This window comes from Carcharhinus amblyrhynchos, chromosome 35 (assembly GCF_965287045.1).
Source record: "Carcharhinus amblyrhynchos chromosome 35, sCarAmb.v2.hapA, whole genome shotgun sequence".
NCBI lineage: Eukaryota > Metazoa > Chordata > Chondrichthyes > Carcharhiniformes > Carcharhinidae > Carcharhinus > Carcharhinus amblyrhynchos.
Window position 1 is genome coordinate 12,509,562 of NC_137358.1, and position 272,632 is coordinate 12,782,193.

The 272,632-nt window shown below is 41.5% G+C and overlaps 3 protein-coding genes across 16 annotated transcripts; 1 reads left to right on the plus strand and 2 right to left on the minus strand.

The window, feature by feature from the left end:
- Positions 1-7,083: 7,083 nt before the first annotated feature.
- On the plus strand, positions 7,084-24,745 carry ankrd54 (ankyrin repeat domain 54). The gene is made up of 8 exons (XM_080217615.1): positions 7,084-7,542; positions 9,686-9,733; positions 12,749-12,847; positions 13,709-13,780; positions 15,504-15,551; positions 16,747-16,871; positions 21,658-21,765; positions 23,659-24,745. The coding sequence occupies exons 1-8, from the start codon at positions 7,200-7,202 to the stop codon at positions 23,731-23,733; spliced, it is 918 nt and encodes a 305-aa protein (XP_080073741.1). The 5' UTR covers positions 7,084-7,199; the 3' UTR covers positions 23,734-24,745.
- Positions 24,746-38,134: 13,389 nt separating this feature from the next.
- Positions 38,135-203,316, minus strand: LOC145361758 (activating transcription factor 7-interacting protein 1-like). Of its 14 annotated transcripts, XM_080217706.1 has the most exons (19): positions 184,202-184,273; positions 183,389-183,610; positions 182,731-182,849; positions 168,845-168,949; positions 166,266-166,311; positions 117,517-118,634; positions 112,258-112,308; positions 107,130-107,275; positions 103,039-103,176; positions 100,430-100,510; positions 79,180-79,292; positions 76,363-76,451; positions 74,604-75,281; positions 68,210-68,301; positions 47,359-47,431; positions 45,149-45,379; positions 43,835-44,053; positions 42,402-42,511; positions 38,135-40,432 (listed from the first exon to the last, which is right to left on the minus strand). In XM_080217706.1, exons 6-19 carry the CDS (start codon positions 118,622-118,624, stop codon positions 40,016-40,018), a joined length of 3,546 nt encoding a protein of 1,181 aa, XP_080073832.1. In that variant the 5' UTR covers positions 118,625-118,634; positions 166,266-166,311; positions 168,845-168,949; positions 182,731-182,849; positions 183,389-183,610; positions 184,202-184,273; the 3' UTR covers positions 38,135-40,015. The 14 variants fall into 14 exon arrangements, 13 of the variants coding, with proteins under 13 accessions (XP_080073832.1, XP_080073834.1, XP_080073831.1 ...); XM_080217708.1 differs by lacking the exon at positions 168,845-168,949 and having other exon boundaries at positions 182,731-182,809; XM_080217705.1 differs by lacking the exon at positions 168,845-168,949.
- On the minus strand, positions 87,860-94,590 carry LOC145361750 (uncharacterized). Its single transcript, XM_080217684.1, has 2 exons — positions 92,986-94,590; positions 87,860-88,500 (listed from the first exon to the last, which is right to left on the minus strand). The coding sequence occupies exons 1-2, from the start codon at positions 94,588-94,590 to the stop codon at positions 88,234-88,236; spliced, it is 1,872 nt and encodes a 623-aa protein (XP_080073810.1). The 3' UTR covers positions 87,860-88,233.
- Positions 203,317-272,632: the final 69,316 nt, after the last annotated feature.

Sequence of the window (272,632 nt, forward strand, 5' to 3'; positions counted from 1 at the left end):
TTTGTGGTTTTGAACAGAGCAGGAGCCATACCAAGCTGTGATACAACCAGAAAAAATGCTTTCTATGATGCATCTGTAAAAGTTGGTGACAGTCGTAGCTGACATGCCAAAGTTCCTTAGTCTTCTGAGAAAGTAGAGGCGTTGGTGGGATTTCTTAACTATAGTGTCGGCATGGGGCAAAAGAACAAAACAGAATACTATGGGCCCTATTTTACCATTTTGATTCTAAGTTCTGGGCAGACTTGAAACTGGGAGTGTTTCAGATCTGACTTTTAGACCCGTTCTCAGGCGTCCCCATACGCACTCTGCCTGAAAAAATATCAGTGATTCTGAATCATGGTGCAGAAGCCTGTGGGCGGGATTTAACAGGCCCAAAATCCTACTGCTCCAATTGGCCCCTCCAACTGCACATGCGCAGAAAAAAAATGATAGAGCGCAACTCCCCTGCCACATTGCACAAGGGCCGGAAAGCGCCTCCCCGTGGCCCCCACAGACATTGCCCAATTCCCACAACATTACTGACCCCTTTACCCCTCCACCTCCAAGAACCGATCACAGGCCCCTCCCCACCTACACCACCACGCCACCCCCCCCACCATTGATCTCAAGCAGAGTGGCAACGAACTCCCTTCCTCTCCCTCAGTGATCTCAGACAGAGTGGCAGCAGACCCCTTTTCCTCCTCTCTTACCTCAGGCAGAATGGCAGCAGACCACCCCCCCCCCCCAACCCCCACCCCCACCCCCAACCTCCCATACCAATCTCAAGCAGAGAGCCATCGGGTGCTCGGCACTTACCTCTGGACTGAATTTGTGGAGCATGTCTGTTTTGCGCTGATCCCACATGGGTAAATGCAGTGGTAAAGGGGGAAGTGCTGGTAAGTTTGGGCACGCAACGGACCAATTAAGTCAATTTAAACGCATGCAAATGCTACTTGCCTCACACTTGACTTTTCCAAGTTTCCATGCCCAAAAGCAGGCCCAGCCTGATGGTAAAACTGGGCCCTATGTCAAGCTGTTGCTTGTCTAGGGTGTAATGTACATCCTTTCTGGTGCCAGTTTTATTCTTATTATTAGTTTTTGTAGCAGTTTGATACGACCATGTCAGTGCAGGCTAGATGGCCCGAATGGCCTTCTGCGCTGTAGGGATTCTATGATTCTAACTTGCATTTGAAAATAAACGCATGAGAGAAAAATTCAGAATGTTTCTTTTCCTTTCCTTGTGATGGATGATAACACATCACTGTTGTAGTTATCACAGCGATGACGCTGACTGAATCACTGTTGATGGAGAACAGTAGAGATTCAGTGAAAATGGTGTTGTCATAAAAGACTAATTGCTGCAGGAGAAACTAGTTTCTAGAGGATTATCCACATTCAGAACCAAATGGAAAAAGGTACATCTGAAATTATAGAATCCCTATAGCGCAGGAGACCGTCATTCAGCCCATCGAGTCTACACCGGCTCACCATCTCACCCTTGCCCACCCGCGCCCTATTCCCGTAACCCCATGTATTTAACCCACTAATCCCCCTAACCTACACATCGTGAGACACTAAGGGGCAATTTAGCATGGCCAATCCAACTAACCTGTACATCTTTGGACTGTGGGAGGAAACCAGAGCATCCAGAGGAAACCCATGCAGATACGGGGAGAACTTGTAAGCTCCACACAGTCACACTAGGTTAGAATGGAACCCAGGTTCCTGGCGCTGTGAGACAACAGTGCTAACCACTGGGCCGCCCAAGTTATGTTCGCTATGTCACTATTTCTGGTTCAAGTGGAGATAGAATGAAAGAGCATTAATCCATCACTGGACAGAAAGATGATTTTCCAGCATTGTTCATAATTTCATAAGCTATAGGAGCAGAATTAGGCCATTTGGTCCATTGAGTCCGCTCCGCCATTCAATCATGGCTGATGTGCTCCTCATCCCCATTTCCCTGCCTACTCCCCTATAACCCTTCAACCCGTTACGGATTAAAAATCTGTCAAACTCCTCCTTAAATTTATTCACTGTCCCAGCATCCACTGCACTTTAGGGCATTGAATTCTATAGATTCACAACCCTTTGGGAGAAGTAGTTTCTCCTCAACGCTGTTTTAAATTTGCTACCCCTTATCCTAAGACTATGACTTCTTGTCCTAAAATGCCCCACCAGAGGAAGCATCCGCTCCACGTCTACTTTATCCGTACCTTTTATCATCTTATATACCTCAATTTGATCTCCCCTCATTCTTCTAAATTCCAGAGAGTATAGGCCTAAACTGTTCAATCTCTCTTCATATGACAAACCCCTCATCTCTGGAACCAATCTGGTGAACCTCCTCTGAACTGCCTCCAAGGCCGCTACATATTTTCTCAAATGTGCACAATATTTTAGATGTGGCTTCACCAAGACCCTGTACAATTGCAAAAACACATCCCTGTTCCTGTACTCGAATCCTCTCGCAATGGAGGCCGACATACCATTTGCCTTCTTTACCGCCTGCTGCACCTGCATGCTTACTTTCAGTGACTGGTGCACAAGGTCCCACTGCACGCTCTCCTCTCCCAATTTACAACCATTCAGGTGATAATCTGCTTTTCGGTTTTGCTTCCAAAGTGAATAACCTCACATTTATCCAAATTATGCTGCATCTGCCATTGATTTGCCCACTCACCCAACCTGTCCAGATCATGCTGAAGGAATTCTGCATCATTGTCACAGTTCATAATCCCACCCAACTTGGTATCACCTGCAAACTTTGAGATGTTACATTTTGTTCCCTCATCCAAATCATTAATATATATTAATGTAGTTATGAAAAGTTGACATTCCTGAACAGTGTCATTGTCTCATTAATAACCGGTGTCTTGAATTCACTTCAGTAATGTGACTTCATATCTGTGTCATAATGTACGTTTGTTTTACATTTGTATTGCAGGGATCCAACTGCTACGCTACATTGGTTGCCAAACAAGATTGTCTTCCTACATCGCCTTGTCTGACTAATTTACCGTGTTTCCCTGGATTTGGTTCAGAATATCCGGTCACCGGTGATTGTCAGCCGCGCTGTTTTGCATCTGGAGTCAAACATAAGCCAGACTGGGTAAGGCTGATGGATTTTCTTTGTCAGAGTAAACTACGTATTTTTTTAAAATGACAATCCTGTTGGAAATGACACAAAAGCTGGGTGGGAGGGTGAGCTGTGAGGAGGATACAGAGATGCTTCAGTGTGATTTGGGCAAATTGAGTGAATGGGCAAATGCATGTAGATGCAAGACAATGTGGGTAAACCAGATTCATTGGAATTCAGAAGAATGAGGGGAGATCTTACAGAAACGTACAAGATTATGTTATGAAGGGAATAGATAAGATAGAAGCAGGGAAATTGTTTCCACTGGTGTGTGAAACTAGAACTAGGGTCATAGCCTCAAAATAAGGGCGAGCAGATTTAGGACTGAGTTGAGGAGGAATGTCTTCACACAAAGGGTTGTGAATATGTGGAATTCCCTGCCCAGTGAAGCAGTTCAGGCTACCTCATTGAATGTTTTTAAGGCAAGGGTACTTAAATTTTTGAACAGTAAAAGAATTAAGAGTTATGGTGAGTGGACGGGTAAATGGAGCTGAGTCCACAAAAAGATCAGCTCATTGAATGGCAGAGCAGGCTCAAAGGGCCAGATGGCCTACTCCTGCTCCTAGTTCTTATGTCCTTATGGACTAGAACACAATGATCCCTCTGTATCATTTGCAGTTTTTCTCCATTTAGATCATAATCTGCCTTTTGATTCCTCCTACTAAAGTGCATGACCTTATTTCCCCGTTAAACTCCATTTGCCAGGTTACCACCCAATCACCCAATCTATTTATATCCTGTTGCAGAATCACAATATCCTCATCACAACCTCCCCTTCCACCTATCTTCATATCATTGGGAAATTTGGAAATGTTACATTCTGTTCCTTCCTCCAGGTCATTAATGTAAATAATTAACAATTGTGGGCCAAGAATTGATCCCTACGGTACTTCACTAGTTACATCTTTCCACTCTGAAAAGGACCCACTTATTCCAACTGACAGCCAGTTTTCAATCCATGCTAACACTTCCTCCAATTCCATGGGCCTTTACTTTATGCACCAGCCTCTTTTGTAGCACCTTGTCAAATGGCTTTTGGAAATCTAAATATACATTACATCTACAGGTTCCCCTCTATCTACGCTCCATGTTACATCCTCAAAGAATTCAAACAAATTTATCAAACCCATGTTGACTATATTTGATTATATTCAGCTTATCTAAATGATTAGCTATTTCCTCTTTGATTATTGACTCCAGCATTGTGCCAATAACATGTTAAATTAACCAGGCTATAGTTCCCTGCCTTCTGCCTTTCTCCCTTTTTTAACAAGCATGTCACATTGGCTGTTTTCCAATCTTCTGGTATCCTCCCAGAATTTACCGAGCTAAGAAAAAATTCAACCAATGTATCCACTATCTCTGCAGCCACTTCCATTAAAAAGTCTCAACATCAAGTTAAAGTCCAATAGGTTTATTTGGTATCACAAGCTTTCAGAGTGCTGCTCCTTCATCAGGTTTCACTCACCTCCAAAAGCTGGTGATACCAAATAAACCTGTTGGACTTTAGCCTGGTGTTGTGAGACTTCTTACTGTACCTACGCCAGTCCAATGCCAGCATCTCCACATCATGAGTTCCATTAAACCCCCGGCATGCAGTTCATCAGGTCCTGGCGACTTCTCTAATACTGTATCCCATGTTGGGATTTTTGTAAGTTCTACCCTGTTATTTGAAATCAGCCCATCTGATAACTTGAGGATTTTTGCAATGTCTTCCACAGACTGATGCAAAAACCTATTTAGCATATGTGTCATTTTTTTGTTTGCTGTTATCAATTCACCTGCTTTGTTCACTTGAGGTCCCGCTTCCTATTTATATATTCATAGTAACTCTGTTTTACACTACATGCAAGCTTTTTCTCAAAAATCATTTTCTCACTTCTATGAGCTTTTTACTCTTTCACTGCTGGATCCTAAAATCTTCCCAGTCCTCTGTCTACCATTACAGTTTGCCATTTTGTATATCCTGCTTTTTAATTTAACATTATCTGTGACCTCCATTGCCTTTGTCATGGAATCCCTTTTTAATTGGGATAAACTCCTGCTGAGTATTTTGGACCAGCTGTTTGAATATAAGAACATAAGAAATAGGAGCAGGAGTAGGCCATCTAGCCCTTCGAGCCTGCCCCGCCATTCAATAAGATCATGGCTGATCTGAAGTGGCTCAGTTCCACTTTCCCGCTTTCTTCCCATAACCCTTAATTCCCGTGCCTACCAAAAACCTATCCACCCGTGTCTTAAATAAATTTAGCGAGGTAGCCTCTACCACATCAACAGGCAGAGAATTCCAGAGATTCACCACCCTTTGAATGAAGATCACCACCCTTCGAGTGAAGATCAGCCAGTGCTCATCTACTGATCTGTATCTTAGCTTGTTTACCCAGTTCACCTTAGTCACCTCCTTTCTTATACCATTATAAGCGCTTTTATTTAAGTTAAAGACACCGGTTATGGACCTGCGGCATTCACCCTCAAACTGTGTCTGGAATTCCATCACATTGTGTTCACCAATCCCTAGGGGATCCTGGAACTCACTGCCTGAAAGGGTGGTGGAGGTGGGAACCCTTGGAACAGTTAAGAAGCATTTGATGAGCACTTGAAATGCCACAGTATTCAAGGCTACGAACCAAGTGCTGGAAAATGAGATTAGTATAGATCTGTGCTTGATAGCTGACATACATGAGAGATATAACATGGAGATGCCAGCGTTGGACTGGGATGGGCACAGTGAGAAGTCTCACAACACCAGGTTAAAGTCCAACAGGTTTATTTGGAACCATGAACTTTCGGACCGCTGCTCCTTCATCAGGTGAGTGAGACATATGGGAGATGGTGGCCTAGTGGTGGTATCGCTAGACTATTAATTTAGAAACTCAGCTAATGTTCTGGAGACCCGGCTTTGAATCCCACCACGGCACATAGTAGAATTAGAATTCAATAAAAAATATCTGGAATTAAGAATCTACTGATGACCATGAAACCATTATCGATTCTTGGGAAAATCCATCTGGGTCACTAATGTGCTTTAGGGAAGGAAATCTGCTATTCTTATCTGGTCCGGCCTACAATGTGAGCACAGTAAGAAGTCTCACAACTCCAGGTTAAAGTCTAACAGGTTTATTTGTAGCAAATGCCTCTAGCTTTTGGAACTGGCTGTTCCAATGCCAGTCCAATGCGGGCATCTCCACATCATGACTACAACGTGAGTCCAGAGCCACAGCAATGTGGTTGACACTTGAATGCCCTCAGGGATGGGCAATAAATGCTGGCCAGCCAGCAACGCCCATGTCTCACAAATGAACAAAAAAAATGATGGGCTGAAGGGCTTACTTCTGTGCTGTAATTTATGAGTAAAAGGATCATGAATAAGAGGGCACAGATTTAAAGTGAAATGAAGCAAATATGATGCAAGAGAAAACTTTTGTTTCTACACAGCGGGTGGTTGTGGTCAGGAATGCATTGCCTAGAAGTGTGGTGGAGACAGTTTCTATCGCTGCATTTAAGAGGGCATTGATGATTATTTGAATAGAAACAATTTGCAAGGGGGTAAAAAGGCGGGGGGGTGGCACTAAGTGGTGATGCTTATTTGGAGAGCTGGCACAGACACGATGGGCTGAACAGCCTCCTTCTGCACCGTAACAATTCTGTGAAATGCCCTGATTCCCCCCTCCCCCTCCAAGGGTTGCATGCAGTGGTGGCCTGGGACAATGTGAGCTTCAATTCCTGGAGACTCCAGGCCAATTCTTGGACAGTTGGCAACCCCCAGCCACATGCCCACCTGGCAGTGGAGGGAGGGGGAGCAGCCATCAGGCAATCAGCCTGGCCGCCTACAAGAGGAGGGAGGACCCCACCCAGGTCCCGCCCACCAGGCGCCAGCGCGCATTCCGATTGGATAAGGATGACACCATCCTGCTCTGCACCGGTTCTGATTGGCGGGACGTCCGGTCAATCACCCAGGCTCCAGCCCCGTATTTGTTTTGAAGGGAAAAGGCCGAGGGAGAGGAAAATGGCGGCCGGGATGAGGAGGGGGCAAATAATTTAAAGATTAATAACAATGCGAGGGTAGAGGCCTGACGGCTCCATGGCCGCCGCCTCGGACGACGACACCGTGTCGGAGCGCTCCAGCTCGGAGGGCGAGTACCCGGTGTCGGAGCGCGGGGCCGCGGCCTTCCGCCTGGCCGCCTTCAGCCCGGACTGCCCCCGCCTGGGAGCCGGGGAGCGGCCCGACAGCCTGGGCTACCTGCACTTCATGTGGCAGCAGCAGCAGCTGCGGGAGGGCGAGGCGGGAGCCGGCTTCGGCCTGGGGCTGGGCATCGGCGCCAGCGGCCGCCAGCAGGAGCTGACCGGCAAAATGGGCGTCAACCGGCTGAAGCGGCAGGTCAAAGTTCACCGCAAGATTTGCCCCCTGGGCAAGGAGGTCCATGGTCAGTGTGGCCGTGGGAAGGGGTTACAGAATGGATAGCATGGGTTTGGGGGGGGGGGGGGGGAATGATGAGAGTGGGCTGCATAATTAGATTGCATTGGGTGACTGTGTTGGGTGGCGGGGGGGTGGTCGCCTCGGGTGGTGTTGGGGGGCGGGGGGGTGGTCGCCTCGGGTGGTGTTGGGGGGCGGGGGGGTGGTCGCCTCGGGTGGCGGGGGGGTGGTCGCCTCGGGTGGCGTTGGGTGGCGGGGGGGTGGTCGCCTCGGGTGGCGTTGGGTGGCGGGGGGGTGGTCGCCTCGGGTGGCGTTGGGTGGCGGGGGGATGGTCGCCTTGGGTGGCGGGGGGGTGGTCGCCTCGGGTGGCGGGGGGGTGGTTGCCTCGGGTGGCGGGGGGGTGGTCGCCTCGGGTGGCGGGGGGGTGGTCGCCTCGGGTGGTGTTGGGTGGCGGGGGGGTGGTCGCCTCGGGTGGCGTTGGGTGGCGGGGGGGTGGTCGCCTCGGGTGGCGTTGGGTGGCGGGGGGGTGGTCGCCTCGGGTGGCGTTGGGTGGGGGGTGGTCGTCTCGGGTGGCGTTGGGTGGGGGGTGGTCGCCTCGGGTGGTGTTGGGTGGGGGGTGGTCGCTTTGGGTGGGGGGGTGATGGCCTCGGGTTGGGTGTATGCGTTGGGTGATCAATTGTATGGGATTGGATTGAGTCCTGTCAGGTGAGTATAATTGGTTTGGGTGGATTGGGTTAATCTGGATGTTTGCTTTGCGCAGTGTTTCTCATATTGCCTACTGCTTCTCTTGAAAATGAAGCTTTGCTTGGTGGATTATACTTTCACTCCTGAGTCAGGAGGTTTTGATTTGAGCCCGTTCCAGAGACTTGACCACATAATCAAGGTTGCCTTTGAGTGTAGCACTGACGGAATGTCACATTGCCAGAGATCCTATCTAGAGAATCAGATATTAAACCCAGTCCAACTGTATTGGATGTGTGTAGAAGATCCAGTGGTAGTATTTTGAAGAGGAGGAAATCTTCATGAAGTGCCTTGGGATTTTTTTTGGTCCATTCTAGAGTGTGGATGGGACTTTGATTTAACATCTGAATATAGCTCCTGGGAGCAGGTGACTCCCTGTTGTTGATAGTTGATAGTGGCTGGTGGTGTGGAAGGAAATTTCTTTGCATTTAAATAATCATTTTCATGACTTTGGGATATGTGAAAACACCTCACAACTAATGAATTGTTTTTTAAAGCAGAGTAGTGCCAGGGATCCAGGTTCAATTCCGGCCTTGGGTATCATGATGTGAAGTTGCCAGTGTTGGACTGGGGTAGGCACAGTAAGTAGTCTCACAACACCAGATTAAAGTCCGGCAGGTTTATTCACTATCATGAGCTTTCGGAGCGTTGCCCCTCACACGATGAAGGGGTAAAGCTCTGAAAGCTCGTGCTACCAAATAAACTTTAACCTAGTGTTGTGAGACTACTTACTGAGCCTTGTGCAACTGTGTGGAGTTAGCACATTCTCCCTGTGTCTGCGTGGGTTTTCTTTGGGTACTCTGATTTCTTCCCACAGTCCAAAGATGTGCAGGTCAGTTTGATTGGCCACGCTAAATTGCTCCTTCATGTCAGGGGTAAAAATGTGAGGTTCTCAGTTGGGGCCTGTGATGCGATTGTTGTCAGCGCAGGATCGATGGGCTGAAATGGCCTCCTGCTGCAGTGTAGGGATTCTACGATTCTAAAACAATCCAATTCTCTGCAAAAGATAGAGAAATGGCACTTAGTTGGATATGCAGTTAAACAACGCATACCACTTTAAGAAGAAATGCTTTTCCTACAGAGAACAGTAAGTGATGAAAATGTTGGGCATTGCAGGTTTACCCAGAAAGTGAAAGCCACCTTGTTTACATATGTCTCTGTCAGTAACCTCTACAACATGAAAGCAACAGATTTTGGATTACCAGGAATTTGGTGGGGTGTGGGGGAGTGGGGGTGGAGACAGTTGCATTTTGGAACCCTCACTGGTTACTAAGTAAACTGACCAGGAACAGTGTGCGTCAATCCAAGTATGGAGAAATAAATAGCTATGTTCATGTACTGTTTCCGATTAGGTGAGCTGTTCCTGTTCATCCTTAGTTTATGTTTTACAAATAGTTCTGTTTACTTTGCAGCTCAGAAGCGTTTACGAGAAGCTGCAAATGCAAATGAGGTTGAGATTGGTAAGTTTGGCCTTCTGTCTTCACTTTTTTTTGCCTCTTGTATTTTGATGTCCTGTTGTGCCTGACTGAAAAGATTTGATTTGATTTATAATTGTCACATAGAACCATAGAATCACTGCAGTGCAGAAGAAGGCCATTCGGCTCATCAAGTCTACACCGACCACAATCCCACTCAGGCCCCATTCCTGTAAACTCACATATTTACCCTGCTAATCCCCTGATGCTGGGGTCAATTTAGCAATGGCCCATCAACCTAACATGCACATCTTTGGAGTGTGGGAGGAAACTGGAACACCTGGAGAAAACCCATGCAGATATGGGGAGAGTGTGCAAACCCCACACAGACAGTGACCCAAGCTGGGAATCGAGTCCAGGTCCCTGGCACTGTGTGCCACCACATATTGGGATACAGCATAAAGTATTGTTTCGTGAGCGCTATGCAGACAAAACATACCGATCATAGAGTACATGGGGAGAAGGGTGCAGAGCTAGGGTATTGAGAAAGATCAGAGGAATTTTAAAGGAGGTGAGAACATAGAATTTAACCTGGTGTTGTGAGACTACTTACTGAACCTTGGGTAACTGTGTGGAGTTTGCACATTCTCCCCGTGTCTGCCTGGGTTTCCTCCGGGTGCGCCGGTTTCCTCCCACAGTCCAGAGATGTGCAGGTCAGTTTGATTGGCCACGCTAAATTTCCCCTTAGTGTCAGGGGTAAAAATGTGAGATTTTGAGCTGGGGCCTGTGGTGGGATTGTTGTCAGTGCAGCCTTGATGGACTGGATGGCCTCCTGCTGCACCGTAGGGACTTTACGATTCTAAAGGAAAACAAGCAGCCCGTTTCGATACAAAAGATACAGAAATGGCACAAATTTAGAATTAGAGAGTATGCTGGAGACAGCTGGCAAGAAGCCTTGCTCCAGCGCCATCTTTTTTGTGCGATGAGATTGCAATTCCCCATTGAGTATACTTCCAATCTCTTTATCACTAATTTAAGAACAAATGATGGGAACTTTGTTGATTTCAGTTATTCATTTTCCATATGTCGATTTATTTTCCAGCGTAAATACTGGCCAGCCTCCTATCCTTTACCGCAGTGATCAAAACATCAGCTGCTTGTAGCATGTCTGCTTGGTTGCTATCTTGTTCCCCAGTTAAATGAGCTTAACATCTCACCTTAATTTTGGTACTAAACTTCCGTAGCCTTCTCTCCATTCTCTGCAACCTCCAACTCCAGCCTTCTATTCAACTTGCCATCCCTTTAATTTGAAAATGCATTCCATTGAAAAATGAGAAACTCAGCAAGAGAGAGATGGCTTACTAATGACAGTGTTAAATTAGAAGAGGAGGCTTAGAAGGTTGCAATATTGGAACTGTTTTGGAAGCCAGCAAAGTTAATTAAAAAGGGGAAAAAAAATAGACTGAGCAAACTAGTCAGGAATATCAAAAGAAATTGTAAGAGCTTGTCAAGTAGTTGAAGTAAATATTGATCCTTTAGAAGCCATGACAGGTGAAATTATTCTGAGGATTGAGGAAGCAGCAGAGACATTGAACAAATCTTTTGTGTCTGCCTTCACGGTATAAGACACAAGTTACACACCAAAAATAGAGACCAATCTATTGGCAAGTAAGAGTGAGGAAATTAATATCAGCAGAGAAAAGTACCAGAACAACTTTTTATTTTGAAGACATGACTAGGAGAAGTGGCACACTTGGTTATCCAAAAGGCATTCAGTATGGTGCAACACAAGGTCATAGGTAAGAGCTGAGCTCATGCAGTTTGGGGTTAATATATTAGCACGGATAGAGGATTAAATAATGCAGGGGAAGTAAGAGTGGGCACAAGTGGGGCATTTCGCATTGGCAGGCTGGGGCTAGTGGATTTTGCTGAGTGCTCAGTTATTTACATGAGTTAGACATGCATGAAATGTAGCAGAGGCTTCGCCAATCAGTTGTAACGGGCAAGGAAATGATACGTATCCAGAGACAATGGAGCAGATGATCTGCGGATTGGACCTTGAAATGAAAGATGTGCTGGTTATCCAAAAGGCATTCAATATGGTGCTACACAAGGTCATAGGCAAGAGATGAGCTCATGCAGTTTGAGGATAATATATTAGCATTGGTTAGAGGATTAAATAATGCATGGGAAGTAAGAGAGGGCATAAGTGGGGCATTTTGCATTGGCCGTGCTAAATTCTCTCTGTGTACTTGAACAGGTGCTGGAGAATGGCAACTAGGGGATTTTCACAACAACTTCATTGAGGTATTAATGTAAGTCTATTTGTGACTAATAAGGAAACTTTAGACTTGATAGTGACCTGCAGGCAACCTGGAATAAAGACTAAGATGTTCCTCATTTTCTACTCATTTGTAACAAATTTGAGGCCGCCTCCACCTTCAGTCACATGCTTTCCCTCATGGTGAAAGACCATCCTAAAGGTTAAAATTTAATAGGCTATGAAAGGAAAAGAACAGAAGTGAACCCTTGGGAGCAAAGAATCGCTTTGAACTAGTTCTGGGACAATTGTACAGGAGAAATTTCAGTTCTGTGGTTTAAAATAAAAGTTGCCTATTGTGGTTAGTTAAGTGTTTTTAGACTTCAGTTACAGTAAAGTCTTAACATGATGAATCCTGGTATCCTTTCAGCTATTAACTCAGTTCAAATTAAGTTATTGGTCTGTATGGGGAATCATAACGTGCTGCAGCGATGCCCATATCCCACAAGTGAATAAAAAAAACTTTGCCAATATTTCTCCATGGGGGCAGACTCGGGAGTCTAAACCAAACGAGCTTAAATGTGAGAGCCAAGGCTTCTGGGTGGCCGAGTATTTGCACTTTTATTCACTAATGGACATTTTTCTCCACATGCAACTTCGAGCTAATGGAGCTTTTGAGTTCTTGTCGACTGACTGTAATCTTAAATGACTGGGATGGGACTACAGGAGTTTGGAGCTCTTGGCAGCGATTTCACTGAGCTAGATTTTAGTAACAAGTGACTTTTCATTGTTTTATTTAGTGAGCCAGCTACTTGAATGTGGTGCGGAACCATGTGTAGCAGATGACAAAGGCCGGACTGCCCTTCACTTTGCCTCCTGTAATGGAAACAGTTCAATTGGTGAGTGGGGTGCAAAAGCCTTTTCGTAGTCGAAGTATGTATTGTCCCCATTCACTCTTCACTCTGATATATGATTGCCTCATCCTTTCTGCTTTCACATTGTCCATCATTAGAAGAAAGTTTGAGCTCAGTTTGCACACACAGTTATCATTAAAGCTGTTTTGTGATGCACTCACGGATGCACACTTTTTTTGTAAAATAACACTGAGTTTCTTGGTAATTATTTCTTGGTGACAATAATGCAAAACTCCAGCTCTGATCATAGAATCCCTGTAGTGCAGGGGGAGGCTATTCGGCCTATCGAGTGCACTGACCACAATCCCACCCACGCCCTATTCCCATAGCCTCTCATATTTACCACGTTAATCCTCCTGACAGTAGGGTTAATTTAGCACGGCCAATCAACCTAACCTGCAAATCTTTGGACTGTGGGAGGAAACCGGAGCACCCGGAAGAAACAGGCAGACATGGAGAGAACGGGCGAATTCCACACAGACAGTGACCCGAGGCCGGAATTGAACCCAAGTCCCTGGCGCTGTGAGGCAGCAGTGCTAACCACTGTGCCACCCAAAAAATGGTGCCCTCTCTGAAGAATTACTGCCAGCAGTTAACCAGGGTCGTGGCTGGGGATGTTACGAAGGTAAAAATAATTGTTTGCTTTGAGTTTGAACTCTGGGTGCAATTTTACCATCCCGCCCACCATGGGAATCGTAACGCGTGGAACACAGACCATGCAAAGATTTGTTGATTTTGGGTGGGATTTTCCAGCATTGGACAAACATGGCTGTAAAAACTTGCCCTCTGCCTTTGTTTTAAACTGGCAGTGAAAACTAACCAGGCCATTTTCTCCTCTTGCTATAGTACAGTTGTTGTTGGATCATGGAGCAGATCCTAACCAGAGGGATGGACTGGGAAATACACCATTGCACTTGGGTAAGAGAAATGAGTCCTTAATATTTGTGAAACTGGTAATCAGCTGATGTTCTGAGTGGTCAGGGAACCCACGCTGTAAAGTAACATTGCTGAGGACCTGCAGATTTTCTATTTCTAGATTTTTAAGATGTTTTGATGCTTTTAAAAAAAAGTTTTTTTGTTGAAAATTGGGATTTTAAATATACTTTGAAGTGTCGAGTCTCACAAATAGGCGTACTTCCAGGTTTATGGAGCTTTGAGTCTTGAACGATGGTACCCACTGCAATGCTACCTCGCTGTATCCGTACCGGAGGTTTAATTGCATATTTTACAGCCTGACTGACAATTATTAACACCTAAATATTATTCCCACTTGCCAAATTGATCATTATGAGATGATCAAGTGACTGGGCGAGTAACCCAGAGGATACGAGTTCAGATCGCTCCATAATAATTTGAGAGTATGATTTTGGTTGTAAATGCTGCTGTCAGTAGCTCTGGATTACTAATCTAGTTGCTTGATCCCAACACTATTGTACTGTCAAAGGGCAGGGGTGGGCTGGAGATTGGGGTGCTCCAGGAGTCGGGGGGGGGGGGGGGGGGATGTAGGGCAGGTCAGGAAGGATTGTGGGGGCCACGATTGGTCAGTGGGGGGGGAGAGATGGAGGGACAGCACTTTGGGGGTCCTAGGCTGGCCAGCAAACGGAATCTGACAGATTGGAGCCACTGTGCATGCGCAGAGTTCCAGAACTGTTAAACTCCGCATGATGACCCCTCCCCAGAGTTTAATGATATTCACGATTGTGCAATGCAGAGGTTGCAGTGTGGGAGATTCGAGTCTAAACTCCTACGGGAAAAACAATCGTGATTTACACCAGTTTTCCTGCCAGTTGAGCACTTAGAATTACTTTGGGAGAATCGCCCCCCGGCTTCAAATCCCATCGTGATAGAATTTTAAAAACTCAATAAAATATCTGGAATTAAAAAGTCTGACGATGATCATGAAACTATAGTCAGCTGTCACAAAACCCCTTTTCTGGTTCATTGAACAGTGCACGAGGGCATGTCAGGAATATGCAGGCATATCTAAAAACAAGCCTGGTGAAGATGGCCCAACCATCTTCAGCTGCTTCATTGACCTTCCTTCCATCATAAGGTCAGAAGTAGGGATGTTCACTGATGAATGTTCAGTATCATTCATGATTCCTGAAGTAGTTTATGTCTAAATATAGTAAGACCTGGAAAAGTGGCCAGTAACATTCGTGCCACACCTGTGCCAGGCAATGACTATCTCCAACAAAAGAGAATCTAACTGCTGCCCAAAGCTGCCATCCGAATCATCTAAAAGAACCACCATTGTTTATGGGAACCACCTCCGATTCATGCACCATCCTGACTTGAACATACATTGACATTCCTTCACTATCACTAGATGGAAATCCTGGAACTTTGTATCAAAGAGCATTCTCACTACATAAACTGCAGTAGCTCAAGAATAGAGCTACCATCTACAGTCAATGCTGGCTTTGACGGCATCACCTACATCCCAAAAATTGAGTATGATATTGAGCCAAGACATTGTCAGTCAATTCCATTCATAATCTGTGCTGAGACTGTGAAATTGGGAGTTTGGCTAGTGGTTTGATTGTCAGCAGCATTTGTTCATTAGGGAGTTCCTGGTTCTTTGGTTCTCTGTTGTAAGCATTCATGTTATCAGGCACCTGATTCTGTTTCTTATTTACAGCTGCCTGTACAAACCATGTACCTGTAATCACTACACTCTTAAGAGGAGGTGAGTATATAGTTTAACCTTGTTAGTGTCTGCTTGTGATGAGTTTACTGCACACACGGCGTTATAAATTTTCATTTCAGGGAAGTCTACTTGTAAGTAGTCCTACTTGTAAGTCTGTCTTCCTGTATTATATTATTGTTGGCTAATTAGAGAAGCAGGCGACTGAATTGCAATCTGAGACCAGTACCGCACTATACCTGGCATGTTGGGCTGAATGGCGTCCTTCTGTGCTCTGACTCCATTAAGCAACCTGTGCCTGCTATTAGCTTGGAGCAGTGTGGGGAGGGTGATTCTCTTTGAACTGATAACTTGAGTCTATAGACTGGGCGGGGGCAGTATACAAATTCATTAACTTCAACAGCCAACACATCCAGTGGACATTCTGAGGGTCACAAAATAAAGATATCCAGGATCAGAAACCTGATTGGGCGGTTTGAATGTGGAGTTGTTGAAGATGTCTGGTGATGAACTTGGACCAAAGGTTTTAGACTCCATGCCTCTGTCTTGAAGATCCAAATGCTTTCTCCACATTGGATCCAGTTTTATTTAGTTTGCAATTAAGACCTCACCTGTAAATTCCTTCCCCCTCCTCTCTCATTCTTAATCAGCAGAATGAAATATTTATCTATCATCTGTGCCACTCACTGATTAGGTAAAAGGATTTTTTTCTGGTTGTGGATGGTGCAAGCTCTCATTTCGTTTTAGAAATGCTGGAGTTAGTGAAGAATGCAACGTGAGCGGGCACGGTGGTTTGCACTGCTGCCTCACTGCCAGGGACCCGGGTTCAATTTCTGGCTTGGGTCCCTGTCTGTGTGGAGTCTGCACATTCTCCCCGTGTCTGCGTGGGTTTCTTCCGGCTGTTCTAGCTTCCACAGTCCGAAAGACATGCTGGTTAGATGGCTTGATTGTGCTAAATTCTCCCTCAGTGTATCTGAACAGGTACCAGAGTGTGGCGACTGGGGGATTTTCACTGTAACTTCCTTGCAATTAATCCTACTTGTGACGCTAATAAACTGTGAAACTTTTCTTTTAGCTAAAGGGCAGTGGATCCTAAATATTTATTTTCCCCCATGTGGTGAATAGTAGTTAACCTGCTGTATTCTCTGCGGCACCAAGACTCACCTGGAAGCAGCAGGTCAGAAATTCCCCATTTGTCTGCAAGGCCAACTGGAAACTTCCTGTTTGTTCCCCTAAGGTGCTAGAGTGGATGCCCTGGACCGAGCAGGAAGGACTCCGCTCCACCTTGCCCGTTCTAAACTCAACATCCTACAAGATGGACATTCACGGAGCCTGGAGGCCCTTCGCGTAGAGGTGAAACAGGTGAGGCACAAAGTGTGAGGACAGGGTTTCTATTGCACTGCAGAGGTTTTCCAGCAACTAGCCAGTGAGTGTCTGCTCCAGGTTAAATCCTCCATTTGTATTATTGACTTCCACATAAACCTTTATGTCTTTAACTCTTTGATCTGTCCAGTGTTGCACATGAGGAATCTAACCATTGCTAACCTGGGATAGGAAGGTTCTGACGAAACTGGGTGCAATTTAGCCTCCATGCTAAAGTGTAACCCCTGCTCCTATTTCAATTACATATCGTTATGAACATGTTTCTTCTGTTATTTCTGTCTCCTGCAGCACTGTCCCAATCCAACACCTATACACTACAATCTTTGTACTCTCCCTCTTTCGCACATTCTCTTGCGTGACTGCCATTTTGGTCATTCTCTCCCAGCCCATCCATCTCTCCAACCCCTATTTTCTCTCTCACCCCAGCCTCCTTTTATCTCCACAGCTGCTATCTCAGTCCTTCTCGAAATTCCTCTCCCTCATCTGTAATCTCTCTCCTCTGCTTCCTAAACATGCATCTCTTTCTTTCATTCACTCATCTCCCATAGAATCATAGAAACCCTACATTACAGAAGGAGGCCATTCATCCTTCAAGTCTGCACCGACCACAATCCCATCCAGGCCCTATTCTTATAACCCCACATATTTACCCTGCTAATCCCCTTGACACTAGGGACACATAGCTAATCCACCTAACCCGCACATCTTTGGACTGTGGGAGGAAACTGGAGCACCCGGAGAAAACCCGCGCAGACACGGGAAGAATGCAAAGTCTGTACAGTCAGTGACCCGAGGCCAGAATTGAAGCCGGGTCCCAGGCACTGTGAGGCAACAGTGCTAACCACTGTGGAAGCATGCCACCCTCACGCTGATGTTTGAGGGTATGTATTTCTGCAAATCCCTGTTGTCTCCTGTGTCTCCATCAGCACTCATCTCTTTCTCTCTCAAATAGTGTCTCTACCACCCAATGCTTCTGCTTTTGTTCTCCAGCTCCCATACGGTTATTCCTTACCCAAGTAGGTCACTCTTACAGAGGTAACAGCATGGCAATCATCCTTTTCAACTGCACACTTACAAAGAACAAAAACAGCCCGGGAAACAGGCCCTTCGGCCCAATGAGCCCGCGCCGCCATTTTAACATTACCAGTCCTCCCTCCACCCATGACCCTTATCTATGATTATGGCATTCCACATTGAGGGAAACTAATTTAGGGACAATTTATTACCTCCAATCATATAGCACATCTTTGGGGTGTGGGAGGAAACCGGAGCACCCGGAGAAAACCCACACCAGCACGGGGAGAATGCGCAAACTCCCACAGACACTGGCCCAAATCCATGTGACTGCACAGCAAACAGTGATAGTCACTGAGCTGACGTTTGCCCAGCATCTAGTCCAGTTTAAGCGTACACTAACAACATGAAGTACTAGGCTATTCTCGAACATCCAAGAGCAGCCCTTGTACGACCCATCGCGTGTATGCCCCTTGTTGGACAACAAGGCGGACCTGTTTAAAACCTGTGAATTAAAAGAGAAAAACGTTAGTATCATTTCACATCCTCATACATTACCAGGGATGTCCCAATGCTAGTGAACGTTATTTAAAACAATCTCCTATATCCTTCCATCTCCAATCCACTCATGTGCCTGTCTAAGTAACTCTTAAACAACTCTAGCGTGCCTGCGTCCACCACCTTGCTTGGCAGAGCATTCCATACCCTCACTACCCTCTGTGTGAAAAACCTCCCTCTAATATCCGTGTTATACCTCTCCCCCCTCACCCTAAGCCCGTGGCCCCTCATACTGTGCATTTCTAACATAGGAAATAGCTTTACCACTGTTTATTTATACCCTTCATAATCTTATATACTTCTATTAGATCTCCCCTCAGTTGCCATCTTTCAAGGGAAAACAGCCCGAATTTGCTCAATCTTTCCTCATAACCCAGTCCTTCCATACCAGCCAGCATCCTGGTAAACCTCCTCTGCACCCTCTCCAGGGTCTCCACATCTTTCCGGTAGTAAGGCGACCAGAACTGGACACGGTACTCCAAATGCGGCCGAACCAACGTTCTATACAACTGCAACATTAGACTCCAGCTCTTATACTCTATACCCCTTCCTATAAAGGCTAACATACCTTAAGCTTTCTTCACAGCCTTCTCCGCTTGAACTGCCACCTTCAAAGAATTGTGCACTTGCATCCCCAGGTCCTGCTGCGTTTCTATACTGTTTATAGGTCTACCCTTTATCATATAACTCACCCCTACATTATTTCGGCCAAAATGCATCACCTCACATTTATCAGGATTAAACTCCATTTGCCATATATCTGCCCAATATTGGTATATTGGGCAGATATATGGCCTATCTATATCCCGTTGTATTGCCAGACACTGCTCCTCACAGCCCGCCAGTCCAGCCATCTTAGTGTCATCTGCAAATTTGCTGATCACACCACTTACTCCCTCTTCCAGGCCATTTATATATACTACAAAAAGAGGTCCCAGTACTGAGCCTTGCGGCACACCGCTAGTGACAGACCTCCAGCTAGAAAAGGACGCTTCTACTACTTCTCCGTCTCTTCTTACCAAGCCAGTTCTCAACCCATCTAGATACCTGGCCTTGTATTCCATGAGCCTTAATCTTTTCAACCAACCTACCATGAGGGACTTTGTCAAACGCCTTACTGAAATCCATATAGACGACATCAGTGGCTCGTCTTCAGTCAACCATTTTTGTCACCTCCTCAAAAAGTTCTACCAGATTCATAAGGCAAGACTTCCCCTTTACAAAGCTATGCTGTTTATCCCTAATCAGATCGCAACGCTCTTAAGTGCTCATACATCCTATCCCTAAGAATCCTCTCCATCAACTTGCCTACCACTGACGTCAAACTCATCGGCCTATAGTTACCCGGGTTATCCCTCCTACCCTTTTTAAACAACGGTACTACGTTCGCTATCCTCTGGGACCTCACCTGTGTCCAAAGAAGAGACAAAGATTTGTGTCAGAGGCCCAGCAATTTCATCTCTCGCCTCCCTAAGCAGCCTAGGATAAATGCCATCGGGCCCCGGAGATTTATCAGTTTTAATGCTACCTAAAAGCCCTAACACTTCTTCCCTCGTAATGGATAGTTCCTTCAATTGGTCTACCGCTCCCTCGAAGACTGTACCAGACGTCAAGTCCCTCTCCTTTGTGAATACCGACGCAAAGTATTCATCCCCCATTCCCTCGGACTAAGCACAATTCCCCTCCTCTGTCCCTGAGAGGACCGATTTTTCCTCTAGCCACCCTTTTGTTCCTGACATAGGAGTAAAATGCCTTTGGATTTTCCTTAATCTTGCCTGCCAAAGCCATTTCATGCCCCCTTTTTGCCCTCCTACCTCCCCTTTTGAGATCCCTCCTATTCTCTCTGTATTCCTCCAATGCTCTCTCCGTTCCCAGTTCCTTAGACCTAACATACGCCTCTCGTTTCTTCCTGACCAAGTCCTCAATATCTCTAGTAATCCACAACTCTCTAATCCTACCTTTCCCATCCTTCCTCTTAACCAGCACATGTCTTTCCTGCAACCATTTCAGTTTTCCCTTGAAAGACTCCCACATGCCTAATGTGGACTTGCCCTCCAACAGCCTATCCCAGTCTGTATCCCTAAGCTCCTGCCTAATCCGGCTGTATCTAGCCTTCCCCCGATTTAGCACCCTCCCCTTAGGACAGCACTCATCTTTTTCCATTAGTATCCTAAAGTAGACAGAGTTGTGGTCACTATTAGCCACATGTTCACCTACTGCAACCTCAACCACCTGACCCGGCTCATTGCCCAGAACTAAATCCAGTATCGCCCCCTCTCCAGTCAGGCTATCTACATACTGCTCCAAGGACCCTTCCAATACACATCTTACGAATTCCTCTCCATCTGAACCCCTGGCTCTAGGCACCTTCCAATCCACCCCAGGGAGATTAAAATCCCCCACTACAACAACCCTGTTCTTCCTACACTTATCCAAAATGTCTCTATATATACCCTCTTCCACTGCCCGCGGGCTGTCAGGCGGTCTGTAGTACACCCCTAGCATAGTAATTGCTCCCTTCCTATTCCTCAACTCCACCCACAATTCCTAACCCCTCTATATTATCCTCCCTCTGCACCACTGTGATGTGCTCCCTAACTAACAGCGCCACTCCCCCTCCTCTTTTCGACCCTCCTCTGTCGTGCCTAAAACACTTATACCCAGGAATATTTAGCTGCCAGTCCTGCCCTTCCTTTATCCATGCGCTTTCCAACAGGAGTCCCAGGCTAGAAATGAGTCCTGACTAATTTTACCTGGGAAAATTTCTTATCCTTTGCTCATTTACCAACCAAACTGGTTTTAACTACTGTTGGGAGTCAAAAGTTCTGTATGAATATAATGATTTAACTAGTGTTGACAATTTTATTCGCTTATGGGACATGGGCGTCACTGGCTGGCCAGCATTTGTTGCCCATCCCTAGTTGCTCAAGGGCAGTTGAGAGTCAACCACATTGCTGAGGCTCTAGAGTCAACCACATTGCTGAGGCTCTGGAGTCACATGTTGGCCAGACCAGGTAAAGACAGCAGATTTCCTTTCCTATTTGATGTACATTTTGTGCCTTGTGTCTAATGGAAGTGTTTCAAGAGTAACTGGCTGGCCACTGCTTTAATGTTATATCCTACAGAAGGCCACAAGTGCTACATTTATAATGTCAAGTCTAAGTAATTTGAACAATGCGTATTTACTTTTCAGATCATTCAGATGCTGCGTGAATACTTGGAAAGATTGGGTAACCATCAGGAGACTGAGCAGCTGGATGAGCTTTGTACAAAACTTCAGATGACTAGCACGAAAGAACAGGTAAGGCCAAGAAACAGGAAGAAAGGAATTATTTAGGAACACACTCACAAGGGCAGCCTGCCTGAAAACACACAGATTTTATTTCTTGTGGAGAAAGCATCATGTGCAGCATAGTGACAGGTTGGAAGGCCTGTATCCACCAGCTGGGACAGCAATCCAGTTATGCAGTGTGAGTGTGAGGCCCCATACCCACTTGTGCAGTATCCACTCGGTATTGAACCCTGTAACAGCATTGGACGATCTTTGAGATGATCTAAACTGTCGTGCAAAACAAAGCCATCCAAAAACCACAGGGGTAATTCTCCCAGCTGAAGTAGCGGTGAGCTAGGAAGCATCAATGGAGGTAGTTTTGTGGGCTTCCTGCTGGACATCAGTTCCAGTGCCATGAGTTCTGTGCCAAGCTGATTACCATATGGAAATCTTCATTTTCATGAGTGGGCCTGGGCCTGGGCCTGGGACTGAAGTCTCTGGGCCCAGTAGCACCTCTTTCCGCATGCCCCCAGCTAGGAGTGAGGATTCAGGATTTTTTTGGGAGAATCCCGGCCCACTTTCTTAAAACAAAACCCTATTAAGTGGTCAGAAAACTCTCGAGCTAAACAAACTTGGTCTCCTTGATAGCTGTAATCAAAAACCCCAATTGACCTGAATCCGTTTGTGGAGTTTCCCAAGCATTCATAATCAGATTTCATTTCTAACTGTGTCAACAATACTTCAACAGCTGAACATGTTAAGTCTTTTGAAGTCATTAAAAATGCTCAGCCATCTTTTCAAGCTTTGAAACAAGAAAACAGACAACTGAACTGTCATTCAATGGGACAATCGACACTGTCAAATTTTAATATCAATGTAGAAGACCACTTTATCCAGTGGATAATGTCCTCTAATATCTTTCTGCTAATTGGCTGTCATTTATATTAATAATTTGGATGAGAATATAGGGGTGTGGTTAGTAAGTTTGCAAATGACACCAAGATTGGTAGCATAGTGGACAGTGGGGAAGGTTATCTCCAGTTGCAGCGGGATCTTGATCAATTGAGCCAGTGGGCTGACGAATGGCAGATGGAGTTTAATTTAGTCAAATGCATTTTGTTAGATTGAACCAGGGCAGGACTTAGTCAGTAAATGGTAGGGTGTTGGAGAGAGTTACAGAACAGAGAGATCTAGGGGTACATGTTCATAGCTCCTTGAAAGTGGAGTCACAGGTGGACAAGTGGTGAAGAAGGCATTCGGCATTGGTCAGAATATTGAATACAGGGGTTGGGACATCTTGTTGAAGTTGTACAACTCATTGGTAAGGTCACCCTATTATAAAAAGGATATTATTAAACTAGAAAGAGTGCAGAAAAGATTTACCAGGATGCTATCAGGACTTGATGGTTTGAATTATAAGGAGAGGCAGGACAGACTGGGACTTTCTTCTTTGGAGAGTAAGAGGCTGAAGGGTGATCTTATAGCGGTCTATAAAATAATGAGGAGCACCGATCAGCTAGATAGTCAATATCTTTTCCCAAAGGTAGGGGAGTGTAACTTGAGGGCATAGGTGGGAGGGGAGAGATGCAAAAGTGTCCAGAGGGGCAATTTTTTTCACACAGAGGGTGGTGAGTATCTGGAACAAGCTGCCAGAGGTGGTAGTAGAGGTGGGTATAACTTTGTCTTTTAGAAAGCATTTAGATAGTTATATGGGTACGATGGGTATAGACAGATGTCAGCCAAATGCAGGCAATTGGGATTAGCTTGGGGGTTTCAAAAAAAGGCGACATGGACACGTCAGGCCAAAGGGCCTGTTTCCGTGCTGTAAGCCTCTATGATTCTGCACTTTGCTGATTCTATGTCTGAGAAACATTTAGTGATTAGTTTTTAATGTTTTCCTGTTTCGCCCCCCCCCCCCCCCAGGTTGATGAAGTTGCTGATCTTCTCTCGAGCTTCACTACACTCAGCCTACAAATACACAAATTAGACAATAGGTAGCTGAACAGACTCCACCTACTGCCATTGGTTCAATTCTACAGGAATTCATGTAAAAAAAAGTATGTGAAATGTAGAAATTACTGATTTTTGTAGTACTGCGTTTGTGACATTTTGTCTTCTCAACTTGCTCCTGATCTTTGTTTTGGTAACACGATCCTCATTTTTGCTATAATAAAACTGTTGATAAAATCTTTATGGAAGCAAGCTTTGAATTCAAGAACCACAAGGCAGTAAGTGTTAGCCCTGTTGGGAACTTTGTTACCTCCTGAAGTGAACTCTCTGTGAAGGTCAAGTATCTGTTATCTGAAATCCTCAGGGCCGATCAGGAATTGGGTACCACCTGTAGGATTAGACCTACTTGTAATTACAGTAGCCTAAACCGAGGCTAGCTACAGTCTAAAGTAAATCAAAGGATGCATAACTGACTAATAAGTACAGGGTACCTGTAATAAGCTCCCAATCATGGCATCATCCTTGACCCTGTTTGCAGGAGAGTGTCAATGTCCTCTGCTGGGTGGCAATCTTGAATAGTTCCTCCAGTTCTACTGGTTCACAGCATGTGCAGGTAAATGATTAGACTTTCTGAAAAGAGTGGATGTGTTCAGTGAAGTTTGTGTCAGGGCCTTCCTATGTGAAGGGTGGGTGGGGTTGGTGATTGCTTAGGTCAGGGACTCATCAGAACTAAAGGTCATTGAGATTCAAAGTGCAGTTTTTGGATGTGTTCAGTTTTTGGATTTCCAGATAAAGGATACTCGATTTGCTGCCCAATCTACAAGCATGACATCTTCAACACAATGAAGACATTTACGATGACTATTAAGGCAGAAATTGATTGTTTTTAAGTATTGATTTTATTACAGGTGGCAGTGGTTTAATATAGCAAACTGCAATTTCAGAATCACTGCCATTCATGTTTAAAATTTGCAAATATTGATCTCAAATGTTCAACATTGTAACTGTATCTAGGTTTTAATGTGAAATCTAAGTATGAAATAAAGTGTTAAGAAACTGAGTTAAGTGAGTGTTTTGGTGAAATTGGTTGTATCAGACCATTTGATTGCTTGGATTTATTTTTAAGGAACAGTCACAAACCTGAACAGCATGAGTTAAGTCAACTAATTGAGTATTGACAGCCAATTAATTGGAAGCAGGAGCCCTTAGGGTACAATTTATGACAAACACCATTGACATCAAGCAAAGTCTTATTTAGTAAATGTGCAAAAGTCAACACATGGCAATGAACTACAACAAACAGAACTCCTGACTCCCATTTAAAGCAGTGTTATTTCTCCAGCACAATGCAGTAAGTGGAGGATAATTCCTCCTTTGGGTATTGTGCCCCAGGTGCCATTGGTGACCATGGCTCTCAATTGGATTGATCCATGATTACCCATGGCCAAGCACTACAGTGGTTTGTAGGGTATGGCTGACCAGCAAATAGTCTTGCTTTTTCCACCCTACATCAGGAGTATTGGGAGGATTCATCAGTTGATAATCAACCTGTTTGGCCAAGCTACAAATGCAGCTCCCATGGCCCTCATGTTCTGGGATGGCGACATTAGTGTGGAGCGTCCAGCCCAGAGGTAGAGATGCTATTTACTGTGGCGTAAGACCTGGAGGTTAGTTTCAAAATACTGATTATATAATGAGATCTCCAGGTGTGAATAATGGAAAATTCCTGTGTCATCTAAATTCTGGCTAAGGTCAGTGGGTTATTATAAGTAGTCTTGGATGAATTCCTGTTCTTCAGTTGGGCTGTTATCATGGGTTCAGTATATTTTGAGATTTTAAAAACTAGTTACAAAGCAGCTTTAAAACGATTCCCTTTACATTTATTTAAGTTAAAAGGCAGTAACTGCAACTATAGGTAATAATTGTGATTTGAAAGAAAAATTTATGGAAAGCTTTCAGAGTGAACAAATTCCGCACATTATTGGAAGTGTAAAATGAGAAAAACTGAATGAAAATGCAAAACTGGTGCTGCATATTTTTTTGGCTCCTGCATTCCTTAAACTTATCAAAAAAGATTAAAGCTTTATTTATCAGTGGCACAAGTGGGCTTACATTAACACTGCAACAAAATCACTAAAAATCCCCTAGTTGCCACACTCTACCTGAGCAGGCAGAATTTAGCACAGCCAAATGCACCTAAACCAGCATGTCTTTCAGACTGGGAGGAAACTGGAGCACCCAAAGGAAACCTGCACAGACGTGAGGAGAATGTGTTGACTTCACACAGACAAGCTGGGAGTTGAACCCAAGTGTATCATAAACTGTTAGAAATTGCTGTGTTTTTAATACCCATTTATATACAAGTTTGACTCCTCTCAGCCATAGCTTTGTTTAAAAAAAAACCTGCTCATAACAACTTGCGTATGTTGTGGTCTGTAGAAGCTGTTGATGACGATCTAGTGGCCTGCACAAAGGAAATGGTTGGGAACCGCTGAAATAGATACTTTTCCAGACACTAAAGGCGTCAAGGGCATAGGGGAGAGTGAAAGTATGACATTGAGATAGAGAATCAGTCATGATACTAAATGGCAGAGCACACTGAGGGGCCAAATAGCTACTCCTGTTTTCTATGCTTCTAATGTTGTGATAAATTTTTTGAAGATTATTTACTCTTAATGGTCTCTAATAGGATAACATTGTAAGAATAGAGATAGAAATCAAAGACCAGAACCAACATTCCAATATATGCCAAACCTCAGAATATACAGTAAGGAGTCTCACAATACCAGGTTGAAGTCCAACAGGTTTATGTAGTAGCATGAGCTTTCAGAGTGCTGCCCCTTCATTAAAGAGGCAATGCTCCAAAAGCTCATGCTACCAAATAAACCTGTTGGACTTTAACCTGATGTTGTGAGACTACTTACTGTGCTTACCCCAATCCAACACTGGCAACTCCACATCATGGCTACCTCAGAATATAGAACTAGGATAAACCCTCCTAACTTATTCTGCTAGTCAACAAGATCATGGTTGATCTGTGACCTAACTTCCTTTGTCCCATGGCCCTCCTGGTTTTACAAAAAGTATCAACGCCAGATCTAAATTTAACAGTTAATTGGACATCAGTTGCCATTTGTGGATCAACGTTCCAAACTGCTACCACATTTTGCGTGCACGGTTTCCTAATTTTATTTCCTGGATAGTGTGTTGCCTTTTTTTTGACTTTGCTCCTTAATCCTTGACTCTGCATCTAGCAGAAATCGATTTTCTCTATCTTTTGAACCTGGTCCAATGGCGGGGCAATATCAGGCCAGGTTGGAAAAACCAGGATGAAAATTTTAAAATTGAGACATTGCCAGACCAGCTGCAAATATTGCTCAGCAAGCACGAGGATGATGCATGTACAGAGTGTGGTACAACATCAGATAATCATAATCTCAATACTCACCCTACCACCAAGTGCCATTTTTAAATTGTGTGCGTACATTTTGCTTCACCAACGCCTCTACTTTCTCAGGAGCAAAGGAAATTCAGCATGTCCATTATGACTGCTACCAATTTTTACAGTTGCACTATAGAAAGCATCCTTTTTCAGATGTATTACAGCTTGGCATGATTCCTGTTCTAGCCAAGATTGCAAGAAACTACAAAGGATCGTGAACATAGCCCAGTCCATCATGCAAACCAGACTCCCACCCATTGACTCTGTCTACACTTCCCACTGCCTCAGAAAAATAGCCAGCATAATCAAGGATCACATACACTCCAGACATTCCTTCTGCCATCGAAAAAAGGTCTGAAGTCACATACCAAACAACTCAAGGACAGTTTCTTCCCTGCTGTCATCAGATTTTTGAATGGATCAATTGCAATAAACTGATCTTTCTCTACACCCTCTACAACACAATATTCTGCACCCTTTCTTTTCTTTTTCCCCTATGTACTCCACGAACGGTGTGTTTTGCATACAAGAAACAATACTTTTCACTGCGTCCCAATACATGATAATAAATCAAATCATTTATAAGCAACTTCTAATCCTTCCTGTTGCAAAGCAGTCAAAGAAATTCCAAAACATGATAGTAACTTTGGAATGTTATATGTATTTTCTGGGTTTATTGTCCTCTAACAAATGTTAACAATTTAATTTGCTTAACTGCTTATTAATGACCTTAATGGTCAGGAAATCATCCATTGTTCGAAGCCAGGTGACATCTGAAACCCGAACTTCAAGAGAGTCACATTTCTCTGCCTTTTAGCATCAGATCAAGCCCAAGATGGGGTGCAATGCCTTTGTCAGCTTGGATCTTGTTTGTCTCCTTTATAGGGGCCATGAATTGGATTCAATTGGATTTTGAATTTGGTTTTTGGAGCAAGCAAGGAATAGATTTGCCCACTCCATTTTGTGTATTGGCTTTGTAACATCAAGGATGGACTTAAAAAAAAGGTTTTTCAGTTTATGCAGGGTATTCAGATGGCACAGGGGATAATCCCATAATGTTTGCTCTATATTTCACTGTTACTTGCCATGTTGGTAATGGAGACTGCGGAAGATGAACCTTCTCAATACCAAATTTGCCCATATGATTAAATTTCACATTCATTTTGGGGGAAGGAACTTGAATCTTAAATAAAGACATTACAAAAGTATAAGGAGATGGCTGATGTAAATGGCAAAAATAGATCAAAAGTAAAATGACACATAAGCACTGGCAGATATTTAAGGAACCTGTTGTAATTATCAGATATATTTTATCGAGGAAAAACTCTAAACGAATGAACCATCTGTGGCTAATGAAGGAAGTTAAGAATGGTATAAAATTGAAAGATGCTATGATGATCAATTGTGGGCCAAAAGATAGTTGGTTTCTAACGTTTTCTCAAAGGATGACTAAAAGGAAATAAAAGGGGAGAAAACATGTTCTGTCCTCATGGTAGAATACATTAGAAGCATCCCAGGGATGGAGCACCTGGAAGAAACCCATGCAGACACAGGGAGAATGTGCAGACTCCACACAGACAGTGACCCAAGCCCAGAATTGATGTGAAGCAGCAGTGCTAACTGGTGCACCACCATGCTGCCATATTAACTAACTGACATAAAGAAGTGTTGGGATAAATTTTCAGATGGGAAAACTGGAGTGCTACAAGGATCAGTGCTGGGACCCGCTTACAACCTATATCAATGACTTGGACGAAGAGATCAAGTGTGTTGGAGCTAAATTTGCTGATGATACAATGATAAGTGGGAGAGCAAGGGCACACAGAGATTAGGTGAATGGGCAAAAGTTTGGCAGGTAAGAATATAATGTAGGAAAATATGAGGTTATCGACTTTGACAGGAAGAATAGTAACACAGAGTATTATTTAAATGGGAAGAGACTACAGATTGTGGTAGGACAGGGAGATCTGGGTACCCCCTTACATGAAATACAAAAAGTTAGCATACATGGTAACAGCAATTGGGAAGACAAATGAGATGTTGGCCTTTCTTGCAACTGTGTGGAGTATAGGACAGGAAAATTCTGCCACAATTGTACAGCATTAGTGAGACCACACCTCGGGCACTGAGTAGTTATGGTATCCAAATTTAAGGAGGGATAAACTTGCAATGGACGGAACTCAAAGGAACTTGGTCGATTCCTGGGCTGAATATGGTTCTCATAAGGAAAGATTAGGCCTATACTCATTGGATTACTGAAGAATGAGGTGATCTTATTGAAAGAAGATTGAGGGGACTTGACAATGTAGGTGCTGAGATGATGTTTTACCTCATGGTGCAGTTTAGGTCTAGGGGACATGGTTTTAGAATTAAAGGGGTCATCCAGTTCAGACAGAGATTAGGAAGAATTTCTTCTCAGGAGATAGAGATCTGGAATTCTCTAATCCAGACAGCTGTGAAGGCCATGTCATCAAGCATATTAAAGGCTGAGACAGACAGATTCTTGAACTATAAGGGAGTCAAGAGTCATGAAAACAGAAGTGGAATCAAGACCAAATCAGATCAACCTGAACTTGTTCAAGAGTGGAGCAGGCTCAAGGGGCTTGCTCCTATTTCTTTTGCTCTTGTCTGGTTATTGCCATTATTATTGGGGGAGATGATAACCTAGTGGTATTAATCGCTAGATATTAATCCAGAAACTCAGCTGATGTTCTGGGGACCTGGGTTCAAATTCCACCATGGCAGAAGGTGCAATTTGAATTCAATAAAAAAAAAATCTGGCATTAAGAATCTACTGATGATCAAGAAACCACTGTCAATTGTTGGGAAAACCCATTTGGTTCACTATTGTTCTTTAGGGAAGGAAATCTGCCGTCCTTACCTGGTCTGGCCTACAGACTTCAGAGCTCAGGAATGTGGTCGACTCTCAACTGCCTTCTAAGGGCAACTAAGAATGGGCAATAAATGCTATCCGGCCAGCGACGCCCATGTCCCACAAATGAATTAAAATAACAGATAGTCTTATGTGATCTCTTCCAAATTACTAGATCTCTAACTCTTGATCGCTGCCAAATGCCTAGTTCATGTTCTGAGTGAAGACTTAAATTGATTTAATTGAATGGCAGCATGGGCTTGTTGGGCCGAAGGGCCTGTTTCCCAGGCTGTTTTTGTTCTTTGATTTTCCTGCCATCTGATGTATCTATAACCAAGGTAAGGACAGCAGATTTCCTTCCCTAAAGGACATTAGCTTTCCATGCACAAATTCAGAGCTTACAACAATGACAACTCTTCAAAATAAATTAATTGACTGTGAAGAACTTTGGGCATTCTGTGATCATGAAAGGTGCTGTATAAATACAAGCCTTTTTTTCCATTTTGAGCCTTGGTTATAGATGGCTAACAACCATCTTTTCAAGGACAGTAAGGAATGGACAATGCTGGCCAGGCCAACGACGCTCGTATCACAGGGATAAATACAAAAAAATGGTCTCACTGGTACCTGGAAATATCCAGAATTACATAGGGTAGCTGGAGAGAATTTTCAGAGATTAGATGGAAAGCAATCTGTACAAGAAGTTAATCACAAGAATTATATACCACCAAGGCTCAAAACTGTGACCAGATATGTCAGATGGCAGGAAAATCGATTTCAATCTTCACAAAGAACATGATTAGGATTTGGCAGTGATCAAGTGCTAGAGATCTAGTGATTTGGAAGTGATCACATCAGACTATTCATAGTCCATTCCCTGCACCCTGGATGCAGCAAAGTATTCTGTTATCTTGTTTTATCTTCTGGATTACTAACCCTCTGCTCTGAACTGGGGCTATGGAGCCCACTGCAAGTTGGCTGATTCTTCAGCCTCTTTTTGTTTTGTCCACGAGGTGTAGAAATGCAGTGAGGAATCACAGCCTGGACTACATAATTCTACAAGATAATTCACCAGTCACTTAAAAGAACTAACCACAAATGTGGACATCAGGTCTGTGAGAAACACTTACGGTAGTTTATAATTCATGCCTCTGTATTCTCTCCCTAATTGAAGGCAAAATAAATTCATCCAAAGTGCTATAATCTGTACAAGTTGGCTGATGATGTGCTATTTTTGAAAGGAAGGTTAGTCTATCCTAATCTTTCACCTTCATTAACAATAGAAACCAGTAGCAAGAATAGGCCATTTGGCCTTTCGAGTCTGCTCCACCATTCATTATTATGGTTAATCATTGAATTCTGATTTTCTCCCCCCCCCAATATTCCTTGATCCCTTTAACCCCTAGAGCTGTATTTAATTTCTTTTTGAAATCAGACATTTTGGCCTAAGCTACATCCTATAGTAGGGAATTCCACACATTCTTCACCCTCTGGGTGAAGAAATTTCTCCTCACCTCAGTCCTAAAAGGTTTACCCCTTATCCTCAAACTATGACCTCTAGTTCTGGACTCCCCCCACCATTGGGAACATTCTTTCTGAATCTACCCTGTCTAACCCTCTTAGAGTTTTGTAAGTTTCTATGAGATGCCCTCTTACTCTTCTAAGCTCCCGTGAATATAATCCTAACTGACTTAGTCTCTCCTCATATGACAGAACTGCTACCCCAGGAATCAGCCTGGTAAATCTTTGCTGTACTCCCTCTGTAGCAAACACATCCTTCCTCAGATAAAGATACCAAAACTTCACAAAATACTCCAGGTGTGGCCTCACCAATACCTTATAAAATTGCAGGAAAACAAAATCTGTACTCAATCTCTTGCTACAAAGGCCAACATACCATTTGCAATTAAACAATTATGCATGTTCCGCCAGGCTAAAATTGCCCCACACAAGTGTTGCACCCAGGTTTCTAGCACAATATTTTAAAAAATTATGAGCATGTCTAAAAGAAAAGCAGGGGTGAGAATCCAGGCATTTCTTTTCTCTACTGTAGAAAATCAGTTCTTCAGATTAACCCTCCCCTCAGATTAGGATCTCATAATATTGTAACCACAACATCAACAGGGATGGTACAAACTTTGCCTTCACAGATTGTTGCGAAGTTGAGTTTATAAAGATGTAAACCATACAAAGAAAATGCTAGAAAACATTGTGTGGTCCCTTATAAAGCTGGACTTGTTTCAGTACCTGGAGACTTAAAATGCAAAGTACACACAGAGTCCCAGACTGAAATATTTTGTATCCAAAGCAAGGTAGCAGGGTTGCTTTGGTAACAGGTTTCAGGTATTTGAATGTTGCTCAATCAATTTAAAACAAGCACTCAACTACCAAGAACCTATAAGATTTGAATTTGACGATGTTGAAAAGAATCAGACCAATTTGGTTGTATGAAAATTGATAGGTCATCAGGTATAAAAGAGGGCAAGAGGAAAACATTTTATCACTGCCACCTTTCAAGTCGAGAGCAGCTCTCCACCCTGCCTTCTAACCAGTGAAAGGTGCCAAATTTAAAAGAACTCTCAGAGAATCCACAGAAGAACTCCAAAACCTGGCTATATTTTTTGAGAGTGACAGAATTCTATTATATTTTTGGTTAATGAATGAGTATTGTATTTGTTTTGAACAGCATTCCAGTTGAATCTTAGTTTATTTGGTATGTTACTTGATTAGTTAAAATTTCTGGTTTGCTAAACAAAGGAGATTGTCATTGACTTCAGGAAGCATAAAGGAGAATGTGCCCTTGTCTACATCAATGGGGACAAAGTAGAAAGGGTTGAGAGCTTCAAGTTTTTAGGTGTCCAGATCACCAACAACCTGTCCTGGTCCCCCCATGCCGACACTATAGTTAAGAAAGCCCACCAACACCGCTACCTTTTCAGAAGACTAAGGAAATTCAGCACGTCAGCTACGACTCTCACCAACCTTTACAGATGCACCACAGAAAGCATTCTTTTTGGTTATATCACAGCTTTGTATGGCTCCTGTTCTGCCCAAGTCCACAAGGAACTACAGAAGATCATGAATGTAGCCCAATCCATCACGCAAACCAGTCTCCCCATCCATTGGCTCTGTCTAGACTTTCCATTGCCTCGGCAAAGCAGCCAGCATAATTAAGAACCCCACACACCTGGACGTTCTTTTCCACCTTCTTTCATCAGGAAAATGATACAAGTCCAAAGTCACATACCAACCAACTGAAGAACATCTTCCCTGCTGCTGTCAGACTTTTGAATGGGCTTACTTTAAATTGATCTTTCTTTACACCCTAGCTATGATTGTAACACTACTGTCTGCACTCTTGTTTCCTTCTCTATGAATGGTTTGCTTTGTCCAGCGCGCGAGAAGCAATACTTTTTGCTATTATGTTAACACACGTGACAATAATAAATCAAAACAGTATCCCATTTGGCCCCAGGGACTTGTTTACCTTAAAGCAACTTTAACACTTCCTCCTTTGATATAATGACTTTAAGAGCAATCAGACACCTACCTCTGATCTCAACAATCATTATACCCTTCTCCTTACTATCAATACAGAGTCCTCTAAGGATTTCGCCCACTTCCTGTGGTTCCACGAACTTCCCTCCATTGTCCTTGAGTGGGCCTACTCTTTCTCTTGCTCCTAATATATGCATAAAAAGACTTAAGATTCTTCTTGACCCTGTTTGCTAAAGACATTTCATGGCCCCTTTTAGTCCTCCAAATTCCACGTTTAAGTTCCTTCCTACTTTCACTATACTCAAGGGCTTTGTTAGTTTTTAGATGCCTCGACCTACTGCATGCTTCCTTTTGACTAAATTTAGTTTCTCTTGGCATCTGGGGTCCCCGAATCCTGCCATTTCTATTCTTCATTTGTGCTGGAACAAGCCTGTCTTGCACATCAATCGTAGAATCATAAAATTCTATAATGCAGAAGGAGGCCATTTTGCCCTTCAAGTCTGCACCAATCACAATCCCACCCAGGCCCTATCCCTGTAACCCCATGCATTTACCCTAGCTAGCCCCCTGACACTAAGGGGCAATTTAGCATGGCCAAATCCACACATCTTGGACTGTTGAAGGGAACCAGAGCACCCAGCAGAAACCCATGTAGACACAGGGAGATCGTGCAAACTCTACACAGACAGCGTTGGAAATCGAGCCCGGGTCCCCGGCACTGAGGCAGCAATGCTAACCATTGTGCCACCTTGCTGCCCAATCAACTGGCCTTTAAAAGCCTCCCACATGTCAGACATGGATTTTCCTTCAAATAGCTGCTCCACATTTCCCAGTTCCTGTCTAAACTCAATCTGTATTTTTTATTTTATGCTAATTCACCTTGTTTCTTTTGATTTAGGATTTATCCAGCAATCGGACAGAACTTGATACATACTCTCCAAGTCCACAAAATTTGAATGGAAAAAAAAATCAGTAATACAAGAGTACAGAGACTTTGATTTAACAGAATTTAGGTACATACTTTAGTTCTACCCAAGCCACTGCACACTATGATGCTGCCATCTACATAACTTGAAATGGTTGTGATGCAGCTGTGTGGCTAAGTTTCCTGTATTTGGATGATCAGATAATGAACCTGGATCTGATTGGTATCCCGTTCAGATTAAAACCTGGATCTGATGGGTGTACTGTAGATAGTCACATTGCTATAAAACACATTGCAAACCGTGCCAAGAACTGGTTTGCTCGTTCCTCAGATGGGAACAGCAGGCCAGTCACACAACAAAAATCAGTACAAGAGCTGTTAAACCCTTTTGAGTATTTTAATATCCTTTAAATACACATCACAACATTTTCAAAAAAGACTCAGCCATTTTAGAGCTGCATACTATAAAGTAGAATCAGAAAGTACAGACCACTTAATTTACAGTATATTCAATAAACAAAACATTTGTAATCTTAATCTCTGCCCTCTTCATATCAAAGACCGTGGGATCCAGGTATTTTCCAAGTCAGCAATTAAATGTATAACATGATATAGGGAGCCATGCTTCAGTGGAGGGCTTTATGAATAAGGGTGGGATGTACCTTCAATTAATATGGCAACCAGGTTACTGGAATATAGTCATAGAATCCCTACAGTGCAGAGAGAGGCCATTCGGCCCATTGAGTCTGCACCAATCAAATCCCATCCATGTCCTATTCCCGTAACCCCTCATTTACCATGAATCCCCCTGACACTAGGGTTAATTTTAGCATGGCCAAACAACCTAACCCGCATACCTTTGGACATCCAGAGAGGTCAGGGCCTGCGGGAATATGATTGTTCGCATCCTACTAAAAGACAACAGTTTGGCAAACAAAGCCCAAATGGAACTCCCTTTTTATTTGTTGGTCGACTTGTCAAGAATGCAGCTGGTTTCAAATAGATTGTCCATAAAAAACTTACTGCAACAGTTAGGCTTGGGTTATTAGGACAAGGAAAATAAATGAAATCAAGAACACAGCTTTCTTAAAACATATATTTGATATTCCAGTTTGAAATGTTTTTACATCTTGGTTGTGCCAAAACATTTTGTCAAAAGAGACATCCTACACAACATCCCCCTCCATTTTCACAACTGAAGTGCTTCGATGTTAAATTTACAAATCCTATCGATAATATTTGGTCAGTAAAGTTTGTTGCATCAGAGAGACAATGGTGAGTGACTGTTGGCTTAATCACAGGAGGAGGGGGAAAATAGTACACCAGCATCATCCATCACACCAGGTCAATAAGTAATCTACAAGGTCCAACTTCCTCAGCAGAACCAAATAAATCACAATGCAATGCTGCTAAAGCAGCTAGCCAGATTTTACATTTGGTTAAAATAAATGGCACTTTTCCCACCAACATGATCCCACTATACTGGGGGTCACAGTGTTCCATATCACACCTTTAGTTTCCAATGTCAAAACACCCTGGCTTACTGTAAACATCGGACACAAGTCTACAACAGAACTTGTGTAATTTATTTGTGGGCATGTTTGCCTGTATTGAGATGTGAGCATGATGCACAGATCCCTGATGCATTCTGAAATGGGGCAACATAAAGCATCCCAATACCCATTACATACACAAAACGTATGGTTAAAATGTGAAACAGAATTCAACTGGGAACTGCAACTTTCCAGATTCCCATTACAACTTTCAGCAGCTTAATTGCAGGAATTCTTTTGTATTCAAAATATCCAAATCAGATGACTGGTAGCACCAACCCAGCAGTTAAAACTCCAAAACATGGAAAAAATCCTACTAAAGAGTTAGTTCTATAATATTTTTCCATTCTCTGCCCAGTAAAATTTCAGCGTCACAATTTGTCCCGTGATACTTTGCCAAGCTGGCCCTTCTTTATATAGTGAGCCCAGACAGTGAACATGTAGCAAGCTAAAGTTTATATTTTATTTACTAGCCACAAGTAAGGCTTACATTAACACTGCCATGAAGTTACTGTGAAATTCCGAGTCACCACACTTCAGCACCTGTTCGGGTCAATGCATCTAATCAGCATGTCTTTCAGACTGTGGGAGGAAACTGGAGCATCCGGAAGAAACTCACACAGACACAGGGAGAACATGCAAACTCCACAGATAGTGAGTCAAGCCAGGAATCGAACCTTGGTTTCTGTCACTGAAACAGACGTGGGCCGCCCAAACTATCAGACTGTGGCCAGGAGGAAAATCACAGCCTAGTCCAATACTGGCCACATGTATGCACTCTTCAGCAGTAACTACCAGATGTCCAGCAATTTGCAGCCACCTTAACCAATTGTCTCCCCTCCCTATCCTGAGGCTGGAATGGTGAATCTCCACTTAGTATATGCTGCTTGGTTGACAACCTTTTAAATACAGCAGAACCTGGTAGTTAAAGCATGACTCTTCCCATGTAGCAGCCAGGGTTTCAACATATTTGCTGTTAAATATTAAAGCTATTAACTGAATCAGTTTGTTTCATTACGTATTCTGAGCAGAGAACTGTGCAGCAAACCAGATAGATGAGGAGGTGGATTGTTGAAAACCAAATTCCAAGATCCATTTTATTTATACACAAGAGAGGAGATAAAATCGATAGGATCTTTATTTTCAAACTATAAACTTCAGATTTTAGTGAACAAAATATCACGTAGTTTTCAGGGCAACACAGAATGACGCCACATTTCTGAAATACAACATTAGCACATATAACTTGCAATTGACGGTATACTACTTTTAACAAATGAAAAATAAAAAACAAATTTAAAAAGGCAATACTTAATTACATTCAACCTGTTCCAGCATTTCAGTGTTTAATTCCTCCCTGGGAGAGAGATTGTTCTTAGTATTTATTACAAATAGGTTTATCATAATTTATTATTGTACCCTGTGGCTAAAAGCCCGCACGGATGAGTAAATGTAAAATGCAGTTATAATTTGCTTTTCCAGGTGACAAGACACAGACAAGTGTCACTTTCCATGATTGCACAAGTTGACAGTTACTGACTCCCTTCCTCATAACTTACAGCGCAATATCCATTTGTCTGCAATGAGTGGCACCATCTACCTCCCAAGCCTCTCAGCACTGTTTCCCCAGGTACCACAGAACATGGCATACATTCCCTGGTGCTAGACAGTGCTCTTGCACAAAACCACGCTGCACCTAAGTCTTTTCCAGCGAGCAGAAAGTCTTTTCTTCCCCCCAGCGTGCCAGAAGGCTTTAACTCCAATTCCCACTCCCTCACCTCCTCCCCAGACATCACACTGCAAAATGTCACCAAATATATTGGATATTTCCCTCCACCAATACTGAATTTAACCAAGGGGATACAAATGTTGACAAGAATATTTTGGCTGTAAATGACTGCGGAACAACTTGGACAAAAGGCCTCAATTTCTGCCATGCTGTTGCTAAACTTCAGTAATATTTGGGCAAATATTTTGTGAGTACAGCCCCCCCATCTCCCCCAAAAGACTTGGGAACAGATTTACCTTTTGTTCCATGTCATAATAGCTGATTGACAGATTGCCATTTCTGAATAGTTTTTTAAGGAACCAATAGTTAAACTAGAAAACAAGTCTCTGGCTTCACATTAGCTCCCGGTCCTGTCCAGAGATTTTTTAAAAAAAAAAGCCATGGTCATTCAGAAGTCACTTGGGGAGCAGTGATCATTCAGCTGGCACCACTGCTGCTCAGGTACTCTGTCTTACAACGGAAACATCGTGTCGCTCAAGTTATCAGTTGCATCGTGAATTGAAATCACCCTGTAATTAAATGGATGCAAAGTGCTTTGTTTTATTTATTAGTGATTTGAGTTACAATAATTCCTGATTCTATGATGAAAGAGTGCAGCCATTGGTTAATGTATTGAGAACGGTTTGTCTTATGAGTTACCATCCCTTGCATGCGCCTGTACCTGAGGCAGCGCACACACACATATCATGCCAATAACTGTCACCATACGACACAAAACATATCACTTTTGCAAAGGGAATTGTATTTGTCTTGTCTCTGTTTAGAAAAAAAGCTCTGTCATGTCAGACAGCCAATTGGGAACTCAGAATGGTTTTCAACGGTGAAGTTGGCCGAACAGCACTGGTTGCCATGGTGCAAGCATAAAAGCACAGCTATCAGCTTGGAAGCCAGATGTGGAACCGTCCAAGAGTGGCTATTCGAAACTGCTGCAGGAAGTAATTAGTAAGAGAGGGAAGAGTTTGAGGGGTGGGGAGAAAATAGCATGTGAACAAATTGCAGGTCATTTAAGGAACAAGCACCTTATTTTTGCTCATGCTGAGTGACCTGTTGCAGCCCTTCCTAGGATAAGCAGGTCCAGCTGCATGCTCCTGAAACCCGACTCATCTCAACATGCACACTCGATGAGTGGATTTTTATTTTGTGCTTGCTGATTACGCCAGGTTAGGCATGAAAGATTTGTTGCTTGCAAGCAAGCATATATACAACATAGTGGCTTTAACGGGAGAGCAGGTTTGAGATTTATATTTATATATAATATATATATATTCTTTTAAAAAATTCATTAGACCAGAAAAGTGGTACTGATGAAAAGGGCTTTCTCAAAGTATCAGACTCACTGTCCAGTGACCACACCATGAAGTACTTCTTGCACACTGATTAAAAATATATTTTAGAGAATTTTATCTGTTTCTGGAGTGCACAGATTACTCTGATAACACACTTAACAAAAAGCTTTTGGCAAAAAAAAACATAGAATCTGCTTTTATTCACCTCCCACCTCCACAACACAGAAAAGTATCTCATTTTAAAAACTTACAGTTTCAATGATCTTACTGGATGTGAAATGATGAATGAAGGCGTGTCTGATTTCTTCGATGAGGCCCACACAGTCGATTACAATGTCTCTAATAATCAAGTATGCAGTCCATTGCAAGTTGCATTTATTTCAGGAGTATTTCAGACAATGCGGTAAAACCCATTATCCTATACAGTCACTGCTGATCCAACTTTCACCGCTTTTTATTTTGAAGTGATAGCTAAAGTTGCAGCAAGAACAGTTTTTTAAAAAAAAATAAGATAATACATGTATGAATTATCACCTTTTAACGGTCCATAGCACGCATCACATTTGGGAATGTTATTCTTTAAAACCCAACCCAACTGATGACCATAGAATAAACAAAATATGCCGCTCGGTGCTGCTGTTTCACCAGTGACTTGATCGCATCAAACACTGTCGAGTCAAATCAGGTCTGTGGTGATAAGAGAAGCAACTTAGTTGTGGCAGCAGTAATGCAACACCACATGGTGCAACATTTTGTCATTATCTTGCTGCAGTTCAGCGCTGCCTAATTTATACCATGACCCTCTTGTATATATGCAGTGTAGTGTACACAGATACCAAGTGAGTCAGACATCTATAGAAAAACTACAACACATCATGCATGATGTAAGAAAAGAAATGAAAAAATATCATTTTGAGTTTTGTGGTTCTGTTTTTTTTTCTTGATTTTTTTTCTTTTTTGTTGAATTAATTACCCTGAGTCGACATCACATCTGTCGACTGTGGATCACAGAACGCCCCATATCGGCCGTAAATGTCCTTTGCTCGGACCGCAAAGTAGTACTTGCTTCCGGACACAAACTGAGTGAGAGTGCAGGCCATGGGAAGCGGCAATGCCTTCACTTCGCCAATCTTCTTCCACTGGGAAGGGGTTGTGGTAGCAGGATCTTCGTGGTAGGCGTAGAGGTGGTAGCTGTCCACAAGCGCACAAGAGCGGTCCACTTCCAGGACACTCCAGGACAGGACTATTCCATTCTGACTCTGGACGCGGGCGAGCTTGAGGTGAGGCTTCTGAGGTGGAGAAGTATTAGCAGCCTCTGGAGGTAACCGCTGTGGTGGTTGGGCCTCAGGGAGTGGCGCCGGGTGGATGGGTCGAGGTGGCTCCTGTATTGAAACAGACAACGGAGAAAGTCATTTTCAAACTCAAACACTGAGAAATTCCAGCCATGGCTTTCTATGACATAACCCTGCAAAAAAAAAAGCAATTAGTGAACGTTTATGAAGGAGCGAGGCTCCAGAAAATCTGACAAAGTGAGGCTCTGGAGAATCTAAAGAAGTTCCATAAGTAGAGAAGGAATAAAGAGAGAGAAAGATATGCATGGGAGTGATAAAGTAGAATGGGAGGAGGATTATGCTGATCATCAATACTAAATTAGTGAGGCTGCTAGGTGAGATATGGTGGCACAATGATTAGGACTGCTGTATCACAACACCAGAGTCCCGGCTTCAATTCCAGCCTCAGGTGACTGTCTGTGCGGAGTTTGCATATTCTCCCTGTGTCTGAGCTTCCTCCAGGTGCTCCTGTTTCCTCCCACAGTCCAAAGATGCGTGGGTTAGGTTGATCGGCTATGCTAAATTGCCCCTTATGTCCAGGGAGGCTGGCAGGGTAAATAAGTGGGGTTATGGGTATATGGCCTGAATACGATTGTGGTCTGTGCAGACCCGATGGGCCAAATAGCCTCCTTCTGCACTTTAGGGATTCTATGCTAATGTGCTGTAAACTCCAAGTAAAATCTCACAATATTGATAAAAGTCACAGGATCCATAGGAATTATTTCTTATGGCAAAAGATTTGGAACTACAGAAGGAGTAATGCTTCAGTTCTATAGAGTCTTGATCAAACCTCATCTAGAGTACCACTGCAGGGCAGTGCACCTCAGGAAGGATACATGGGCACTGGAGTTTGCAAAGTGCAGAGTCACTAGAATGAAAACAGGGCTTAAAGGGTTAAATTATGAGAGCGTGTTGAATAAGCATAACTTGTAATCCCCTGAATTTAGGGATACGATAACATTAGAAATAACTTGCCTAAGTTACGATCAAGAGCGCCAGCTGAAACATTTAATTCATTGATTGAGAATAGTCTTGAAACCAATCTCAAATGGAAGAATTCTGCAGAGAATCTACTATTAGAGAAGATTTCACTGGTGGTGAACAGAAGGGGAATGCAGAAGAGTTTAAATGTTATTTTTGATAGAGGACATGGAATTTTGTAATTGTTCTCTCTCTATTGGTGTTTATATAATGCCTTGTTGCATTCACAACTCTCAAGTGTTCTAAATTACTTTCCAACACCAAGAAAATTAAATTAAAAAATAGAAAATGTTTAGATCATGATTTGAAGGTTGTGCAAGTAAATAACAGAACTGCTAAAACTGCAAAATTTCTGACCAAAACGCCCGCTTTACAGCTGCATACCCTGGCAGCTGTGAATATATTTTCATTATGCAGCTTAATAGAAGACATATTTTATTTTCCATGTATATCACTTGCAATGGTGAAACTCCAAACAAGAAAGCCTTCTGCACATCAGGTCTCTGCCAGCCAAGGGGCAGATGTACCACTATACACAGGTCTCTGCAAGCAGCAGATACACCACTGTACACAGATCTCCTTCAGGAAGGTGCTGACACGCCACTGTACACAGGTCGCTGCCAGGCAAGGGGCAGATACATGACTGTACACAGGTCTCTGCCAGGTAAGGGGTGGATACACTACCTGTACCAGTCATCAGGCTGCAGAGTAATTGGGACAGTTGCAGAGGTTCCACACCTCATTCCTGGACCACGTGCGGACATGACTGCCCTCACTCATCACCGCTTTCCTGATAGAATGATCAAGCTCTAGGGGCCTATGTAGAGTTACCAACTGAGATCACCATCACATTACTACTGAATTTCATAACAAACTTTCTTGAAGCTGGGATTCTTCTTAGAAATTCAAACGATCCTGGCTGAAACAGGTGGCAGAAAGCCTCCCCTCAATGCTGGATGTCACCTGACTGATTGTGGCTAATGCTCTATTATTGTAAAGATTGCAGTGTGTGTATACACTGACACTTCAAATGCCTTACCTGTGTAGGCCGATGATGTACTGTGAACTGAGGCATATTCGGCATCACAGGAATGGAGATTACATTGTTCACAATGTAAGATGTTTGAGGCAGCCGGACTGACATACCTGCTACATAAAAGGCAATGGATTATTTCAGAGGATTGCACATCCCATCTTGCATGTGGGGAGAGGGTGAGTTACTACCAGAATATGGCTTTGTCTAGGTATCATAAAAAGGCACTTTAGTTGAAGAGCTTAAACTTGATGTAACATTTTGTTGCAGCCCGATGGCTTTGTTCAGATTAATGATGACAACATTTGAAAATAAAATACCCAAAGAATTACCTTGGTCAGCAGTGAGATCAGGGAAGCTAAAGGATGCAGTGACCTTACACTTAATCAATAGCTACATTACACCCACTGCGGTAGTAATCCAAAGAATAGTTGTGAAGAATTTTTCATTCGGCATGTGACAATAAGGGAGCAGAGATCTTGTCCTGACCAACAAATCAGCCAACTGCCCCAGCCTAGTTAAATAAACTTGTCAAAAAGTCATTATCACTGGTAAAATCCTTTGCATTCCAGTAGTATTACCCAATTATTTAACAGTAGCCATGCTAACTGAGAATCTGTGTACATCATTATTGCAGAACAGCATATCTGTAAGAGGCCAGCCACTATAGGACAACTGGGATCTGTTCTTTGTGTTCAAAATCAAACAAAGATACAAAAATCAGTCAAACAACAAAAATCCAGCTAGTCTATTCCAGCCTGACCTGTAACTGCTGTGATGCCATAAACATCAGGTTAAAAATGTCAGCTTACGTTCAGAGGACCTGGATATCCAGGTGTGTAAATCACAGGAAGGTAACATTCAGATACCAAAAGAGAAAATGCTGCAATATCTCAGCAGGTTTGGCAGCATCTGTAAGGAGAGAGAAGAACTGACGTTGCGAGTCCAGATGACCCTTTGACAAAGCATCAACGTCCGCCAATGCAGCTTTGACAAAGGGTCTTCTGGACTTGAAACATCAGCTCTTCTCTTTCCTTACAGATGCTGCCAGACCTGCTGAGATTTTCCAGCATCTTCTCTTTTGGTTTTAGATTCCAGCATCTGCAGTAATTTGCTTTTAACATCCAGATACAGTAAGCAACTGGGAAGGCAAATGGTATTGCGAGCTTTTGCTACAAAGGGATTGAGTATAAGAATGAATAAGTCTTAGCAAAATTATACTCTATAATTATGGCTGTGTGGACAGAGTTTCCAAATTCTTGTTCCCAGCACAACTCCAGCCTGATCAATAAGAAGGATCCAACTGCTGACTGTGTGCAATGCCACAGGCCATTTACTAGCTTGTTTAAGTAATAATGCACAAAAAGAACAGATTAGGAATACACTGTTCAAGACTGATCATCCCCTTACAGTAGGCTAAACTTAAACAGTATCCTTACCACTAACAGGCGGCTGAGGGCTGGGTTGTCGCATAGCTTGGCTTTGCGTTGTGACAGCACGCACTGGATTGTGACTTTGGTATGGAGGGGGTGTTGTAAAAACTGTTGGGTTCGTACTTCCTCTTTGGAGAGTGGGAAGTGGTGGTCTCACAGGGGCCTGTGATGTTGGTGGTGGCATCGGTGGACGTTGATGCTGAAGCATGTTTGCACTCGTTTGCCCTACAAAAAGAACATATTGAACATTTTGTCATGATTGCTCCACATTTTTAATAAGGCCTTTTTAAAATGAGAAATGCACTTATTAAATCTGTCATGATCTGAATGTCCGAAAGCATTTTACAGCCAATTAAGTTGTTAAAATTATTACACATAATCAATGTAAAAAAAAAGCAGCTAATTTGCACGCAGCAAATATCCACACACTGTAATGTGACACCATTATTGACCTCTCTTAACATTCTGAAAATCTGTGCTAACATAAACACACCAAGGTACTTAGTGTAATACTCCGAGAAGCACCATATAATCAAAACAGAATTATTTCACAAAGTGTGTCAACTCTAGTGACTGAAAATGATGGTAATGGTTATACAGCTCATTCTCCCTTAATTTCCACTTGTAAACAGAGAGAAAATCACTTGGAAGACTCAACCGGTAATGTCCAGTGTAATAAAGCCAGCGAGTTCATGAAGGTTAAGTTGATCTTTCTCTACACCCAAGTTATGATTGTTAACACTACAATCTGCACTCTCTCCTTGACTATGAACAGGATGCTTTGTCTGTGTAGCACGCAAAAAGCAATACTTTTCACTGTATGCTAATACATGTGACAATAATAAATCAAATCAAATCAAGGTTAAGGAAATAAAGAAAAGGGCTTGCATTGCTATACTGCCTTTCACAGGTTCAAGACACCCAAAAGCACTTCACAGTTAATGAAGTATTTTTGAAGTATAGTCACTGTTGTAATGCAGCAAACGGAGTAGCCAGTTCGCATGTTGCAAGCTCCGACAAACAGCAATGTGACAATGTCCAGGCAATCTGTTTTAGTGAGGGATAAATATTGGCCAGGACATTGGGAAAGCTTCCCCCAGTTCTCATGGGTTCTTTTGGGTCCACTGCCATGGTTTACTGCCTAATCCAAAAGATTTCTTTTGAATGGTAAAACATTCACTCACTACTGCACCGAAGCACCAGTTCAGATCTTCCTCAAGTTTTGGAAGTGTAGCTATTACCAACTCTCACCCCTCCTCAACCCTACCACTACTGCTGGATATGAACTGAAAATCCGACCATTAACATTGGTTCCAATACCTGTTAGTACTCTACCTGCAGACACACTATGCACGTTGGTGGTCTGTATGGTTAACCCAACTGTACCCGGGCTGTTCTGGGGTGCTGGCAAGTGGGGTTGCATTGGTGTCTGCTGCGGAGAAATTCCCTGGGGAGCTGCAGGGGGTCTGACCTGCGGCTGGGGGACAGTGGGTGAAGATACTGGAAGCTGAGTTGCTCCTTGGTTAACAGCCTGGTTCTGTTTCTTGGCTTCTGGGCAAGAAAATAGCACATCAAACTTTTGCAAACATTCACAGTACAGTACCACCCTAAACAGAGGGTGAGAACATTTATACATACAAACATTTATACACTCACAGTTCTGCAGGTTTGGTCTAACCAGGGTTTTGTAAGTGGAGCACCCCTTCTACTGACTTGTGTTCCAATCCTCTAGATGGCAAGACCTGCGCTCCATTAGTCTTTGATTATTTTCATATAATTGCTAGGGTGCAGAAGGAGGCCGTTCAGCCCATTAAGCCTGCATCGACAACAATCCCACCCAGACCCTATCCTGTAACTCCTGCTAATTCCCCTGACACCAAGTGGCAATTTAGTATGGCCAATCAACCTAACCCACACATCTTCGGATTTTCTGTCTTCGTTCATGACATTTCAATGATCTGTGTACCAGGAGCTCCAAGTCATTTTGAACAGCCAACGTTTCTCACTTTTCCTCATTCATAAAGAACCATGTTCTATCCTTTTTTTGCCCAAACTGACACTTGCTTATATTAAAATCTATTCACTAATATACCCATCATCTACACTGCTTGCAATTCTGCCCATCTTTGTGACATTGGCAAATGTGGATTTACAGCTTTCTATCCCATCATCTTAGTCATTAATAAACATGGTGAAGAGGCGAGGACCCAACACATAATTGCAGGAAAACGCTAGTCACCTGCTTCCAATTAGAGTACCTGCCCATTACTTCTACTCAGTCTCTTGCCATCAGTCAATTTTTTATCTAGATCAATAAGCTGCCTTCAATTTCATGGGTTTTAGCTTTAGGCAGCAGTCTTTTTTCATGAGGGGTTTTATCAATGTTTTCTGGAAGTCCATATAAATAACATTCATAGATATTCACCTGTTGACTTAAGTTGTCCTTCGAGAAATTCAAATTATTTACATCAGATGTGACTTGCCCTTTAGAACCCAATGCTAGTTCCCTTGGATCAGCTGAAATTTGTGTTCAGCCTAACAATGACAGACTGTAGCAATTTCCCAAGAGACTGGCTTCTAATTTCCTTGTTTTCCTCTCATCTTCCTTAAATAGCAGAGTTACATGCATCATTTTCAATTTTAAAGTATGGCTTACAATCGAGAATACTTTGGAAGACTACTGGTTAGTACTGCTGCCTCACAATGCCAGGTGCTCAATTCTGGCCTTGGGTGCCTGTCTGTGTAGAGTTTGCATGTTCTCCCTGTCTCTGCATGGGTTTCCTCCAATTTCCTCCCACCGTCCAAAGATGTGTAGCTCAGGTAGATTGGCTATGGTAAAAGCAAGGAGTTACAGGGATAGGGCAAGGGGATTTGGGCCTGGGTAAAATGCTTGTTTGAAGAGTTGGTGCAAACTCGATGGCCCAAAAGGCCTCTTTCTGTATTGTAGCGATTCTATGATAGTCCCTTGTTGATTTTAGGGCAGTTCTAGGTTGCTGCAAAAACTTCGTTGCATGTTTATCTAATCTCAGAATTTATGTATTTTACCAATTACGTAGCGGCAGCCAGAAGGTACACAACTCCCATTAGATCTTAAATGCTCTATTTCCTAATTCTAACTATTAGTTTCCACTGCCCGTTTACCTCTTGTTATATCCTTTTATCATTGACGTGATTTAATCCTTAAACACCAAGGCTGCTACTACCCCTCCAAACAGCTGCACTGAAGCGAGGGGTCGAACAGGTAAGAGAATGGCTGAAATGCAATTCTGTGATAATGATCTGCATGGAGCAGTTTATTGAACACAGGAGTTAAAAATTAAACTTTAAGGAGAAGGCAAATTCACAAGATAATACAAATACTTATTCCTCTTGAAACAATATTCTGCACCAAAACCAGGTGAGCCTCTAAGCAAGTTAGCCAGAAATACATAGCAATTGCAGGCGATGTTTGCAGATTTGACTAGAGTGATCTTGTATCACATACTAAGTATAGGAAGTATAGAAAGCTGTAGGATCACCAAGTTTCATACCTTGCGCAGAGACATCATCTTCATCATCACCCGTCAGGTCAATAACAGCTCCCATGTCACTTGTCTTTGCACTCTGAAAGAAAAAACTGCTGTGTTTTGCGATGGCATTCCTCTTGTCATGATGGGCTACATCAACAACTTGTGGTCACGTCTTTACATACAAACCTGTGACTGGTGTGAATTGCGCTGTGGCTTCTCACCATCTTCTACTGGTTTGTTTTATAGGTCCAGTTCAGTGATTGTTCCATAAACTTTAATATTGATTCAAAAAATCTCTAACCGTTTGCAGTTGCGAGTGCCTAGAATTCTACCAATCTTCTCTGTTGATTGTTGGGGAAATGGTGATTAAAGTGTAATCAAGGATTAAGCAGGGTATTGGGGCATGTCTATAGCTGTGGGATTGGGACAGTTTTCCTATCTATCACCCAATCACTAGAATGGGGGCACCAACTCTTTCCTGGAGTTCTAGCATCTGCAACTAAAGGCGAAGTCAGAAACTCGCACCCCAAAATCCTGATGAGGGAAGTCAAAGCCTCACTGACCCCACAAGTAGTGGATTGAAAGTGACATGTTAATCTCGTGCAATGACTTGAACACAGTTAGATTTTAAAATGGAATCACAAATGAACAACGCCCATGTGCAATTACTGCAGCCACTCAAAGACAACAGACACAAATGTAAATTTTATCATTGTAAATACCCAAGAATTAAGAGTAGTAAGCAATTCAGCCCCTCAAGCAGTCAATACAATTATAGCTTGTCTTATCTCAGTCTCAACTCCCACTTTGCTGCCTGTAAGCCTTCAACTCATTATTAATTAAAAATCTGTTTATCTCCTTAAATGTACTCAATGTCCCAGCATCCACTGCACTCTGGGGTAGTGAATTCCACAGATTCACGGTCCTTTGAGAGAATTAATTTCTCCTCATCTGTTTTAAATCTGCTGCCCCTTATCCTAAAACTGACCTTGTGTTCTAGATTGCCTCACAAGAAACCTGTCTACCCTGTCAATCCCGTTTAGCATCTTATACACCTGAATTAGATTTCCCCTCATTCTTCTAAACTTTATCTCAACCTCTCTTCATAAGATAAACCCCTTATCTCTGGATTAATCTAGTGTCCCTCCACTGAACTATCTCCAATGCAACCATATCTTCCCTCAAGTAAGGGGACCAAAAGTGTGCACAATACTCCAGGTAAAGTTTAATGCCTTGTACAGTTGCAGAAACACTTCCCTACTTTCATACTCTTATTTCTTGAATAAGAAATGCCAAAATTCCATTTGCCTCCCTTAATACCCGTTGTACCTGCATACTAGCTTTCTGTGATTCATGCTCAAGGGCATCCAGATCCTTCTGCACCAAAGCATTCTGAAATTTCTCCCTATTTAAATAATAATTTGCCCTTCTATTTTTCTTACCGAAATGATAACTTCACACTTACCCGTTAAACACCATCTGCCAAATTTTGGCAGACTTACCTAACCTATCCATATCCATTTGTAAGTTGCTTAATTCTTTATCATAACTTACTATACCATCTATTTTAGTGCAATTTACAAATTTGGCTAGATTACCTTCTATCCTTGCATCCAAGTTACTAATAAAGATTGTAAATAATTGGAGCCTGAGGACAGAACCCTGTAGCATGTTACTAGCTCCATCTTGCCAGCCAGAAAAAAGCTCATTTATCCCATCTTTGCTTTCTGTCAGTCCTCTATCCAAGCTAGTAAATGACCTCTAATTCCATGTGATCCTACCTTGCGTATTAACCTTTGGTGCATCACCTTATCTCATGCCTTACAGAAGTCCAGATCTACAACATCTACTGGATCCCTATTATCCACTTTGCTTGTTACATCTTTGAAGAACTCGAGTAAATTAGCCAAACACTATTTACCCTTCATAAAACCATGCCGACGCTAACTGCATTTTGACTTTCTAAATGTACTATTATCCCAACAACAGATGTTAAACCAATTGGTCATAGTTTCCTACTTTCTGTCTCTCTCCCTTTTTGATCAAGTATTAGAAATTTTCCAATCCATTGGAACCTTTCCGGTATTCAAGAAAATTTAGCATATTCTACCAATGGATTCACTATATCTACAGCCACTTTCTTCAAGATCTAAGATGTACGCCATCAGGCCCTGGGGCCTTGTCTCCATTCAATCCCAATAATTTGCTCAGCACATTTTCCTACTGATGATTGTTCCAAGTTGCTTCCTTTTAATTATCTCCCAGTAATAGTGTTTGTAAAAACTGAGGCAAAATACCGATTTAGCGTCTCTGCCATTTCTGTACTCCCCATTATTAACTCCAGTTTCATTCTCCAAGAATCCAACATTCACTTTAGCTACTCTCTTCTTTCATATACTTAGAAGCTTTTGCTATTCTTTTTTCATATTTTGTGCTTTTTTTTTCGTAATTGACCTTTACTCTTAATTTTTTTGTAACCTTTTGTTAATCTTTAAAAGTTTCCCAATCTTCCAGCCTGCCACTGACCTTTGCAATAAGGTATGCTGAGCCTTGTCCTTGTACTATCTTTAACTTCCTTGTTGAGCCATAGATATTTCTTCCCCCTCGTACAATTCTTCTTCCTCTCTGTGGTGTATTTTAGTTGGGAGAAATTGACCATCTCCTTAAACGTGTGCCACTGATCATCAACTGTCCCACCTTTAAGCCTTCCTGCCCAGTTCACTAGGGCCAAATCTGTCATAGAATCCTATAGTGCAGAAAGGGGCCATTCAACCCATCGAGTCTGCACCGATCAAAATCCCACCCAGCCCCTATTCCTACATATTTTACCCACTAATCCCTCTAACCTATGCATCCCGGGACACTAAGAGGCAATTTTTAGAATGGCCAATCAGCCCACACATCTTTGGACTGTGGGAGGAAACCGGAGCACCCCGAGGAAACCCACACAGACACAGGGAGAATGTGCAAACTCCACACAGACAGTGACTCAAGCCAGGATTTGAACCCAGGTTCCTGGAGCTGCGAAACAGCAGTGCTAACCACTGTGCAGCCATGTCTATCATGCCGTCCTCACGTCTATATAATTAACTAACTCCAGAACACTAATGTGGGACTTCAGTTTCTCACCCTCAGACTGAATTTTAAATTCTAGCATACTCTGATCACTCCTCCCCAAAGGATTCTTAACTAGGGGAACATTAATCCCACCTTATTACACACCACCAAATCTAGCACAACCTGCTTCCTGGTTGGTTCCACAACATCAACAGCACTGTTAGTCAGATGATGCAATGTTTTAAGGAATGTAGTGTAGTCTGCTCAGGTAGATCCTCATCTCTTTTGGATCCTAAGAATCTGAGTAGAATTAGTCAGTCAGTCAAATGGTCAGGGATTGAATTAATAAGGAAAGACTGCTTTCTAAAGGGAGATTCTAAAGTAATTAGAGAATAGAGATTGGCAAAAGAACCAGACGTGACAAGAAATTATTTTTCTCTTTAAATGCAGCAAGTTGCAATCTGGAGTGCAATATTTGAAAAGACAAAGGAAGAAACTCAATCGCAATTCTCAAAAAGGAACTAGATAAAATATTTGAAAAGGAAAAAAATGTCAAGCCTATGAACAAAAAATACAGGAAAATGGAATTAATTGGATAGCTCTTTCAAAGAGGGCGCTGGCATAATGGCCTGAAAGTCTTCCTTCTGTATTGTGACATTGTGATTCTGATTGATCAATAGTGATATTATGTAAGCATATTTAAGAGTTTCCACAGGTTTAAGTGGAAATCAAATTGTTGCTTTTCATTGTTGAAATATGTATTTTATTCATGTCTAAACAAATTGATGCATGATCTGTGTTGAGTTAGTAAATCTCAGCTGGGAAACTGTAGAAGGGTACTATAACTTTCCCTTGTGGCCCTAAATTGGGAAGAGGTGAGGTGGGGTAACCACCAAAGATTCCTAATCACTATTCATTAAGTCTTACAGAAAAATGCTTCGGTGTAGACACTGGGTGATAATAGGATTGTGGCCCAGAGTTTCATAACCTCTTATCAATTGAGGGAGCTACTTCATATTAAAACTGTATTTCAGAAACACACAGCATCATTAGCAAAGAAGATAAAATAAATGGGGAGGATGGCTGGTATAGAAGGGAATATATGCAAGCTGATGCTAACCATTAGAAGTGGCTTCAACTTGTAAATTAAAATGCAAACAAGCTGTCAGCATTCGCTGCAATTAGGAGTTTGTCAATTAAGCACATCCGGAACCAACATCTAGGGAATAATTAATCACAGATGCAGTCAGACCTGCTGAGATTTTCTAGAATTTTCTGTTTCAGATTTTAGCATCCGCTGTAATTTGCTTTTATTTAAAGGCTGTAACATCTTCATCAATTCCAGGTTGCAGGTCAGAAGTATCCAACAGGTTTTGTAACAAAGGCGTGCACATTTTCTATGAATTCTATGCAGGCATTGCACCTTTCAATGTAACGTTTAAACGTGTGGTAGATGTATAATTTTCAAATAGATTAGCCCTTACTTTGCTGATCACTAGCCAAGGAAAAGTCTAATGGTAATGTTGCTGCTGGTTTAACTGTACTTCACTCAACTAAATCAGATTCATCTAATCATGATCATTGTTGAACAGTTTGTGATGTGGTCAGGTCCTGGGAAATCAGGACTCAGTAACCAACGCCACCCCCCTCATCCCTCTTTGCAAATTCCATCCGCAACGTGAGTTGAACCGCACAATTGATGGTAATTGATCATTATATACCACAATACTAATGTATCCATAGTCAGCAGACAGCATGCCCAAACTTCCACAAGTGGTGCCACATATTGGTGGGATGAGGGTTGACAGCTAGAGTCCACCTACATGGATCAGTTTTCAACATTGTCATCTGAAGCAGGGGGAAGCCTTGAGGCAGCCAGGAACGACTGTGGAGAGAGACATGTTGTATGCTCAAATCCATTACTATACCCAGCAGTTCTGTTCACTTAGCTTCTGCTGTTTATTTGTGGAGAAGGGGGGAAAAAAAGAGAAAAGATAAGAGGAGCAACTGTAGCCTCTAGTTTCAGGTAATTAAATGGATTTAAAAAAAATCAGTCCTGTGAAACAGAAGTTAAAATGCTAATCACTCATCAATTGTGTATTCAGAAATGTGAAAGGTTTTGATGGAATTCATTAGGAAAAACTGTTTTCTGAAGGGAATTGGTAAGTAATTAGAGAACAGGGATTGTCAAAATTGGCAAAAGAACCAGAAGTGACATGAGAAATTATTTTTCTCTTTTAATTGCAGCAAGTTGCAAGCTGGAATGCGGTGTTTGAAAAGGCCAAGGAAGAACCTCAACAGCAACTTTCAAAAAGGCACTGGATAAAATATTTGAAAAGAAAAAAAATTGTCAAGCCTAAGAAGTACAGGAAAGTGGAACTAATTGGATAGCTCTTTCAAAGAGGGTGCTGGTATAGTGCTCCGAAAGGTTTAAGAACATAAGAAATAGGAGCAGGAGTAGGCCATCTAGCCCTTCGAGCCTGCCCCGCCATTCAATAAGATCATGGCTGATCTGTCGTGGCTCAGTTCCACCTTCCCGCCCTCTCCCCATAACCCTTAATCCCCTCTCTTATCAAAAACCCATCAACCCGCGTCTTAAAAATATTTAGCGAGGCAGCCTCCACCACTTCAACGGGCAGAGAATTCCAGAGATTCACCACCCTTTGAGTGAAGAAGTTCCTCCTCAACTCCGTTCTAAACCGCCCCCCCTTTATCTTGAGGCTGTGCCCCCTAGTCCTACTGTCTTTTTTGAGCGGGAAGAGTCTCTCCACCTCTATCCTATCCATCCCATTCATCATCTTATACGTCTCAATGGGATCTCCCCTCATTCTTCTAAACTCCAACGAGTACAAGCCCTTTTCTGATTCTGAATTGAACAATATTGATACTGTGGAACCATTTTTAAGAGTTTCCACAGGTTGAAGTGGAAAATTAAAATGTTGCTTTTCAATGGTGAAATATATATTTTATTCATGTCTAAACAAATTGATTTGTATGGAGTCAGTGAATCTCCCTGGGAAGTTGTAGAGGGGGTACTATAACTTGCCCTTGTGTCCTGAAATTGGAGAGAGGTGAGGTGGAGTAACCAACGATTCCTAATCACTACTGATTAAATCTTACAGAAAAATGTTTGGGTGTGGACATCGGATGAGGATAGGATTCCCAGAATTTCATAACATCTAGTTAACTGAGGGAGCCACCTCATATTAAACAGAATCCCAGAAAGATACAGCACCATTAGCAAAAGGAGGAAAGGATGGCTGGTATAGAAGGGAAAAATATATACAAACTGATACTAGCCATTAGAAGTGGCTTCACCTTGTAAATTCAACCACAAATAAGTTGCCACCATTCACTGCAATTAGGAGTTTATCAATTAAGCACATCTGGAACTATAGAATCCTGCGTGCAGGAGGCCATTCGGCCCATCGAGTATACACCAAATTCATATCCAAAGCCTACCCCAGAACCCTACATATTTACCCCAACCCATATATCTTGGGACACTAAGGGGCAATTTAGCACGGCCAATTCCAATAACCTGCACATCTTCGGACCAACATCGAGGGAACAATTAATTGCTTTGAAAATAAACAGTTGAAAAATCCACACAGGGTTATAACTTCATTTATTTGAACAGAGAGATATTCTGCAATTCCATTTATCATTCCAATGAGGCTACAGTGTTGACTGGATTTACACTGAAAAGGGATCAGAGGTGACAGCTAAGCACTGCAGTATACAGGCTTCAGCTCTCTGCGTCTACATGGTGTATGATGGATCACAATCAATGCAGAGAAAGGATGGAGAGTGAAATGGAGCATGACAATACAATGCCCCGCATCACACACCACACTCTGAGGCTTAGTTTATCATGGATATGCAGCACTTACTGAAATAGTGACAAAGCAGCCAATTTGTGACAAAGAGCACTTTAATTAGATTGCAGGACAAAATTGGCGACAGACTGCACTGAGATACAGAAGGTTAAAGCAGGAAATAATAGCCACACACAGTACAACTAGCTGGATGAACAGAGGTTAAAGCAGATTAAAGTGCAAGTGATAAGCTAAATATAGACAATACTGAGTCTCTAGTGCAACAATGCAGAGTCTGCACTGGAAGTAAAGCATGAAGGGACAATTAAACACAATACACTAGGCAGCTCTCTCACTGGGGCCACTTACAGGAAATATGTCAATGTTACCCAATCCCACTGATCAGTCAGCTGAGTGTCAGTTTAGTCAAAGTTTTCAATGCAACTCATCAACTAGAAGTGAATGACTTTCAGTTGAATTTGATATTCAAACCATATCAGATACCAAGGATTGAGTCAATAATCTGCCTTGGAGTAGGGAAACAAATGAATTATGGGCCTTGTCAAGTCAAAAACAAGTGAAAATATTTTGTTGAGAAACACCAAGTTCAAGTTATATTATCAGAAAGCTTCACCCAATTCAGCCAGTGAACATTTTACTCTCACTGCTCCAAGCAAATTCTAAGTTACTACCAGAGAGTGGGGTAGGGGAAGGTTTTTGGGGGTGGTGGTGGTGGAAGAAGGAGGAGGAGGAGAACTTGGGAACCTCTAACGACTTTAGGTAAATAGCCCCATGGAAGCACAATTTATCAGTGAATATGATGCACACAATAGAAGGCAGAAGAGCTGGTCAAAGCACAAGGCGGGACATAGAACACAGCATTCACAGCAAAACCAAAGTGTACAGTAAACTCTACCACAGACTGGAGGAACAAATGCTGATCAAAAAATGAGTCAGTAGCCAACTCGGTCCCCAGTTCCACAGCAGGAGCTACTCAACCACACACTATTGGCCATTGTGTTTGGTTTAGGCTCAACACACTCAAGACAATTTTTATTTGAAACAATTTGGGATTTTTTTGAACCGGTGAAGGGCGTCGAGCACAAAGCCTCAGTACCCAAGAGGAATTACACATTGCAGATTAGCCAAAATGAAAGCCGTGTACTTTACTCCATCACCTGGTACTGCCTTGCAACATTTAATGTTAGCTGGCAGAATATAATCATGTGTTACTGATTTAGACAAGGAAGGAGGGAGATAATTGAAGAGATATCAGCCCTCCAGATTTAGTGTTGAGGCTCATTTTTTTCAACAAGATCCACATTTGGTTTGAAAGTCAGTTTCACTGTAAAGTAAAGCATTATATTGCAGCTCATATTTCACTACAAAACACTTGAGTTATTATTTTTTGTGGTTTTCATACAAAGGCAACCAATCAGCTTGTAAAGCCCATGTTTCTGTTAGCAAAAACACATTGAATAACATTACCATATTTATTATATAACGCCATGGTCACAAGTGCAAAATCTGAATGATTAGAATCTATGCATTATTCATAATAATGCAATGTTCCTTCACCTTCATTTTAAAACAAGCGCCACCTGCTGAGTTCATTTCAGTAACACTACACAAAAAAAAAGAAAAAGTTTACAATAAAATCACACTGGTTTCAAACTCTGCCAGTACTCTAGCTCCACAATGTGCAATAACTCCAAATTGGTATGTTAACCATGGATAATATCAAACAAACAAATATTTAAAAAAAAATACATTGGTGATAGATTAGAAATTACTGGGCATCACATCATGAATATTCAGCAGTCCTTGCCCAGTTCACTGCCAAATATATCACAGATTTGCATGAAACTTCTCATGTAAAGAATATAGGTAACAATAACAAAAGTACAACAGATGCTCCTAGGCGTTATATAATAGCAATAATGAACCGGAAGGTGTATATTGTTTAAAAACAGGCTTTCTTTGCTTCTTATTTCCCCACTGATTTTAAACTAATTTAAAACATCAAAATACAAAATTGTTAAAGTGCTACAGATATTGAATATTGCAATATCTTTTCCCTCTTGTGCACGAAGGACTGTTGAAGCCCAGTATCTTGGAATGAAAATAAAAACTTGCACATTGGTTTAATCAATCTTGAAAACTCCATCAATACAAACTTAAATCTTTTTGGTATTGAATTGGTAGCTAGGAATACATGTCCAAAGGCAGAAGATTCCACCTGCTTTCCAACTTCATCCTCGCAAGGAGCACCCAACTTAAATTTTGCCTGAGTCGTGAAGTCAGGGGTAGAAATAAATAATGGCAAGAGATACAGCATGGGACTTTCCTTCAATCCCATTACCAAGAAGCAGCATAAATGAGCAGGCAGACATTCAAACCTTCAAAATGGAAGGTGGTCTTTTAAGTTCATGAGTTTGAAATAGAATCAGTGCTAAATCCTTTCCAAAAGGAATACTTCAATTTAATACTCTACAAGTTGCTGCATATATTAAAATCAAACTAATACTATTTAATTGGAGGTTTTGTTCAAGGTATGGAGGATCTTGTACAATCGAAAACTGTTTATCCAGAAGGAAAATTGTCAGAGAACCAATTCCAGTCCTTTGATAGTTCTGAGGGTAATTTCCAATTGTGTTTTATAACATGGGGATTTTTCAGATTTGATTTTTGCATTTTTAAATTTAGCTTAGCTCAGCCCATGATAACAAATTTCTTCCTTTTAGCAACAATATATTTTACAGTAAGTGTATAGTATTACAGTACAAGGACATTGACCTGTTCAGGAAGCTCCTTTGGAAGAATTGTATGGCATGGCATTAATTATGACATGAGAAGTTCACAAAACTAATCTTATAATATTTGTGGCTTGCTCTTGTTTATTAATAGAACACACCACCATTCACTTCAACAATACCTTTACTCAGCACGAGTTCCTTCACTTAATATGCACAAGATTGCTTTATTGTGGTCATACCTGTAATTTATGGTACTTATTTGTAAGGAAATTAACACCTTTAATGTCTTGCTCAGGTCAATAATCCTTCTCAAGCACAGATACCGTTCATCCATAATTAGCCATTGTCCAAGAGGGGTTATAGGCATCTCTACCTACTAACCAGAAAGTGCATTGCATAGGACACCCCAAGTCACAGCTAGGGCGTGCTGCTCTACTGAACATGCACCTTATTTACGAACATACACCTTCTTACTCATTATTAATTTGGGTAGGAAAATATTGTTACAATACACAACTTGTTGAGTCGACAACTGAAAATAAAAACAGCAACAAATCACTAAAGCATCATTTTGAGGATGGAATAAATCACTTCCACATTCTATCATGTTTTGAGCTTTTGATGACTGAGGTAGCATTTCTCAGATTAAAAATTGAAAATTCTAAGCCTGTAACCAGGACTGGAGATGAGTGGACAAATCAATTTACTGGTCCTACAATGGATTGTAGGACCAGTAAATTAGCCAAATGGATTAACTCAATAGTTTGCTACTACCTACTTACGACTGGCAATAGACTGTAGCACAATACTGGCATAACGTAAATTCCTCATTACTCTGGTTACATAATACACAATGCCCAAATCTCTCAGATATTTTGGATTGTGGCAGATCCTGAAATGTCAGCTTGTTTGCTCTCCACAGCTGCTCCCTGACCTACTGTGTTTTATCAGCAGTTTCCTCTTTTAGCTAAGGTTTAATTCCATCAGCAGCAACTAGCGCAGCTAAGTAATTTCATGTCTGGAATAGCACTTTCAGAACTGAATGCTGGTAGTGCACAATAGGAGTATTTTGAAGTGATTGTGAACTTCAGTTAGTGGAAATGTGTTACAGTACAGTGCTGTGGTCGTCATGGCATTGTTTAGCAACCTAGAGCTTGCGAGGTTAAACCCCATCATGGCAAGTTGCAAAAATGAAACAAGAACTGGCAGCTGCCAGACTTCTCAAAAAGACGTTCTCCAGAGGAGTATTTTTGCCACTCTACCTGGTCTGGCTCCAGTCCCCAAATTACATGATTGGCTTGCTAATGTCTCATTCAGTTATAGAAACAAGTGGTATGCTGCCACCGCTTTCTTAGGGCAATAAATGAGACCTTGTTAGTATCCTCATACCCAGAAAGAAAATTAAACAAAAAAAACATTCAAGCTTAGTTACCATTTTCATCGTAGCTACCCCCCCCAAAAGAAATCCGAAAGAAACATTGCTTATTACAACTATCTCTTTACTGTATTTGATTAGCCAGCTGCTTACTAAAAAGGACATTTAATTTTGTCCCTGCTACAGCAACAAAGTATAATTACTAAAAATCTCTCAGCTGTATACATTTCCTGTCAACCAGTCCTTGCTTCTTATTGTCAAGTTTCTGTTAGTTTTGCATCAAGTTTTCCATTACAAGTTTTTATGTCAGCATTTAGAATAAAAGCTGAGGACTCAAATGCGTCACGCTGTAATTATGCACTCTCATCAATGATGGTGCTGTAGCACCTCAATTTTGTATCTCTCAACTCCCTGTATCAGAGAAGCCTCCACACCTGAAACAACTCTACTTTCTAAATAGCCTGCTATTTAACCCTAAACATTAAATCAAAATGTCATATAAATAAAAAAGACAGAATGTATAACTTTTCAAAATGGTAACTAAATTAGATCTGCATTGATCCCCACTCTCTCATCACTTCACTTGAATATTACAACTATTTTATGCTCCCAATGAAGCCAGAGAACTAGTTAGAACATTTAATTTTGTCTCTGCTACAGCAACAAAGTATAATTACTATTATACTATTCCCATTAGCACCAGTTCTAAAACACACCATTCAATAGCTGCAGTGCTTATTTGTTGCACATTCTCCATAACAAGCTGGATTATAAAACTGCCAAGCAAATTGGGCTAATCTGTCAGGCTCCTTCAGTACAGAAAGGCCTTTAATTATTTTAAAATGCACACTTTTGGAAGAAAATCAAGAGAATTTAATGATGAGTTTTACATGCCAACCAGTAGTCCATGAATGGTTTCTGCTCAGTAAAATACATGGATTAAACTGCTTTAGGCTGTCTCTAAAAAGGGGAGATAGCTGAGGTCCATTTCCATGTGGGAGAAAGATAGGACACACAAAGCCAAGGTTCTCTGGATAACAAAAGAAATGGGAAGCAGGAAATGGGGGCACATGACACAGACAGCAACTGTGTGCCAAGAAATATGGTGCAGACCAGGTGGCAACTGCGTGCAGAAAAACAGAATTGATGTTTCATGTCTAGATGACTTTTCATCAGAATATTCATTTAATCCGAAACATAACTCAATTGCTTCATGACCTGCTTAGTATTTCCAACATTGTTACTTGAGTTCCAGCATCCACATACTTCGCTTTTGTGTTTGACAGGGGATGGGTTGCAGAGTGGAGGTATAGTGTGTGTGTGTGTGTGTGTGTGTGTGTGTGTGTGTGTGTGTGTGTGTGTGTGTGTGTGTGTGTGTGTTCCATGCACAACTAAATATAGAAGAAAAACCAAGTCAGTCCGGAAGGCAGAGCAAAAATAGACATGTTAAGGCACAAGGGAATATGGCAAGGCTGGATGGCATTTATTTTCATACAAGGAGTCTTATGGTCAAGGCTGATGAACTTAGGGTGTTGATTAACACATGGGAATATGACATTATTGCTACCTCAGACATGGCTGAGGAAGGGGCAGGACAGGCAGTTCAATACCCCAGGGTGCAGAATCTTCAGGCAAGACAAAGCAGGGTGAGGTGCGTGTAAAAGAGGTGGTGGTGTCGTAATACTGATGAAGGAGTCAATTACTGTAGAAAGGAGGGATGATATCTTAGCAAGTTCCTCGATTGAGGCCATATAGGTGAAACTTAATATCAGAGTAATAGCACATGCATAAAAGCTGACTCCAAGCTTAATGTTGTGAAGAAACAAGCCTGATGAAGAAAAGGAGGCAACCATGGATAAATCCTATTTTGGGAAATGCAATACCTACATTGCAACTTACATCTGCCTCAAAGACAACAAAATCTCCATGTCACTGTATTTTAAGAGAATGACTGGTTTACTGCAGACATCCAATTTATTTTGACTAGAGGCTTGATTCATTAGTGTCTATCTAAAAAGAGGGCATGGAAAAGTGATTTGAGTAACAGCTTCTGCAAAGTCATGCCTACACATTTAAAACAAAACACTGTAGCTGAGGTTACATTCTATTAAATTGGAAAATAGCTTCTAATGTTCTATTACTGTGCTGCATGTGTTTTTCTGGTTTAGATGGTAGACCTATGGCACCTCACTGCCATAATTTACTGCACTGTTTTACACTTTGGTGTAGCTGCTGCAATACAAAAACTTACAATACAAATGTGCAAGAATATATTTATGATTCTACACTGATACTATTGACTTAATTTCACAGATTCAAGTCTGTCTGTACAAAATAACACCATATAATTTTGCTCAGTTAGCCGCACACCAAGATTGTTATTTACATTCAAGCCAGTGCCTGCCCATTGAGCTTCCTAAGATTGAAGGCAGAATTTGGTAATGTAGAACCACAACTCCTTGCAGCAGTGCAACCAACTATTGTATTTTTTAAAGCACTGAATATTTTCTCCAGCCTTGACAAAGTAACTTTTGCACAGATAATTAGATCCTGAATGTCACAAATTAATAACTGAAAAGGTGGAAATGCTTCTAAATGGCTAAGGAAACGAACTTGAGTTGGGCGAGAGAAAAAGGGTAATGACAGGGGAGATGCTACCAGTCTTCAAAAAAAGGCTAATGACCATTATTTCTCAAAATAGAACATGGGACAATGACTAATTGTTGCCAGCTTAAAAATAATACATATCTGAGAAGTAACCAAAGAACATTATAGGCAGCATACAGTGAAACCTGCAAGTGAGCAATGGTATTCTCATATCGCAAACTACCACCCTTACATTAGTTAACCAGTGCCCTGATTCTGATTACAGCTAAACAACTGCAGGTGCTGACTACTGCCCAATTTACAGGTTCATACCATGACGAGCCATTTAGATCTGTGCCAGTATAGCCTTTGATTCAGAATTAGGTCAGAAGACAAAACACTAACATTTTAATTGTGATTCAAAATAAGTTTGTCTTATTTTACACATTAGTTAAGATACTATTGAATTGTGACTTTTTACTGCATTAAAGGCACAAGTTATCACAGTCTCAAAAGATGATGAACTTTATAAAGACATTATAAACTTCATAACTTAATACTTTAATTCAGCTAATTAATTTGTCAATTTTTTTGTTTTTTTTAAAAGCAGGGTTATTTCAGGGTACGAAAGTGCATCATTCTTGCTCTCTCGATGGTCATTGTTAGTGTATAAGATTGTGGCATTGGAGTAACACGTAATATCCAATACTCTACCTAATGCAGTTAGAATTTCAGGTTACACCACAGTAGAGAAATCTCAAAGCTTGGTCACAGTTTTTCCAAACTCTGCTCCTTCTCCTCCCATAGCCTTGCAACTTTTCTCTTTTCAAATATTTATCTAATTGTCTTTTGAAAATTGCTATGGAATATGTTGCCACACCCTTTTAGGCCGTGCTTTCCAGATCATCTTAACTCACCAAGTTTAGAAAAAAGTACCCTCATCTCCCTTTTGCTACTTTTGCTAATTATCTTGCATTTTTGGCTACTGACCCTTCCACCAGTAGAAACAATTTATCTTTATTTATTTCATCCAGACCCCTCAATTTTGAACACCTAAATCTCCCTTTAACTCTCTCTGGTATAGCAGTGTGCGTCAGTGGTGGCTCAGAGGTAGCACACTCACCCTGTGAATCGCAAAGTTCTGGGTTTAAATCCCAGGGTTCGGACACAAAATAAAATTAAGGCTGAAACCTCATCACAGTCCTGAGGGAGATGAGCACTATCGGTCAGTGATGCTGTCTTTCAGACGGAGCACTGGGTGGAAATAGAAGATCCCATGGCATTACTTTGAAGAGGAGCAAGGGAGTTAACCTCTGGTGTCCTGGGCAATACTTATCATAGAAATCATAGAAACCCTACAGCACAGAAGGAGGCCATTTGGCCCACCAAGTCTGCACTGACCACAAATATACCCAGGTCCTACCACAACATCCCTACAGATTTTACCTACTAATCCCTTTAACCTACGCATCTCAGGACACTAAGGAGCAATTTTAGCATGGCCAATGAACCTAACCTGCGCATCTTTGGACTATGGGAGGAAACTGGAGCACCTGGAGAAAACTCACGCAGGCACGAGGAGAAAGTACAAACTCCATACAGATAGTGGCCCAAGCCGGGAATCGAACCCAGGTCCCTGGGGCTGTGAAGCAGCAGTGCTAACCACTGTGTTACCGTGTCGCCCAATAAAATATCATCAGAAAAAAATAATTACTTTGCTGATTGCAAGTTAGTTGCCACATTTCCTACATTATAACAGTGACAACATTTCATTGGCTGTAAAGTGCTTCGTGGTCATGAAAAGTGCTGTTATAAAAGCAAGGTCTTTGAAGTTAAAGAGAACAATCCCAGCTACTCCAATCTTTCAGCCCTAGGTACAATTCTAGTAAATCCCTTTCTCACCCTCTCCTTGGCCTTAAACATTTTTCTTAATGATGCCCAGAATTGGATAATACTTAAGAGACTTCTAAAGGTTTTTTTATAACTCCCTTTTGTCACTTTAGGGTTCTATTTATACAACCAAGAATCTCAAGGGTTAAAAGAAAGTTATATAGGCTTGCTCTGTCACCTTCAAAGATTCTCACACATAATGGTACATGAACTTATGTGTTTCTCTGCTCTTGCATCCCTTTCCTTTAAAGATTGTACCATGTAATTTATATTAGTTTATAAATAATTTTGATGAATTAAAATATGAATTCTATGAATCTTTGTAGAATATTAAATATTATTGCAATATAAAGTTCATCTTACTTGTGCAAGTGAAATGCCCCCATTATTGCGGTGATTGAATAGCTAAAGGAGAAAGTAAATACACATGGGAATATGGGTACATTTCATATATTGAACAACAACTGACTTCCATCTCTCAAAGTGCTGGAAGTGACTTCAGATATTCTTTGCTCCCATTATGTGAAGGTTTTTGACGCTCCATAAATGGTATGCTCATGGGAGACTTGTGAAAAAGGCAAATGCACATGGCATGTAGGGTAATTTGATAAAGTGGATTCAAATTAGGCTCAGTGTAGGAGACGAGTGATGTCACTTTAGTGACTGGAAGCCAATGTCTAGTGGCATAGCACAGGAATCTGTGCTGGGTCCCTTATTCGTCATTCGTGTAAATGACATAGATGACTATATAGTCATTTAGACTGGGACAGCACCGTGGTTAGCACAGCTGACTCACAGTGCCGGGGAGCCAGGTCGGATTCCCAGCTTGGGTCACTGTGTGGAGTTTGCACATTCTCCCCGTGTCTGTGTGGGTTTCCTCACACAGTCCAAAGATTTGCGGGTTAGATATTAGAATTGGCTATCAGATAGGAGACAGAGGGTGGTGGTGGATGGTAAATATTCATCATGGAGTGCAGTTACGAGTGGTGTGCCTCAGGGATCTGTTTTGGGGCCACTGTTGTTTGTAATTTTTATTAATGATCTGGATGAGGGTATAGTTGGGTGGATTAGTAAATTTGCTGATGACACCAAAGTTGGAGGTGTGGTAGATTGTGAGGAAGGGTGTCATAGTCTGCAGGGAGACTTAGATAGGTTGCAGAGCTGGGCCGAGAGGTGGCGGATGGAATTTAATGCGGAGAAGTGTGAGGTAATTCACTTTGGTAGGAGCAACAGATGTGTCGAGTATAGGGCTAACGGGAGGACTTTGAATAGTGTGGATGAACAGAGGGATCTAGGTGTGTGTGTACATAGATCCCTGAAAGTTGGGAATCAAGTAGATAAGGTTGTCAAGAAGGTGTACGGTGTCTTGGCGTTTATTGGTAGGGGGATTGAATTTAGGAGTCGCAGTGTAATGTTGCAACTGTACACTACTCTAGTGCGGCCGCACTTGGAGTACTGTGTGCAGTTCTGGTCCCCGCATTACAAGAAGGATGTGGAGGCGTTGGAGAGGGTGCAGAGGAGGTTTACTAGGATGTTGCCTGGTATGGTGGGGAGGTCCTATGAGGAGAGACTGAGGGATTTAGGGTTGTTTTCGTTGGAAAGAAGGCGGCTAAGAGGGGATCTTATTGAAACATATAAGATGATTAGAGGTTTAGATAGGGTGGATAGTGATAGCCTTTTTCCTCGGATGGAGAAAGCTAGCACGAGGGGGCATGGCTTTAAATTAAGGGGGGGTAGCTACAGGACGGATGTCAGGGGTAGGTTCTTTACCCAGCGGGTGGTGAGGGATTGGAATGCCCTGCCTGCTGCAGTTGTAAATGCGTCTAGTTTGGGGGCGTTTAAGAGATCTCTGGATAGGTTTATGGACGAAAAGGGATTGGTATAGGCTAGTGGGTCATTGTTTTTGTAACTGGTCGGCGCAACATCGTGGGCCGAAGGGCCTGTTCTGCGCTGTAATGTTCTATGTTCTATGTTCAAATGCCAAACACCAATGTCATTCAACAACCCATGTCCAAAAGGGATTGCAATTTAACTCCAGCCCCTGTTGAAAAAGCAGCATTACACGTGTTTGAAATCAGTTTGTTTTTTGTCACAGGTTCCTGTGTTCAACTGGCATTATTAAACTTGCACCGTCAAGGGACTGGTGTGGCACTATTATATTCAAACCAATGCAATGCGGAGGGGGGGTCCATAAAATTTACTGCCTGATTTCGTTTTTTTCCCCAGCAGCTCTATAATTAAAGTGCAGGTTTTACTGTAGCTGCATCTATCCTGAATTGATATTTGCAAAATTCCTGCATTTTGATAAGGACACAACAAAAGGTTCAACACGTCAATAGCACTGGTAGGACAGCAAAGTTTGTGCGCTGCTTTTCCAGGTACTGGCCTTCAACTCTGTGAAGCCACTGTCAACTCCAAAACAGGTTCCCTGCTTCATCATTTGCTGTCCCTCTTTTAACCAAGCAAAATATATCTCAGCCAAACAGATAAAGCAGAGAACCATTACAATACTGATCAAAAAAAATTAAGAAGGTTGATCCTTATAACGTTAGCCAACCTCTATTGATCAAAAGCTCAATTTAAAGAACCAAAACTGACCCAGAGTAATGTTCAAATTTAACACTGAAACTGCAATGTTATCATACTTTACAGCTGTTCATTTCAGAACTATATATATATATTTTCTTTTAATACATTATTCATTTTTAAATTTTATGTAGCTTATTGAGTTTTGTTCACAACACTAAGTTCATTTTAGCCGTTCCTGCTTTATGACATAGTTCTGCAAGATGATCCCGGTGTTTCTTCTGGAGACAGTGTTGGGATTTAAAGTCACTGTAGATGATGAAGTTCCTGCCTGTGGTTCATGTGCTACAGAGCTTGGAGCTGTGTAAATATAGTTGAACCCTGCATTGTCTAACATGTCTGACCAAGCCCGGTACTGAAATTCTGCAGCTCCCCAGTAGTTTCTAATGCTGGATTCTGAACGGTGGCCAGTAAGTGCCATGATCTCCCGTGCTCCAAGACCAGCGTCACAGAGGAGACGAACAGTTGTAGTTCTGAGGGAATGGTTGGTGTACCTCTGGGAGAGTCTGGCAGCAATACTTATTCTAGGCATCATGCTTCCAAGATAGTTTACTCCCATTGGCTCCCTTTTATACCAGACAGACTGTTCTCGTAACTGCTCTGGTGTTAATTTTAGAGGGTGAAGGTAGAATGCAGGAGGGTCTGGTGGTAGTTTTGATATATAAAGTTCAAGCGAAGTGACTGGGCAGTTTACATCTCCTGGCATATCGTACATCCGGCCCAATTTCAATGGGTCCTCCTGGCTTTTACTTTTCCCAATATACTTCAGCATCGCATAGCGTCGTCCATTGGGATCTCGCTTAATGACAAAAGCATCTGGAGGAAGGTCCCGAAGGATTTCCCGCCCACGCTTTGCAAAGTGTAACTGCAGGTCAAACCAGACTTTGTTCACAAGTGCAAGGGGTGTGTGAAGTCCCAGGACACCGGATGTTCTGATCTTTCGAAGATCGGCTGCATTAATAGGGGGATGATGGTTTGTTTCATCCTTTCCTTGCTTTCTGAGTATCTTGAGCACTCCTAGAAACACATTATTGGCACTACTGAATTCCTTGTCTTGCATCAGGCAGATCTGTCGGCTGTGAGGAGGCATCTTAAGGTGCCTGTTCAAGCCTGCCCGGATGGATTTGTAACTGGAAATACTATAGGTGTTACCATCATGATTCCTTACAGTGCCATAAAATTCTCTCAAAATACTGTTGAGTTCTTCCACTGACATAGTTTCAAATTTTTCATCTCTGCCCTTTTCAATAAGCCACTGTTTAAGAATATTTACAGCCCAGTCTGTCTGCTTACGGGTATTCTTCTCATTGCGTTCTTCCTCAAGTCCAATGAGATCCTCTTCAGTCACACTAACGTGCCGCCTGGCTCCATCTAAAAGTTCGTTGCTGGCAATTTGTTCTTCTGTCATTTGGTCCTCAAAACTGAGCAGTGTGCTGCCATCGAAAATGCCATAGGTGTAGAGTGGGGGGTGAGACGCTGTTTTTTCGGACAGCTGTGAATTGCGGAGTAATACGTAATGTTTTGATATAATTCTTTAAATTAAAAAAACTACACAAAATAATTCAGCAGGTGGCGCTCGTTAAGGTTTCTTAGCAGAGGTGTGCCAACATTCAATAGCGCACACCCTATCAACCAATCTCTTTCACACATTACAAACCATGGCATTACACGTTGTCATACAATGAATAGCAGAAGGACTCGAGCTTGCTTTTGCTTTCAGTTCAACTAAAGTGATGCTAAATCTCTTTCGTAACTGCCAGACCTTTTAGCTATTGAGATATTTGATGAAGGAAAAGAAAATCAAATGGAAAAAAAACACACTGATTTCATATATGTATTCTCTAGAAGAACTGGAAAAGCTTCAGTGCTGCGACAAAGAAAATCTGCAACAGAAATTTGAAAAGGCTTACGAGTTCTGCAAACGAACCTTGACTGACTGAACAACTTCCATTTCTGCACTGTGACACGCTGAGCAACAAGTTACCCGAATTTAAGGCTGTTACAAATGTGCGGCACGGCTGTATCCCAATCAGAATGCGTCACTCAGTTGAAGGTTTCTGAAAACTTTTGACAGCATCTCGAAGGATTAAATCCAGCTGTGCTGACGAGTGCTGTTTTGTTTAGAGAATCTTTCCAGTTTATGTAGAGAATGCACAAAATAATTACCTTTTCCCTGCTCTCCACCCAAATGAGCGTATTTGTTTTAAACATGAGCACTCACCAGGATGCTTTTCACCACTCTCTTCTTTCTGGTGAGGCTAAAGATGTGAATGTACAACATAGTACAGATGTGACAACGACTTCCCCCCTCCATCCCATTACATCTCCTTGGGTATTTGTGGAAGAGCTGGTCACATTTATTGTCTCAATTCTATACTTATTCTGACTTTTAAGAAATCAAAAAAGCCCCCCAAAACATACTTTCAAAAATCAAATGTTGAGGCTTTAATTCTGCCAAGGTTGTCTGTAGATTTTGCAGAAAGGTGGATTTGAAAACAAAAGAGTTGGTTATATTACAATCCACTTTAAGTGGGGGAAAATAGTTAACTTACAGAACAGCAATATTACCCCTTACAACTTTGCTGGGCAAATGTAACCAGCTGATCCATAGTGGATTATTGAGAAAGGAACAACGTGACAATTGGGTTCTTGTGTACAGATTCTTCTGTACAAGCAGCAACCACATTCTACCCAAAGGGATAATTGTATTATCTCAACTGGCCTGGCCAGGAAAGACAATGAGAGAGACTGCTGCCGAATATAACTGGTGGTCTGATGTGCATTGATAAATGTGCTGTACCCACCTGATTGCCACTGGGTGCTGGTTTTTTAGCAGCTGGTGACTCTGTTGGAACAGCCGTAGGATGTCTCTGGGTGGCCTGGCTGAAACTGCTCTCTGTTAATGGAATAGAAGTGAAGCAATTCATTTAATTTTCTTGTACTACACAAGGATGTTGACAGAGAAACACTCGAAAGCTTCTTCTCACCAGATCTTCCCAAACACTACTGTAATTTTAATCTACCCACCAGTTAGCTACTTAAGGTTTCAAAGGAGCACCTAGAACCTTGGCTACCTCAATTTCTTACATCCCTAATCAACGAACTGATATGCATCAGAAGTCAGTGACACGTCTAGAGATTGACGGTGACACAGTGGTTAGCAGTGCCGGCTCACACTGCCAGGGAGCTGGGCTCGATTCCTGGCTCAGGTCACTTGTCTGTGCAAAGTCTGCATGCTCTCCCAGTGTCTGTGCGGGTTCCTGAGTGAGTGCTCTGGTTTCCGCCTACAGTCCAAAGATGTGTGGGTTAGGTTGTTTGGCCATGCTACATTGCCCCTTAGGTGTCATGGGAATTAGCAGGGTAAATGCGTGGGGTTACAGGGATAGGGCCCGATGGGATTGTGATTAGTGCAGACTTGATGGGCCAAATGGCCTCCATCTGCACAGTAAGAAGTCTCATAACACCAGGTTAAAGTCCAACAGATTTATTTGGCAGCACTAGCTTTTGGAGTCTCAGGCTCCTTCATCAGGTGAGTGAAGAGCTGTGTTCACAAACAGGGCATATACAGACACAAACTCAATTTACAAGATAATGGTTGGAATGCGAGTCTTTACAGGTAATTAAGTCTTAAAGGTAAAGGTAGAGACAATGTGAGTGGAAAGAGGGCCATGCGCAGGTTAAACAAGTGTGTATTATCTCCAGCATGACTTTAACTTGGTGTTGAGAGACCTCTTACTGTGCTATCCAAGTCCAACACCAGCATCTTTACGTCACTCATTCTGCACTGCAGGGAGTCTATAATTTCATGAAATCATTCAACATTTTAAGAGCATTAAACTAACACGGCTGCTATCTTTGCCTTCTCAAGTTCCCATGATAGATGAAAAGGTAACTTGTAGATACAGATTGTAATTTCAAAAGCTTCATAACTCTGTAGAGTTTCTATTTTGATTTATACATGCCGGCAGATCATATATTCATACATATTAAATATAGAATTTATTACAAGAATGGAGAAGCAAAAATAATTAAAATATAGATTAGTTACAATGATTGCATTCTCAAATAAGTAATTCCACACAGGATATTCTTGCAAACAAACGTGGTAACAGGAGGGCTTGCTTTCTGAAGTACTATTGTTGTCTGGACTATTGCAAACTGCAGAAGCTATTTTAATATCAGTATGCACATTATGCTTAGCTGCTTTCGGCATTTACGTGATTGTATCTTTTTTGAAGGCTGTTGGGTATTAAAAACAGAACCTATAGTCAGTTGCAGCTCTCTGTAATGGTCTCAAAGCTAAAAGATACATTGCTATGTAAGGATAGGGATATATTCCCACATACTGCAGAGTATCATTCTGCTGCTAAAATGTGACATAAAGGCTACAAGATTGAATTGTTCTGCACTCTTAGACTTGATGGTTGGAATCAACTATATCCCCTGTGAATGTGGAGGTCATCAGGAGTTAGATATTTACATTCTTATGCCAGGTATTTTCACTTGATGATTTAGTTTCTCTATTCTGAATAGTTTTGTTTTTAGTCAATACTGTGAATAGTTCCCTCAAGTTAGGTACTGTTCCCCTGTCTTTCAAATACACTATCACCATTGCCTCAAGAAGCCCAAACATGGTTGGTTACATCAGCTTCCTCCATGCCATTCCTGCAATATCCAGCTGAATGGGACTGGATTCAACTAATTCCTACCTACCAAGTAGCAGCCAGAGAATCTCCTGCAATGATTTATCTTCCTGCCGTTATATCTTAACATGCCCATGGATTCAATTTTAGATCTCTCCAATTTCTTATTTACATGATGCCCCTCAGCAATATAACCTGAAAACACATGGCCTGATTCTGCATGTACGCTGACAACACCAGGCTCTAGTTCACCACCACTACACTGCTTCTGATTTGTCACAATGCTTGTTAAGTGTCCAACATCAATTCATACCAAGTCCCTCTCACCCATACTTGCTGCACTGCACTGGCCCCCCAAACTGGAAATAATTCTCACCCTTGACTGCGAATTCCTCCACAGTCTTGTTCCTCTGACATCCTCCAGCCCTATAACCATCCTAGATATCTACGTTTCTTCAAGTTTGCCTCTTGCACATTCTTTACTTGAATTGCATTACCACTGGCGGCTGTACGTTCAGTTCAGGAATTTCCTCTCTACACATCACTGCCCCTTTCTCTTTTTATAAACAATATTTTCACTGAAGATTTTCCATTTTACCAAATAAAACAAATCTCCAAAATCCACAGAACAATCGTCATTCCACATGTACATGTAGAAAAGACCAGCAAATATAATAACTGGTTTGGGTTATCAATGACGATTCGTTGTAATTGGCGCCTCCCTCTGCGTGGGTAATGAAAGGATGGGAGATATCAGGATTGAGCCATGAGCACATGGCACAAAGGTGCATAGTCTCGCCCACAGACTATCAAGGGCCAAGCTACATAGCACCTGTGGGGTCAAATGCAACCAGAGCCTAAAACAGCATTCCAAGATCACTGAACAATAGAAGGATATCCCAGAAAGAGGGGAACATCAGGATATAACCCCAAACCCAAGACCTAGCATGACAATGTACACTCACATATAGGATAAGAGGAGCAGAGCTGTATAGTCTCACGGGAAGAGTGCAGATAAAACAAAACCCAGGCATCCAAATTCACTGTTGGGTCCCACAGATAACAGAAAATCTTCTGCTGGAGTAAATCTCCACACATTCCAAATGCCATACAACCATCACTGCACACTCCCCAACAATGAGCAATGAAGACCCATTATCAGTCCACAAGCAAAGGAACTATCTCCAAATTACAAATGCAAAACCTTAGGTATTGGAATTTGACAGGGCTAGACATAGGGCAGACCCTTACCCAGCCTGCTCCTCTGGTACTACATGGAAAGACGAAGAATTAAAATACACCGTAACACACTTTAAACTAAGGTCTTTCTGTTCCACTGCCAGAGTATACTGAGTAAACAAACTGATATTCTGGCTTTCAAAGAAAGGTGATATATGCCTCAGTACTCGTATATTAAACACCCTTGTCAGGATAAAAGGCAGCATCACAAAATCATGATTATAATCACAAGGGAACAAATTTCAGGATTAATGAACTGCAGGACAATATAGCCATCCATGAAGCTTGAAAAGGCCAAAGCCTTGACAGGACTGTCGACCAACATCAAGGATCCATCCATAGTTTCATCGAGGTCTCTACCATTGCCATTGTGCCGCTCAGAAGCCCCAGCAGAGACACACCCAGACTCCTGCAGGTGGAAAGATCCCATTGTTTCCAGTTGCCTCCATCCTTGCTTGGCCAACACCGAGGTCAAAACAAAGCAAGGCCAGCGATTGGGGTATATAACTGACCCTAGATATTGAAGACTGGATACAGTATGCCTCTTCAAAATGCTCAGACTTCAAATAGAGATTATGAAAGCATTGCAGACACTTCTCAAATTCAGCTGGGAATTTATCCTCAGCTCTCCTTGGGAGATCAGGTGCATGGACATTCCTTCTGACCCTCATCTTCTTGAATTAATCAGGATGTCCAACATACCACGCAGCAGGATTTCCAAGGACTGAAGGTTAGCCTCCACTGAGGAAACTGCCCTCTTGACTGACAGGATTTTTACCTTCGCTTCATCCAGTTTCTTTTGGATATCTTGCAGTTCAAAGTGACAATCTCCCCTCCCATTTGTAAATTGGATCAAATTTTTTTCATAAGGGGAATTAATGAAGTGTCGTGGGTTATTTTATTATGTTAAATAGTATTGTATATAAACAGTGAAATTATTCTATGATGGAGCTGAGATGAAGACCATTTGGCCATTCTGGCTAATCCAGCCTAACACACACATCTTTGGACACTAAAGAGCAACTTACCATGGACAATGTACTTAACCTTCACATCTTTGGACTTTGGGACGAAACCGAAGCACCCGGAAGGAACCCACACAGACACTAGGATAATGTGCAAACTCCAAAAAGACTGTGACTCAAGGTTGTAATCGAACCCAGGTCTCTGGCGCTGTGAGGCAAAAAAGTGCTAACCACAGCGCCACTGGTACCAATGTCAGGGAATCTAAATAAACACAGTCTGAACTCACTGACTTTAAATTAAAATAAACAGATATTGCAAACTGGAGCTAAAAGCCAACCCCCTGCTATATTATTCTGAATATATTACAGTGCATTTCTGGTGGTATTGGTCACAGCAGTGGGTTTTACCAGGATAGGAGTTTGATTTCATGTAAAGTGAAACATATTATTCTGCTAAAATTGTGTGTTCTTTAAGGGACCCAATTGTTAAGAAGATATAATTTCAGGTTATTCAGCTCAGGTTGGAAACTTTGCGAATTTTAAAGCGCAGTTCAATGTCAGCTTTGCATCCAAAAGAATTAATTTGCATCGGCAACAAAGTGGCATGTGAACATGCTAACATACATATCTTTAAAATGATAGAGATATGTATTTTTAAAATTATTTTTACTTTTATTTATACATCTGTTCCTATCCTCCTATATTTCCAAATATATCATCTGCAAACTTTTAAATTACACATTGTATATGGAAGCTGTGACCATGGGACACCACTCCATTTCCTAACTAACGTGTCAGTACCTCATATTTGAATGTGTTTGCTTTTTTTATTCACTCATGGGATATGTCTGGCAGGCCCATTCCTAATTGCCTTTAAGATGGAGGTGTGTCAACTTCCTAAACCGTTGTAATCCATGCAGTGTAGGTACACCCACGGTGGGAGGGAGTTCCAGGATTTTGACCCAATGAAGGAATTATAATATTTTTCTAATTTAATTATTCTTAACCGTTTCTCTCTAAAGGAACTATCGCACCATCTTCAGTTTCTCCACATTACTGAAAGCCTCTTAAGTATTTAAACAGATTTTATTTTTCTGTAGAGATATAATGCATTTCAATAAGCTTGGTAAAGGAGGGGGCCACCTGGTGCTTATACAAATCCATATCAGGGCTATCTCATTTTCCTGCGTATTCCTTATGTCCTTTAATATTTTTCCTCAAAACACATTCAATTGGGGTTTAATTAACCACTATAGTAAGATATTTCATATTCTAACTACCCAGTCTACTTAAATAGCATGTGCTAATGAAGCTAGAAGATGCATGGATAAATTGTTCCTGAACTGTGTACCAGTTCAAACAGCAAGTTTTTGTTTATTTATTTATTGGTGTCACAAGTAGGCTTACATTAACACCGCAATGAAGTTACTACGAAAATCCCCCAGTCGCCAGATTTCGGCACCTGTTTCGGGTACACTGATGGAGAATTTAGCATGGCCAATGCATCTAATCAGCTCGTCTTCTGGACTCTGGGAAGAAACCAGAGCGCCTGGAGGAAACCCACGAAGACATAGGGATAATGTGCAGACTCTGCAGACAGTGACCCAAGCCAGAAGTCGAGCCAGGGTCCCTGGCGCTGACAGGCAGCAGTGTTAACCACTGTGCCACCAAGGGGAATGTTTGCTGCTCAGTTTCTACCCACAAAAAGTATCACTGTGACATTAGATGCTTTATGTAAAAGGGTTCTCATTTTCTGTAACAGAAACCCACTAAGCAGCAGCTGTAGGAGCCTTACAGTCATAATAAACTCTTTTAAAATACACAAACTCACTTGTTTGAACCATGTAAGGATTTGAAGTATCTTTTAGGACAAATGGATATTTTTCATTTGCGATGATGAGTTTACCATATTTTCTTAATCCATACTTGTACCATTAATATTACAAAATGCAACAAAACTAAGGTGGCGCTACAGGCAACAGCATTCAGACTTGCAAGAAAAGGCATTTTATTTCACACTTTTTCCAGACGCTAGGATGTTGGTTTATTGCAGCTCCATCAATATCTTTAACTGTGAAGTAACTGTACTCTTGTAGAAGATGTTGGTTTTTATTTTGAAGTGAAAATGCAGACCTTGAAATATTTCAATAAACCTCTTGGTAAACTGCTTTTCATTGCTCAATCCCACGCCTCAATCAACATTTACAGATACACTGATGGCAAAAGGTAGCCAACACAACACTAGCATAATAAATCTCAATTATGTAATGATTTAACTACATGCACAAACATGCTGAACAAATAGCAGTTCAGTTTCAATGCACACAGTTGCATCCTGATTATCCACTCACCTACTCTGGAGGCTCCTGCATTGGTGCTGTCTGAACTGACAGTTAATGGCTGACTTGATGATCCAGAGACTTGCCCCTGGCTGCAAGTCTGTGAAGGCCTTGGTTGTACTGGTGCTCTAGTAATAGAAGGGCTAAAATGTCCTGGGGAACCCAAAGATGGTTGCACTGTTCGAGTAGTCTGAGGTGAAAGAATAGATTGAGTACTGGTCACAGAAGCAGTCTGACCTGAAGCAACATTACTTATCTGCATTGGCCCCATATTTCCAGGGGACTTCCTTTGGACTCCTGGGCTTGGCAAGGAAGGACTAGCACCATTTGCTTTTGCTACATTTGTTGATATCTGCGATGCCAGTGGCTTGGAGAGGTTGTTTAGCGTGGGCTGGGACTGAACAGGTAAAAACTCAATTCCAGGTTGCTGGTTCGTCATCAAGGTATTTGCCGAGGGCTGCAGAAGCTGAGGTTGGGAAGACATTGCCACTGGAACTGTAAGCAAAACTGGCACTGACTGGAGAGATACTGGCATAGGCTGGTTACTGCCGGAGGTCGACAGCGACTGATTGTTTCCTACTACTGCTGCAGTTGCTGGGAGCACAGGAGTGACCACAGCACCAGATGTCCCTGCATTCTGAGGCTTAGACTGTCCGCCAACTACCTGAGGTGGTGTGAAGTTTGTAATACCTGCAACAGCAAAACATTCTCCAATTAGAATCTGTAAATAGAACTTTTTTTTCACTCCCCAACCAGCCCAAGCTTCTCCTTTGGGACCCCAATCATGCTCACACAATGGGAATCAGTCAATAGGAATGGACAAGTCCTGCATGCAGACTACACCGCGACTGCCTTCAATATAACTAAAATTAAGGTGGTGTAACAGAAGTGGGTCAACTGATCCCTGTAGTACATCATGTTGCATGAAAGAGCAAGTCAGATGGATGATGCACCAATGCACTGAGGTTCCACTAGGCATCAGTAGATGCTGATGCTTTCCTGGCAGATAGAAAGAGCAAGGCAAGCTATATCACTATTCCACACCAGCTAGGTACTGGTTCACAGCAACACTGCCAAAACAAATGTTTTAAAAAGTTGATATTTTTGATGCATGTATATACACACATATCACACATGCACACAACTCCCCGGTAATGCTAAATTACTTTTTGATAAGCTTGCAGCAACAACAGCCTAATCTCTTGACTGGGTGCCTTCCTACAGCAATATGGGATGTATAGGCTGTTAATGGGAGTAGAAAAAAAAGATTGCAACTTTACACAATCCTCAAATAAGCAAACAAAAGAAAATGGTAGTTTATAATGTTTTAAAGTAAAATTCTGTGGCTTTCTATTCTCCCTTCCTCTCCCCATCTCAGGATGGTACATCTGCTACTTGACCCACTAACATGAAAAGAAGAAAGTAAAACCAGGTTGAACTAGATGGATAGCAAACACCGCTGGGACTCAAGCAACTGGTTCAAAGATGAGGGAAGGTGAAAGGTTTGAAATTCTGCTGTTCAAGGAATTTCAAATCTTTGAGAGCTTTCTTGAGATCAGCAGAATTTCAATCCTCCCCCACCCTAATTAATCAGTAACAGAACTGAATGCCTATAAACCAAATATTTCAGATGTGACACTGGTAGGTGGGGGCTGTGGGAAGAAATTACAGGCACCTTCTGGATTTTCAATAAATGAGAAATTGATTTCTCAATGGAGTTAGAAGTACTACTGAACCTCATTAAAAATTCCCATTTTTTTCTTGCAAGTACCTGTATTACTGGAGTTTGCAGAGTGCTGGGCTGATGCTACACTGTCTGCCATATTTCTTCTCAAGTCCAGCATCTGCCTTACTGTTCCACTGGAAGGGAAAAACAAAATGGAAACTGAAATCGTACACAAGAATCTACCCAATGTCAGGCAACTAAAATTTCCTAAAATTAATACATCGTTGTCTTTCCTCAATTGATTTTCTCAAATAAACTTTATCCCATAAGAAATTCAGCGTGGACAGTTGTGAGGAACAGAGCACAAAAAGGGACCTGCATTCTTAAAGAATTATAAATTAAAATGAAAACCAATACAAAGGAGAGAAGTTTATTAGGCAAGTGGGAACAGAAGGGAGAATCTAAATCGACTTTAAAATCAATCAGTCTATCATTCTGTTGTTCAGTCAACCAGCATCAGGGAGGAACAAATTGAGGATTAATGCTAGAAGCAGAAAAAGGGAGATTAAAATGGAAGGTTTTACCAATTGGTGCCTACATTGAATAGATTATCAAATCAAATAAATAGGAAGCTACTGAAACAAATGCAGGCAAATAGGAGAAAGTAGAGATAACTTTGTTGACAAAGCTGGCACCAGGATAACTGGCCAAATAGTCTCCTCTGTCCATAAATTCCTATGCTCTAATGTAATCTAGAGATTCAGGTAGCAGTCAGTGAAATGTACCTGTTCCACTCTTGTGATTTAAATCAGCAGCCTTCTAGGTTAATACCATTATTTGTCATAAAGAAGCTTTACATTTTTTATCGGATCAACCATTTTCAAATGACAATTTGAGTGTGTATTTGCTCCTTTATGAGGCAGCCTTTATTACAATGGGGAGGAAATAAGCTGAATGATGGTAGGACAGGTACAGGTGTTACAAAACAGCCAACCACATGACCAACTTTGTGTCAGATCTCAAATCTTGCCAGTTTTCAGGTTGGTGTGTAGAATGTTTATAGTATGTTTTTCCAAGTAAGGAATGCAAAGGAAAGTTCTGAAAGAAAGAGACAATACTGCAATATAAGCCATGAAATTCTTTGGAGCTGCTTCTGATCCATCAATGTTATTTTTACTTTGCCATGCCGAAGTATTGCACAGACTAGGTTTGTGGACCTAAATAGGGGTCTCACTGTAATTTAGTGTTGGTAGTGGACTGGGAATAACTCCAAAGAATCGTACAGCCATATAGAAAGACAAAGATGTCAGTGAGGTGGGAAATTCAGGCAATGACAGCTTAAAGAAATGTCCGGTTTTCAGACATGACAGCCAAAATTTCCAGCTGTTAACGCCAGAGGGATTCTCTCGTCCTGCTGCAGTGGAACAGAGATTTGGCTGAGTGCTAGATTCTCCACCCTTGTTTGCAGCAGCGGTGGAGCGTGAATGGCTGGAAAATTCTAGCTGACCTGTTTCTGGATAACCAGATCTGAGATATTGTACCTGCTGAAGCATTGCTTCTTTTTAAAATATGAGGTTTTACAGCTTCTTCAATGCCTTGGTCCACGAATTGGAAATTTATATTCATTTATTAATGTCACAAGTAGGCCTACATCAACACTGCAATGAAATTACTGTGAAAATTCCCCAGTTGCCACACTCCAGTGCCTATTTGGACACACTGAGGGAGCATTTAGCATGGCCAACTAACCAGCATGTCTTTCGGACTGTGGGAAGAAACCGGAGCACCCAGAGGAAACCCACGCAGATATGGGAAGAACATGCAGACTCCACACAATGACCCAAATTGGGAATTAAACCCTGGCGCTGAGGGGCAGCAATGTTAGCCATTGTGCCACCCCATATTTATTCTGCATTTTTTCAGTAAATCTAATCAATATTGTTGTTTCAATTATTTCAAATGCAGGTGAGACACAAGTTGAAAACTTTATTCTGGATTTGTAAATAACTTAACTTTGACATATTGTATAATAAAGAATGCACCACGTTGTAATACCTTACTGTGCAGCGCACCCTACTTACAGAAGATAAACAAGGCTATAAAATCCAGCAGGTCATTCTGAAATACAGATTTGGAAGATTTCATGCTCTTTTTAAGTATCTGACACAGCTTTACTACACCAAGACTTCTTCTGTCATCACACTAGCAATGTACAATTTTCAGATTTTGGCCTTTTGAATTTTACATTCTCTTCAGATTCTGGATACAGATAATTTTTTCCACACTCCAATATCTCTTAATTTTGAAAGAATAGCTTTGCTGCAGCTTTCCTGACCTTTCTCAAGCTTCAAGGTGCTCTAATCTTGTTGATGAGCAGTCCAGCGGCATTCTCTAAAACAAGGTGCTGTAAAGGCAGCTTGGCTCATGTGTGCAGATTTACACTTTGAACAGTGACATTACAGCAGCTGACAAAAATGTTCTCACTGCACCTATATTAATGAACTTTCACGAACCACCACTTTGACATTTTCTAGCGCTGACCTTTTAGTGAATCATTCTTTAATTTACACTTTCAGAAATTCCTTTTTCTCACTTTAGTTTGTGCAGCTGTCAGGTATTCAAAATTTCTATTTTAATTGGCAACAGAAGCCTGTGCCAACTGGGATTATGCAATGAAGCAACCAAAAGCAGAGGGAGACGGAGCAGAAACCTGACTCCTCCTACTCCTTTCTATCCAAAGATTTCTGGCTACAGGATGTTGAGTCATCCTTCTTTTAAGGGGCTGTGACTTTTCTGGACAAAGACTATGGACTACCACTTGCCCAGAGCATTTCATTTGTCCAATAAAATGAATTCTTGTGCCCATAAACATGTGGATACTCTTAAACAAAACTTCATGAATAAAATTAACAGCCTCCATACCTGCGACACTGCATGCTACCAGAAGCACTAGAAGGGTTGTAGGTTTTGCTGGGAGAGACAGGTTGCGTAGATTGGAGTCCAGATGGTTGCTGAGGTGTGGAGGTGGCTGGATTCTGGATTAAATAAAAAAAGTACATAAGGATGGATATGCCAAAATGAAAAGTACTTCTGAATTTTGTTTTTCAACATCACAATACCCATAGTGAAACCTAGCAGCTTCTGGCACATGAGGTTAGTTCATTTTCTAAAAAAAAAGTATTCTATTTGGCTTGAAACACAGTCCATTTAATGGTGCACACAGCTATTGTTCAGCTGACCATGTGTTGCTCAAATTGCGCATGAGCAGTCAGAGTACAACTAAAGCTTCAATGACAGCTGATTTTATATTTGCAGTCCTGATCCTTCTTTACTTCAGTCACCTTTCATCTGTCAGGTTTCCAAATTTCATAGAAACATAGAAAATAGGAGGAGGCCATTCGGCCGTAAGGAACCCATTCCACCACTCTGTGGTCATGGCTGACCCTCCAACTTAACATCGCACTCCCGAGTGTGGAAATTTATTTCCTTTTTAATATATTCAGTGACTTGGCCTCCAGAGTCTCGTGGTAGAGAATTCCATAGGTTGACCAGCCTGAGTGAAGAAGTTTCTCCACATCTCAGTTCTAAATGGCCTACCCCGTATCCTGAGACTGTAAACCCATTGTTCTAGAGCACCCACCCACATCAGCCAGAGGATATATCATCCTGCATCCAGTCTGCCAGCCCTATCAGAATTTTATGTTACAATAAGATCCACTCACATTCTTCAAAGTGAATACAGGCCTAGTTGACTCATGACAATCCTGTTATCCCAGGAATCAGTATGGTAAACCTTCACTGCATTCCCTCTATGGCAGGTACATTCTTTTTTATGCAAGGAGACTAAAAGTGTATGCAATACTCCAGGTGTGGTCTCACTAAGGCCATATACAGCTACAGTATGACATCCTTGCTCCTTAACCCATTTTCTTGCAATGAACGCCAACATACCATTTCCCTTCTTAACTACTTGCTGCATCTGCTTCCAATGACTGGTGCACTAGGACACCCAGGTCCTTTTTGTATATCAACATTTTCCAATCTATTACCAACTTTTCCTATCGAAAAGGAGATAACTTCACACTTATCCACCTTATTCCGCACCTGCCACATATTTGTCCACTTACTCAACTTGCCTAAACTTCCTTGAAGTCTCATGACATCCTCCTCACCACTCATTCCCACCAAGTTTTGTGTTGTCAGCAAATTTAGAAATATTGCATTTGGTTCCCTTATCCAAACTGAGAGTGTTACCGTTGAATAGCTGGGGCCCAAGCACTGATCCTACGATAGCCCACTAGTCACCGCCTGCCACTTTGAAAAAACATTTATTCCTACTGTTTCCCTACTACTGACGTTAGGCTAGCTGCTGTGTAATTCTTTGCTTTTGCCTTCCCTCCTCTTAAATAGTGGAGGTACGTTTGCCACTCTCCAGTCTGTCGGGACTGTTCCTGAATTCTATGGCCACCTTTAGTACCCTTGAATGTAGATGATCAGGCCCGGGGGATTTATCAGCTTTCAGCCCCATTAATTCCTCAAGCACTACTTTTTCAATAATATTAATTTCCTTCACTTCCTCCAACTCACTAGAACCTTGGTTCCATAGAAATGGCCCGTCCTGTTTATGCTGACCCGAAGACACCCAGGTACCCTTTCTAATGCCATCTTCCTGCACACAATCCTGCAGTTTTCAGCACTTCAGGTGCAGCTCCAGGTAAGAATTTAGGGTTTCTGCCTCCACCACCAACTCAGGTGGCGAATTCCATACCCTCTGATTAAAAACATTTCCTCTCATGTTCCCTCTAATCCTATGACCTGTGGTTTAACTTGAATCAATGACCCTGGTTTTTGAACTCTCTAAAAGGTAACAGGTTCTTTCTGTCTATTCCATCCCCACCCCTCACAATTTTGTATACCTCAATCATGTCACCCCTCAGCCTTCTCTGCTCCAAGGAAAACAACCCCAACTTCTCTAATCTCTCTTTGTAGCTATAATTCTTCAGCCCTGGCAACAACTGAATAAATCTTCTCTGCACACTTTACAGAGCAATTACATCCTTCCTCTAATTTGGTGACCAGAACTGCACACAACAGTCCAGTTGTAGCTTGCATCTTATACAGTTCCATCATTACATTCCTACTTTAATATTCTATACCTCTGCCAATGGAGAGAATTCCATATGCCTTCTTTACAACCTTATCTACTCTGTACTGCTTCCTTTAGAGACCTGTGCACCTACATGCCAAGATCTCTCACTTTACTGACCCCCTCAGTATATCCCCATTTATTGTGTATTCACTTTTACTGTTTGACGTCCCTAAATGCATTATCTCACACTTCGAGTTGAACTTCATCTGCCATCTTCCCGCTCATTCCACCAATCCATCTATCATTGTGGAGCTTACCCTTCTATACTATCCATTACATGGCTAGCTTTTGTGTCGTTTGCAAATTTCCCAAATGCTCCCCCCCCCCCCCCCCCAACATGTTCAAGTCTAAATTGTTAGCATATAAAAGAAACAGGAGAGGTCCCAAACAAAGTCTAATAGATCAATTGAAACAGCTTTCCATTCGCATGGGCAACCATCAACTATTACCCTTCTTTTCCTGTTACTAAGCCAACTTTGACTCCAATTTGCCATATCACCCTGTATCCCATGGGCTTTGTTTTTTGACCAGTCTGCCACATAGGACCTTGTCAAATGCCTTACTGAAATCCACGTAGACAACATCCATTGCACTATCCTTATTGATCCTCCTTTTCACTGGCTCAAAGAATTCAATCAAACTTGTAAGACATGACCTTCCCTTAACAAAGCCATGCTGACTATCCCTGATTAGTCCATTTCTTTCTAAGTGACAGTTTATCTGATCTCTCGGGATTGATTTTAACAATTTGTCCACCACCAAAGTAAACCTAACTGGCCTATAAGTATTGGGCATTTTCCTAGCATTTTTTTCTTTCTACAGATTTGTTAATTGACATCAAAGGCTACACTTAAAGAAAGGTTCTCCTTGCTTGTATGCAAGGATACAAATCTCAGTGGAAAACTGTAATTGTCATAATTGCCATGCTTAATACATTTGGTTGCAAAATACTATTGTCACGATAAAGACACTTGCCAATGCCAATTGCAACATCTGATGAAATAGGACAGGGAACAAGGAGCGAGTATGAGGGAAGCAGGTATGAGGGAAAAAAAAGAGTAGGATTGCTATAAATAGACATACACGCAAACACAACAGTTCTATCTAACCATCAATTAGTGCCTCAAAAAAAAAATCTTGCCAACTGGCAAATTAATTGTTTTACACAGCCTTTATCCGAATTCAACTGAAAATGAGGAGAGTTTTGTTAACACGAAAACAAAAGCACAACACAAAAGTGATGAAGTGAGTGAAGAACGTGCAGACTCTACAATGACAGTGACCCAAGCCAGGAATCGAACCCGGGTCCTAGTGCCAAGAGGCAGCAGTGCTAACCACTATACCACCCATAAACAAATTGTTTGGTGAGCAGTTGATGTATAGGATCAAAACTGCAAGCAAATTGTCACTGAATTAATTTCTACCCAATCTTTATCAGATATAGTGTAAATAAAATGTTGAGAGATGTTTATATAATTTTCCCTGGCTTTATAGGGGACTACATTTAGATTAATCTCATGTAATAGGGGTGTATAAATAACTGTTAAATGTGTAATAGTTAAGAGACACATTAACGCACTGTGTAGACATATTTATTGAAGGACAAACACAGGGTACCAGATTATTATTCAAACAAATGTCCATTGGTGTAAATTTATGTCAGTTTTAAAGCCAAGTCCTTCAGTAACACATTTCCTATTTCATGTTTGTATTTGACATTAAACAGCAATTTTTTTTTACAAAACCATATCGATTTTGCACATGTATTGTTCTTCAGCATCATTTTGCTGACTGTATTTCGTGGCTTTCTACACAAACTGCTATAAATATGATCAACTTCCAGAATTTTGACCAGAAACAACTGGATCATTCACATAAATACACCGACTACAAAAGCAGGGTCAGAGGCAGCGTGCAACTCACCTCCTGACTTGTGGCTTTTAGAAGGTGGACAAGTCAGTAGTGTGGCGCAGTGTTGCCCAGATGAGTGCATCTCCAATAATGCTCAAGTTCAACATCATCTTGAACAAAGTTGCCTGTTTGGCAACCGTCTTAAATATTCATGCCCTTCACCGCTGGTTCACACCAGTGAGATGAGAGTGACTGCTCTTGACATCAAGGCAGAATTTGACCAAGTATAGCATCAAGGATTCCTAGCATAACTGGAGTCAATGGGGTATAAGGGGGGAAAAAAATCTCCACTGGTTGCAGTCATACCTAGCACAAAGGAAGATGATTGTACTTGTAGGAAGTTAATCATCTCAATCCCAGGACGTTACCGCAGGAGTTCCTCAGGGCATGTCCAACTATCTTCAGCTGCTTGATTAATGACCTTTCTTCCATCAACAGGTCAGAAGTGGGGATGTTCACTGATGATTGTGCAGTGTTCAGCATCATGTAACTCCTCAGATATCAAAGTAAAATGCAACAAGGCCTGGACAACATTCACATTAGGCTATTTCGCACCACATAAGTGTCTAGCAATGACCATCTCTAATAAGGGAGAACCCAACCATTTTCCTTCGATATTCAACAGTCTTATGATTGCTGAATCCCTCACCAACATCCTGGGTGGTTAAATTGACCATAAATGAACTGGATAGCCATATAAATGTTAAGCAAGTCAGAGACGTGCAATTCCACGGTGCTTAACTCACATCTAGATTCCACAGAATCTGTCCACCATCTTACGAGGCACAATTAGGGAGTGTGATGTAATGTTTCCCAGTTGCAGCTACAGTGCCCAAGATTGTGACACCACCCAGAATAAAGCAGCCCACTTGAATGGCACCTCACCCACCATCTTCAACATTCAGTCTCTCCACCCCTGACAGGCAACAGCAGCACGTCCAATGTACAAAGATGCACTGCAGTAACTCACCAAGCCTTCTTAGACAGCACCGTGCAAACCCACGACCTCTACCACCTAGAAGATCAAGGGCAGTGGATGCACGAGAACGCTATCCCTCTATGTCAAACTCCCTTCAAAAATCATACATGACTTTCATTATTGCTGGGTCAAAATCATGAACACCTGCCCCAACACTTGTGGCCGGTCCTACACCATATAGACCACAGCAGTACACAACAGCAGTTCACTGCCAAAAATTCACAAGGAACATATACCCATGGATTACTTTATTAAAAAAAAACTCTGCAAACATTAGCGGTTTCAATTGCATTTGTCGTTAGAAGAAATAGCTCATTCTTACGCAAGTAAATTAAGAATAAATTTGGGGAATGAATAAATGAAAGAAAGAGAAAATCACTTCTAGTTCTCTCACAAACCATTCAAAATGCAAGCCACCTGTATCAGTCAAGTCTGAGATGAAAACCTATTTCATTCATCAGTGGCAATTACCACTTGATGGCACTCTTGAGTTTTCATTAAAAAAGTGACAGACATTGCTATGCAAGGTGATTAATTGTCCAGGGATAATTACAAATGCTAAGGTTAAATTTACTCTAGTTTAATAATCTCGGAACTGGTACCATTTAATGAGCAGCACAACCAGCTTGTATTTCCAGCTATTTCTGCTGTGTAATACCATGAGGTAGCCTCAGCATTAATGAAACCCTTTACCTGGGAATGTGAATTCAATTCTGGACACCAGTCTTCCTTCTTTCCAATGCACAATTTTGAGATGGCATGGGAACAGAAACATGGAGCAGTTTATCAGGTGGGAAATTGTCCTCCAAATTGTACCAGCACACAGGAAAATCAAGTATCGTTGTATAGTACCGTTTAATGCATTTGATGCACAACTCTTAAATTTTCAGCAGTGTTAAGTAACAAAGAGTATTCTGATGATTTATGGCATAATCTTACTTGGTGTTAGAAGTTGCGGTGTTCCAGATACTTTTTATTATCCTACTTTATTTATACAGCCTGAAATTGTACATAGAAGTTATTCAACTGCAGAACTGACATGAATAGGAACAGTATTGTAAATAGCACTTCCTGCACACATCCTAAAGTAGCTTACCCTTTCTTGCCACATATATATGTTTCAAAAATCCAACTACTGTACAAAGCAAAGGTGCATTCCTATATCTTGTAGTCATATCTACTAAAAACAGCCATTTGTGGGATTACAGTCTAAACAGTGGAAGCAACATATGGTTCCACAGCCAACAGACCTTATCAAAGCTGGAGTCCTATCATATCCAATTATCAATGGTGGTGGATAACTAAACAACTAATCAGAGCATGCTGCTCCATAAACATCCTCATTCTCAATGATGGGGGAGTCCAGCACACATCAGCGCTAAAGACCAGGTTGAAACATTTGCAACCATATTCAGGCAGAAATGCTGAGTAGATGAGAGAATCAGAGAATGAATCGTGAATGGTCTCCTTCTGTGCTGTAAGCAGACTGTTGTGTCTGTGCTGACTCAGTGGAAGAGCAGGTTGCCGAGTCCCACTCCTCCATCTTTTCCTCTGTGAATCTGCCTCTACCACACTCAGACGGAGCATTCCTGATGTGCTGCAAAAAAAGTTTTTTTTCTCATGTCGCTGTTTCTTCTTTTGCCAATCACCTTAAATTGATGTTCTTTGGTTCTCAACCCTGCTGCCTTTGGGAACAGTTTCACCCCATCTATATACAGCCTCTCGTGATTTTGAAAGTCGTAACATCTCATGCAATCTTCTCTTCTCCAAGGAGAGAAACACCCGGCTTCTATCTTTCCATCCAACTGAAGTACCTTACCTCTGGAACCATTCGCATGAAGCTTTACTGCAGTTCCTCTAATACCTTTAGATTCCTTCTAAAGGGTGGTGCTCCAGAGAGTTGGTACTGAATCAAGGCCTTATACAGTTTCATCACAACTTTCTTGTTTTTGTATTCTAATCCCACTCATAAAACAATTTTAATGATCCATCGCAGCCTCCTTCTGATGCTCCCCAGCTAATTCTCAGCCATTTTGGTTCACTCCATGAATTATCAAGAATGAACCGAAGGCACTGGATACAAAGGGTCTGGGCCTTGACAACAATTTGGCTGTAGTACCAAAGACTTGCACACCAAATTAGCCAGACTTCTAGTCAAGTTTGGCATCTACCAAACAACATGGAAAATTGCCCAATAATGTCCTCATCACAAAAAGGATGAATCCAATCCAATTACCACCTCAGCAGCTTCGATCAGTGATGCAAGATGTTGCTGATGTTCCTATCAAGCGGCACCTACTCAACACTAACCAGTTCACCAATGCGCAATTTAGTTCCACAAATACACAAAGGAGCTGAACTCAACAGGTGAGGTGAGAGTGCCTGTCCTTCACATCATGGGAGACTGAGTGTAGTATCAAGAAGTATTAGCAAAACTGAAGTCAATGGGAAAAACTTTCTACAACTTGACTTTAGAATCAAACCTAACAAAGGGAAACGGTTGTGATTGTTGGAAGCAATCATCTTAGCCCTAAGGTATTGCCACAGGAGTCCCTCAGGTAATGTTCAAGACCCAGCCATCTGGAGCAATTTCACAATAATGAGAGAGGTGGGGACGTTCACTGATGATTGCACAACGTTCAGCACCATTCAGAACTTCTCAAATGTTGAAACAGTCCATGTCCGTATGCAGCAAGATTTGGATAACATTCAGGTTTGGACAGATAAGTAACAGGCAATGGCCATCTCTCCAACAGGGAGAATCTAACTATTCCCCCTTTGAAATTCAATGGTATTACTCTTGTTAATCCCCCACTATCAATATTCTGGAGCCTACCATCATTACTGTGGCTACAAGAGGTCACAGTGTGAGCATTCTACAGTAGGTAACTTGCTTCCTGACTCCCCATCTACAAAGCACAAGTCAGGATTGTGATGGAATCCTCTAGCTAAGTGCAACTGCAACAACACTCGAAGTTTGACACTATCCAGGGCTCCATAATCAGCACATTAAAACATTCACTCCCTCTGCTAATGCACACCTGGCTGAATCTACTATCTACAAGAGGCACAGCAGCAACTTGCCAAGCTAACTTCCTGACTGGAGTACTTTACCACCTAGAAGAATAAAGAGAGCCGGCACAATAGAACACCACCGCTTATTGCGAGTTCCCTTCAGATCACACATTGTATTGACTTGAAAACGTTCTACCACAACCTAAATCGCCACTGGATCAAAATCATGGAACTCCCTCCTAAAAGCATTATGATTGCACCTACACCATATGGACTATAATGGTTCACGAAGACTACTCCTTGCCATCACTACCTTAAAAGGCAATTGGTGATGTGGAACAAATGGCCAGCAACGCGCATAACTTGGATACTAACTGAAAAAAAGCATTTGATTGCTTACAGTTAGTGTTTGCACTTAATTCCATCAAGTTGATGACTAACCTCTTCTCATAACCCCCAATGCAGTAAGAGAAATGATGAAAATTAAGAGATAGTAATTTTGCTTGGCAAATCAGAATAAAATCCAATGGGCCACGTGTATAGGCTTAAATAATTTTTAATAATGAGGCAACATGGTAACAATTTTGTTACTAAAGTTTAGTTGCTTATTGCATGTGAAATCTCCATAAACTAAAAGGTTAAGTATTACTGACAACCATACACAATAAATCCAGTTATAGCATAAACAGAAAGTGCTTTGAAAGAATCATCTTGTAAATTTAAACATCTTATACGATGGGAAATAACACTATCACTATCACTTATGTCCCTCATCAATTTGTTTCACAATCTTACAACCTCATAAGTCATTTTTGCACTACTGTTAAGATTTTAGCAGCATAATAGGTTGATGTTGGTGTTACTGCAACTTTGACAGTAGACATTGGTAATGTTGAAGGTGTACTACGAGGCAATTCAACCTTCAATTCTTCTTGTTTTGTAACTTCAGCTTCTGTTTGGGGGCTATGGTCACTGCTTTGTGTGCACAAACACTCTGCTGTCTTAAGGAAGAAGATGATCGTGAACAAGTGGCAATCTTCTTCAAAGGATTTGGAGGCTGCAAACAGTCAGACACTGCTTTCATTTCAGTCTTTTTGTAGGACATCATTGCATTACTGCCATTTCCCATTCGCTCCTTAATTAGCTCTTCATCAAAGCCACGACTGTGAAGGGCAGCTACACTGCTGACCTACAACAAACATACAGAAAAAGTAAAAAAATAAGCCTGTGCAGATGAAAAATCACTGGGGTTGTGCAGACAGGCTGGATTTCGGACGTTGGTAGATTTTTTTGTTTGACGACCATTGAGGCGTTGCTCACTGTGTCAAAATGGCTTTTCTTCGTACAGTTTTGGCATTGGAATTGGGGTGAATTCAATTAATATTTGCAAGGTACATAGTATCACTGCTTTTTGTTTGTAAGAATGACTGTAATGCCCCACTGGTCTGCTGCATCATAAGCTGGAAAAGCCACCAAGGAAATCCAAACCTTCAATACAACCTCCGATACAAGGGTTTATGAAATGCAATAGCAAGAGGGTTTCCAAATATTTGCAATTAAGGTTCCAATAAACTAAAAACGTAACACACAAATGCGACAATGTAAAATGACAATAATAGGATTCTACCGATATAATAAGGTTTCCCTCAGGGAAGATACATTCAACACAACTTAAAATCACTGAACACCCATTCAGATCACTTTTGCAATGGTGATCATTGCAATTTGGTGGGGATTAGGTTGTCATCTGGCACCTATAAACACTTGTAACTAATTAATGTGACAAAAAAACCTACAAGCGTATGAAAACTGCATAAAAAGTAATTTGGGATTGAACCAACTAAACCAGACAGTAAACAGAATTTAGGTGAAGGACAAGGGAGCCATGATGAAGGCTTTACTCTGGGTAACCCTAGGGCATATTTATTTTTCCATTCTGAATTTTGTAACAGCAAGATCCAAAAAATCTGCCATAACATCAGTTTCATTGCGATTTTGGGGTTGGCTAATTCAAATGCCGTAATAACAGCATTGCATCTTAGTTAATTACATCATATTGCACATTCACGTGCATTGAGCACCAGTGAATCTGGAGATATAAATTAAGTCAATTTTCAATAGCAAAGCAATCTGCGAACTGCACATCCATCCAGCAAGTTCAATTGTTCAACTGAAGACAGGACTGATGGACTTCTACCACAGCACAAGTCAATATTTTTTCTTGGCCATTCTAATTTGACCAGTTTTTGTTTTATTAAGCACAAATTACTTTGGAATTTGACAATCACATCAGCATTTCCAGAAAACCTAAGTGAAAGCCATATTATGCATTCAAAAATCACAATTTTGAAAAAAACATTAGGAAATCTGCAGAATTTGCCAATACTTAACAAATCTCTCCAGTAGCCCTGGATACTCAAAGTCTATCAACAAAAAGGAGTCCCTCTCCTGACCAACACCACCAACTCTGCCCCCACCAAACCCCTCCCCATCAAGAAAAGGAAAAACACTTGTTGCAGTGATCAATCTTCCCAACTCAATAAATTGTAAGAGTGAATTCTGAGCAACTACGTGCTTTACTTTGTTCAATAAAATATTGATATAAAAACCATTGAGAAATGTCAGCAATTTCTGTTGTTGAATGTTTCAGACTAAGGGAAAGTAAATTATTTTTGCAACAAATATACAATAGGCCTCCGCTATACTACTGGATAAAAGAAAAATACAATAATTGACCTGTTACCCCAATATACTACAATGGTTTTGCTTTGTGGCTGAATTTCAGTTTATGAAATTATGATCTCAGCCACTTGGACAAATCCTGCTATTTACTGATGTTACGACAGCTTAGCAATTGGATGAACAAAGTTGATAAACTGATTAGCTGGCTTGCTGGTGCCAGTAAATAAAAAGTCAGCTAGTACTACGACTGCTCAGAAAATAGTTCAGTCATGGGCTCGGAAAATAGCTTAGTCATGTGTAATGTCTGATGTCAGAATTAATTCACTGTCAAGACAGTTTCATTGTTGTGGTGGGGAAGCAAAGGGTGCACAAATACAGAGATGGTGGTTTTCATCATTACTGACAGGTGTAATCAACATAAAAAGGGTTGGGGTTCTGTCACAGTGAAGGCTTATACACACACTTATAATGGGCAATTTGTCAAAGACAGATCAGCACATGCAGCACACCTTGCGTTTTTAAATTCAACAGCAATAACCTAGGCTTCAGATCAACTTTACTGAAATCTCAATACTATGATCAAAATTTTCTGCTACTTCAGAATATAACTTTATTATTTTAATATGGTTAAACAAGGGTGGGGGGGTTCCTTTTGTAATTTACATGTTGATCTGTTCCAAGGCTCTGCGATATTAACACCAATCAGCCACTAGTACCAAGTATTAAAAGGTTTACAAGTTTTTTTTTAAGGTCAAATGACAAAGTTCTTTCAATTTCTGAGTAGAATGTTAATTATTGTGAATAATATACAAATACAAATTCAAAAACTTAATGGCATGTTTTTAATTTTATCCTGCACAGATAAGCAATTCAAGTCTGGGGATATTAAACTGAAAATTGAGGCAATAACCAGGAAGAGAACTCTGTTGACATATAAACTGTACAGTCAAATTGGGATGAAAAATTAGTTAACTGCTTTCACCGAAAAACAACATCTTCAGGATCAATGTAATGCCAGAGACTGGCAACGCTATTGGAATATGGTTCTCAAACGTTCCATTTACAATTTGGATAAAATGTGAGACAGAAACATAAAGGTAGATTACCTGAATGGCTGTAAATTGGGAAAGGGGAGTGTGCAGTGAGACCTGGGTGTCATTGTGCACTAGTCACTGAAGGTAAGCATGCAAGTGCAGTAGGTGATAAAGAAGGCAAATACTATGTTAGCCTCCATTGCAAGAGGTTGAGAGTAGAGGAGAGGGATGTGTTGTTGCAAATTATACAGAGCCTTGGTGAGGCAACACCTGGAGTACTGTGTGCAGTTTTGGTCTCCTTTTCTAAGGAAGGATGTTCTTACTCTCCAGGGAGTGCAGCGAAGCTTTATCAGGCTGATTCCAGGGATGGCAGGACTGATGTATGGAGAGAGATTGACTAGGTTTGGATTGTTTTCGCTGGAGTTTGGGGGGTGGTGGGGGGTCATCTTATCAAATATAGCAAAGATGATAAATTAGTTCACCAAAACTCATCTCTAACAACCAAGCCAGTCTTTCCTGCTGCATTTGTGGATAGTCATTTCTGCTGCCTGCCCACCGCCCCCTCCCCCGACCCCAGCACTTTATTCTAGAATTTATCACCCTTCATGAACTAGTTTTCAATATCAATTTTAAAATTAACTGAGCCCATTCAAGCTCATTCCTCTGGTCCTATATAAAATAATTAATACAAAGTTTAATATTTTTACATAGTGAGGTTCCATCAAACCTCTGGAGATTTTTACGAGAATAATTCAAAATCCAAATTTTAACTGACTGAAAATATATTGCAAGAAATATAATCTAAATAGAACCCACCTTTCAACCCCAATACATTTTGTCAGTCAAAATCTTTTACTGCTAGGAGGTGGCAGCTACATGTAGCATGTGTACATAATAATGCTTATTGCAATGATCTTAGGTAATCAATGTCAATTTTGAATTAATCTAGCTGCCCTGTCAGTGCTCTCACCAATAAAATTTCAGTAATTGAAAACAAGCTACAGCAGTAACAGACACAAATCGATGGACTGATTACAACATCTGTGTAAATCACTGCCTACTGAAAAGTAAACATCTGAAAAAGCTCTGTCGGCTGAAATATGATAGTGTTTCTATTCTGGCTGGTTATATTTGGTCTTACGGTTACAACACTGGAAGTCAGTTGACTTTTTTTAGTGGCATCATACACTTAAATAAGCCCATATTTCCACTGAAACAACAAGTAAAATCTCAAGCAAGCTGAAATAATCTCAGAAATCTGGCTACCAGACTGTATTGAAAAAATATTTATCCTCTCATACTGGGTGCAGGCAGGTGTAATCATGACCAACCATGCCCGTTACTGCAGCAAATTTATTTCTGGGAGGACAAAAACTCCACCATCAATTTCAAAAGGATCGTAACCATAGAAGATGTCTCTTAATGGATCCCAATTTAAAACTCAGTTAACATTATGGAATCAGATCCTTTTGGTGGCAAGCTAACAAATGCATATAGCAGAATTTTTGTCTATTAGTTACAATTCAAGCTCTGGGACTGCCTGCCATTAATCATGTGGCAAATGGATGATGCTCTGGAATTACTGGACCAACGTACAGAAATTAGCAGAAACCTACGGGAAAGAGGAGTGTGGGGGAATGGGTCTCTGAGCAAGCAGCAAAAGTAAGCCACAGAACCAGTGCTGGTGGTTAAAATGGTCAAAACATAAAGCAGAGCAATTAAACTGAAACTATATGCAATTTAAGTTTCCTTCCAGTTCACAATTGTCTAAAAAAATTAGGCTTTGTCACTTGACCTTACGCATTCTGTATTTTAAAGCAATTTAACTAATAAAAAACAATCCTATGATGGGTGAACTTTTACAGACTGGCTAGATTGTATTAAAATGCATATAATAGTACTAGGGAATAAAATCCCTGCTTCTGCAACATTGATAACAAAATACTTTTTATACTTACCCTTCCAGATTGGCCAGTATGTCGCCCCGAAATGCCACCCGCCTCACAGATTTCTTTGGAGTAACGCTCCAGAGTGTGAACTCCAATAGCCTGCTGGCAGAACTCCAGCCGCCCGGGAAGAGGGCGCCGGTAAAACGGACCATCTCTTGGAACCATGCTGAGGTAGCGACGAAAGAGAGAAACAATACATCTTGGGTTGGATAAGTCTGCGTACTGCCGGGTATGTCCTTTTGTTCTTTGGATCCCATCTCTGTAAGGCTTTGCCACAAATTCCAAATATTCTCCAATTTCATCAGCTCCAAAGCTGAACTGATCAACCATCAATTTATTGTGTTCTGCTGCTGCATGTACACCAAAGACTTTACAGAGGTAGAAATAGACAGCATAACTGTAACTTCTTGCATCTCGAAGCTGAAAAACTATTTGCCACAGTTTTTCTTCTTCTTTCTCAGAGTAAGGCTGTGCTTGTTTCCTTACTATACCAATCCCCTGTTGTTTAAGTTTTCTCATTCGCCTGTCGAGGACAGACCGAAATGCAGCATACTCCATGTTATATTCATTAAAGAAATCAATGTCCAGTCGCTGGCAGGTTTCACGCAAGTATCGCAAAATGGAGCAGCACAGGAGTCGGAGAGAATTAGGCGGATAAAATGATCCATCACGCCGACGCACTTCCTCCACAAAGTGGCACAACCAGAAATTCAGTTGATTGTGAGTTATTTCATGAGACAGTTCTGGCACATAAAGCGATGGCTCACACAATTCCACGCTATTTTCCATGAAGTAATTATTTCGATTCCTAGCCCACTCATCCCAAGCTCGAATGCCCCAGGCAGTGGCTCTCCTAGTATTGTATGGCATTGTGTTATCGGGTATAATTATCCGCTTTCTGTTGTCTGGGGCAGGTTCATAATTGCCTTTGGGAGTTCTATTATCCTGCGGCCTCACAGAAGATTCAGCATACGTATTAAGGGGAACTCTACTTTCTAGCAATACTGTATGTTGATTTCCTGAAATTCTTTTATTGCATCTAATCTTATTCTTTTGTAATATTACACGTGGTTTACTTAAATCAGGCTCATCAAGGACACAGGGAATCCTCTTCTCAAGTAGTACTGTGTGTTGTTGGTCTGTGTCAGATTTTCTTGAGATACTACAAGGACCATTATGCTCTAGTGAAAGTCGTGACCTTTGCCGGACAAGAATATTATCAGCCTGTGGTTTCTCTGTAGTTGACCGGACAAATGTACTCTTGGAAGTTCTACTAATTTTTAATGCAGCCTCATGCTCCTTCACTACAATGTCCCTGAATGAGTTATAATGACCTTGATTATTTACTAAAACAGCCTGCTGTTTATCTGTAATGAGTTTCTGTTTAATACTTAAAGGTATAGTATGCTGTAATAGAGCCTGTTGTTCTAATGTAACAGCTATGCCCAATTTGGCAGAAACCCTACAATCTGGCAGTGGAACTTTCTGCTTTATCAAAGGCTTACCAGATCTATTATCTTGTAATGCAATTTGTCGACTGTATAATGCACTTGTCGGGCCTGTTGGAGACAGAGCTTCATTAAGTTGTAGTGGAACCTGTTCCATTTCCACCATGGGTTTGCCAAATTGGTGTGTCTCATTTTTCTTTGCCAACTTGAATTCCTTTCTGTTGCTCAAGCCAAATTTCATTTCTGGTTGAAAAGGTGCAAGAATCTGAGACAAAGAAACAAAAGAACCTGCCAGTAAAGCCAGTGAATCGCCATCAAAATTTGGGACACGGTAAATATAATTAAACTGTGTTCCTTTTTGAGTTTCTGTTGATTCAATGAACAGGTTGGTTGGATGGTGGTAGAATAAACAAGAGGACAAACAATCTGGCAACTACTCAACAATTTCAGTGCATCACCTGCAGCGTCTCGGGCAATGCACCACCTGTTGTACAATATCACAGCTGGCAGTCTGTTTCACTGAATGCACACTACCCCTATTAACAGGGGTTTCCATAATTAGGATTACAACAAAGCACCAAAATGTCAGCATGCTGGTAATGAATCAAGGACTCATTGTTTGCTTTCAGGTCATGTGCCATTTGTAATTTCACGACTCTTAATGACAATGCAAATCCCAAACCAATCGCAAACATGATTATGATCCACTGGCAGTTGCAAATAAAAAAACTTTGATTTCATATCAGAAGCTCAAGACAACTAATAGTGCAGGCTTGTTACAACCCTAATAAAGAGTTTGAACCACAAGCAGAAGAAAAAAATTGTTAGCCTCTCCAATCATACAGTTGAGAATTAGATTCCATATACCTCGTGCTTTGGCATTATTGCTCAAGGAATTCCTATGAATCACATAACAGGGACATTACAACTCTGTATATATTATCCAACCCACATTTCTGTCATCATCTCAGTTTATTAACTTAAAATAAAGGCCTTTATAGATGGTTTAATTAGATTTAAAAAAAATTTTGCTCACTTACTTGACTTAAATGTACTTGTCTGATCCTGTTCAGTGATGCCACAGCTGTATCATTTGATGTCAACGAACGAAGGCTGTGAAGTTATTGTGGCATCAATAACTTATCGATCGTGGGAGGAAGAGGAAGAAAACCAGACTGTTTTTCTTGCAGACATAAGTTTCAGGAGATTAACCTGGGGCCTTTGCAACACTCTAGCTTTGTTGGATCATCCGATCAGAATGCTCGTAAGCTCCATGTGAATGGTTCTGAAACCAAAGGTGCACTTTTCCACAGGGCAGTTGCAAATCAGTCCATTGAATTTGATCAATGTGTTCAATGCTCAACCTGTACTTCCTGCAAATCTGTACAGCTAAGACAGACTGCAGTTGTTTAACTACAGTAATAAGTGAGAAACAATCCTGATAATAAAAAGGTGGTTCAATACTCCCAAGTTACTGTCCTGGAAACTCATCTGATTTAAAATAATTTAAGTGTTTGTCAGTAATATAGTTCCAACTTCTACACGTGGCAGTAAAACTAAAGTTTAAATTTTATCTTTAAAGTAGCTGGACTCCTGTTTTCACACTTCACAAGAACCCAATTTTCCAGCTTGGGAGTATATACATAGTGCATATATACTCAATCTAAGTCAAATTTTCAGTTGTCATATGTAAATTAAATTACTTTATAACATGATGCAGCCAAATGAAGCTTCAGCCTGCATAACCCTTTCATGAATATATGGAATCCTGTCATTAGGCTCACTGTGCTGTTGCAAAATTGAGGTGCTCTGCAACCTCGCAATATGGAACAGAATGACAGCTGAATGTACTATAAATGGGAATGCCTCCTAAAATATTAGAGGTCATGGGATAAAACGTAGACTAACAATTTTAATCTGAAATAGTCCTTGTTCCCCTGACAGGTTGAATTTCCCTTAATGGGATTTGCGATATTTCATCTTCTCACAAACACATACAATTGTATTTCCATGCTCTGCTGAAAGTGGGAGCAGAATTGTCTAGGTGCAGTTCTCTTGGAAATCTTTCAAGTCTGCATTTATTTCCATCTCCTCTCCAAAACCAACTAGTAGAAAGTTTCTGAGCTAAGTACACAGTAGAGTTGGGATACTGGTGTAGTGGCAATGTTATCGGACTAGTAAATCTCTGGGGACATATTATTAATTCCCACCATGGCAGCTGGGAAGAATTTAAATTCAGTTAATTAACACAGCTGGAATGAAAGCAATGACCAAACTACTAAATTGTTGTAAAATCCTATCTAGTGCCCTAATGTCCTTCCTCCTTCAAAAGGAGGAAATCTGCCACTCTTAACTGGTCTGGTCTACATGTGAGCCAAACAGCAGTGTGGTTGACTCTTAAATGTCCTCTTTGTAATAATCCTTAGTTTATTGTTGATGGCACTATTCAGAGCAACATCATCTTTAGAACTAACAGCTGGAACACTAGAATTTTCTACCCTACCAGGCCAAGAATTGCTGCAATTCTAAAAAAAAATGAAAGCCTCAACCAACAGTAAGGCTATCAAAATGTTTTACCCATCCTTGTTCCTACAGAATGCTGTAAATGCAAAACATGTACAAAATTAAATACTCTAAACATGCTAATTATAAAAGGGAGATTGCAAGTCTTAGTGGTATTTGAAGACCACGCCATAAAAGAGGTTTCATAACCATCCACATGCATTCAGCAGATCTCATGCAATTGGTCTGATGGAGCAATTCCCTCATGCCTGGTACTCAAGAAACAGTGTTAACATTCTGAGTCCAAGAGGCATATTGTATCTGAAACATCAGCTCTTTCTCTACTACAGAATGCCAGAACTGAGTTTTCCAGTATTTTCTGTTTTTATTTCAGATTTCCAGTATTTGCCGCGTTTACTTTAATTTTACTAATATCGCAGGATTTGCTTATCGAGGAAACACAGAAATAGGCCATTCAATCCAATGGTATAATTCTATAATCTATGTCCATGAACATCCTCCCACCATTTACTTCACACCAGCACCGCTCCCGCTCCCCCCCACCCCCCCCAATCAACATATCTTCATTGATTCCTTTCTCCCTTATTAACTTTTCCAGCTTCCCCTTGCTGTGAACACCATAAAGTGACCAATTAGCTTATCTGCCCTAGTAAAAGGAACCAGCGTTCAAGCAAACATTCTATGCTGAGGACTAAGGAACTGTTTTTATGTCCCTATCATCACAGATGAATACAGCAGTTTTGTACACTACCAAAGCTCGCTGCAATCAATGTTCCGGCAAAAAAGCAGACCAGTCGACCATGAGTCACACTCCCAAAGTGAGCCATCTAGTCTAAATGTCAGCAGTTGCTTGCTTCTTAAAGCTCTTAGCGTTTTCTTTTAATTATATGAATCAGCGTCTCCTGCACAAAACAGTCTTCAACTTCAGTACAGTGCTTTACTAGTTCCAACTTTCATGCAAGTGATGCATTTATCATGGTAACAAACTTAAAACAAGGTGCCATAACAGGCTCACCATTTCTCTCCCTCCATGGACTCAGTAGTCACTGCAATCTATCACCTTGCTATGCACACAGCTGTCCATAAACACATCTTCAGTATTAAGCAAATAGCTGCAATGACAAAACTCCAGAAGGCTGAAAATAGATCCAAGTTTATAGAAGTCTGTGAAGATTTTAATAATGTCTGACCTAACACTGAATTTCTTTAGGTTATATTGTATTAATAGATGTATTTTTTTATTGAATGCATAGTTTTGGTATTCATCAATTCTCCACTCTTATTTATGGCTTTGGACAAGACAGAATGTTTTAGTTCTATAAATCAAAATAAATATGTTGCTTTTATTATATATATTTTAATTATCAAAATAAATAAGCCTCAATTGCATAAAAGCTTTCAAACTGAAAGCACAATAATACAAATCAATATTGCCAATGAAATTTTATAACATTCTGCCCAATACAAATGAGAAATATTATTACAACAATTGCAAAACAACTTGTAGAATTGGTCCTTTTCTGCCATTCTCTCCTTTAATTATGTGAAGGAACTTAAAAGCAGCATTCAGCAACAGCAGATCTGAACTGAGGAGCAAGCCTCAGCTGCAGAAATGAGAGTTGTTTAAAAGAAAAGGGGCACTTGGTAACATACATAAACAGTTGGTTGTTTTCCATCTTATAGAGCACATATAAAGAATAGTTCCTGGAGAAATAAACAAATCACCATGGATGTCTGTGCACGCAGAAGGCAGTGAAGAGAAGCACTTTACAAGCTGCAATGCAAGTTTGGGATCCTGATAGTATCACATGGTCATCGGTATCCTCAGAAGTGTTGGTTGTCTGCAAATTCATTGTAAAAGTGTGATTTACATTACGCGGACACCACTGTCTATTGTCTGCACTGAAGTGCTAATGTGAAACTTAGGTCCCTGTAGCAGCCTCACATATAAACCAACTAGAAAAAAAAAGTCTGATAAAATTCTACTGAATCTTTGCTTGTGCATCACTGTTAACTAACCATGGCAAGCAAGAGTTCAGATGGATGTTAACTAAATCAACACATCTTTTAATGCATATTTAAACAAAGTGGTTCAATATAACAGATGCACCAGCACCAAATAGTAAAAGAAACAATCTAGGGACTTTGGCATTTTCAGCATTGATAAACCACTTCCTCTTTTGCAGCTATGGACAGAAGTAAGAGAGAAAATTAACAGTTTGATAAATTCTAGATCAAAAATAACAGAGCCAGAGGCCCAGAGAAAACCAGGACTTCGCTTCAGGCTTTTGCTCCCCTCCTGACCAAGAGCATTTTACAGGAACAATTACATTCAGTGAGACTTTGTTATTGCCCAAGTATAGGTTAGTGGGCAAGCTCAACCAGCTCCTACTCAACTTACTCTTTTTTCTACCCTTAATATGCAAAATAAAAATTATTTGTACAGAAAATGGGGCAAAAAACAAGAACAGCCAAGCTCAATTTCCTAAAGGAGAAATCAGCTATTAACAATCCTAAAGCAATTTCACAAATATTTATGCCTTTAAAATATCTGAAGACATTTCACACGTTATGGAATCTTGTTTGAAATGCATGTTTACCACTGAGGCCACATCGCCTGTAAGGTGAACCAGGTGAAGTTATGAGCAAATGACTATTCTGGGAACCTGGGAACAGTCCTTTGCATAGCGGTGCAGTTGAGGATGTCACACACCTATTGAATATCTGCTTGTTCATGCTGGTCTACTAGGAAGGCTTGTCAGACCCCACAATGGCGACCCCAATGACAGAAGAATTTGTATTTAAGTCTCTCTCCACTACCCCCTCCCCCAACCACCACATAGTTTGCACATTCACAAATAAATGTTTCCACATACTGGAACCAATAAAAGCCCATTAGGGTTCCAAAAGGTAAACAACTGGCTATAAAGAAATTTATAGAGCTATGGCACCCCCCCTGCAAGCAAAACTTTCAATTGAAAGCTGAAGTCTTTTCCATTCGTTAGCCCCAAATCAATTTTGCATTCCTTAACTTCTCTTTCTTCATCCTGTTCTACAAATTTAAAATACCCAGAAATATTTAACATCCTTTAGAAAACACATGCATGCCAGAATTTTTCAAGCTTCAGTGAGGGCTACTCTTGTATGGAAACATTTGTATTCCTCATAGATCAACATTACTAAAATATGATCTATGGGAGATAGCAGGTAACTAAAGATAATTTGCAACCATACAGACATGACTGAGGAAATGTTTGAGTTGACAGACTATGTTTGAAGTAGCACTCTTTGAATCGTATAAATTTGTTTCCCATCAAGAAATGCAGGGTTATTTTCTAGCGATTCCTGCAAGTTTAAAGTTAACCCTCAGTACATCCAGAAGGAGACTGAGTCACTGCTGAGATACTACTTGGTCACTGCAATAAGGTCCAATCACATTATTTTCCCTAAACAATTAAGCAATAGTCCCATTTGGTACCTACCTCTTGCACTTTTTTTGAGGCAGAATCATTGCGAGCTTGATTTGCTGAGCCTAGCCTTTTTTCTATCTGCATGAGTTTTGCCTGCAGAAAAGTCAAGAGCGTAACGATTTTTTAAAAAAGAAATCAGTCACAAAATAACAACCAAATGGTTTCATGCACCCAGGCCAGTCAAGTGTTATTCTGGATATGATAATTATTAATTGGGCTGTTTTAAAATAACTGCAAGTGTTGGAATGCTGGAAATGCACAGGACAGGATAAAGCAAAGCTTCAGGAGTAACCAAATTCACTGAAATGATTATTTTGTTGATATCCCATTGCTATTTGGGAAACATTACTGATTCACATTTCTTACATTAGGGAACACTACTAAATTTCAAAAGTAATTAATTGGGATGTCCTGAGGGCATGAACGCAAACAAGTTGGTTAGTTTGTTTTAACTGCACTTTCAATGGCTGCTACATTTTCTGATGTCCACACATTCTTCACAATGTGCATTTCGTTTACAGGCACATAAGATTATTAGTCAGATGCAGCAGAGGCAAATTTGTCATCAACATCGATCTAACTCCTGACAGGACAAGTGTTTTTTACTCACTTCCTGATCAAATAAATGGCGGTAAAAAGTCTGACAACACCAGGTTTTAGTCCAACCTATTTATTTGATAATATACTCACTTTATACTGTGTTTACGCCAGTCCAACGCCGGCTTACCCACATCATGTCAAATAAATGGCAGCATTCTGAGGTTTATTGTCCCAAAGCAGGTTATACATACTCCTTGGGGTACAGCAGATGTCTCTGGAGGTACTTAGAAATGGTGGACTTTATTTTAATAATTTCAGTAATGAGAAATGTTTTGACCGCTGCTGCTCCCTCACCATTGTTCTCAAACTGTTCGGAGCAGCGAGCTCGAGCAGGGCTGAACACAAATTCCAACAAAAGCACAAGGGTCTGTAGTCAGTGGAAAAAGATGCAGTTGTGATTGCAGGGGCAACAAACAGGAAGAGAGGGAATCTGTGACTGGACATAATATTACACCCATCAACTGTGGAGTGATATTAATTAGGAGTTCTCTATATGGTGCTGGTGTGGGAAGAAAATTGGAACATTTATAGGATTGTAAATTGAAATGATTTTCGATCTATGATTTCAAATTATTAGATCTAGCGTGGCAGTGCTCAGGGAAAGTTAGAAAAGTGCAATGGCTTGCCTCAAGGAGAAGAGATTGTCACAAATGAAATTTTCAGTGACTCATGTTTCATAAAAATATAAATGCCTTTATCCCCATTACAAAGTTAGCAAGGCAAAAAAGTCTCATATTAGAATCTTTTACAACTTTTTGTGAGCACAAGAGGAAATTCACTTGAAAATATTGAGTAATGTGATTTTTTTTGCTTTCTCATTATATTAGTAGCTTTTGGTAACTTCCAATTTGGAGGGTTTTAAATTTTTAAAGTGACTGGTGCCTTTCATTCTGCTTACTGATAGATTCAAGTTTCATCAAATCACAATATACCTATCTAGTGCACAGGTATCAGATATTTGTACACCAGAATCATAACATTCAAAAAGCAGCAGGCAAGTGGCAAAGTTAAAACAGCTTCCTATCTGCAATGTTAAAAATAGCATTATGGCTGGTATTTTCATCTTTGGTGTTATGTATGGTTTGGGGGGGGAAATTGCTGAGCATCTGATTCTGGGACGATCGTAACAGATCAAACAAACAGGCAGAAATTTCAAAATCAGTATTTTATTTTTAGCTCATATTCTTACATCCTGTGCCTTTACAGGATTTAAGAGACAAAAGATCATTAAAAAAGTAAATTCTGCTTGAAGTGCTTCACAATAGCAATATAGAATCCCTACAGTGCAGAAGAAGGCCATTCTGCCCATCAAGTCTGCACCAACCACAATCCCACTCAGGGCCCATTCCCGAAACCCCATATATTTACCCTGCTAATCCCCCTGATACTAGGGTCAATTTAAGCATGGCCAATCAACCTAACCTGCATATCTCTGGACTGTGGGAGGAAATCGGAGCACCCAGAGGAAACGCACGCAGGCGTGGGAGAATGTGCAAATACCAGACAGTGACCCAAGGACAGAATTGATCCTGGGTCCGTGGCACTGTGAAGCAGCAGTGCTAACCACTGTGCCAACAAGCCTAAATTGCACATATGTCTTTGCCAACACAAGTTAATGAAAGCAGAGAAAAGTGGTGCAGGTTTATTTGCTCTTCCTTCCTTCAAAGGTAGTTGACAAAACCACATCCTTCAACAGAGTTAGCTTGTAAACTATAAATCTTCTGCGCTTGCATTTTTGCGGTAAATTCTTGTAGAAACAAAATGCCAAGTTAATAAACACATGACCGCAATTCAGCAGTGGCAATGTTTGTGGCTGAATAGACAATGGCAGGCCAACTTATTTTCAACTGTGCATTGTGAGACAAAGTTAACTTGTGTTAATCTGGGAAATTGGACTATTAGAAAAGACTTTCTGCAAGATTGCTACGCTCTGGTTGTTCATGCACAGGGTATTTAATGGCTGTAAAATTGCATCAGCAGCAGGCCAAAATTATTTCTACCCACTATATTGGAGTACTTGCCTGTAAGCCACTGATTAAAGATTCATGCCTCGTGTTGCATTCAATTTTTTCTACTCTGTTTTTCAGTTCTGCCAGCTTCTTGTCGAAAACAGCACTCTGCATGGAACTGATGCGTTCTTCAATAATCTGCTGAACAATCTGCATTCAAAAAAGAATTACATACCACAAACTTGATTTACCCTTTTCTCAATTAATCTATTTCAAATGATGTACATTGATTGCTTTTCTTCCCTTCCAACTTTTTCCACTTGAATAAAAGGCAGTGTCTCCCCAAAAATACACACCAGATAATACAATTTCTATTTATTTTGCACCTTTATCACATCAAAATGGATATGACACCAATCTTGCAACCAGTCTGGTTTAATTTCAGACTATATTGCAGGGAAAAGGATGGAACATAGAACATAGAACATTACAGCGCAGAACAGGCCCTTCGGCCCACGATGTTGCGCCGACCAGTTACAAAAACAATGACCCACTAGCCTATACCAATCCCTTTTCGTCCATAAACCTATCCAGAGATCTCTTAAACGCCCCCAAACTAGACGCATTTACAACTGCAGCAGGCAGGGCATTCCAATCCCTCACCACCCGCTGGGTAAAGAACCTACCCCTGACATCCGTCCTGTAGCTACCCCCCCTTAATTTAAAGCCATGCCCCCTCGTGCTAGCTTTCTCCATCCGAGGAAAAAGGCTATCACTATCCACCCTATCTAAACCTCTAATCATCTTATATGTTTCAATAAGATCCCCTCTTAGCCGCCTTCTTTCCAACGAAAACAACCCTAAATCCCTCAGTCTCTCCTCATAGGACCTCCCCACCATACCAGGCAACATCCTAGTAAACCTCCTCTGCACCCTCTCCAACGCCTCCACATCCTTCTTGTAATGCGGGGACCAGAACTGCACACAGTACTCCAAGTGCGGCCGCACTAGAGTAGTGTACAGTTGCAACATTACACTGCGACTCCTAAATTCAATCCCCCTACCAATAAACGCCAAGACACCGTACACCTTCTTGACAACCTTATCTACTTGATTCCCAACTTTCAGGGATCTATGTACACACACACCTAGATCCCTCTGTTCATCCACACTATTCAAAGTCCTCCCGTTAGCCCTATACTCGACACATCTGTTGCTCCTACCAAAGTGAGTTTAAAGAGTGGAGACCAAAATCTTCCTCTTCCCAATATTTAATCTGCTTGTCTGGTACTGACATCAGGCATGCAGTCTGATAATTTAGCAATAGAGGAGATGGTGTGGAGGTAGAGTTTGGCATCATCAGCATACACCCAAAAACTAACCCTGTGTTTCAACTGACATTGAGGGGAAGCGTAGAGATGAGAAATAGGAGCGGGCCAAGGATAGATCCTTGGGGAACAACAGAGGTAACGCAGAGCAGGGGCAGGATGAAAAGCCTTTTCAAGTGATGCTCTGGATACAATAAGATGGATAAAAATGGAACTAAGTCAGAGTTATACTACACAATTGATAACAGTGGAGGGGTTTTAGAGGAGTATGGTGTGGTCAACTGCAACAAATCCTTCACAACCTGTCTGAAGCCTAAGGAAGGAAAGTTTCCCTTTGTCACAGTCATATCAGATGTCATAATAAGATCTGTACTTCTGCTGAATGTTCAGTCTTAAGGCAGGAGAATAAGTGCATTGAGTGGACCGTTAAGATCATTGTGTTTTAATTCATATAACTGTCATCCAGATATGTATAAGGAAACCTCTTGCACACTTGCAGGTAAGATTGGAACAGATGTAGCAGCTGTGTTGTTGTTTTAAATGGTTCCTGATGTTGGAGGGATAATTAGGCTAATAAAAACACATAAGCGCAAGTTTAAGAACACTAGCATGCACTAACTTAAGAGTGAATGATCTTGGACTATGGGAACACTGGCCAGGGCTGTTGCTATAGAAGACAGCTCTGTATGACTAACGAGTATTTTCCACTTTAAAAATACATCTTGAATTTATGAAATGAAGGAAGTCTGTTTTAGGACTTTTGTGAAATTTCAGTCAGTGACAGAATACAGCAGGCCCTGGTGGGAAAGGTATTAAGGAACAGTAGTTCCACTGAGAGGTAGTTATGTTATCAGCAGAGGTCAGGAACAAGATGGCTACCAATGCCAATTTGATGAACAGAGTCATACAACTTTGAGTTGATAATGCAGGTGGCGAGTAGACATAAGGGATTGTTCAGAGTTAGACGAGAGTCACGTGGCTTCAATTTGGTGGGACCATCCTCCTATTTCATGTCCAGAGTCTCATGTTACGAGGCAGTCGTGTCTGACGAATTTATTGGAGTTCTATGAGGATGTGTCTAGGGCGGTGGATAGAGGAGAGCTGGTGGATGTGGTGTTTCTTGATTTTCAGAAGGCGTTTGATAAGGTGCCGCACAAAAGGTTATTACAGAAGGTCAGGGGGCATGGAGTTGGGGGTAGGGTGTTAGCGTGGATAGGGGATTGGCTGTCAAATAGGAGGCAGAGAGTGGGGGTCAATGGGTGCTATTCGGATTGGCGGTTGGTGACTAGTGGAGTGCCCCAGGGGTCGGTGCTGGGGCCTCAGCTATTTACCATTTATATAGATGATCTGGAGGAGGGAACCGAGTGTACGGTGTCGAAATTTGCTGATGACACCAAGATTGGTGGAACGGCAAATTGTGCGGAGGGTGTGGAAAGTCTGCAGAAGGATCTAGATAGGCTGGGCGAATGGGCCAGGAACTGGCAAATGGAATTTAATGTTGGCAAGGGTGAAGTTGTCCACTTTGGTAGGAATAATGGTAGGAAGGACTATTACTTACGTGGCGAAAAACTGCAGCATGTGATGATAAAGGGGGGGCGGTTTAGAACGGAGTTGAGGAAGAATTTCTTCACTCAAAGGGTGGTGAATCTCTGGAATTCTCTGCCTGTTGAAGTGGTGGAGGCTGCCTCGCTAAATATTTTTAAGACGCGGGTTGATGGGTTTTTGATAAGAGAGGGGATTAAGGGTTATGGGGAGAGGGCAGGAATATGGAACTGAGACACGACAGATCAGCCATGATCTTATTGAATGGTGGGGCAGGCTTGAAGGGCTAGATGGCCTACTCCTGATCCTATTTCTTATGTTCTTATCAGGCAACTAAAAGGAGGATAACGTCCATAATTAATAACAAATGAGATCCCATTAGGTCATGATGTGCATTGTTATTGGCTGGAGTTAATGACAGGATGATTACTGACTGATTTGTATTAATGATTATTGGATAATGCCCACCAGAAAGATGGGCAATATAATTTGGTAGATGTATAATTGTCTTCAGGAGGGCATTGTTCTTCAGAGTGATATAGGGCTGCCCGCATTCTATACCTTGAGTGCTGGGCTTTCCTTATATCATTCTTCCATTCTATCATTTGGTTAAATAAAGTCACGTCTTAAATCAGTACACGGCATTCCATGAGTCTCTGCATTAGCTTAAGTTTAGCAATACATAGCCTCGAGAGGAAAACCCCGTCTATATTCCCAGTCAGCGAAGGCAGTAAATTCTTAAAGTCATCATAAGTCAGGATGCACAATTTAAATTGTCAGAGGAATACATTTTTATGTCACCCAAGAAAGGACGGAGGTGCTGTGGAACGCTCCATGAGCTCACTGATTTTGTGTTGATATGGTCTGCGCTGGTTTAACTGGGTGGTTGAAAGAAAGGGAATAAAGAGGTATAAGAAGAGTGGATACGTGGGATTAACATTACTATTTCTGAATGGAATAAGCATCAACACAAAACCATGGCCATCTATGCTCAGTCAAAAAAAGGCATGCAAAAAGATGAAAAGCATCCTTACAGCAATGTCTACAAACAATATGCCATGAAACAAAATATTTTAAAACTTTATAAAAACTACAAGTTACTAGCTGACTTCCTCTGCACAAATACAACAGAGTCAATAGCAGCTGAATATGTCGTTCAAAAGCAGGCTTTTACATATATTGGAGATAACCAAGCTTGCCCCTTGATGAAATGCAGTAGAACAATGTCCCCCAAAATGACATGGGCAGAGGAGTGAATCACTATTTCCTTACTCAACAGGCCACGACTCATACCTTCTCTAGTGTCTGGCGGATCTCCCCTCTGGCAGTGATCTTCACTTTTAAGGCAGCCTCGTATTCATCTTCAGAAAACCGACACCGCTTGGATATACTGCATTCTGCATCTTCAGACTTAGACCTTTTTCGTGGCACAATTTCATCTACAAAGATAGATCAAAATTATTCAGAGCTCTATTTTCTCACCATAGATGCTGTCAGACCAGCTGAGATTTTCCAACAATTTTCTGTTTCAAAATTATTCTGGTTGTTTCTATTTTATTTTTAAATAATAATAAGCCTTGGGCTTACAGCACTATAAAAATTGTGAACTCTGATCTATATTTAGGCATTACTGATTTACCGATCAGATGCTTATGCTCTTGTTGGTGAAGATGAAACGAGTGTGATTCACAAAACCTCACCTTTGGCGGCCTGAACACTGAAAACTGCGCACCAAATGTACAGGATAAACGCTTCTGGTTTAGGATTTTGGCAAGACACATTTGTTAATTGAAGCTCTACCACCAGTTTATGTTGGTGGCCCATTTTCAGGCCTGTGCAATATTTTCATAACTTAAAAACATACTCTATTTGCAAATGGCTACTAAATCCCTGCCCAATCACTCTAGCTATTAAATTACAGTTTCTGGCATTTTTGTTAACAAATCCAGTTTACCTCATTTATTGAACTTCTTTGAACATTGTCTCCCTACTCAATGCACTTCCTTTTCTTTTCATGGAAGCAATTTGAATGGGAAACAAGAGCAGATCGTTGGGAGTGATCATTTGGAAGTTGACATTAAAGACACAATATTGGGTTGGGTATCATTAAATATTACTCAATGGGCATTATTTTACCATTGCGTCGCACCCGAAAACGTGAGGCTATTAATGCGATACGCGATCCGTGCCGTGCAGATTGTCACTTTACCAAAACCCAGGAACGGCGGCAACACAATTCACACCCACTGGTTTTGGGGGGGGGGGGGGGGGGGGGGGGGGGGGGTGCAGTGATGTGTGTAGGTAGTGGGGGGTGGATAAGGGAGACAGCGATGTCTGTGGGTAGTGGGGGGGGTGTGGATAAGGGGGACAATGATGTCTGTGGAAAGCGGAAGGGGGGGGGTGCAAGTGCATAGATAAGGAGGGCAGTGATGTCTATGGAGGCCATCGCTCCCGCTTTCTGCGGCCCGGGAGCTGTCTGACACGGGCGGCCTTTTCAAATTTTTTTCCAACTGCACATGCGCAGTTCAGATCTCCGATCACTTTGTCCGTGCTAAGCCCCACCTACAGCGTGAATGGGACTGGAGATGCTTTTTTTCAGGCTGAGCACGTATGGGAGTGCCTGAAAGCAGATTTCTAAGTCAGATCTGCATTACGCCCAGATTCAGCACTTGGAATGAAAATGGTAAAATTGAGCCCAATGTGTGCCCTACCTATCTTGGGGGTACTTAATGCTGTCACTGGGTACAAAGAAGAAAACCACTCCATACTACAGCACTGCTATCTTATTCCCTTGATGAGCATCAAAGGGAAAGAAAATAGTAATAGTTTTACCACCATCTTATCCCTATTGTTCTTATAAAAGCATGGCTATCAAAAGTAAGCCCATTTGTAACATCCTGGGCTTTACGAAATTCCAAAGGCCTATAATGATTCTTTTCTTGTCCAATCGTTCTACTTAACTTCACAGTTTATAAGACAAGATAGCTGAACAAACCAAGTAAACAAAGAGAAGTCACAAAACTTCCTCCCATTGACAAACTCATGAAAACAGAGGTACATACTTATTTAGATTGGATACACATCAGTGTAAAAACATAAATGTATCTCAGCAATAGGAAGCATCACAAAATTTCACAAGTTTGAAAGAAATGCCAACAAAATTGTAATCATCATCATACGTCTCAGATGCCCCAAAAAGTGTACTTCCCTGAATTTCCATAGGGTGCAAACAATGCCTTTATGTAAGAATGTTACTTAAGAAGCCTAAAAGCTCAATTTTCCCCCAGCTAGAGGATCCTAGAACCAAACAGAATCAATTATTTTGCTTTTTTCATCTCCCTCAATGAGTTGTCAATGCCTTTAAGGAGGCAATCTCCTTAGACTTGACTGGCTGTTCTCAACTATTATTTTGATGGAAGTGACTATTTTTAACAACAGGTTTTCACCGGCTGAAAATAAGCATTAAAGGTTAGTTTTCAGAAAATAAAAAAGACCACCAATATTTTCATAAAAACCCATTTAAAATAAAAGACATACTTGTCATCCAGTCCCCTCAAAGTCCTAATGACATCTGAATGAGCAAATTACATTTCATGATATTTCCAGGATTAATAGCATAAATGTGCAAAGCCACCCATAAAAAGTGACAAATGCATCAAGTACAATCATATTTTATGCTCGATATCCAATAATTATTAACACCTCTTCATCAACTATTGCATGCTAGATCCTATAAAAAAAACTCATTGAAATTATGGACTTAAGAAATATTCTTGTTTTATTCTAATACTAGCTAGCTATACTGTAAATTGGGCAGTTTTATATAACTCACCTAGGACATACAAGAAAGTGAGAGCTAACTTGCAGTGATCTGTGAAGTCAATGACACCCAAAGATTAAATTACTCCCAAAAGGTTATTTTAACATATAACAATGAAGATTTATACTTTATTAATTTTCCTATCAGGGTTCCAGCCTTGGAACCAGGGCATACCATAAAGTTCCACAGGATGAAATATACAATATTTTTGTATTTTAAATCTTATAAAAGTATTTGATTCTTACGAGCATTTCCTTCCAAACGTTGGAGAGCCAAAAAGTAACCGTAAAGAGTAACCTGTGGACATGATGCACTCAGATTTCCAGACAGCATTTGACAAGGTGCCACATTAAAAGTTACTACAAAGTAAGAGGTCATGGTGTAGGGAGTAACACATTAGCATGGATAGAAGCTTGGCTAAAAGAAAACAGTAGACAGAAATCAGTCATTTTCAGGTTGGCAAAATGCAACAAGTGGAACGCCACAGAGATCAATGGTGGGACCTCAACCTTTAACAAACGATATCAATCACTTGGATGAAGGGACTGAATTAATTTGTTGATGGCACAAAGGAAAATAAGTTGTGAAGAGGACACAAGGGATCTGCAAAGGGTTATAGGTAAGTGAAGCAAATGCACAAAACATTTGCCCAATGGTATATAATGTGGGTAAATATGAACCTGTCTACTTTGGCAGAAAGAATAAAAGAGCAGCATTTTATTTAAATGGAGAGATGCAGCAAGTTCAAGGGGCCAAATGGACTATCCCTGCTCTTAAATCATACATAAGAACATAAGAAATAGGAGCAGGAGTAGGCCATCCAGCCCTTCGAGCCTGCCCCGCCATTCAATAAGATCATGGCTGATCTGTCGTGTCTCAGTTCCACATTCCTGCCCTCTCCCCATAACCCTTAATCCCCTCGCTTATCAAAAAACCCATCAACCCGCTTCTTAAAAATATTTAGCGAGGCAGCCTCCACCACTTCAACGGGCAGAGAATTCCAGAGATTCACCACCCTTTGAGTGAAGAAGTTCCTCCTCAACTCCGTTCTAAACCCCCCCCCTTTATCTTGAGACTGTGTCCCCTAGTCCTTTGAGCGGGAAGAGCCTCTCCACCTCTATCCTATCCATCCCATTCATCATCTTATACGTCTCAATGAGATCTCCCCTCATTCTTCTAAACTCTAACGAGCACAAGCCTAGTTTATTCAGCCTCTCCTCATAGCTCAACCCCCTCAACTCCGGCATCAGCCTAGTAAACCTCCTCTGCACTCCCTCCAAGGCCAAAATATCCTTGCGTAAGTATGGTGACCAAAACTGCACACAGTACTCCAGCTGCGGCCTCACCAATGCCCCATACAGCCGCAGCAAGACCTCCCTACTTTTATATTCAATCCCCCTCGCTATGAAGGCCAGCATCCCATTCGCCTTCCTGACCACCTGCAGCACATACGTTGATTTAAAAAATGCATGAATATTAGGGTACTGACTTAGAAGGGATATGGACTCTGCACGGTTGCTGATTATGCACCGTACAGCTGATGCAATGCTCAATCACCTGTGAATTGAATGCAAATTGAATTTGCTATTACCGTTAGGGTCAAATCTCTTTCAAAGCACTATCCTGATGGATGTCATTAAAACTATTTAAACGCAAAACTAGATATAACCATTGCCTTGATTATTTTGAGCTTTTTAAAATAGGGTTCTGTTGGCAATTTATTTGAAGATATGCTGATAGAGCAACAGTCAGAAATAAAAGCTGCTTGCATTCAACTGTGGCATCCAATTTTCACATTGTGAAGGGCTGAATTTATATTTGTGTATGGCTATTCAATGAGCAGGTTACTCAGAACTGTCCTGTACAATCATTTCAGATTCAGTTGTCATCACGTTTTATTCTTAAGGCTGTCTTATTTGTTCTATAAGCACAGATTATTTAGGTTAGACTAGTACCAGAAACCATTCCAGCAATTTACTTGGGAAACAACTTCATAAAGACCAAGCCTGCATTTTAAGGGTTGATTTTTCTAAAATCTGTGCCATTGAGAGAAACATCACTTGCCACTTGTGCATATGGAAAGCATGGGGGTGTGGCACATAATTTTTTAAAAATAAGATGGCATGGCTAGCCTTGTGCATGGCAAAACTCAACCTCGGTGTTGCTGAATGTTCACAATTGCCTACAGACTTGACTGTGCCCAATTATTATCTTCCCCAAACAACAAGAAACCTATCAGTTAAGGAAACCATTTTGGACCATCATATACATGCTAAATCACTTTCAAAGACCGCTGAACCTCACCTATGCTTTTAGTTCCAGCAGTTAAAATCACAAACACGTAGGAATTATTGCCACTGACTACAGCATTCTACTTAATAACATCTGGGGGCTTTATTTGAAGGAATGCTATTGATACAGGTTAGAATAGTTCACTGCTACGGAAGCCAGCAACCTGGACAGATAAAACAGTAAAGGGGATGGTGTTAAGTGAGTAATTCTGGTACTTTACGGAAAGGAGGATACAGATAAAAGATATTCAGATACCATATTATCCTTATGGATCAGTTTTGTGCAACATTTTCTTAAAAAAATACTTACTTGGTTCTTGCTTTTGTCTTGTATCAGATGCTTGCTCTTTATGATCAGTATCTATGAAGCAGAATACAAAGAAAGGCCATTGATTCACTACATTCTTTAACAGTGAAACATCCACTTTGAGGCAGGTATTCTACCTCATTGAAGTGTACAAAATTCTACGGGCTGGACAGAATAGACGCAGAAAGGATATTTTCCCTATTTAGCAGTGGGAAGGGTGGGGGGGGGGGGGGTTCTAGAATCAGGGGACAGTCTCAAAATAAGGGGTAGGCCATTTAGAACTGAGATGAGGAGAGATTTCTTCAGTCAGAGTGTGATGAATCTTTGGAATTCTATATTCCAGAGGGTTGTGGAGATTCATTGACTATGTTCAAAGCATATTTCTAAATATGACTGACATCAAGGGATACAGGGATAGCGTGGAATGATGGCGTTATGGTAGATCATCAGCGACAGGTAGGGGGACAAGTTGCTGTTTTTGTGTTGCATATGGTTGAGTATTTAACAGAAATTTACTATTTTCACCCTTGTTGGGCTCCAAATATCTCCAAACTCTTTCACAATATTTACATTTTACATCTTCACAAGCAGTTTCGAGACCAAGTTATGTTTAAAACAAATTTAATTTTCAAAATGTTTTCATGCTGTTGCCTTAAAACCAAACAAGTCAGCATGGGGAATATCATGATTCACTGACTATTGGACTAATGCAAAGATCTATTATCTCATTTCAGGTCCATTAGTCAAATGAGCTTGTCATCTCATCATGGATGGACGTTGCATAAGAACAGAACTGTGCTTGAAATAAGTCCTAAGTTAGGCTATTAGGTAGGCTTGTGACCAATCCTGTGTGCGTGTGCATCATGTGCATGGTAAGTCAACACACATTCTGACCAGTCGCAACAACAGATGCTCAGTGATAGTTAGTCAGGTCACCTTCCCCCACTATGTTTGATTCTTTCCATCTCATCCACAGAGCTGAAGTTTACTTCTCTGTAGACAAGGAATCAAAAAAAAATCTCTGCAATAAGAGGAAGTGATCCTGGACACTTCTGCAGTCAGGATGGCCTCACTGCGACTGAATGATCTTAGTCAGATCTTATCCAGAATTTGAAAGAGCATATTTCCCATCCTGAAGCCAGACTGTACATTGTGGGAGGAGTGGGGCTTGTAGTAAGTGGAGCTTGATTGGCAAACCACCCTTTTCCCATTCTGTAACTTCATATTGTGTCACATTTCTTGCCACTCTTCTCCAAGGAATGTGACACAATACAAAGACTAATATGCACTTCGAGAGCACCTGGTCTAAGTGGTTAGCCAGTATTTTTCAACTGCAATAGCAGCCAAAGTATTCACCCGCGAGTTGCTCACAGCAAAGCTAATTCTATCCTTGCTTGTACTTTCCAGCAGGAGCTAAGTGGAGTGGCTGGCTGATCCTTTCCTCCATAACCCAGATCCAAATCAAGCAGTGATTTATGTGCTAACAGGAGTTCTGATTTTATACTCTGTAGATGGCATTGCGGTCCTCAGTTATTAGGGAAAATTCACATGACTGTTTTAAAACTGCAGGCTAAGAGTTAATCATGTAAAAGTAAGCTTTAGTTGACTGATACCAAAAGGTACAAAGAAAGATCAACCAATCAAGGCATTAATAAAACTTAGTGCTGCTAATAACATAATAGGGACAGATGAACAAAACAGTGCATGTAGCTGAAAAGGGCAAAAAATCGACAAGACAGTAAAAGCACACATACAAAAATCATCAACAGCCTCCTGCTTTATTTCTCCTAACAATATTTGTAATCAACAGCAAGCATGGGTATGCGGGTTTATTTTACCAAGATCAAGTGTAGTATCAACATGCTGTGCTTGGTTGAAGTCATTAGGTCACATTTTAGCTTCATTTGAAGCAATTTTTCAAAGCAGCATCTCGGCCTTTTCGCTAAGATGCAGATGACATTAAGTCTTGGAGGAGGAGCTATGCCTAATCCAATCAGCTTGGATCATGTAGGTCAACCCCAAGACCGGTGGTGAGAGCCCTGTCTTGTCAGCTTCAAGAGGGAGTCCCCTCAAAAGCTTGTGAGTTTACTATCAAATAAATCGGTTGGACTAAAACCTGGTGTTGTCAGACTTTTTACTATGTTTACCCCCGTCCAACGCCAGCACATCCACATCTTGTCAGCTTGGATCAGGCATGTCTCAACTTGTTGAAACTCTGAATTGGACTTGATTTGTTTAAATTGGAATAAAAACAAAGACAAACAAATGTAGGCTATAAATTAATTCGCAGTTTTATAGGTGGCTGGCAACTTGTAAATCTTTCCTTTCCTTCTCCTAGTGGAGGCCTTTCTTTAGTCATCTAGCCCCCCCACCCTGTGGAAACACCCTGCTTTTGTTATCCCATTCTCCATCTGAAGCACCATTGTACGTTTCTGTATTAAAGGCGCTATTTCAGATGCAAGTTGCTATTATTGCCACTTCGCTCACTTCTCATTCTTCTCTGTTGCTCATCATTCCCACTGCTACTGTATGAGTTATCAATACGGTTATAGTTTAAAAATGTTTTTAAGAACATAAGAACATAAGAAATAGGAGCAGAAGTAGGCCATCTAGCCCTTCGAGCCTGCCCCACCATTCAATAAGATCATGGCTGATCTGTCGCTGCTCAGTTCCACTTTCCCGCCCTCTCCCCATAACCCTTAATCCCCTCTCTTATCAAAAACCCATCAACCCGCGTCTTAAAAATATTTAGCGAGGCAGCCTCCACCACTTCAACGGGCAGAGAATTCCAGAGATTCACCACCCTTTGAGTGAAGAAGTTCCTCCTCAACTCCGTTCTAAACTGTCCCCCTTTTATCTTGAGGCTGTGCCCCCTAGTCCTACTGTCTTTTTTGAGCGGGAAGAGTCTCTCCACCTCTATCCTATCCATCCCATTCATCATCTTATACGTCTCAATGAGATCTCCCTTCATTCTTCTAAACTCTAACGAGTACAAGCCTAGTTTATTCAGCCTCTCCTCATAGCTCAACCCCCTCAACTCCGGTATCAGCCTAGTAAACCTCCTCTGCACTCCCTCCAAGGCCAAAATATCTTTGCGCAGGTGCGGCGCCCAAAACTGCACACAGTACTCCAGCTGCGGCCTCACCAATGCCCTATACAGCTGCAGCAAGACCTCCCTACTTTTATATTCAATCCCCCTCGCTATGAAGGCCAGCATCCCATTCGCCTTCCTGACCACCTGCTGCACCTGCAAGCTGGGTTTTTGCGACTCATGCACAAGGACCCCAAGGTCCCTCTGCACCGTCGCCTGCTGCAGTTTTTCGCCCCGTAAGTAACAGTCCTTCCTACCATTCTTCCTACCAAAGTGGACCACCTCACACTTGCCAACATTAAATTCCATTTGCCATTTCCTGGCCCATTCGCCCAGCCTATCTAGATCCTTCTGCAGACTCTCCACACCCTCCGCACAATTTGCCGTTCCCCCAATCTTCGTGTCATCAGCAAATTTCGACACCCTACACTCGGTTCCCTCCTCTAGATCATCTATATAAATGGTAAAAAGCTGAGGCCCCAGCACCGACCCCTGGGGCACTCCACTAGTCACCATCCGCCAATCCGAACAGCACCCGTTGACCCCCACTCTCTGCCTCCTATTTGACAACCAATCCTCTATCCACGCTAACACCCTACCCCCAACTCCATGTCCCTCGACCTTCTGCAATAACCTCTTGTGATGTACTTTGTCAAACGCCTTCTGAAAATCCAGAAAGACCACATCCACCGGCTCTCCTCTATCCACCGCCCTAGACACATCCTCATAGAACTCCAGTAAATTTGTCAGACACGGCTTCCCTTTAATGAAACTGTGCTGCGTCTGCTCTATCAAGCAATTCCCCTCAAGATGCCTCGCAATTTCCTCCTTAATGACAGATTCTAACATTTTTCCTACCACAGACGTTAAACTAACCGGCCTCTAATTCCCCACCTTTTGCCTGGCACCCTTCTTGAACAACGGCGTAACATTAGCCGTTTTCCAATCATCCGGCACTTCCCCGAATCCAGCGACGTCTGGAAAATAACCACCAAGGCATCCACTATCACCTCCGCCATTTCTTTCAGAACCCTCGAATGCATTCCATCCAGTCCTGGGGACTTGTCCACAATCAGCCCCTCCAGTCTGTCGAGCACCGCCTCTCTAGTAACAGTAATGTCATTAAGACCCTCCAGTCCTACCACCTTTCCATCGCTAACACCCGGCAAATTATTCACGTCCTCCTCCGTGAAGACAGAAACAAAAAAGTTATTCAATACCTTAGCCATATCCCCATCCCCTACCACTAGGTCCCCTTTCTCATCCTCTAAAGGACCAACGTTCACCCTAGCCAGCCTCTTCCTTTTTATATATTTATAAAAACTCTTGCTATCCTTTTTTATATTAAGCGCTAGCCCAGCTTCATACTTTCTCCTACCCTTCTTTATCAACTTCTTTGTCAATCTTTGTTGACATTTAAACCTCTCCCAATCCTCTTCTCGCCCACTACTCTTAGCTACTCTAAACGCCTCCGCTTTTAATTTAACACTTTCCTTCACCTCCTTCGTTATCCACGGCTTATTACCTCTCCTCCTACTATCCTTTTTGACCATCGGAATAAATTTCTGCTGAGCACCAAGAAAGATCTCCTTAAAGATCCTCCACTGCTCCTCAACAGACCCTCCCTCCAACGCGCTCCCCCAGTCCACATTCGCCAATTCTTCTCTCATCCTACCGTACTCCCCTCCATTCAAACAAAGGACGCGTGTCCGGGAACCCACTTTCTCCTCCTCCATCTGCACCAGAAACTCCACCATACAATGATCACTCTCCCCAACAGGATCCTTCACCACAAGGTCCCTAAACTGATCAAAGGAAAATAACCTAACGTTGAGAAATGGAGCTCGTTCATCATTTTTGCAAACCCTAAAACATTCATATCATCTCTTAAGAGTAAAACTGTTTCTATTCTGCCCTAAATGCACAACCTCAAAAAACCACACCTGCATTGCGCAATTCCCACATCTACATATCACCATCGTTGAAGCCAAATTATGGAGTAGCCACTCAGAACTGAATTGAAACAGTGCAACAAAACTCAGGGCATTTGTAACTGATGAAATCAGGCCTAACAAGTGAAAGAGCAACCAGCCCCATTTAAATCTAGCATCCAATTACATCCAAAATATTTTCAGCAAAAGGCAATGTAGCATGGCACCAAGTGAGCATACCTGGAACATCATTTTTTGGTACCAGCTCTTCATTTTCTGTTTTATTCTCAATTACTGGCTCATCCTCATCTGATAAAACGAGGAATGCTTCCTCTGGCAAGTTGCCATTGCACTCCTCTTTTGTTGGAGAACTGCATGGGGATGTGTCCATCTGTTCTTCCTGCAAGTCTTTTAACGGACTGTCCTTTGGTGCTGGGGAATCCACTACAGGAACAATTCCTTGATTACAGGATAATTCTTTGTCCTTCTCTGGGGCCAATTTCTCCAAAATTGGGATTATTTCTTCAATTTCCAGTTGGTTGTTCTCTGCTGATTTGTTCTCACCTAATTTGTCTTTTGTTGCAATCTCACTTTCAGTCTCTGCACACTCCATTTTAGAACTTTCACAATCATTTTTCTCCTGCACAGATTCTATGCTACTCGTTATTGCCTCTTCACTAATGTCCAATGAACTTTCATGGTCTTCCTTTTCTCTCACAGAGGAAGAGGAAGACTGTAACTTAAGGCTACTTTCATCTAGTATTTCCTGACTCCTGCTGTCACCAACAGAAGGTGGTCTTTCCTTATCTGAAAGGCTCTGAGAATCAGAACATGATTTATCTGCAATTAAAGAATCCTGCTTCAACTCAGCAGACTCTGATTCCACAGTGTCATCTCTTTTGCTCTCAACATCTGCCAAAATTTGGTTTCCTGTGCTCCCAGTAGAAATCTGTTCATCTTTAGCAACTGGGGCTGCTGAGTCCATCTTTTCATCTTGTGAGGTGAAATCCTTATTTTCATTAAGACATTTTTCAGCAAAGTTTAGTTCAGGTGTATGTGTGATACTAAGTTCATCAATGGCATTGCCTTGCAGTTCCTCAGGTCCCAGCCTCACATCATTAATACTATCAATATCAGCATCATCCATGCAGTTAGTATTTAGTGAGGCTTTATTGTCACAATCTCCATTTTCATGTCTACCATTACACAGTTTTGTTTTGGTCTCTTCATTTGCTTTTAAAAGTTCCCCTCTGCTTTTGTAGATAGCCTCTAACTGCTGTCGGTCACTTGCACGCATCGTTTTTCTGGCTTTGAAGACTTTTTTTGGAAGCTCTTCACTAGTATCCATCTCAGAATTCCTGAAAGCAAGAGAATTAAAAGAACTGTGAGTTAAGACTCATATAGCAAACAAACATCAGGTAATTAAATCAATAGCTGCACACCAAATAGTTATTTTTGGCAGGACAAATAAAAATCCCCAGCACACTAGACCTGCCAAAAGATAGTGATTTTCCAAAGAATCTTCCTATTATTTGATACATATTCCATTACCTACAGTAACCTATGTTTAAATGACAAAATAATCTCAGTAAAATCAAATGAATCTTAGTAAAATTATTTTAAAATTACCAAGTTAAAGTCCACGTGATTTAGAACCAATTATTCACAGTTTTAACCTAGTGACAGCTACTGGAATTATATTTTCAACATGTACCACATACATTTGCGTTAAATCAATACAGATCTCTATGTACTCAAGGCAAATCAGAAATTTTAAGGTTGAGCATTATTTATGCATATTTAAAATCATCAGGTTTTATTTCCATGATCAAACTCTTAACATACAATGTTCTGATATGAAATCAGAGCAAAAAAATGTGATAAATCACAGTAACAACAAGGGGTACAGGGTGGCAATGACAAACAATACATTTGATTTTCCTTTTTCTGAAGCATGAATTTACATGCTTACTTTAAGGAATGAAAACAGCTACAATTATTTACAAAGTGTACATTTAAATTTAAACTTAATATTGGAATATAGAAACACACCTGTGGTTGCCTCAAGGGGCTGGTGTTCTCTGACTCACTGCACTCCTCGTGGTTATGGTGCTCCCATGACCATGTTAAATAGGAAACCCTTCTTGCTAGGCTGGTTACAATGAAGTGGTTTGCTAAACTAATTCAAAAGTCTTTACAAGTCAGCTAGTTAATGTAGGAGTCGCATGGAAGGCCAGATCAGGTAGGGAGAGCAGGCTCTCTTCCACCAACTTCCAATCAAAGACATTTCAGGTAGTGGCAACAGGCTCTCTTCCACTCCAACCCCCCAGCCTCCAGAAGACATTGGTGATGCTGTTGAGATATCACAACAATCCCAAAGCTTTCATGGTTCTTTTTCCTGGTAAGAAGTCTCACAACACCAGGTTAAAGTTCAACAGGCTGGACTTTAATCTGTGAGACTTCTTATTGTGCTTACCCCAATCCAACGCCGGCATCTCCACATCATGTCTTTTTTCTGGTGCTAAACATTTCCTGTTGATTAAATGTTTCAGTACAATTTCAGACTACGCAAAATATTCTTTACGACAATTTTGGATTTACAGACTGTCTGATTACTTTCCTTTTCGGCTCACCTCCTGTTGTGCATGCACAAAATTCAAATATTATTAGAAGGACATTCAAGTAGGGAGAAAGAAAAGGCACATTCAATATTAAATGTTAGAGCAACATGGTGGCATAGTGGAGTTTGCACATTCTCCCGTGTTTGTGTGGGTTTCCTCTGGGTGCTCCAGTTTCCTTTCTCAGTCCAAAGATGTGCAGGTTAGGTGAATTGGCCATTCTAAATTGACCCTCAGTGTTCCATGATGTGTATGTTACGTGGATTAGCCATAGGAAATGTGTGGGGTTACAAGGAGGTGGTCTGGTAAGATACTCTTATCAGAGAGTTGATGCAGAATCACATTAGGCCAGAACAGATAAGAACAGCAGATTTCCTTTGCTAAAAGGACATTAGTGAACCAGATGGGTTTTACAGACAATCAACAACGGTTTCATGGTCGCCAGGAGATTCTTAATTCCACATTTCTTTTAATTGAATTCAGATTCCACCATTTGCTGTGGTGGGATTCAAACCCAGGACCTCAGAACATTAGCAGAGATAGCGATAACACCACTAGGCCATAACCTCTTATGCACTGTAAGGATTCTATGCTTGTATCAATCCTCTCTCACCTTCAAATATCTCAAAACCTGCAGAAGATTTTCACTATTCTTCTCCTTTCCGTCTTTATCACATCACTTTGCAACCTAACACAATTTGCCCCTTTTGAGCCTTCATTTTTGTTACATATTCATACTCAAAATCATCTTAATGACCCTGCGTGACATCACTTCCATTACTGCAATATTCTTCCAAAAGTGTGCAAAGTTTTCACAGTAGCCCAATTACGAACAAACTAAGTTTTACATAGATTCATCAGTACAACTCAATGAGGACAGATCATAGAAACTCTATGAATCTTTTGCAGTGCTCGATAACACTGATATCCCGTTCACCAGCTCTGTCGAACTCAAACTCAAACATCCACCAAATAAAGAACATAGGAAACAAAATAGGGTCAACCCAAATTAAATCGGCCTTGCATCTAGACTCTCAGTTCAAACCAATCTGGACTTGCAGTAGAACTCATTGTCACCCATTTTAAGACAGACATCTAAAAGTAGGGAAACCTGGCCAGCAGGACTGGAATGTGGCCAATTGTAACAGGATTCCAGTCACTGCTGATTCATCAGTTCCAACCTGTTCCAATTCATGTTTTGTCTATTTCATTTTGTAATTTATGAGCAGACATCTCAGGTCATTATAGATGGTGAAGAAGTAGAATAATATTTTGCCACTATATCCTTTTTAGTGACACAGCCCATGTCACAAAATAAGTACTGCCTTTCACAAGTGGTTAGCACTTGTATAATTTCATTGTTGCAGCTGAGTAGCTCATGAATGGCTCAGGCCTTATCCAGTTAGCAACTGAGACTTACATTCTGGGATTGATCCCTGGTCTGTAGCCAAGAAAAGTGAAGTAGCACTTCATATTCTCAGCCCTGGACTGCCCAAAGGAAAGGCTGTGCTTGCTGACATTGCAACTGCAAAGGGCATATGTGCAGCTGCAGTGCCTGTAATGTCACTGCCAACAATGTCTGCACCAAAAATGGCAAAAACTTAAATTCATAATTGAACACTGTTTGCTATCTTCTGCTTGCTGCCCCAACCCCTCACTGTCTTGCTTGCCATCCCTACGCTTTTTCTGCCCTTCTTCTAAGCCCTTGTTCACAGCTCCTTCAAAACCACAACCTCTAACCAAGAAGGAAACAGATGCAAAGGAGCATTACCAACTGCAAGTTTCTCTCCAAACTACACACCATCTCCACTTGGAACTAAAATTGCTGTTCCTTCATCATCATGGGATCAAAATCCTGGAACTGCTTTCTCAGCAGCATTGTGGGTGTACCTGCAGTAGCCTGAGGTGCTAGTTAGGTGCAATGGCCATGCTAAGTTCTCCCTCGGTGTATCTGAGCAGGGGCTGGAGCATGGCGACTAGGGGATTTTCATAGTAACTTCATTGCAGTGTAAATATAAGCCTACTTCACTAATAAATAAACTTATAAAAAATATGGTGACTCAAAAGGTATGGTCTCAGAATGACCATGGAGCTTCATTTTGCTACTACCACCAGCATTTGTACAAAAGATCAAGTTTTCAATTTCTATTTCTCATTCAAATGTCTGCAATTTTGAAATTAATTATTTCATTGGATATAATTCAAAAATATTTTTGTTAGTTGTACATATAACCAACAGGTTCTCTGAATTTGCTGTGTGTTTAACACAAATGGCAGAATAGATGGAATCACATCAGCCTTTCCAATCTTCTCCACCATTCAATCCACCAACTGATCCTATTACCAACATTCTGAATCTTAGGCTTGTTGAAATTCTAACAGTAGAGTCCTAAATGTACAAAACTATCTTTTCCACTTTTATTTAACAGTTCCATGACTGACATTTCTTCGCTAGTTGCTTATTATTTTTCAATTCTTGCACTCTGTTGTTGATTTCCACTCGAATTAATTAAGCAACGTGAGATGAATTGACTGAAAACTCAGCCAGTAATAACTGGAGCGTAGCGAGGAAGTAGCATAATGGTGTTCATGGTCAGGGATATTTTGCTTCTACTCCAGTTTGATTGAGTGATCTGCAGGTTCTGCCACAAGTGAGGCGTGTGTTGCTTGGAGAGTCAATTTGAGAAGTTGTTTGATGGCTTCTGCACTCTGTTATTCTGATCATTGCAGTTTTAAATCCTGACACCATTTTCTCTTTGGAAATGGATTTGTGTGGTTTACATTCTCACAACCCTGTCTCACCAACTGTTCAAAAACCCGTTTGGTGAGTAGCCACATTCTTCAATGACTCTCTTCAAATGTGCAAAGAATTTACCAGCTGCTCCTGTGCTGGCACTAGCCACTTCACCAGTGACTATATTGTGCCGATTGGAAAGCCTCTTGAAATGTTTGGACCATTCATAACTAGCATGGATATTTGCTGACTGGATGCTCACCCTGCTCATCCTCTAAACTTTCATACAAGTATTTGGCTTTTGCTTGGATGACCAAACTAAGATGATTTTGATCTTCGATCCAGAGTGCCATGAGTCTACGTTCTCTCATTATGACGCTTCAAGTCCAACTCATATTGGCAACTGAAGCTTCAACACTTTGTTCCTACCGACACTGGCGGTAGCCCATGCACTCTACTAACAACGATTGTTTATTTCTGGCCTTAAGATACATTAAAAACTCAAATTTTCTGCTTGGATTATAGTTTTATTTGTTTCCTTAGCAGCAGCAGACCCACTACCATCACCTGTGGGCATTTCTAATTGTTGTTTAGGAACGATTCTGAGGGATTGCAGCACTAAATTGCATCTGAAACAATCTCAAAAGGTCTTTAAAATGGCCTCTCTGCCTTTTAGCAAATGTCTTTCATTGTCATTAAAGTGGTCTCTCTGCCTCACCTACTGCAGAGGCAAATAAAGGTCAGACTTGGGTCTCCAAAATTAATAAGATTACAGAGTCAGTGCAGGCACTGCATTCTGTATCTTTCATCACGGGACACGGTGGACAGAGTACCCTTCATTGTCCAGTACTTCCCCAGAGCAGAGAAGCTACGACATCTTCTCCCGAACCTTCAACATGTCATTGATGAAGACGAACATCTCGCCAAGGCCATTCTCACACCCCCACTTCTTGCCTTCAAACGACTGCACAACCTCAAACAGACCACTGTCTGCAGCAAACTACCCAGCCTTCAGGAGAAGAGAGACCATGACACCGCACAACCCTCCCACAGCAACCTCTGCAAGACGTGCCAGATTGATATGGATGCCATCATTTCACGTGAGAACACCATCCACCAGGTACACGGTACATGTTCTTGCAACTCAGCCAACGTTGTCTACCTGATACGCATGATGTAGAGATGCCAGTGTTGGATTGGGGTAAACACAGTAAGAAGTCTCACAACACTAGGTTAGAGTCCAACCAGTTTATCCGATAGTAATCTCACAAGCTTTCGGAAACGGTGTTCCTTCATCAGGTGCGTGGAAGGCTTGCATGCTGAATCAGTGTTCTGTAAACTGTGTGTGACTCTATATGCCCTTCTCTGATCAGAACCTTCCACACACCTGACGAAGGAACACCATTTCTGAAAGCTAGTGAGATTACTATCAAATAAACTTGTTGCACTCTAACCTGGTGTTGTGAGACTTCTTACTGTGTTTATCCCAGTCCAACACTGGCATCTCTACATCATGCGTATCAGGTAGACAACGTTGACTGAGCTGCAAGAACATGTACCGTGTACCTGGTGGACTCTAACCTGGTGTTGAGAGACTTCTTACTGTGTTTACCTGATACACTGCAGGAAAGGATGCCCCAAGGCATGATACATTGGGGAGACCATGCAAACACTATGACAATGGATGAATGAACACCACTCGACAATCACCAGGCAAGAGAGTGTTCTCTTCCTGTTGGGGAACACTTCAGTGGTCACGGGCATTGAGCCTCTGATCTTCGGATAAAAGTGTTCTCCAGGGCGGCATTCACGACACACGACAGCGCAGAGACTGATAGCCAAGTTCTGCACACATGAAGACAGCCTCAACCGGGATCTTGGGTTCACGTCACACTATTTGTAACCCCCCATGACTTGCCTAGACTTGCAAAATCTCATTAACTGTCCTGTCTGGAGACAACATACAACTCTTTAACGCTCTCTCCACTCACATTGTCTGTACCTTTAAGACTTGATTACCTGTAAAGACTCGCATTCCAATCGTTACTTTGTAAATTGAATTTGTGTCTTTATATGTCCTGTTTGTGAATAGAACTCCCATCCACCTGATGAAGGGGCAGCGCTCCAAAAGCTAGTGGCTTTTGCTACCAAATAAATCTGTTGGACTTTAACCTGGTGTTGAGAGACTTCTTCCTTATAATCTCCATGGAGGGCAGGCACAAAACATTCAATTCATCCACTATTTTCTCAATTCCTATTAACTCCCAGGCTCTCGAGGATCCACGCTCACTGTAGTTACTCTTTTCCTTTTTAAACAGCTATAGAAACTGTTGTTTCTATATTTCCAGAAATCTTTCTCTACAATGCTAATTTCACACTCATTTTTTGCTTTTTCATATTCAGTCCAATCTTCTGACCTGACGCTTATCTTTGTAGAATTATATGCTTTTTCCTTCAATTTGATACTTTTTTTAAAGCTTAGTACAGAATGCGATCCTTTAGACTTTCTTTTTCAGTGGAATGCATCTTTTCTGATTATTCAGAAATATCACCTTTAAATGTCTGCCTCTGTGTCTCAAAACCTATCCCTTAATCTGGTTCCCAGTTCACTTTTAGACAACTCAGTCTTCACGTTGTCATAATTGCCCTCATTTAAGTTTAAAACACAGCTTTTATGAAAACTATACTTAGCTTGTTGGGAAGCAGTGATTGGAAACTTCAACTCGACAGACCTTGGACTTTCTGCACATGCACAGTTTTGTCATTTAAAAGTTATCTGGCCCAGGACAAGTCCAACAATCTTGCTTGTAAGAGGAGTAAAAAGGGGAAATGGTGTGAAAGCAAAGTCTGGTGGCCAGATGCAGAATGCCATTGGTGCTAAGTGCTTTTTAAAAAAAAACTATTTAATGGGATTTGCGTGTCACTGGCTAGGCCAGAAGTTATTGTCCATCTTGAATTGCCCTCAAAGTGGTGGTGCTGAGCTGCCTTCATGAGCCGCTGCAGTTCATGTGATGTAGGTAACCCACAGTGCTTTTAAGACGAAAGTTCTGGTATTTTGATGCAGCAACAGTGAAGGAATGGCAATGTAGTTCTGAGTCAGGATGTTGTATGGCTTGGAGGGGAACTTGCAGGTAGTGTTCCTCAAGCTGAATGCAATATTTAACCATATTATGATCACTACTATCCAGAAAACACCTTCATATTAACTAATCTTGTCACATTGTAATTTATCAGATTCAAACAACCTGCTCCCTGGTTGGTGCTAAAACGTGTTTCTCTAAGATAATCACAAAAAAAACTATAATCTCATTATCCAGTTCAAAAAGGCAGCTCACCAGCACCTTCCATTAGGCAAGTAGGGATGGGAAATAGCCAAGCAGCAACGTCCACATGCTATAAATGTTTTTAAAACTGTACAACAAATGTCAAATTCAACCAAAACAGATTCCACTGATTTCTCAACAACTCACCCAATCATCAGTAATACCATTGTCAAGTAATCTTACTAAAACACCATCCTTCTTTCATGAAAGATTCCATTGGTGAAGATGTCTCCTTGGAATTCTGTCCGAACATCACTCCAGTCGACAGCTTCGGTAATAGCCTGCCTTGTAGGGTTTCAGTGTAGTCTTCTGAGACTCCATTCTCCTGCATTCCCAAGTACTCACTCAAGCACCAGCTTGACCATAATCTTATCTCTTTGGCCATACTGAGCACAACACTGCTGTTCAAATGGGTACTTTTTGCACCATAGGCCTGCAGTACAGAGTCACACCAACCTGCTGCTCCCTAATTGGATATTCAGGATTTCTCCTGAACCGTGTTTGACTACTAGGGCCTCTCCCAAGCCTAATGCTTTCTCTGATTGGAGCCTTTTCCTCTGCTCTTTTACTCTAATTCGGACTCTCCCTGTTCTAGGCCCAACCACTTCCAGCTGCTTCACCAACGACATTCCCTTCATTGCAAGGTCAGTGGGGATGTTCTTCATTTGTGAAGACTCATACTGAAGCAGTCCATGCCCATATGCAGCAAAACCTGGGCAACATTCAGGCTTGGAGGCTGATAAGTGGCAAGTAAGATTTTTTTCACACAAGTGCCAGGCTTTGATCATATCCAACAAAACAGACTCCAACATCTCCCCTTGGACATTCAGTGTGATTACCATTGCTGAATGGTCACTATCAGTATCCTGGGGGTTGCCATTGATCAGAAACAGAAGTAGACCAGCCATATAAATACAAGAGCAGGTGGGAGGCTCAGAATTCAGTGGAGAGTATCTTGTTTTTGGGAGTCAGAAGACGTGTCCAAAGTCTACAAGGCACAAGTCGAATACTTCCAACTTGCCTGGATGAATGTATGTCAAACATTTGGGAAGTACGTTCAACACCATCCAGGATACAACAGCCTACTTGCTTGGCACCCCATACTCCACCAACAACATCGTGGCAACATCTGATGTACTGCAGAACTCACCAAGGCTCCTTTGGCACCACCTTTCAAACCCGCAAGCTCTATCGCCTAGAAGGACAAGGGCAGCAAATGCATGGGAACACTACCTGCAAGTTCCCCTCCAAGCCATACACCATCCTGACTCAGTACTACATTGCCCACACATTTAGCTCTTAACCTGATTATTTTATGCCAATTTGCTCATGATTAAGGTAGTAATCCAGAGATCAGAGCCTTAAAAGGTTCTGCTTTATAAATTTAGCCTCCAACTGCCCATTCTCCCTTGGAAATGTATTTTCCTAGTTCTACTTGTATTACAAAAAAAACAAAGAACAACACAGCACGGGAAACAGGCCCTTCGGCCCAACGAGCCCGCGCCGCCGTCCCATTGTCTCAGTGACCTATTCATGATTTTAGTCTACGTCTAATGTGCGAGGATCAGGGAGGTCCAATATAGGGACAATTTGTTACCCAATCAATCAGCCTAAAAGCGCATCTTTGGGATGTGGGAGGAAACCGGAGCACCCGGAGGAAACCCACGCAACCACGGGGAGAACGCGCAAACTCCCACAGACACAGGCCCAAATCCATGTGTCCGCACAGCAACAGAGATAGTCTCTGAGCTGTCATGTTGCCCTCGAGATGGTCCAGTTTAAGCACACTAACGACATGAAGCAATAGGCAACTCCCGAAGCAACTTCCAAGAGCAGCCCACTACAACCTGCCGCATGCATGCCCCTTGCTGGTCAACAAGGTGGACTTAAATGCCTGTGGAGACAAAAAATTCATTATTAAACAGGCAAAGACTGTAACATCCCTGAGGCTATTGTTGGTACCTACACAGACCACTGGATCCTCTCTACCCCACTACAAATTCCTCTCCAGCCAGAGTAGATATTGTGATCCAGGCACCAGGCAGACAACACAGCCATCTGGACTCTCACTCTTGACTGTATCTATGCCCCCCCAACAATACCGTCCCCAACCAGTACATGGTTATTAACTGCCTCTGTTTGAATGACTTCATATACCAAGACATTATGGTAGCCCTTCTAGGTGGTGGTTACTGCTTCTGGGTCATCTTTCCCCCACTTGGCTGTTTGAAATTTGTCAATATTAAAGAATAAAATTAATTTTTCTTTGGCTCTGTCTCAGTATCAAAGGCTGAAAATCTGCAAACCAAAACTTTAAAACTCAACCTTGATAAAGATGCCAGGAATCCATTTAACCTGCCCATGAACAATCCCTTTATAATGCTCCTGAGACCTTGAATTGGTGCAGAAATTTAAATGTAGCTAAACAAGTCGATTGTGAGCTGACTCTGATCAGGCTTCAGGGCTTTACCTGTTATTAAATTATGTTATAGCATTGCATATTTGACACATTTTTGAAAAATCATAAGTTAAAATGTTACTCGCTACAGCTTTCAAAGTTACTGGTGTCTGCAATGCCTACAACATCATGATGGGACTTTCCCAATCCAATGCACTAGTAAAAAGGCAATATTTTTGCCAGTCACAAAATTTCTGATATTCATAAATATTAAACATGTTGCATTTTAACAACCAAATTTACTGTCACTTCAGTTCTAAATGCTAGGCACTAGGAGATATGTAGCACTTCTGTCATAGTCTCAGCTTCCATGCTTGGCTTGAGTTCTGGAGTATCACTGCAAAGCTGTCATTTATTATCAATCTCTAGTTGCCAAGATGGTGAGTTAGTTTTGGGAACTGCTGTTACTGGCTATAACCAGAGTGCATACTCCAGCTTAACAATCCTCTGAGATCTCTGCGTTTTTCCAATTCTGACAATCGTCCATCTTGAATTTCCAACACCCTACCACCGGCAGTCAATGCCTTCAACTGTTTAAGCCCTTAGCTCTGGAATTTCCCCCGCCTAAACCTCTGCCCTTTTCTCTCCTGCAAGACACTTCCCAGACCATGTCACTGATGATGCTTTTGTTGCCTCTCCCATCGTCTCTTTATGGTTTTGTGTCAGCTTTTATTTTCTGATAACACCCTTCTGCAGCTCCTTGACACATTACGCACACTGTATAAATGCAAGGGATTGTTCAGAGGTTTGACAGAGGTAGTCAAGAGTCAGCCACACTGTGGCAGCATTGAGTCATATATAGGCCAGACTGGTCAGGTCACCACCTCGAATGCAGCAGCTTTAATTTTTACTCTCACTGATAGCATCTTCTGCATTTCCACTTTTCTTGTTAAACTGAATCACTGTCACCTTGAATTTCTGCTGTGCAAGGCAAGTGACAATAAATTTTAAATATTTTAATTTGATAAATTTTAAAGTTAAACTTGAAAAATATGCTTTTCCATCTTTCTAGTGTGTTTGTTTTTGTTCATTGCCTCTTGCCACCCAGGGAATATTGATTTAAAAGAAATCCTACGTCATTAGGACTGCAAATCAAAGCAAGCATTGAAAACCCAAACATAACCTAGGTCCAGAAGTCTTTATCTTTACTGTGCTAAGCAAGCTACTAAGAATACAAATTGTGCCTAAAGGCGTTCCTTTTTCTTTCAAGATTTAAGATATCTCCCAAGCACAGGTTTAGTAAGTTAAACTGAATAAATTATTATCAGTAATAAGAATGTAATAAGCTTACAATCACTCCAGGCAACTTTTCAGGTTAGGAGCTTCATTTGAATAGAAGATACAAGTTAACAAGGAAATAAGCCTTGTAAAACAGAACATCTTGTTGACAGACTTAATAGAATTGCTTAAAAAAACACTTGGGGCAAAGAAGTTTCTCCACTGGTTTGACGAGCAAGTGTTTTTACAATTATGGAGCTCAGCCATACAGGCCAGAGGTTGTTATTCATTACCCTCTACTTTAGCTGATCTCAGTCATGGTAGCAGTAGCTGTGCCACAATTGACTTCCGCAACCCTACATAAACAGGATAGGAAAACAGAGCGCGGGAAGTTTAATCGTCTACCTAAAGAGACATTAGTATATTCTTAATTCTGTGCTGGGAAAGCACTAAATAACACACACCATACTCCTTTTAGCATGGTACTAAAGTGCCAATCTATGCGCTCAAAAACAGAAAAACTACAGCACAATACAGGCCCTTCGGCCCACAAAGTTGTGCCGAACACATCCCTACCTTAGAGATTAATAGGCTTACCTATAACCCTCTATCTTACTAAGTTCCATGTAATTATTTAAAAGTCTCTTAAAAGACCCTATCAAATCCACCTCCACCATCATTGCTGGCAGCTGATTCCATGCACCCACCACTGAGTGAAAAACTTACCCCTGACATCTCCTCTGTATCTACTCCCCAGCACCTTAAACCTGTGGCAACCGTATCAGCCCTGGGAAAAAGCCTCTGACTATCCACTCGATCAATACCTCTCAACATCTTATACACCTCTATCAGGTCACCCCTCGTCCTTCGTCTCTTTGAGAAAAGGCCAAGCTCTCTCAACCTAGCCACATAAGGCATGCTCCCCAACCCAGGCAACATCCTTGTAAATCTCCTCTGCACCCTTTCTATGGCTTCCACATCCTTCCTGTAATGAGGTGACCAGAACTGAGCACAGCTCTCCAAGTGGGGTCTGACCAGGGTCCTATATAGCTGCAACATTATCTCAACTCCTAACCTCAATTCCTCGTTTGATGAAGGCCAGTACACCATACGCCCTTTTAACCACAGCTTCAACCTGCTCAGCTGCTTTGAGCGTCCTATGAACTCGTACTCCAAGATCCTTCTGATCTTCCACACTGCCAAGAGTCCTACCATTATTATATCCCGTCATCCTACTTGACCTGCCAAAATGAATCACCGCACACTTATCTGGGTTGAACGCCATCTGCCACTTCTCCGCCCAGTCTTGCATCCTATCAATGTCTCGCTGCAACTTCTGACATCCTTCCACACTATCCACAACACCTCCAACCTTTGTGTCATCAGCAAACTTACCAACCCATCCCTCCACTTCCTCATCCAGGTCATTTATAAAAATCACAAAGAATAAGGGTCCCAGAACTGATCCCTGGGGCACTCCACTGATGACCGACTTCCACGCAGAAAATGACCCATCTATAACCACTCTTTGCCTTCTGTGGGCAAGCCAGTTCTGGATCCAAAGAGCAATGTCCCCTTGGATCCCATGTCCCCTCACTTTCTCAATAAGCCTTGCATGGGGCACCTTATCAAATGCCTTGCTGAAATCCATATATACTACATCTACTGCTCTTCCTTCATCAAAGTGTTTAGTCACACCTTCAAAAAAATTCAATCAGACTTGTAAGGCACGATCTGCCTTTGACAAAGCCATGCTGACTATTCTTAATCATATTATACCTCTCCAAATGTTCATAAATCCTACCTCTCAGGATCTTCTCCATCAACTTACCAACCACTGAGGTTAGACTCACTGGTCTAGAATTTCCAGGGCTCTCTCTACTCCCTTTCTTGAATAAGGACACAAGATCTGCAATCTTCCGTCTCCACTGATATTGCAAAGATCAATCGCCAGCGGTTCAGCAGTCTCCTCCCTCGTCTCCCACAGTAGCCTGGGGTACATCCCATCCGGTCCTGGCGATTTATCTAATTTGATGCTTTTCAAAAGCTCCAACACATCCACTTTCTTAACATCTACATGCTCAAGCTTTTCAGTCCACTGCAAGTCTACACTACAACCACCAAGATCCTTTTCCATAATGAATACTTTACTTCAGTATTCACTAAGTACCACTGCTATTTCTTCCGGTTCCATACGAACTTTCCCACCATCACACTTGATAGGTCCAATTCTTTCACATCATATCCTCTTGCTCTTCACATACTTGTAGAATGCCTTGGGGTTTTCTTAATCCTGCCTGCCAAGGCCTTCTCATGACCCCTTCTGGCTCTAATTTCCTTAAGATCCTTCTATTAGCCCTATACTCTTCTAGATCTCTAACATTACCTAGCTCTCTGAACCTTTTGTAAGCTTTTCTTCTTGACTAGATTTATACACCACGCCTCCTGTAACCTACCATAACTTCCCTGTCTCATTGGAACATTGCTATGCAGTACTCCAGACAAATATTCCTTGAAATTATGCCACATTTCTTCTGTACATTTCCCTGAGAAAACCCCTTTCCAATTTAAGCCTCCAATTTCCTGCCTGATAACCTCATAATTCCCCTTACTCCAATTAAACACTTTTCTAACTTGTCTGATCTTATCTCTCTCCAATGTTATTGTAAAGGAGATAGAATTCTGTCACCATCTCCAAAATGCTCTCCCACTGACAGATCTGGCACCTGACCAGGTTCATTTCCCAATACCACATCAAGTATAGCCTCTCCTGTTGTTGGCTTATCCATATACTGTGTCAAGAAACCCTCCTGAACACACCTAACAAACTCCTCCCCATCTAAACCTCTTATCCTAGGGAGATTGCAGTCAATATTTGGGAAATTAAAATCTCCCATCACAACAACTTATTATTACAACTTTCCTGGGTCTGCTTCCCAGTCTGCTCCTCAACATCCCTGTTACTATTGGGATTGACCTATAGAAAACACCCAGTAAAGTTATTGACCCCTTCCTGTTCCTAACCTCCACCCACCGAGACTCTAAACTATTCCTCCATGGCATCCATCTTTTCTGCAGCCATGACACGATCTCTGATCAACAGTGCCACTCCCCCACCTCTTCTGCCTCCCTCCCTGTCCCTTCTGAAACCCGGCACTTGAAGTAACCAGTCCTGTCCCTGAGTCATCCAAGTCTCTGTAATGGCCACCACATCACATTTCTAAGTAGTGATCCATGCTCTAAGCTCATCTGTTCACAACACTACTTGTGTTAAAATAGGCACACCTCAAACCTTCGGTCTGAGCGCTCCCCTTCTCTATCACAAGTTCTGGACTAGGACATGAAACCACAACCTTACAGGTAGGAGCCAAACTGATCAAGTTCCAAGAAAATGGTGTCAGAACACAGACCGACCCAAAGTAATGAACACCTAGGAGGCTCCACTTGTATGGTGATCATTTGACAACCATTATTGCACATTCTTCTACTGAGGAAATTCATAACAAACATCTTTTATGTCCATAGAGTGATGCAGATTTCTGACTCTGTACTCAAAGCTTTAGGTTAGCTGGACAGTCTTTCAGTGCTTGTTCTGATACTTCAGCCAAGATAATTCTCCTTTTAGGGTAGGAGGCAGCTTGTTGAATAAAGATCATTGCCTGAAATATTAATTCTGCTGTCGTTCCACAGAAGATTTTCACCACAACTCTGCATTCTTGAATTAGCATGGGGAAATGGAGACAGTGCCCATATTGCCATCCAAGTTTAGAACCACACTGGGAGCTGTATTGCATGCATCATTAAATGAGCTCAATTAGTTTTCAAATGGCATTTGAAATGTGTATTTAGTGTATTTCACTAGTTACAACGAAGACATAAATACAGCAATTTGCAGAACCAATCTGCAAGATACTACCTTTCATTTGACAACTCAATTCTTCCATTAATCTGTAAAGTGTTGAGCCTGATTATCCAGGCTTGGTATTCAAGGAGAGAGAAAAAACAGAACTAGCCATGGTGCAGGAAGCTTCTCTATAGACATTTGTAGGCAGTAGAGGAAAAACACAGCTGGAGTGAGTGAGTGATCAGCACGTGGTGGGAACTGGCTTTTTCCACGAAGTTTGATCTTTTTGTGTGTTCTGCAGCCTTTTTATCATCTTGTCAAGAGTTGCAAAAAATTCAATTGATCTAGGAGGTAAGGAATTCCAATTAGGCCACTGGATCAACAATTGGTGAAAAAAGTCCACAAAATGATTTGGTTAACTGTCCTTGGGTTAAAGCCAGCACTGCACATCGGAACTACAGCAGCATAATCACAAGTTATGGATGAGGAAGGCCATTTGGCCCATTTGAATCCACCCACCCAGAATGATCTAGAACCTCTCCCACTGCAAAATCCAAACAGTTCCTGATGTTTTTGTTCCAGATTCTACCATCTGGAGCATTTAGTCTTTAAGAACATAAGAACATAAGAAATAGGAGCAGGAGTAGGCCATCTAGCCCTTCGAGCCTGCCCCGCCATTCAATAAGATCATGGCTGATCTGTCGTGGCTCAGTTCCACTTTCCCGCCCTCTCCCCATAACCCTTAATCCCCTCTCTTATCAAGAACCCATCAACCCGCTTCTTAAAAATATTTAGCGAGGCAGCCTCCACCACTTCAACGGGCAGAGAATTCCAGAGATTCACCACCCTTTGAGTGAAGAAGTTCCTCCTCAACTCCGTTCTAAACCGCCTCCCCCTTATCTTGAGGCTGTGCCCCCTAGTCCTACTGTCTTTTTTGAGCGGGAAGAGTCTCTCCACCTCTATCCTATCCATCCCATTCATCATCTTATACGTCTCAATGAGATCTCCCCTCATTCTTCTAAACTCTAACGAGTACAAGCCTAGTTTATTCAGCCTCTCCTCATAGCTCCATCCCCTCAACTCCGGTATCAGCCTAGTAAACCTCCTCTGCACTCCCTCCAGGGATACACAGATATTCAGTTCTACTACACTTTCTGGAAGCCTGTCCCTCAAATTGAATACATATTTGTAACAGTGTGACACGCTTTGGGTATTGTGAAGAAGCTTAGACTTTTTTAAATAAAAATCGGGTATTTATTGGTAACAAGAAACTATACACAAGTGGCTGCAGCCCAAGGCTGCCTGGCGAATGATCCAGCCCATTATATGGCTGCCAGATGTATTCTAACCGAGAGAGGACTTTACCCTCTGGGATGGTCACTTGCCCTCTGTTGCTCTTGGCTCCTCAAGCCTGCCAACACACTCCCGTTTTGTCTTACAAGAGACTGACACCATAAGCAATACAATAATGATGTGAAAATAAGTACTTCCTAATATCAGTCATAAATTTATCAATAATTCAAATATTTTTCTATGTTCATATTTTAATATGACATAGTATTATGTATGACCTTTTCCATTCTCTTATCTCTATACCTCACTTAGGTTGGAAAACCTCTAGTCTAGCTTCATAACTCAGGTGAAACACTAGGGACCAGCCTCATAGCTCCTAGCTGCACTCCCCATTACTTTAACATCCCCTTCATACCTTGGTGACTATTAGTGCAGGCAGTTGAGATCTCATTAGGCCACTATATAATTAGACCATAACTTCCTCCAATTGTATTCTAGTGTTTTAGCGCTTGCAGTTCTGCACGAGTTAGACAATGCTTAGCCTCCAAAGACTCAGGTTTCTTTAGTTTCGTCTGGGTTATTTCAACAGCTTATGAGCAAGCGTATTGCTTATTTTCCTCCTTATTGACTGTACTTATTGGCCATTTAATTTCATGTGCGACTATTTTGTGTATACACTGGATCCAGAAGATCAGAAATTACAACTGGCCTTCGAAGAATGATACCAATTGCAAATTTGAGGACTTTGCCTTGAGTTATGGAACCTAAGTTATGGAACAAGTGACCCCAACTCAGATGTGCAGTCCCCAACTTAGAACTCCCCACCCAGATTGAATTCCTCCAACTAAGTATTGGTTACTTATCCATCAGCCAGTTTTTTATTCAATTGAAGGGATCGTCTGGAATTTAACAGCCTCTTATGCTGAACTTGGTCAGACCTCTTTTGATGGGGTAGGTACACAGTCATACACTTTCCAGAGCTCACTTATGATGTCATTACTAGAAAGAAATTCAGGTATTTGACAGACCCCCTTCAGGGCTGATTGTTGTTCACCCCAACACATTCAAATTAAAAAAAGCAAGAACTTAAAATAGCACAGATTAATAACTGCACGAGGATTGGAGGAAAAGCATACACCATTATACCAGAGGCAGGAAGGGTGGGTTTCTGTGACTAGCACACTAAGACAGAATACAGAATGGTTGCTTCTGGCAACGTTAGCTTCTAACGTAACTGCCATTTTGTTGCAGAATTTTAACACGAAAAGATGTTGCACTATATTTAATGCAGTAAAATAAACAATTGAACTTTGCAACTGATGTTTTACAGAAATAGTCAAGTCATTGCATAAACGAGAAAGGAAAGAAAATTACAATACAACATTGAGTGTGACATATACTCATCTCAAGGGCAGATCAAGTTACTCGTTGCATAAACATGCCAATGCTTAGTGCCAGTCAATATCTTTGTGCTTTCGTGCACATTTCTGTTTCACCTATAAAATGCCAATCTGAGACTGCACGATGATCTAAACAATGGAAAAAACAAACTATTCCATATTCCACTCCAAATTCTAACACTAAAATACCTACTGTACTACAGCGCAAACCATTCACAATTCATGTTTTGCAATAAAGAATCTCAAGAAAAACATGGAGCAATGAAACAAAATTAATGCGGGTTTCTTTTTTTGATGAAAACATACCAGGATTCGCAACCCTAGGTTACAATCAAAATATCCGACAGGAGAGGAAGTAGATGGTGTGTGAAATAACCACTCAGAATATCTAACTGCAAATTAGCACATTCTTCTGCACACCAACAGGGAGCAGCAACGAGGCTGTGAATTGGAGACCACTGGTACTCCAGTAAATGCTTCTAGAATTTTCTGTGAAAGAATCTGATTCTGTATATTAGATACAGCAGTTACAGTGATATAGATTTAACTGCATTTTAAGTTTTCTTCCACCTGTAACTACACAGCAAAAACAGGCTACTATAATTTTATCACCGATTATCCAATCTCTTCTGATACCCATGTTACACACTACAAACATACAATGGATCCTTTGTCACGCTGTTGTTTTTCACTGTCCGTGGTGCGTTTTTCAGCAACTTAGAGCGTCAGACAGCCAGCCACTGTAGAGGGAACATGAGAACACTGACCATCGGAAAGAGGTGGGGCCTACATAAACAAAAAGGAATGGCTTGTGCTTTGCTAATACTAGCCTGTTTCCCCAAATGTTTACCTCGGGTAGCACTTTCTGCCTCATTAACCCTCGGTATCAAAATGCAACAATCCAGATATCTGGCCAGGTTAATTTAATTGGATAGACATCATAAGCATACGGGATGCATTTTGAAGTTACAAAGGATATTCAGCCTGTCTGATAAAATACCATATTCCATTAGGTATGTAATTTAATAATGTAACATTCTTTATTTAACAAACAGCAGCGGCAAATAAAATTAAGATAAAAGATCATTTGTGCCAGAAGTTCCTTTTTAAACCATGGTAATGAAGCACAGCACTTTTCCTGGATTGCTCTGGCAAGTTTATTTTCCAGTTGTTGCCAGCTGCTCAAGACCCATTCATCAGTAAGCGTGTGGCAGTTGAAGGTACAAACCCAAAACAACAAAGCAGGAAAATTTCTCAAAACCATTTGGAAGAACCTATGGTTTTTAATTTGGCTTTCAAAACAACTTCTTTGCAGCAACAAGCTATTTTTACACTGCACTGACTTACTAAATTGAGGTGAATTCCCAACAGCAATGGTCAAGCACCTATTTTGAGGCAGGTAAAAAGCTAATTTAGGGCAAATGGGATGGCAACATTTACCAAGAAAGCAAATGTTAATTAGTAATTCTCAAAAATAAAATTTATTACTGCATGACAAATTGTGACTCCCCAACTTTAAACCTCACCTGAATTTAGAATCATACTATTAAGATTTACCAAATGTTAGCATTCTTTCTCCCCTCAGTTCCTTGCTGTCACTTCACAGCTTCAATTTGATAATCCAAGTCCCCTGAAGTGCCTCACTAGTCACTTAATTTGACCCAATGTCAGGCTGAATGAAATCTTTTCTTCTTTCCCTACAATGTACTTTGTACTCTTGAAAATGTCTTCCTCCTGCCAGCTAACTCTCCCACTATTTTCTCATGAGAAAAGAGCATATATTAAATGCCACCAAACCAGTTTTTTCTTTCAAAGCACATATTTCTCACCACCAGTTGTGTACAATAGCAAGAACAATTCGCAATCCCAACCTTGGGAGCGGGAAGTATCATTTTACAGCCGATGGGTTAGACAAGTTGCTAATATGCCACTAATGCAAGGAATTTTGAATAGCTGCACAAGATAAATACACAAGTGTGCAGAACTGGCCAAAAGATCTGAAGGATCTTTTCTGCCCCTGCTCTTTGCATGTAACACATGGGATCTCAAATCGATATACAGGGAGAAACAAACAAAAATCATCTGTGATATGGTTTAACTGCAGAATGGGAAGTGGAATTTGGCCAGTGCAGCTATAATTGTATGCCAAGTTCTATTTTGAAAAAGGTCATTTCCCCTTAATGTGCAGCAAACCCCGCAGCCATACAATCTCCTCTGGCTGTTCACTCCTCATAATGACACCAGAGGGCACTCTCGCTTCCCAGCTAAATGCCAGTTTTCACCAGAGTATCTCCAAGCACAAATGTGTCACTGTCACTGGAATTTTTAAAAATAGCATCATCGGTGCATTAACTCGATGATTCTTTTGTTTTCCAACATGCATATACAGGGCATGTGAACCTTTCAACAGGACGAACAAACTATACCCTTAGACAGAGGCTGGGCCAAACGCAACATGCCCAGTTTTGAAAAAGGCACCTAACTTGATTCTGACCAGCAGAGCTGTCATGGTTTACTTAATCATAAGAAAGTGTTCTCACATTCTAAATTTGTTTCATGCTATTTACTTCCAATAAGAGGACGTTTGCACCTTTAAGCCTCTGCAGTAATGCATTTGCAATCATCTCTCATTGGTAGTTAAATCCATATATTGTGAAATGGCAACTAAGATTTTGCATATTTTGTCATTTGGTAAACAGTGGATCTTTTTGGTAACATGCAGTGAAATGCTGCAGAACATGCGGCAAATCTTCCAAGGTGAGCTCGCCGTCATAGGGGATTTTCACAGTAACTTCGTTGCAGTGTTAATGTAAGCCTACTTGTGACACTAATAAATGAACTTCAAAACAGATTTGGCCATTGCCACCCACAGTTTCTAAACTTCATTAATTCACCAACATTTATGATAGTCTGCCCCATGACGTGTTATATCGAGTGGATAACTGATATTTGCATTCAATTAGTGACTTAGACAATCAGGATATGAACTCATTTTTGCCCTTGGCTGGAACAATGGGCACGTGGCAAGGATTAGTTCCATAACACTAAATCCGTCATAACCAAATTCTGCTACTGTTAAGAATACTGAAATGTAACTTGTAAATATTCCGTAATCTCGGCCTTGTAATTTGAAGAGATAAAAGGGAAATGCTAAACAATGATCATCCATCTGCCCCTCCAGCAGCAAACGTGGGAAGGCCTGCCATCATCAGTGGATAAGATCTACCTTGTGGGCTATTCATGGTAATCTATTTTGCTGCAGTCAACAATTCTTGCAATATATGGTGTTACATGAAGGCCAAATAATGCAAAGCACTTAAACGAAATCTGCACTTTCATAACCTGCAATACATTCAATTGAATTTTAACAGGGAAAAAATTCACATGCCACCATGCTGACATTCAAGTCATCTTACTTAAAGCAAGTCCAGGCACGGTTTTCTTGCTTTGGTGTTAGATTACGAAAGATCCGCCACCGAGGGTTCTTCATTAAAAAGCTGATTAAATTCTCAAACAAAAAGGAAAGATAATGCAAACATCTTAAAATCACTGCAGTTTCAAAAAGCTAGCTCACACAAAGCTGTTTAACTGCGAGGCGGTAAGCTCAATTAAAGCAAAACAAAAAAAAACAGAATAAAAACACCCGCTTGCTGAGATGGGGCAACTGCAAACAAACCCAGCGGACAATGGGGTTACAGGTAACCATGCTGCTAATCTGCCACTTCCCGCACCTGCCCCCCTCCCCCAACATTAATGAAAAACATGGCCAAAATTTGATCCCAATTAAATTGGTTTCATCTATCCCATGATGCATCAACATATCTTCCACATTTGTAATCCTTGCTTCCTGTATATGATAAAATTACTTTGAAATGGTGGGGGGGGGGGAAAGAAACGGGTCAGAGAAATATCTTCAGTTTGAAATAACAAAGTTGTCATATTTGCTCATTATTTCACTGGTTCGATGCAACTAGACCCACAGAGCTTTAACCCTGAAGTGTGGAAAATGCTGTTATGTCAAAAAAATTTCTCCCAATTGCGTACACATTCTGTTGATGAATGCAGTTTGCGGAATATATGATGCGCCATAAAATAAACTTAAAATAAAATTTCTGAATTGTGGATAAACAAATGCAAAAATATTTGGACATACCCATGAGGGAGCCCCCTGCAGCCATTTTGTAACTCAGTCAGTCTCAGCAACGGCAGCAAAAAAAAAGAGACCTCACCTTCTTTGAAGTCACAGCACTGGGTGGGGGGGAGGGGAGGGGGAAAATGAATACCTGCTGTCTGATAGGTCTGCATAATCAAGGTTGCAACAGCCAATAAAGGAACTGCTCAGTGCTGAGCAATCAGCAGTGAGCCCTGCGAAGTTTGCCTGGCAACAAGACCGAGGGGTAAAAGGAGGTTGATTATATGGTAATGAAAGGAGGGTGTGAAATAGAGAAATATTGTGAGAAACTGGAGATAATCAGAACTAGTTACAAAAATTGATTTGCTTTAATAATATAAACAATTGCAAAATTTAAAAAAAAATACCCTTTCCCAATCTGGTTTACTCGAACACACTGTCTACTGCAGTAGGAAAAGCTTCGCTAATCGATTAACATGATTAGAAGAAGCTGCACATCTTTGCACAGGGATAACATGCTGCATATAGGATATCACTCTGGATGCAACAGCTCTTTCAGCACCTCAGAATTTCCCCACGAAACAGCTTTAAACATGCCAAGAGGCTACACCATATTTGCCTAAACAGCAGCTCATGCTACATCTGTGCCTCAATTCCCTCGTGACATTAGTTGAGTGACCTGCAATTCAAAATAATGATCTCAAATACCCTCACAGCCTGGTTTCCCTTGTAGGCTCCTCCTCTCATCCACAACAAATACAAACAAGTTACATGGGTGTACTTGGAGCATGGGTGCGGAAGGAGGAAGAGAAAGATAGACATGAAAATATCTAGGACAGAATCACTTACATGATCCATTTTCATATATCTGACAATACTATAACCACCCATAACCCACAAGTTCACCTATAAAACACTATTAGTTACAGCCACTAACATTTGAGATGCTCCCAATCACAACGAACATCCATGGCTGTTCTAGAAAGCACTCAGTCACTTTATTTTTTATTTGTGGTGCTTCAAAGTCACTCACTATGCAACTGGCAAAACTATTCTGTGAATAATCTTGTACACACAAAGAAGAAACTTGAGCTCCTCTCTGCAACAGACTTTTCTAGTGAATTTGGTCAATTAAGTTGCCACACCATCTGTTGACATTGAAAAATGTGCTGTAATAACTGTTTGTCGGGGGGAGGTTAAATGCTGATCAGTTTGGTTGGTGACCTCCTAACCCTCAAGACAACATATTGGAAACCTATGTAATTATCAGATAGTCATATGCATTACAGCAACCATTGCTAACTTTAATTTTCATTACTAGCCACAGTAACATTCCAGTAAAAACTGAAAGGTAGCTACAAATGTGCATATGTGATATCTAATTATATTCATAATTGATTTAGTGTCCAGAACTGACAAATACAACCACCGGTGGACCTGAATCCATTTCACAGTCCTTTATAGTTCTCCTTCATTCAGCTGGTTTAGGGTGCTACATCAGATCGAGCAGTCTGAATTTCAACAGCAACCCTTTCAGTAGTTGCAGTGTACAGTGCACATATCAGCTGCTAGGCTATAAACACCAGCTACAGCGCTGCTTCCTGTTTTTACTGTACATAACAAGAGGAATGAAACAAACGGCCACTGGCAAGCATTTGTTTGCCCTGAAATTAACAAATGACATGAGGAAAAGCTTTAAATGGGCCTGGTGACGACATCCCTCACCAAATACTCCAAATCTGTAATTGGAATTTGTTGAGATAAATCAGAAGTCAGCACAATAAGTATACCCAAAAACAATTCACTCATTTCATAAGTTTCCCTTATGCAATGAGGTGCAAGATTACAAAGTGCAATTTATAAGCTTCTTTTGAGCTATAATTTACCCTCATGATTTTATGATTTACCCTATGATTTTATGATATACTCAACCACAAGTACAAGCAGCCCAATGCAACCAAGGCTCAAGTGGTTTTGAAAGAAATGCTTCCTTAATAAAATTATGTTTACACTTGATCAGGTAAAGAGAACAAAAATAGCACCAGGTATCCAACTTGTTTTTGAGATTTTTCCTGAAACATTGGGATAATGTTAACCCACTTTTACATTTTTTTTAAGGTAAGTCAACGTGGTTGTAACCACTAGTTTATCTACTCATGCACAATAATTAGCTTTTAAAAAGCTTTAATTATTGCCTCAAGCAGCAAGTCACTGCAACAGGTACCACAAAGATGCAGATTCCTATCAGGATTACATTAGAACTGGAAATACACAGTAACTTGACAGGACTTTAAAATTATGAAGGGATGGCGTAGGGTACATGGAGAGGAGATTTAGGACCAAAAGTAGGGGAAACATTTAAAAAACAAGGGAGAGTGGAATTTGAGATTAAGTTAAGACAGTGTCAACATTTTAAGAATGGGTTAGATAAGTGATTGAAGGAAAGGGGAATGAAAGGTTTGTAGAATCAGGGCATACATGCAGGACTAGGATGAACAGTAGGTATGTCAAGGTAGCAAATTCTTTACTATTTTGGTAGGTCCAAGATGATTGGGGAAATTTTGCGACTGCGTCACCCCGGCGCCTTCCTCTGGGAATGGTGGAAGTTGCAACTCTGACGCAGTTGATCCTTGCATTCTGAGCCAAATTTCAGTGAATACCTCCACGTGGGGTGGTTGGGTGTTTCACAAGAGAGGATTTTCATTGCTATTTAATTCTATGCAATCATTAGTGAACAAAAAAAGAACCCTACAAATTGCTAGTTTTGCTGCTACCAATTCAAATGCAATCAACATGAGCTGCCAGCTCTGTGGGTGTCTATGCAGATATCTCCCAGATTCTTCAGTCATGAAGACCTACAGCAGACACTTAAAGCTTGGCATAATTGAACAACAAGGAATCTGGACACAAATATGCTCTATCATAATTCCATGTTCATGTACATCTTTCATTCCCCTTTCTTTCAATTACCGAACTAACCTATTCTCAAAATCTTCAATCTGCTTCAATCTCAAATTTCAGTCTCAATTGTTATTTAAAAATAAGAACATAAGAACATAAGAAATAGGAGCAGGAGTAGGCCATCTGGCCCTTCGAGCCTGCCCCGCCATTCAATAAGATCATGGCTGATCTGTCGTGGCTCAGTTCCACTTTCCCGCCCTCTCCCCATAACCCTTAATCCCCTCTCTTATCAAAAACCCATCAACCCGCTTCTTAAAAATATTTAGCGAGACAGCCTCCACCACTTCAACGGGCAGAGAATTCCAGAGATTCACCACCCTTTGAGTGAAGAAGTTCCTCCTCAACTCCGTTCTGAACTGCCCCCCCTTTATCTTGAGGCTGTGCCCCCTAGTCCTACTGTCTTTTTTGAGCGGGAAGAGTCTTTCCACCTCTATCCTATCCATCCCATTCATCATCTTATACGTCTCAATGAGATCTCCCCTCATTCTTCTAAACTCTAACGAGTACAAGCCTAGTTTATTCAGCCTCTCCTCATAGCTCAACCCCCTCAACTCCGGTATCAGCCTAGTAAACCTCCTCTGCACTCCCTCCAAGGCCAAAATATCCTTGCGCAGGTGCGGCGCCCAAAACTGCACACAGTACTCCAGCTGCAGCCTCACCAATGCCCTATACAGCTGCAGCAAGACCTCCCTACTTTTATATTCAATCCCCCTCGCTATGAAGGCCAGCATCCCATTCGCCTTCCAATGTTTCTCCTACTTTCAAGCCTAAATGCCTTGCATTTATATGTTCGACTTCACAACAATTTAGCACTCTGAAATTTCACAGGGCCCACGATTCTGGAACAAAGTAGTTGTTTATCCAAAGAGGGAGAATACTTGATAATAAAATGAGTTGTTGCTGGAAGAAAGAGGGACCACAACTAAGATCAAGAACTTAATAGAGCTAGATGAGCTGAAGGTATCTTTCTGCATCCCTGGGTTACAGCAGATGCAAGCGGGCTACTACATCTGGTTCACTCAGTATATGATAGGAAGTTCACCATGGGGAATGAGAAGAAGGCGACTCCTATTCCACCTAATTGTGCCTTCAAGGATATGTATCAAGCAAGACAATCATTGATCTTCATCCCTCTGGACAATGATGCCTTCTCTATCAAAGTCCTTGATCCAAACCTTGTCACTTCTGTTTAAGTTGGGCAGATTGCGAGCACAGTACATCCTACTGCAAGTGGAAACACGTCACTTTAAGACTGTTCTTGGTCCTGAACTCTGATGATCCCCAACTACCAACCTTGGGATGAACTTATTCAGCAGCATGAGAAGATGAGGATCAAATTTTCTGCCCATTAGCAGCCTGATGGGGCTAATCCACATTATAGCAGGGTGGATCTAGATGTCAAAAGCACAATTGTCATTTTTCCAAGAAGGTTTTAATCATGCAGATATTACTTTCTGCCTCATTGTTAGAGCGTGGATATCGTGGAGAGCAGATGAAGTGTTGAAATCCATAATTGCTGAAAAAAGTGAGGTATGTATTAGAAAATTGCAGCCCATTGTTGGACATCAGTTGGTCCAAGATGCCATGGCTCTCAAACATTTCTCTCAATGACCTTGTGACTGACTGTGGTCATTGTGTAAATGACTCACTTCAATCCATCGAGAGAAATAGTCAACAATGACGAGGGAAGATCTGCCGTTGTATGTGAATAGATTCATTCTCAAATGTTCCCATGGTCTGGCAGGGAGCAGTGTGGGGATAAGGGACTCCCCTTCTAGATTGGTTTGTGCAGCACACACACACACACAGCAGTTTAAAATCATCTCTTCAATTGCTCTCAATACTTTTGCACACCACACTGCAGACCGGGCTCATGCTCTGCATCTGTGATGCCCAAGAGGCATTGGTGGAATCATTGTAGAACCTCAGGCCAGAATGAGAAAAGAATGACCAAGCACTCCTCATACTACAGCAGATCCATCAAAAATAACGAAGTGTTTCTGGAAGTAAATTTTCATAATATTGCCACCTGGATGCTGCAACCAACATCAGGCAGGCATAGGAGGCACGTATACTCTTCATCTCACATCTGCTCCCGGTTTACCTGATGAAGCTTGCTGGTAGTTGTATTGTCAAAATCTGCTGTCTGCGTGCTGCACAAACCAACCAATCTAGAAGGGAATTCCCTTATCTGCATGCTGCTTCCTACCAGACATGGGAACATTTGGGAATGAACCTATCCATATACAATGGCAGGTCTTCTCGTCATTTTTGACTATTTCTCAAAATGGATTGAAGTGAACTTGAGCTTGTCGACCAGACTGACAGTGTTGCAGGATGGTTGACTGCGGCCCTGGCCAGTGCCTCCAGAGTCTTCTGATGCTGTCGCTGGAAGCACACAAATCCAGTATGCCAAGTGCGTGAAACGCAAGCAGAATCTCAATGCTGGAGGTATCCCGATGGGTTTGTTTGTCCTAAAAGTGAGACCAATGGTTTGTGATCTGTCTTGTTGATTACCTTTATTCCAACAATGTAGTCACAGAACTTCTCACAAACCCATGATAGATTAAGGATGAGAAAAATGGGGAAATAGCACAGAAAAGGAGTCGAGGCTGGCATAAATCAGCCATGATCCTATTGCATGCCAGGGCAGGCTTAAAGGGCCTGATGGCCCCCTCCTGCTTCTATTTCTTGTATTGTGATATTTCTTGGCATCTTATGGTGCAGGGTGTCTACTGACAGAGGCTAGTATTCACAAAGATTTTCTCATTCCCTTCAGCCACAACACAAACACAATCTAACCAATCCAACCTTTCTACTACATCACCCCTTACTGACTTTGCTTGCCTTTTGCTCATTTAGGTGCAGCATTGATAGATGTTACTCAACAGCTAACATTTGTTCTTGGAAGATGGCCAGAGCCTCCATCTATTCAATATTCAAGAATTCCTTGTACCAGTTGAGGCTTTGATAAGGAGACCAAGCTGATACTGGAATCCCAGGCATTTTTGCTGCAAAACAAATTAAGTACTTAGTCCAGCAATTTATATGTTGGTAAATTTTGAGGAACACCTCAAATAGTGCTACATGTCTTAAATATTCCAGAGGTGACAAATCTACAGAACTTTGATCAGCATCACATTGTTCTACAAGGTGTAGTGCTCTGTAAGGTCTGATGTATAATATTGTTGAGCGTCACCCTATACTTTAAGATCACATTCCAGCATTTTAAAACATTCATAACAAGATCCAGCAGGATAGCTTGGAATAGAATGTGCATTTCTTGAAACTGGTGCTAGAGTTCAGTCAACATCAGATCATTGGACAAGATCTCAAAGTAGTACAAGTCTATCTGGTTGCTGTCTTCAACAGTCATTACAAAAGTAAAATAATAGGTCTCAATTGAAACTGCCAATTCAAATCTTCAAACCTGGTGAATTGTTTTTTTAAAAATACAAAGATAATTATTGATGTCATAATATAAATGAAAAAAATATGGCACAAAATGGAGGGAGAGTTAAAAAAAATCAAACAACACTATAATAATATTAACTGGCTGGTGAGTTTGGGTAAACATTAACATGAGGAACAATTTAAAGGCAGTGAATGGTTAATCTTAGGTTTTGAGCATATTTGCTGATCCAGCTTTTGGGACACTTGTTCGAAAAATTTTAATTTCAGATTTTTATATAATTCAAGTAAAGTTGATTGGCCATACTAAGTTGACCTGTTTCTGGGGGACTAGCAGGGTATATATGAGGGGTTATGGGAATAGGGTCTGGGTGGGATTGTGGTCGTGCAGACTCAATGGGCCAAATGGCCTTCTTCTGCACTGTAGGAATTCTACAATTCTAAGTCTAATGATGACCACAAAATATTGTCAACTGTTGTCAAAAAACATTGGTTCACTACTATCCTTGAGGGAAGGAAATCTGCCATCCTTATCTGGTCTGGCTTACATACAACTCCAGATCCACAGCAATGTGTTGACTCTTAAATGCCCTCTGAAATGACCCAGCAAGCCACTCAGAATAAAGGACTACTAGGTATGGACAATGAATGCTGGTGCATCTAGCTAGTCACATCCTGTGCGTGAATAAAAATGTTACCTGACCCTAGCTGGACATTGGTAGGAGATACAATGAGTACTGATGTCAAATTTTGATTGATAACCCTCCTGAGCAATGACTTGGGACATTTTATTACATTCAAGATGCTAATTAAGGCAAGGTGCTGCTGTTTTGATTCTTATCTTTAAGAGTGCTGACCAACCTTTGAGGGGAAAGTTACCCAATTAAACACAGGATTAGGTGGGGAAAAGTATTTATCTAATGCTTCTTACAGGTACCAGGCATCTCAAAAGCACTACACAGCAATGAAATACTATCTAAAGCATGGTTGTTGCCAGAAGAATGTAGGAAATATGGAAACCAGTTTGCTAATTGAGGGGCTTGCTGTGCCCAAAGTGTTAATAATCAGTGCCTGCATTGCTGAAAATGGTCTCTCCTGCCTGGTCCTGTTATCACAGTAAAAAGTCTGACAACACCAGGTTTAAGTCCAACCGATTTATTTGATAGTAAACTCACAAGCTTTCAGGGTTTGTCCCTTCGTCAGGTGAATGGTCCTGTTATCTCAGCTCTCAAATGACAACATGATAGGGGGAGGACAAATAAAATGGTTCAAACACACCTATGTGTGCCACTGCTAACGGCTAGAAGGGGCATGATACAAATTGCTCAGAAAGGTAACTGGTCCATTAAAGGCAATTAGAACTCTAAGCCATAATGCAGTTTAATGTGAAGGCAGAGAAAACAGGAGAAGGAAAAAGAAGCAAATTCTACACGCTGCTTTGTGGAATGCATGAACTTGTGTTGCAGAAACTCACTTGAATAGACATCCTCTGCAAATTGAGACAAAATATTCTGCAATGAATAACCAGATAATTTCTTTTTTTGATGTTGACTCATGGGTAAATATTGGCAATGATATCAGTGACAATTTCCTGGATCATCAATGTAGTGCAACAGTATCCTTTACATTGACCTAAACAATTTGGGCCTCAATTTAGGGTAAGATGGTACTTTCAACAATGTTACATTGTCAATACTTCAATGGCAAGTATCAGTTTTAATTTTTATACAGAGCCCTGGAGTTGGACTTGAACCTACTATCAAAAAGAGCCATGGGAATTGTTGCAGTGCATCTTGTAAATGATACAGACTGCTGACACTGTGTGCTAACGGTGGGGGAGTGAATATACAAGGTGATGCATGAGATGCCAAACACAGTCTATTTTGCCCTGGATGGTGTTAAGCTTCTTGTGTTGCTGGAGCTCTATTCAACCAGACAAGGAGAGTATTCCATTGTACTCCTGACTTGTGCCTTGTAGGACATTAGACATGCTTTGGGAAGACAGGACGTGAATTACCAGCTTCTGAATTGCTCTTGTAGTCAGTTTTTAAAACTTGGCTGGCTGAGCCAAATTTTTGGTCAATAATCTCAGATAGTGGTGATGGCAGTTTAGTGATGGCAATGGCAAGGGAAGATGGTTAGGTTTTCCCACATTGCAGGTGGCATTGTCCAGCACTTGTGGCACAAATGTTATCTGCCAATTACCAGCCCAAGTCTGAATGTTGCACCTGCTACATGTGGGTATGTACTGCTTCAGACCAGAGTTGCAAATGGTGCTGAACACTGCAAACATGCCCAATTCTGACCTCAGGAGGGAAGATCACTGGTAAAGGAGCTGAAGATGGTCGTCTCTGGAACACTATACCGAGGAGCTCCTGAAGTGATATCCTGCGATTGAGATGATAGACCGCCAACAACTATAACCATCTTCCTTTGCACTAGGTATGACTCCAACCAGGGGAGATATTTCCTCGGTTCCCATTGGATTTAAACTCCATCAAGGCTCCTTGATGTCACACTTGGCCAAATGCTGCCTTGATGTCAAGGACAGTCAGTAAGTCTCACCATGCCACAAGATCAGTTCTTTTTGTCCATGTTTGGGCCAAGGCTGCAATGGAGGTGAGGAGTTGAGTGGCATTGGCAGAGCCTAATTAGCAGGTTATTGCTATTTGCTATTTCATATTGCTTTGCTGATGTTTTCAGTGGCTATCCAGTATCTTCTGCCATTTCTCGACATCACACAGAACAAGTCAAATTGGCTGAAGACTAGCATCTGGCAAGCTGTGGACCTCAAGAGAAGGCGACGTCATATCATCCATGCGGCACTTCTATTTAAAATGTTTGCAAGTGCTTATCTTTTGCACTGGCATAGTGAACCCAACAACCAATGATAATTGCACATTTATGTATGATCTCCCTTGAGTTCACTGTTGGGATGTGGCAGCACTGCAGAGCTTAGGTCTGATCTGTTAGATTTGCTTAACCTTTTTACATGCTGCTTTCACTGTCTAGCATGTGTGTAGTCTTATGTTGTGGCTTTGACATTACTAGGTATGCCTGGTGCAGCTCCTGCACAATTTATTTAAACCAAAGTTATTCCCTGGCTTGATGGTATTATAGATCCTTTACCTATACATTCAAAAAAAACACACTTCAGTTCAGTGGCCTCTAGCTGCTGAACCTAAGAACAGGACTAGGCCATTCAGCCCCTCAAAGTCCTGACCCTAACCAGCACAACAAGCCAACAGGAATCTCACTTACTCCACCTCACTTTTAGCATGATAGGTCCCTGACCTGAGCAGCCATGAACCTTGCCAACCATGCCTGACCTTTACTGTGGTTAGTCCTTCACCTGAGTCATAATACTTTGCCGACCACACCCAGCCTTTAATGCAGCAAGGCTCTGACCCAAGTCAACTGCACCCCTGGTGTTGGAAGTCTAGCTGATTGTCCATAAGCAAGCCTAGTCTTATATGTGTGATTTCTGAAAACCAAAATTATTTGAAATGTGGTTGTCTCTAGGATTTTGGATACTTGACCAGTAGCGAAGTGAAGGATATGCCACGCCAGATTGTGGTTGAATGCAATTATGTTGCTGAATACAGTCTACAACGTCTCATGGTGTTCAGTTTGGAACTGCTGGATCTCTGCTGAATCTACCCTTTTAGGTCAGTGGTAGGGTCACACTGATTTCTATAAGCGAATCATGGTTTCTTCTAGTTGAGAAGCCAACCAATTCTGTAGTTGTGTCTTGTACAAAGAAATCGTTCTCAAGGTTCTGCTAGGTTATCACTTGAGTCGGGTCACTGTGGAATCTCGCCAAGCTCGCTCTGGAAAACCGCTGTTACTTCAGGCCAAGATTTTACCTGCAAGAGAGTTAAGTAGCCTGAACAGTCAGAACTCTCTCTTCTTTATTTTTGTGAAGGGAGACAATCACTGCGTTGTGAAGAACTGTCCCTTTCTCCCAGCATGCTGTACACAGATCTGTAAGCATATCAAAGATTACATTGCCAGCCAACGTACAGACCTCAGCTGGAATTGCATCTATTCTGCTTTGTGCGATTTAAATTGCATTGCAGCAGTGTGCAAGAATTCAAAGCAATGCAGTAGGAAAGGCTGTATTTAAAAGACAGTTATTGACTGGAAAGCAGAATAAATAACTCAAGAAAAGACTTGTTTGATTTGGAGTGATTTTTCTAACAATGAGAGATCAGATCTTATGGGAAGAGAAGGCCAATTTGCTAAATAGCTTTGAAATGCAGGTTTGGAGGAGAATAGAAATGACGAGTTGGGCAGAAAGTCACAAGAGATGAGATGCTAAGAAAAGGGAAGGATGAAGGCATTAACTAAACTTTTAGGGAAAAGCAGAGACAGAGGAAACACACAGGTGAGAGAATTTATGGCAGAAGATTACATTTTCCAGGATCTTGCCATTGACTTGCCTAACAAGATAGAAACATGTGGTGTGGGTGCTGGTTGGAAGAGGACCTTAATTTTGTCAGGTGTTTAGTGAAAAGCCTATTTTCTTATGCACTGGCAACTGTTAAGACCAGGCCAGAAACTCCAAGATGTTTTATGGGGTTAGCCTAGACAAAGTTTTACATTTGATTTGGCATGGGTGAGCATAAATTGTTTCACTTCAGGTATGATTCAAGTGACCCACTGGGAAGCTTCTATCAGACAAAGTTTATTTAAAAACCGTTAAAATACAAGAATTAACATAACTTTTATTAATAAAAAGACTTAAACATGACTGCATAATTTGTCATTCCAAGTTGAACAATTTCCCACAGACACTCTTCTCCAGTTTCAACACAAAAACAAGGATGCTCATGTGTTGCTGGATTTTCAACTTTGTAACACCCATAAACAGAAATCCAAACAAGCAGTTTCCCAAGAGGGGTATATCCTCAAACCAGCCAATCTTCAGAGGGATAAACATAATCTTTGGCAACTTCTAAAATAGCCAGAGAAAACAAATGCCAACTTGGGGGAAGGAGAGAAACACTGCTGTCTCTGTTTCAAGCCATTCTGAAAAATGAAAGTAAAAACTGAAATGCTCTGAAAAGTAGCTGTCCCTAGTCACATGACATGACCTACAAATCACCCCCAATCAAGCTCTACTTAGCAATCCCAAGAGACTGCTAAAAACAAAGAACACTGCATTAGTTCAGATTAAAAATCAACAGGATAACAAAACATCTTGCAGAGAAACACGATTAAAATAAGTTTCTTAAAAGCACAGTATCATCATACAATGATCTGGAGCTCAGTTTCTGAATAAGCACACACACCCCATCTGCATACTGAAGCTCCAAGACTGGAACGATTTTGGTTTTGGATTGAAGGCTGCATACATTGAATCATTTTTCCCAACTGTTCTGTGGGTAATTTATTGGACATACGGTGCAGCATCGCAGTGATGAAAATGACAGGAGTGTTGGTGCAAAGATAGCCTGTTTGACCACACTTTTCACCAAGTTAGGATCTGTCGTTTGTTTTTGAGGATCACAGCTTGCATGGCATGAAGCAGGTGGAGGAGGATGGCAACAAAATTTCAGAGGGCAGTCCAAGATACTCGGTAAATCCTCATGACAAAGTTATAAGCTTTTGAGATCGAGAAAAACCATCGACAACAGGTGTTACTGCTTTAACTTTTCTTGAATTTGCCACATTAAAGATCTTGGCTAGAATTCTCTGACCTTGCCCAGAGCTGGGATTCTCTGGTACCACTGCAGTGAATGGAGATTTGGCTGAGCGCCAAATTCTCTGTTCTTGCTGGCAGCATTAGCAGGGCATGCGAGACTGGAGAGTTCTAGCCCATGACTGAGGTGCTCTTGATGGGTGAAAAATCTCACATTCTGGAAGGAATTGTTTGCCAGCTGGGAGGTGGTGGTTAAGGATGATCCTTTCAATGATTTTCTCTGTGGCAGACAGCAGGAAAACTCCTCTGTAATTACCACAATGGTACTCATCTCCACTTTCTGAATATACAGTCACAATGTCAGAATCCGAGGTGCTCTTTTACGTACTGATCTTCCCAGATGAGGGATATGATGTTGAGCAAACATGTCAGAACAATATCTCTGCCATGTTTCAGAATTTCTGCAGCAATTGTCTGCTCCAGAGGCCTTGTTGCTTTCCAGACCACGGTAGCACTGATGCAGATAGATGGGGTAGAAGAATGGAGTTGAGAACTTTCAAGCCAGATAGAATCTTGATTGACAAGATCTTCAAAATGTTCTCGGAGACTGCCTCCCTGTTGTTGATGAGCTCTCTTCCATGCTCGATTCTTAGAAAGATGGGTCCTTGAGTATGTGGCTACAGATCATCAGTGCTGAAGAATCAGTGCACATCACTGGTATACACGGCTCGTTGGAACCCCTTGCGCTCTTTCTACCATCATAAAAATATCGTAGAGACAGCAGAGAGGATGCAAAAAAAAATTTAAAGAAAGAACGTGGGTATGCATATCAGGAAAAGATGAACAAGCTGGATTTCTTTTGTCTTGAAAGAAAAGGTTGAAGGGTGACCCGACAGAGGGTCTTAAATTATGATTTTAATGGGTACTGTAGAAAAGTTATGCTGTTCAGCCCATTGTGTCTGCACCAAAGACAGAAAAAACTAACCACTCATTTTAATCCCATTTTCCAGCACCTGCTCTACAGCCTTGCAGGCTATAGCACTTGAGAAATACACTGAGCATTTCAGCCTCAACCGTTTGCCACTTTTGCGCCCGCTCAGCCAAATAATTAATACCATTCTGGAGAAAACAGCTTTCCTCTTCACTGTCAATCACCCAACCCATTTTCGTGTCATCTTCAAATTTCCCAATCATGCCTCCCATATTTTAATCCAAACCATTACATATATACAGTAAAGGCTCCAACACCAAACCATGTGGAATGCCAGTGGAACCTGCTTTCTATTCTCAAAAACATCCACTGACTATACCACTTTATTTCTGTCGCTAAGCCAATTTTGGATCCAACTTTCCACTTCCTCAGTATCCTAAGCATCTCATGTCTGCCACATGGGACCTTGTCAAATGCCTTACTAAAATTCCTGTAGACAAAATCCACTATACTACCTTCCATCAATCCTTCTTCTTGTCACTTCTGTAAAAAAGTTGATCTAGTAAGACATGATCTTCCCTTAAAATTTGTCTTCATCCAATTCTAAGAATTTTTACTCCTGTTCTTTGACTTTTTCCAATGGTGCTGAATCTAATTGTACTATGGTGACTATCCCCAAAATGATCCCCCTTGCTGCTTCAGTCACTTGCCCAGCATCAACTCCTGAGACTAAATCTAGAAATGTATCCTCTCCAGTTGGGCTTATGTGCTGACTAGAAAAATCCTCTTGAATGCAGTTCAACAATTTTGCATTCTTTCCACTGTTTGTATTCCAAACAATATTAGGCTAGTTGAAGTTCTCAATTACTACTGCCTTTTTTTTGCACTCAGGAATTTGCTTACATATTCGCTCTAACTCCCCATCATTGTTTGGGGATGGGGGTGATGATACTGTGCCTTTCAGAAAGGTGTTTTCACCGTGTTTCTTGTAAAGGGACATGTTTAAAATTCAACTGTTTTACATGATGTCCATTTGTCTGCACCAAGCAGCTAACATGCTGAGAATGCAGGCTAACAGTTGATTTTAAGCATGGGATGTGTTAATTTTAATCTGAGTTGATACATTTTAGTTAATATTGGTTTTTCCCATGGAGTTTCAGAGTAGGGTTTTGATTAAGTTGATTGACAAAAACAAACCCGTATGAACTTGGCAGGGAAAACACAGTTTTCTTTGATTGTCAATTTCCGCCTGAACCTGAAAGTGTCTAAAGGTGTTTTTGTGTCTCTCTCTGGAGGTGTGCTGTTTGGGGCTGTCAGATGACAGGTGTCTCTGTCTCTCCTCAGAGCGTTCAAAGGCTGTAGGACTATTAACAAGCAGAAACATGTAAGCCTGAGAGTTTGCTTAAAAAAAAGTTCAAGTCTGAGAGGAATATTGCTTGAATTGGAACTAATAGATTGGTTAGCAGTCATGTTTAAGTATTTCAATTGGTAAAAATTAAAGTAATTCATTTTTTTGGTTAAACTGTATTGTTAAATGATGTTTGTTTTGATAAAAGTTTCCCAGTGTTTCAGGAGAATCATACCTAGAGTGAAACACCTTATCCTCATACTAATGTCAAAATACAAAAACTGTTGGGGTCTAGTTGGGCTTCATGACACTTGGGGTTTCTGCTCTGGTACCCTAACCGGGTTCAATAGTACACTCTTAATAGTGTGGCTATCTCTTTTGTCACTTGAGGTCAACCCATTAGGCCTCATTTGATGTTTCATTTAGTATATTATCTCTCCTCATAGATGTAACTGATTATTTACCCACCCACGCTACATCCCCAACTTTGTCATCCCCCAATATCCCACTGAAAACACCACAGTCAGGGATGTTGAGCTGGCATTTTTGCCCCTCTCCAAGCTAAATTACCATTATAGCAATTATATCATGGTGCCGTGTCTGTGTCTTCAGCTCATAGGCTCTATAGTTGTAGACAGCGAGGATGGATGTTACAGTTTGCAGAGGGACATAGATAAGCTGCAGAGCTGGACTGAGAGGTGGCAAATGGGAGTTTAATGCGGAAAAGTGTGAGGTGATTCACTTCGGTAAGAGTAACAGGAGTACAGAATATAGGGCTAATGGAAGGACTCATGGTAGTGTCGACGAGCAGAGAGATCTCAGTGTACATGTGCATAGATCCTTGAAAGTTGGCACCCAGGTTGATAAGGTTGTTAAGAAAGCGTACAGTGTGTTAGCTTTTACTGGTAGAGGGTTTGAATTTTGGAGCCATGAGGTCATGTTGCAACTGTACAAAACTCTGGTGCGGCCGCACCTGGAGTATTGCGTACAGTTCTGGTCACCGCATTATAAGAAGGATGTGGTGGAAAGGGTGCAGAGGAGGTTTGCCAGAATGTTGCCTGGTATGGTGGAAAAGTCTTATGAGGAAAGGCTGAGGGACTTGTGGTTATTTTTGTTAGAAAGAAGAAGGTTAAGAGGTGACCCAATTGAGGCATACAAGATGATCAGAGGGTTAGATAGGGTGGACAGTGAGAGCCTTTGTCCTCGGATGGTGGTGGCTAACACGATAGCTTTAAATTAAGGGGTGGTAATTATAGGATGGATGTCAGAGGTAGGTTTTTTACTCAGAGGGTAGCAAGGGCACGGAATGCCCTGCCTGCAGCAGTTGTGGACTTGCCAACTTTAAGGGTGTTCAAATGGTCAGTGGATAGGCTTATGGATGACACTGGAATAGTTTAGGTTAGAGGGTCATTAGATTGGTTCCAATGGTCGGCGCAACATCAAGGGCCGAAGAGCTGTAATGTTCTATGTTCTATATGTTTCTGCTCTTGCGAAATAGCATAACTAGAGGTCAAAAATCCAGAAAGAAATTCAGAAGAAAATTCTTTACCCAACGGTGGTGAGAAGTAGAACTTGCCTACCACAGAGTGGTTGAAGCAAACAGATGCATTTAAGGGGAAGCTAGACAAGCATACAAGGGAGATGGAAAAGAGGGTGATGATGTTAGATTTAGGATGAGAGAAGATGGAAGAGGGAGGAGGCTCAAGAGGAGCATAAATTCAGGCATGATCTCTTTGGAGTGAATGGCCTGTTTGTGTCATAGATCCCTTTTGTATTAAGAACACAAGTGAGTCTTTAAATGCATTTCAGTATTAAAATGAAGTTGTTATATCAGTTCACTCTGCATTTATGGTGGGAATGAATGGTGTTCCATCAGCAATGTTGACATACCATCTAGTCAAGAATTAAGCCAGAAATCATACAATATATATTCCTTTCTATATGCATATAAATTGCTGTTATTAATTACATAACAGCTGAGAGAAGGACAGACCATCATAAACAAGATACTATGTAGCATAATTGAGTTAACTTTGTTTTCAAGTCTGTAGTTCTTTTCACGTTTCTCAAAGTTTCAGCTAGTTGGTTTCTATGTTATTGCTTCTTATGGATCTTGATCATTTATCTATAAAAACGCAGAGAAACAGAAATTGAAGAGCTCCGGAAGGCTGGTGTTTAAGATTATCTCTTTGAACTTGCTGGTTAATCAAGCAGTAAACTTTGATAGCAATATTAAGATATAAATATTCCAAACACAAGTTCATTGGCAAATTATAATTATCTTTCATAATTAGAATCCCTCAATTGATTAAAAACTTACAAACCTACAAGACATGAACATTCAAACTCCACCCATTGACACACCAATCTTTTAAAATTTAGCATTCAAAAGCAGATGAAAATGAAAAAGGCATTCAGGGTAGAAGCTTCCAATTACAGTGCAATTTGGATAATATCTTACTAATAACTCAATGTCAATAGCAGTCATGCCAAGCACTCATGCACATTATCGTGCAAGAATGGAGCAAGGCATTGGTGCACAACAAATGCCTTTATGGTTGGAAGTCAATTTCAACAAAGCCACCAAGAGAAGGCATATACGTTGCAGAAAAGATAAGTGGGAAAAAAAAACTTTTCTTTAGGTCACACATCTTATATGTAGTCTACATCTATATGTCTACATCTATAAGTCTACATCTTATATGTAGACTTATATACAGTGGCATAGTGATTAGCACTGCTGCCTCACAGCGCAAGGGACCTGGGTTCAATTCCAGCCTCAGGTGACGGTCAGTGTGGAGTTTGCACATCCTCCCCATGTCAGCGTGGGTTTTCTCCAGGTGCTCCGGTTTCCTCCCACAGTCCAGGAGGTGCAGGATAGGTCGATTGGCCATGCTAAATTGACTCTAGTGTCAGGGCATTAGCAGGGTAAATATGTGGGGTTGCAGGATTAGGGCCTGGGTGCAATTGTGGTCTGTGCAAACTCAATGGGCTGAATGGCCTTCTTCTGCACTGTAGGGTTTCTATGATTCTACTCACTTTTCCTTCCTCAGCAGTATGGCCATCCATAATATTCACAATTTGTACCCATTCTGTCATCAATAAGTGATTCTGCACCAGCCATGGAAGTCGATGACAGAAATTCTTTCATTTAACAATCAGTCAGTACACCAAAGCAACAAGTTTTCTTCACATTGCTGTTTTCTTCCATTAGTGTTACAATAAGGGCTCCTCAACATATTTGTGTTATAAACATAACAGAATTTCTAAAAACAGATTGCGACTTGAAATTTGCTCTCCAATGTGTAATCCAAATGGGTGTGCGCTACAGGGCTCAATTATCCTTTAAGTCAGTATCTTACACCAATCATGGATTGTCACATTCCCTACATGCTCTTCAAAGATGAAAAAGAAGAACACCATTGTTGGGTCTGTTTATCCCAAGATTAAACTGTCAAATTGCAAGAAAATTTGCACAGAATGAAAATAATGTTGCAGTTAACTAGCAGTATTTGTTTGGGCAATAGTTATCTCGAGTACGCAAAACCGTAGCGATTATTTTTGGAAGCTTCCAAAGAGTCCCCAATGTGTTCCTATGGCAAAGGCATTCCATGAAAACCTCTCCATCGTCGTCCTCCGCAGGAAACCAAGACAAAAACTGACTGGAAGCTACAGGAAAAGCCCATTCCTTTAAACAAATTTTCTGAATTCAAGAAAAAAAAAATCAATACAAGATTAAAGATGCTATGGATGGACAGGTCCCCATAATATTAATCGAGCTTTGATTTTAAAACATTTGAGGAGGAAAAACAGCCCTATTTTGCTCAAAATCTAAAGCTACATATACTTGATGAGAAACTCCTTTAAATGGTTCAGCAAAAATAATGATTTTCATTTTTTTTCCCAGCTAGCAATCCTTGTCATTTGACAGGTAGGCTGTGATGAGGCCCATTTATAAAAACTAGTAAGAGCGAAACCAGATAGGCCAAGTAGCGTTTCTTAGGGGTAAACAGACTACAGGTAGCGATTGCTTTGTATATTGTTCACCACAGACAGAGGTATACAGTATACTATACGGCAATTTGGAGAACAATTTAGTCACAAGAAGGGAATTTTCACAGAAATTTCATTGCAGTATTAACACAAGCCTACCTGTTACACTAACAAACAAACTATAAGACGTTGAAGAAAAATATTGTACAGAAATATTGTTCAAGGTATGAGGGGATCTGGTTCTGTCATAATTAGTTGACAATGGCAAATGGGATTTGAGAATGTAAGTCTAAATCTTTCCTATTTGCAGCAGGACTTTAGGATGCAGATCAGACTTGACGGTATTCACATACCAATCAGAACCCTACCAAATATCCCAGATGAACACGTTCCACCTTCACGTTGCAGGATAATGAGACCGCCTGTTGCGTGGATGCAGTTTTCAATGCTATATTACACTAGGCCTGAATGTATTTACCTCACTTGCGCAGAGTAAGAATTTAACAAGTCGAATTCTACTTCTGATCTGATGGGTGCATCTAAATCCAGAGATAATATGGTTCAAAGCTGATCACACTCAAATTCCATCACTTGCTGAAATTGCCTGAATAGCCATAGCATTTTCAATGTCACAATACTGCAAAATTGATGAATATCTCTGTCCAACTGCAATCCTGGTTTAATTCAAATATAGTTTTAGTATTGTAGGGGATGCCATTGCTGACAGTTTTACAAGTTACATCTGTTCCACTATAATAGCAAATTTCACTATTTATTTACTCTTCATTGAGAAATTTCTGCAAACGAACCTAGTGAAGGTGATATTTTTTGAATTGCAGCCAGTTACAAGTTGAAGTCAGTCAAAAAGGTAGTAGTTCAAATTGCAGCTGCTTTGGTTGGAGCAGAGTGCAAGAATGATTATTATACAGCTTATTACTGTTGTATGGGGAAAAGAAAAAAGTAATTTAAATAGAACCACACTCTATTCCCTGCGCACCCCCAGACCATTAGTGAATTTTGCACTTTTGTCTTCACCATCATACATTACATTCTGCTTACATGCAGACAGTCTCTGTAGCATCAGATGAAAGAAACAGACAAGGCCTATGGGGATTTCCTAACTCTACGCTCTTGTCTGTTGACACTGCATATTAAAATTAATGATCAAAAATATTGAGAGACCTCACCCTGCAATTCCCTGACCTCTGTTGCTGGTACGTGAAGCTCTGTGCTGACAAAACTAATTCATTTATCCAGTGTGTAATATGTTTATCTAGTTGATATTTTCAGGTAGCTTCAAAAGGATTGTGTCTACCATTAACTGAATTTGAAGTATTTTGAGGCTAGAGTGGGCAAAAAAAACACAAGGAAATCAACAGCACACTTTGAACGGAGGTGAAAAGATTTTTGACTATGGAAGCACCAAAACATAGTTACAAACTGCATTTGATCTTCCTGCGTCTTCCCCTAAAGTTTCACATTCCTACATGGACACTTCCTCACATTCTTTTCCTTTAAGAACCATTCCTTTATAATGGGGGTCCTCATTCCCCCCCAATAAGTTTCTCAATTCTTCTGATTTAAGCAGATGTCACAAATTGCACCTTTTTAAATCCAAATCAGTGGAGAATAAAAAATTGATTTCAAGTTTTATTGCCTATTGCCCTTAGAGCCATTTAAACGAAGGACACTAATGATGTCATTGTGGTATTCTGAGTCTTTTACAAGAAATTTTCAAAGATCACCACCAAGATTTATTTGAAGAAAAATATCTGTATGCATATCCCCGTGGATTGCGAACATGCAAAGTGCATGTTACTCTAATGTTACAAAATATTGCTATTTTGCTGACATTGTAAATTATTGTGCAAATTATGGAAGGCTGTCGAGTTGCATTTATGCAACCAAAGTTCAAAACAGTAGCTACAAAATGTAGACGTATATTAGAAAAAAGAGACAGTCAAAACAGCTTCATATTGAAGTCATAGCAAGCAAGAATTGGGTGAATCTAAGGACAGACAAGAACTAGGATCAGCTACAATCTGATTAGTGTTAGATAATGAGACTTGAAAGCAACATGGCAGATGATCAAACAAACAGTTGTATTTATATAGCACTCTTACGTCCCAAGGTGACTCATAGCAGCATTATAACAAAAAGCTAGACACTTGCCACAGAGATCATGCAACAGATGACAGACAGCTTGCTCAAAGCAGTAGGTTTTAAGAAGTGTGTCAAAAGAGTAGCAGAATGAAGGGAGAAAGGTTTACGGAGGCAATTCCGAATGATAGCACCATGGCAGCTGATGGCACAGCCACTGATCACGAACTGATAAAAATCAAGAATGTGAAGAGATCAGAAATAAAGAAGCACAGGTAATTCTGGAAGAATTGTGGAGCTAAATAGGTCGTAGGAGCTCACGTACGTAGAGCCCACAAGGATGAGGTTTTTAAAACTGAGACAGGAGCCAATGTAGGTCAGCAAGCAGAGAGGATATAGACAAACAAGATGGTGCAAATAAGACACCGACACAGCTTTGAACAACTCAAGTTTACAGAACTGTTGAATTTGATTTGGGAGGGAGAAAGAAAAGTGGTCTAATTTCCACGACATTTACCACTAATTCTGTGTAGGCATTAGGTCAAGTGACCAAAATAAAATTGTCCAAGTAGCACTGAAAATGCCAAGGAACACTCAGCATTCAAAACTGAGAAAGTCAATAAATTAATGACAGGATCAGCATCACTGCTAGAACTTTGTTCATAATCTTAATATTTTGCAAATCCAACATGGTATGTTCCGAGAACTCCCAATCAGGTAGTGCTGTGCTCTCTTTTGATTTTTTTTTGCTCTTCAAACGAGGGTGCAAAAACCCATTGTCAAATCAAACAACTGAGATACCTAGACTCACCTGCATGGTTTCTGTTTTCCTAGGAAGCACTTCTCCCCATAGGGACACATTCCATTTGTTCAAATCTAAAACACTATCAAATTGGTAGCACTACGGTTTAGGGCCCCTGGTGACCACGTAGCCATTGCTGGAACTCAAGTCAGTTTAAAACTGTGCAAATTTAAGAGCTGCTCCCTACTGTTTGCACAGCCAGGTATCCATTGAAGAAGTGGCTTCCAGCGTTTGTGATACCTGATGCAGCTCTCAGCGGCCGGTTCCAGTGAAGCTGATGATCAATCGTTAACAATATTGTGGGTACTGTGCACTAACCTGGTCTATGCACATAATTACTAGCTTGTCAGCCAGTTGAGTTGATTCAAAGCCTCAGTTTCCAAGTTTATCTTCAGAAGTATTCCAATCCCAAAAAACACAACTTATTTCCTAAAGGCAAAAGTGATCAGTTGATTGCCATACCAAGATGGCACCAAAATTGAAATTCAGTATGCCCAGAAAAATCTTGTTCACCACCTCACAGTAGAAATGTAAAAGCGGAACCAGTTGAATAAATTATATAAAAGATAATAATACAATGGGAAACGCTGGAGGGAGTGCAGAGGAGGTTTACTAGGCTGATACCGGAGTTGAGGGGGTTGAAATATGAGGAGAGGCTGAATAAACTAGGCTTGTACTTGTTAAGAGTTTAGAAGAATGAGGGGAGATCTCATTGAGACATATAAGATGAATAAAGGGATGGATAGGATAGAGGCGGAGAGGCTCTTCCCGCTCAGAAAGGACAGTAGGACTAGAGGGCACAGCCTCAAGATAAAGGGAGGGTGGTTTAGAACAGAGTTGAGGAGGAACTTCTTCACACAAAGGGTGGTGAATCTCTGGAATTCTCTGCCCGTTGAAGTGGTGGAGGCTGCCTCGCTAAATATATTTAAGACGCGGGTTGATAGGCTTTTGATAGGCAAGGGGATTAAGGGTTATGGGGAGAGGACGGGAAGGTGGGACTGAGACACGACAGATCAGCCATGATCTTATTGAATGGCGGGGCGGGCTCGAGGGGCTGGATGGCCTACTCCTGCTCCTATTTATGTTCTTATGCTAGATATTCACTGTGGTGTCAATATCCCAATCAAACCATTCTGGTGAAAAAGACCTAAACATCTGGGCAATAGAATAAGATAGAGAAAGAAATAAAACAAAACTGTGGTGAAATGATAAACAAATTAAAAAGGTGTAATAGAAAAACTGAAGGCTCAAGTGAACCAGTGATACAAGGCTGACTTTGGAATGCTAACTTGGTTGGTGGCCTTGAATTGTGCATAGTATAAACAAATAAAACCATTTCAACTATCACAGAATTCATGCCAATGTGAAGAGAATGAATGCTGCTTGGCTGTTACTTGCCACTTTTGCACTCAATGAAAATAACTCAATATTTTGTAGTCACTGTTTGGATTTTGGTGCAAGCACTGAAGAAAATCAGGACTGATGTCCCTGATAACTTTTGCTCTGCTTTTTGGCCTTTTTCTGCCAAAAATAGGAAGAAAGAATAGAAGTCAGTACCATGGGAGCTTACAGCTCATGACCAATAATTTGATTGTCTAAACCTTAATGGATTTTCCTCAGGCCTTGCTGCAAAGTGATTTAAGCTCCTGATCTGTATGATGACAGGAATCAATTTGTTATAGGTTATCCATTTTAAACTTCAAATTTGTTCTTCCCCTCGAAATTGGTGATACAAATTTGAAACTACTCCCACAAATCTAATAAGGATGTAGGAACAGATCAATAAATTCTCTTCTATTGTTGAGAGCTTTACAGTCATGACTGATGTCAGTTACCAGAGAAAATAAGCTGTACAGAGAACATCAAAACAGGAACGACAAATGAGGAACTACCAGCAGTTTCTCAAGGACACCAGTACTGTGTTTTGGATAAAAACTCTAAATTCTTGTTTTAAACAGAAATGAGTTTACCAGAGAGTAACATGACTTTCAGTTGAGGACAGGAAACCAGGAATGTTTCTGGTTTTTAACTAAATCTATTATTCAGTTTTGAATCAGGGAGCTGGTAGAAAATTCCTATCTTTAGCTGTCTTGAGGTGACAGTACTTGGTCCTCTTCTTGAAGTACTATCAATCTGTAGTGAAGATCTTCCCCTCATAACATTAAACAAGAAATTCCAGGATATCGACTCAACAATCCTTAAGTAAGCAAGTTACATGTGTGACTTGAAAGGGGACTTGGAGGTGTGTCCTCATGGTCTTATTGCTCTGCTGGGCGAATGAAGGTGGCAGAACCACAAGACAAGTGGTGGAACTGAGGAAACAAGTAATTCAACTGCCAATTTAACAGGTGAAAGAACATTTGGTGGCCAAGTGTAATTCATAGCCTCTCTTTCCGCTCCTCCAGCTCCTCTATTTCTCCGTAGACTTGCCGATCCAAATCGACCTCCAGAAGCAACGTATCCACCTGCTCAATATTCATATGTAAATTTATATAGCAATGGTCACAAGGTGTTTTGTACTAGGAGTCTCAGCAAAACTGGATTTTTGCTCTCGTCCGTTGATCAAAAATATTTGAGTATTCACTGATGTCAGAAGCAAGACCCTTCTTCTCCATGCGCGGTTGAAGGCCGAACGCATTAGCCCATTGGCCAAAATCATAAGACCAAATGAAGGTTTCTCAATCTCGGCATCGTTTCATAAATTAGTTCACTGCAACAACATCCAGGACTCATTTTAAAGATGGAGGTAAGTTTACAACGGGAGGTATGAAATCTATCTGCATTCATGCACAAGTGTGCAGAGTATAACGCTATCTGACTCAGATTCAACGTGCAGAGGCAGAGCAACATTCCAGTAGGATGCTAAATAAAGAACAAAACATGTGACAGGACAAGAAATAGCTTGCTAGTGCACTCATTACAACCTACCCCACCCTGACCCAGGTACTGTACAATTTAACACTAATTTAACAAATGCACCTCTAGTTGTGTTAAGGTGACTACAACAATTGTTTCTTTTATTTATAAATCTATTCCCACTGATTCATTGCTAGTTCCTTCAAGCTGATAGAGTACTTCAGTATAAAATTCTACACACCAATACAGCAACCAGTGCATAGTTCCAAAAGTTATGACTGCCCTCAAAATGTTTGTCAGAATTATGCAGCAAAATCCTAGGTGTCTGAAATGTCAGCATCAATAAAGTGCCTTTCGAGTACCATAATTGTAATACCCGAACTCATCTCAGCTGCCAACAAATTTTCTTCATTGCTTCAATTTGGACAAAAATCTTAAAACCTCAAGACTCTTTTCCTCCTCCCTCCCTTTCCCACCCAAGGTGAAGCAAGATACAGGAAACGAGTCTTAATTTCTAAGCTAATTTTTCCACATTCACTTTTTTCAGTAGAGTAGAAATATTTAGTGACTTTCTTGTATTTTGCAGGATTATATTGAATCCTTATTCTGCAACATATCAGGCAAAGTTTAATTTAATTGGAGTTCAAGCTTTGCAAGTAGTATAACGTACTGTAGAACTACATGGTTGCTTCAAAACAGATTAAAGCATTATTCTGCAAAATGTTAACTTCCTACCTTCTTGTATGTGCTTCACACCATCTTGATTTTAGTCAACAGATGTGTCAAGGTGGAGAGTGGACATTTGGCTCCAGCTCGTGGGCAGCACGATTAAGTCAGAAACTACTCTGGAATTCATCTTACCAATTGATATTACATAAACTATATTCTCCAATTTTGCTTAAAAAACAGCCATCAACTCTTATTAGAAGGTGAAATGACAGAGTTTCGATTGTACAATGATTCTGCGTAGAAATCTGTTGAGCTTCAAATTCTTGAAAGGATGATAAAATTAAATGAACTTCTAATAATCATATTTCGGCATGTATGATAACACCACTATTCTAGATACTGACAACTAGGACAAAAGTTTAGATCTGACACCAAAATGGTGCTCAGGAGTTCCATTACAATCTGCAGCATTTGCTTTGTATGCCTATGGAGTACACAGACACTGCAATGGTCTAGTAACTAAATGTGTTATATGTTATAACATTGAACCACATGGATCGAAAAAGATCCAACCTGTGCTGTGAAACTCAGGGCTTCAGTGTTGCAAAGGACAAGAAAATTACTTGGACTCAAACTCCTAAACATCAGCCTGCGAGCCATGCTAGAAAGTGAACTTACACAGATGTTGGGAGAGGTCAGAAAAAGGCTCAGCCTTGATGTGAATCAAGTAATGCCTAGCTTTGCAAATAGAATAGGTAACTGGGTGATACCATAAGAACAGGAGGAAGCCAGTTAACCTGTTCTGCCAATCAATGAGATAATGGCACATCAATGACTGAACTGCACATATCTGTCATTACTCCATATCCCTCAACACAGACTCTGACTCAAAATTAATTATCTAGCATTAATTGTTTTTTTGCAGAAGAGTTTCAGAATTCCACAAACCTGTTGTTGTCCTAGTGCTAAAACCTACTATGGATGCTAAAAAGTCTGCAGGGGCATCACAGCACTCATCATTAGTTACAATTATAATCACATGTACAATCAGATCAGTTTTCTTTGTGCCAAAACATGACTTGTTTAATTTGTGCACGTGGTATTCTTGATCAAGTTTGAAGTGCAGTTGCAAATGAAACCACAAATGTATTAACATAAAAAAGTGCAACTACGGGTGGGAAATGAATCCTGGCTTAGCCAGCAACACCCACATCCCATAAATGAATTTGTAAAAAAATCCAAAGACAACCATACCTTACTTATTTCATGCAGACCATTCAGCTTTTCACTTTGGTCTCTCCTGAAAAGAAATTGGAAAATACTGTAAAGACTCTGCTGAGAGAATCTAACATTAAGCAGAGAGTACATCTGCAATGCAGTCAAAAAATTCCAAAACACGACAAAAGGATGCATACAATTAGCTAAACGAAACCATGGAGTGTACTGTCCGACCTTGCTTGGGTGAGGCTCAAAATCCTGCCCGAGGCAAAAGAGAATTCCATTCTGGAGTTCACCCGCCCCGATTCCGGGCGGGGAGTAGCGGTAAAATTCTGGCCCACTATATTCACCTACATCAAATGCAATCTTAACTTCCAAGCAAATAGAACCAAAAATAAAAAAAAAAGTAGAAACTGATGGGCAACTGAGTTTTTCTAGAAATTAGTTACACAAACCTTAGTGGCCTGGATGAAATCTCTAATCTATGTCAGTTAAATGGTGCAGATGTTACAATTTGGAAAGGCATGCAAGTCAGTGGTTCTACTGTATGTGGATTTTTGACTCAATTATGATACCCAAGTGTTCCTCGCAGTTCAATAGCTGCCAATACTTATTATAGAGGCTCACAGGAATGAATAGCAACTTACAGGGCACCCATGGAAACAACAATTATTCATTGCTATCAGAAAAATAGCAAAATTAAAGAGACCTCCCAATTTAGAAGAGAAATGTGTTTCAAATATTCCAATTGGTGCTGATAAATTAGAAGACTTAGCAGCACCTTTTATTGCAAATCCAATTTACCTCGACATATGTATAATTTGAAGCAACCAATGGGCAAGGGCAGAAAACACCTTCTGCTCAGTAGCACCCCAATCATAAGATCAGGATTTCAACTCAGACTTCATGGACCTGAATAAATAATCCAGGCTGATCCTTCAGTGCAATTCTGAAGGAGTGCGGCACTGCTGGAAGTGGTCATCTTTCAGTTGAGATGTTCTAACCGGTCTGCCCTCTTGAGGGGACATAAGAGATTCCATGGAACAGGGGAATTTTCTTGTTGTCTTGATATTTATTTCTCAACCACTGCTAATAAAAAGATCTGCCAATCATTTAGTGGATTGGTGTTTATAGAATCTTGCATAATTGGCTGTCATGTTTGCCTTGGTGGAAAAGCACTTGTATGCAATAAGAGAGCTCAAGACTGGTGCTGATGTTATGAATCATTGAAATGTGTACAAAATAGAACATTACAGCGCAGTACAGGCCCTTCGGCCCTCAATGTTGCGCCGACCATGGTTTCAGAAAATGCATCTAAAGTTGTCATAGCTCCTCCACTATTTGAGAGGGAGCACTGATTGGCGATTTAACTTGAGGATCAGCACACCTCAGAGAGGGGCAAGTCTGAGGAGGTAGCTCTTCATGAATAACTTCAGCCAGTATAGGAATCAAACTAACATTCTCTGCATCATGAACAAGCCAGCCTTTCAGCCAACTGAGAGCTAACCAACACCCCAAAAACAATGTGCATAACTAAAGTATCACCAGCCACTCTACATGTTATCAGTGATGCAGACATCCAAGGCCTCAAATGGGAGGGCAAAAATTTATCCAAGTAAAAAAGTTGAAAGGTTAATTACTATGTCCTACCAGACAAATTGAGAAATTTCCTTCCCTTGTAAAGGGTTTGCTACTGTACCCCTTCAAGTTCCTTTAAAGATTTTTCTCCAGCCCAACCAAAGCCTAACTTTGTGTCTGATATAAATGACAGGTTTGACTGCTGTTAGTGGAGACTAGCACATTCTTAGAAGATACTTACACTGTATACTCTTTTATTCTACTGATCAACATCACTGATGAAAGTTGATGCAATTTACACTTCCCAGTGTGTCCTTTAACATTAAAGTTACGTTGACAACATGGTGTGTCCACATTCAGAGGCTACCAGTCCCTCATGGTTAACAGATATTTTTGTATCTGCTATTAAATATCGATATTTAATAATGCTATAGATGTAGAACTAAGCAGACTGTACGCAGTAGAATAATGCTAATTACTCTACAGAGCTAATTAAACCATGTAGAAACAGCAGAACACTTTTAATCAGCTCATAGTCACTTATTCCCAAGTAAAGTATACTTATACGTTAATCATTAATGAATGGCTCAGGAACATATATTTTTACATAATGGTAAGGACTTTTAATTTCTTAATTTAAAATCAAAACTTTTCATTCTTTTCTTTTGCTCTGTCCACTAACAATTTACAATGGGTTCCAAAATTCACCACAAATTGACTGTTTAACATCTACTTGGATAATTACTGCATTATGCACTTCTTGGATCAATTTTTTTTATTTTTGCTGGATACTCTTTGGACTGCATAAGCATATCAATACCATCTCCCCTTTCATATCAAGCGAATTATAACAAAATCCCTGCTTTGGAAGTGGTGACGGTGGTTTGTAAATAGCATCTTCTTTTCCCCAACTCATTTTCACTTGTAATTGTCAACTTTTATTTAATACTTCTGAAATGATTCTAGGATGCAAGTTAAATTCCATGTCATTTTAAAATGAAATATTTCCAAAATTTAATATCAACTTATGTACAGACCATGAAACTGAAAAAAAGGGAAATATTTCCTTTGCAGTCAATTATTTATGGTCCATGAATTCCATGAAAATCACTCATGTATAGAGCAATACTGAAGGCTGGTTTCTACAGAAACAAAGGGAGAGCATTATTAGCAAATTATTTGCCAGAATACAATTAGGACAATCAATTTGTTCCAGCAAACATTCCTATAGCACTTTTCACAAAGGAATCTCAAAGTGCTTCACAAAATAATTGGAAACTCAATGCCATGCAAGAAAGAACACCCAAAGAGAGACAACAGAATTAGAAGAGTTTTAAAGAGGTGACAAAGTAAGCGGTATAGGGGAGGGAACAGTGAAGGAATTAATTCAGGGACACAATGGATGAAAGAACTGCCACCAATGATGTAGTAGTATTGCGAACCAGATAATATTAGATGAGCAGCTGATGACTTGCATGATCACCAGCGATGAATAGGTGCAATAAAGCAATGAATCACTGCGACTATATACACTCAAATACTGATGTGACCTACATAGGCATTAATACATGTATTATGTTTAGTTCTACAAGATGTTTCAGTAGACAGATTAATGATTCTTTGTGAACCAACAGAACCAAGTTCACTGCACAAAGAAACAGGCAAGATTTCACTTTATATAAAACTTTTATTTCAACAATCAAACGAAAAATCAAGAAAATTACACATGAACAAACAGGCAAATTGCTGTCAACATTGATTAAACACTCGATACAAAGGTAGGTCTCAGACTTATCGAGCAGCCCACTTAGGATATATGGCACTACATTTAGCAAAAGTCCTTCCAACTCTGGTCTTCCTCAGGTAGAGTTCCAATTCCTATTTCTATGCTAGCTTCAGCTACCAAGTCTCCTCCAACAGTTGACCCCAATCAGAGTCCTCATAAGATGGTCTTCATCCAAAATGACCAGCTCTGTTTAAATTGGTCTGTTTAAAATAAAGCAACAGCGGAGCAGCAATAACAGGATTTTGTGTATTCTTGTTCCTGGATCCAGCTTCAGGTTTCCTTCTTTAAAGTGCCCCACATGTAATTCTCTCTAATTTGCCAACATTGTGTAATCTAAGCTTTTATGACTGTGTCTTTGTCTGGTTTCAATTAGTTTCAGTTGCTCTTGAAGCCTGACATCAGATTCCATTTCAGTTCATGCTGGACTAAACAAAAACAAGCTTTGAAACCAGGTTCCATCCAGCCAACAGCACATCTAACAGAATCAATGGCACCTCCTTCAATGCAGAGAGGGGCCACCTGGCCCATCGAATCTGCACTGACCACAATACCACCCAGGCTCTACCCCCATATCCCAAATATTTACCTGCTAATCCCTCTAACCTACGCATCTCATGACACTAAGGGGCAATTTTAGCATGGTCAATGCACCTAACCCGCTCATCTGTCAAACAATAGGTCGCAGATGCTTCCCATTAGGTCCTTCAAACTGGATTCCATCACAAGACGTATTCTTTTAGCACAAAACTGAAACCTACCATTAAACATTAACTACTGAACTAAACTTATTTAAAGACAATACTGTCCATCAGGATCAATCTATTCACTTAGAAGGGTGATCAGAGCCAAATGTTTGTATACAGTACTTACGAAGAATGACAGAAAGTGACAGCTTAACAACATAAGGAAGAAAAGATGGTTGCTGTTTTGGCTGTGTGCAGTACAGATTCAAATTGTTCCTCCTAACGATATAATGCTTTCTGTTGTTAGAACATCTGCTAGCTCTTCTTGTATAGTCAAATTCAGCTCCAGTGCAAAGTGTCTGAGCAAGCTAATCCAGAAGTAGTTGAGTCATGTAGATCTGGAAGGACGCATACTCAATTTGCAACTTGTGCTGAAAGTAGTAATAGTTACTTCAGTTGACTCTCACAAGTTGAAGGTTCTACTCTAGGTCACTGTCCAATTCTGGTTTACTTGAGATATTCTGCTAACAAGTTCAAACGAGACTTGCATTTATTTAGCACTTTTCTTACCACCAGGAAAATCATAGCTCTTTACAGCCAATGAATTACTGTTGAAGTGTAGTCATGGTGGTTTTGTAGGAAATGCGAGTTAACTAGTGAAAATGCCAACAAACACAATGCGATAATCTCCTCGTGTCTGCAAGGGTTTTCTCCGGGTGCTCCGGTTTCCTCCCACAGTCCAAAGATGTGCAGGTTAGGTTGATTGGCCATGCTAAAATTGTTCCTTAGTGTCCTGAGATGCATAGGTTAGAGGGATTAGCTGGTAAAGTATGTAGGGATATGGGGGTAGGGCCTGGGTGAGATTGTGGTCAGTGCAGACTTGATGGGCCGAAGGGCCTCTTTCTGCACTGTATGATTCTATGATCTCAATAATCTTATGTTTTTGATTCAGCAATCAATTTTGGCCACTATACCAAGTATGGATAACTCACTTGCTGTTTTTCAAATATTGTTGCCATGGGATTTTTTTTATATACACCTTAGTGGGCAGATTGAGCCTTGCTTTGACATCTCATTGGAAAAATGGCATCTCCTTCAATGCAGCACAAGTTGAAGACTTTAATACTTGATGGGGAAGTTACTCCATTTTTGACCAAGGGCCTAAAAAAGATAGCTATCCTGAGATCCAAGTTCAGCTCAGAGATTGCTGCAAGCAAAAAAAAAGGTTTGGACTTTTTTTCAAAATTAATAAAATATGTTTTGATTGAAGGTATTGATGGGAGGTATGGACATATTCCATTGCATAGGGGCTTTAAACTGTATCCAGTAAAGGCATCTATTATTTTTGCTGTTGGTGTTCAAATTGCCAATTCAGCATGTAGATTTTATATTGGGGAGTGATCCCAGGGAATATATGCTGGAATTCTTCTGCCCCGCCCACCACAGAATCAGCGTGGGTGACAGACAGGCAACAGAAATGTCCGTTGACCTCGGGTGGGAATTTTCAGTCCTCGAGTGAGGCTCTAAAATCTTCCCAGTAGTTTTTCCAGCTCGCAGGACAGTGTTGTCAAAAATGTCTAAGTCGTCCCAAATTATAAGTCTTTCCCAGAAAGGACAAGGACCTCAAAGTAATCCTAAAGGGTTAATGATACCTACACAGCAGTGCTTGTCGCGTTGACACCAGAGCAAAAATCCAGGCAAATGAACACAAGAGCTCAGTAAACAATATGAAATGCCAAAGTGATTGGGAATATGTTATTTGTGAGTTGCGAGGAAGATTCAAGTGTTAGAACATAAAATGATGGTTCAAAGTAAAGAAGCTGTCAACGTCAAAGTATTAGATTTAGTGGGATCAAGGAAAACTAAAAAAAACTATAAACTGTTCAAAGACTAGGTCAAACAGGAATATCAAACCTTTAACTTAAAAATATAATTTGGACGCTATGTTCAAGTAGCTAAGGAAGAGTTTGTCCGATGAAGACACTAATTGTTGGCACAAAAAGAAGCAATTTAGAACATGCCATCATAAAAAAACCAAAATGCTCAATTTTGGACAATGAGTTTAAAAATAAAGCCACGCTAATGAGCGAGAGGGAGGTAAAATTCAAACTGTGTACGGACAGAGAAAGAATGGCTACAACAATAATGGTGTCTTGGTGTGAATGAGATGTTTACACTGGTCTTCAAATTGATACAAGTTACTTATGTGAGTCCCAAAACGAAAGGGATGCTTTGGAAAGTAAAGATAAATTACTTTATGTCTCTACCTGCTTCAGGGAATAGGCTGCAGGGAAGTACCCTTTTATTTTGGAATTATGTTTGATTTTTTGCAGAAAACAGTTATACATCTGAAGCTGGCTCAGCTTGGAAAGAGGCAGAGAGTCGTCAGAAATGGGAGTTTTCAATTTGAGTGCATAAAGAAAACTCAATGGTCATCTAGCAAAATGCCCGTGGAAGGAGAATCCCACATGCACATCTTTGCACAAATCTCATGTAGAGGAGAACGGAAGTGAATTCCCAAGAACTATGGCACACCTTGGTTTAGTCCCCTAAATGAAGTGAAAGTACCCTCCCCACCCTGAAAAGTATATGGGAAATCTTGTGTAGAAATAAAAAACAAGAATGACCCATTATTCGTAGTACTTGCTTTAATTCTTGTGGAGGCTTTTGATGTGCTAGCTAATGGCATAATCCTAAGTTTAATTTTTTTAAAAAATCTCTCGAGCTCAAGATAATGCAAACATTTCCATGTTATTATTTAAGGCACAGAAGCAGAACACTTCCAATGTCCACCCTCAACTAGTGTAGCCAAAGGACATGTATTAAATCTTGGAAAAAACACAGGCTTTTGAGTGTTTAAAAAAGGAAAAATTGAGAAACAATTTTCTTGGAAGGCTTAAAGAAAGTGATTGGTAGTGAAAGATCAAAATTGTTATCTAGAGTAAAGAATGAAAGATGGGATTGAAAGTAAGAGATGGTAGCCAGCTATCCCAGAGAGGCAAGGGAATGAAAGAAACATTTTCATTGCCATAATTAAGAGCAAGATGTAGCTATTGCCCCTAATGCTGAGAGTCATAGTTTTGCAGATGCATAATGACGGAGAAATTTAGGAAAATAATACAAAATGTGAGAGGGTGGCCAAGATAGACCATCACTGATGAGAAGGAGGAATCGAGTGGGAGTAAGGACAGCCTACAGCATCCAAGATAATGGAAAAAGAACAATATGATCAATGAACTTCAACACAGGCAGCAATTGGAAACACAACTACTAACCCAGCTTTGGTGACACTAATTAATTTCAAAGAAATGGACAATGGTTATATTTCTGCTCTTAATTTGTGTTTTATTCTCAAACTCTTGTGCCAAAATGTTATTTATACTACACCTCACGTATCCAAACAGTAGACTCATCTCATTTTGATAATTGTTCTTTGTTGCAATATTTAATTACAAAATTGTCAGTGCAGTACCTAACTCGATTCAAAGACCTACTTTTATAACTCTGCTTACTATCAGTTAAGGTAGGAATGGAGTGTTCAGAAGTGGGAAATCACTGGATACTCTGTCACCCTCTACATATCAAATGGTAGAAGAACTTAAGCTGCAGCTTAATTAATGGCTGAATGGTACTGTCAATCAGTAATTACGCTCACACGATCATTTTTAAAGGCTAACCAATTCCTGTAGCACGATCTGTCTTCTAAAAGGCATATATTTACTCAAACAATATAAATCTTGCTAAAATGTAATAGCATGTGAAGGGATTGAAAGGAATAAATGTACAATTAAACTTTATCAGTGAAACAATCTTTGTCAGTAAAGAAATACTTTTTCTCACCAGAATCAGAAAGACACTTTTATTGGTATCAACAATTCAGATAAGTTATTTGATAACTCTTGGGCTTAGTGCAGAGCTTTTAGTCTAGTGACAGCCCCACCTTCCCTGATAAGGCTAACACTTAAAAACCTAAAAGAAACTTGATGTTGCAACATTACTGAGTTACTTAGTTAAAAATTACCACAAAATATCTGAAATGCATTACTCCATTAAGTAGGCAATTTAGAAACAATGTCTCAACATCACATTTCACTCATTATAAAAACTCTGCTGTGAACCAACACTACGTTGAATATCCAAGTAGCATACAAGGTGCACAACTATAAATAGTTAGCTTTTTTAATATGCTCAGTACTAAAAATTAATCAAATCTTCGTACTAGGGAAGAAAGATAAATACAAGAGTTGTTTAATCAGTATCCGAGCGTTGGGCAGCACTTGATTGTGCACCCACAAGATTTTGCTCAACTCCTCAGCACGTGCTGCAACTCCAGCTGCCATCTCATGCCCAGCTCAGCTGCACTTCTGCTGCGCTGGGCATCCGCTCCCTTGGTTTCTAGGAGACGGCTGACAGTTGCTTGGCAACCGGCTAATAATTAGTTCAGGGCAACCTACAATGCCTGGCAAAATGCCAGTAGTGAATAACAGACATACTAAAGAGAGAACCGGAACCAAACTTGAAACATGAGCAATGCATCTCCAGCTGCCAGTCCACCTGATGGAGTTTTTTTAAAAATAAAAGCAATGTTTGCTTTGGAATCCAAGATCATTTTTGTCAGATCCAGGCTGGTAGCAAGTGTGGCAACATATGTGAGTGCGACAGAGTCAATTCTCTAAATAAGGAGATTTTGTATAATTAACATCTTCATCTTCCCAACAGCACACACTGATCGACCAGAAAATCTGCTCTTGAAGTCCAAGCAACTTGGGTCTTATTTAAATTTTGACTTGCTTGTTGGTTTGTTCAATTTGAATTTTGAATGCAGGTTTAGACAGGATGAACTTTAGCAACACCATCTCATTCAAGGATAAATCGTACATTGGGACATCGCCAATAATCTCTTGCTTCTATACACAACTTCAAGATGAATGAATGTTATAAAACTCCACAGTGCACTACCTTGCTTGAATAGAAGAGGATAGCTTTCAAAACATGAAGTATGTTGGAAAACTCAAGCTTATCCACTTTGACGGAAAGAACAGAAAAGCAGCATACTATTGAAATTGAGAGAGATTGCAGAGCTCAAGTTAGTACAAAGGCGTCTGGGTCTCCTCATACATGAATCAAAGTTACATGCACAGCAAGTGATTAGAAAGACAAATGGAATGTTGGCATTTGTATTCTATTCCCTTTCCAATTAAAGTAGAGAAGTTTTACTGCAGCTGTACTGAGCCTTGGTGAAGCCACAGCTGGCATACACTGCACAGTTTTGGTTACCCTATTTGAAAAAGGGTTAATTGCATTTGCAATTCAGAGAAGGTTCACTCAATTCACTCCGGAGATGAAGGGCTTAACTTGTGAAAAAGGTTGAACAGGTTGGGTCTTTATCCATTGGCGTTTAGAAGAATGACAAATACCCTTACCGAATCATAAAGATTCTGAGGAGCCTTGATTGGGTGGATACCAGAAGGGTGTTACCTCTTGTTGAAGACCAGGCCTTGGGGACATAATTTAAGAATGAGTTGTCTCACTTAGGATAAAAAGGAGAATATTTTTCTCTAAGGGCTGTAAGTCTATGGAATTACCTTGCCCAGAATGCAGCAGAGACCTGGTCTTTGAAATTATGAAGACAGAGTTAAGACACATATGTTTTTATTCTTCTCTACACCATGTTCGCAGATTTAAACCTGTACTTTTTTTTAAAAGGGGAACACTGAAGGATGGAAACCACTTTAATATTCCACTTTAGTGAGCTGCTTCTGACTGACCAGCCCCTTCCCCCACTCTGACGTAGTATAATTTCCTAGAACCAAAAAAAGTCAAAAAAAACTCAATAGATTCTTTACTAATACAAATTACAGCTGGAAATACGTCTCTAAGTTGACGGCATGCAAATTGCAATCTGCAAGAAGTCTCCACCAAGATACATGCCTTCTCCAGGCTACTCAGAATATCCCAAATGGACAGGATCCCTCATTTGACCTATGTGAGTGGTCATGCAGAAATACAATAAAATTGCCTTCATATCAATTCCTACAACAGTTTCTATAACTCAAATGAGCTCAGAATCTGCAAAAAAAAAGCCAGACCCAGCATTACTATGTTGAAGGAAAGGATATTATTAAGCACCTTAACCGGACTCAAAGGATCAGCTTTCCAGAATTTCAGTGGATGCAACTCTCTTCTTCCTACAAGCTAAAGTTGATTTACCGCCCCCCCCTTCCCCAATACCCAGCCAAACTTCTCTCCTTCATCCCCCTGCCTCTTACTGGTTTCCATTTTAAGTAAAAAGCTTTACTTTCCATCAGCTTGTGGTATTGAGGGAAACTGCATTGTCAGAGCTGCTAAAAATTTCATTTAAGAGCAGTTTCCCCACTTCCAGGCACCACTGCTCATCAAGCTCTGAATCTAAGCACTGTACATGTCTACAATGCAAAGTATAACTCTGAAAGAAGTGAAAACTTTGCTTTGAATCACAAAAAGATTAATAATCCTGTGCCCAGGAAAGCAAAAATAATAACAGAAGTGAATTACAAAACTACAACATTAAGTATTCTACACAAATTAAGACAGTGATTGGACTGGAGAGGATGCTGGGGAGTTTAACTATCTCTTAATTTATCACTTAAAGAAGTTCCAATGCAGCCATCTTGAAAGATTCCTGATTTGTACTTTACCATTTTGCTAGTGCAGAAGATGTAGCTACAATCACAGCCAATTAGTGGACCATAGAAAACTTTGATTTTTGAACACAAGGAATTATGTTGCATTTCATGTCCCTGAGATCTAAACTCTGGCTTAATTTGAAGCACTGTGCACAATATCTTACATAATCATTGCCAATATGGAGTTAATTCTGCCCCTGTTTGAACACAAGGAACTAAAAAAAAATGCGACCCAAGAGTATGACAGTATTTAATGTGTTTCGAACATCAAGATGTCCTCCAATACTGGGAAACAAATTAAAAGATAGTTAAAAATACATGTTACAGCTTTTAATACAATGTTTGCATGGCCCCAGCCAATTTAGTTTCAAACAGCTTTCAAAAAAAAAACCACCTTAACTAGAAATTTGTTTTTAAAATAATCTCAACCTTCCATTAAGCATTTACCATCCTTCAAAGTAACAAAAATTATTGCAGTCCCGGGGCAGGCTTGCTGCTTCTCTTCCGGCAACACTGGCCTCCGTGTCATTAGTATCTCTCAAACTTGGAGAGAATCTACTCACTACAATCCAAAAAACATTTGTAGAAAAATAGATGGCATTATTATTTTGATAAAACACTTTGCAGCGATAATTAGATGTAGCAGCAAAAAAAAACAAAAGGCATAAATTCAAAAGAAATATTGCTACTCATACAATTGTCAAAACTACCACATGAAATAGAGGCGAGAGTATAACTATTTTAAATAATCCTTTGTAATATGCCCATAAATAGCTTTTGCTTCAAACTGATCCATGGCAAGACACTTTCAATATCACAAAGTAAATGACGTAATATATGCCTCTATTGACAATTTAAGATTTTAAAATTGCTTACTGATGTTTTGCGTAATTTCACTAATTCTGAAGACAAAAGATTTTGCAGCAGTAACAGCAGTGGTGCTTACTCCACTGAAACTGACAGCAGGGCAGAAGTGCAGAATAAGTTCAATACTCCCTCAAGGGGTGCGCCGTAGAGGTTTTCCCCACAGCGCGATCCCGAAGCAAGCATAAAACTGTGCAGTGTCATTAGTCAGATCTTATTGAATGTGTAACTATGTATTAACAGCATAGTGTGTCTAATTACATCTGAACACCCTCACTGGCCCTGAAAAGCTAATTTTATCTTTGTAGCATGTCAAATATTGCCATTATGATTTTTAAAAATCCAAATTAAGATTAAAAAAAGGAAGTTTGAATGAATTATAATAGTTAATTCATTATCTGAAAATGTAGATGAACAGTGAATCACTGATTTTAACTTCCTGGTTGGCTAGCTGTTTAGAACACTGACTCACTACTTACCCTGCTTACTGACATCACTGCTGCTGGTGTTTGGTGATTTTCTCGACTTGGCACCAGATTTAAAACACTGTCAGGAAAAGGGGAATAAATCCATGGTAGGGATTGCTGGATTTTTCTGGCAGCTTTCTGAGGCCATTAGCAATGACCATCATTCCTGCACCAAAGGCCACAAAATCCAGTTCAATGTTCCCCTACCTAGAAGGCCCAGTTTGAAAGTGGAAGTTTACACTTCCTGGGGACATAGTCTCTCATTGTAAGAGTAGCTTGGGGCACATGTACAGCATGACTATACTGGAGGTCCATTAAATGATGCTCTTACTAAGGTTTTTTTGTGGAGGCAGGAGCATTTTACCATTTAACACACCAAGGAATAGTGAATGAGTTTTCCTGCTTGGTCTTAAATTGTTTTTTCAAGGTTGCAAGGTGTATCTACAGAACATGCTGGTCAAGTTGAGGGCTTTTACTTCTTTGAATGTAGGGAAGTTGGAAACAAATATTTTCTTTCACAATTACTTTTAAGTTCAAAGAAAATTATTCATGTGACAACTCAACAGCTGAAGCTGACAGATGAGTTTCAAAAATATATACTCTCATGCTTGATCTCCTGACATTGCTGAAATAGTATTCACTTACCAAACTGGCCTAAAGACAACAACTCCACATCGGTGAAGTAAGCAGTTGCAAAAGGTTACAAACTGGAAGTACTCACAGAGGCACTGGAATAGCTTGTTTACCTTCAGGCATCACATGGCTGCAAAACATGCTTTGGGAGAAGGAAGATTTAAAAAGATACTGCACATGATCACTGATGATCTTTACTGGAAAAGACATGCAAGTGGATATCATGTGAGAATAGACTAAATACCCATCCAAATTTGAATAGTCTGCTACAAGTTGGTTTCATTTCCTGAGCTCTTAAGCCTTAGTTTCTTAGTTGCTCTGTGCCAAAGCTCTACATTTCACCTTGCAAAAAAAAATGGGCATCAGCTTTGGAGATTCCTCCAAAAAGAGAGAATTTATACTAAAAATATCCTTATCACAGTTAGAAAATTGAACTTTTAGTTCCAGTGAAAGGAACAATGCATGACCCTTAGTGACTTTCACAGTTGATTTGACATACAGATTCTATCAAACAGTATAAACATTATCTCCTAAACTCCTCATTGTGTATTCCACTTGGATCACAAGTAAAATTGCCAAAACAAACATGCTGTTATTTCAACATAATTAAGATTGACCACTGATATTAGTTAACTAGAATATGTACAACCAAATCAAGAATATACAAATTCAAGAAATACCTTGGCGCAGTCTGCTTTTGTTGAATCTGCAGATGGTAATACCCTGGATGTAATATTTAACTACGGACAAATATTCCTATCATGGACCATTTCCTAAAGAATAAATCGTGTAGAAATGATGAATGTTTTTAGCGGCTTATATTCTTTCCCATATGTAAGCACTGCTGCACTATGCTGGCTGAAATATCTCATGCCATTAATCATAAGTTCTGAAATGTTTGCTTCATTCCTTCAAAAACAGCCTGTGTATTTTAACCAAATAGGCCAGGTTTCCGAAGCCTTAAATAGGCGGGAAACCCATGCTTACGAAGGAAATAATTTATCTGATGCACCCATTTTGTAAATAATACAATCATGCAATTGGTCATACAATTTTGTACTGTTATTTGAAATGGTCAGTATGTGAATTGATATGTGAAATTTGTAGGGGAGGTCAGATAATGATTTAATAGGTATTGGTCAGCTAAACTAAATTGGTCATCAGTTTGCATATCAAGTTGCAGAAGATTTTTTGAACTTTTTTTGTCAAGTAAGCAGAAATACATTTTCTTTAATGATAATTTGAAGCATAAGAGTACAATTTACCAACTGCTTTGTGTTTTTTAAATTCAAACAAAATCTTTTCAGATATTTTTAAAAACACACACACACATTTTCCTTTTGCTAATCACTATAGGAGCACCTTCACTGAAGAGTGCATCAGGTAATGAAATGCTGGATCTATCATGCCTGCAGCTGGTTCACAAATGATTAGTTATCTGCCTCACCTCCCTGCAGAATAGTGAAAATATCCCAATTACTTTTCTGTGCTGACTGTATTTTATTAAGCAGCAACTGCACAAATTAATTCAAATCATGCAAAATATAACGTAAGAGATCCATTTTATTTGATGGTATTCTCCTTCCAAATGCAATTTGTATATGGTGTTCACTTAGCTGTCTATTCAGGTAACAATCCCCAAGCCATCTGGAGCTGGATTGGCATGTCATTATTTGATCTGGCTTGGGAAAGCTGATTGAAATGTACTAGAACAGGAAGCTTTAACACTTAATAGCAAAAAATTAAAACCGGAAGTTTTAACCATCGTTTCAAATGAGATGCTATGTCAGGTCAGTAAAGCCAATGTTTAAAATCTTCCATTTCAATGAGATGGCTATAAGTGATGCAATTGTTGACCTTTCGGATATATATTTCTGCTCAGGGCAGACGAGATTATATCACTTTTGTACAGTGGGTGAGAAGGTACGCCTGCATGCAACAATGGAGACTGAAGAAGATTCTATAAAATCCAAGTTACAGAACTGCCTTTTGCTGTATACCTAACGCACATTGCTTCTTTTAGTAGAAACGTCAATGAGGAATGATGAACTTGTATTTATTTTGCGACCTCAAGATGTCACAAAAAATTTTTCACAGCCAACGAAGTATTTGTTTTTCACTTGTGTGGACAAGTTACCTTTTTGAAATCATATGATCAGAGTTAACATTTTGACTGTTAACACTTTCAGCAGATGAAACGGTGTTTAGTATGCCATGTCTCTCTCCAGTGTAGTGGGGCGAGCTTTCAATGGCAGCTGCACATTTAGTTGAACACTGTCTTATGACTAAGGACTCTACTAATGGTAGTTTTTAAAAAAATGAATGAGGGTTTGTACAAATTAATATATTTCTCATTCTAGATTTTCTTTAAGCTGATATGCAAAGGCACAAGTAAAATTTACAAATATAGAGTGTACCGAATCATTATGAACATTGTAGATTCAAAATATCCTTCAATTCCCTATTTTTAAACTGGCATTACAAATGCATGATGATATTTGTACAATTTTATTTTTCAGAGACAAACAATTTCATTACATTTAAAGTTATGGGTAACAGACTCATACACAGAAATACCACAAAATTAAATATCACTCAAAAAGTTTTTTTTCTTCGTGAGATTATAGCACTGATTATTATAGATAAAAACAATTGGCAAAGATGCATTACATAGACTGTTAAGTGACATAGAAAGCTATATTTTGCTAAAAATCTCAAATAAAAAAAGGTTTAAAAATTGATAAAGGAATTTTCATCCAGTTAAAGGATGCAGCTATTACCTTGGTTAGTACTTTACAGCATCATGATTTGTTGTGTTTAACAGGTAGATAAGAAATATTGACAGGCCTGCTTAATGTATGCATTAATGTGCTAGTATACACATATACACACACACACACACACACACACACACACACACATATATATATATATATAAATGGCCACTTTTTTGGGGTAACTAAAATGCCAATAAAAAAGATAAACTTCAAAAATAACAATACATTTGTGAATAACCACAAAAAGATCTAATTCCATTCATCAATAATGTAATCAAGCGCTACACAGAGGGTGGTGGATGCCTGGAACTCGCTGCTGGGGGAAGCAGATGTGATATTAACTTTTAAGGAGTATCTTGACAAATACATGAATAGGATGGGAAGAAGGGGATATATTCCTTGGAAGTTTAAGGGGTATTAGTTCAACACAGGCTTGGAGGGCTGAAGGGTCTGCTCCTGTGCTGTAACTTTGTTATTTGTACAAGAATGCTCAGGTTTTATCAACTCAGACTTTTATTTGGTACAATAAAACAAAAGGTTGTAATTAATGAATATGAGTATTTATGTTGCCACTGATTGAATACAGTTACCATGCACATGTTGGCAGATTATAGTAAAGTGCAAGCTAACAAAGAAACTACTAACTGCTATTAGTGTCTCAACTACACTTCCACATTCTCAAACGCAACTGGGTGCTCATACTATTAATAAAAAACACTTTAGCATGTTTTTGCTGGGAGTGGGCAAGGTAGTAATGAGCAAATGAACATGAAAGAAGGAAGAGTCAACAGCACCGAGGACACTTTTTAAAATTTGTACTAGAAAAACATTGGCTTTGAAAGAGAGGATGGGATTCAAAGAATTTCCTGTGAAATTTCAAACTAGAAAAAGTCAAAATTATAGAAAGGAAGGTCATGGGTCAAAAACTGAATAAATGTTCTAAAAAAAACAAGAAAAATGAAATAGACTTTGAATTCAAAAACAAATAAGAAGCAATTTGGCCTTTTTGTTTGATTAAATGTTTAGATGAAATGCACAAAGCAAATACCGTATGGGAAGACTCAAATGAGAAGATCCTGGAGCCTTGAGTAGCTGAAGCATTGAAGACTGTGATGATGATCCTGGCACTAGCATAAGCATTGTGTAAAAGGAAGTATGTTTGGTCAACTGGCAAAGGAAATTTCAAAGATTTACCAACCCAAACATGACTGAGAACACCGGTTTAAATATTAATATAAAATGATATTGGTCTGTGAAGTCTCATAAAAAAGGTTAAAACAAGCTGAATCTAGGTATTACCTAAATTACATTAATTAGTCCCCCCACCACTCATCACCACGCCCCCCCCCCTTGTCATCCCACCCTCTCCTCCAAAATGAATGGCTGCAAAATTACTAGTATTTTAGGGGAGTTAAAGCTGAGCTGCTCCACACAAGCCAATTTACCATAGAACAAAGAATATGGTAAAATCTGAGTTGTTTTTCTATTTGGATTTCTACAGTGCAACACTGAGAATTCCTTCACTTTCAAAATAAATTACTACTTGTAACTACTAAACAGCCCACCCCTCCCCCACTCCTCCACCCCCATACACAAACCCAGCTCTTTCCTGGTTATGTAACAGACTGAAACTAAACCACCATTACTTTCCCCTCTGCAAAACAGTGACAAAAAGATAACTAAAAATGGCCCCAATTATTACTTACCAGGGAGCAGGAGTAATAAAATGTATATGTTCCTCTAGTTGAGAATGGGTTAAATCCTGTGAATGTCACATTAACGCTCAACACATTATGCGGTCTTCATTTGACTTAGCCATTTTTCACAGTTCCCAATACTAGGATATTGTTTAAGTAGGTTATGAACCTCCAGTTAGCAGCCATTTTGGTCGTTCTGAAGGGTGACCGCTTTATATAGGTTCCAGTGCACTAAATATAAAAGAGTTGTTTTCCAAGAAATATACCACTTTGAATTTAAGACACAAAGCAAATGCAAATCATTTACATACATTTCATTTTGCAAGTTGTTTGCCCCTAAAATTAATATTAAAAATATCTTTTTTTGTGGTGGGGGGGTTAGAAGGAGTGCAAAAAAGAGAAAAACTCTGTTGTTGAGACAGAAAGAAAAAAATAATTCTGCCTACTTGGCATTAAAAGTTGGTATATGAAATCTACACTTCCACAAATAAACCACAGGAACTTGCCCGAGGCATTTTAGGAGGAGGGAACAGCCACAACTGTCAGCCATTTTGAGGCTGCAGAGGCACGGGTAGTTAAGACTACTGTAGTTTCATCCCACTTCAAACTAAACAGTTACTTCTCTATAGAGAGCAGCTAAAACATGGTTTCCTGCTCTGCAGTACCACTCTACAATTATTTACTTTAGCTGGGGTATGGGTGTATATGTTTGACTGTGTGTGTGTGTATATATACACACACACATGTGCACAATATTCCTTGCCTGCTACAGTCAGATAGCTGCAAGCGCACAACCACATTAACAACAACAACAGGACTTACCAGCAGACAGCAAGCTCTGATTGTTGGGTATGCAACTACAGTATAGCAGATGTGTCTGGAGGCGGCCCCTCACTGACGTCAACTGCCTGTCAGTCACACTAGGCAATTAGCAAGCAGGATTCAACTGTGTAAGTTTGCTTGCTGCTTCCTAGGAATCCAGGCCAGAGATTCCAGGCTGCCAGAGCAAGCCAGACGGCTGTTGGAACCGGCAGGCACCAGGAGGAGGGGGAAGGGGGAGGAAACAAAGAAGCCCCACTTCAAGAACATACAGGAGGAAATTGCCAGAATGCAAGATCTGCCTCTTAGTCTAAGCCTAAAACCCATTATTTAAATTTATGCCCCACTCAAAACGTGTGTGACTCCTTCCTTTTCCAGAACTATAAATTACTTTTTCTTCCCCCAAGTGATTTAAAGTCAATTAAAACCAAAATAAACACCTCAATTTTAATCTTAAAATAGAATGAGGCTGGTTTTCTAGGTTCACTTCCTTAAAATTAAAACCCCTTTAAAAATTACTTACGTAGTCAGGGAACATACTAGTGCTATATATAAGGTATTTAATATTTTACTCTACAATTTTCACAGTACTAAAAATATCCAACACCTCAAATTTAAATTACATCATGCTTTCATTACCAATACATCAATGATAATTTACTTTATTGAAACTAGAAATGTTCCCTCCTCTTTGTTCCATTTTCTCGCTTACTATGTTAAGTACACAGCCAGCAGCACAATCTGCTTTTCATTTCACTGGATTTCACTGGTGGGTGAGAAAGATCTAGATGACTCACGCTCACAGAACTCGCCAGTTATAACACATCTTTGCAATTGTGAAATAAAGAGCAGGCTGGTCACCATGCATTATCCTCTATAATAGCATATGTTCTATATGTGCTGTTTCAACATATATACATAGCCTTCTAATGTTAGTTTTGCGTCAGATCTAGTTACACTGCAAGAATTACTCAGAAAAAAGGAAATGATTGCATCAAACACCATGTTGCAGCAGACAGCATAGATCTAACGTTAACCAAGAAACTTGGTTAGCCAAATAACAGATATAGAGAACAAAGCACCAAAAATTAGTGAATAAAATTGGGGAGAAGTATACTAGGAATACAACTGGAAAGACGTGCAAGGTCAACCCAAGGACAACACTGAAGGCCTTGTGATGTTTGCCACTTGCACGCGGTAAGCACACTGAAATAATCATGGCAATCAAATGCCCAATTCCTTCAGATGATCAAAAATAAGGTAATTGGGAAGCTTGATTTTTTTTGGGGGGGGGGGGTGGGCAGGGAGAGAAAGAGAAAGAATTGCCTGTTAGAATTGATCCCTTAAAAAAAACATACAGAAAAATTACTCACGACAGTCTGCAAGAAGTTTTTTTTATTCCTGTCTCCTGGAGGTTGTAAACAGCTTTCCAAACAGTGAAAACTGTGATAGAGATATTTTTGCTTCAGTTTTCTAAAAAAAACTTGCTCATGGCTTCATAGCAGCCTCCCAATACCCCCTCCCCCACACTCACCCCCCAGGAGTTTCAAGTAGGTAGAAATTCAAATCTAGTTTTGAATAGCCCATTAAAGACAAAAAATAAATGAGGTATTTTAGATGTTCAAACACAAAAATAGTTAGAAACTGTCGACAATAAGTTCCTTCACTAAGAACACAGAACATCACTCCACATAAGCATTACACAATTAGCAGCTCTCTGAATGATAAACAGTCAGATTACAAAGAGAGATCCTCCTGCACACAGCATTGTGTGTGAAAGAAACTGGATTAGGAAAATCAGGTAGTGAAAGGGGATATCTGAGGTTCTAAGCAATCTCTGATCACATGATTCCAGCTGCTGAGCTCTTTGCATAATGGAGGATGCCAGAGTCCCAGCAGAATGCACAAAATGGCTCCCTTGCCTGCTGCTATTTCAGGAGCTCACATCAGTGGGAACTGGCCAAACCATTCAATTTATTTCAAGTTACTCCTGGATCTTATTTATCACTTTGGAAAAAATACTACTACCAGAACACTGCTGTTCCAAAAACCATTGTAGTGTTTGTGTCAAAAACAACAAACTGAATGCACTAAAATGTGTACTTAACATATTAACCCATTTTCCACAAAATGTCAGTGGAGATAGCGCAGCAGGATAAGCTCTGTATCACACTGACGGAGAATTAAAATATTCTGGCTGCTATCCATTATTCAATAACTGGGTTTATTTTAGAAAATCTCTGTGCTAAGAATCAGCAGTTTTAACTGCACAAAAAAGGGTTTAAAATATCATACGCTCCGCATCCAACAATTTACATTAGGAGTCAATGCACAATGGCACAGGTGTTAAATAAGATGTCTAGACGAATTTAATATTTAAGAATAGTTCTCTCTTACCTGGATTAAAAAAAAGCTGATGTAAATTCTGAAGTACTTAAACCCAACACAAGGGATTACAGGAACAACATTACCCCATGTGCTCAACCAGAGTCACCAGCAACTAGTTTCTACATGGCATATCCAAATATCAATCCAAGAGACGCATAGTTCTTAAATTTAGTACAATTAAGATTAAAATAACAAATCTTATATACCACTATACTACACATCCACTTTCCTGATTATATGAGTTGAGTGTACTATTTGCATAATTTAAGTGGAGTTCAGCCCTAGGGGTGGTTGGCAAAAGCAGGAAAATCATTGAAAAGTTCTGTGTTCCAAAGCAGTATAATTCAAAACACTGTAAAAAAGTTCCCAATTGCACGATGATCAATATTAAAAAAGGTGCTTCTGCATTGCATGAAACCCACCATGTTAGTGCGCTTGATTCTAGGAACTTGGGTTTTGTGCAGTAGGCCACTGAGAATTGCCAAGATTGAAGATCTGTTTTAAAACAGGTTCTTCAAGATATTAGTTTTAGTTGGTCTCCACTGTTTTGTGACTGGTAGCTTGCTTCTTGAGCACTAGAGTTCAGGATCCACCAACACAGGGATCTTCTAATTCATTTTGGGGATCGTGAGTCACTTTTAAATGCAAACGAAATGGTGTTAACAATGGAAAACATCTTTGCGCGCATGTTCTTCATGAGAAGCTGGGTTGGGATGGGAGGGGCAGGAAGGGAGGAAACACTGATCTAGCAGATAATTCAAGGCATTCCTCATAAACAGGTTGGTTAAATCAGGATGCTGGCTTGAGCAAGTCATGCTGAGTATTTATCTTTTTCATCTACAGATGTTTGTTATCTGATCTTAAAGATTTAATACCTTACTTACTACTGGCATTATGCTAATTGCTGTACAATTCCCTGGATTGCCATTTTGGCACTATTCCTTTTCATTGTAGGAATAAAACCTTATTGATATAAGTACCTCCCCTGTTTGAGTAGCCCAATTTTACATAGTCTTAAATGCATCACATTGTAGAGAACTCCTGATTTGCAGGACTTAGTTATAAATAGTAAGCCTTTCAGACCAAGATTCGATGGTGATCTGGGTTGCAGTTAAGGTCCTACTGACAAAAAGCAGCAGTCGTTCCTACTTGCAATTACTACGCAGTGAGTCTTCCTGAAAGATCACAATTTTGGCTGATGTTGAGCAAACTTGTTTACACCATTTTGACTCCTGTAACTGCCACCATGAGGTACAGGAGGGCAGCTAGCATCAGAACTGTTCTGAAGGCAACTTACTGCTGGAGTAAAAAGGAGAGTTGAGGAAAAACTAGCCTAAGTTCCTGCTTATCACTGCTGTCCAAAGACCACTATAGCAAAATGCAACACAGATAATGAACAAAAAACAGGATCATATTTGTTTGTCTCCTAATAGTCTATTAATCACTGTCCCAATTCCCAGCTGATGAATGCCTTGTCCCAACTGGTGAATTATGACTTGGTTAATTGCTAGAAGCTAGCATTCCTAGGACCACAACCAACAGTTATCATCAACAAGGAAAGAAAACAACTGGTAATATATCAATCACTGCAATACCTTAGCAAAAAATTTGAAAGATTCAAAGAGACTGGCTGGTTTTAGTGACTTCCACTGGCTCTACTAAAATACAACTGCAATACTGAAAAAAAATCCAAAATAGTGCCTGATTACATGTAAAAGGACTGGAGATACGTACGATTAAACAAAGAGACCATTTAAATAGCAAGAAGAATGATCAGCTGACCTATCTTCTGGTGATATTTGCCGAGGTAGTTGTATCACCTGGGATAACTACCTGTCCTTCCAAAGAAGGCCATGAAATCTCAAGTTCACCCAAATGAGGGCAGCAACACAAGTGAATCACTTTAACAATGCAGCTCTTCCTTAGCACTGCAGCCAGCTTACCTCTGGTGTTCAAAGCCTGAAGTATAGCTTCAAATAAACATCCTACTGACTCCCAGGGGTGAAAATATTATCAACTGATATAGTGGAATGTGCAAGGGAGTTTGGAAAAATGAATATAGCTGATGTACAAATCTGCAGGGAATCCTTTATCCATAAATCTGAAAACTGAACATATACTAAAATCACACTTATTTTAACCTCACTTACACCAAAAGTATATAACACTTCATGTTATTCAATTCTGAACAATTACTTTCCATGGTTTTTTTTTAAAAATGGAGTGCGTTATGAAGAACTCCATTCAACACCATTGGAAAGCAACAAGAAAAATGACCATTCAGCCAATGCAACTCACTCAATCAAGCGTACAATTCATTTACTAAGACTCCAATTGCCCTTCACAATGACTGGATTTAATATTGCTGCATAAAATCAGGTCTAAAATGTTACTCAACATTTTCTATGAAACTTCAGAAAACTATCTGGAGGCAATTCTGAAAATTGAGGGGAGAAATTCAAATCATGAGATTTGTTGTTCCAGATTTCATTCAAAGTTTGAATGTTCAACAAAGTTATACCCCACCTCAGAGCAATTAGCCTTCAGAGCTGACTGCAAATCAAAGCATCTCTTCAGGTGAAGAAGCTCCTAAAATCTCACTTTATTCACACAAGTTTCAAACAAACGTTTTTGTTATGGGCATTCTTTCAAAGATAGTCCAATTAACTAATTTCATATCACAAGTCAAATCAAAAGTAATTCTGCAATGCATGCATCATTACAAAGAAAACTGCAAGCAATGGTGGCAGGGGAAGCTCTGTCTTATACAAAATTAATTATCTTTCCCAAGGTTGGAGCAGCAGTTCCCCTGTGATGAAAAACTGTTACAATGGGAACATTTGGTGCTTTAATGTTGCAATAAAAGTGTTACAAATTAAAAAAGAGGCAGTTGGTTCTCAGTACAATCACTATCCTAATACTCCAGCCGAGCCTGTGGAGATTTTTCTCCTGTCTGTTAGTTTTCCTTCAAATATATCAAAATATGTCAGCTGGTGAAAGTTTGTTTGGGATGTGTGACTTTTCTATGGTGGCAGTTGAGCCTTTGGGACAGTTTCCTCTCTGCACCCAGTCCTTGGACACATCCTACATGTGAACTTCACAGCTGACATCATTGCGATGGAACATTCATCACTGATTACCATCCAATCAGGCAACCTCGGAATAAAATTAATATTTAACTTAAATGCAGAACATATGAACTTGGAACCGATCGTTAAATTATAATACAAAAATGTGAAATCTTAGATTTCTTGTTGGGTTGCTTGAGATCAGGATCATGAAATACTTGTGTGTGGAGTTACAATGCCGTTGCTGGAATTTCCACAAAAACAGAATATTCAGAGAGATATTCTCAACCAAAATAATTAAGAAATCCAGCTCAATTAGAGGTTGTCGTTCCAAGTTTTTGTTTGATCAAAGAAATTTTTGAATCATTTATACATAACATTATAGCAATGATATGAATAAGGGTGAGAATTTCCAAATATAATTAATGAAACAGCATGTTGGCCTAAATGGATTTTTCCTGCGTTGGTAATGCACTATTGCATCTTCTAACAGCAATTACTAAGTTATTTTCATTATATGGCTCTTTATAGGGAAAAAGCAAAAAGATCAGATCAGCATTATACCTCCTCCACAATAATTCATCCAAAACTAGTAGTTGGAAAAGTCATATCATACAAATGTATTTCAAGGATACTTATGAGCATTCTGTATAGACTTTGAAATCATTGCGCCTTAAATATCAACTGTACACGAAACTACAAATATACTTCAGTATTTATGCCAAAGGAAGTGACATGCCCACAATGCTGGCTTCTTGTCAAATACATTGTTGCTCTTCTTTTTGCATGATTTTAAACAGCCACTGCAGTCAATCCCATGGCAGGAAGAGGGAGAAAGAGGATGGAGGAAATCGAGAAACAGTGGCCTTAAAGACATCTGCCTCCTCAGCAGTTATACGTTCATTCCTCCATTCTTTTACTCGTTAGAGTTTAGAAGAATGAGGGGAGATCTCATTGAGACGTATATGATGATGAATGGGATGGATAGGATAGAGGTGGAGAGACTCTTCCCGCTCAAAAAAGACAGTAGGACTAGGGGGCACAGCCTCAAGATAAAAGGGGGGCAGTTTAGAACGGAGTTGAGGAGGAACTTCTTCACTCAAAGGGTGGTGAATCTCTGGAATTCTCTGCCCATTGAAGTGGTGGAGGCTGCCTCGCTAAATATTTTTAAGACGCGGGTTGATGGGTTTTTGATAAGAGAGGGGATTAAGGGTTATGGGGAGAAAGCGGGAAAGGGGAACTGAGCAGCGACAAATCAGCCATGATCTTGAACGGCGGGGCAGGCTCGAAGGGCTAGATGGCCTACTCCTGCTCCTATTTCTTATGTTCTTATGATAGTCAGCAGGTCTGGCAGCATCTGCAGAGAGAAACAGTTAACGTTGACCCTTTCGTCAGAACTCTATCCTATCCATCCCATTCATCATCATATACATCTCAATGAGATCTCCCCTGATTCTTCTAAACTCTAACGAGTACAAGCCCAGTTTATTCAGCCTCTCCTCATAGCTCAACCCCTCAACTCCGGTATCAGCCTAGTAAACCTCCTCTGCACTCCCTCCAAGGCCAAAATATCTTTGCGCAGGTGCGGCGCCCAAAAATGCACACAGTACTCCAGCTGCGGCCTCACCAATGCCCTATACAGCTGCAGCAAGACCTCCCTACTTTTATATTCAATCCCCCTCGCTATGAAGGCCAGCATCCCATTCGCCTTCCTGACCACCTGCTGCACCTGCAAGCTGGGTTTTTGCGACTCATGCACAAGGACCCCGAGGTCCCTCTGCACCGTCGCCTGCTGCAGTTTTTCGCCCCGTAAGTAATAATCCTTCCTACCATTCTTCCTACCAAAGTGGACCACCTCACACTTGCCAACATTAAATTCCATTTGCCATTTCCTGGCCCATTCGCCCAGCCTATCTAGATCCTTCTGCAGACTCTCCACACCCTCCGCACAATTTGCTGTTCCACCAATCTTAGTGTCATCAGCAAATTTCGACACCCTACACTCGGTTCCCTCCTCCAGATCATCTATATAAATGGTAAAAAGCTGAGGCCCCAGCACTGACCCCTGGGGCACTCCACTAGTCACCATCCGCCAATCCGAATAGCACCCGTTGACCCCCACTCCATGCCTCCTATTTGACAACCAATCCTCTATCCACGCTAACACCCTACCCCCAACTCCATGTCCCTCGACCTTCTGCAATAACCTCTTGTGAGGTACTTTGTCAAACGCCTTCTGAAAATCCAGAAAGACCACATCCACCGGCTCTCCTCTATCCACCGCCCTAGACACATCCTCATAGAACTCCAGTAAATTTGTCAGACACGACTTCCCTTTAATGAAACCGTGCTGCGTCTGCTCTATCAAGCAATTCCCTTCAAGATGCCTTGCAATTTCCTCCTTAATGACAGATTCTAACATTTTATATACCACAGACGTTAAACTAACCGGCCTATAATTCCCCGCCTTTTGCCTGGCACCCTTCTTAAACAACGGCGTAACATTAGCCGTTTTCCAATCATCCGGCACTTCCCCGGAATCCAGCGACGTCTGGAAAATAACCACCAAGGCGTCCACTAGAGAGAAAGCGGTTTGTGGTGGGTGAACCTTTTCTACTGAGCTTGGTCACTCAGAAAAAAGATGAACTGTTGTCTGGAGGTCTGGGTTATGAAGAAATGCTGCAGAAATTTGGTTGTGATGAAGGACAGAACTGATAGTAGTATATTAAATAATTAAAAACCACGAAGAGTGAAGAGGGTACAGATTTTAAACAGTGAAACACTGAATTCCTAAATGATAAATAGTCATACAGCACAGAAAAGGCCCTTCAGCTCATCGAGTCTATACCAATAATAACTATCACTAAAGTTGCATTAATCCCACTGCCACAGAATGGACTTCGATTTACGAACCAATTTAAGGGTCATTCTTGGCGGATGAATTACAAGCAAAGAACAAAAGTACAGCACAGGAACAGGCCCTCATAGCCTGTGCCAATCATGATGCCCTAACTTTTAAAAAACCCTTGGTCCACATCCCTCTATTCATGTACCTAGCTAACATACCTGCTTCCACCACATTGTCTGGCAGACACCCACCACTGTGTGAAACACTTCCTCCGCACATCTCCCTTAAACTTTCCCCTTCTTACCTTGAACCTGTCTCCCTTGTAGTTGACACTTCCATCCTGGGAAAAAGCCGCTGACTATTCACCCTGTCTACGCCTCTCAATTTTGTTGAGCTCTATCAGGTCTTCCCTCATCCTCCGTCTTTCTAGTGAAAACAATCCTAGTTTGTTCAACCTCTACTCATAGCCAACACCTTCGAGACCATGCAACATTCTTGTGAAACTTCTTTGTGCTTTCTCTAAAGCTTCCACGTCCTTCTGGTAGTGTGGTGACCAGAACGGCAAGCAATACTCCAAATGCGGCCTAACCAAGGTTTCATAAAGATGCAATATCATTTCCCAACTCTTGTACTCAGTGCCCCAGCTGATGAAGTCAAGCATGCCACATGTTACTACTTTTAGAGAACTGGAGACGTGCGCACCCAGATCCCTCTGTATGTTAATATTCTTAAGGATTCTGCCATTTACAGTATAATTCACACTTACATTTGATCTTCCAAAGTGCATCGTCTCACATTTGTCTGGGTTAAACTCCATCTGCCATTTCTGTGCCCAAGTCTCCAATCTATTTATATCCTGTTGTATCCTCTGATAATTCCCTGACACTATCAGCAACTTCACCAATCTTCGTGTCATCTGCAAACTTACTAATCAGACCACCCACAATTTCTTCCAGATCATTTACATATACCACAGAGATCCCAACACTGAGCTACAGATCTCCATTCTGAAAAACATCCTTCCACTGCTATTCTCGTCTTCTACACCCAAGCCAGTTCTGTATCCATCTAGCCAGCCAACCTGAATCCCATGTGCTTTTAATTTTTCTAACAGTCTGCCACATGGGATCTTGTCAAACACCTTACTAAAGTCCAAATAAACCATATCCTCAGCCCTTCCTTTATTATCTGTCACCTCTTCAAAAATCTCAATCAAGTTAGTGAGACATAACCTTTCCCATACAAAACCACGCTTCCTGTCACTACTAACTGGTTCATTTTCTTCCCAGTGTGCATATACCCTATCCCTCAGTATCTTCTCCAAAAGCTTCCCCACCACTGACATCAGGCTACCTGCCTACAATTTGCTGGATTATCCCTGCTTTCTTTCTTCAGCAAGAGAGCAACATTGGCTATTCTCCAGTCCTCTGGAACCTTGCCCGTAGTCAAAAAGGATGTGACGATATCTGTTAAGGCCCCATCTATTTCTTTCCTTGCCTCCCGCAGTAACCTGAGATAGATCCCATCGGCCCCAGGTACTTGTCTACCTTCATGCAATTTAGAATACTCAACACTTCCTGCTTTGAGATATTGACATTCTTAAGAGTGTTCACACACCTATCCTTGACCTCAACATCTGTCCTTCTCCTTGATGAGTACTGGTAAAGTACTCACTAAGGATTTCACCCACTTCCTGTGGCCCCACGCATAACTTCCCTCCATTGTCCTTGAGTGGGCCTACTCTTTCTCTTGCTACCTTCTTCCTCCGAATATGCACATAAAAGGGCTTAGGATTCTTCTTGACCCTGTTTGCTAAAGGCCCCTTTAAGCCCTCCTATACTCAAGGGCTTTGTCAGTTTTTACATGCCTAGACCTACTACATGTTTCCTTTCACCTTTTGACTAAAATTTACAGTTTCTCTCATCATCCACGGTTCCCAAATCCTGCCATTTCTATCCTTCATTTTTGGGGGGGGACATGCCAGTTGATTGAAATCCCAGGCAGGCCTTTAAAAGCCTCCCACACACCAGTTGTGGATTTGCCCTCAAATAGCTACTCCCAATACACATCTGCCCTCACCCAATTAAACATCCTCACTCCAGGGCCACTCTTGTAATTATTCACGACTATCCAAACTTCTCCCCCCACTGAAACATCAATCACCTCGCCCAGTTCATTCCCCAATACTTATCTTGATAGGCATACAAACAAATGGGGAAGAGAGAAATATAAGTGGTTGGTTTAGATAGGTAAATGTGATCGACACAGGCTTGGAGGGCCAAAGGCCTGTTTCTATTCTGTACTGTTCTTTGTTCTAATACCAAGTCTAAATTAGGAGCCAAAATTGTTTTTTTGACTTATGACCTCAAATAATTTTGAAATCACATGTTAGGGAATTTTCACAGTAACTTCATTGCAGTGTTAATGTAAGCCTACTTGTGACCAATAAACTTTATTCAATAAATGGTGATCTTAAGTTGCTGCCTGGTTTATTAATAAATAACAATTTACCTCAATCATCCCTTATAATCTAGAAGGTCTCAAATCAGGTTTTCATATTGCTATCATACAAAATGCCCCAAATTTTCAACTCCCTTCCCGTAACTAAAACACCTCATTCCAGAAACATCCCAATGAATCCATGATACATTTTTATACTTCTAACAATATAGTTAAAAAAAAGTCAAACAGTTCTGTGCAATACTAGAAACCAGGAACACTAAAAAAGTTTATTTCAATGATTTTATGAATCGCAAAGATCAATGAGGGAGTGGAAGTCTGGCCTATGTGTTTAAGTGGTATTTATTACTGTCACAAGTAGGCTTACATTAACACTGCAATGAAATTATTGAGAAAATCCCCTGGTCGCCACACTCTGGCACCTGTTTGGGTACACAGAGAATTTAGCATGGCCAACACACCTAACCAACATGTCTTTCAGACTGTGGGAGGAAATTGGAGCATCCAGAGGAAACCTTCGCAGATTCCACACAGACCGTGACCCCAGCCAGGAATCGAACCCAGGTCCCTGGCGCTGAGGCAGCTGTGCTAACCATTGTGCCACACTGATGCGCACATCAAAACAAAATATAAACAGATCTTCCACTTCACTTACAAATTTATTAATCTTCTCCATTGAGGCTAGGTAATGGAGAATGGAACCTTGCATGATTACAAGCTGAAAGTGATCTTGCATTGATAGCAGCTTAGAACCAGATTAATGTTCACTTAGGAACCAAAAAGAAAAACAGTCCCTAACCTACCCTGCATGAACCAGAAAAGTGCTTCTTTCAGGAGAGTTCCTGCAAAAAGCAACAAATAAAGAAAATAGCAAAAACAAATTGAAGCAAAACTTAGCAAGTATTTGCAATCTAGGAGCATTTCCAACTTGCTAGTAAACCAAACACCATTGGATAAAGTGGTGTTTGTTATATTGAGTGAACTACACACTTGCCATTGTAATCTTTAGGCTTTTCCAGAACTTAGTAACGTAATTATCATCGACATTAAATCCTAGCTTTTATAAATAACCTACAGACAGACCAATGGTTGACACCCCAAGTATGACTATTCATTCTGCACAGAATTTTAATGCCTCTCACAATTCGAAGTGCCAGAACATCAGACAGATAATCTGGTCAAGCACATCTCACAACATAACTGTCAACGCCCTCATATAAATCTCAAGTAAACTGTGAGGAAAATGAATGATGGGAAACCATACAGAACGCTCAATCAAATCTTCAGTTTTGTGCAGAATTCTATATTATTGGGCAGGAAACCGCTCTACGTCACAATTTTTAAGATATTGTTTCATGGGATGAGTGTATTACATGTATTCTTATCCTTGATTGCTCTCATAGTCATTGGTCACCTGTGGGTTTCCTCACGGTACTCCGGTTTTCTCCCACAGTCCGAAAGACATGCTGTTTAGCTGCATTGGCCATGCTAAATTAGCCCTCAATGTACCCGAACAGGTGGAGTGTGGCAACTAGGGGATTTACACTGCAATGAAGCTACTGTGAAAATGTAAGCCTACTTGTGACACTCAAACTTAAACCTTCTTTAAATCACTGAAATTAATTTGTAGACCTACAGTGCTTGTTAGGAGGGAATTCTAGGATTTTGAGTCAGTGAAGATGTTCCAACTCAGGATGGTGTGTGGCTTGTGAAGGGAACTTGCAGGAGGCAATCCAACGTGAGTTTGCAAAGTGCTATTGTATGGCCCTTGGTGAGATGCTGCAGTGTATTTTATAAATAGTACAAACTTTTACTGTATTATTGCATAGTGATAGATGTTTAAGGACATAGATTAATGATGGACAACCCAGGCTAGTGAGTGGGCTAAACGAGTAATCCTCCTTCATCTCAGTAGGCCCTAAGATTGAAATCAGGCAAATTCATGAATCATGACCAAAATTAAATACATTTAATCACACAACGTTATATACAAACGAGCATTTTCTATAAAAACAGAACTCTCATCAACATCAAAATGGTAAAAACAAAAGAAATATATTTACACTGTGGACACATGGCTCTCAGTCAAGTGTGCGCATATAGCATGCACTTCATTTCATTTGCCCATGTTTTACACGCAAATCATTTCTGTCACACTGGTAGGACAAAATCTACATGGACGGAAGTCTCTGGAATGTGGCAAACTTGCACATGAATAACGGTCACACTCAGAGCCCAGATGGGCCAAATGTGGCCCCCAGGCCATTGGTTGCCCACCACTGTGACTGATCGTGTAGACTGCTGTTGTTGTAGTTTAGCTTCTTGAGTTGTCGGAGCTACACTCGCCCAAGCTAGTGAAAAGTATTCCATCACATTACTGACTTGTGCCTTGTAGATGGTCGACAGGCTTTGAGGAGTCAGATAGTGAGTTACATGCCAATGAATTTGCAGCTTCTGACCTGCTCTTGTAGCCATGGCAAGACCTGTTTTAGTAGCCACTGCATATGGGTGGTTCAGTTCAGTTTCTGGTTATTGGCTATTATCCTTCCTCTTGGAATATTGATAGTGGGGGGAATTAAACAACCGTAGTGCTTTGAGTGTCATGGGTAGATGGCTAGATTCACTCTTGCTGGAGATGGTCATTGCCTGGCACCTGTGTAATGTGAATGTTACTTGCCACTTAACAGCTCAAGCCCAAATTTATCCAGGCCTTGCTGCATGCAAATTTGTTTCAGCATTTGGAGTCGCCACAAACGACGACAAATTCTGAAATCTGCAAACATCTCTATTTCTAACTTTATGATGTAGGGATCATTGATGAAGCAGAGGAAAATGCTCGAGCCTAGTTTGCAGTAACGTCCTGAGGTTGAGATGACTGGATTAAGAACAACCACCACCATCCTTTGTGCTTGATATGACTCCAACCTGTGGGAAGTCCCCTCCTGAATCTCATTGACTTGGGTTCCTTGATGCCACGCTTTGTGCTGCCTTGATGTTAAAGGCAGTCATTCTGAATTCACTTCTTGAGTTCAGCTCTTTTGGTTATGTTTAGTGACTCAATAATGGAACCTGCCAAATGGTTTGCAGCAAATCTGTCAAATGAAGAGAAATGATACCATGCCTGATTGCAAGCAGATTCCTCCAAGGAGAAATCCTATGGCAACATTAGAATTTCCCTCCACTGCTCAATGGTCACATGTCCCAGCCATTTGATGAGTGATCTCATTCCACTGATGTACTGTAAAATAACCCAAGCTTCCAGGAATGCACAAAATGCAGTTCTTATTCTTTTACTAACCTTGTTGTGATTGACAAACAGAAGTCTGACTAAATAACTTGAATTTATATATTATTTTAACGTTGCAAAAACATCACAAGGCATTATAAAGGAGCATTAATAAGATTTACCACTGAGCTATAAGGGGAGATTTTGGTAACTAAGAGTTAGCTTTCAAGTATCACCTTAAATAAAAGAGGAAGAATTTGAGGAAAGTCCATTACTTAGGGCCCGTGCAGCTGACTTTCATACTGGTCATTTGTTCAATGTACTTTCAACCCTTCTAGAGTTGCACTTTGAAGATCAATTGCTGATTGCAGCAGAAGCCACACTAACAGTACACAGCCAGACTAGGTAGCATGCCAATTAATCTGGATACACAATCATCATCCATCACTTATGTCTCGTGGAAGCAGATACTTCTGAAAAGTGTTGGATGTAGTCTGCCATATTAAAAAGGATTTTAAATAGATGTGTAAAGAGAAGCTTCTCCTTGGAGCATACAGGTGACATATTTTTGTCTGATGCTTGAAGACTAGTAATAGATGTCATGCAAACATTTTTTTCAAATGCATGACTTATGGTACAGCCTGGTGATGCTTTTCACAAATGCAACTATAAATAGTAGGCAAGTCCACTAGGTCAAAAATGGATTTCTTTTTCATTCCAGGATGCATCTGGATCTTGAGTAACAATCCTGGCTTTTACTTCAAAGCTTCCCAAATGACAGCCTCTCAAGGGGGCTGGAGATCTTTCTCTTCGGCAACTTCCTTCAATTTGAACAGTCTTCTCAAAGAAAATTTTCCAATTAATTTGACAAAATCATGAAGTTTCTACCCAGACAATGCATCAACCAATAACCATGCCACCACAATCAAAGCCCTATGGGAAAAAAATCCTGCCTGGGCCAATGCCATTGCCAGTGGGATAGGGGTAGCAGTCAACTGTTTTAACAAAACTGCCCATAAACCACAAAGGTTTTCCGCATCTGAGGGCATGAATTAAACTAAAACACATATTTCTACTAAGGAAATGCACAGGTACCATACTGATGATGCTGCTTAATACCCAGCTTGGGCATCATGGTGAAGGTTTGGGGAGGGGGTGGAGCCTGCTTTTGAAAATGTAATGCAAACATCTGAATGATCTGGAACTAAAATACTCCTGTCATTTGACAGGAAACCATATTATCTGACACGGAGTCAAATGCTTGATAAATAGTGGAGATCCCCATCCCACAAAACATTTCCGATCATAAAAGTTCATATAATATGCAATAGAATATATGAGGTTAAGAAAAAAATCCAGTGGAGTCCTTGTGGCAAACTGAACACGTCACATATTGCGAAGTGGCAGAAACCTGTATAATCCCCCCTCCCCCTTTAAACTCAAGACTTGGAGCCTCCAAAAAAAAGTGGCTTGGGTGTGCTTCAAGCACACACGTGACTCAAATCTAGGCATGTCTTTAAAAATAAACAAGGTGCAAGCAGGAGCATTAGTTTTGCACCAAATGAGATAAATTTCATCTGAATTCAGGTATCACTAATCCAAACCTTGTTTGGAAATATACCATTGTAGCAAGGAATGGAAAAAAATTAAACACCAAAATCAAGGTCTCCTGAAATATACTTCACCTTGCATGTTACAGGTGCAAAATCTAATGCTGTCCTGCGCTACTGTCCTTTCCAGAAGCTCCTTTCTGACACTTTACACAACCATTTTAGGGAAATGCTACTCGATTAGGGGGGGGTTTAAGAAAAAACACAAACTTTGAACATCAGGAAAACAAAATTGAAATTTCTTACATAATAAACACTCCATTCTTTGGCAACGTTCAAGAGTATTAGTGAGCCAGTTGGTTTTTTAATCAGTCCAGCAGCTTTCAATGTCACTTTTTCTGGCCCAATTTTACAAATTTCCAGATTTCAATGTGGCAATCTGCCTTGGTGCTAGTCTGAAGTATATCAGTACAAAATAACACTTCAAAATCTAGGCTCCATCAAGTTATAATTTTTTAATAAAAGTGTATTTTGACACCACTAATTTTAAAAATATGAACATGGAGTCAGCAAAATACTGTGGATGGTGGAACTCCAAAATAAAAACAGAAAATATTGGAAACACAGCCAGACGGGCCTCTTGTGGGGAAAAACAGTTCATATTTCAGATAACCTGAAATGCAAACAATATTCAACAAAAGCAAAATATTGCAGATGCTGGACATCTGACACAAACAACAAATGCTAGAAAAACTCAGCAGGTCTGCAGTTGTCTGTGAAGAAAGAGCAGAGTTAAAGCTCAGTTCAATAAGACTCTTCTTCTGAACTGAAGATAGATAGAAACACGATAAGTTTTATGCTGCTGATAACAGGAGCATCAGGTACAGCAAGGAGGAAAGCAAGGGACAGGGTAGACAGCGGGGGTGTTTAAATGACAATGAGAATTAAATCTCCCCTCCCTGTGTTTTTGTTCTACCTGACCCTCCTTTTCAACAGAATAAAAGTCATTACATTTTTACCTTCCATCAGTTCTAAACAGTCATACTAGACTCGAGCGAATATTCAATCCAGCTTGCAAAATATTCAACTAAAACAGAAGCCGTTCGAAACAATTAGTACTTAATTACTCTCTTTAAAACGGACAGGGATTCATTTGAAAAGTGAACCATCAGACATACCCAAGCACCCCCAAGTTGAAGCTCAATATACTTTTGAATACGAAGACAATTAATGAATATGTAACAATGATAGAAGGTGAAGTCGAGATAGAAGATCATGATCCTAGTGAACAGCAAAGCAGGTTTGAAGGGCTGAATGGGCTTCATCTGCCTCCATTGTCATGTTCACCTCATACTAGATCGTTTTCACAGGCGCTAACTCATTTGCATACTTCTGCATTTTCTACTTGTTTGGGTTCATGACATTTTAAGCTTTCTTTCTGTTTGTAATGCAAAACCACTTATTACACAAAAAGGACAGAAGGACAGTGTGCAATAATGGGACATGACATCAATTCCCCACATGATGCAGCTTTGCAGGAGGCACTGAGCAGAATTCCAGCCTTATCTGCCTCCCACTAAAGAGATGTCCCTTTGATACAGCTCTCAGAGGAGCTTTAAGGATTAGTATCCTGTCGCTTAACATCATTGGTCACAGTAACATGAGAGGAAGTACTTCATTTGCTACCCAAGACAGGATCCAAAGTAGAAAATTTGGAAGAAATTTAAAAAACTGGGATTAAAAACCTACAACAGCAACTACTCTTCAACACTACATTAAGAGAACTCAACGTAGTGCTACTTTGTCTCAGAAACACACAAGTCACAGCACACATACAATAACAAGTTAACAGTCTAGGTGCATGTGTTAAATATCAACAAGGTAGGTAAGAATGTATAAATGGTTTTATTTGTCAAAAAAAATACAAAAGGATCATGCGACTCGGAGGTCATCTCAGCTGACCTATAGCAGAATCGTGCACACACATTACTGCTCCCTTTCTGCACAAGCATACAGGTTTCCAGTTCGTTCAGAATTTTCAGATGTATCGCAAATCGAGCTACTGAGTGAGGATAACCAGAAATTGGGTTAAATGGTCCTCTGACATTTATTACACAGATAGCAGCAACAGCATCGAGCTGGCCCCCACTCAGTTGCACATTACTATTCAAAATTACACAATTAGCACCGATGCATTACTTCCATTCAAATTAATAGGTGCAACAAAAAAAATCACTGTTTGAAATCAGAAAGACTTTATCACATGTGCGGGGAAGAAGTGGGACGATAACTTGCAACACTCTAGAAGCTGAACATGCATGCACAAAGAATCATACAGCAATGCAGCAGCTAGTTACTGCTGGAGCTCATTGGCTTGTCACTCACATTCAGCATGAAATTAAGAGGGTGACAAAAAAATGAGTGGGGGGGGGGGTGAAGAAAGCTGTGTAACAAAAAAAAATGCATCTACAGGACTAAGTGCAAGAATTCCAGGGGAAAGATGGACTTAAATGTTTTGTAACAAAAAATGCATCTAAATGCAAACAATTCAGGGGAAAGATGGATTTAAATGTTTTGTAACAAAAAAATGCATCTAAATGCAAAAAATTCAGGGCAAAGATGGATTTAAGTGTTTTGTAACAAAAAATGCATCTAAATGCAAAAAATTCAGGGCAAAGATGGATTTAATTTTTTTTACCCTTTGGCTCAATAAACCAGATTAAATCTTACCTTAACCTGAAGTTTCCAGCGAAGCTTCCACTTAACAGAGGAAAGAGGGGTGGGGTAGGGCGGGGGTGAAAAGTAAAGGCTCCCCCGCAAACACCACGGGCTTATTAAGTGTGCGGCGTGTTTGTTGAGCGGTTTGGGGCTGGGAGCGTCGCGCGCCTGCGCAGTCGCACGGGTGGTCTCGTGCAGCAACCATGCAGCTCCAGTGCTGCAGCCGCCGCGCAGGCGCAGGACGGCAACCCCACGGGGCCACCCGCGCCGCCCTTACAGGGGTGGCCAAGACGCTCTCGACAACAAACAAAACCGGGACCGGAGAAAGGACACACAGACACACACACAAAATTAAAAAAAACCTGCGACTACCGAAAAAATTAAAATAATCCTCTTACCTTTCCGATGCATTTAATCGTCCTTTCATTTGCGGGATTTTGTTTTTTTTTACACACACACACAAATATTGCACGCCCTTCAAAACAAAATGGCGGCTGCGCCTGGAGTGTATGCAGATGAGAAAATTAAGCCCAAAGAACGCATCTTACATTCCCCTTCCCTTTGTGATTTTATTTCCTTTTTTGGGGAGAGGGGAAAATAACATTGCGCTTCACTTTTTTTAAAATATCTTATTAAATGAAGGACCTCCCCCTGTCTTGCCCCCTCCCTTCCAGTCAAGCGCCTCACGCTCCCTCGGTCACTCTCCCCCTCGCGCGCCACACAGGGTGGAGAGCAGCTGCCTCCTCGGGAACGGTTAATATGCAGATGGCGGAACGCCCGCGCGCATCTCATTAGGCATGCATTCGATCAGGCGCCCCCGCCGCCCAATGGGCGACCGGCGCGCGCGGGCGGCTATGCAGATCAGACCAGCCGATATGCAAATACAGGCCGGCACCTCCGACTCACACCCGCCGCGGAACAATAGGGAGGAGAAGGAGGGGGCGTGGTATGCAAATATGGCTGGCGCTTTATTTGCATAACCGCCTCGCCGTTCTGATTTTCCGCCGCGCGCCTGTTTGGTTCTGGCGGGCGGAGCGCGGTTGCTGGTACGTATCACTTCGTCGTCGTGGGTTTTAAAATCGTCCCCTTTCAAAAAAAAATCACGTGCAAACGACGGATTTGTTTTCTCCAGTAAGCTTCTGAATTTATTTTTTTCCAAAATAGGTTGGCGTTTTTTTATAAAAAAAAATCCTGGACAGCTTGTTGTGTAGAGAAGTTCTGACCACGAAAGGAGGAACCGAATGGTTCCCAGCGTTTCAAAACACAGACGCACACAAATGCTAACTTCAACAAGCCGTTGCAGTGTTGTGAAATGATTTGCATAGCTTGTTTTTTTCCCCACAGCTTGCAATTCTAGCAGCACTCGCTGTGCATTCCCACCACTGACCACCGGTGTCGCCATTGAGCACAAGGACGCGTCAGAGCACGCGGTGGAACTTGTTACAGACAAAAAGCTCTGACAACTTTTAGTGCAGAAACTTTATGCAGAAACAAAACTTTGGGAAATGTTAATTTAATTTAATTTTAAGCACCTTGGATTTTTTTTTCAACTTATAAAAGCACCATGTAAACACTTGAAAACAAAAGTAATGGTTTGTTTTTAAAAACTAATCATAGAATTCTACAGTGCAGAAGGAAGCCACTTGGTCCATCCAGTCTGCACAATCCCACCCATCCCCATAACCTCATGCACTTAGCCTAGCTAGCCCCCCTGATGCTAAGGGGCAAATTAGCATGGCCAATCCGCCTGAGTTGCACATCTCTGGACTGGTGGGTGGAAACGGGAGCGCCTGGAGGAAACCTGTGCAGATGCAGTGTCCCAAGCTGGGAATTGCACCTGGGTTGCTGGCGCTGTGAGGCAGTAGTGCTAACCACTGTGCCGCCCCATATAATTTAATGTTATCCCACTTCAGGAGATGTTGAAGTTCAGAGTTGTTATTTTTAAAATCTTGTTTTATAAATAAGATCAGTGAGCAGTCTGGAGAAACTGATCTGTTAGGAAAGTTTAACCCTCAAGCCTGTTCTGCCATTCAATGAAATGACTGATGTACAGCTCAAATCCATTTCCTATATTTGCTTCATATCCCTTAATATGTTGAAATTAACAATTGATCAAGCATCAATTTGAAGTTTGTTTATTAGTGTCACAGGTAGACTTAAATTAACTGCAATGAAGCTACTGTGAAAATCCCCTAATTGCCACACTCCAGCGCCTGTTTGGGTACACTGAGGGAGAATTTAATATGGCCAATGCACCTAACTAGCATGTCTTTCAGACAGTGTGAGGAAGCTGGAGCGCACAAAGAAAATCCACACAGACACAGGGAGAATGTGCAGACTCCGCACAGGCAGTGACCCAAGGCCAGAATCAAACTCAGGTCCCTGGCGCTGTGAAGCAGCAATGCTAACCAATGTGTCATTGTGCTGTCCCAAAGGGAAGGTTGAGAGAAGTTTTCATGTGGGGTCTGGTCAAGGTAGATAAGGAGAAACGGTTTCCATTGGTGAAAGGTTTGAGAATCAGAGGGCACTGGTTTAAGGTGGCTGGCTATAGAAACAAATATGGTTCAAACATGAACAAAAGAGTTAAATTCCAGAGGTGAAGTGAAAGTGACAGCCCTTGACATCAAGGCCGCATTTGACCATGTGTGGCACCAAGGAGCCCTAGCCAAACTGGAATCAGTGGATATCAGGGGCAAACTCTCCTCTAGTTGGAGACATAGGTACATAGAAAGATGGTTGTGGTCATGGACGATCAGTGGTTTCAGCTCCAGGGCATCTCTGCGGGAGTCCCTCAGGGTAGTGTCCCAGGCCCAACCATCTTCAGCTGCTCCATCAATGATCTTTCCTCCATCATATGGTCAGAAGACAGGATGTTCGCCGATAATTGCAAAATGTTCAGTACCATTCATGATTCCTCAGATACTGAAGCAGTCCATGTTCAAAAGCAACAAGATCTAGACAATATCCAGGCTTGGACTGACAAGTGGTAAGTAATACTCACGCCACACAAATGCCAGGCAATGAGTATCACCAATAAGAGACACTTTAACCGCTGCCCCTTGACATTCAATGGTGTTACCATCACTGAATCCCACTGCCAACATCCTTGGGGTTACCATTGACCAGAAATTCAATTGGGCTCGCCGCATAAACAACACAGTGACAACAAGAGAGGTCAGAGGCTAGGAATATTGTGGTGAGTAACTCACCTCCTTGACTCCCCAAAGCCTATCCACCATCTACAAGGCACAAGTCAGAAGTGTGAAGTAATACTCCCCACTTGCCTGGATGGGTGGAGCAAAACAACACTCAAGAAGCTTGACAGCATTCAGGAAAAAGCAGCCCGGTTGGTACCACATCTACAAACATCTACTCCCTCCACCACTGACACTCAGTAGCAGCAGTTTGTACTATCTACAAGATGCACTGCAGCAATTCACCAAAGATCCCTAGACAGTATCTTTCAATCTCATGATCACTTCCATCTAGAAGGACAAGAGCAGCAGCAGATACATGGAAACACCATCACCCACAAGTTCCCTTCCTAGCCTCTCACCATCTTGACTTGGAAATATATTCCTGTTTCTTCGCAGTCGATTTATCACAATCCCCAACGGTATTGTGGGTCAACCCACATCACGGACTGCAGTGGTTCAAGAGGCAGCTCACCACCACCTTCTCAAAGCAGCTAAGGATGGAATGCTGGCCAGCCATGTCTCACAAATGAATAAAAAAGCAGCTGCGACATGAGGATAAACATTCTTATGCAGTGAGTGGTTAAAATCTGGAATGCATTGCCCGAGTGTGATGGAGACAGATTGAATTGAAAAGAGATTCTCCAACCAAAAAAGATTTGAGAACTGCTGTATAAGGCGGTTGGGGAGGCAGTGGATTCGAGGACTGTCTCACATGTCTCAATAGATTTAAGAAATTGGATTATGCATGTTCAGGAGAAAAACATTGACATTTATCTGCTGTATCCCAAAGGTTACTAGAGTTTGGTGGTTTGGCTACAAGGATCAATGAATTGGACAAAAAAAAGCAACATGGCATATTTTATTAGTTGTAAGAAAACGATACCATTACATACCACTAGCCATAATCATATACGTTCAAACAACAGATAAATTGCTGTAATTCTTTACTTTTTCATAACTTGAAATCTGTGCTGCCATGTTATGTGTGCTATCACTTTTTGTGGGCAGATTGTGTTCATACAAATGTGCCTGTTATCAGGACTGCGGAGGAGTTGATAGGATAGGTGGAGAGAAACAATTTCCTCCGATGAGGTAATCCAAAATGAGTGAGGATAACCTTCAAATTAGAACAGAGCCACTCGGGAGTGAAGGACAAAAGCACTTCACACAAAAAGTTTTGGAATCTTCAGTTCTTCTCGATTGAGAATGGGTGTCAATTGAAAATGTCAGATAGAATTGAACTAAGGATCAGCCATGATCCACTGAGGCACTTCCTGCCCCCTCAGGTGAATTTAAAAGATCCCATGGCATATTTGAAATAAAACAAATAAGTTGTCCCTGATGTTTTGGTCAACATTCATCCCTCAACTAACATCCCTACTACAGGTTATCTGGTCATTATTACATTTTTATTTGTAGGAGCTTGCTGTGTGGAAATTGACTCACTTTTACCATAGGCGGAATTCTCCCATCTGGGGGCTAAATGGTAGGGGTGGGAACATGAAGTATTTCCCGCTGCAAAGGCAAGGGGAAAAACACGCCAAATCGTCAGGTTCCAGCTTCAATAATTGTGCAATTGGGTGTTTTGCGTCATATTCCATTGTGGGGCAGGCGTGATGGCATGTAATCAACTGTCCTCTCCAGACACCATATTGCAAAGGCCCCCAACATCACTGACCCACAATTGAAGAAAGAAGTGGACCTGCTGAAAATGAAGATGGATCTCCGGGAGCACTCTGAGGCCAGAAGGTGGACCTCCTGAGAAGGCAGGGGAATCTCCTGGCATATTCTGAGGCTGGAAGATGCAAGATCCATTTGTAGATATCCCCTCACTCACTACTATAGTTGACCTCCATCCTGAACTCTAAAGGCAGTCTCAGGCATCGTTCAAGTGAGTCCCAACATCTGTATACCACATTGTTCCAAATGTGTTTTGCACTGGCATGTTTTCCCATTGGCACCAATTCAAATTGGGCATGGGTAATTGGACCTACATCTGTATCCCATTAGTGGGATCAAAGTAAGTTTCATGCAGGCCTCCATCAGGTTTCTCAATCCATCATGGCGGGCACAAGTGAAAAACCCTGTTGTAAATTCACACTGGTGACTTTTGATCCTCCTGCCAAATTCTACCTTCCCCACCCACCATTGAACCCACCATTGAATGGGGGCTTGGGAGAATTCCACTCTAAATTACAATTATGTTGTGACTACACTATTTGCTGAGAAGTTCTTCAGGGCATCCTGAGAAGTAAAATTGAAGTTTCTCTTTTTAATTGAATGGTGGAACGACTCAGAGCACTGAATGGCTTATGCTTCTTCCTCCAACCCGCCTTCTCACACACATAGACTATGATCAAGTTGCTCTTCTGCTCTTTTGATCCGGTTGCCGGTGCCTGATAAACAGAGTTTCTAGTCCAGGATAAGAACACTATACAAAAGGCAGACAGGAACATAGAGTGCAGAAGTAGGCCATTCGACCCATCAAATCCGCACCAATTCTTCGATAGAGCATCTTCCCTACGCTCAACCCCTGCCCTATTGCCGTAACCCTTCATATTTACCCCATTAGTCTCTACTAGCCAACACAGTTTGGGACACTAAAGGACATTTTAGACTGGAAGGAACCCAGAGGAAGCCCACAAATATGTGAAGAGAACGTGCAAGTTCTACAGGCAGTCACAGAAGGCTGGAATTGAACTCTAGTGCTGTGAAGCAGCAGTGCTAATCACTGTGCCACCATGCTGCCAGAAAAGCAGCAACATTTGAAGCTACCACTCACTAATGCAACCACATGACCTCCCAGCTTTTCCTACCCTCCGGACATATCAGTCAATTACACTTTCTGCCCTCCACATATGTTGGTGCACAAATATTTTAAACCTGCTCAACATTCACTGCCATACATTTTTTCTAAGGTTAAAGAGGGATTTGGACTCATTGTCTCCCCCTTGTTTGTCAGCATCAATCCATTCGGCCTACAACTGAGCATCCAGACCATTGTTACCTCAGAGAAAAAGGAGTTCCCAAACCCAAATCCATCTCAATGACCCATTTGGGGGTTGTAACCCACAGTTTGGGAATCACTGCTATAGGCTGTCCAGAAAATGTGAAAAATGTCATATAAATGCAAGTTCCTCCACTCTGAAATAACCACTCACATTTGCTTAAAATAATATTTAGATATATAACGAGAGAGTCATTGCAGAAAAATTTTAAATCAGATTCTGTCAACAACTTTAGGCTCCAATCATTACTTACAAGGATGGCATTGTATCTTTCTCTATGCTTCATGCATTTTTTCATAAAAAATTCAACTCTTTCCTCTTTCAGTCTTTAAGCCGTACCCTGCTGAAGTAGAATTTCTAGCAGTTGGCCTGGGGACCTTTTAACCACAGAAAACATCTCTGACACTTGATTCACTCCTCACCCAATGACTGCTCAGATCAGTACTTGTCAGTGTAGAATATATGGAAGCGATATACAAGGCAGTCAGGGTAGCCATTTTGTATGGTTAATCAGCAGTGAGGTGAATGGCCACCTCCATAGAATTACCTAGAAGTTACAACACAGAAATAGAATGTTCAGTGCAACAAATTTATGCTGGTGCTTATCCCGCACACAAGCAACAATTCTAATCCATGTGTTGCCTATTAATCTTCTTTCTTTCAACCATTTAATCTATTGCGGTGTCAAGAAGACATGATATATGTATATATACACACTCTGGCTACTTCACATTTTTTTAATAATATACTGACTGAAGCCATGACGAATCACACAAAAGGAACTTCTGGCCTTCAGAAAACCACAGCAACCTCGTTATCATTGAAGAAGCGCAAATGTCCCCTGCGGCTGCCAAAATTAAATTCCCAAGGAAATACACAAAGACCCCTTTATATTTCTGAGACAAAGTCCCAGCCTACTGAGATGATCTATCTGTGAGGACAAAGGACCACGAAACCTCTGGTTAATGTATGAATGGATAAAGCATTAACCATCTCAAGAATCCAGATCAGAAATATACACTCTTTGCCAAACTAAGGGAAAGAAGTGGGAGTTATGTCCCATGACCATCTCTCATGTAAGTTGTTAGACCATATAATATTGCCTTGTGAAGCTAAAAGAGGCAGTCTGCCATATTCCATTAACAAAACAACAATCGAACTTGAGCTTTGTACAGATTTAAATTGTCTGGCCCTCCTCTATACTGTTTCTACAGAAATATCTGAATTTCTGTACCAGTGCCTACTACAAGACTAATTCATCGCTCATGCTTCTCCCGTTGAGGAAGTTAGCAGTACTGAAAAAAGGAATTACCCCGCATTGTTTTCAGCTTGCTAACCTCTCTGAAGAAGTACACCATTGGAACTTTGATTCTGGACTCAAGTTAAACAATAATTCTTATTTTGTATGTGGTTTTTCTCAGTAATACTTCCTTTTTCCTTATCCCTCTTTTATTGTGTGAATGTATGGGGTGGGAAGGGGTGCATTTCCACACATATTTTTGAGTGTGTGCAAAATAAACTAACCCCCTGATTTTACCCTATCTTGGTTTGCTCTGGCATTATTAATAGAAGGCTCAATCACTCTAAAACCTAGATAACAAGGACACCGATATCAAACTCCTATTTGTTGACTACAGCTCAGCCTTCAACACTATTATTCCCACGAAATTCATCTCCATACTCCATGGCCTGGGTCTTGGCACTTCCTGCCGTGACTGGATCCTGAACTTCCTAACTCACAGACCACAATCAGTAAGGATAGGCAACAACATCTCCTCCACGATCATCTTCAACACTGGTGCCCCACGAGGCTGTGTTCTCAGCCTCCTACTATACTCCTTATACACCTATGACTTTGCGGCCAAATTCCCCTCCAATTCGATTTTCAAGTTTGCTGACGACACCACCGTAGTGGGACGGATCGCAATGACGAGACAGAGTACAGGAATGAGAGAGAATCTGGTGAATAGGTGCGGCAACAATAATCTCTCTCTCAATGTTAACAAAATGAAGGAGATTGTCATTGATTTCAGGAAGCCGACTAAAGGAGAACAGGCCCCTGTCTACATTAATGGGGATGAGGTAGAAAAGGTCAAGAGCTTCAAGTTTTTAGGTGTCCAGATCACCAACAATCTATCCTGGTCTCCCCATGCTGACACTATAGTTAAGAAAGCTCACCCACGCCTCTACTTTCTCAGAAGACTAAGGAAATTTGGCATCTCAGCTGCGGCTCTCACCAACCTTTACAGATGCACCATAGAAAGCATTCTTTCTGGTTGTATCACAGTTTAGCATGGCTCCTGCTCTGCCTAAGACCGGAAGGATCTACAACAGGTGTGAATGTAGCTTAATCCATCATGCAAATCAGCCTCCCATCCATTGACTCTGTCTGCACGTTCCGCTACCTCAGCAAAGCAGCCAGCATAATTAAGAACCCCATGCACCCTGGACGTTCTCTCTCCCACCTTCTTCCGTCAGGAAAAAGATACAAAAGTCTGAGATCATGTACCAACCGACTCAAGAACAGCTTCTTCCCTACTGCTGTCAGACTTGAATGGAGTTACCTTGCATTAAGTTGATTTTTCTCTGCACCCTAGCTATAACTATAACACCACATTCTGCACACTCTTGTTTCCTTTTCTATGAACAGTGTGTTTTGTCTGTATAGCGCGCAAGAAACAATGCTTTTCACTGTATGATAATACATGTGACAATAATAAATCAATTCAAATCAGATTCTCCACTATCAACATCCTGAGGGTTACCTTTGACCAGAAACTAAACTTGACTAGCTGTGCAAGAGCAGGTCAGTGACTAAAGAGTCATGTGGTGAGTGACTCAGCTCCTGGCTCCCCAAAGCCACCATTTACAAAATACAAGTCAGGAGTGTGATGGGATATTCCCCCTTTTTCTGGATGAATGCAGCTTGACACAATCCAGGACAAAACACCCCTTCCAAAAATATTCACTCCCTCTATCACCAATGCACAATTATAGCCATGTGTACCATCAGATCTGGTTGAATGATGGAGCAGGCTCAAGGGGCTGAATGGCCTACTGCTCCAAGTTCCTACCTATGGTGTAGTTGAGGCAAATAGATTGTTGCATTTAAAGGAAAGCTAGATAAAGACATGAGGGAAGATGGAATAGAAGGTTATATTGAAATGGTTTAAGAGACTGGGAGGCTTGTGTGGAGTATAAATACAAACCTGATGGGCTGAATGGCCTGTTTCTGTGCCATGCATTCTACGCAGTAATACTGCTGTGTAAATTATAGAGCAAACATGTTCTGTACATTATACAGCAACAAGATTGCTGCAGCCTTGTATGATAATCAGCAATTAAAGCCAGGAGTGTTTTTCCAGCCTGCTTTCATCTATTGTATGTTAAATGCACCCAGCTTCAGAAGTGCTGCTCTAGGCATGACAGGCTGTTCTAACAGACGCACAGGAACCAGAGCATGCTGCTGTTGAATCTGGCTCATTGAAAAACAAGATTATTTGACCTTTCTCGCAATAATGCAGGCTCATCTTCAAAATCAGTGGCGCCCAGTAATTATCATTGATTTATAAGATGGAGGAGCTGAGGTGCCTGCAATAAACATTTATTTGTGGGAGCTCTGCATGTAATGTTGTGGTTTTTAGTGAGAATCGGAATGAAGCAGAGGAGTTGCCTTGGCAGCCTTTTTGTTCTCAGATGAGAGTGAGTTCTTTGTCAAGCCTCTGCTACCTTTATCACTAAGAAATCAAGAGAGGTATTTATTCCTAACATCCCCCCACCCCTCCCCACTTGCCAAACACTAACTCTCTTTGTTCTTGCACAAAGGTACTCTTTATTCCAGGGCAATTCAGAGCAGAAATCTATCCTGGTGGAGAACAGCTAATGTTGTATGCTCTATATTGCCATACATGTCTGCAATCATTAACCGTATATGCTGCATTTTGCAATAACAGTGGGGGAAGGGTGAGTGTTAGTGATTCGTCAGGCATATTTAAACAAACTGTCACCGCTGAACCAGCTCAGCAAACACAATTCGGCTCTGCATATAAAATTGTACAGATGCCAACAAGAAACAGCAACGCAAAAACAAACACAGGCACCATGAGACCATTCTTCTCAGTAATCCTGTGTACATACATGCTTAGAAATAAAGCACGTCGAAATGTGGTTATGTATTTGCAAAAATGACTTTTTGTTTTAAGAAAACACAACCATGTTTTTGGAAAATGACTTTTTATAAAGCACTTTCAAGCCTTTGGAACATGACTTTTTTTCTATAAAGCACACTTATGTCTTTGGAAAATGATTTTTTTATAAAGCACATCAAAATGTTATTATCCATGTCTTTGGAAAATGACATTTTTTCTATAAAGCACACCAATATGTGATTAATTTATATTTGGAAAATGACTTTTTATATAAGGCACATCAATATATGGTTAATTTATCTTTGGAAAATGACTTTTTTATATAAAGCACACCAATAGTTAATTTATCTTTGGAAAATGACTTTTTTAATATAAAGCACACCGATATATGGCTAATTTATCTTTGAAAAATGACTTTTATTTTCTATAAAGCACACAAATATCTGGTTAATTTATCTTTGGAAAATGGCTTTTTATATAAGGCACATCGATATATGGTTAATTTATCTTTGGAAAATGCCTCTTTTTGATCAGAACAAGTTAATTTTAAGCTACAGTCTAGTTAAAATGCGTTGTTGTGGAACAATAATATTAAAAAAAAGAAATAGTGAGCTGCGCTATGATTGCACAAGAACTCTCGGTGTTTATGCAACTCAATCAGGATTTGCTGCGGGAGTGGGGGATGGGGGCACAGTGAACTAGATGGGGGAGGAGGGAGTTGGGTTGGTTTTCTCGTTAACCAGACAGTTGCGTGTGCTGCTCTGCTGCTGATGTTGTTGTTGTTGCTAGTGGTGGTGGTGCAGTGAGAGGATGACTGATCTCAAATCCAGTCCGGATTTTGGACCCAGCCTGCCTGGAATTTATGTAAAGCCAGCCGGCTGAGACTGGATCAATCCGGTTTCAACCGCCAAGGACTGGGCTGCTTGTTCACTGAGTAATCAGACAGCCCCTGGGAGAATTAATTCATGATGGAAAAAAACCCTTCAGCAGATATCTCAGCCCCCTTATTTTTGCCACATGCTATAAATAGTACCCAGATTCTGTTTTAGAGAGAAAACAAATGAAGAATATGCCATGTGATAGAAGCAATATTACTTAAAACCTTTATGTTATGAATATTGCTTATTCCATACTCCCCTCAGTTTAACCCATGTATTAAATTGAAAACTGCACATTTAGTGTCTGAGTGAATACAGGAAATATTCATTAATCAAACCCAGATTGAGATTGTGTGAGAAGGCGCCACACTCTCATTATATATCTCACTCCAACATGCCCTGCTGTCTTTTAATTGCCACCTCTTGCAACATTGCATTTGTTATTTTGGTATGCCAGTGGGACACATCTTCTCATTACCTGCGTGGCTGCTAAGGCAGGGTTGCAGTGCCACTGGTGAGGGCAGGGAGGGCTCTTAAGTGTTCATTGGTTTTAAGAAATAATTTTCCTTTTTTTGGCCCTTGGAGCCTGCACTGTCATTCAACTAGATCATACCTGATCTTCTTCCTCAATACCATTTTCCCACACTATCTCCACTGAGTCAGTAATGATAGGCGTCAAAGTCTCATCAAAATAAACATCAGCTTAGGGATCCTTGACATTTATCTGTTTGAGTAACAAAAATACTCCTAAAGGTCCTGCAGCAGTTGTCAAACAGAAATAGGAGGGAAATTGGTCATGACATCTGCTGTTAACAGCACTCTGGCTGTTTGGAATGAGTTAAACTGGATTGCAATCACCTGCACAAAAAGCTTCTGTTACAATACAATATAGATTCTAAATAAATAAACAGAAAATGCACTGTATGGCCTAAGTGTGAGGAAGGAAGCATGTTAACATTGCCTTTGTCTTTTCCCTCTATGGGTGCTGGCAGCCATCTTATATTTCATAGAATGAACAGCAGAAAATGGGGGCCTTTCAGCCCATTGTGCCTGTTTTGAGTTTTTTGTAGAGCTGCCACTTTACTGTTTTTATTTCTCTCTGCTGCATAACGTAGCCAATTAACACAGTACTGCACTAAATAGGGGCCAAGAAAGAAAAATAGAGCCTTGCCTTAGAAAAATGCCTGGTGTTTGTGACTTGTATCTGCTGTTTTTGTTTAATTGCAGGTCTTTATGAGGGCGCCTGGAATCTTCTCTGAGTGCTGCGAGGTAGGGCTGGGGCCTCTGAGAGTAGTTTACATAAATAAGTGGTGATGTAATGTCTGCCAGGGTTGACCATTCCACTGGTACGCCTTTTTATTGGTGGAGAGCTTGCCAGTTACATCTCACAGCCCAAGTGGGTAAAACCAGTTGATGCCTGCTGGGTAATTCAATCTCTACCATGAAAAGAAATTCTAAATTCATGATATTGACTGCAGGGGTCTCTGTAGTGTGAGACTGCAGGAACCTCACGTGCATTAAGCATTGCAGTTTTTTTTTAAACTACAGTTTGTTACACTCACTCAGGAAATGGCATAAATGTTTTCGAATTCGATCACTCAACAAAAGGTTCTGTTCCTGTCTGCCTGCTAGCTGTAAACAACTTTCTAAATCATTAATCCTGTCTTTAAAATAGCACAGATGCAATAAAGGATCTTGAATTTCTATAGAATCCCACAGTGGAGAAGGAGGCCATTCGGTTCATCAAGTCTGCATCCACCACAATTCCATCCAGACCCTATTCCTGTAACCCTTCATATTTACCCTGCTAATCCCCTGACACAAGCATTAATTTAGCATGGCCAATCAACCTAACCCACATATCATCAGGGAAAGAACTTCTCTGCCAATCACTTTTCTGAAATGAAAACAGAAAATGCTGGAAAATCTCTTCTGCACCCTTCAGCTCTGAGAAGGGTTATGCAGAGTTGAAACATTGGCTCTATTCTTTCTCCACAGATGCTGTCAGACCTGCTGAGATTTTCCTGCATTTTCTGTTTTGTTTCACATTCCAGCATCCGCAGTATTTTGCTTTTATCTTTTCTGAGATGAATTTGCTGTGGTTTCGTAGTGAGACAGAGAAGTATATTTTTGTCAACAAAGCCACTAGATCAGATCCAAGCTCTGCAGTCCTGCCAGATTCAGTCATGAATGATGATGGACAATTATAAATCTCACTAGATAAGGAGGTTCCACAAATATTTCCATCTTCAGTGATGGAGGAGTCCAATACATTAGTGCAAAAGATAAGGCTGAAGCATTTGCAGCAATCTTCAGCCTGAAGTGCCAAGAGGATGATCCATCTCGGCATCGTTCAATGGTCCTCAGCATCACAGATGCCAGTCTTCAGCCAATTTCATTCACTCCACGTGATATCAAGAAACGGTTGGAGGCAGTGCCCAGTCCATCACGCAAACGACCCTCCCATCTATTAACTCTGTCTACACTTCCTGCGGCTTCAGAAAAGCAGCCAGCATAATCAAGCACCCCTTGCACTCCAGACATACTCTCTTCCATCTTCTTCCGTTTGGGAAAAGGATACAAAAGTCTGAGGACATGTGCCAACCGACTCAAGACCAACTTCTTTCTTGCTGCCATCAGACTTTTGAATGGATCTACCTCATATTAAGTTGACCTTTCTCTACACCCTAGCTATGACTGTAATACTACATTCTGCACTATCGCCTTCTCTATGTACAGTATATTTTGTCTGCAGAGCATGCAAGAAACAATACTTTTCACGTACACTAATACATGTGACAATAATAAATCAATTCAAAGGCTATGGGCCCTGATAATATTCCAGACTTATGCTCCAGAACTTGCCGCTCCCCAGCGAAGCTCTTCCAGTACAGTTACAGCACTGGCAGGAACCAAGGTTCAATTCCGGCCTCTGGTGACCATCTAGGTGGAGTTTGCTTTGTTTTCCTGTGTCTGCATCGGTTTCATCTGGGTGCTGCAGTTTCTTGCCACACTTCAAAGATATGTGGGTTAAGTCAATTGGCTATGACAAATTGCCCCTTAGTATCAGGGTATTTTAGTACGCTCGGCAGATTGAGCACTGGGCTCACTAAACACATGTAAATTAATATCTTAATAAATTTAAGTAATTTATTCAGCCTCTTGCCAGAAATGTGCAAGAGGCTGACATCATAAGAACATAAGAACATAAGAAATAGAAGCAGGAGTAGGCCATCTAGCCCTTCGAGCCTGCCCCACCATTCAATAAGATCATGGCTGATCTGAAGTGGCTCAGTTCCACTTTCCCGCTTTCTCCCCATAACCCTTAATTCCCTTGCCTACCAAAAACCTATCTACCCATGTCTTAAATATATTTAGCAAGGTAGCCTCTACCACATCAACGGGCAGAGAATTCCAGAGATTCACCACCCTTTGAGTGAAGAAGTTCCTCCTCAACCTCGCCGGAAATCTGGTTTCGATAAGATCGCGAGAGCTGAGAAATCGGGCACGATCCTGATTTTTCAGCTCTCATGCGATTTTACTGGCTCGCTCCAGCCACTGATAGATGGGGGCAAACTGGTAATATTTCGCCCATAGAGTTCAAAGTTTCCATAACCAGTTGGACAATGAAGTTCTTTGTGACACCAATGCATTTCTTCCACTTATTTACATCCAACAGTTGATGCTCTAGGTCTGCAACATAGACCCTCTTAGTGTGGGAAAGATAGGAACCAGACTAGGTCATTCAGCCCCACAAATTTGTTCTAAGGTCTTAGTTCAGTTGGTAGTAGTCTCGCCTCTGAGTCACAAGATTCTGGGTTTACGTTCCATTCTAGGGCTTTAGCTGACACTCTGTTGCAATATTGGGGCGATGCTGCACTGTTTGAGTTATCGGCTTTCAGATGAAATGTTAAACCGAGGCCCTATCTGTATGGTTGGCTGGACGTAAATGATCCCATGGCACTACTTTGAAAAAGAGTTTTCTATGGTGCCTTGGCCAATATTGCTGCCTCAGTCAACATCATAAAAACAGATTTATAAGTTCATAAATTCATAAGAGATAGGAACTGAATTAGGCCATTCAGCCCATCGAGTCTGCTCCGTCATTCCATCATGGCTGATATGCTCTTCATTCTCATTTTCCTGCCTTCTCTCCATAACCCTTCAACCCATTACCAATTAAAAATCTGTTGAACGCATCCTTAAATTTACTCACTGTCCCAGCATCCTCTGCACTTTGGGGTAGCAAAGTCCACAGATGCACAACCCTTTGGGAGAAGTAGCTTTTCCTCAATTGTATTTTAAATTCTTTGCTGCTGCTGTCATCTGTTTAAATTTGCTACCCCTTATCCAAAGACTATGTCCTCTCGTCCGAGAATGCCCCACACGAGGAAGCATCCGCTCCACGTCTATTTTATCCATACCTTTTATCACATATACCTCAATTTGATCTCCCCTCAATCTTCTAAATTCTAGAGAGTATAGGCCTAAACTGTTCAATCTTTCTTCATATGACAAACCCCTCATCTCTAGAATCAATCTAGCGAACCTCCTCTGAACTGCCTGCAATGCCATTACATCTTTCTGCAAATAAGGGAACCAAAACTGTGCACAATACTCCATATATGGTCTCACCAACGCCTTGTATAGTTGCAATAATACTTTCTTACCTTTATATTCTGTTCCTTTAGCTATAAATGCCAACGTTCCATTCACTTTCTTTGTTATCTGCTGTACCTGCATGCATGCAGATCCTTCTGCATTGGAGCATCCCAAAGTCTCTCCCCATTTAAATAATAAGTCACCTTCCCATTTTTCCGACCAAAATGCATGATTCCACATTACATTCAATCTGCCACATTCTGGTCCACTCTTCTAACCTATCTATATCCATTTGTAAGGTTCTTATTTTCTCATTGCAACTTACTGTCCTGCCTAGTTTTGTGTCATTTGCAAATTTGACTATTGATCCTTCTATCCCTGTACCTAAATCATTAATATAGATTGTAAATAGCTGGGGCCCAAGGGCCGAACCCTTTGGCACCCCACTAGATACTTTTTGTCATCCAGAAAAAAACCCATTTATCCAGACAATCTGTCTTCTGTCCATCAGCCAGTCACCTATCCAAGTTAATAGATCACTTTTGGTTTGATTTGATTTATTATTGTCACATGCATGAACTTACAGTGAAAAATATTGTTTCTTGTGCTCTATACAGACAAAGCATACCATTCACAGAGTAGGAAAAGAGAGAGTGCAGAACGTAGTATTACAGTCAAAGCTAGGTTGTAAAGAAAGATAACTTAATGCAAAGTAAGTCCATTCAAAAGTCTGACAGCAGTAGGGAAGAAGCTGTTCTTAAGTTGGTTGGTACGTGACCTCAGACTTTTGTATCTTTTTCCTGTTGGAAGAAGATGGAAGAGAAAATGTCCCGGGTGCATGGGGTCCTTAATTATGCTGGTTGCTTTGCCGAGGCAGCGGGATGGGAGGCTGGTTTGCATGATGGATTGGGCTACGTTCACAGCCTTTTGTAGTTCCTTGTGGTCTTGGGCAGAGCAGGAGCCATACCAAGCTTCTGGTTGTGATATAACCAGAAAGAATGCTTTCTATGATGCATCTGTAAAAGTTGGTGAGAGTCGTAGCTGACATGCCAAATTTCCTTAGTCTTCTGAGAAAGTAGAGGCGTTGATGGATTTTCTTAATTATAGTGTCTGCATGGGGGGACCAGGAGAGATTGTTGGTGATCTGGACACCTAAAAACTTGAAGCTTTTGACCCGTTCTACTTTGTCCCCATTGATGTAGATAGGGGTATGTTCTCCTTTATGCTTCCTGAAGTCGATGACAATCTCCTAATCCCATCTGCTCTAACCTTGTGAATTAATTTTTTGTGCGGCATCTTATCAAACGTCCTCTGGGAATCCAGATATACTGCATCTAAAGGATCCCCATTATCCACTTTGCTGGTTACATCTTCGAAGAGCTCCAGCAAATTAGTCAAACATGATTTACCCTTCATAAAACCATGCCAACTCTGATGGGTAGTGTTTTGACTTTCCAAATGCCCTGATATTGCTTCCTCGATAATTGATTCTAACAGATTCCCATAACAGATGTTAAACTAACTGGTCTGTAATTTTGCCTCCCTCTCTTTTTGAATAGGGCGTTACATTAGCATTTTTTCAATCCACTGGAACCTTTCCTGTGTCCAAGGAATTTTGGACTATTTTAACCAATGCATCCATTATCTCCGCTGCCACTTCCTTTAATATCCTAGGATGTATACCATCAGGCCCGGGAAACTTGTCTGCCCTCAATCCCAATAGTTTACTGAGTACCTTTTACCTATCGATGTTGATTGTTCTAAGTTCTACCCTTTCTATTACCCCTGACTTGCCCGTTCCTATAGGAGTGGCATCAGTGTCCTCCACTATGAAAACTGAGGCAAAGTATTGATTTAGCATCTCTGCCATTTCAGTGTTCCCTAATACTAACTCTCTGGTTTCATCTTCAACATTCAACTTAGCGATTCTCTTCTCTCTTAGAAACTTATAGAAGTTTTTGTTATCCTTTTTGATAATTTGCGCTAGTTTTCTTTCATAATTTAACTGAGTGTTTTTTATTACTTCTTTAGTGTCTCTTTGTTTATGTTTGAAAGTTTCCCAATCTTCCAGCCTGTCTTTGCAATATGACATACTTTAGTTTTTGTCTTTATATTGTCCTTGACCTCCTTGTTTAGCCATGGATGTTTTTTACCCCCTTTACCACCTTTCTTCCTCACTGGGATATATTTTAATTGTGAGGAATTGAATATCTCCTTAAACAATTGCCACTGCTCATCTGCTGTCTTAACTTTTAGCCTTCCTGCCCACTCTACTCAGGCCAAATCTATCCTCATGCCCATCTAATTTCCCTTGTTTAATTCCAGAACACTTGTGTGGGACTCCGCTTTCTCACTCCCAAACTGAATTTTGAATTCTGTCATACAATGGTCACCACTCCCAAGAGGATCCTTAACTATGAGACCATCGATTAATCCCTCCTTATTACACAATACTAAATCCAGAGTAGCCAGCTCTCTGGTTGGTTCCACAACATACTGTTCCAAGAAAAAATCTCTAATATCTTCAATGAACTCTGCCTCCATGCTACTGTTGCCAATTTGATTCTTCCAATCTATGTGCATATTGAAATTACCCATCGTTATTGCCAGACCTTTCTTGTAAGCCCCCCAGTATTTCTTGGTTCAGACTGTGCCCCACTGAGGAACTACTGCTTAGGGATCTGTAGATTACCCCTACCAAGTACTTCTTCCCTTTCTATTCTTGCAAAGTACCAAGTATTTATTCCCCTTGCTGTTTCTTATTTCTACCCAGACTGATTCCACATCTTGATCTTCCGTGGTATGTCTAACTTAACTTGACTAACAAACTCTTCATTATCAGGCTACATGTGATGATGGGTGTGGCTCGTGGAAAACTCTACACAAGTACGCCTCTGTATGTCAGCGCAACTTTCAGGGATCAGAACCCTATGTTAACCTACAGATGTGACTACAACACACTGCTGATTGGCTCTCATATTATGTTATTCGTAAACCTAAGGTTATCCAAAATTCTGCAATCTATATTCCAACTTGCACCAAGTCCTGTTCACCTATCATCTCTGTGCTTCTTGATCTGCACTGGTTCCCAAAACAGGGCCTCAATTTTAAAATTCTCAACCTCATTTTCAATTCCTTCCATAACCTAGTGCTAGCTCTTTAACGTCTAACAACTCTCAAAAGATATCAGTAGTTCTCTAATTCTGAACACTTGAACAGTCATGATTTTAATTGTTCCTCCCTTAACCTGTCTGCCTTTCTGTCTCTCAATCTTCCTCAAAAATGCTCCTTAAAACCTATCTCATTGTTCAAGTGTTTGGTCATCTGCTTGAATATTTCCTCATGCTCAAATATATTCAATAAAGCTCCTGTGAAGCACCTTGTGACATTTTAATGCATTAAATGAGCCATACAAATATAAAGTTCTCATTGTTGTCACTTCCTGTTTGATGGGACATTCTAAGGAGTGGGGCAGGGATCTGAACCCATAACCCTCCAACCAATATACAAGAAGTATTGGTGGAAAAAGACTGAGTGCTTGGTATATTATGACAAACCTAGTCCACCCCTAGTTTGCCTGTTAGTGATATTGCAATGGGTGAAAGTAATCCTGCAGCAAGCTACCCCAAGGAAGAGCCAAATAATGTTCCAGTGGGAATTGGAGAAATTGCCTGCACTAATGTACCTTTGCTTTTTGAAGTTCAAACTAAAATTAGCTCTACTGCAGGAGCACCTGCTAGTGAATTACAATGCTCCCAAAGGATCAGGAAGTCTCTGGATTATCTTATAAGGGAACTGTGCTTGAGATCCATTTGTTATATAATATTGTAAATATCTCAAATGTTATTGAAATGTATTAATCAGGAATTTAAAGAGAGAAGGGCATGCTACCATATTCCTCTCCCTTTAAGTCTCGAGGGGCATGTGACCTGGTTGGCCAATCAGGCTGGAGCACACGAATCCTGGGGCTGAGCTCAGGCTTTCCTTGCCAGTTAGGAGTCTGGAGTCCTGGAGTATGGTAGCCTTTATATTACTCTCTGTAAATAGTTACCGACCTTAATCGACCATTTATTTGTTAATCTACTTGGTGGTCAGCTGTCTTTGAAAGATACTACATAGAGAAAAGCCCAAGATGAATAAGAGAAAAGAAAAGCCTCCTCTCTGACATTCTCAGACATTTGGAGCCAGTCCAGGATATCACACGGATCAGTAAACCAAGACTTGCTCCAATAACTCATACACTTGCTGGAAAAAACATGTTGAACAATCAAGAAGACACAGTGACTCAAGCAGTTTGATCTTTAAAGTGGTTTTGCTGTGAAGACCCATTGCTTTGAACGTTAAATTGTGACCCCCTGACCGGTCAAGCCCTGGTGGTTAGTGAATAATGCACTGAATGGGCCCATTTAGATGAAGAGTGCCCAGATTAACATGTGTGGCAAGGACAATGGCTCATTAATCTGACAGTGAAGTGTACACTGTGTGCAAGGACTGGAGACATCTGAAGTAATAACAAAGCACCCAGCCACACCAGCCTGGGGGAAAACTTTGACATTTTAAGGACCAAGGATGACCTAATAATAGAGGTGTTCAAAATTATGAAAGACTTTGATAGAGTGGATATAAAAAGAATGTTTCCTCTCATGGAAGAGCACATAACCAGAAGCCATCAATATAAGATAGTCACCTAGGAATCCAAAAAGGAACCAATTCAAAAGCTGGTTCCCAAAGAGTGAAGAGACTGAAATAGGCTACCACAGAGAGTGATTGAAGTGAATATTGTAGATGCATTTAAGGGGAGGCTAGACATGCATTTGAAAGAGATGGGTACTATTGTAGATTTAAATGTGAAAAGATGGAGGAGGCTTGAGTGGAGCACAATCACAGTAACATCAGCATGGTCCGTTTCTTTGTTACATATCTTATAGAATCTAATGCAATGTGTTGCCCAGTGAGTAACTGATGGCCTGGCACAGTTCTGGGCCAGACAGAGTTGACCAGGCCCACGTTTATACAGGGATTTGTTCTTGGCCCTGAAATTGGTGACGAGGTTACGACAATCCCACAATGTCCATTGGTTATAGAGGGACAGCATTCTAGGCAGTGCAGATGGAAGAATTGTAAAATGACAGAGACATTGAAAGATAAAATGAATGTGAAAAACTAAGGCAAAGTGTTTCAATGCAGGCAAATGTGAGGTAATCTATGTTGCACCCATAAAGGGTAGAACAAGTTGTTTTCTAAATAGTGAAAAGCTAGAAGTGGAAGTCCAATAAAACTTTGGGGGTCCCATATGTAAACCATTAAAATATCATGAACAGGCACAGAAAATACTCAGAATTATTAATTTTGCCTTTATATCAAGAGGAATAGAATGCGGGGGACGAAAGTCATACCATCAGCGTTACAAAGTCCTGTTTAGACCATACCTGGAGAACTGCAGACAGTTCTTAGCATCACACCTTAGGAAGTACTTAGAAGTGAGCATAGTGTTGATTTACTAGAATGACACCTGGACTCCAAGGCTGGAATTCTACTGCTCTGCCCGCCACAGGAATCGAGTGAGGTGCGGACAATGGAAAGGTCCATTGATCTCGGGTGGGATTTTATGGCTCCAGGATGAAAGAGGCTATAAAATCCCGCCCCAAGGGTTAAACTACGAGAACAGAATATAAAAGCTAGGGTTGTATTCCCTGGAATTAGGAAAATCAATTAAAGTTCTCAAGGGGAGACCTGGATTAAAGGATGTAGACTTATTAGAGCCAGACCTACCAGGGGTGAAACTAGGAAACATCTTTTCACACAAAGTGTGGTAGAAGTTTGGAACTCTTCCATAAATGGCACAGTGGCAAAGTGGTTAGCACTGCTGCCTCACAGCGCCAGGGACCCATTGGCAAAGTGGTTAGCACTGCCGCCTCACAGCGCCAGGGACCTGGTTTCGATTCCCGACTTGGGTAACTGTCTGTGTGGAGTTTGCATGTTCTCCCTGTGTTTGCATGAGTTTCCTCCGGGTGCTCTGGTTTTTCCCCACAGTCCAAAAGAAGTGCTGGTTGGGTGCATTGGCTGTGCTATATTCTCCCTCTGTACCTGTACAGATGCTGGAGTGTGGTGACTAGATTTTCATAGTAACTTCATTGCAGTGTTAATGTAAACCTATTTGTGACACTAATAAATAAACTTTAAACTTTAAATTGATGCTTGATTAATTGTTAATTTTAACAAATTAAAGGATATGACGCAACTATGGGAAATGGATTTAAGCTGTAGATCAGTCATAATTTCATTGAATGGCAGAAAAGACGAGGGTTAAAAAGTCTACTCTTATTTCAATATTCCGATGCTCTTATGAAAGCAACAGCCAAGGTTTGGTTACCATCCATTGATAAATTCATATGTGTGGAGATTGGAACCTTATGTGTATACCAGTACATTATATACATTACATTATCATCAGTGTGTTTTATACATTAGCCCAATTTTGCAGACAGTAGCAAAGGAATGGTGCTCACTGTCCATCTCAATGACAGCTGCCCACAAAGTCTTTAATGTTTTTTGATTGCCTGTCAGTGATGCAGGTTGGCACCCTGTATAGGGAAATTCTGTACAGGACCGGAAAGAGTAAGGCACTCCAATCAGCCGGATTGAAGAATCCTCACTGAGATGTGCTAAGTCCATATTGATGCTTTAGATGAAGGAACTAAATGTATATCTCCAAATTTGCAGATGACACAAAGCTGGGTGAGAGGGTGAGTGTAAGGATGGTACAAGGGTGCTTCACTGTGATTTGGACAAGTTGAATGAGTGGACAAATGCATGGCAGAGCAACAAGACCTGGGTGATCTTGTACACCAGTTATTTAAAATAAACATGCAGGTGCAGCAGGCAATTAAGAAGGCTCAAGGAATGTTGGCCTTCATAGCGAGAGGATTAGTTGGATTGGCTATGTTAAATTGTCCCTTAGTGTCCCAAGATGTGTAGGTTAGAGGGATTTGTGTGATAAATGCATGGGTTATGGGGATAGGACAGGGAGTGAGTCTGAGTAAGATGCTCTGTCGGAGAGTTGATGCAGACTTGATGGACCAAATGGCCTCCTTCTGCACTGAAGGATTCTAGGATTTGAGTAGAGGAGCAGGGATGTTTTGCTGCAGTTATATAAGGCCTTGGTGAGGCTAACTATTGTGTCCAGTTTTGGTCTCCTTATCTGAGGAGGGATGTGCTGGAGTGCATCGAAAGTTTATCAGACTGATTCCTGGGATGGCGAGACTGATGTATGAGGAAAGATTGAATCTGAAAATGACTAGAAAATCTGTTGGTTGAGGAATGAATAATGGTCATGACACCCTGGAGCACTGACCCACATGTTTTCGAAATGGTGTCATATGATCTTTAACATCTTGAGGAGGCAGACTGAGTCTCAGTTAAATGACTTGGTAGAAAGAGAGCACCTCTGACACTGATGTGCTTCCTCAGTACTGTACTAGAAAGTTCTGATTATGTGCTTAGATTTCTGAAGTAGGGCTGAAACCCACAGTCATATGAGTCAGAGGTGAGTGTGCTGTCCACTGAATCACAGCTGACACTTAACATTGGCTTTGCTATCTTCTATACACTTAAAAGTTGTGTATGCTGTCTTCAGTACATTCTATACTCTGCCTTCAGTACTGAAAATGCTGTACACACAATTCATTGATAAAAGTGTTGCATTAGAATACACGTATAATGCTGTTCATATAATATGTTCAGTAACTTCAAAACATTGTGTCCGCTGTCTCTGGTACAGCGTGTACAAGGTCTTCAGTCATTTTGCAAGTCAGCATGCAGTCTGATGACAGTGCTGTTTTAAATCCTGGAACAGAAGTGAAGTACAAACTGTGCGAGAGCTGAGTCTGATAATCCTGTCACAGTTGATTTGTTGTCAGTCTAGGTTGGACAGAATGGTCTACTTTTGAGTGGGTTAAGTAGGAACCCGCTTACTAAACTAGCAACTGGAATCCATTGTGAGTGATGCACTTTAAGACTCATCGATGAGATGAGAATCAGAGTATTGAGGAGTAGTTACAATGCACAAGGAGGCTATTCAGCCTATCGAGTCTATGCCAGCTCTTTGGAAGAGCAAGTTTGACCATCTTTGTCCTTTTACTGCAACACTGTAATTTGTTTTTCCTTCAGGTGTTTATCCAATTCACTTTGAAAGTCAGGATTGAATCTTCCTCCACCACCCTGCCGTGTAAATGTTTTTCCTCATGTCATCTTTAATTATTTTTCTAATCACCTTTAGATCATTGTCTTTTGGTTCTCAACCTGTCCATCAATAGGAAATGTCTCTCTATCTTTCTTGTGATGAAATAAGGATCAAACAGTATGGTAATAATATTGGAATAATATGGGGAAAAAGTTACTTTTTGGTAAACTCACAGAAAATACTCATTAACGAGGGTATGAACTAGCTTGCGAAACACAATGGGATTGACGCCCTGCACAACAATGCAAATTTGCTGATAAGAAAATATGTACACCCAAAAATGGTATCATATGGTTCCCTCTCTTACAGTAGCATGTAAACATACAATGCAAGTTCTGATAAAGAAAACCACAATTAGGTAGAATAATATTAGGTCATTATCTCACTTGAACCTTACATTAAGGGAGAAATATTGACCAACACTATTGTTACCTTAGCCTTCACCTTCCAATAACAGGTCAGGACAAGATTTCTTAGAATTGAATAGATACTTTCATTATGATATAGTCTTTCCACCAAAATATGGGGAATTAAAAGAAATGTAAATAGTTACTCACCTTCTACCTTCAATTTACATTCTAAATTAAATTACATAAAATTACTTATATAATCCCAAAATTTACTCTAACATAATTCAGATAGACTTAGATGTTTTCAACTTAACGAGTCTCACTCAGAGATTACTTACTTTAATATTTGATAGGTATCCTTTTTAAAACATTATCTCTGACACAGTTAAAGTTTAAGCCTAGGCTTCTCTATAATAAATAACTGGCTATCTTATCTTTTTCAGGACTTATCTAATTTCACGATTTATGCTTCTCAAATAAACATTGAATTGCATGCTTGCTTATTTTAATAAACTTTACGGGTGGAACTTCCCATCATTTGTCAAAGCATCAGTTTCAGTGTGAAAACCAGCATGTAACTCTCCAGATGCGCAGCTGACTTTTTTCTCTAGATTCTCGGGTGGGGCCAGATGGAGATCAAGATGCCATTTTTAAAGGGCATCTCAATCTGCATGAGAAATAAACCCCCCATTACCCACCACGGACACAAGGGACCCAGCACAAGCATTGGGGAAAACCCCTAACCTGTTCCCCCCATCCACACAGGTATCGGGGCAACCCTGCCCAACAAGCATCAGGATGTATCCCCGTCCTAAGCATTGGGGTGGCCACTCCATCACACAAGCATTGGGCACGTGCCCACCACACAGGGGAATCCCCCCAGTCAGGCTCCCCAGAGGGCCAACCCGGCACTGCCACCTAGGGTACAGTGCCAGGGTACTGAGGGACAGTGCTAGGGCACTGCCTGGGCGTTTCCTCTCTCACCATGAGCTAATCTTACTTTTGTGTCCCGTCGCCAATGTGATAATATTCGGTGGGGGGGGGGGGGGGGGGGGGGTGGGGATGGTGGCTGGGGGTATCATATTACGGGGAAGCCCTATAATGGTATTTAAATTTATTGAAATGAAGGGCAAGGATCTCATTATGTCTTGGGCAAGAGGTGTGGAAATTTGGGAAAAAGAACGTGCTGTGAGAATCTCCCTTCCTGACTCTCATGAGATTTTGGGCCTGTGTCTCTGTTTATACTGATGGTTAAAGTGGGCTCAAAATCATCCCCTGTATATTTTAAAATTTATATTGTCTCAGTTTTCAGTGTCAATAATTCAATATATTTGACCTAGAATAGTCCCTAAATACAGCTAGGACTGTAAAACACTGCACTCTGTCTAGATCCCTCATGATTTTGAGCAGCTCCAAATAGAGTATTGATCTTATTGAAACATATAAGATCCTGAAGGGACTTGACAGGGTGGGGGATGTTTCCCCTCATGTGAGACTAGAGCTGGAATTTTCCAACTGTTCACGACAGCAGGATTTTCTGATCCTGCTGCAATGAATGGAGATTTGGATTGTTGCCATATTCTCTGTCTTCACTGCAGTGACGGTGTGGCGTGAACGGGCAGTAAGGTCGTGCTCCAGAACGATGGGACCCCTTTAAAAAGAAGGGGTCGACCATTTAAGCTGGAGATGAGGTGAAATGTTTTCTCTCGGGTGGTTGTGAGTTTGTGGAACTCTCTTCCCTTGAGAGTGATAGAGGTGCGCATGTGTGTGCGTGTGTGTGTGTGTGTGTGTTTCTGTGACTTTGCTATCTGTCCCAGGTTTGCTGAGACTAATTATTCTGCTTTGATCACTTGTGTGGCTGAATCCAGTTAACTCAGTACAGATTGGAACAGAAAGAACATATACCCACATTGCACCTATCTCAGTTAAACAATATGAGTGACAGCCATTCAGTAGTTCATTCCTCAGGGTAATGCCTTGACCAATCAGAGTCAGCTGCCTGGTTTAAATTTCAAATACATGCTGGATAGTTAACTGTTAGCCTCCATTATTTCAAATTTCAAATACATGCTGGACAGTTAACTGTTAGCCACCATTATTTGGTGCATTTTCCATATCTCTACCAATCAATGACCACTTGCCAATCAATCAGCACTCTCTTCCCATACAGTAGAAATTTGTTTCCCCTGACATTGGTATTCTTGCAAATTGTCCTGATAAGTGCAACACTAAAAGCTTTGATAAATTGCCTCTTTTTTCAGCAATAATCAAGTTCTGTACTGCTAAACAAATGTTAGTTTACTTAAGCAAAAAAAAACTGTGGATGCCAGAATCTGAATCAAGAACTGAGAATGCTGGAAAAATGCAACAGGTCAGCCAGCATCTTTCAGGAGAGAAACAGAGTTAATGTTTTGAGTCCATAGACTCTTCATCAGAACTGAAAGGAGGCAGAATGTAGAAACTGCAACAAAACATAGCAACTTTAAGAACAGATGACCTGGTGTAAAAGGGGGAGGGAGGTGTTTTGTATTGAGGCAAGACATGTATGGAGTATTTTTTAAAACGAGGGGGAGGGTGGGGTGAGCTCGTGATTTAAGAAGGAGGAGGAAGGTCAAAATTTAAAGTTGCTGAACTTAATGTTCCCATGCCCTAGGGTGGACATGTGGGCATGAAAGCAAGGTGTGGAGTTAAAATGGCAAGCAAGAGGAAGGTTGGAGTCATGCTTGCGGGCACAGTGAAATGTTCTGCAAAGTGGTAACTATTAATTAACTTTTGTTGGAAGCAATGCACATTTACACCTGTTCTCCGCAAACAAAAGAAATATGTTCAAGCCCTGCGCCCTTTCTTTTAATTATCCAGAAGTTTGGGGAGCTGAGAGTTCACTGTTGCTTTCCCCATGGCAAAATCTTGGCTAATCAGAATCAACTTGCCAATTAATCAGCACCTTTTTTTCCTGGAGTATAAATTTCCTGTGATTGTTTGAAATTTGGCATTCTTGTGTTTGTCCTGATGAGTACAAGGTGAAAAGCTTCAGCAACATGGCTCTCATTTCAGCAACATTCAAGCTCCGTGACTGAATGTGCTTACTCCTAGCTGAATGCAATCACTTTGAGCTATCTTAATGCTTAACACTATAGAATTGCAAATTTTCTGAAGGTGCTATTTAAATTCAAATTGTTGCAGTTGACCACACAGTTAGGAAATAAAAGGCAAGTAGAATACACTACCACTGAGGAGGAACATGGAATAAAACATATTGAGCAAGGTGAAGCATACTCCGTAAAGGCTCTTAATAAGGACAGTTTTTTTTAAAGCATGGAACAGATTGTGATGGCTGCCAGAGGGAGATAGTGTTCATGGCTGCTGATGGGATCACTGGAAGCTGTGGATTAATTAACTGGTGAGAGTTGAAAGGACTCTTGAGACAGATAAAGGGCAAAATGAGTAAACGACGATGGTTGGACTTTTAACGGGGCAAAGGGTGAAGTGGGAAGGAACCCAGTGGTGAAGACTTCGACAGCTTCTGTAGTTTTGTGGATAGAACGAGGGAGTGTAGAATAATCTGGGTTTATTAATGTAGCAGGGTTGTAAGGAGGAGACAGAACATGAAGGGGAGTGTAGAGAGAGGACACAAGAGGAACAAACAAAAAAAGTTTGGGCTGAGAGGGAGTGGAAGCATAACATACAGAAACTGAGTCAACAAGTGTGTTAAGCAAACAATACAGACAGACATGCTGTTTCATTCTCAATACTGTATTTGTTCCATAGCTGTTAATCAGCCATGACGACAGCACTGGATATGAGTGCACTGTTTATTTTTATCCACTGCTTCCTGTATGAGTACAAGAACTGGCATCCAGGCATGACTCACACAGCGCCGGATATGAGAGATTGTTTCTTTGTGTGTGGCTTGTGTTGCCCATACACAGGAACTCAAGACACAAACTATGCACTGCTGGAGCTGAGGGACTGCTCCACTTTATGTAGTGTGCTTTGTGCATTACTGGAAAAGAATGGCCATTTTCAGCTACAGTGCAACAGCAATAAGTGTTTGAGATCAAAGAGAAACATGGCAACAGTGAGAGGTGGTGTAGGGAAACAAATATGAAAGGGGCAGAAACTGCAGGCCATGTGGATAATACAAAATAGTGGGTGGGGAGGAACAGAGAGAGGGTTATACATACCAGTGCCCGCACCCATACACACACCCACTCATATTTCATATTACATTAAGAAAACAGTCAGTCTACTTACATCTGGGAATGCATGACTCATGTGCTTGTTTTTGTGTCAAGCCCTGTAAACATACGTGTACAGAGAATGAGAGAATTCAGGAAGCTGAAAGCATGAAAATTGAAATCAAGGTGAGGGTATGAGAGAAGAGTGAGGACAAGATTGTGGAAATGAGTAGAAAAGTGCCTGAGGAAGGCTGAGAGTGAATGAGAGTGGGTAAGAAGGAAAATGAGAGGGTTTTTTTTGATCTTTCATTGGATGTGAGCATCGCTGGCTAGGTCAGCATTTGTTGCCAATCCCTAATTGCCCTTAAACTGAAAGCAGTTAAGAGTCAACCACATTGTGTGTCTGGAGTTATATGTAGCCAGACCAGGAAGGACAATAGATTTCCTTCTCTAAAGGACATGAGTGAACCTGATGAGAGTTAACTTGGAGAGTTGTCAGTTGTTACTGAAGCTAATCTTATACTGCAGTTTATTAATTGAATTTAAATTTCAACCAACTGCTCTGGTGGGATTTGTACTCGTGTCCCCACATTCCTGGCCCTCTGGATTATAAATCCAGTGACATTATCACTGTATCACCATCTTCTCCTGTGAGAGGGCGAGAGAGAAGAATGAGAAATGGGAAGCAAGAGGGCAGAGAGAGAGAGAGCGAGCGAGGATTAAAGTAAGAGACGAAGAGAGGGCGGAGAGAGAACATGAGAGATTTTACATGTGTTTGAGAGTGTGGATAAGGAAGCTGGTGGGAGAGAGCAGGATGAAGGAATGGTATGGACAGAAGACAGAAAGACGGAGATGAGAGAAAGGTGAAGAACCACTCAATGAAAAACAGCAATGATAATAAAGAGAATGAGCAACTACAGTGCAACACAATGAAAAAGAGATAATTAGAGTCAGCGAATTCTGAACAAATCTAGGATTTTTGTTGTCTTGAGGTTGAGGTGGTTCTTCTGGTTTCGGCTCTTATCTGATGAGGCTCTGAGCACAAAACTCTGGGAAAGTGTTATACTAAACTCTGTGGCCATTGATGCTTATATTATAGAGAACAAGTGTGGGCCAGATCTTCCAAAGATACGGCTGGTAATATAGAGTATTACAAACAGAGTCTGGAAAAGAAGAAAAGGGAATTATTTTCAACAAATTTATAAGTTGATGTTATCTGAATTTTATCAAAGAAAGCAAGATCCTCAAAGGTACTCAAGTAGTAAACAGCAATAAGTGATTTTGAGCGATGGGTGAGTGACAATGATTGACACTGAGTGAAAGCGAGTGATGTTGAGTGGCGATTAGCAATAGTAAGTGACCATGAGTGATGGCAGTGATGGTGAGTGACAGTGAGTGATGGTGAGTGACAACGAGTTTTGGTGAGTGACAGTGGGTGACGGTGAGAGACAATGAGTGACGGTGAATGATGGTGAGTGACAACGAGCCACAATGAGTGATAATGACTGACAATAAGTGACAGTGACAGAGTGACGGTGAGTGACAATGAGTGATGGGAGTGATAATGACTGACAGTGAGTGACAATAAGTGACACTGAGTGACAATGAGTGACATGACGGTGAGCGATGGTGAGTAACAGTGGGTGATGGGAGTGACAATGAGTGAGGTGAGTGACAGTGAATGGTACTGAAAGGCAAGTCAAAGGCATATGGACTGGAGATAGATATAATCTTGGTAGGGACCAGTAACATTTTCTTTTTAGGATCCAAAAACCCAGGTATTTACTAAAAGTATGACGCCAAATTGGTTTAAAAGAATGTTACTACACAAAAATCAAAGACATGAATATGAATACATAAGCTCTTTCTTGGTCAGTTACATTAAAGATAATGAAAATACATTAAACTCAGTTATTTATAATCTAATTTGAACTCTTTAAATCACATTTCCTTTGGTGTCATTATTCTTACATTTCCAATTAACTCACGTCAAATACTTATCAAAAATTGGAAATTATCTGCTAGATCTGAATACTGCCTCAAAGACTTTTTTACAGGTTGAGAATTCTTGGGCAATTCTTCCAGCAACATTTTCTCTTCATATCTTATCCAGCTGTTCTATGGTTGCACACTTTCCCTTTCATCTTAGGTATCATGAGCGTCTTAAGCAAAGCCAATTTGGGTCAGAATTCTCCTGATTCTAATTGTCTCTAACTCTGGAGTTTTGCATCTTTATCTCTCTTTCAGCTCCACTACACAAGAAGTCCAACTCACTGTTGGAATCCACCAGTTATGAAGTTTACAGTCTTTTAGCCAACACGTATTTCAACTTAATTCTGAGAGAGATTGTTTCTCTTCTGCAAAGAGCTTGTTCTCAAACCAAAAACATGAACTGCTTGAACACAGAATCACACTCCTAGTTTGACCCCTTTTTCTTACTGTTTATCTCCCAGGCAATATGGCCACTGATCATTTACTGGAAGTCAGGTACTTCACCAGAAATCATATCCTAGAGAAACCTAGTTCCTAAAGGAACCATTATATCAATACAAACATAGGTTTTTCCTCCAAAACACACAAAGGCCATCAAATGGTAGAGTGATCTCTGATTAATATTAATTTCAATTAACAAACGAATACAACTCATTACATGCAGTGCCAACAAGACACGTACCCATAAAAGATCATGCACAAATAACTCACTGAGGCCCTTAAGTGTTATCCGACTAATCTTGTACAAATCTGGATAAAGTTTCCTGGTGTTTTAACCTTTATGTGGAGATGCCGGCATTGGACTGGGGTAAACACAGTAAGAAGTCTCACAACACCAGGTTAAAGTCCAACAGGTTTATTTGGTAGCAAAAACCACTAGTTTTCAGAGTGCTCGCTGCTTCTTCGTCAGGCGAGTGGGATTTCAGTTCACAAGCAGGGCACATAAAGACACAAACTCAATTTACAAAATAATGGTTGGAATGCGAGTCTTTATAGGTAATCAAGTCTTAAAGGTACAGACAATGTGAGTGGAGAGAGGGTTAAGCACAGGTTAAAGAGATGTGTATTGTCTACAGCCGGGACAGTTAGTGAGATTTTGCAGAATCCTGTTGGGGAACACTTCAGCAGTCACGGGCATTCAGCCTCTGATCTTTGGGTAAGCGTTCTCCAAGGCGGTGTTCACGACACATGACAGCGCAGAGTCGCTGAGCAGAGACTGATAGCCAAATTCCGCACACATGAGGACGGCCTCAACTGAGATCTTGGGTTCATGTCACACTATCTGTAACCCCCATGACTTGCCTGGGCTTGCAAAATCTCAAATCTCAATAACTGTTCCAGCTGGAGACAATACACATCTCTTTAACCTGTGCTCAACCCTCTCTCCACTCACATTGTCTGTAACTTTAAGACTTGATTACCTATAAAGACTTGTATTCCAACCATTATTTTGTAAATTGAGTTTGTGTCTTTATATGCTCTGTTTGTGAACTGAAGTTCCACTCACCTGACGAAGGAGCAGTGAGTGCTCCGAAAGCTAGTGGCTTTTGCTACCAAATAAACCTGTTGGACTTTAACCTGGTGTTGTGAGACTTCTTACTGTTTTAACCTTTCACAGGGCTAACTGTACCAGCTACATATGAGGTTAATATGCAAGCATCTCCTGAATATATGCAGTCAGCATTTCAGTATTTTCCGCTGTAGTGATGTTACATAACCTACGCAGCAAGTCCATGCTTCCCTACCTTTGTATTGTTTTCATTCTCCACTCATGATTGACTTTATTCTCACTTGCTTTCACAGCCTTATCTAACATAAGAGCTCCAATACTCTCACAATCCCTTCCTAGTCTCCAGACATCTTAACACTAGACTATCTGCTGTGATTCCTCCTCGCACAGGCTTTTCATCTTTCTTGCCACCTCCTATGCTGAAGGTTCTTTCATGTTACCCTCAGTTTTTCAAACAAGTCCAACTTGCTTATATGCACAGAAAAAGGCCATTTGGCATTGTGTCTCTGCTGGGTCCCCTAACAAGCAATTCACTCCAGCACCCACTCCCTCCATTACTCCACCAGCAAAGCCCTCTTCCCACACCCCTGCACATTCCTCCTTTTCAGATATTTAGAAAAAAATTGAAAAGTTTTCGGCAATAAAGGAGGTTATCACTACCCATTGTATCTGTGCTGGCCCAAAGACAAGCCCCCCCCACCCCCCCCAACACCTTACTGCCATTTTTAGCTTGTGATTTCAAATAAATCTATTGAACTATAACCTGGTGTCATGTGACCTCTCAACCTGAATATTTTAGAGGACAGTTAGGAGACAACCATATTGCTGTGGGTCTGGAGTCAAATATAAGCATGGCAGATTTCCTTCCCAGAGGACATCAGTGAGCCAGATGGATTTTGACAACAATCAATGGTAGTTTCATGGTCACTGTGATGACTTCAGCCAGGCTAATACTTGCTAGAATATGAACTATCTGATGAGTCCTAACTTCTATAGATAACATCTACCTCGACTGTCTGCCCGCCTACTGCAGCTATATTCGTGGCCAGGTGTCCTTGGAGATGGAGCATGCAGTATCCACGGGCGCAGTTGACACCTTCTGCGCCCACTGGGCACCACAGGGGCTGGCGTGCGTTATAGACCCCCTCAATCACATTTTGATTTCATGTTTTAAGTTTCCTTTGGACTTTGGTTTCTGTTCGGGCCGTTCCCCCCCCCACTTCCTTTTTGGGGGGCTGCCCCTCTTAATTTGTCCCTAAGTTAATTTGAGTTGGTTTTTACTCGTTTAGCTCACAAGAACTACCTGATGAATCCTAATTGATGGTTAAATCAGGGAGCCTCATGCTCTCTGTTTTAAAGCAGGTGTGTCAGATTCTCAGCCTGCATTCAGAATGGAGCAACTGAAGAGCTGGCTGTGTACAGATGTATGGTGTAAATAGAGTAACTTGGTGATGGGACTTCTGTCTCCATAGAGTTATTGGAGTCACCATGACCAAAACTAGCTTTCAAGATTTCATTAATTGAATTTAAAATTCACCAGCTGCCTTTGTGGTGGGATTTAAATCCATATCCCCAGAGCATTATTCTGGGCCTCTGGATTACCAGTGCTGTGACACTAATAATATGCCACCATCTCCCCCTTTCCTTTGAAAAACATAATATGGGCGGCATGGTGGCACTGTAGTTAGCACTGCTGCCTCACAGTGCCAAAGACTCAATTTGGCCTCAGGTGACTATCTTTGCATGTTCATCCTGTGTTTGTGTGGGTTTCCTTTGGGTGTTCCAGTTTCCTCCCACATTCCAAAGATTGCAAGTTAGGTTAGGTTGATTGGCCATGCTGATTGCCCCTTAGTGTCAGGGGAATTAGCAGGGTGAATACATGAGGTAACAGGATAGGGTCTGGATGGGATTGTTGTTGGTGAAGGCTCGATAGGCTGAATGGCCTCCTGTACTGTACTGATTCTGTGAATCTATGTAGCTCCACCAGCAGTTGCTGGTGATGTTACATTGAAGAGTTAGCTCATCCTTGGTACCAATCTGGTTAATCTGCTTTGGGCCCCTTCAAGATCTTGACATCTTACTCAAAGTGTGGTGGCCAGAATTGAACACAATACTCCAGCTGATGTCTAACCAGTGACTTGTATATGTGTGAGCACAATCTCCTTTTGTAATGGCATGCAGTTTTGGCTCAAGTCATCTTGGCTGCTTCCTGAGGTTCCCAACCTACTCAAGGTCACTTGGATGTTAGAAACTAATGGTCACCTCCTCTGAAATAGAAATTTCAATGAGTGGCGGAACTTGTTGGATGGCAACAGGGCTAAGGAGAGAAATCATGGACCCTGGTGCATCTTCTGTTTCCAGACCCATAATTCCTCCCCTCAGTGCCCACTTTTAACCCTCTCTTTTACAATCTTTAGGTGCCCAGAATTGATAACTATAGTCACAGTGGGGTTGCACTGCTTTATATAGGTTTAACAAAACTTCTTGCCATTTGTACTCTATGCCTCCATTGAAAATTTAAGTTTCCGTATGATGCACTCTACAATCACAGCTTTGTCAGACAATTACACACAACTTCGTCAATCATATTATGCAACCATTTCTACTCTGAACCATGGCCTATGCAATATCCAAACAGTACCATGCAGAAAACTGGAGCCTCACGAGCACCACAAATAACAATCCTGGCTGGAATTTTACCTGCCGGTCTGCCATGGGAATCGGAGCGGCTGAGGGACAGAACAAGGGAAGATCCATTGACCTTGGGTGGTATATTACGGTTTCGATATGGGCCCTCTATGCACAGATGAGAATACCTTGAACTAACATCGAGGGCTGAAGAGCCTGTATTGTGCTGTACTGTTCTATGTTCTATGTTGTATATTCTCTGTTTTAACAACGATATATTCTGTTGATGCACAACTCTCTAGTTTCACTTCCAAGTTTAAAAATGATAAATGAGCAATGGGCCAAATGCGGGCAATTGGGATTAGCTTAGGGGTTTAAAGAAAAAGGGTGGTATTGGTAAGTTGGGCCAAGGGGCTGTTTCCATGCTGTAATCCTCAGTGACTCTATAACCAATGTTAACAGAAAAATTACATCTTGCATTGAGTGGTGAATATTTTGTCATTCTAAATGTCAACTAGCTATTCTTATAAATGCCCAGCAGGGAGCATATCTAGTGTAAGCATGATGGGCTGAATGGCCTTCTGCACCAACAATTCTGTGATTTAACAGGAAAGAAAGGTATTGCAGATATAGAAATCTGAAATATAAATAGAAAATGTTAGAAATACTTGCCAGGCCAGGCAGCATCTTGGAGAGAGAAACAAAGTTAATACTTTAGGTCTATGATATGCTGTAATTCTAATGAAGGGCCATTGACCTTGGTTCTTTCTGCACAGTTGCCGTTAGACATGCTGAGCAATTCCATTACTTCCCATATTTATTGGGGCAAAATTAACCCCTTTTGTAAGCCTTCCATAAAGCAGTTAGATTTTTTGTGAGCCCCTCAGCCAGAAACCCTGGGAGGAAGAAAACATACACGTCTTACCGAGCAAGAAAAACAATGTCAAAGCAATAAATTGATAATTGAAAAAAATAGTAACTTATGAAGAAAGTCATTAATATGTGCCAAGCATCAGAGCTAACTAACAAAACCTTTTTTACCTTTCCACTTAAAATGCTGATTTAGAAAGACTCGGCCCTAAGACTTAGTCACCAGGGAAGGGGGAGGGACAAAGGCTGAGCTTAAGGAGTTGGGTTTAGCTAACACTAACCTTCCTTTCAGCTCTGGTGTTGCTCTGTCCAAACTTGTCCTGGTGGAATTCACCTCAAAGTGGGGGTTGGAAGCAGGTTAGCTTTCAGCCTGAATTTTCCTCTTCTCCTTGGCTGGTGCAGGTAGTGTTTTGGCGTGGGAGGAGGAGGAGGAGAGACAAGACCTGTGTGTTCCCATACTGAGCATTGTGTGTGTGTCCTGCTTACTCCCAGTTTAAAGTTTATTTATTAGTCACACGTAAGGCTTACATTACTGTGAAATTCCCCTAGTCGCCAAATTCCGGCACCTGTTTGGGTCAGTGCACCTAACCAGCATGTCTTTCAGACTGTGGGAGGAAACTAGAGCACCCGGAAAAAACCCACTCAGGCATGGGGAGAATGTATAAACTTCACATAGACAGTGGGAGTCGAAACCGAGTCTCTGGTGCTGTGAGCCAGCAGTGCTAACAACTATACCATGGATTCTTAGTCTCAGGATTCTGACTTTCTCACTGAATTTTGAGGTTGGAAAGGATCGTCCCCGCCACTGTAATTGCATCTCGTTGTCAAAGGCTCAATTGTGTAGCTCCAACTGGAGGTAAAACCAGAAGGCCTCATGATCAGCAAATTAGGAAATGATAGGACGTGCTACCAGAGTCTCAGGCCAGCTCACAGTGAAAATAAACCAGGGGATACAGAAACATGGCTTATGATCTGATACTCAGACAGTCATCAATTATTGTCAGGAACCTGATTCATTACATTGATGAGATGGAGCTGAAAGAATTTGTCACAGGATATGGCAGTGTGGAATTCTATATTAACATCAAGAGTAGTGGCTAGTGGGGGTTGGGAAAGGCCTGGCACTGGTGCCACGATCTACACATCATCGAGGGAGGAGGTTTGGGAAGGGTTGGAGAGGTGAGGTACTATGCAAGTTCCTTCCTACAGAATCACAAGCTTAACTCTGCTGATTGATATTCTTTCTCATTTTACCTCAAAAAACAACCATCCCAGTACTTCTAAACATTTCACAGTTTCTTTGAACATTGAAGGTAATCTTTTGTAACGGCTAATGGGTTTCAACAACAGCCCTTGTGCTCAGGCATGTATATTTGCATCTGTACTCATTCTTCCAAAATCCTGCTAGACTGTTCCGTGTAGTATTGGAATTCTACTCAGTTTCTCAGTCATTCTGTCTATAGCCTTGGGCTTCTTGGCCTTTCTCTTGCATGCAAAATATCTGCAATAGATTCTGTGCTGAATTAAATTCAGTAAGAAGTTTCACAACACCAGGTTAAAGTCCAACAGGTTTATTTGATAGCAAAAGCCACTAGGTTTCGGAGCGCTCACTGCTTCTTCGTCAGGTGAGTGGGATTTCAGTTCACAAACAGGGCATATAAAGGCACAAACTCAATTTACAAAATAACGGTTGGAATGTGAGTCTTTACAGGTAATCAAGTCTTAAAGTTACAGACAATGTGAGTGGAGAGAGGGTTAAAGAGATGTGTATTGTTTTTAGCCGGGACAGTTAGTGAGATTTTGCAAGCCCAGGCAAGTCATGGGGGTTACAGATAGTGTGACATGAACCCAAGATCCCAGTTGAGGCCGTCCTCATGTGTGCGGAACTTGACTGTCAGTCTCTGCTCAGCAACTCTGTGCTGTCATGTGTTGTGAAGGCCGCCTTGGAGAATGCTTACCCGAAGATCAGAGGCCAAATGCCCGTGACTGCTGAAGTGTTCCCAACAGGAAGGGAACACTCTTGCTTGGTGATTGTCAAGCGGTGTTCATTCATCCGTTTTCGTAGCGTTTGCATGGTGTCCCCAGTGTATCATGCCATGGGACATTCTTTCCTACAGTGTATCAGGTAGACAACGTTGGCCAAGTTGCAAGAGTATGTACTGTGTACCTGGTGGATGGTGTTCTCACGTGAGATGATGGTATCCGTGTCGATGATCTGGCATGTCCTGCGGAGGTTGCTGTGGCCTGTCGTGGTCACTGTTCTCCTGAAGGCTGGATAGTTTGCTGCAGATAATGATCTGTTTGAGGTTGTGTGATTGTTTGAAGGCAAGAAGTGGGGGTGTGGGGATAGCCTTGGTGAGATGTTTGTCTTCATCAATGACATGTTGAAGGCTCCAGAGACAATGTTGTAGCTTCTCCGCTCCAGGCAAATACTAGAAGACAAAGGGTACTCTGTCTGCCGTGTCCTGTGTTTGTCTTCTGAGGAGGTCGGTGTGGTTTTTTGTTGTGGCGTGTTGAAACTGTTGATTGATGAGTCGAGCACCATATCCTGTTCTTCTGAGGGCATCTTTCAGCATCTGGAGGTGTCTGTTGTCATCCTCCTCACCTGAGCAGATCCTGTGTATATGGAGGGCTTGTCAGTAGGGGATGGCTTCTTTAACGTGTTTAAGGTGGAAGCTGGAGAAGTGGAGCATCATGAGGTTATCCGTGGGCTTGCGATATTGTGAAGTGCTGAGGTGACCTTCCTTAATGGAGATGCATGTGGCCAAGAATGCAACTGATTCCAGAGAGTAGTCCATGGTCAGTCTGATGGTGGGGATGGAACTTGTTGAGGTCATCACATAGTTGCTTCAGTGATTGTTCACCATGAATCCGAAGGAAGAAAATGTCATTGATGTATCTAGTGTATAGCATTGGTTGAAGGCCCTGTGCATTGAATCTTGTTCGAACCTGTGCATGAAGATGTTGGCATATTGAGGTGCGAACTTGGCTGTTCTGTGTGTCTGGATGAAGAACTGGTTGTTGAAGGTGAAGATATTGTGGTCAAGGATGAAGCGGATGAGTTGTAAAATTGCGTCTGGAGGTTGGCAGTCGTCGGCGTTGAGTACTGAGGCAGTTGCAGCAATGCCATTGTTGTGGGGGATGCTGGTGTAGAGTGCCAAGACATCCATTGCAATGAGGAGTGCTCCTGGTTCAACTGCTCCATGTATGCTGAGTTTTTGTAGGAAGTCCGTAGTATCACATCGAAAGCTGCGGGTTCTTTGTAATTGGGTTTCAGGATGCACTCGACGTAGCTGGAGAGGTTCTCACACAGGGTCCCATTGCCCGATACAATGGGATGACAGGGTGTGTTTGCCTTGTGTATCTTCGGGTGGCAGTAGAGATCTCCAATGCGGGGAGTATGTGGGATGAGACCATGGAGGATGCTCTGAAGGTCCGGATCAAATGTCTTGATCAGTCTGTTGAGTTGACGGGTCTGTTCTTTGGTCGAATCTGCGGGTAACTGCCTGTAGTGTTCCTTGTTGTTCAGTTGTCGGTACACTTCTTTGCAATAACCCGTTCTGTTCAGTATGATGATAGCCCCTCCTTTGCTGGTTTGATGACAGTGTTGCGGTTGGAGAGTGCGGATGGCATAGTGTATTGCTTGGGTGATGTTCGGGGCTGTGTTGTGAGTCCAGCTGATGAATCTGGCATTGACGCACTTCCTGACGGCTTGGGCATACATGTCAAGTTGAGGACAACGGCCTTCCGGAGAAGTCCAATTCGACTCTTTCCCTTTTGGTTGCTGCAACGCAGATCGCTCTGTTGGCAGTTCCGGTTCATTGGCTGTCTCATTGCGTTCATTGTTGGCCTCTTGGGGTTTGTGGAAGAATCCCCGCAACCTCATGTGTCTGATGAATTCCTCTATGTCTGCTGTGAGACTGATGGGATCTATTTTGGTGGTGGGGCAGAAATTGAGCCCTCAGCTGAAAACTTCGATTTCATCTGTTTGAAGTGTGTAGCCCGACAACTTGACAGTGGACTTCCCTGCAGTGGTACTGTTTTCTACTGTGGTATCAGGGGAGGCTTGGTTGCTGCTGGTGGTGATGCTGAGTTTCTCAAGTTATCTATTCTTGGTGTGCATGTAGATGGTGTAATTCCTTTGTCTTGTCTGCTTGGCAGAGTTTCGCAGCTGGTCTGTGTCCTGAGCGTTGAGAATATGGACTCTATCTTGGTTTCCAGGATACGCGCTGTTTGCTATAGAGCTGGTGTATGAGGTGGTTGAGCAGTGTGAGAGAGAGTCTCTCAGCATAGTCTGTGTTATAGGTTGATCTGAGTGGGTTCGTGATCTGTAGTCCTTCCAGTATCTTGTCTGCTTTCTTGCATCTTTGTAGAAACTTGATGCCTGTGTCGATATGCATGATTTTCTTGGAGATTCTCTCCACTTGGAGCTGGCAGTTTGCAGTATCAATGGTAGCCATGAGGTGGAGATGCCGGTGTTGGACTGGAGTAAACACAGTAAGAAGTCTCACAACACCAGGTTAAAGTCCAACAGGTTTATTTGGTAGCAAAAGCCACTAGCTTTTGGAGCGCTCGCTTTTCCTTCCATCCGAATTAAATTGACAATTAGGCGATGGGTAGTAGAACTTGCTGACACAGCCAGTCCACAATAAGGATCATATATCTAATTAGGAAAAGCTCACAATGGTGATTGGACTTCCAGATCTCAACTTATCACCTTTTGCTCCACCTAACTGTAAGGAACTTGAAGGAAAAGTCCACTTCCATTAGTGGCCAAAACACAGCTTTGACCTGCCTGGCATGGCCTGGCTATCTTATGTTGCTGCTGGTCTCTTACACTCTTACTTGGTGTCTACCCAACCCGACCGCTGTTGCCATCAAAACTGACCAGATGCATGGAGCCAAGAGGATTTGCTTCTGGTTTGATTTAGTTTATTATTGTCACATGTTCTAGGATATAGTGAAAAGTATTGTTTCTTGTGCGCTATAAAAGCAAAATATACCGTTCACAAAGTACATAGGGGAGAAGGAAAATATAGGTTGCAGAATATGGTATTGGAGTTACAGGTAGAGTGAAGAGAAAAATCAGCTTAACATAAAGGACTATTCAAAAAACTGATGACAGCGAGGAAAAAGCTGTTCTTGAGTCTGTTGGTCCATTTTTCAGAAGAAGGTGGAAGAAGGTATATCTGGGGTGCGTGGGGTTCTTGGTTATGCTGGTTGCTTTTCCAAGGCAGCGGGAAATGTGGACGGAGTCAGTGGATGAGAGGCCAGTTAGAGTGATGGACTGGGCTACCTTCACAGATATCCAAGCAGCACTCTATGATGAGCGGGCCCAAACACAAATCCATGAGGTGAGAGAGGAATCTCAGATCAACGGCAATCAATAGTTGATTAGTCTGTCAATCAGGATGATCTGCCTGCTGGATTGGCTGTTTTGGACACTGACCATCCAGATTGACAAATCACTGAGCCAGTGAGCCCAGAGTCCCCAGAGGCATGGGTCCCGGTGATTGGGATCCGCTGTCCTGGAATCTGGATGGAAACCATAGGTGGAATTTTCTGGTCCCACTGCAAAATTCCCACCTGTTGTCAACAGACTGTTTGATGGTCTGGCAGCAAGGTGGAACAGTGGTTAGTGCCAGGGACCGGGTTCAATTCTGGCCTGGGGTGACTGTCTGTGTGAGGCTTGCATGTTCTCCCCGTATCTGTGGGTTTCCTCTGGTTGCATCAGTTTCCTCCCACAGTCCAAATATATGCAGGTTAGGTGGATGGGTCATGCACAACATAAATTGCCCCTTAGTGTCAGGGGTTAGCTGGGTAAATCCGTCGGGTTATGGGCATAAGCCTGGGTGGGATTGTTGTTGGTGCAGGCTCAATGGGCTGAATGGCCTCCTTCTGCACTGTTGGGATTCTATGATCAGTGAAAGTTTCTGTCCAGCCCACAGTGATTCCCCCTCTCAACAATAGTCTTTAAACAATGATTAGGGCCTTTGAGAAAGCAATTGTATGTGATTTCTGGACCCTCAGAGATGCATAGAACCTGTGATTATATCCTATTAGGGATGCCAGCTTTGGTTTTGTAGGTAGGATCTTGGTTGATTCATGACACAATCTATCATTTCTAATTGCTTGGTTCAGTCCAAATGTCATACTCCCTCCCCCTCCTCTCTCTTATTCTTGTTTTTTTCATATAGCAAATGAAACTTCAAGGGAAATAAAAGCATATTATTTTCTAATGCCCCTACAGTTTCCCCCACTCCCTTCCCAAGGTATTGTTCAGGGAGTGCCTTGGACATTTGGAGACACCAGGGCAATTCTGGAAAGTTGGCAACCCCAGATGTAAACTATGAGTGCGGTTGGCATCTGTGATTAAAAGCATTCCTGGAGGTTTTGCTGCATGACTTGCACCCCCCCACCCCCCGCCAACTCCAGCCATCCACGTGTCTCACTGCCTTCTTATGCCAAATCTAAAAGACTTATTACTCATCTGGATAATGCTTGACAGTCAGCCAAACAACACTTTTCTCCCCATTTTCAATATTTTTATTTCCACTCAAGAAAAATCATCAAAGAAATTTTAAAAAAACATTTTTTTTATTGTCCCAATGGTTGAACACTGTCCAAGAGATTGATGTTCAATTCCTGGAAACTCCAGGCCAATCCTGGAGGATTGGCAATCCTAGCTGTGAGTTCAATATTTAAAAACGGCTTTGGGAAAGAGGTAACATATTACAAGAGATTTTTAAAATCTTCTTTTGTTTGAGGTGCTTGGCTATAGGTTTTCGGCTTTATGCCCTCCTCATTGTGCACTGTTCTTCAATCACATGAGCAAACTGGGCCTCTGTCTTACCGCTTCTCTGTTGTTCATTCCACCTCCCTCCTTTCCCCCTTTCTGCTGGATAAGTGCCTTGGCTCACAGCTCCCTCTGATGGCCCTGGCTGAGATGTGACGGTGTACAGCAACTGCAGGCACAGTCCCTTATGTTACTGTCCACTGGTTTCACTCCATCTGCAGCACTCTGATCCCCAGCACCAATCTTAAGGTAACGTTCCAAGACTTTCCCTATTAACCCTTTGGGTTCCTCTGAAAACAGCAGGAAAAATGCACTTTCCAATTCCTGCCCAACTTACTGTCTGCAGGCAAGAAAATAGACAGCAGACAGCTGGACTTTAGAAAAATCCAGTGCTTTCAGTGATTGGGGAAGATAAGAGGAAAAAAGACAGGAGAATAAGGAAGGTTATGATATAGCTGTCTAAAATGTTTATTAGGACACAGCTAGAGTGCTGTATGCAGTTCTGGTCACCACACTATAGGAAGGATACGATTGCACTAGGGAGGGTGCAGAGGAAATTCACCTGGATGTTGCCTGGGATGGAACGTTTCAGCTCTGAAGGGAAGCTCATTCAGCTAGGGTTATGTCCCCGAGAGCAGAAAAAGCTGAGGGGTTTCTGTTTGAGATGTACAAAACTATGAGAGACATAAATAGGCTAGTTACTAAAAACCCTTTTCCATGGTAGAGGGGTCAATACCAGGGCAAATTGATTTAAGGCCAGGGGCAAGAGATTTAGAGATTTGAGGAAAAACATTTTTAACCAGTGGGTGTTGGGAGCTCACTGCTTGAAAGGGTGGTAGAGGTAGGAACCCTTACAATATTTAAAAAGCATGTAGATGAGCACTTGAAACACCATAGCATACAAAGCTGCAAATCAAGTGCTAGAAAACAGGATTAGAATAGATAAAGTGCTTGATGGCCAGCACAGACACAATGGGCTGAAGGGCCTTTTTCGGTGCTGTATTGCTCCATGAGACTATGACTATGTCTAAGGAAAAGGGATAAAGACAGATTCACTTGTAAGCTCATTACTTCCTGGCATTGGCAACACGGAATGGACTTTAAAGGCTGTTGCTGAGATGAGTCTCTTCACTGTTAATTATTAGGTATGACTAACCTATTCTCATTTACATATGATTTTAAAATATTAATTCATGGGAAGTGGGCGTCGCTAGCTGGGCCAGCATTTATTGCAAATTCCCAGGGGGTTTTTAAGAGTCAACCACATTGCTGTGGGTCTGGAGTCACATGAAGGCCAGATCAGGTAAGAACGGCAGATTTCCTTCCCTCAAGGTCATTAGTGAACCAAATGGGTTTTTCCAACAATCGACAATGGTGGCATGGTCATCATTAGACTTTCAAATTCATTTTTTAAAAAGTTGAATTCAAATATCACCATCTGCTGTGGTGGGATTTGATGTGGGTATGCCGGCGTTGGACTGGCGTAAACACAGTAAAAAGTCTGACAACACCAGCTTTTAGTCCAACCGATTTATTTGATAATAGACTCACAAGCTTTCGGGGTTAGCCCCTTCGTCAGGTGAATGGAGAGTTCTGGCCTCAGACAGAGCATACAAAGCACAGACAGTTTAGAGATTACTGATCAGAATGCGAATCCTTACACCTAACCTGCTGTTCAAGACCTGAAGTGGCTGACAATGTGAGTGGGAGGAGCACTGATCACAGGTTACAGAGATGTGTATTGTCTCCAGACAGTACAGGGAGTGAGGTTTTGCAGACCCAGGCAAGTCACGGGGGTTACAGATAGTGCGACATGAACCCAAGATCCCTTTTGAGACCGTCCTCATGTGTGCAGAACTTGGCTATCAGTCTCTGTTCAGCAACTCTGCGCTGTCGTGTGTCGTGAAGGCCGCCTTGGAGAACGCTTACCCGAAGGTCAGAGGCTGAATGCCCGTGACCACTGAAGTGTTCGCCAACAGGAAGGGAACAGTCTTGCCTGGTGATTGTCGAGCGATGTTCATTCATCCGTTGTCGTAGCGTTTGCATGGTCTCCCCAATGTACCACGCTTCAGGACATCCTTTCTTGCAACGTATCAGGTAGACAATGTTGGCCGAGTTGCAAGAGTAGTTACCATGTACCTGGTGGGTGGTATTCTCACGTGTGATGATGGTATCCATGTTGATGATCCGGCATGTCTTGCAGAGGTTGCTGTGGCAGGGTTGTGTGGTATTGTGGTCACTGTTTTCCTGAAGGCTGGGTAGTTTGCTGCGAACAGTGGTCTGTTTGAGGTTGTGTGGTTGTCTGAAGGCAAGAAGTGGGGGTGTGGGGATAGCCCTGGCGAGATGTTCGTCTTCATCAATGATATGTTGAAGACTCCGGAGAAGATGTCGTAGCTTCTCTGCTCCGGGGAAGTACTGGACGACGAAGGGTACTCTGTCCACTGTGTGGACGGAGCGGAGAAGCTACGACATCTTCTCCGGAGTCTTCAACATATCATTGATGAAGACGAACATCTCGCCAGGGCTATCCCCACACCCCCACTTCTTGCCTTCAGACAACCACACAACCTCAAACAGACCATTGTTCGCAGCAAACTACCCAGCCTTCAGGAAAACAGTGACCACAATACCACACAACCCTGCCACAGCAACCTCTGCAAGACATGCCGGATCATCAACATGGATACCATCATCACACGTGAGAATACCACCCACCAGGTACATGGTAACTACTCTTGCAACTCGGCCAACATTGTCTACCTGATACGTTGCAAGAAAGGATGTCCCGAAGCGTGGTACATTGGGGAGACCATGCAAACGCTACGACAACGGATGAATGAACATCGCTCGACAATCACCAGGCAAGACTGTTCCCTTCCTGTTGGCGAACACTTCAGTGGTCACGGGCATTCAGCCTCTGACCTTCGGGTAAGCGTTCTCCAAGGCGGCCTTCACGACACACGACAGCGCAGAGTTGCTGAACAGAGACTGATAGCCAAGTTCTGCACACGTGAGGACGGTCTCAACAGGGATCTTGGGTTCATGTCGCACTATCTGTAACCCCCGTGACTTGCCTGGGTTTGCAAAACCTCACTCCCTGTACTGTCTGGAGACAATACACATCTCTGTAACCTGTGATCAGTGCTCCTTCCACTCACATTGTCAGCCACTTCAGGTCTTGAACAGCAGGTTAGGTGTAAGGATTCGCATTCTGATCAGTAATCTCTAAACTGTCTGTGCTTTGTATGCTCTGTCTGAGGCCAGAACTCTCCATTCTCCTGACGAAGGGGCTAACCCCGAAAGCTTGTGAGTCTATTATCAAATAAATCGGTTGGACTAAAACCTGGTGTTGTCAGACTTTTTACTGTGGTGGGATTTGAACAGAGCATTATCCTGAAGTCTCTGGATTACTAGCCTAGTGACAATACCACTATGCCACTGCTTCCCCAATGATTATTTAAAGATAACTAAACCCTGTCACCAGGTTACTGGTGCAGAAACATGATTCTCTGATTGGCCGTCCCCAGCAGCAATGATCAGTGTTGTAATGAGCCTTTAAGAGATAGCAGCATAGCATCATTAGAAGGGAATTGTGTCATGCCATCCAGTTATGCCTTGCTGCAGCAGTGAAGCCTAGGTCATTGAATATATTGAAGGCTGAGTTAAATAGATTTTTGATAGGCCTGGGAGTCGGGTGTCATGGGGCAAGGTGTGGCAGATTACAATCAGATCATGATCTTATTGAATAGCAGATCAGGCTTGAAGGGCTAAATGGCCTACTCCTGCTTCTAAGTCTTATGTTTCTTTATCTTGAAGCTTTTTATTTATTTACAAATGTTCCCATGTGCCTAGTCTAAATAAGTGACACTTCAATGTATTTATCCAATACTTGATGAGTGATTGGTGTCTTTATAATCAGCCATGATCATAATGAATAGCACAGCAGGCTCGAAGGGCTGAGTGGCCTACTCCTGCACCTATTTTCTATGTTTCTATAACAGTTTAACAACACAGCGATCAGAGTCCAATGATTTAGTCATAAGATCAGTCATACAATGTTGGGAGGTCCATTTGGCCCACCTGGCCTTTTGTGCCCATCCTACTCCATCTAACCCCATCAACAGATCTTTCTGTTCCTTTCTGCCTCATGAACTTAACTAGTTTTTCCTTAAATCAATTTATGCTACTTGCCATAACCACTCCCTACACTCACAATTTCCACATTCTCATCATTGTCTGCATAAAGATGCTGCCCTGGATTCCTTGTTGGATTTATTAGTGGATGTGAGGGAATAAGATTTCACACGTATATTTTTATAAAATATATTTAGATATGCTCCTTGCTATTTCTATAAATTATTTAAAACTGAACAAAGACCTATGAAATGTCTGGAACCTTGTCTGTTTGTGACACCAAAACAAAAGAAGCCACTTGGCAGTTTTAGGAAAACCCAAATCTTGTTATCTCTGAGGAACCACTCATGACCCCTTGTAGACTGTACAGCCCGACTTCAAAGAGAACTATACAAAGATATGGATACTCTGCAAAGACAAAGGCCCTGCAACTTTCCTTTTTCTCCCTAATACTGGAGACACTTAACAGTTGTTGGAAACCAGACAATGGATACATATTCTTTGTCAAAGATGGTGGTGAGGTGGGAGTCATGTGACATGGGGCCCTGGCTTGTGGAGCACTAATATTGCCATGCTCAGTCTGCTGCTTTAACATCTGCCTATTAGGCCACACTAAAGGAGCTCTGCCCAGGTTGGATACCTGGTCCTATCTACCCTGCTTCTGTTCGAAGTTCCGCACCATCGTCTGCAAGATTGATTCCTCTCTGCATGTCTGTCTCATTTTATAAAGTCAATACCATAGGAAAACAGTTTTGAAGTTGCCAATCCTCATGAAGGAATACTTCACTGGATTTTGATTCTGGATCCTGTAGCCAACACAAAACAAAATTTATTTTCTCCATGGTCTCTACTGTAAAACCTTTTCTTTATCCCTCCCTTTGCTATCTGAATGTGGAGGCGATGTTGGCAACCCTCTTCCCGCATTTTGACTGAGCGCAAATAAACCAACCCTTCAAGTTCATCCTCTCTTGAGTTTGCTGTGGTGTTATTCATAGAAAATTGGATTGCACAAAAACTGAAGGGTTGAGAAATACACCGCTGCTTATAAAGAGGGAAACAACTCAGAATGCCTTTCTGTCTACAGATGGGTGATCAAAGGAGAAAATAGTGCTGTTTAAATTAACCCGCCTCCTCTCCGTAATAGTGACTATCTTAAATTAATGACTTCTAACTTTGGACCTGTCCACAAGTGAGGACATCTTCAACTGACTCTTCAGCCTTTATTTCTTTCCTAATCAGGGAACAATGTTTGATAATCATTTTACCACAAAGACAGAGCATCTATAAGTACTTGTTCATCTGAAGGAGAACTGATTTCCATTTGAGACAGATAGAGTCATCCCTAATCCTGCTAATGGCTTCTAGTCATCCCCATTCCAAATTTCATGCCATTCCTCTGCTTCTCCTTCTGACTGGTGGAACTGCATTATGAGAAAGTGGAGGCTCGGATTTCACATGTTGAAGTAACTCATTGTACTTTGCAATGTGAAGCCTATCTGTCACTGTCAGCTTTTCTCAGATTGTAGCACTCTTCCTATATGTCACAGGGCTGTTCCACTTTCAAAACTGATGCTCTGCAGCAGTACAGAGGGAATGTTGCACTTAGGAGATGCTGTCTTTTAATGAGAAATTAAGCTGAAGCCCTGTTTACTCTCTTGGGGGGAGGGGGGGGTGTGGAGGATTGGTCTGCTGGCCAATATTTGTCCCTGAATCAATAGGACTTTTAAAATTTATTTCACGGATTGTGGCCATCGCTGACTATGCTGATCTTTTTATTGCTCATTCCTATTTCCCCTTGAGAAGGTGGCATTGAGCCCTCTAATTGAACAGCTGCACTATATGTGGGTTAGGTACACCCCCCTCCCCATACTGTTAGGGAGGAAGTTCCAAGATTTTAGCCCAGTGACAGTGAAGGAACGTTTCCAAATCAAGACGGTGAATGTCTTGAAGTGCTCCTCTGCATCTGCTGCCCATGTCCTTCTAGATGGTACAGCTCGGGGGTTGGAAAGGTGCTGTCTAGGGAACCTTGGTGAGTTTCTGCAGTGCACCTTGTAGATGGCACACAGTGCTGCCACTGTGCCCCAGGGCTGGAAAGAGTGGATGTTGAAGGTGGTGGATGGGCTGCCAATCAAATAGGCTGCTTTGCCTTGGACGGTGTCAGGCTTCTTGAGTGTTGTTGGAGCTGCATTCATCTGCATTCATCCAGGCAACTGGGAAGTATTCCATCATTTTCCTGTGCCTTATAGATGGTGGATAGGTTTTGGAGGGTTCAGGAGGCAATTTATGAAAACTGGTCATCATCACACCGCTGTTTATGGGCATTTATGGGAAAATTGGTGGCTGTGCTTCCCACAACACAATATGGAGATGCCAGCATTGGACTGGGAGAAGGTTGGTGAGCAAACTGCACACGGTACAGTGATGCAGCAGGGCATAGGCAAAGAGAGGGGGAGAAGGAACGTAGTAGTGATTGGGGATAGTGGGGTGAAGGGTATTGACACTGTCCTTTGTCACAATGACAAAGTGCACAGAAGGGTGTGTTGTCTGCCTGGTGCTCGGGTACGGGATGTCGCAGCTGGGCTGCAGAGGAACCTGGAGTGGGAGGGTGAGAATCCGGTCATTGTGGTACATGTGGGTGCCGGCGACGTAAGCAAAATGCAGACTGAGGATCTGGGGAGGGAGTATGAAAAGCTGGGAATGGAATTAAAAAGTAGAACCGACAAGGTGGATATCTCTGGGCTACTGCCTGAACCGAGTGCAGACGGGCGTAGGGTTGACAGGATTAAGGAAGTGAATGGGTGGCTCAGGGATTGGTGTGGGAGGAATGGGTTTGAATTTATGGGGCATTGGCACCAGTATTGGGGTAGGTGGGACCTGTTCGGGCGGGATGGGGTTGGTCTGAACCGTGCTGGGACCAGAGTGCTGGCGAATCGAGTAAAGAGGACTGTAGACAGGGCTTTAAACTAATTAGGCGGGGGGAGGGTGCGAGGGTAGGTGATGTTACGAGGTCTAAAGTTAAGGAGAGGGTACAGGTAAGGGAAGGGGCCAAGGATGTCCCAATAATAGAGGAAGTAGGGGGCGTGAGTATGGTTGGTGGCGTTACGGCAAATAGGGTCCAGGTGAAGGCTGGGATGAAAGCGCTTTATCTGAATGCACGAAGCATTCGGAATAAAGTGGATGAGCTGGTGGCGCAGATCGACACAAATGGATACGATCTGGTGGCCATTACAGAGACGCGGCTGCAGGGTGACAGGGACTGGGAGCTGAATGTACAGGGCTATCAAGTGTTTAGGAAGGATAGGCAGGAGGGAAAAGTGGGGGGGTGGCGTAGCTCTGCTGATTAAGGATAGCATCACGGTGGTAGCAAGGTATGATATTGGAGCCAAGGAGCAGAGGGTGGAATCGTTGTGGGTGGAGATTAGGAACAGCAAAGGGAGGAAGACGCTGGTGGGTGTCGTCTATAGGCCCCCGAATAATGATCTGGAGGTGGGGCGGGCTGTTAACGCGCAAATAAATGCGGCGTGCAGGAATGGGACGGCCGTAGTTATGGGGGATTTCAATCTGCATATTGATTGGTCGACCCATGTTGGACGCGGGGGGCTCGAGGAAGAGTTCTTGGAATGCTGCCGGGATAGTTTCCTCGAACAGTGTGTGTTGGAGCCGACGAGGGAGCGAGCTATCTTGGATCTGGTGCTATGTAATGAGGCAGGTAGAATTAGGGACCTTGTGGTGAAGGATCCTCTTGGGGAGAGTGATCATTGTATGGTGGAGTTTCTGGTGCAGATGGAGGAGGAGAAAGTGGGTTCCCGGACACGCGTCCTTTGTTTGAATAGAGGGGAGTACGGTAGGATGAGAGAAGAATTGGCGAATGTGGACTGGGGGAGCGCGTTGGAGGGAGGGTCTGTTGAGGAGCAGTGGAGGATCTTTAAGGAGATCTTTCTTGGTGCTCAGCAGAAATTTATTCCGATGGTCAAAAAGGACAGTAGGAGGAGAGGTAATAAGCCGTGGATAACGAAGGAGGTGAAGGAAAGTGTTAAATTAAAAGCGGAGGAATTTAGAGTAGCTAAGAGTAGTGGGTGAGAAGAGGATTGGGAGAGGTTTAAATGTCAACAAAGATTGACAAAGAAGTTGATAAAGAAGGGTAGGAGAAAGTATGAAGCTGGGCTAGCGCTTAATATAAAAAAGGATAGCAAGAGTTTTTATAAATATATAAAAAGGAAGAGGCTGGCTAGGGTGAATGTTGGTCCTTTAGAGGATGAGAAAGGGGACCTAGTGGTAGGGGATGGGGATATGGCTAAGGTATTGAATAACTTTTTTGTTTCTGTCTTCACGGAGGAGGACGTGAATAATTTGCCGGGTGTTAGCGATGGAAAGGTGGTAGGACTGGAGGGTCTCGACAGACTGGAGGGGCTGATTGTGGACAAGTCCCCAGGACCGGATGGAATGCATTCGAGGGTTCTGAAAGAAATGGCGGAGGTGATAGTGGATGCCTTGGTGGTTATTTTCCAGACGTCGCTGGATTCCGGGGAAGTGCCGGATGATTGGAAAACGGCTAATGTTACGCCGTTGTTTAAGAAGGGTGCCAGGCAAAAGGCGGGGAATTATAGGCCGGTTAGTTTAACGTCTGTGGTAGGTAAAATGTTAGAATCTGTCATTAAGGAGGAAATTGCGAGGCATCTTGAAGGGAATTGCTTGATAGAGCAGACGCAGCACGGTTTCATTAAAGGGAAGTCGTGTCTGACAAATTTACTGGAGTTCTATGAGGATGTGTCTAGGGCGGTGGATAGAGGAGAGCCGGTGGATATGGTCTTTCTAGATTTTCAGAAGGCGTTTGACAAAGTACCTCACAAGAGGTTATTGCAGAAGGTCGAGGGACATAGAGTTGGGGGTAGGGTGTTGGCGTGGATAGAGGATTGGTTGTCAAATAGGAGGCAGAGAGTGGGGGTCAACGGGTGCTATTCGGATTGGCGGATGATGACTAGTGGAGTGCCCCAGGGGTCGGTGCTGGGGCCTCAGCTTTTTACCATTTATATAGATGATCTGGAGGAGGGAACTGAGTGTAGGGTGTCGAAATTTGCTGATGACACCAAGATTGGTGGAATGGCAAATTGTGCAGAGGGTGTGGAGAGTCTGCAGAAGGATCTAGATAGGCTGGGCGAATGGGCCAGGAAATGGCAAATGGAATTTAATGTTGGCAAGTGTGAGGTGGTCCACTTTGGTAGGAAGAATGGTAGGAATGACTATTACTTACGGGGCGAAAAACTGCAGCAGGCGACGGTGCAGAGGGACCTCGGGGTCCTTGTGCATGAGTCGCAAAAACCCAGCTTGCAGGTGCAGCAGGTGGTCAGGAAGGCAAATGGGATGCTGGCCTTCATAGCGAGGGGGATTGAATATAAAAGTAGGGAGGTCTTGCTGCAGCTGTATAGGGCATTGGTGAGGCCGCAGCTGGAGTAGTGTGTGCAGTTTTGGGCGCCGCACCTGCGCAAAGATATTTTGGCCTTGGAGGGAGTGCAGAGGAGGTTTACTAGGCTGATACCGGAGTTGAGGGGGTTGAGCTATGAGGAGAGGCTGAATAAACTGGGCTTGTACTCGTTAGAGTTTAGAAGAATGAGGGGAGATCTCATTGAGACGTATATGATGATGAATGGGATGGATAGGATAGAGGTGGAGAGACTCTTCCCGCTCAAAAAAGACAGTAGGACTAGGGGGCACAGCCTCAAGATAAAAGGGGGGCGGTTTAGAACGGAGTTGAGGAGGAACTTCTTCACTCAAAGGGTGGTGAATCTCTGGAATTCTCTGCCCGTTGAAATGGTGGAGGCTGCCTCGCTAAATATTTTTAAGACGCGGGTTGATGGGTTTTTGATAAGAGAGGGGATTAAGGGTTATGGGGAGAGGGCGGGAAAGTGGAACTGAGCAGCGACAGATCAGCCATGATCTTATTGAATGGCGGGGCAGGCTCGAAGGGCTAGATGGCCTACTCCTGCTCCTATTTCTTATGTTCTTATGTTCTTAAACCTGTTGGACTTTAACCTTGTGCTGTGAGACTTCTTACTGTCCCACATCACAACAGTGACTACACTTTAAAAAGTAACTAATTATCTTGGGCATTCTGGAGTCATGAAAGGTGCTAGAGAAATCCAAGCCTATCTATTTAACTCCCATTCCTATGAGAACTGTGTCCAGTTTTGATCACCAAGGCACAAGGAGGAAATCCAACTACTGGAGGCAGTGCAGAGACGAGCCATGAGGCTGATCCTAGTGTCAGTCTGAGATTAGAAGAACGACTCATAAGAACATAAGAAATAGGAGCAGGAGTAGGCCATCTAGCCCTTCGAGCCTGCCCCGCCATTCAATAAGATCATGGCTGATCTGAAGTGGCTCAGTTCCACTTTCCCGCTTTCTCCCATAACCCTTAATTCCCTTGCCTACCAAAAACCTATCTACCCGTGTCTTAAATATATTTAGCGAGGTAGCGTCCACCACATCAACGGGCAGAGAATTCCAGAGATTCACCATCCTTTGAGTGAAGAAGTTTCTCTTCAACTCCGTTCTAAACTGCACCCCCCCCTTGAGGCTGTGCCCTCTAGTCCTGTTGTCCTTTCTGAACAGGAAGAATCTCCCTACCTCTACCCTATCCATCCCCTTCATTATCTTATACGTCTCTATAAGATCCCCCCTCATCCTTCTAAACTCCAATGAGTACAAACCCAGTCTATTCAGCCTCTCTTCATAGTTCAACCCCCTCATCTCCGGTATCAGCCTAGTGAACCTCCTCTGCACTCCCTCCAAGGCCAAAATATCTTTGTGCGGCGACCAAAACTGCACACTGTACTCCAGCTGCGGCCTCACCAGTGCCCTGTGCAGCTGCAGCAAGACCTCCCTGCTTTTATATTCAATCCCCCTCGCTATAAAGGCCAGCATCCCATTTGCCTTCCTGATCACCTGCTGCACCTGCAGGCTGGGTTTTTGCGACTCATGCACAAGGACCCCCAGGTCCCTCTGCACCATAGCATGCTGCAGCTTTTCGCCCTTTAAATAGTAATCCCTCCTACTATTATTCCTGCCAAAGTGGATAATCTCACACTTGCTAACATAGCACTCCATCTGCCAGGTCCTTGCCCACTCGCTTAGCCTATCTAGATCCCTCTGCAGACTTTCCACACCCTCCGCACAATTTGCTTTTCCACTTATCTTTGTGTCATCAGCAAATTTCGACACCCTACACTCAGCCCCCTCCTCCAGATCATCTATATAAATGGTAAATAGTTGAGGCCCCAGCACCGATCCCTGGGGCACTCCACTAGTCATCAACCATCAGTCAGGGCCTTGAAATCCATTTCTTGGTCACTACTCTGACTACGATGCCACAACATGACAGACAGGGAGGCTGGAAGCAATTCGATTTCCACTGCTGTTTGTCAAGCACTGTTGTTTTGCGTTGGCTCCATTCCATTGAAGCCCGAGGTGCAACATCTTGGGAGCTTCAGACCTCACCATGGTGACAAGACAAATGTAAAATAGACCACCCACATACAACGTCCCCACCACCCCTCCTATTCCCGCCCATCCCCACTGCTGTGCTCCCAAAAATGGATGTGCCTGAATTTTTGGGTATTGCTTTATGACAGAGGAAGATAAATGATTTTCAAAAGATGGCAGTGTTAAAAAGTTAATCTGGAACTGTGGGAGTAGGACAAAGGGTTACAGATTCAAACTAGTACAGGCAAATTTTAAAAGTGGTATCAGGAAGTTTGTATTGTCAAGAAAATAGGATAGAATAAATGAGTAACTTAAACAGTACTAGTGGTGGGTGTACATGTTAGGGAGGAACGGGTAATTTTTGATTTTAATTCCCAAATTCACATCTCTTGAAGGCCACTAGTAAACCCAATGGTCTTTTAATGATAATAGTTTCATGATTATTTGTTATTAATTGAATTCAAATTCTACCGAGCTGCTTTAGTGAGATTTGAACTCATGTCAGCAGAGCACTAACCCTGATCTCTGGATTACAGTAATGACACCACTACACTATCATCCCCTTAACTGAGAGAGATTGATTTCTGGGTAGTCAATAACTGAACAATCTATGTATCACTGACTACCAGGAGGTGAACTAGCTGGACTCTTTGATTTCTCGACATCATATAGTTCCTATATCCTTTGCACCAGCACCCTCTGGTGGTTAGGCACAAGTGAACTGCATACAACCTCCCCATTTGTTGTAAAGACTTTTGTTGACAATATGGCCAAGATTTTATGTATCCCACCAGTGGATGTGGTGGCAATTTAAATTAACGTTTACTTTGGTGGGAATGTAGTAACCCACCAAGTGAGATGTTGCTTAAAATCCTGGCCTATGTGTAGGTTTTGCAGCTATAACTGCAAGCACCTCTGACAGTGCGGCACTCCCTCAGTGCTGCACTAGATTGGTTACCTGGATTAGGAGCCCAAGTCTCTCAAATGGGACTTGAACCCAACAACCTTCTGAGGCGAGAGTGTCTCCCCACTGAACCATGATTGGCTCACACAAAGCAGCGTCATTTCACCCAGCTGCCCTCATTCCCTTTAGACTTCACTTTTTCTGGGTGTAATTGGAGGAAGGGGAAGGCACTACATAAATGCAAGTTACTGCTAAGCTCATTGGCACCCACTGAAATCCTGCCAGGTGTCTGATGTATGGTACTGTCTGGTGTATGGTATTTATGAGATGTGGGTGTGGGTGTGTGGGCCCGACAATTCAAATGCTGGCAGCCCCCCCAAGAAGTCAGGGTAGTTTTGGTCAGGTGTAGATTGGATGTGGCCTAATGGCTCAGAAGAGCAGCCCACTACCCCTGGACGAGCTGTATTTCCTTTCCAGTCCTGTTGGAATACTGCTATAACTCCTGGAGAAGTCTTGAGGGAATGTGGTATGGGGCAATAACTGAGAAATAGGCCCTGAATTATTTTGGTAAATGGTGTTTGTGGATGGAGCCATTGTTTGATCTTCATGAAGCCAGCAAGGTCAGAGGGGGAAAGTACCAGGTTCAGGGACTCCATGCACTGGGTTTCCTGCTCCTCTGGTTCCGTTACATACCTTGTGCAACACTAGACATCCAGCTATGGACCATACCCAGGAAACAGCTGAACCTTGGGAATTTATCTTGTTAGCTATCCCCCTGCTCATTCAAAGGACTTGCAGAGGGCTTCATGAAGTGGAGAGGTGACCTGCATATTAATTGACCAGCAACATGGCTCAGACATATCCTTATCTCGATACCAGTGTCCGCAAACCTTGTGCCAGTGTAGTGACTGCCTTCATTTTGTAGATCCAAGGTTGGTTCTGTACTGAACAGATTTGACACTCTATATATTCCAGATTCTGTCTGGTGTTTAATGCACTTCAAGATGGCACATCATGTGGAATCCATCGAAAGTTGATCCCGAGCTGCAGAATGTGGGTGACCAAAATCTGGGTCAAAGGGTTTGGTTTTAAGCACTGCCCTGAAGGGCGAGAGGGAGGTGAAGAGGCAAAGTAGTAGAGATGTTTGGGGGTGGAATTTTGGGAGCTTGGGCTGAAGGCATGGTCACCAATGGTAGGACAAAAGCAGTGGGGTCAGGAGCTAAAGGTCAAAATGAATGTTTCTTGGAGGATTGCTGGACTGAACAAGCAAACTAAATCTCCATTTATGTTGCAAAGTTAGCACAATACAACAAACAGCGTTAGCAGATTCTTTAGGTAACTCTTACACTGAGGTGGGTCGATGAGGCGTAACCCGACCTTTAACTACGCAAACATTCCTGATGAAGGCACTAGGGCCTGACCCTAATTTCCAAATGTTATGTCTGCTGTGGCATGCTCCTTGAAGAGAACAGGTCAGGTGACATGGACTCAAGCCCCACCCTGGGTGGAGCTTGTCTAGGGCAATCTTGTGCTGACTGTGCTGGGAGAAAGACATGTAGTTTACTACCACTGATCTCATGGTCTTTAGTAGTCTTCACTTCACCTCAAAGATAATACCCCAAGATCAGGATTGGTGGGAGGTACCAGGGTTCCTTTCTGTAATAGGTGAAATCTCTCTTCCCTAGAGATGCAGCCCAATTGCTGAATTGCAGAAAATCTTGGCCATTAACTAAAACAGATGCTCTGACATTTGTCTTTGGTGTACTGCTAGAAATAGATTCCATTTCACAAACCTCACCAGAACGGGAATATGATTACCACAATCAAGTTCGTAGTGGGGGGTGGGGCAGGCGGTTATAGATTTGCACAATTATTTACAGCTCCAGGCTGAGAAAAGTGGTCAGGTTGACCTTAAACAACAAGCCATGTAATCCGGAAAACACAAGCTCAAGTCCCACCAGAGCAGTTTAAGGTTTGGATTTTAGTCAAATATTTAGGAAAGCCAAATGGTTTTACAAAATGCAGTAAAGAGCTGATACCTGATGCACCAGATGCTGATGTAACAGTGATGTAATAACCTATGACTAAGTAACAGAGATCTGGAGGGAGGAGACATCCTCTCTTATGTCATGTTTGTAAGAGCTTTAAATAAATGATAATAGTTTCAACAGAGAGTACAGCCTTGAGTAGCTTATTTAGTGAAAACAGACTAACCCTGAAGAGCCCCATCTTCACCCTGAACGGAAGACAAAACATGGTGGAAGTGGACAATGAGTAAAAGACCTAGAAAAAAAATCCAAAAAAGATTACTGGCCTGACAAGCCTACAGATAAACTCTTGAAGGAAGGAGAAATGGAACATATCGAAGACTCACCAAAAAAGTTGGAACATTGTGGCTGCAACAGAAAAAGCTGATACAGACATAGACAACAGTGAGAAAAGATCCGAAGCAACATGCAGTACCAACAAAGCAGCAAGATGTCCAGGGCTTGGTGTAAGCATGGAATCTACATTGCCACTCTCAGAGCCTTTCTGAAGCTCTGAAGGCTCACAACAAGCTCAGCTGAGACAACTGGAGAAAGGTTTTCCGGAATAAGATTATAAAAAGAAAGAAAAGGATAAGGTCAGTACTTCACTCTATATAGTTGGAGTGATTATTGGTGATGGAGTAGCAAGACAGGGAGTCAATAAGACTACAAGCTCTTATGATGAGATCCTCTCGGCATTTGATTGATATTTCAAAGCTCTCAAAAATTTAATTATAAAATGAGCAAAATTTTACAAGTGAAAGCAAAGACCAAGTACAAGCATAGATTTGTTCATCAACAGTACAGGCTATCATGAAATATTAAAAGATAAATTGATTTGTGATTGCATGGTAGTTGGGCTCCTGGATGAAGCTCTATCAGATTTGTTGCAAATGGGAAAAAATCATACTTTAGTTGAGATAGTACAAACCACGAGTCAGATTGAGCTCAGAAAGCAAAATAGATGGTCTACTCACAAGGAAAGTGAAGTTCTATGGACGACAATTAATGATAGTTATTGAGCCAAACTTTTCATAACAGCATTTAACAAGGGCATATTGCATGTTGTGATTATCAGTTGGGAGTGCTCTGCCCATTATATTAGTAAAGACAACATCTTCAGCTATGCAGCTCTCCAATAGTACCACACTGAAGTGTCGGCCTGGATTATAAGCTCAAATTGCTAGAGTGGAACTTGGACCCATGATCTTCAAACTCAGAGACACAAATGCTTACAAAGTGAGTCACAGTTAACCCCTGATAAGAATGGGTTTTAGGGTAATGGGGTGGAAAATTGAGTAAGTGCTGGATGAATCTGAACAATTGCTAAAAAAAAAAATGCTGTCCAAACTTTTCATCTTGCGCTCATCAGGAGAGCTCACAAGAAAATACCAACAGTAAAAGGGAACAACAGTTTATCTTGCTTGAGAAAAGAGTTCTGATATGTTGGGGGGCTGTTATGATGTTTCACTTGTTGTTGTAACTAAGGTTTTCCTCAAATAGTCAACAAAGTCACAAAGTGGTTTAAGATAATTTATTATGGCAGTGACAGGACTTGATCAAATCTTTAAGACCAGTCAGAATACTGAATTCAGAAATGCATAAACAATTACAGTTTCAAATTTGATTACAAACAATTCGCATATACCAAAGTTCAGGAGTTATCTCTATTTACTCACAGTTATTGATTAAGATTATATCATGCATACATAAGGGTATAGTTATCCAATTATAACTTGCACATGCCGTCATAATTATATAATCAAGCTATGGCAGCAATGTTTCTGACCAATGGTATATCAACCTCCCTTTCCATTGTCCCTTGTTCTAATGGGCAAACATGAATTGCAGCTGCACATTGTTTGATTAAATGGTCTTTGACTCTTATCTGGGTTTTCTTTAATCAAAAATGATGGTTTTCACATAGCTTTCCCTGTGTAACTTGCAGCTTATGTGATTTTTAAACTTGTGTGATTATTAATCCTCTCATGTTGGCTAGTGGACTTTGATTAGTAGAGATGTTGCCATGAGGGATACAGCAGGAAACAGGTTTGAATTTTGAATTTCAACCATACTCAATTTCTGGATTACCAAGCGTGAGCGATGTTCTGTCAGATTTGTATTTTTCAGTATCAGTGAGATGTATCATATTTTTAAAAATGATATACAATTTCAGTTTATCCATTTCAAGTGATGAGTATGGAGCTGTCACATTTCAGAAGAAGCAGGATCACAACAAGTATTGCATAGAGATATTTATAACTTCATAAGCACATTAAAAATGCTCACTGGGTTGGCACAGTGGCACAATGGTTAGCACTGTTGCCTCACAATGCCAGGGACCTGGGTTCAGTTCTGGCCTTGGGTGACTGCGTGGAGTTTGCACATTCTCCCCATGTCTGTGTGGGTTTCCTCAGGGTGCTTCAGTTTCCTCCCACAGCCCAAAGATATGCAGGTTGAGTGGATTGGCCATGATCAATATGCTGAGTGATAGGGATAGGACAGGGGAGTGGGTCAAGGTAGAGTGCGCTTTGGAGGGTTGGTGCAGACTTGATGGGCTGAATGGTGTTTTTCGTCACTGTATAGTTTCACTGGTCCCTAGTGCTCAGATCTCAGTCTTTTGTCAACTCACTGGAAGGTTGATGGAATGGTAGGAGTTGGGGTATGGGTGGTGGCGGTGATGATTTCTAATAGTTCATAGCATCTTTAAGCAACTTGAGCTGATTCTCAAACATTTGTATAACTGACTGACACGATTCTGAAGTAAGCTGTCATAAAATTTTCCTTTCTATTCCCCTTGAGTCATTTTGCTTCCCATGAAGGGATTGATAAGGTCTTAACAAAGCAACATATTTTCAGGCTAATTTCTACTGACGCATTTTGGCTGGAGAGTGAGATACACCATAACAGTTAACGATAGACTGGCCACTAAGAGCAGGAACCTGATCAGGACTAGTGGGTGGCCCGGGTGAACCGCGATGCGTTTTCTGCCCAGTGGGAATCTCAATTCAGCCCTGATGCTCGATTCAGCAGGTTGTCAGGATTCCTGCCAGTGGTGAGAGGGTTGGTGAATTCGCCCCACTGTTGCTCAGTGGGTTAACAAAGGTTTTCCACATAAAGTGCATATTGTATCCAAAAAGAAATAGATGGTTTTGTGTTGTTTATACCAAAGTATGGGGTGATGACCTTAGAGGGTAGTGAGTCCACTACCTCAGGCAGAGGGACCTGGGGGTCCTTTTGCACAAATCGCAAAAACCCAGTCTGCAGGTGCAGCAACTGATCAAGAAGGCGAATGGAATGTTGGCCTTTATAGCGAGGGGGATAGAATATAAAAGCAGGGAGGTGTTGCTGCAACTGTACAAGGCACTGGTGAGGCCACAACTGGACTACTGTGTGCAGTTTTGATCGCTGCATTTGCGAAAGGATATATTGGCCTTGGAGGGAGTGCAGAGAAGGTTCACTAGGCTGATACCAGAGATGAGGGGGTTAGCCTATGAGGAGAGATTGAATAGACTGGGTCTGTACTTGTTGGAGTTTAGAAGGCTGAGGGGGAATCTTATAGAGACATATAAGATAATGAAGGGGATAGATAGGGTAGAGGTAGAGAGATTCTTCCCGCTTAGAAAGGATAGCAGAACTAGAGGACCCAGCCTCAAAATAAGTGGGGGGGGGCAGTTTAGATCAGAGTTGAGGAGGAACTTCTTCACTCAAAGGATGGTGAGTCTCTGGGATTCTCTGCCCATTGAAGTGGTGGAGGCTACCTTGCTGAATATATATAAGTCACGGGTAGATAGGTTTCTGATAGACAAGGGAATTAAGGGTTATGGGGAGAAAGTGGGAAAGTGGAACTGATCCACTTCAGATCAGCCATGATCTTTTTGAATGGCAGGGTAGGCTCGAAGGGCCAGATGGCCTACTCCTGCTCCTATTTCTTATGTTCTTATGTTCTTATCCCCAGTTAAGAGTCTTGTACACACCATGACTTATATTCTTCTTCATGGAAGTGACTCTGGAGTCCACTAAGGAGTCTACCCCATTATTACTAAAAAGAAATATTTTCCAGACGTCGCTGGATTCCGGGGAAGTGCCGGAAGATTGGAAAACGGCTAATGTTACGCCGTTGTTTAAGAAGGGTGCCAGGCAAAAGGCGGGGAATTATAGGCCGGTTAGTTTAACGTCTGTGGTAGGTAAAATGTTAGAATCCGTCATTAAGCAGGAAATTGCGAGGCATCTTGAAGGGAATTGCTTGATAGGGCGGACGCAACACGGTTTCATTAAAGGGAAGTCGTGTCTGACAAATTTACTGGAGTTCTATGAGGATGTGTCTAGGGCAGTGGATAGAGGAGAGCCGGTGGATGTGGTCTTTCTGGATTTTCAGAAGGCGTTTGACAAGGTACCTCACAAGAGGTTATTGCAGAAGGTCAGGGGACATGGAGTTGGGGGTAGGGTGTTAGCGTGGATAGAGGATTGGTTGTCAAATAGGAGGCAGAGAGTGGGGGTCAATGGGTGCTATTCGGATTGGCGGTTGGTGACTAGTGGGGTGCCCCAGGGGTCGGTGCTGGGGCCTCAGCTATTTACCATTTACATAGATGATCTGGAGGAGGGAACCGAGTGCAGGGTGTCGAAATTTGCTGATGACACCAAGATTGGGGGAAAGGCAAATTGTGCGGAGGGTGTGGAGAGTCTGCAGAAGGATCTAGATAGGCTGGGCGAATGGGCCAGGAAATGGCAAATGGAATTTAATGTTGGCAAGTGTGAGGTGGTCCACTTTGGTAGGAATAATGGTAGGAAGGATTATTACTTACGTGGCGAAAAACTGCAGCAGGTGACGGTGCAGAGGGACCTCGGGGTCCTTGTGCATGAGTCGCAAAAACCCAGCTTGCAGGTGCAGCAGGTGGTCAGGAAGGCGAATGGGATGCTGGCCTTCATAGCGAGGGGGATTGAATATAAAAGTAGGGAGGTCTTGCTGCAGCTGTATAGGGCATTGGTGAGGCCACAGCTGGAGTACTGTGTGCAGTTTTGGGCGCCGCACCTGCGCAAGGATATTTTGGCCCTGGAGGGAGTGCAGAGGAGGTTTACTAGGCTGATACCGGAGTTGAGGGGATTGAGCTATGAGGAGAGGCTGAATAAACTAGGCTTGTACTCGTTAGAGTTTAGAAGAATGAGGGGAGATCTCATTGAGACGTATAAGATGATGAATGGGATGGATAGGATAGAGGTGGAGAGACTCTTCCCGCTCAAAAAAGACAGTAGGACTAGGGGGCACAGCCTCAAGATAAAGGGGAGGCGGTTTAGAATGGAGTTGAGGAGGAACTTCTTCACTCAAAGGGTGGTGAATCTCTGGAATTCTCTGCCCGTTGAAGTGGTGGAGGCTGCCTCGCTAAATATTTTTAAGAAGCGGGTTGATGGGTTCTTGATAAGAGAGGGGATTAAGGGTTATGGGGAGAGGGCGGGAAAGTGGAACTGAGCAGCGACAGATCAGCCATGATCTTATTGAATGGCGGGGCAGGCTCGAAGGGCTAGATGGCCTACTCCTGCTCCTATTTCTTATGTTCTTATGTTCTTATTAAAATGGCCCTTAACAGCCATGAAGTGGAACTTGCTGACATTGAGATTGTGATCAAAAAGATCAGATTCCATAAAGTAAGGCTCGAATTACATCATAATGTAGTTCCAAATCATATAAGACATTATATAAAACCTACACCATATGGCAGCTCAACACCACCTTCTCAAGGACATGCTGGTTTAGCTATATCCCAAGAAAAAAAAACTGCTTAAATATGAGGGAGATTGTGCTTGCCGTATATCATTAAGGACTTTGTTGCTTGAAGCTGCAAAGATTTTTATATAATACTTCAAGACATAGAAAGCAGAAATCATCCATTTACACTCTTTGCTTGTAACAAAAAAGATAGAAACTATCTTTTTTGTTACACTTTATTTTCTCCACTGAACTTGGAGTAAGTATACTTAGCAATTTGCATTTATAAATTGATAGAAAAACAGAAAATGCTGGAAAATCTCAGCAGTCTGACACATCTTGAAGGGTCATCCTAACTCAAAACGTTGGGTCCATTCTTTCTCCAGAGATGCTGTCAGACCTGCTAAGATTTTTCAGCATTTTAATACATTTATACATGCTTTTCATGAGCTCAGGAACTATAAAATCAATGAACTACTTTTGAAGTGTAGCCACTTTTGTAGTTGGAAAATTTAGCAACCAAGTTGTACACAGCAGGTTCACATAAACGGTAGTGAGATAAATGACCAGGTAGTTAGTTTTAGGTGTGGATGGAAGATTAAATGTTGGGCAGGACATCACCAAGATGGCCATTGCTTATCCCCCAGTCATCCACCTGAGAGGCCGAACATGGTTTTGGTTTAATGCCCGATCATTTATCTTTAAGAATTTTTGAAAAAATCATTGAATATGAGCATCCCTTGCAAGACTAGTATTTGTTGCCCATCCTTAATTGCCCTTCAGCTGAATGGCTTACTCAACCATTTCAGAGGACAGTTAAGAGTCAACCACATTGCTGTGGGTCTGGAGTCATGTGTAGGCCAGACCGGGTAAGGAAGGCAGATTTCCTTCCCTAAAGGACATAAGTGAACCAGATGGATTTTTAAGACAATCAACAATTACAGGTGGAGAGGATAGAAATTCTCTGGGGTATCTTAGGACTTGCGAGGGATTGGAAGGCTTGGGGGTCGGAGGTTAGCAGTAGGTTGAGATGCCCAGGGTTAGGAGATGTGGATCAGTGAGCCAAAGACCAACCAACTCAAGAACAGCTTCTTCCCTACTGCCGTCAGACTTTGAATGGACCTCGCATTAAGTTGATATTTCTTAACACCCTATCTATGACTGTAACACTACATTCTGCACTCTCTCCTCTTCTTCTCTGTGAATAGAATGCTTTGTAGAGTGAGCAAGAAGCAATACTTTTCACTGTATACTAATACATGTGACAAAAATAAATCAAATCTAAACAAATTGAATCAAGGTTCTTCTGGGCTTAGAAAGAGCACAAGAGTGAAACCTATAATGATGTTGGCTGCCTCAGAGCAAACCACTGTTGGAGTGGGAACCTCAGGCGGAGATTACACCCCTTACCTGCAGGGTATGACATTTGTAATGTTTCTTATGGAGGTATAGCAACAGTGCTTGTTAGTCTGTACCCAATATGTTGGCGGACATAATTCTGGTTGGAAGCATGGTTGTATTACTTGTCCGTTATTTTGATGATCTTTTCAGACATTATGGGACCCAATTTCCTGCCCCCTGTATTTATTATAACAACAGAGTTTGGTGATTCTAAGCAGTTCCTCACAATTTATGTAAGTGAGGGAAGAGTTGAATATGTTACTGTGAATCTCATATTGTAACATTATTCAGCAGTGAAGAACACAATGAACCAGACTGAATAATGACTGCAGATTCTTTTGCAGGCCTATATTAATATTCATGCCACCGAGTGTATTCTATGTCAAGGTTTTGCCTCAGGAAATGCTCAAATTAATACTCATGTTACTTCCCATCTGGCAACTGAAATGGAGCACATTCCTCCTGTCTAGCTCATTTTTCTCTATTTTAGCTCCAGTGAAGGGTGTCCTATTAATCTGATTCACAGATCTGAGCTGTGATACTCTGTTTAGTCAGTGAGCATATATCCTGTAGCACTGATCATGGGGTGCCAATCAGAAGCCCAGATGAAAAGGAGAATGTGGATGTAAAGTCAGGGCAAGGGCAATGTTAGGCAAGAGCAAGGCAAATAGGAGAATAGGAAGCGTGGGAAATGGGTAGCTGGAAGTGTGGGGAATGAGTAGCAGGAGGCCTGGGGAATGGGCAGTAGGAGGCCTGGCGAATGGGTAACAAGAGTCCTAGGGAATGTGAGCAGGAAGTGTGGGAAATTGGTAGCAGGACACCTGGCGAGTGGGCAGCAGGAGGCCTGGGGAGTGGGTAGCAGGAGGCCTAGGGAATGGGCAGCTGGAGGCTTGGGGATTAGGCAGCAGGAAGCCTGGAGAATGGGTAATAGGAAGCCTGGGGAATGGGGAGCAAGAGGCCTGGGGAATAGGCTGTAGGAGGCCTGGAGAATGAGTAGCATGAGGCTTGGAGAATGGTTAGCAGGAAACATGGGGAATGGACAGCACGAGGCCAGGAGAATGGACAGCAGGAGGCCTGGGGAATGGAAAGCAGAAGGCCTGGGGAATGGTTAGCAGGAAACGTGGGGAATGGATAGCAGGAGGCCAGGAAAATGGACAGCAGGAGGCCTGGGGAATGGAAAGCAGAAGGCCTGGAAAATGGTTAGCAGGAAACATGGGAAATGGACAGCAGGAGGCCTGGGGAATGGACAGCAGGAGGCCTGGAGAATGAGTAGCATGAGGCTTGGAGAATGGTTAGCAGGAAACGTGGGGAATGGACAGCACAAGGCCAGGAGAATGGACAGCAGGAGGCCTGGGAAATGGTTAGCAGGAAATGTGGGGAATGAACAGCAGGAGGCCTGGGGAATGGACAGCAGAAGGCCTGGAGAATGGATAGCAGAGGCCCTGAGGAAGGGGTAGCTTCTTGGGTAAAAAGTGGATTTGAAAGACGCAATTTATGCTCCGGAGGTGGGTATGTGCTGGAGCTGAGCCCTGGCTGAGCCCAGTTCAGAGGTGGCCACAGGGGCTGCCAAGTAACGAAATGCGTAGCTTCAAAGGCCTGTCACGGTTTTCTGGGACTTCATCCCAGTTTTCTAATTCAATATTAGGCTCACTAGTCCTCACCTGTCACATCATTGCACCCCAGCCCCCACCAACTCCCCATGACCCAACCATGCACCTCATCCACCCACAATGGCCTCTCATACCCTCTAGGCCAACCCATGCTCCTCCATCATGCAACTCGACTGATGCCCAGACTTAGTTTGTTGAAATAGGTGCACCCAAGGGACATTGGCAGTTTTCTTTTTCCTAGATTTAGTTTGTCAATGGTTCAGTGTCTATTTGCACAAGATAGAGATGTTTATGGTTTCTGCTATTGATACTTTAAAGGTCTGGTTGATTGACATTTTTGTAGGCATTTTAGCAGTTTTTAAAAAAAATAAGTTAAATAGCTGTTTTTTTTTGAAGCTTTTCCAGACATGCTTATGTTACTATAGTGTTCATGGGTTCTGTTCGGAGTACATACTGGGTGAATGGACATGGAAGTGCTCTGATTTCTTCCCCTACCAGTAAAATGTGTAATCCTTTTCTTGTGGTGATCCAGTCTCAGAAAGCCTTTTGCAAAAAGCTGTGCCCATGTTCATCCTTTCAAGTTCCATGTCGATCACAGCTTTCTTGCAAGCATTATCGACCAATCTGTCAGACCTGTGTGCATGATCCCCATGTTCTAGTGCGCCAATCAAAAAGTTGGCATCTTCTTTCTTTTTTGTTTGTTTGTTTGATTTGTTTGCCTCGTGATGTGATTGATTCTGATCATTTGTTGAACAGAGATTCTGAGCTCCAAGCACCTATTGAGGCAGACCAATCTCCTTACTGCTTGGGGAGATGCCTGATCTGAGGTGGGTAAGGGCTCACCAGTGGGACACATTGGTCACTCCCACCATTGGTGATGGCCTTAGTACTACCTATCCTCTTCAGCAGCTGATTTGAGCCTTTTACCTGTAGCTGCTGCCTCCCCTGTTGCATTAACAGGGACAAGCTAGGCAAAAATTTACAGAGACCTTAGGCTGCCCAAAGGACAGGGACTCCTTGCGACCTTCCAAAGGAATGCAAAGCTCTATATTTGCAGCGGCTTGGTTGCAGGAGCTGCTGTAAAGATGACATATTTAGACTTTAGTCTAAATTGGGCCCCACTCCAGATTTTTTTGTCAAGGTTTACTCTGTTAGCCTTCAATTCTGAGGTATCCACAAGGTAGCGGAACTATTCACCCACAACTGGGAGTTTAGTCTACGCATGCCAGGAAGTGTTCATGTACCAGTGAGCTGACACACTGTGTGTCCAGTGTGGGAGAGGAGGGATGGGGGCTGGGTGTGGGGGGACACAAATGTCTGTAGCTTTTACTTGGGGCCGTGAAGTACTCTGTTTCCATGTACCATCATGAGGAGGCACTGCTGAGGACTTGCCACTGGAAAGGTTGTACACTGACAGAGGGGGAGATTTACACTCTCTTTTCTGCATCACTGCCAGGCCAGTGGTATGGGCTGAAGTTACACATAAAAGTAGAAAGCATGTGAACTCCCTTCACCCACGCACTAGATGCATCACATGGACCTGTTGGAGACATACCCCAATTTAACATATATATAATGAAGTAAGGCAGAATTGTGTGGTTTGTCATATGGAGGGAGTGTGAGAAATATATAAAAATTGGCTGTTTGTAAAGGTCTTGGAACTTGAACACATTTAAATCCATAGCCAGCCATCATTAGATCTGGTTATTTTTGGTCTTTCAGGGATATGGGAGGTGTGTGGGAAAGTTGGATAATCAGCTGTGATTATACTGAATGATGGAGCAGGCTTGAAGGGCTGAATGGTCTTCTGTTCCAATTTCTTAGTTCTTCTATCCTTGTAAGTGTTATCTTTACAGTGTGTATCCACACACTATTACATGCGCTGTATACTTGATAAATCTGTGATATCTGATATTCGATGAATAAGAATTTTATTGGTTTGAGGAGTAAATCAGAAATACGAGCCCTTCCTTTAATGTTGTCATTATGCTACATGATGAATTATATGATATAGGTTGTGTCCTCAGACTAAAGTAAAGGAGGGAACCTGATATGAATAGATTGTTGGGTGCTGGTGTTCTTCCTTCTGTGTAAAACAATATGAGAAAACTATTACCAAAGATTACTAAAAACTACCATGAGCTGTAAATTAAAAAAAGCTTCTTTAATATGGTTAATATTTGGTAACAAATATATATTTATTGTTGCAAACACTGTAAAGATAACACTTGTCTTAGCTTATTTTATCCTACCGTAGTACATTAAGGTTAAAAAAGTCAACTTCACACACACTCGCATGTGCGTACACACACACACACACATGCACACACTTGCATGCACACACACAGACACATGCATGCACACACACAGAAAAACACACGTATACACAGACATATGCATACAAACACATGTGGATGCATGCATTCACACACTCTTGCCCCTGCAACATGCCCCTATCTGCATCAACGGGGTCGAAGAAGAAAGGGTTGAGAGCTTCAAGTTTTTAGGCGTCCAGATCACCAACAATCTGTCCTGGTCCCCCCATGCCGACACGATAGTTAAGAAAGCCCATCAATGCCTCTACTTTCTCAGAAGACTAAGGAAATTTGGCATGTCAGTTACGACTCTTAGCAACTTTTACAGATGCATCATAGAAAGCATTCTTTCTGGTTGTATCACAGCTTGGTATGGCTCCTGCTCTGCCCAAAACCACAAGGAACTACAAAAGATCGTGAATGTAGCCCAATCCATCACGCAAACCAGCCTCCCATCCATTGACTCTGCCTACACTTCCTGCTGTCTCGGCAAAGCAGCCAGCATAATTAAGGACCTCACACACCCTGGACATTCTCTCTTCCACCTTCTTCCTTTGGGGAAAAGATACAAAAATCTGAGGTCACATACCAACCGACTCAAGAACAGCTTCTTCCCAGCTGCTGTCAGACTTTTGAATGGATTTCTCTTGCATTAAGTTGATTTTTCTCTACACTCTAGCTATGACTAACTCTACATTCTGCAGTCTCTCGTTTCCTTCTCTATGGACAGTATGTTTTATCTGTATAGCGCAAGAAACAATACTTTTCAGTGTATGTTAATACATGTGACAATAATAAATCAAATCTTGCATGCATGCACACAGACATACAAACACCTGCACACATTTGTACAGACTGATGCAGACAAATATACTTGCATGCTCACGTGCACACACACACACACACACACACACACACACACACACACACACACACAAACAGCTTGGAGGATGGTGACAATTCAAATACAAACATCTTACATGATTTGCTAAAATGTATGTTTGAGTGATGGCTTTAAAATATAAGTATGTCAGTTAAACTTGCTCAGTTCTTGTTATTTTTAAAGTACATCTGTTTGTTTTTATCAGTTCCAGGAATCAATCTAAACATTTAAAAATAAATTACCAGGGCAATTAACTTCTGCAGATAGTCTAAAGCAAGATTCCATTGCTCCTTGAGGATAATCATCAACACAAGTTAACACAGTAGTTGAGAACTATTGATTGTTTTCTGTGACATTGACTAGTTAACTGCAGGATTTCATTTGTTCTGTTCAATAAATGTGTTCGACAACTAAGGACCAAAGTCAAAGTCTAGTGCAGTGCTATCCTGCCATCTTCTGAAGACAAAGAGTATGGCATGAGATCAAATAAATGGTAAAACCTAACAGCTGAGTTAAGCTGAAGGGAGTTTTCATTAAATTCAGAAAACTTTGCTGACTGTTCTGACTGTCCACAGGCCCTACCCCAGGAGTTCTTAAAGTGCTCAGTTTTGATGAAAGGTCAGCGACCTGAAACATTAATTCTCTTTCTCTCGCCATAGTAACTCACCAGGGCACCTTCCAAATCCATTTACCAACTCTCCAGGATTGGCCTAGAGTCTCTAAGGATTGAAAACCAATCTCCAGGACACTGCTGTTTGCTACCCCCATACAGTCATAAAGCACAGAAAAGGCCCTTCTGTCATCCTGTCAAACTATCGTTTAGTTTTCAGTCAGGAGGAGCTCTGTGGCATTACTGAGTGAAAATGCACGTTGCCATTCACGTTTAAAGAGCATCCGGGCTACAGTCAATGAAAAACACAACATCATTCCCAAACTGTTGGCCAAATATACTTCAGATGGAAGAATGTTATAGGAAGCAGTTGAATTTGGAACGTCAATCGTGGGTTTTCTCCGGGTGATCCAGTTTCCTCCCACAGTCCAAAGATGTGCAGGTTATATTGATTGACCATGCTAAAAAATTGCCCCTTAGTGTCCTGAGATGCGTAGGTTAGAGGGCTTACAGGTAAAATATGTAGGGATATTGGGGTAGGGCCTAGGTGGGATTGTGGTTGGTGCCAACTCGATGGGCCAAAGGGCCTCTTTCTGCACTGTAGGGTTCTATGATTCTATGATTCTCTATGAATCACAACTATTAACTTTTCATTAATCCCTGACAGAGAAGCAGCAATGGTCATTGGTAAGATGCAAAGTCCAAAGGAG

Excerpts from the sequence above, each read along its gene's own strand:
- LOC145361758 (XM_080217700.1), bottom strand. The coding sequence starts at position 202,883 with ATGAAAGGACGATTAAATGCATCGGAAAG. Across the intron at positions 100,511-103,038 it reads CTTTAATCAGTGGCTTACAG|GCAAAACTCATGCAGATAGA; the intron begins GCAAGTACTCCA and ends ACTTTTCTGCAG. Across the intron at positions 42,512-43,834 it reads CCCTCAGCCGCCTGTTAGTG|CAGGTATGTCAGTCCGGCTG; the intron begins GTAAGGATACTG and ends CCTTTTATGTAG.
- ankrd54 (XM_080217615.1), top strand. The coding sequence starts at position 7,200 with ATGGCCGCCGCCTCGGACGACGACACCGTGTCGGAGCGCTCCAGCTCG. Across the intron at positions 7,543-9,685 it reads CCTGGGCAAGGAGGTCCATG|CTCAGAAGCGTTTACGAGAA; the intron begins GTCAGTGTGGCC and ends TTTACTTTGCAG. Across the intron at positions 21,766-23,658 it reads TGACTAGCACGAAAGAACAG|GTTGATGAAGTTGCTGATCT; the intron begins GTAAGGCCAAGA and ends CCCCCCCCCCAG.
- LOC145361750 (XM_080217684.1), bottom strand. The coding sequence starts at position 94,590 with ATGGTGGAAATGGAACAGGTTCCACTACAACTTAATGAAGCTCTGTCT. Across the intron at positions 88,501-92,985 it reads ATACTGGCCAATCTGGAAGG|GTCAGCAGTGTAGCTGCCCT; the intron begins GTAAGTATAAAA and ends TGTTTGTTGTAG.